This window comes from Odocoileus virginianus, chromosome 32 (genome assembly GCF_023699985.2).
Source record: "Odocoileus virginianus isolate 20LAN1187 ecotype Illinois chromosome 32, Ovbor_1.2, whole genome shotgun sequence".
Classification (NCBI taxonomy): domain Eukaryota; kingdom Metazoa; phylum Chordata; class Mammalia; order Artiodactyla; family Cervidae; genus Odocoileus; species Odocoileus virginianus.
In genome coordinates, this window is record NC_069705.1 from 12346061 (window position 1) to 12589853 (window position 243793).

The 243793-nt window shown below is 42.4% G+C and overlaps 1 protein-coding gene and 2 pseudogenes across 1 annotated transcript; all 3 read right to left on the reverse strand.

The window, feature by feature from the left end:
• Positions 1–90460: 90460 nt before the first annotated feature.
• LOC110138053 (exocyst complex component 3 pseudogene) lies at positions 90461–91112 on the reverse strand (annotated as a pseudogene).
• Positions 91113–91895: 783 nt separating this feature from the next.
• On the reverse strand, positions 91896–92512 carry LOC139029602 (exocyst complex component 3 pseudogene; annotated as a pseudogene).
• A 9394-nt stretch (positions 92513–101906) lies between these two features.
• KCNU1 (potassium calcium-activated channel subfamily U member 1) lies at positions 101907–241353 on the reverse strand. Its single transcript, XM_070459899.1, has 27 exons — positions 241132–241353; positions 237414–237530; positions 225281–225342; positions 224077–224167; positions 222687–222798; positions 221461–221536; positions 219536–219611; positions 215793–215963; positions 214599–214690; positions 211944–212054; positions 198150–198255; positions 196795–196877; positions 195627–195696; positions 194230–194382; positions 185245–185357; positions 184787–184855; positions 181173–181262; positions 180933–181027; positions 171774–171882; positions 128478–128574; positions 124816–125040; positions 123150–123336; positions 116723–116794; positions 113517–113656; positions 106882–107076; positions 104429–104542; positions 101907–102549 (listed from the first exon to the last, which is right to left on the reverse strand). The coding sequence occupies exons 1-27, from the start codon at positions 241318–241320 to the stop codon at positions 102139–102141; spliced, it is 3426 nt and encodes a 1141-aa protein (XP_070316000.1). The 5' UTR covers positions 241321–241353; the 3' UTR covers positions 101907–102138.
• Between the last annotated feature and the right edge of the window lie 2440 nt (positions 241354–243793).

The window sequence follows — 243793 nt, forward strand, 5'->3', positions numbered from 1 at the left end:
TCAGAAGGATGGCAATTTGTTGGTGAAGAATGCGTGGACAGATGCACATTCAAACACTGATTCTGAACATAATGGAGTTCAGGTGTCCTATGTGAATAAAATGAGGTAATACACGTAAACGTGTTGAACAGGGAGTTGAGCATAAGGAAGCGTGGAAGTGTTTCTCTCTGAACTCCCTGGCTATGAGAAGGTACCCTAGTTATTCTTCTGATCACAGAAAAGTCTGGACCCATGGCCTTCGAGACCAGGACGCATCTTGTGAACAACTGGAAAAGGTAAGGATGAGATCATGCAGGGATCTTCCTGCTTTGTCAGTGGTCAGGGCGTGTCAACGGGCAACCTTCCCACGCTAGATTTTTGAACGGTTCCCCTTGCATCACCTTTCCACCACGTGCTGCTCGTGAAAAGGAACAGGCACAAGAGCTGGAGGAGAGTGTGGTTAAGCACATGTTAGTCTCTGTAGTCACTCTCTACAGCCTCCATGGAAAGCTTGGCAGACAAGAAGATGCCCCACCCGGTTCCGGAAGTCTCCGGGGAGGCCCTGAGGCCCCAGCTCATGGCTCTGAATTTCTGCCCACCCTCATCTCCCAAGCATGGACCCAACCTGAATAAACAGAGGAGGAGGAAGACAGGAAATTGTAAAAGAGTCCGGTGGGAAGTAAACACACAGCAAAGGCACAGACCTTCTTTCTGCCTGTTAGGCGCTGTGGGAGGCTGAGAAAAGCAGATCTTATGAGCAAAGGCCCCTCCGGTGGTTTTGGTCTCTCTCCCATCCTGCCCACTCTTTCCCTAGCCTGTGCACATACACGTGTTCACACAACCCTGCTTCCCCATTCCCTGTCCTTCCCATGAAACAGGCCGATTCTGCAGAGGGTCAGCAAGACCACAATACATTTATTCTAAATTAAACTAAGGGTAGAATGTTATTCCTCAACATTTTTCTACACTGTTCATCTCCCTCTGCGTTAAGCTTTTTATCAACGCTGTTGAAAATGGAGCTGGCTAGGGCTTCCCTGGTAGCTCAGATGGTAGAGAATTTACCTGCAGTATAGGAGACACGGGTTCGACCCCTGGGTCGGGTAGATCCCCTGGAGAAGGGCTTGGCAACCCACTCCAGTAGTCTTGCCTGGAGAATTCCATGGACAGAGGAGCCTGGTGGACTATAGTCCACGGGGGTCACAAAGAGTCACGACTGAGTGACTAACACTTTCACTTTTCACACTCTCGTGGACCCATCCATGCTTCTAGGTGGATGACTGTCATAGAGGAAAAACTTTGGACCAGGGGTCTGGAGGCCTGGAGTGTCCTTCCATTCCAGCTGTTTCTGCAAGTGAAGTCAGCCCACTCCTCTTAGCTTCCATTTCCTTGTTTGTAAATGACAAAGCAGGAATAGATGATATCTAAGGAGAGAAAGCAAGACACGCTGTGTCCCAGAATAAGGTCACGAACAGGCAGAAGTTCCACCGCTCCTTTCCGATGTGTGGGCTTCTCTCTAATGACAGAGACATGATACCTACTTTTGGGAACATCCCTCCATCCAGGAGATGGTCTGTATCTGGGGAAGGGAATCAAATGTCTCAGGTCTCCTAAAAGGCATGCATATGAGATAAGCACAGTTCTGAAAGTATAGTTGTAAGGTCTTCTACCATTAATTTTAAAAGGGCGATGTATCACTGGTCTTACACATAACAAAATATACATATTGTGACGTTTTCAATTGGTTCCCCAAATCTTTACCACTTGAGGAAAGACTGATTTTAATGGGGGAGAAAACTAGACAACTTCATTCTCACCCCTACTTCTTACTCTTTTTCTTTTTTGTTCCAAGGCATTGCTTTTATTCAGCATATTTATTGAGGGGGAAAAATAAAACAGTTTTTAGTCTTCTAATCTTATGGTCTTTTGCTTCTTTTCTGTGCTTAAAGTGACTTTATTATGAACTAATTTTAGACTTAGAGGAAACTTGCAAAAACAGTACAGAGGGTTTCCGAATATACCTTATTCAGCCTGAAACAGAAAAATAAGGACATTAGCAGAGAAACTGGTGAAGTTCAAATAAGGTCTTTAGTTAAGAACACCAAACTAATGTTAAATCTTGGTTTGACACTCCTATACTTTCAATCTATTAATTAATGAAAACAGAGGCTACTGCAATGCTTTAGAGATAACTTTTGAAACTTGCTTCTTCCTTAACAGAAATAAGTAATTATTTCTATGCATTAGTTTTATATATTAAGTGTATATATTTTTTTCTTTATCTGAGGTGTTGATGAAAAATTATGAGAATTTTGACTCATTACATTTCTTAGATGTAAGATTATTAAAATTGCCGGGAGAAATATCAATAACCTCAGATATGCAGATGACACCACCCTTATGGCAGAAAGTGAAGAGGAACTAAAAAGCCTCTTGATGAAAGTGAAAGAGGAGAGTGAAAAAGTTGGCTTAAAGCTCAACATTCAGAAAACTAAGATCATGGCATCTGGTCCCATCACTTCATGGGAAATAGATGGGGAAACAGTGGAAACAGTGTCAGACTTTATATTTGGGGGCTCCAAAATCCCTGCAGATGGTGATTGCAGCCATAAAATTAAAAGAAAATCACTGCAGATGGATGGTGATTGCAGCCATGAAATTAAAAGACGCTTACTCCTTGGAAGGAAAGTTATGACCAACCTAGACAGCATATTAAAAAGCAGAGACATTACTTTGCCAACAAAGGTCCATCTAGTCAAGGCTTTGGTTTTTCCAGTGGTCATGTATAGATGTGAGAGTTGGACTGTGAAGAAAAGCTGAGCACTGAAAAACTGATGCTTTTGAACTGTGGTGTTGGAGAAGACTCTTGAGAGTCCCTTGGGCTGCAAGGAAATCCAACCAGTCCATCCTGAAGGAGATCAGTCCTGGGTATTCATTGGAAGGACTGATGTTGAAGCTGAAACTCCAGTACTTTGGCCACCTCATGCACAGAGTTGACTCATTGGAAAAGACCCTGATGCTGGGAGGGATTGGGGGCAGGAGGAGAAGGGGATGACAGAGGATGAGATGGCTGGATGGCATCACCGACTTGATGAACATGAGTTTGGGTGAACTCCGGGAGTTGGTGATGGACAGGGAGGCCTGGCATGCTGTGATTTATGGGATTGCAAGGAGTCAGGCACAACTGAGCAACTGAACTGAACTGAAGATTATTAAAATAATCCCTGTGATTATTGCCATTTTTAAATTGGGGAAATGGAGGCACAGAGAAGTTAAGTAACCTGCCTAAGATTGCACATTGTAGGTAGAGCAGAGATTCATCCAAATCTAGGCTTGATTGTGGCTCCAGAGCTCACAGTCTGCACTACAGCATCATCATATTATACTATCTCTCATATCCATAAAATCTTAAAACGCAGTAATGGAAACTCTTGAGAAAAAAAAGTGTTAGTCACTCAGTTGTGTCCAAACTCTTTGTGACCTCATGGACTGAAGTCCACCAGGCTCCTCCATCCTTGGAATTCTCCAAGCAAGAACACCGGAGTGGGTCACCTCTCCTCATTCCAGGGAATCCCCCTGACCGGAGATTGAACCCAAGGCTACTGCATTGCAGGCAGACTCTCCAACATATAAGCCCCCAGGGAAGCCCAGTGGAAATTCTTGAATTCTCCTAAATCCACAGTCTAATATCACAGGGGAAAAAAGGATATCTTGGTCTTTCGCTTGTATAATTTTAGTCTCACACTCTTCAATAGACTGAAAACAGTAATAATCATTCTCTAAGTGAAGGAAAATTATAATATTTATCCTGATATGTACAGAAAAATGATAGTGATGTCAGGTCAGCAAATTTCTCATGAAAGTTCTTTGTAAGACACTAGAAAGTCATAACTAATTACACTTATATTTTTAAACATAATTTAATAGAGATAAGCCCAAATAGGCTCTCTGATGCTGGCAAACATCAGTAGCTACAGTTAATGTTAGAATGTAGTTAATGTTAGAAGTGGGGAGTCAGTCAAGGTTCTCAGCTGCAGGTAAGGGAGCTAGCTGATGACTTAAGCAGAAATAGGATATACTGGAAGTGTTTTAGGGTTCACAGAATTGATGAGAGGCTGCTCAATCAGGCTGGCAAAGTAGAAGAGGGGCAGGGAGCAGAAAGGGCTTCCCAGGTGACAGTAGTTGTAAAGAACCCACCTGCCAGTGAGGGTAGACTTAAGAGACACCAGTTTAATTACTGGATAGGGAAGATCCCCTGGAGGAGGGCATGGCAGCCCACTCCAGCATTCTTGCCTGGAGGACCTCATGGACAGAGGAGCCCTGTGGGCTGCAGTCCATGTAGCAAAGAGTCAGACAGAGACTGAAGCTACTTAATATACACACCCACAAGGAGCAGAAAGGACATCAACTTTTAGCAGGACTGGTCTGCACAGGCTGCCTTCTCTAACTGCTGTCTCCAGGCATCACCATCACTGTGAATGGTTCTCATCTCCTCTTCCTTTTATCATTTTCCATGATTCAGAGTCCTGGGTGAGAGTATCTAATTGACCGAGTCTTCACCATTTGCCAGGTTCTGTTTGAGTGATGAAGCCTAGACTTATGCAAACGAGGTCTCCAGGATTAAGAAAGGAGTTTAGTTTCCCAGAAACCCAGATGATGACAACATCAGTTAGATGTTGTATTCAAATTTTATGCCAATCCTAATTCACAAATGGAATTTTACCTTGATTTCTTAGAAATTAAAAGAATGCAAGGTTACAACATTTGCCTTTTATGAAAAATCCTTTCATGGAAACAGAATTGGAGAATATAAAAGGTATTCTAGAGCCTTTGGATTCAATCACACACATCACATGAGAAATTCACTTATAACTGAGTAAAATGAAATGAATGAACGAAATGGAAACTCATTTATAAATTAGCAACAGAGCACAGTTAAGAGCATGAGTTCTAGGTGTGAGCAGACCTAGATTATTCCAACACAATCCTAGCTGTGTGACCTATAAAAGGACTCCCCTGGTGGCCTAACTGGTAAAGAATCCACCCACAATGTGGGAGACCTGAGCTCGATCCCCAGGTCAGGAAGATCCCCTGGAGAAGGGAACAGCCATCCACTCCAGCATTCCTACAGAGTATGCCATGGACTGTGTAGTCCAAACAGTCGGACATGACCAAGCGACTTTCACTATTTGACTGTACTGTTCCCTTTTCCTCTACTCTGTAAAATGGAAGAACTGGTGCTATCAATTCACATGTCTGTGGAGAAGATCCGTTGATACAATTCACGAAAATCAATAAGCATCCAACAGCAGTTTCCTTGGAGGTTGTGATACCAGTGCTCTCACTGCGATCGCATCATTATTACCACCATCAACATCCAACTATTGTTTCAGTCCAGTTCAGTTCAGTCACTCAGTCGTGTCCAACTCTTTGTGACCCCATGGACTGCAGCACACCAGGCTTCCCTGTCCATCACCAACTCCCGGAGCTTGCTCAAACTCATGTCCATCAAGTTGGTGATGCCATCCAATTATCTCATCCTCTGTTTTCCCCTTCTTCTCTGCCTTCAATCTTTCCCAGAATCAGGGTCTTTTCCAATGAGTCAGTTCTTTGCATCAGGTGGCCAAAGTATTGGGAGTTTCAGCCACAGCATCAGTCCTTCCAATGAATATTCAGAACTGATCTCCTTTAGGATGGACTGGTTGAATCTCCTTGCAGTCTGAGGGACTCTCAAGAGTCTTCTCCAACACCACAGTTCAAAAGCATCAACTCAACTACTGTTTGAGTACGTTTAATGAAGATCCATATCTTACAATGCAATGCAGTTCATTTTGTTGCTACTTAACTCTCATTATTAGCAAGTGTCTGCCTTGAACACCTGTTGGACTGGCATTTATTTATTTATTTGGACTGGCATTTAATGTCACCTCTCTGAGCATCCTGTGCCTTAGGTGTGAAGTAAAGCAAATATTCTTACCTGACACTGCCAACTCTCCCCTTGAGAGTGTACTGTCACTTAAATAAATCCTCTCTTGGCTTTTTTTACCTTCTGTCAGCTCTGCATTCTTTCTGCAATGAGACAGGAACATACCCTGCAATAACACATCTCTGGTGGAGCCAGCCAGGAGATTTTGGTAAGCCTCAGTTTCTTACCTCTTCTGCACTTGAGAGGCACTGCCTGAGTTCCTGCTTCTCTCTCTCTCTTATGCTTTCTTACTGTCTTTGGCATTTTTGGACTTACTGCCACAATTGTGTGGAACCTTAAAAGTCCCGAGGGTGTTCGCCCCAGAAATCTCCCTGGAGAGGACAAGTCCTGAAAAGTGCTAGTGAGAGGATAGGTCTCTCACCCCTACTTTTTACTCTTAACCTGACAGCTATCCCAACATTCCTTTGCACATGAGATTTGTTGAACAAGACCTATGGGCTAATGTGGTCTACAATCTCAAGAAACATCTCGAAACCTTAGACCCTGTCTGCTCCGGCACAGAGGTAAGGACCTAGGGCTATTTGGCTAAATGCCGCCAGGAAGTTGACCAGATGACCACAATCAAGATCCCTGTGTCCTCACAGTGCGTAAGTGATTCTTCAAGCCCATGGTGACTCTGGACCAGTGTATTGCCACGGCCCCACTCCTGACAGACGAAACTTGAATTTACATCCAAAAAGCTCTTTCCTGTAACCTCTCTGGGGCACTAATAGGTTTTGGGCCTAAGATTTGCTACCTTACAGCTTCATGATGAAGTTGGAGATGAAGAACTATGTTTTCAGAGGCTCTGTCAATACACAGCGGGTCCCCTCCAGACAGTGAGGCTACTGTGAGGAGATAACCTGCTGGGCGGATTCCGGGTGGCCTGATTTAGGAGGTGCACACACCTGCCAGGCACCGCAAAGCCACCGCAATGCCAGAGGAATCCAGGTTTCAGAGGGAGACTGAAGCCCTGGAGCTGTGGATCTGCTTCACAGGAGCCCGGCTGGGGTTCTCATTTCCCTCCTGGGTTTAGGATATGTGCCCTTCAGTAGCTGGATGCTGTTTTCAGTGTAGTCCTAACCTACCCAAGTGTTTCAGGAGTTGATTTTGACTTCCTGTCCTCTCATTCCATCTTTACCAACTTGCAGAGGTTCCAGTTCAGGGCCACAGGGACCGTGTTTTAAACTCTTTGCTCTGGGACTGAGGTCAAACCAACCCCTTCATAACCTTGAGAATGCGATTACTGCCAACTCCCTTGATCACTTTGAAGTGAGTCACGATGCCATCAATGTGCTATCAGGAGAGCCTTTGGAGTGTTTCAAATAATAAGTTTTGAAATGAAAGTAAATAGTTACAAATTATGAACCCCAGCACCCCAAAGAGGTTTGGAATGAGAATAAGCCACCATCACTACTGTTCGGGTTAGAAACACACCATTTTTATTGTGATTTACAGATCAAGAAGCCTAACCACTCTGACCCAAAATATTCTTCTCTCTGTCCCACTCCTCATGCAAGCCCTGGTCAATTAAATTACTGAAATTTATATGACTGAAGCCTATATTTCTGAAAACATAATTCTTTGCATATTGGTCTCCTCTCTAGAAAGCAACATGAGCCCAGGAATTATATATTTTCATTTTTCTTAAAAAATGTTTTGCAAAGGCCTAGGAATTTTTTAAACTAATATTTGTTAACGAATGGATGGAATTTGTGTGTTCTGATTTGCGACATGACACCGAAGAAATACATAATCTTGGTCAAATTTCTTCATAGCTCTAAGCATCTAATTCTGTGTCTCAAAGACAAAAGAACTTTTACTAAATGATTTTGGGAGTTTCTTTTCACACCAGCATGCTAAAATACTTTTTCTTATTTCAAGATGACTGTGGTTTGGTTTTACCCAAATTTGATTATAACACAAGGGAAACAATAAAGCTGAAGTTATAGGCTTGTCTCAAGAAATACTTAGAATAAGTTAAGTCAATGGCATTTCTAGGGCCCATTAAGAATTTTAACATCTTTCTCTGTGGTGGGTGGTACAAACTGCATTGTTAATTTGTGCTTTAATAATTCCTAGGGCTGAAATTAGAGAGAGGGAAATATAAACACTGACAGTGCTTCTCCCCTCTGTCAAATATTAAAAATGGGTGAGATGTGGTTAAGATAAGTTTAAATTGTCATTAAAAGGCTTAACCTATTATCTTTTTTCTTCACTTGCTTTTGTGAAGGATCAGAAAAGAAGAGATTATGAGAGAATTGAAAAGAGAGAAGAGATGACAACTGTAATGCCTCTGAAAGAGGTGAAACATAGGGAAGACAGATCTCAGGTGTATCTCTAACCCACTGCAGTCATCACTTGAGAAGAATTTTAAGTAGAAGAAGTAAAATGTTTTTCTTATGTAAACCCTTTGTCTGAAAGTAACAGAAGCCTACTTGTGGGAATTCTAATACACCCCTTACATATTTTTTAAAAGAATCCACAAGTTTCTAGGATTAAATAGAAGTGCAGGGTAAGGCTTGAGTTGTCAAGTCACCTTCTGCACCAAGTTTCTGTTCTAGGATAAATCATTGGCCTCTTTCTCTTTTTTCCTTTAATTGAATTATAGTTGATTTACAATACTGTGTCAGTTCCAGGTGGGTAGCAAAGGGATTCAGTTATTATATATATGTTATTTTTTAGTCACTAAGTTGTGTCTGACTCTTTATGACCCCATGGACTATAACCTTCCAGGCTCCTCTGTCCATGGGATTCTCCAGAGCTGCCATTTCCTTCTCCAGGGGATCTTCCTGCTCCAGGGATTGAACCTGAGTCTCCTGCATTGGCAGGCAGATTCTTTACCACTGAGCCATCAGGGAAGCCTCATGTATGTATATATACACAACTATATATATATATATATATATATATATATATATATATATATACACATAATCTGAATATACTATTTTCCGTATTCTCTCTTACCCCCAGCTCTGCTGTCCCTTCCCTGAAGGGCCCTACCCCACGCGTGGACACACCTTCCTTCTTGATCCATCAAGCGTCACCAGCCCTGATGCCATTGTGTGTGATAGACTTAGTAATATTTGGAGTGAAATGGAGGGCTCCACAGGATAGCACAAAACCACATATAACCCGAAGCCATGCTTTCAGCCTACTTGCTGAGTTTTCAGAAAATACTTTGGTCCTGCCAGTTGTTGGAGCAGCTTTCACCGTTGCTCTTGGATGGTCTCCAGTTTCTCTCTTGTTCTCCATCTCAGTATCCCCTTTCTCTTCTGAGGCAGCAAAGAGAACGTCCCAGCAATTTTCTGGGTTGAATTTGACTTGATCTTTAGGATTCTGTTACTTTTCCATCATCAGAAGCATCCAGAGAGACTCAATGACAAACACCCTGTCTAGTCAATAGAGAAAGGGCTCAAATTTCTAAAATGGCATTTTCATCTTGCCTGGGCATGTGCATATGCAACCCCTAATATTTGAAACCATTTTATTGTCTTCATAATAATGTCTGTTTTTCCCATCCACAGTGGCTTGCATCATATTTTGACTCCAGTTGGCCAGCATTTCCCACCCAAGCAGCTACGAGAATTTTTTTTCAGTCCTCTAAATATTTATCCCCTTTGCCTATCCAAACTTGACCATACACCAGTGTCATCTACAGAGCATTTTTAAAATGCATTCTCTTGAGTGCCATCTCAAGCCCAATAAGAAGGATTCGGGGAAGGGGGTGCCCTGAGTTCAGAGCCCATGATTCCCAAGTTTTTGAACTCGTCACCTGGCATGCTTGGGGAGCTGGCCTCAGGATAGGTCGTTTGGACCTGCAGCTGTGAAGCGCGATGGGCCGCTCTGGTCAGTCCAGTTTTCTCTGTTCTTTCATCCTTTCCCTTCCCCTGTATGTGTTCTGCCTCCTCTTTCCCTTCTCACACATCAGATACTAAGTTCCCAGCATGTGCCAGGTACTTGGCCTCATATTCTCATCACTTTGCCTTGTCATATTAGAGTCTTCCCACTTTTAAGTCTTCCTGCTACCCCTATCCCAAATTGTGAGAAAGCAAACTCGACTTCAGAAGCATCTGTCACATAAGTCACCATCCCCCTTCTCGTATCCTAATATTTCAGGAGCATTTGAGAAGTCTTTCCCAAGTTGCTATGACACTGCTTTGGAAATATTAAAATGTGAGTCCTGTGTCTCATTGGATGGTGACCATTATCATTTACACTGAATCAGCTCTTCACTTCCATCTTTTTAAATATCATTATAGCTGAAAATGTCTTAATGACCCAATGAGGCTGAATGCACCATTTATAATAATTTCTAACTAAAAGACAATGAGGAAGATCCATCTCTTAGGAAACCAGTTTGGCACCTCCCAGGACAGTCCCAGGCCCAGGCAGAGGATACCAGCTCAATTTCTTTCTCACTTTCTTTTTTATAAATTTTAATACAATGAAACCAGATCATTTAGGAATTATTCTAATCCCAGTTTCAAGTCCCATCCTTTTCTCCAGTCATGCACGTATTTAGACTTTTTATTCCTTCATTAACACAGGGAAAATGCAGACCATTATGACAGTTAGCAGACATAATTTTAGACAAATACAACTTCTTATCAAATAAGCCTGCGATAAGTATTTGATGAACAGGGCTCTTCAATATAACTTCCAACACTAATTTAATGAGAAGTATCAAATGAATTTTTTTTTATTCTGATATCTCCCATGAGACAAATGATACTTTGCAGGCCTATTTTTAACAAATGAATTATTGACTTAAACTGGCACAATTAATCACAATATAATGGGATCAGGGGATGTTAGGGGCTCATTCATCACAGTTGATGATGAGTACCGACTCTTCCGAGAAATGAAACTCTTTAATCACTCCTAGATTAACAGTTACATGCTTTCAAATTTCAATCATAAGGAACTGGCAGCCTAGAATGAAAAGGAGCCAGTGCTGGAGGAGAAAATGGAAAGAGAGAATACAGAGTTTGTTGTTTGTGGTCAGAAATCCTATTTTTGCCAGGACTCTTCGGTGAAGACAGAAAAATGATTCATTAGATAGGTGGTGCTGGGGATGGGCAGAGCATCAGAATGTCAGTGAACATTCTTGCCATCTGGGCTTAACTCTCTCATTAAAAAATCTGTGTGATGGGACTTCCCTGGTGGTCCAGTGGTTAAGAATCTACCTGCCCACGCAGAGTACACAGTTCAATCCCTGGTATGGGAAGATCTCACATGCTTCAGGGCAACTAAGCTCATCACTTACCACAGTCACTGAGCTCGCAGTCTAGAGTGCATCCTTTGCAACAAGGAAAGCCACCCAGTGGGCAGGCCAGGGTGCTGCAGTGAAGAGTAGCCCCCCTGCCCCCCACTGGAACTAGAGAAAGCCCAGAGAAGATCCAACGCAGCCAAAAATAAATGCTTAAACTTTTTAAAAAAAATAACTAAAAGAACACATTAAAAAAAAAATCTGTGTGACTCCTGGCAAATCTCTTAACATCTCTGAATTTCCTCTTCTTCGTCTGCAAGATAAATACTGTACTGTCTTTCCAAGAATCAAGCCACATAACCCACGTCCTCAAGTTTTGGACAATTAGAAAGCAGAGCTCCTTTCATGTGATGTTTATTGTTGTTTTAGGAATTGTTTGTTTTCCATCTCCAGGACCCATAGACATTTTTTGACTAACTGAAAAAAGATACACAGTAAAATGTGATAGCCAAATAAAGTACTCAGAACTAAGGGTAGGTCTGTTTACTCTCTCAACGAGCTTGACAACATCTCTCCCAAACCCTGCTGTTATCGAAAGATAAGTCACATGTGACTCTTGTTCTCCAGGAGTTCACAACCCCATTAGTCATACAGACAAGAGAGTCACATCATTTGGACATAAGAAAAAGTAAAAAGGCAAGCCAGTGAAGGATTTTTTTTTTTTTAATTCAAAGCTATGCGAATAGTTAGAAGAAAAACAAATAGCTCAGAAAGGATAGGCAACAGATCCCTTCACCATATGGTGACTGTACTTTCCCATTTGCCCAATTCATTCCAGGTTTATACTCATTTTCCAAGTACAGTTATTAATACCATCTACTTTCACTTTCAAAAGTGTCTTGGTTTGACAATTTGGGTTAACTAATTTTAGCCATTTCTTTCTTTTGTTATTACCAATATCTAAATAATGTGATTATATTTTTATTTTCTCTTTTTCTAAAAAAAAATATTTTACTTATTTAGCTGTGCCACAGGATCCTCTTTGCGGCATGTGGGATCTTTAGGTGTGGCATGCAAATTCTTAGTTGCAGCAAGTGGGATCTAGTTCTCTGACCAGAGATCGAACCCAAGCTCTGAGTTGGAAGCACACAATCTTAGCTTCTGGACCACCTGGGAAGTCCATTGATTTTCTTTAATTTATCATTGTTATACATAGTCCACAAACTTTTTACCTTTCTAGAGATTTGTGTAGCTCACACCTTCCCTGCTTTCTTGCCCTTTCTCCCAATATAGTTAATAAGAACACTAAGTTTCTTCCTTTGTTCTATCTGAGACTTCAAACTCTGTAATTAAGCCTCCATGTGCTACTCTGTGAAGGATAGTTCTCTGGACTCCCCATTTTTGTGATGGTATGAACACCCCATCATAATCCTCTTCTACCTCTTAACTGGCATCTGGTATACCTTTACTTTTCTATCATCATGTGTCATGACTGAGTGCTTCTTCCCAAGACTCAGAGTTTTTCTGCTTATTTGACTGGACACAGATAGATACGGTTATCATTGGAATAGACAAAGAAAAGAGTTTTAGAAAGGCAGGGAGAAATTAACAGAATTACAATAGTAGTAGAAGACTATAAAGCATATTTTTTTATCAATAGGAAAAAAAATATAACGTAAGTCCTGAATAATATAATTAATAAAGCAGTATGTGTAAATGTGTATATATTGATCTTTGTATCCTGCAGAGAATACCCTTTATTTTCATTATCAATAAAACATTTATGAAATATTGATCTGCATTATGTCCCAAAGACAAAACTTAAAAAAATAATTATAAAAAGCAGGCGCTTGGATCAATGGATAAGCCTGGGTATTTGTAACAGACGTCACCGACGATGGTGTGGTGCTGGATTAGAAAAGATGTGAAAGATTCAAAAAAGCATTTGTTTAATATTGTGACCTTGTGAAGGTAAGCAGCCTTGACCCTCACTTCCAGGTACTCACAGTCTCCCAGGGGATGGGGGGCATTTGAGGCAGGCGTGGGGCTGAAATTGAGCACTGTGTGTCTCCAGGGTCATGCTGAAGGTAACGATGCTCTGTGTCAGGGAGTGATTGAAATAAGGTTGTTTCTACATGAAGAAATCAGATAGTGAGAAACCTAAGAGCATTTTAATTTTATCCAGTTGAACGTGGGAGCTGCTGGTGGTTTGAAATGTTTTAGGAGGATTAACTTCAGGGGTGTGTAGGATAGATGGCCGTTGGGGAGCAGGGCTGGGGGCAAATCGGAAAGTGGGATCCCACTAGAGAGAGGAGACTGGCCACAGAGGAACTCGAGAAGAAAGACTGGAATTGCAGGCGGTGTTATAAAAGCGTAGGGGCTGCTTTGCTCTAGGGAGGAAGGAGATAGAGTCAAAAGTGACTCCACAGATGTATTCATAAAACCTAATGACCACTAGAATGGGGTCAAGACTGACAGAAATAGGTTGCTAGTGTTTTCCAGTTTCTAAAATGCATTTTCAAACTTATAAGAAAGATAACCACTTATACGCATCTAACTTCTCGCCTCTAAAATCCAGCAGATATCACTCAGAAATAATCATGCGGCTTATTCTGCATTGGAAACTAGGAAAGGATGCAAGACAAGCTCCAGAAAACTGGAGGTAATTTTACTGGATAAATGAGAGTAAAAATCTGCTATATTTGGCCAAGAAGATATGCACTTTTGGCATACAGAAAAGCAATTTTCCTGGCAAGTAAGCAGAAGAGACCCAGTCAAATCCTTCCATCTCACCCACAAAAGGGTCTGGACAGTGGATGTTTGAGAACAGACACTCTCTGAAATGGTCAGGAGGGATATCGACACCCATCACTCGTCCGTGGTACCAGTTAGACTTCAGAGGCTGCACCGAGCAGGTGGCTGATGGTGATTCCTAACCCTGGCACAGACAGCAGAGGATGGAGAAAGGTCTCCAGAAATTTCTGGCTGCCCCACCACTCCTGGGACAAAGTCACCTGCAGAAACGCCAAGTGACCACCTACCTGGCACTTCCATATTTGTCTAATGTCAGTGAATTCCAGTGCAAGTCTTTCTCTTATCTTTTGGGGGCTAAAAATATCTTTGGTACAACATCCATGACAGAAACCATGTCAGCTCATAATACCTTAAACTTCAACTCTCACCTAGCACACACAACTCTTTTTGCCATGATTTTTAAAGAATGACGTATAGTTAGTTTAAAATATTATGTTCTCCCATCCAAGTACTAACCAGGCTCGACCCTGCTTAGCTTCCGAGATCAGACGAGATCGGGCGCGTTCAGGGTGGTATGGCCGTAGACAATGGAAAAAAAAAAATATTATGTTCATTTTAGGTGTTCAGTATAGTGATTCAGTATTTTTACAGACTATACTCCACATGAAGTTATTACAACATATTGGCTGTACTTCTTGGATTGCTCATTACTTCCATGTATTTTATCTGTTGTTTTGTTTTTCAGTCACTAATTTGTGTCCAACTCTTTGCCACCCCATGAACTGCAACACACCAGGCTTCCCTGTTCTTCACTGTCTCCCTGACCTCACTCAAACTCAAGTCTATTGAGTCGGTGATGCCATCTCATCCTCTGCCGTCCCCTTCTCCTCTTGCCCTCAATCTTTCCCAGCATCAGGGTCTTTCCCAATGAGTAGGCTCTTCACATCAGGTATTCAAAGTATTGGCGTTTTAGTGCCATCATCAGTCCTGCCAGTGAATATTCAGGGTTGATTTCCTTTAAGATTGACTGGTTTGATCTCTTTGCTGTTCAAGAATAGCTTGTACCTCTTAATTCTCTTCCCATACCTGGCCCCTCCCCCCAGCCCTCTCCCCACTGGTAGTGACTGGTTTGTTCCCATATAGAACTCTTTTTGAAAAATGCACAAGTGGAGAAAAATCACTGGCACAAACATATTCCACAGTTTAAAAAGACACCATTCCACAGAATCAGAACAAGTTTCTCCCTATAAAACTCATACTGCTGCAATAAACGAAGAAATTGCTGAACTTTTCTAATGTTCACTCTCTGCAACACTTAAATAGATACTACATTTTGAAATCTGAGCAGTATCACAGAAGTAACAATGCAAAATCATGAAAGACTGAATGAAAATTTAAAAACTGCAACTATAGAATTTAGAATTTCCATGTGGCAGTGAACAGCTGAGTGGATACTGCCAACAAGCTGAATTTTGAAAATAAAGGCATATTCTAGACACTCTTCCAGAACTGAAAGGAGCAAACAATAAATGAAAGTGGTGAGGGAACTGTGAAATGATCTGGGAAATCCAACATGTGCATAAGGGAGTAAAGCAAGCAGAAAAGCAATAGAAGAAAAGTTTCTTGAGAGAGTTCACAGAGAGCTAGAGAATGAATGAAAATGATACCTTAAACACACTTGATGGGATCTGGAATTGAAGAACAATTTTCATTATCTAGGTCTAGATCTATTTTCTTATCAGATTCTAGACACTCATGTTTCTGTTCTAAAATGTCAATCACTGGGACTTCCTTGGCAGTCCAGTGGTTATGACTGTGCTTCCAATGCAGGGAACACAGATTTGATCCCTGTTCATGGATAAAACCCCACATGCTATGAGGAGCAACTATGAAAATAAAGAATGAAAAAAAACCAACATTCACTAGTTGTCTGTAATGAACATGCATTGCTTGTAATATTAGAAATAGAACAATTTATTAAAAATAAAGAAAGAATTTTAAACATTATCAAAACTTAAAATGTGTAAATGGAACTCTATTGCTTGACTTTTGAAATCAGTTGATAAGCTTCATGCAATTCCAATACAAATTTCTGAAAAGGATTATCTTTTAACTTGACAAAATAATCAGGAAGTTCGTCTGGAAAGTTTTTGAAATATTCCACAAAGAAAAATACATATGGAGAAGCATTTGTAGGTTTCAAAAGATTTTATAAAGTGGCTGTAATTAAGCAGGGATGACAATAGGATAACATGAAAAGTCTGGAGTAGACCATAGTGTATAACTAATCAAATCAAAGTTAATGCTTTAAATCAGTGGAGAGAGATGATTATTAAATAAGTGGTGTTGCCATGGAATATTACTCAGCCATTAAAAAGAATTCATTTGAATCAGTTCTAATGAGATGGATGAAACTGGAGCCCATTATACAGAGCGAAGTAAGCCAGAAAGATAAAGACCATTACAGTATACTAACACATATATATGGAATTTAGAAAGATGGTAACGATAACCCTATATGCAAAACAGAAAAAGAGACTCAGATGTATAGAACAGACTTGTGGACTCTGGGAGAAGGCGAGGGTGGGATGTTTCAAGAGAACAGCATCGAAACATGTATATTATCTAGGGTGAAACATCACCAGCCCAGGTTGGATGCATGAGACAAGTGCTCGGGCCTGGTGCACTGGGAAGACCCAGAGGGATCGGGTGGAGAGGGAGGTGGGAGAGGGGATCGGGATGGGGAATACATGTAAATCCATGGCTAATTCATTTCAATGTATGACAAAAACCACTGCAATGTTGTAAAGTAATTAGCCTCCAACTAATAAAAATAAATGGGGAAAAAAATAAATAAGTGGTGTTGGAACAATTGGCTAACAACTGGAGAAAATAGCTAAATTCCTGCTTCATATCACTTACCAAAGACATTTTTAGATGGATTAAAAAGATAAACATAAAAATGAGTCATGAATGGCTTGGAAGAAAATGTAGATTGGCATCTATCTGATATCACATTAAAGCAAAATGAGAAAATATGGAGGAACATACTGATAGATTTTGAAAACATGAAAGTGTGAAAACCCATATTCATCAAAAAACTATAAAGTTAAAAAGTTTATGATAGATTGGGGAGCTATATATACTTATATAGACAGAGGTTGTTGTTCAGTCACTAAGTTGTGTCTGATTCTTTGCAACCTCACCGACTGCAGCACACTAGGCTTCCCTGTCTTTTATTGTCTCCCAGAGTTTGTTCAGATTCATGTCCATTGAGTCATTCATGATATTGAACCATCTCATCCTCTGCCTCCCTCTTCTCCTTTGTCTTCAAATTTTTTGCAGCATCAGGTTCTTTTCCAGTGAGTCATCTCTTCACAAGAGGTGGCCAAAATATTGGAGTTTCAGCTTCAGCATCAGTCCTTCCAGTGAATATTCAGGGTTGACTTCCTTTGGGATTGGCTGGTTGGATCTCCTTACAGTCCAAGGGACTCTCAAGAGTCTTCTCCAACACCACAGTTCAAAAGCATCAATTCTTTGGCACTCAGCCTTCCTTATGTTCCAGTTCTCACAGCTGCACATGACTACTGAAAAACCATAGTTTTGACTATTCAGAACTTTGTCAGCAAAGTGATGTCTCTGCTTTTGAATATGCTGTCTAGGTTTGTCATAGTTTTCCTTCCAAGGAGCAGGCATCTTTTAATTTCATGACTGCCGCCACTGTATAACTATACATGTACAAATATGAAGCTATAAATGTGCTTGAAAAATCCAAAGGGAAAAAATTAAATTCCATAGTGGAAAATGAGAAAGAAGCATCACAGGCAGGCATTTTCAACACAGAAAGAGTATGGTGGTCAATACATTTATGAAGATTGGTTAAATCTAATGGTTTAGTTTGCTACAGATGCTTTAACAAATTACCACAAAATTTAGCTATGTTCAAATGTTAAGCATGTAAAGCAGGGAAACAAACTATGATTCAAATCTTGTTAAAATAGATTTGAAGACAACTAAATGCATACCCTCACCTGTGAAACTGGTAGATCATATTCCCTTAATGTTACCATAGGAGCGGATATCTCTGAGTTGGGAGATTATGGCACTAGCTATTTTTCTTTATATGTATATATACATATATATATATATGTATATATATATATATATATATATATTGCTGTGAACACATTTTACTTTCTTTTTAATTCTATGATCCCTGTTATGCTGAGGTCCTAATCACGGTACTACTTGACCATTTGACCAAAGTGAGATGATATGAGTTGGACAGACTTGAGAAAGGAGAGGCAGACAGTGATTTTAATTTTTTTTTATGGTAAAATGATGATGGGACATCTGGGTATCACCTGAACATGGACTCTGGGGTCTCAGTGATATGGGGGGGATGAAGGTACAGACACTATCATCTCTGGAGCTGTACATTTTAAAGCTCTAGAGGAGCATGCTAGCTTTCTGGCACCAAGGAATATGACTCTAGTAATCTGTAATTCTCAAAACCCTAGGATTATGAGCCCAGATTCTTTCTACTTTCCTCTCTTTGTGTATGTTTGTGGGCACTAGCTGTCTCACCTGCAGTAACTCATTTCTCCAATAAAACATTAATGAGTGAAGATCTATATTTCATACTGAATGAAATATTTAAAATGATCATTATAGTTATATTTCCCTTTAGTTATTTTTCTTGTTTTGTGGAGTGGCCATGGAGTGCAACCTTTTAGGGTTGCCTATCCCTAAAAAATGGAAACTGGAGCCCTGCAATCAGGCATATATCCTAGTTCTCCTTGCTCAAAGATGCATATAACCAAATCTGTTTCATACCTGGTGTTGCAAGAGAGAACATGACATGAGATATGATGGTTGCTGGGGAGCATGCATCACAGGAGCACAGACGACCAGCTCTGAGAGAGATCTACATTTGGCATCTAGGAGTGTAATATTTCCTTCTCTCCTGAGCAAAACTTGTACTGAACCACAGAGTGGCATTTCTCAATAACTGCAGAACTGAACGCGGGGCTCTGGGGGAAAGCAATGAGATTGTGGAGACCAGCAGATCATGGAGGGCCTGGCCCCTGCTTCTTGGGCAGAGGCCTGAGGAAGCAACACAGGTCTATAATGCACTCTTCACAGAAACTCTGAGGACCCAGCAGAAAGTGGCAATAGCGGATGAAATCACAGATGTCATAGGACAAATGAGGCTAAGACGATGGGGTTGATGCCGAAGGGGCCACGTGGCTATAGAGACATCTTAGCATCACCTTGCATAGACCAGCAGCCAAAGACCAGCCAGGGAGGTGTGTGTGTCAGTGGATGCCCTCTAGGCAGAAGACATCAAGGTCCAGATGTCTGGCCCAAACGCCCTGGCAGTGCTTAATAGCCTTGAACTTGGGTGCAGCCCCAGGAAGGTGGGGGAAGAAGGGCTGAAACAACTCATTTGATGATGAGTTTATTCCTCCCTACCTGACTGGGGGTTCAAATTGTTCTTAACCTCATTTCGTGGACTGGATTCCTGCCAGTTGAACCCATCAGCCCATCAACTGGGTCTCCTCCTATTAGAATGAGGGCAAAGCTGGGGGAGAGAAGACAGTGGGGTCTGGGCCTAAGAGGAAAGAAATTGCAGCTTTTTTGCAGCAATTTTTACTATGCATCATGGTCAGGTCGGAGGGAGCCCTGGGTTGGCTGTTTGTACTTTTGAGCAGAGGCTGAACTTTAACTCTGGAATCGACGCTGTTCCTAAATATCTCAAGGGGGGCTGGTAGCCAAAAAAGCTTTTATTTATGGCCATGTCAGGAAGTTAGAATTGAAGGGAGAGGCCTTGGTTTACAGAGGAGAGGAAATCCAGGGGCCCAAGCCTAGGGCTGGCCCTGTTTTCATTCACTGGTTCCATTTAACAGCTTCTCACAACATATGCCGTTTACATTATGGTATCCGGCACATGTAGACTTTGGCTGGGATTATCCTCCTGAGTTTAGAATTTATGATGGTGCAAATAGACACCAAATTGAAGACTAGGCAAGTGGGCATGCCAGAAGAATTGAGTGGGGAAGGGGATAGACTTCATTCTCTTTCTTCTGGGTCATGTTCACTCTGTCCTCACGAACCCAAGAACAAAGGGATCTCGTTTTTCCCAAAGGGAGGCTGGGCAGGGAATGAATACCCTGAGATTCTGCTCCAGAATTGGGGCCATGTACTGAATAGTTTCTGACTCTTTCTCTTTTGGTTCCCCAGAGCAGAGTGCTTAAAAAGGGAAGGGAGGCTACTAAGCTCCCCTTTTTTTGTTCTGAGAGAAATGAGGTCATTTGAGCAAGAAAATAAGCAGACTAGTCATTTAACAGCAAGACCCAGAAATCTTATAAATACTTCCTCGTTAGGGCAACACAGCAATTTACAGCCAAACTCAAAACAGGGGCCTTTGAAGGGAAAGGGAGTTAAATTTGAGTAAAGGCTGTGGGCATGCTGGTTGGTGCTGCTGATGAATGATGTTTAAAAAAAACCACATTTGGAGAGTTGATCCAGTTGGTGTGTAATTACATTTGGTTAAACTGCGAGTAGTTGGAGTTTTTTTTTATTTTACAAGTACTTATATGCATTTATATTATTCATACATATTATTTATACATTGTTAAATAGAGACCTTGACTTTCAAAAGGTGTGTGTGTGTGTGTGTGTGTGTGTGTGTGTGTGTGGGTTGTTAGGCTTCTAGTTTCAGTTGCAGCAATTTCTAGTTTGCTATACGCATGGCCATTAGAATGGCGATAGCAGAAATTTTATGTTAAAGTACTTGAATTTGTGAAACAGCAAGAAGAGACAAGAAAATTTTTTCTTTTATATTTTATAAGAAAATCAATCATTTTTATGTATCAATATAAAAAGTAAAATACTAGCAGAATTTCGGAGATATGAAAATACCTAGAATTAACATCTGCCTCTTACATGTGATATACGGTGTAACTAGTCAATCCCACAGTAAAACTAGATGGAGCACAATCCAATATTGTGTTATCTTGGACTTCTATTATATAAATTGTTTTGAAATGAGTAGGCAAAAAAAAATTCACTTAAAACTTCTATCTAAATATTTTATTAAAAGGAATTAAATATGTGAAGGGTGTCTATGTGCGTAATAAAAGGAAAGGAATGGAACCATTTAAAAAGTTTGTCTAGAGGCTTCCCATGTGGCGCTAGTGGTAAAGAAACCATCTGCCAATGCAGGAGATACAAGAGACACGGGTTTGATCCTTGGGTCAGGAAGATCCCCTGGAGGCGGGCATGGCAACCCACCCCAGCATTCTTGCCTGGAAAATCCCAAGGACAGAGGAGCCTGGGGGGCTACAGGGTTGGACACAACTGAAGGGAACTTAACACACACACAAATACTTATATCTGAGAGTAATTGTTGAGTAAGGAAATCTGATAAAAGGAACGGAAAAAAGACATGGAATATGATGATTTAAGTGATGATCTGAATACCATATGCAAATTAAAATTTACTTTATGCCCCCTTTGAGCATACTTACTTCTTATACCATGAAAGCATCTTTGTGCTGAAGAATTTGAGGCAGCATCAAACACGGCGTCTGGGTCCTTTTTGTATTTTCACCATGAGGAAAAGAGAAGAGGCAATGAAAGAGAGCTAGCATTTAGTTAGTCACCTGACCTTGGTCGGATACTGTCGGATACTGTCAGATACTGTCAGAAGAATTTTATTTTACTTTTTTTGTTTCCACTTGATCCATAAGGGCATTAAGGCACCGAGAGTTTAAATAACTTCACTAAGCTCACACAGCTAGAGAGAAAAGGATCCTGATGTAGAGTCGAGTCTGTCTTCCTTCCTTCTGACCTCATCCCACTCACTCTCTCTGGTTTTAATGCCCACCAATCTGTCTACACTGATTTTGGTGGAGTCACTACAGATCTTAGTTGCCACAGCTGACCAGCACTTTTTAATATTTCCCTTCTTTGGTCAGTGGTGCTTCACACTGCTGACCGCTCATTCCTTACCTGAAATGCTTTCCTTCCTGAAGTTTGGTGGCTTTATCCTTTCTATGAAGTGTCAACTTTCTTGGCTGCATTGTATCGGATATGGTTGTCACAGATGGTAAGGTTCTTAGCAATATTTATTAATATGTTCTAGATGCTATACATCATTTCTCTCTTAAATTTCACAGCTATGCTACAAGGTAGTTATTGCTATCAGCACTGTTAGCAGAGGGGAAAGCTGAGGCTCTTAAAGGTTTGTGTGTGTGTGTGTGTGTGTGTGTGTGTGTGTTAGTCATACAGTTGTGTCCGGCTCTTTGGGACCCCATAGACTGTGGCCCTCCAGGCTCCTCTGTCCATGAGATTTTTCAGGCAAGAATACTGGAGTTGGCTGCCATTTTCTACTGCAGGAGATCATCCCAACCCAGGAATTGAACCTAGACCTCCCACATTGCAGGCAGACTCTTTACCGTCTGAGGTACCAGGGAAGCTCCTGCAAGGTATAATAAGCAGAATAAAGTGATGCAGCCGCTAAACTGTGGAGCCAGCACAAAGGCTGAGGTGGTCAGGCTCTCATCCCAGGCTTGCTGGAATGCCTTTTCAAGTGCTGTATACTCCACACACTTGAGTAATCACACTCCAGGTCATGGCTTCCTCTAGCTCATAAATGTTGATGACTGTATCTCTCTTGAGCTCTAGGCCTTGAGTCCAACTGCTGAGATGGACCTGGTCACCTGGACCTCCCTCAGGCTGTTCACCCTGAACAGGCTCCAGATGGTTCCCTGCGTCTCCTCCCTGTCACCATCAAGGCTGCCAGCTTTCAGGCAGTTATTTAAGCCAGAAACAGGGCGGCGTCCTTAGAATCCTCTTTTCTCTGGACTTGGTCACACCCAAGCCAAGACCCTCCTAAACCCCTGTCACTCTTGTCCTCCTGTCCCTCTCCTCTCGTAGCTTGGGCTTGAATAGCACACTCTCAGCTTCTCCATTTGGCCCATTTGGGACCCTCCTTACCTGCTTTTCTAACTTTTAGCCTGAAAACCTCTATCTCATCAACAAGTTGTGATCATTGCAACATCAAGTGTTGTATCATACTGAATTCTTCAGGGCCAGCATAGTAGTTTCCTTCCCTCCGTCCTTTCTCCCCTCTTCTTTCTTTTCTCACTCTACACACTCCTTCTTTCATCCTTCCTTCTCTTCTTCTTCCCTGCCTTCCCTCCTTTTAAAGCAGGGGACTCCTATTTGCCTTGAGACTTATGAGAAGTCCTGATATATACAACAGATGGAAGCACGGAAGCAGGCACTGAAATTCACCAGCTTGGCCTGCCCCACCTTCCCTTACTGGGCTTCGTCCACTCATTTGTGGGTACCTGCTAGCTGAGCGCCAGCTCTGCATGAGCCACCCTGTCCTAGGCTGTGGGAATAAGGCAGAGAGCAAAGATAACCCTATGCCCTTGCTGTCCTAGGGCTCAGGATCTTGTGATGGTGGACACGTAGGAGACGGGTGAGAAAACAAAATATAAGGGAATGCATATAATGTCAGATGGCGAGAAGAAAAATTAGGCCCAGTAGGAGACTAGGAAAAGCTGGAGTGAGGGTGCATTTGTCACTTAGGATAATGTGGCCAAGGATAGCTTCTCTAGTAGCTGGATCTCTGGTTGGAGATCTGAAGGAGGTGACACAGAGGGTCACCTAGGCCCTCCAGGCATGGGGGATGGAGTGTCAACATACTGAGATCTCAAGGCCAGGAGGCCAGTCTGGCTGGCGCCGAGTGGGTGAGGACACGGGGCAAGGTCAGAGAGACGCAGGGACGCCGGGGAAGCCACCTGGACGTGGAGGGTCGTTGTGCCCACTCAGGTCCACCAGTCCTCTGAGCAAAGCATGGAGCCCCCACAGAATTTTGAGAAGATCAACAGAAGGTGATTCTGAAAATAAAGTGGGGACTTCCCTGGGGGTCTGATAGTTCAGACTTTGCCTTCCAATGCAGGGGGTGCAGTTTCAGTGGTCGGGGAGCTAAGATTCCCACATACCTCTTGGCCAAAAATTCAAAACATAAAACAGAAGCAATATTGTAGCAAATTCAATAAAGACTTTTAAAATGATCCACAGTTTTTTTTAAAAAAATTTGTTTTAAGAAAGAAAAGAAAACAGGTGCATTCCTGGTAGACAATGGGGAAGCCAAGGTGGAAGAAGAGAGACCATTTAGAAGACAGACTTGAGCAGCCAGTGAAAGATGGTGTGGTCTGAGCAGGAGGGGGAAGGGTGGGCGGTGGAGTGTCGGTGCAGACCCAGGACGCTGTCAGAAAACTGCACGTCTGGGAAAGAGACACTTGCGCACCTTGATGAGACCCAGAGAGTGCCCTGTGACCAGGCTGTCTCTCATGCCAGCCTCCTGGGCTCCCATCGCCCTGCCCTGCCTGGGCCACAGTGATGCTTGTCACATCCACAGCCTACCACACTGTGCCAGGCCTCCTCCTGCCTTTGCAGGCCCTGTTTCTTCTTGCTCCATCTTGACCACTTTGCAAACTCAACCTTTACTTTAGTCATTTATTTAGTTTTATTTTGGGCTGCATCAGGTCTTAGTTGCAGCTTCTCTCTAGTTGTGGCATGTGGGCTCAATAGTCTTGCCCCGTGGACGCAGCTGCTCTGCTCATAGCCTGAGGGATCCCAGTTCCCTTACCAGGGTTAGAGCTTATGTCCTCCGCATTGGAAGGCAGACTCTTTAACCGCTGGACTGCCAGGGACGTCCCCAAATTCGATCTTTAGATCCCAGTTCAAACACTCACCACTCCCTCTTTGCAACCTCCCCTTCATCCCCATGTCTACGTGGATGATTCCTCCTCTATGTGATTCAGTTTGTTCCTTATCCATTCAAGCCATCACTTGTATTGTAACAAATTGCCGCTTTTTCACCTACATTGTTAAACTTCCTAAATGTCTAGATTGAATCGCTTCATCTGGTCTTCTCGGGACCTCGGGACCTAGATGATGCTGGCACGTCATGGGCATTTTATAAGCACTTACTGAATAATAAATAAATGTTTTCACTTCAAACATCATTTCAGAGTATGAGTCTAACTTATTTAGTAATAAGACTTGACACTTGGGGTCAAATGTTTGTCTAGATTTTTTCCATCGTGTGAGAGGAATTTTTGGAATGCAAATCCAATGGAACAGTCACAGGTTTGTTTGTTTGTTTGTTTTTAATGTGCATCATTTTTAAAGTCATTATTGAATTTGTTACAATATTGCTTCTGTTTTATGTTTTGGATTTTGGGCCATAGGTCATGTGGGGTCCCCTGCATTAGAAGGAGAAATTTTAAACATTAGACCACCAAGGAAGTCTCACAAGTTTGCTTTTACAAGAGATTTGCACATAAAGGATCCACCAGTAAGATCCTTGAGTTGGGAAAATGAGAGCTGGAGGAAGCACAGCATTGACTTGGAACATGGGCCATCCACTGTTAGGGACTCCTTGGCCATTTGGAGAGCTTTTATGAAGTTAAATGAGTGAATATAAATTGAACTTTCATGATAAAACCTTTACTTTCTGCATCTACCATAACATGTATTTTAACTACTACTGCAATGTCAGCATCCTGTGTGAAGACAGGCATGATGAGACTCATGGATCATGAATTGCTCATCAGACACCTACTCTGAACTGAGAGGTTTCTTTAGGAGTGGACATCTTTGCTTCCAGTCTAAGCCTTGGCTTGACTCCATGGCTTGAGGTGTTACTTGTATCATCACACGTTTCTTCAAAAGCGAAAACAAAAACATTTGGATCAAAGACTTCTATTTCAAGACAAGTCTCACAAAAATACACGTGGAGCCACGTTGCAATCTGCCAGCTGTCAGTTACTAGGAAAAACTTTGCTGGAAATTCATTTTCAAGTGCATTTTTAGTAGCTGTTGATTTAAAACCAAGGAATAATGGAATGAAATAGATTCAAAGTAGGATCTGCATGTCCCTAACAATGAGAAATAAAAATTATTATGCACTATTATCCAGGCCATGTGTTAGACAGTTCACATATTTTATCTTATTGAATTCTGATGACAGCTTTTCAAGGTATTTTATTCTCACTTTCTAAATGAGAAATTAGAGGTTTTAAGGTCACATAGCTAGTTAGGGAAGAGACCCAGTTTCAAAACAAAGCACTGTCAAATTACTAAGTTCTGTCTGCTATACCCTGCTGCCTTTCTGCCTTGGTTACTTCTTATAATGAATGCTTTTATTCCTCAGACACATGCACTGTTTAAATAAACTTTATGTGGTGTTTATAAATCATCTTTGAATAAGGTGATCTTGTGTCTTGGTTGGCCCTGGATGGATACCCCTGATGTACCTTTGTTGCCTTGGTGACATGATTAATGACAGTGCCTTTCACTCTTAGAATTGTCCCAGTCTGGAAGGTAAATTATATGGTCACCTTCTCTTTGAACTTACAGTTCACACTGCTCATTCAGTTGCTTCCTGGTGAATCCTCTGCCCAAGTCTTAGGGGTAGTTTTTCTTTTTAATCTTAACGGCTTGGTTCCTTGGATCATCTAGATCTTCATAAATGCACGAGAAAAAATCCATACAGACTCATTACACCACACAGCCAAGAAGGCAGTGCAAGCTGATTTTAGTTCACTGAACAGATTGAGTGCACATTTTTCCAGTTGTTCATCTGGAAAACCAGATTTAAATCATGTTGTGTTAGAAACAGTGATATGTTAAAAAAGATTTTTATATATACATATAAAATCTAAATACATACATAGATACAGATTTATATAGATAAATTGTGTGTATATATACACATACCCACATGCACACACACACACATACCATGGTGGAGAGCACATCTCTGAAGATTTGGCAGTTGGCAGGCAGAGACTCTGTGACTTTCAAATAAGAAAGAAGTTGATCCTCTTAGCTCATTCAAAAATTACTTATCCTGTATTTCTTACGATCTAGAATCTTCCCTTGGAGGGTAAAGCATGACCCTGCTCTGGGTTATCCAGGAGTAAAGCTAGAAAACCCAACCTTCCTTTTGTCTTAGTAAGCCTGGTCATAAGGATAGAGATCTGGCGATAAGCCTTTAAAATGTGGGCTAAGCAATCCCTCGAGCCATTCCACTCTTCCCAGCCACTGGCTTGCCTTTTCACAGCAGCCATTCTTCATCTGTGTGAGCTAGTCTTGTGGGACCCCACTTCCTGTTTTGTTCTGGCTAATTGAATTCCCTTGTGGGATGAAAGCATTTTGCGCTGGCTTGAGAAAGGAAGAGTCCAAATGCATAAACTGTAAATACTGATGACAGCAGAATCTCATCCCTCCTGTTGTTATTTATTTTGAGATTTTTGCTGGAGCAATAGTTTTATGTTTGACATTTATATAGGTCATGGTGAGTTAATAGCCATCTGCCATCTGGGAACTCTTTTGTAATGAACATTATAGAAGACTATGGAAGAATGCTCTGGCATTTCTGATTTGCACACAAGCTGAGATGGGGCTGATCTCCACAATATGCTCTTCCTGCTCACATGATCACGTGATCCACCAAGGTGTTCACTCAACGCTCAGTCAAGCAGGCATGGTGCCCTGGGAGCCTGGACTGGGCTGAGCTTAAGCTAATTTCTCAGTCACTCTCAGATACATTCTTTTGCCAAGAAGATGAGCTCTGGATTTCAAGCTACCGAGTTCAAGAAATCTCACGTGGATCTAATGGTACCTGGGCTAGACAATGGGCTTCCACTGAACCCTGCTAAGTCTGTGATAGATCTACAAAAGAATAATGACTATAGGAGACAATCTCAAGTGTGCTGCCTGCCGACAGCCTGGTGCCATTAAAAGCGCACGTAGTGTCCAATTAGAAGAGCTGCCCTCATTCAAACCCCTCGTTTGAACCCTTGAAGCTTCCATCTATAAAATGTCAGCCTTACTTATTTTGAAAATGATATGAAACACCAAACAATCACTAGCTAAACAGGATTTCCCCTTTTAGTTGTTCTTTTCCCTCTTTATTTTTCTTTATCTCCCCTTCCTTCCTAGTTAGGATAGGAAGACTTGGAGTGGTAGATGTGGATGAGGAAGGAGAAAAGCTTCTTTTGAATCCATGCCACTTCTTTAGTTCTACCATCAACGCTCCAGTCAGTGAGGGCCCGAGAGATTCTGACTGATGTTGTCGGTGTTGGTCAGCTCGGTTTAGTTTACCAAAGGTGTGGTTTTAGCAACCAATGGAGCAGACAAATACTTCACTTTACTGTGCTTTACAGGTATTGCTTTTTTTTTTTTTAAACAAATTAAGGTTTTGTGGCAATCTTGTCTTGAACAAGTCTATTGACATCATTTTTCCACCAGCATTTTCTCACTTAGGATCTCTGTGTCACATTTTGGTAATTTTCATAATATTTCCAACTTTTTCATTATTATCACATGTGTCATGATGATCTGTGATCAGTGACCTTTGATGTTACTACTACAACTCACTGAAGACTCAGAGGTGAGCATTTTTTAGCAGTAAAGTATTTTCTAATTAAAGTATGTACTTTTTTAGACATAATTCTATTGCACAGTGAATAAGCTCCAGTATAGTGTGAACATAACATTTACATGCACTGGGAAACCAAAAAAATCCATGCAACTTACTTTATGGTATTATTCACTTTATTGCAGTGGTTTGGAACCAAACTTGCAACCTCTCTGAGGTATGCTCCAGGCTTTCTTTGTGGGCTGTTGCCTGAGAGACTCTGCAAATATTAGATAACTGTATCCCCTGTGTGAACTATTATTTAACATTATTTAATCAAGTATTTATTGTCCACTTTGTGCCAGGAACTGTGACAAGCTTCGGGCATTGATCTGCCCTGCTCCTCTGAGCTTTCTTTCATCCAATAATGATAAAATGACATAGAACATCTTACACTCCCTTTGGGATTCCAGGTCTTTCTGGAACCTGTGCTCCTTGTTTGTACCCTGTAGACAATGAGAGAGGCTTCCCAAGTGGCTCAGTCGTAAAGAATCCTCCTGCCAATGCAGGAGACAGACACAGGTTCAAGCCCCGGATTGGAAAGATCTCCAGGAGAAGGAAATGGCAACCCACTCTAGTATTCTTGCCTGGAAAATCCTAGGGAAGAGGAGCCTGGTGGGCTACAGTCCATGGGGGTTGCAAAGAGTTGGATGTGACTTAGGGACTTAAAAACAACAGACAATGAGGTTGATGTGCTGTAGTCCTAATACTAATTTTTGTAAGTCTCTCTGCTTAATTCCTCTCATTATTTCTTTCTTCTCTGGACAGTCCTCCCTTTTTTTCTGGGGTTTTCTATAGAATGCAGCATGTACCTGAATGGGCATATTTCCAGTGCTTCCATGATTAGATGAAGGGGCCCAACTTGGTCTTTCATAAACAGGAAAGGAGGCTGAGATCCATTCAAAGAGATATACATTGGCAGAATCCTTTTCTTGCCTCCCGAACCATTGTCTCTTGGGTCTGGAAATGCCTCAACACTCTTGCACATAGAAATCCACAGCAGTCTCCCAGCCATATGCCAGAGATGCTAGTTTTAAACATTGGCACCTTACATTTCTCTTCATCAATGTTTGCATATGGTTTAGTGAAGCTATAACTCACAGGTCATGTCGGGCATTACACCTCTCCCCCTTCACAACAGAGTGGGGAGTTGGGCGTCGGGGAGTTCCTCCATAAGCCCAAGGCTTGTAAAGAAAACAATAAAATGAAACCAAAGCCCAAATCAGCAAAAAGCAATTGGGACATTTAATTTTATTTCCTTTATTTGGAGTTTAACAGTAAGTCCCTGTTTCTGATTAAGAAACTTCTGAGTGGGAACAAGGGCCTTTAAAGAGAAACATGTTGTGTTTTGGCAGAAAAACTTAATGGCTTAGAACATAAAACCTTGGTCAAAGGAGCAGTGGGCCCTGATGTCAGAGAGCAGCAGGCTGAGTCTAGTAACTCATGGGAGAGGGGCGGGGGGGTCCTTCATTTGCTCTCTCTTTTCAGGCCAGGGGGCAGGGGGCCTGGAATCTCTCTCATATGAATGAACTGGCTTTGCCATGTCTGGGGGGAGGCCTATGCCTTTTCCTCCACTGAAGCCAACCCTGAAGCTGACGAGAGCCCGGTGCAGATACGCGGGAAGGAAGTCGTGTCCAAGGATGAACTGACGGTCTCCTCTGGACTTGGCACGTGGTACCGGGTGGAGGACATCTGGCCAGCAAGGGGGCTGTAGGGGTTCACCATAGAGCTGGGAGTACAGTGTTCTCATCCATGTGCTTTTATTTATTTTTTTATTTTCAACATTTATTGAAAACCTTCCACTTTTCAGACCCAACCCCAGGTCTTGGGCTAACGTTGCCCAGCAGGCACTCACAGAACAGTCCCTTGAGGGAAACTGTTCCATTGCCAGATAAGCACAGCAGAGTGTGGTAGGCTCTTCTGTAGGATTACAGGAGAGGGAAAAATTCCTTTTACTGTGACTGGGGTAGGGATGGGACCATGGAAGTCTTTCCAAAGGAGGGATGTTGGTGCTGAACCTACAGGAAAACACAGAAGTCCCTTGGGTAAAGTCGAGGAAGCTTCTTTCGAGCAGGAGGGGAGGTGGACTCATGAGAAATCACAGCCTGTGATTGAATGGGGCTGGAGTTCAGGATGAGTTCAGGATGCCATGAGGTGTAAAAGGTGTGCAGGGAGTGTGGCTGGAAGTGTGATCTGGAGGCCCTAGTGTCCTGGGGGAAGGAGTTCAGTCTTGATCCCAATTGAGAGGAAACCAGGGAAGAACCGTGGGTATGGAGTTAATCTGCCCATGCTGGTAACTGTGTGAAAGTGAAAGTGTTTGCCACTCAGTCGTGTCTGGCTCTTTGTGACCTCATGGACTTTAGCACCCCCAGGTTCCTCTGTCCATGGGATTCTCCAAGCAAGAACACTGGAGCGGGTTGCCGTGCCCTTCTCCAGGGCATCTTCCCTATGTAGACGTGGGTTAGGAGGCTGGGGAAATATTGTAACAATGATCAAGATGGAAATATTGTAACCATGATCAGAACCACGAGGTTCTGAAGTGCAGGGGTCAAGGCAAAGGAGAAAGCAGATGGTTCCTGATGGGAGACTTCATCCTTCCTCGTTGACAGTTTGCCTTGCACTTCTTTCTCCTTCCTCTCCTTTCCTCTCTTTTTGCCTCATTCTCTTCCTTCTCCACCTCCTCTTCCCCTCTTTCTCCCCACTTCCCGTCACTCTTCAGTAAGCCCCAGAGGTTCTCCAAGAAAACTGACAACTCTCTTCTTGAAGAGACATAGAGTTCCAATAACATCTAATCCACCTCTCATTTTCCTCAGAGATCTGAAAACCCTCAAGGTGACAGAAGGCTGCATTTCCCAGTTCCACAGGCATCCTGCTTCAAGGTCTTCCTGATGACTGCATAAACTGTCATAAGGGCCCCATGGGTTTCTGATTCGGGGATATCATGGTGACAGTGACTTCCAGGCTTGAGCTGATGACCATCTGCCTCCCGCCCCCCTCCCCGCGCTGAATACCAGCGCCATCTTGGGGACCGCAGCCTCGCTGGGGGCCGTGGAACCTGTCAGAGGTGACCTGTGCTTCCCTGACTGGAAAAAGGATAAGGTCAGCCCTTCCAGCTCCCCCCTGCAGAGTGTCATAGGAGAGCATACCCCCAGAGACAGTCCAGGAAGCCTTCTGACACAGTTCTGTGGGTCCTGTCTGGAACTGCTTCCAGAAAGGACTCGGGGCATCTTGTACCAAGAAAAGCAGACAAGGGTGAGTCTGAACTGGTCTTGAAGGTGACATGGGAGGAATGATTTACCAAGAAGGCAAGAGACATGGAGGACCCCCACCCAGGTCAGTGGGAAGTTCCAGCTTTTGGCACTGAGGCAGGAAATACCATGCATGTGCAGCTGTAGATGAACCATCCTTCACCCCCAGCTCTTTGCCTGCAGTTAGGGATGGGTAGGGACATCTCAGGGGCTGCCTGGAGGAAGACAGCTTCACCAGCGAAATGCCTTCATCACTGCAACCCTTAAGCCTTAGCACCAATGATCTCATCGTTCCCCAGGCTTGTCTTCACAGAGGACCGGGGGCTGACCTCTGGTCCCAGCACACTTTGGTAAAGCCCTAGACAGGGGCCTAAAATCAGCCAGGGACAGTATCCACACCACACTTCCCTGCACCTGGAACAGACAGGCCTTTGGAAACAGTTCAGTGACTGGCATTGGAAACGAATTTTCCATTCCGCTCTTCTGCTGGGTGTGTGCCCCAGTGTGCTCGCCCTGGCGTCTTTCTGGCGACCTTGTTTGGTGCCTCAGCTCAGGAATTTGTAATCTATGATGAATGATCGCCGCACAGATAAATCAAACTAGGTGTGTTCGAAGGTCAAACCAGTACACTTGCTATTCATTTTACACAATCGGTTGTTTGCCACAAGTTGCCTGGAAATGGCATCTCCGGGCTTACTTTTTGGAGGGGGCAGGCACTATCTGCCAACCCAGCCACCTGTTTGTTCATCATCTGTTGATACGGCCCCGAAGTCTTGCAAATGTTAATTGTCCCACCCTCCAGCCCCTGAGTGCCATATGCAAATGGCATATATTGCAGAATCTTGCTCTTGAAACAATCATTTGTAACATGCAAATCCTCCAATAATCATCAAGTGCCCTCACACCCCTCTGTTCTGTGATCTCTCCTTTGGTGGGGGGACAGTCCCTAGTGTGTAATCCTGTTCCACGTGGTGGCTGCCCTTGTGTGTGCGTTCTCAGTTGTGCCTGACTCTTTGTGACCCCACGGACCTGCCAGGCTCCTCTGTCTATGGGACTTCCCCGGCAAGGATACTGGACTGGGTTGCCATTTCCTTCTCCAGGGGATCTTCCTGACCCAGGGATTGAGCCCGTGTCTCTTACATTGGCAGGCAGATTCTTTACCACTGAACCATCTGGGAAACCCTTGTCCACCATCAACTTCATTTCCCACCATCCAACCCTCCCTCCTGGCCCCATCAAAGCCTGTTTCTTTGAGGCAGTTTCTTTTTTTGCTAGAGGCCTACCTGCTGTTTGGATTTTTATACACTGAATTTTCATAAAGTGGGACTCATTTATATCAGGATATTTGCTTTGGCCTTGTGATTCACTAGTAAATTCCAGACCATTAGAGAGAGGTCAGTGTTCTATGTTGGGGGGCTTTCAGTGAGTGGGTTTGCTTAATTTGGCCTTCCAACTTCTTTCTCTTTATTTTAAAATTAGGTTTTAGTATAAAAGTAACACAGACTCACGACAAAAAATTTGACCTCCCGTCTATTCCCTGAGGTAACTACCGTTCAATCTCTTATGTAATTTTCTGAAACATAAAATACATTTAAGTAAACACACACGTATCCAATAGAAATTAGATTTTAAATGGCATTTCTTTTTTAAAAGACTTTATTGAATTTGTTACAATATTGTTTCTGTTCTATGTGTTGGTTTTTTTGGCCACGAGTCACGTGGGATCCTAGCTACCAAGGATTGAACCCGCAGCCTCTGCGCTGGAAGGTGAAGTCTTAACCAATGGACCACCAGGGGAGTCCCAGAAATTGCGTTTTATTATGCACACCCTTCTGCAGCGTGCTTTCTTTCCCCATTTCACAGGACATATTTTCACCTTAGTGGAGGGGAACTAAATCCTTCAGAACTTTCTTCTTGCCTTCCTTTTCCATTGTGTCCCTTGTGAAAATCTCAAGTGGTGAAATGTGTATGGATGGAATTAGAAGAAACCCAACCAGGACCCAAGTTTAGGAAGCAACAGAGTTCAATGTGAAGCCAAGAGGTGGGTACTGAGAAGTACCTGTGGAACAAGGATGGGCTTTGGAGGGTGTGGGTAAAGAGAAGACTGGTTCTGATTCACTTAACATGGGTGGATCTGAACTCGGATGAAGGGTGTGATGGCCACAGGGGCTCATTTACATTTTTCCCCCTTCTAAGTAGTGCGAAATGTATCCACCTGCATATGCAGTAGCTTTAGCCTGGTACAAAGTTAGGCACTGGGACAAAATATATCACCATAATTGCTACCATTTCTTGACCACCTGGTTTTCGGAAAATACCTATGTAAGACATAACACATATTCTGCATGGTATATGTACAAACCCAGATGCCTGCATGTAAATGGAATTGGTTGCATTTTATAGTTAAAAGGAACGGTTAGGGAGCATAAGCAACTTGCCCACAGCCTTAAACCAAGCATGGAACTGGTACCTGGTCAGTCACCAGCCTGACCACCGCTGGGATCCACACTTCTCTTGCTATATCCATTTGGCTCCCATTATGGGGACATCCTTTTATAATCGAACAAGTCTTTGTGAATGAGACAGACTCATTAATAAAATAGAAAGGAAAAACAGCATTAGAAAGAATGAAACAGGGATTTCCCTGGTGGTCTAGTGGCTAAAACTCCCTGCTCCCAGTGCAGGGGGCTCAGATTTGATTCCTGATCAGGGAACTAGATCCCACATACTGCAGCTAAGACTCAGCTTAGCTAAATAAATAACTGATTTTTTTTTTTAAGAAAGAAAGAATGAAACAGCTGAGCTTCTAACATTTTGAATTAGCTTTCAAGCTCAAGCACATTCCCTGCTCCCTTTTAACCAGCAGGATCCACAACCTAGTACTGGATACCAGAGGTTTTATCAGTGGAGTCCACTCTCGGACTCAGGCCCACAGAAATGAAGTCTAGAAGCTAGACACTAATAGCACCTGCTTAATACATGGAGTTTCAGCATCTCTTTGAATTTTTTGTTAAAAGGAAGATTTTTGTGACCTGGTTTAACATTATATTCCCAGTCTTGGTGATATGTCAGCATCCCTGCCTGATTTTGAAGTTCAGTGCGTCCTTCACATCTAACTGCTTGGGTTGTTGGTGAAAGGAATGTGGTTATGTTTTAATTTCTAAAGGTAATGTACATTGATTTCATGTCACAGCTCAAGAAACACTCCAAGAGATTTTTCTCAACAAAGAAATGTGTGCATATGCGGACACTGTTGGGGCTTCCCTGTTGGCTCAGGGGTAAAGAATCTGCCTGCAATACTGGAGACCGGGGTTCCATCCCTGGATCAGAACGATCCCCCAGGTGGCGCTAGTGGTAAGAGCGTGCCTGCAGATACAGGAGATGTGAGACTTGTGGGTTGGATCCCTGAGTGGGGAAGATCCCCTGGAGGAGGGCGTGGTGACCCACTCCAGTATTCTTGCCTGGAGAATCCCATGGACAGAGGAGCCTGGCAGGCTCCACTCCAGAGGGTCACAAAGAATCGGACACACTTGAAGTGCGCGCGCGCGCGCGCACACACACACACACACACACACACACACAGGGTGATTAGATGCAAAGCATTTCCACCTCGGGGCTGAGACCCAGTGTCTACCTTCTAGCCAAGGAGCCCCACTACTTCCTGGAGACCCGGCAGAACGTCAGGAACTCTGAAGGCCTCTGGGTGCACACACTTCTGAGATCGAATGAGTCCTGTCAAAGCAAAGAGGGTGTGCAGCTGGAAGAGCTAGGCCAGCTCACACTTCTCAGCCCCCTCCAGCAGCCGCCTGTGAAACAACGCTCAAGTCCAACAGCGAGGAACCTAATCAAGCCATTCAAGGAAACAGAAGCCCTCTGCCCTGTTTGATGTCTTCCCATAATGATATAAAGTGCAGTTTAATGAAGTCAGAGGGGTCCCGGGCCGCTTGCTGTGTTCAGACATCGGGAGGCAGGGCTCTCGAGCCCACGGCTGACGTTCATTACCCGTCTGCCTCCAGCCCGCCCGGCCGACAGGCAGCCGGAGCTCTCAGCTGCGTTGAAGCTGGGGCTTTGGGGGGCAGTTTTCCGGTTGCTGCAGCCCCGCCTGCATTTTGTCTACATAAATTAGACCTTGTGCAGCATATTGGCCTGTCAGGGGACTAGGAAGAAACTGTATATTGTTTCTGGCATCCCTGAGCCCTTCTGCCCCTGACATCTGCTGCGCCTGTGACAGGGAATACATTCTTGACTCATTATCCGGGCAAGTGGAATCCCACCCTGACAGGACCATTAATCAGAATCAAGCAGTCCGGCAAATAAAAGAGAGAGCCAGCGTGTGAGTGAGACAGCGACTCCGGGAAAGAAAAGAGACACTTTCTAACTTTGGCTTTCGGTGTCATTCCGGGGTCCGGACAACCAGCAATCTATCTTTCTGAGTGACAGGCCTGATGGATGGCATTATTTATGCTTTTGTGTATTAAAAGACAGCTCTGCCACGGGCTTGTCATTTTCACAGAGGTTTACAAAAAGTTGAAATTTAATTTGGAGGCAACGGAGGGCAGGGATCAGAGGAGGCTGGCGATTTGACAGCCTGCAAGACAAGAGCGGGCGCTGAGGGCATTGGAGCCCAGGGATCGGCTGGATGGAGGTGGGCGGCGGATGCCGCCGTGTGGGTGGGTGCGCGTGGGTGTGGCTCTCCTGGGTCCCCATGGACTGGATCTCTCAGGCGGGGGCTTTGACATGGCATTCGGCAGGTGTTAATCATTTTATTCAGATGAATGGGCTTTTGATAAAAGAATAGGCAAATGGAAAATATCCCTGAGGTTTGGGAGTGTGTTTCCACACATACCTGTGGATTAACTTTTAGTGATGATTTCCATTGCTTGACAGGGGACCTTCATAAATGTTGCTAGTGATGCTGTCACTGAGTTCTGAATAACAAGTACTGGTAATTTACCTGATTCCATTGATTAAACCACCATGGTCAGTGGGAATGCAAACTAGTACAGCCACTATGGAGAACAGTGTGGAGATTCCTTAAAAAACTGGAAATAGAACTGCCATATGACCCAGCAATCCCACTGCTGGGCATACACACCGAGGAAACCAGATCTGAAAGAGACACGTGCACCCCAATGTTCATCGCAGCACTGTTTATAATAGCCAGGACATGGAAGCTACCTAGATGCCCATCAGCACATGAGTGGATAAGAAAGCTGTGGTACATATACACAATGGAATATTACTCAGCCATTAAAAAGAATTCATTTGAATCAGTTCTAATGAGATGGATGAAACTGGAGCCCATTATACAGAGTGAAGTAAGCCAGGAAGAAAAACACCAATACAGTATACTAACGCATATATATGGAATTTAGAAAGATGGTAATGATAACCCTATACGCAAGACAGAAAAAGAGACACAAATGTATAGAACAGACTTTTGGACTCTGTGGGAGAAGGCGAGGGTGGGATGTTCAGAGAGAACAGCATTGAAACAAGTATACTATCAAGGGTGAAACAGATCACCAGCCCAGGTTGGATGTATGAGACAAGTGCTCAGGGCTGGTGCACTGGGAAGACCCAGAGGGATGGGATGGGGAGGGAGGCGGGAGGGATGGGAAAACACGTAAATCCATGGCTGATTCATGTCAATGTATGACAAAAATCACTACAATATTGTAAAGTAATTAGCCTCCAACTAATAAAAATAATTGGGGGAAAAAAAACCACCATGGTGGACTTGTGAATGTGTCTGAGACTAGGAAAGACAGAGCTGGCTAAGGAGTAAATAGTTCTGTGGCACGAATTTCTCAGACTGTGTCATTCCTATGACCTAGAGTAGGACAGAAAAGAGAGAGGAATAAAGAGATTACAGGAAAACGTACTAATTAATTAATTATTTTCCCAGGTTTATTGAGCATTATTGGGTTGGCCAAAAATTTCGCTCAGATTTTTCCATTTCATCTTACGGGAAAGCCCAAATGAACTTTTTGGCCAGCCCAATAATTGGCATATAACATTGTGTTAAAGGTGTACAATGTGTTGATGCATTTATATTTTGCAAAATGATGACCACTATAGCATTAGCAACCATGTCCATCATATCACAAAATTACCACTGCTTTTTTGCAGTGAGGACCTTTAAGATCTACCGTTTTAGCAACTTGCCAGTGTATACAACAGTTTTGTTAACTCTGCTCACTGCAAGGCCTATAAATAACCTTCAGTTATAACTCTATGCTCTTGAATCCCTTCTACTTGGCTGCGTCCACAGACAACCATGCATCATTTGCTTTAAATTAAAACTTAAAGAACTTCCACTCTTTGGCTTGCTCTTTGTTTATCCTGACCACACTGGTGATGCAATGCTTCTCCCTGAGGGGTCCCCACCTTAGGCAGCTCCAGCACTGATGACATTCCCTGGCAAGACAAGGGGACCACAGAGAGAACAAAGCCTGCAGCTCTAGTGGGTCCAGTATCAGCCTCCAGCAGCTGTTTTTCCTCCCCGAGTCTCCCTCCTTTCCTGGAAGCTATTAAGCTATTAAGCTCTGCTTTTGCTGGAATCTTTCTAGGTGTTGTTCCCTCTAGATCACGACCCTGAAGGATCCTGGGGAGCTTAGAGGATCATTGATATACTGTGTGTGTGTGTGTGTGTGTGTGTGTGTGTGTGTGTTAGTTGCTCAGTCGTGCCTGACTCTGCAACTCCGTGGACTATAGCCCACCAGGCTCCTCTGTCCATGGGATGCTCCAGGCAAGAATACTGGAGTGGGTTGCTGTTTACTTCTCCAGATATATTGTATTGGGTTGGCCAAAAAGTTTGAGTTTTTCCATATCATCTTATAGAAAAACCTGAATGAATTTTGTGCCCAAACCAATATTTTGAGAATATATAGAGACAAATCCTGGAGAAGGGAATGGCAACCCACTCCAGTATTCTTGCCTGGAGAACTCCATGGACAGAGGAGCCTGGTGGGCTACAGTCCATGGGGTTGCAAATAGTCAGACACAACTGAGCGATTTTCAGTCACAGGCACAAATGGTGTGGAATCAGTGGGTGATGATGTTGCAAGGTAGACTATTTCATGCTGGGGTTAAATTTAGTCTCGAAAGGAGGGGTTAGTTCAGGATAAAGGTCTACTACAAATGACTGTATCGTAAAAGCAGCCTTCTGCATTTAGGATGGAGTAATTTACTCCTCGTTCCAATTAACAAGCTGGTCAGAGGCACCAACTTCTGGGTCTAAAGTAACAGGCATTAGGCCAACATCTGGTGAGTTACGAAGCTGATGTCAAGTGCCAAGCTAAGTAGGACAACTCTGACAGTCGAAGAACTCTTTTGGGAGGAGGAGTTATGGTTTTGTGACAAAGACTTATTTAGACTTCCCAAGCCAGCCCCCTTGCTGTTTTTATTGTTAGACAGTCTTGGGTTCTAATGCTAGCTCCGTTGCTTTTTAGCTTTTTAATTCTCAATGTTCTTATTGATAAACAGATAATTGTAATTACTTCTTTGAGAGGTAAAGATGAAATGTGACAACCTATGTATGTTACATCACAAAAATGCTGGCAAATAGCAGATGCTCAAGGAACATCTCAAACTAAAGGATCTATGGGTCTCAAAGGAATAGAGTTCCCTCCTAGAGATTTTACTCATATCTCTATTTCTTTATGCTCGGCCGGGAAACTATTTCTTTAAAAGACTACCCTGATCTTTCATTTATCATCATAAAATGTCATATGGGGCTATGAACTATGCCTCAGTTTAAAACTAGAAAATTAAAGCTTGAAAGGGCTGAGAAAATAGAATGACCTGGTGGTAAGTATAAAAGCCGTCTACAGAGCGGTGGGTGCATGCTAAGTCACTTCAGTCGTGTCCGACTCGCTGTGACTCTGAGGACTGTAGCCCACCAGGCTCCTCTGCCCATGGGAGCCTCCAGGCAAGAATACTGGAGTGGACTGCCTTCTCCAAGGGATCTTCCTGACCCAGGGATTGAACCTGAGTCTAGGTAAAAACTGTCCCCAACCACTAGGCTTCCCTGGTGGCTCAACGGTAAAGAATCTGCCGGCAAATGCAGGAATCGAAAGAGATGCAGTCTCCATTCCTGGGTTGAGAAGATCCTCTGGGGGAGGAAATGGCAACCCACTCCAATATTCTTGCCTGGAGAAGCCCATGGACAGAGGAGCCTGGCGGGCTACAGTCCATGGGGTTGCAAAGAGTCAGACATGAATAAGCACAGCCCAGCTGTGTGATTGAAACTAAGTCCCCAACCACCAGAGCCTTTAAGAAAGAAAAAAGCCTGCTATAAACAGATGTGCTTACATACCCATGTTCTCCAACTGAATATTTAAATTTGAGTGTTCTGAAACTTTTAGTCACTCTTGACAAGGATAATTAGGAGGAGAGGAACCTACAGGTTGGGCAGAAGGAAAGGGTACAAAGGAGAAGAGAGAACAGAAAACAGCTGTGCCATGCGGCTTTAAAAGAGGAAAAGGCAATGGAGACAAACTAAACCTGGGCTTTGGGAAACATTCTTGTCTTCCCAGCAAAGGGTGAGCAGAGACTTGTAAGAAGATGGGCTGAGCCAGTTAGGGTTAGGGTCAGGTCAGGGTTCTACTGTGTTATCAAGGGTGGAACAAGGCTTCAGTATACGGAGGCAAATGGATTGATTAAGCCCCCCGCTTTACTGGTTCAGGAGACCAAATTCCTCTTCATCTCTGGTCCATGGTGGGATCACAAAGGAGAGAGGTGATAGCTGAGTTGCTACATTGAGTTGGCCCAAAAGTTGGTGTAGGTTTTTCAATAAGAGGTTATGGAAAATATTCCATAGTATGTTACTTAAATATTCAGTTGGAGAGCATGGATATACAAGTACATCTATTTATAGTAGGCTTTTTTTTTAAGGACACGGGTGACTGGAGAGAGTTCTTGTCTATAGATTCTATCCTTAGGTCAGTGCTCAATCCACTTGTGCACACCTGTTTCCTGAGAGCCAGTCTGTGATGTTAGTAGCGGACCCATTTATTGAACACCCAACCCGGTGCTCCAAGCACTGTGCTGGGTCACTTTGCACGCAACTTCTGTAATGTAATGCGCCTCTAAAGAAGATATGGTCCTCTCCAAGTTACCAATGAACGTTTTGACTAAACCCAATAGATAAGACTGTAAACATTTGGATGGAGGAGGAGCCACAGGGGGGAAAATCCTCTTGGTAACCGTATCATCTACCACTAATGAAAAGATATTTATATATATATCCCACTGAAACTGAGAGCCTGAAAACCTTCTGGCATGGAGCAGTGATAGAGTACATGGAAACCGTAGCATGGCCAAGAGCATATAATTAAACATCTGCAAATAAATTTTTGATAGTCTTGCTAGTATATTGTCTTCATTTTTTTAGCAAACCCAAAAATGCTCTTAAAGTCTTCCATTCATCTCCCCACCCCTTCTATTTTTCCTGTACTATTTTAAGTCTCTCATTTACAAATTCTTCCACTACGGGGATTTTTATGGCATGGAGAGGAAATACTACAGACACCTATTCCATTTTTTTCCAGGTGAGGTAGGTCTACAACTTCCTGTTGAACAGATCACTCAAATATTAGGGGAATGAACAGCTAAGTCACGAATTACTCCGGATCTGCTCTGGGCTAGTCCTGTGAACTTAAGCAAAATCAGCACATCATTTAAGCAACCTCTCTGCCCATCCCACTTAGACCTGAAGACTTGGTCATATATTTTAAAATCTTGCTGTGGTGCTTTCACAGGTTGTTGAAAAATGCATGCAGATTTCTTAGCACAGTGCCTCGCCCTTTCAATAAAGGGTTTCTATTCTCATTACTGCATCACATAAAGCGTCTGCTCACAATGTGGGAGACCTGGGTTCAATCCCTGGGTTGGGAAGATTCCCTGGAGAAGGAAATGGCAACCCACTCCAGTACTCTTGCCTGGAAAATCCTATGGATGGAGGAACCTGGTAGGCTACAGTCCATGGGGACGCAAAGAGTTGGACACCACTGAGCAACTTCACTTTCTTTCTTCCTATGACAGCAGTGATCAAGCAGAAATGGAAAGTCTAGTACTGATGGATGTTATTGAGGAAGAGGAAGAGAAAAGATCACATGGAATTGGATCACGAGGCAGCTATCTCAGGAAGAGTTTCTGTCATCGTTTATTTTCCCACAGGAGTTAGCCAATCTCTCTCCTTGGTGCAGAGGTGCAGAGATGCAGAGGTGAAAAGAAACAGTGCTAGCCCTCAGATGGGAGAGAATAAATGGGCAAACACACAATCCCTGTGGAGACTGGCAGAGAAAAAGAGACAGATCTGCAAAGAAACAATCCCTAGGCAGCCTCTGGAGATGGTTAGTTGTCCTTGTAGTCTCTTGGCCTTTTGAACAGCTGAGTACCGTGGTCATTTGCTCTGCAGAAAAGGGAGCTCTTTCTTGCTTTCAGTTCAGACATTCTAAGCCCTCAGTATCCTTCGAGGACCAGTCTCTATTAGGCAGGCAGTTCCTCTGGGGCCCTGAAGTTCATTTGGTGAACTCAGCTGTTAGTGAAACCCAAGGGAGTTATTCATTAACATCAGTAAGGAATGCCTGACTAACATCTGGCTTGTGGGGGGCTGGGCCTGGTTAATTCTACTTGGAACAACACCAATATTAGTTCTGCTTGGATTAACACCAGCACTAATGATGACATAAGACTCTTACTTCATTAGCCTGATGAAGGGAAAATCTTGCATGTTCAGCCCCAGCCAAAGAATGGAGCACAGGTCCAAGACTCAGGGGCTGAGCCTAATGAGTAAATCAAGCTAAATGGGCAGAGAAAACAACCCTAGCAGAGTGGAGGACTGCAGTGATGTGCCGCAAGGGGTACCCGGGGCCCAGGCAGATGTGTTGGTGATACCCAAGTATTTTATAGGTTATGGAGACTGCAGGCATTACTGACCTGTCTCATTTTTTAAGGATGGTTAAAACAACCAGAGAGTTCTTTGGTTTTTATATCTCTAATAGTCAGGTGCCTATTGATAAGGGAAGAAGTGGCTTGTTCTCAGGAAATGAAACCATCAGCAGTTTGGTTTGGAGTCCTCCTCTCCCTTCCTATGCTCACCACTGGGTTCAAGCAAGTATATATTTATAGACACACAGCTTCTCTGTTACCCACTCAGACTCCAAATATTTCATGCATGTGCCATGAGCCTTGCCTGGTACCAGGACAACAGCAGTAGATGATGTCAACACCCCACTTCCCATGAAAATCAGGTTTGAGCTGGACACATAAGGACAAAGAAGCAGAAAACTGAAGATACTGAGGATATAGATGGACTAGAGCTTCAATCACCTGTGGGCAAAGCTGACAGAACCATTGAAGCTGGGTGAACAGAAGATATTCAGGAGAAGAAGGATGCTCTGGCAGAGGGAATGATGTTCAGGACCCTTCAGAAGAGGGAGGCTGGGGGCCAGAGGGGCTGAGAGACCACTAGTGGCTTTCTTTTAATTAATTTATTTATATTAAATTGGAGGCTAATTACTTTACAATATTGTAGTGGTTTTTGCCATACATTGACATAATCAGCCATGCGGACACATACATGTGTCCCCCATCCTGAACCACCCCCTCCCACCTCCCTCCCCATCCCATCCCTCAGGGTTGTCCCAGTGTACCAGCCCTGAGCACTGTCTCATGAATCGAACCTGGACTGGAGATCTATTTTGCATATGGTAATATACATGTTTCAATCCTATTCTCTCAAATCATCTCACCCTCGCCTTCTGCCACAGAGTCCAGAAGTCTGTTCTTTATCTCTGTGTCTCTTTTGCTGTCTCACGTATGGAGTCATTGTTACCATCTTTCTAAATTTCATACATGTGCGTTAATATACTGTATTGGTGTTTTTCTTTCTGACTTACTTCACTCCAGATAATAGGCTCCAGTTTCATCCTCGTGGATTTTGAAATAGAACTGGAAGCATAACAAGAGTGCAGACACAGGTAGGCGTCTAACCACAGCTTGCCCATTGCGTTAAGGAGTTGTCAGCATCTCTGTTCAGCTGACACCTTTGAAACTCTCTAACCTAGAAGAATGCCCTGAAATTCACTTTCAGGGAATGGTCAAGTCCTACCAGCCAATATGCTCCTACTCTTCATTCTCAGGTTTAAAATATTTAGCAAGCTCACAGCTTTGTTATTTGTCTTCAGATTCCTCGTAACTCCCTTGTATCTTCCAACCTGGAAATGGCAAGTCTTGGGAGCAGTGGCTGTGTTTCTGCTCTCATTCTGACCCAAACATGAACCAGGACTCCCACCCATGGTGGTCAGTCCAAGAAGAGTCTTGGATGGGGAGGTCCTGGGAAGGAACCAGAGGACCCCTTGGAGACAAACCCCTCCTTGGGGTTCAGTTTGGCTGCCTTCACCTGATACTTGGCAGGCGAGGGTCGCCCCATACTTAGCACCAACTTAATAAAGCTTTGTTTATCTCATTGTTGAACTAACACTTAAGCCTCAACTGCATGTTTTTGCAAAGATAATGGGGCCCCTGTGTAAGTGATGGCATCAGTGCTCTCAATGCCTCAGAAGGCGAGTCCCCTTGTATTAAGTCCATATTGTATTCAGTGGGTCACATGTGCATCACTTCCCATTCTTCAGCAGTCAGTAGGTCTCACCCGCATAGTGAAAGGCTGTAATTTTATTCCAAAACCACACATCTCCTTAAGGCAGGGTTTGAAGACTACAGCTTAATTCTCCAACAAACAAACAGAAAACGGTTTGCTAGTGAAACTTAATTGAGTTTATTACAATGGACAACATTAAAATTAGAAAAAATGGTTTTTTTGTTGGTTCTGCTTTCCACTGGCCTAACAAAATGGAAAGAGACAGGAGGCAAAAGCTGGTGGATTTTGTTGTTTCTCTCTGCGCCAGAAGAGCTGAGGTCCTGAGGCCTTTGCCTGTTCCCTGGGCAGCAAGGAAGCTTGGAGAGAGAGGCCAGGGGCAGCCGCAGCCTGAATTCTGGGCTCTGAGTTCCCTTACCTGGTCTGCCCTCGGTTTGCTGACAGTCCCTGATCACAGGAGGTTTTCAGTGCCCTGCGGCCACCCCTGGTAATGAAAGAAAACAGCTCTCAATGGTTAGCAGGGTCTTCCTAAATGCCAAAATTAATGAAGGCATCACATGAAAGGACAGAGAGTCCAGTTTTAAATCTTTGGGGCTTTTCTGGCGTTAAGAAAATACGTTACATGAGATCTGATTCAGGAGGGAAATAGATCAGATTTCGATGTAGATTTCTCTGGAGAGCAAGAGGTTGGAAAGTTAATCAGTCATTGCTGCTGATTAAAGAGCAGGGTAAGGGGACTTCCCTGGTGGTCCAGTGATTATTCATCTACCAATGCAGGAGACACAGGTTTGATCCCTGGTCCAGGAAGTAAGATCCCACGTGCCGCGGGGCAACCAAGCCTGCGTATCACAACTACTGAGCCTGTGCCCTAGAGCCCATGTGCCGCAGCCACTGAAGCCCGCATATGTGCTCTCTGCAACAGCAGAAGCCGCTGCAGTGAGAAGCCCGCACGCTGCAACTAAAGAGTAGCCCTCACTCGTTGCAATTAGAGAAAGCACTCACGCAGTAAGGAAGACCCAGCATGGCCAAAACTTAATTAAAATAGAGGAGCAGGGCAAGTTCTGCCTTCTTCATTTAAAGACGGCCATCTCAGATACCGGGTCCCATGAGATACTGAAGCCAATGTTGCTTTCAAAAGGGGATATCTAATGTGGATTGAATGTATATATTACATGAATTACATACATCGCTTATTTTGTTCTGAAACTACATAGGGTAGACACTGGCCCTACTTATAGAGAGAAAAGTGGGGCTCAAAGAGATAAAGTAACTTGCTTAAAGACATGCAGCTAAGTATTAGAACCAGGACTTAATCTGTCTAAATACAATACTGGTTCCCTTTCCGCTATCCATCCCAGAAAGTGTTGGGGGGAAAGTGGTGGGTTTTAATAAATACTTTGGTGTTTAGATAAGATGCATACCCACCTTTTCTATGGTGTTCTCTGGGGAGAGAAGTTAGAAGGATCAACCTTGTGGTCATTTCGATGTATCATGAAATGTGTATTCCTTCTTTTATTTTTTTAAAAGGATATTCTGTTTAATTTTTTCTATCTGTTTACAGGGAATTGAGGTCCAAGTGATTCTGATTGCATAGGTCTGAGTGAGAATCTGTATTTTTTATTCTTGGCCACATTGAGCGGAATGTGGAAAGCTTACTTCCCTGATCAGGGATTGATTGAACCCAGGCCCCCTGCAGTGGAAGGCAGAGTCTTAACCACTGGACTGCCAGGGAAGTCCCACATCTCTTCCTTCTTGAGCTGCATCACTAAAGTGATGTATGATCTTCTGTCCCAAGAATGATCTTCCACCTTGTCAGTTCCCAAGGACAACGGAGCGCACATGGGCCTGAGAGTGGTGGACACTCTCACGCTCTCAGTTTTTTTCCTTTCTTTCTTGTCAATCAGCTGTAGGATTCCAGGATGGAAAATAAGCCTGTGGTCTGGTCTCTTACTCAAGGGTCTGTGATATACTGTATTTCCCCTTCCTGACTGATCTTGTCCTTGCCTGTACCTAAACACGGGCAACTTCTCACAGCAACGCCATCCATGCAACATCAAACCACGTAGCACTAAATTGAGATGTTCTTTGGACAAGGATGATGAACATCAAGAAAGATTAATAAAAGAAGCAACTCATTTATCATGGATCATTTCTATTTACCTTAAAACCATTGATTTCCCCTGAACATGAAAGCACTAGAAGAAACATGAGGAAGGTGTCCAGTTCATGGAAAACTATTGAGTCCTAGGAAAATTAAACCCTGGCTGGGGATAGATTATCATCCTACGTAAGAAGTTCTCTAAGATCAGGAATTGAGAAGAAGCATAATCCAGCAACAATCATTGAGACCTGGAATAAGGAGGCCTGGATGCTAATCTTAACTCTCTCACTAGCAATATACCAGAGAAAGTTAGTTTACTTCTGGACTTCAGGTGACACATCTGTAAAATGGGGTTAACAGCGTCAGTTTTGTTTACCTCCCAGGGTCATTGCAAGGCTCAAATGAGATAACAATTGTGAGAATACTTGGGGAAGCTTGAAATATCTCAGATACTGTGTGCCTTTCTTCGAGGAAGCAGACAGGAGATTGGGCTTGTTTTATGTAGACTGATCTCAACCTTGGCTTTGGGAAGACTTTTGCCTCTCAGCCCACCTTTTCCTCAGTAAGTCACTGGATTTAGAGTCTGCAGACATCGCCTTGTTAACATGCGTGAGATCCTAGGTAAATATTACTTGGTTTGAACCTCAGCTTTAGCATCAGGAGTCTTCTTCCTATTTAATGTAATAGTGTGAAATTGTGTATTGAGAAGGCATTTTTTGAAGTTACATCCCTAGTAGCTCAGATGGTAAAGAATCTGCCTGCAATGCGGGAGGATCCCTGGGTCAAGATGATCCCCTGGAGAAGGGCATAAAAACCCATTCTATTATTCTTGGCTGGAGAATTCCATGGACAGAGGAGTCTGGCAGGCTACAGTCCATAGGGTCACAAAGAGTCAGACACAACTGAGCAACTAACACTTTCATACAGTTTAAAAACATTTATTTATTTATCTGGCTGCTTCAGGTGTTAGTCGTGGCCCATGGCTCTTTGTTGAGGTTCACGGTCTTCTCTACTTGCAGTGCACCGGTTTCTCTCTAGGTGTGGTGCATGGGCTTAGTTGCCTTGCAGTTTATGGGTTCTTAATTCCTCAACCAGGGATTGAACCCAAATCCCCTGCATTGCAGATTCTTAGCCATTGGAGCACCAGGGAAGTCCCAGAAGTATACAAATTGAAGATGATGTTGAATTGAGGTTGAATTGAAGACCCCTGAATACCCATCCTCCCTCTCTTAGTATGCCCCCCAAATCAGGCCAGGCTCTTGAACATAGACCTCTCACCCAACCTGACCCCTGGAGCTCATGGTCTGTCCTACTCTGCGTGAAATCATTGTGACAATGGACACGGGATGGGAGCAGAAGGACACGTCTCAGATTTGTTCTCGGTTGTACATCTCACCCACTAGAATGGTGTCAGGATGGGACAGCTGCTGAAACAAACAACACATCTTAGTTAGCCTCATATAACTCGAGACTATGTGTCACTCACACTTCAGCCTAAAGCCAGGTGAGGGAGCAGGCTGGGGGCTGAGCTCCGCAGAGTCATTCAAGGCCCAGGTTCTTCCTGTCTTCTGGCTGTGACATTGCCTTGAGCCTGAGAATCTTCCATTTCATTCCATGCATCCAGCCTGTTGATGAGCAAAAGCAGAGAGTCCAGAGAACTTTGTAGGAGATTTTAGAGGCCAGATCTGGAAATGGCGACTGTCAACTCTACCTACACCTGCACTGGCCAGAACTTGAGTTCCTTGTCTCACCTAACTTTAAGGCAAATGGGAAATGTAGCCCAGAGGTGTACGCAGCATACAAGGTAGAAATACATACATTGGTGAGTCCTCACAATCTCTGCTGAAGTGGAAACCTATGGGCTGACTTGGAGACATTTAGATTAGAATCAATTTCACTTGGTCCATAGCCACTGACAGTAGACTAAATCTAAAAGACATCAGGCAATACTCAAAGCAAGCGGAGGTGAGTATGTGTGTACAATTAGGTACATTTCATACTCAATGGATGGATGTGATTCTTAGGATTTATGTGTAAGTCGATTGTTCAGTATTTAAACACATTTCTTTAAAAAACAGAGGAGACTGTAGAGTGTACCAGTTAAAGTAAAAGGCTTGGAGTCAGATAGCCTGGGTGCAAATCCCAACTCACCGTAAGCTAGCTGAATAGTCTTGACAAAGTTACCTAGTCTAGTGGCTTTCAGACACTTTCAATTATACATATGTACCTACTCTCTCTCTATATATATATATATGTATGTATATATATACACCCACATACATACATATATTAATATATGTAATATATATACATATATGCATCTATACATACATGTATCAAATATAATTTTTGTTGTACAAATTTGGAATAAACTTAATTGATTTTATAGCAAGTAATGGGTCATGAGGGCTTTCTGGTGACTCAGTGGCAAAGAATCTGCCTGCAAAGTAGGAGACGTGATCCCTGGGTCAGAAATATCCCCTGGAGAAGGGAATGGCAACCCACTCCAGTTATCTTGCCTGGGAAATCCCACAGAGAGAGGAGCCTGGTGAGCTACAGTCCATGGGGTCACAAAAGTCGGACACAACTTAGCGACTAACCAACAAAAACAGTGGGTTTTGACTTTTAATCCCATATCCCTGATTTAAATTCTTATGACCTTCAATCCAAAATCCCTGATTTAACCTTTCATTATTCCCAGTTTCCTGAACTGAGAAAGGGGCTTGTTGAAAACACCAAGCAAATTTATGCTCATAACAGACTTCACACGCTAAGCATTGGGTACATTAGCAATTATATTATGTCATTTGTAAATAATAGCTCACCAAAATTTATACCACTGGTAAGAAGTAGAGACAAAATTCAAGCAAAAGATTGTTGTCTCCTTTCCATGTTAGCCCAGTAGGATCATTGAATTATTTCTTCTTTCCTCTCTTCATTCAGTCCAATAAGAAATATCTAGTGTGAAATATGTCACAAGCACTGTCGTAACCCTGGGAATTTAGAGGATGAATAAATCATGACCGCTGTTCTTACACAGCTGGAATATCTAGAACTGTAGTGTGCAATAGTGGCCACTCACCATATGTGTCTATTTGCATCTACATTTAAATTAATTAAAATGCAATAAAATTAAAAATTCATTTCCTTAGTCGCACTAGTCACATTTCAAGTATTCGACAGGTGATTAGTGGCTACTATATTAATGAGCACAAATATGGAAACTATCCGTCATCACAGAAAGTTCTAAAGCATCAACAAAGAGCCTTGGCAGGTATCTACACCTCAGATTTACAGGATGAAGAGGAAAAGAACTCATATGAAATGGTCTTTATCTTTCAAGGGAACTTGGCAATTTCTCAAACATTTCAGAATGCCACCCGCTGATACAGTTGAAACCTGCTTTCCATTTGCTCTGGTCTCACATACCTGGGCAGGTGCCCCTTGCTGCTGCATCTGCGCAGCTATACTTGGATTGGAAAATAGAATCCCATTCACGAGGAAGCAAGATGAACATGCTTGGTTCCAAGTACAGACATTAGTCTGAGTTGGATTCATTGCCTCTCCACCTCTGCCCAGCTGCTGGATATAATAAATCCCTCTCTCTAGACCCACTGAAAGGCAAACCTTTTGGGGAGCATCTTGTTTACTGGACTGAAGGTCTGGAGAGTGTCTAGCCCCAAGGGCCAGCTGGGCATGGGACTATGGTCCCCTATCCATCACTGTGTGTTGACGGTCTGACTGGGTCCTGTTTCTTGATGGTAATAGGGTCTGCGTGTTCATCTGGTGACCTTGACCTTCTGCCTGATCACTTCCAGCTCTACTTTTGAGGTTAGATTTGCTTTGGATATTTACTGGCCAGATCCCACCTTAACTTGAACAATCTTTCCCAGGACAGGTGGCCGTGATAGCCCTTTTGCAGCTTATGTCTACCGAAGCCTAGAAGCATTTCTCCTGACATCCTGCTCACATATTAAGAGAGATCCAGCACTCACAAGAATTGCCAGAGAGCAGAAACGAGTCTGATCTGGACTTGACAACTTGGTGTGGATGGGATGCGCTGTATTCAATGTCATGGAAAGAGCGAGACCTTTGGAAGCAGTCCTGGGTTCAAAATCACAGTCATTTACTAACTGAGATCCTGAAAAGTTACCCATTCATTCCCATCATCAGGACGTTTGCTCTGTAAAACAAGATATGGAAGTAGACACGCATGGAGTCTAGGATTTAATGACGTTAATGAAGGTGAAGCCTTGAGCTAGGTAAGGCTTGATGGCACTTAGGCTTAAGAGCTGCTCACCTCTGAAGACAAGTTTCCTGGCACCATGGAACTGATGACCTGGGGACTAGCCAATTGTGAGAAATATGTTTATACAGTCAGTTGGTTTATTTGCAACTCTGCAGTGAGCAGATCCTTCACGTGGGGATGAGGAACATATGTGAGAGACTGTCACATTGAGTGGTAAGTCAGAAAAAGAAAGACAAATATCCTATGATATCATTTATATGCATAATCTAAAAACATGACACAAGTGAACTTATTTGCAAAACAGAAACAGAGAACAAACTCATGGTTACCAGGAATAATGGGATAGTTAGGGAGTCTGATATCAACATGTACACACTGTTACATTTATTAATATGATGGATAACCAACAAGGACTTATTGTACAGCACAGGGAACTCTGGTCAATATCATGTAACAAGCGAAATGGGAAAAGAATTTGAGAAAGAATGTATGCATAAAACTCAATCACTTGGCTGTATACCTGAAACTAACACAATTTTGTTAACCAACTGTACTCCAACATAAAATAAAAGTTACAAATTAATTAATAAATAACTGAACATCCCCCAAGTGGAAACATGAGAGGGTTGACAGATGCATTTCTGAGGTCACACTGGTCTGTTCAGCTCTTTTCTGCTCTATGACCCTCACATACACACTCCTTTACCAGGAAGGCTTTTCTCCCTCCCAGTTAGTTTTTGGCTGAGTCTCCCCTGTGAACACTCATTTCTAAGGTATCTGTAAGTCATCCTTTATATCCTCCAAAGAAAAAATTCCTTGCCACCTGCCCATTCTCCTCCCTAGGAGTGCATAATGTATTCATAATGCTTGTGAAAATGTGGAATCTCTCTGTATGTGTTCATTTGCATGATTATTTGTTCAAGTTTATCTCTTGAGCTGGACTAGAATCTCCATGAGACCATGAACCCAAGATTCAAGCATAAGCCTGAGCCTGACTTTGTCTCTCCTGCATGTACGGTATCTAGCCTCATAGCAACATTCTTGTTCATGAGGTGTGCTAGTTGATGATAGCAAGAAGGTTGCAGTCCAGGCGTACACTGTCCCTGGTTCGTTTACATGATGAACTCTGAGAATAGACACAAAACACTGACAAGAGCTGAGCTGGGATTGTAGATTGAATGGAAGTAACCTTGGTTATTTAACTTTTATGCAGAGTACATCATGAGAAATGCTGGGCTGGATGAACACAAGCTGGAAACAAGATTGCTGGGAGAAATACCAATAACCTCAGATATGCAGGTGACACCACCCTTATGGCAGAAAGCAAAGAGGAACTAAAGAGCCTCTTGATGAAAGTGAAAGAGGAGAGGGAAAAAGCTGGCTTAAAATTCAACATTCAAAAAACTAAGATCATGGCATCTGGTCCCATCACTTCCTGGCAAATAGATGGGGAAACAATGGAAACAGGGACAGACTTTATATTTCTGGGCTCCAAAATCACTGCAGATGGTGAATGCAGCCATGAAATGAAAAGACCCTTGCTCCTTGGAAGAAAAGCTATGACAAACCTAGACAGCATATTAAAAACAGAGACACTACTTTGCCAACAAAGGTCCACCTAATCAAAGCTATGGTTTTTCCAGTAGTCACGTATGGATGTGAGAGTTGGACCATAAAGAAAACTGAGTGCCGAAAAACTGATGCTTTAGAATTGTGGTGTTGGAGAAGACTCTTGAGAGTCCCTTGGACAGCAAGGAGATCAAACCAGTCAATCCTGAAGGAAATCAGTCCTGAATACTCATTGGAAGGACTGATGCTAAAATGGAAGCTCCAATACTTTGGCCACCTGATGTGAAGCACTGACTCACTGAAAAAGACCCTGATGCTGGGAAAGATTGAGGGCAGGAGGAGAAGTGGACGACAGAGTATGAGATGGTTGGATGGTATCACCAACTTGATGGACATGAATTTGAGCAAGCTCCAGGAGTTGGTGATGGACAAGGAAGCCTGGCATGCTACAGTCCATGGGGTTGCAAAGAGTTGGGCATGAATGAGTGACTGAATTGAACTGAGGCTTTGGTAGGCAAATCTGGAGAAAGATTGTATGGAATATAAAATTAATGTGTAAAATTAATGAACTAAGAGGGCATTGACAATCTCCATTAGAAATTAGGAGGAGCAGTATAATTACGCATCAGTTAGATGGTGTTGGAACTGGCTTGCTAAGCGACCTGTTAAGTTTGCCTGCATTTATTAGTGAGGAAAAACATTTCCCTGGCCATGTCCTCTTGGACTTGTGAATAAGCCTGTGTCTGGCTCACTAAATATTTGCTGAATAAATGGTAGAGTTCAGATAGCTTTGAATTAAACTAAAAATAACTATTAAAAAATCACAGGACAATAAGTGTGTTCTATTTTACATGATTTGGTATAACCTTGAGCTCCCAGCTGGCTTTTTGAGGAAGGCTGGACTAGAGGCTCTCTGAAGTCATTTCCAATCAAGAATCTGTGGCTCTTCCAGAAACATCTTACCTTCATTATGAAAACTGCTTCGGTGAGAAAGGGACGCTGAGTTCCAACTGAGGAAGTCAGGACACATGCCCTTTCTGCTAAATAGGGGAACTGATGAGCCTTCTTCCGAGAGGAAGGTTATGCTCCATTTGGTCATAACCCTGAATCCATTACTCCCAGGGTGTTGTGAAGGATGAAGACTGATTCCTCTGGGAGTCAAGGAAGGGTGTAGGTGGAAGTGACAGGGGTGGCTCCTAAGATACACTGATTTCTTTCTCTCTCAAGAGCCATTCACTTGGTGTTTGTGGAGTGCCTCTACAAGCAGAGTGATGAATGTGTTGGCAATTTATATTCTTCACTGTCTGCTGTCCATCAAGGCTCCCTCTGGGACCCAAGGAAGCAAAGTGTCCTCTCATCCTTCATGATCCAGTTCAATTCTCTCACCTTCCTTCCATGATGGCTCACCTAACTCTCAAATCAGATGTCCTCTCTCTCCTCTGATGTCTTAGCATTTGTTATACCTCTTGTTCTTTCACAGGATCTTTTTAAAAAGTATTTATTTTGTGGTTGCGCTGGGTCTTCACTGATGAGTGTGGGCTTTCCCTAGTTGCATCAAGAGGGGGCTGCTCTGTGACTGTGGCACAGGGGCCTCTCCCTGAGCTGGCTGCTCTTGTTGCAGACCTCAGACTCCAGAGCACAGGCTCAGTAGTTGTGGCATACGGGCTTAGTCAATCTGAGGTTGGACCAGGGATGGAACCACAGGGAAGTCCCTTTCACTCAATCTTCATCACATACAACCATGCTGCAGCTCTTACCTGGCTGAAGTACACTATCCCTTGAGGATGTCGCAATAGACTGAGAAGGGTTCCCGGAAGACATCCCCATCCTATTCCCTGGAATGTGTGAATGTGTCAGCTTACATGGCTAAAAGGACTTTGCAGGTGTGTTCAGGGTTTTGAGATGGTGAGATTACCCTGGATCACCTGCATGGGCCCAATGTAATCACAAGAGTCTTTCTAAGAGGGGGGGTCAGAGTGTAAATTCAGGAGAGAAGATGTAACCAGAGAAGCAGAGCTTGGCATGATGAGCATTAAAGATGCCATGTGCCAAAGGACACAGGTAGCCTCTAGGTTCTGGAGAGGGTAAGAAAACAGATATTCCAGAAACTTCAGAAGGAACGCAGCTCTGCTGGTACCTTAATTTTAGCACATGAGACCTATTTTGGACTTGGAACCTCTTGAAGTCTGAGACAAAAAAAAACAAAACATGTGTTGGGTTAAGTCTTGACATTGGTGGCGATTTGCTCGGGCAGCAGAAGGAAGCAAACTCAGACTGGCCCAGCAAACACTTGTCTGTCCTGATTAAGGCCTTGTGGGACATTCTGCAGGCTGATAGAAGTTTGAACCTATTTGGAAAACAATGAAATGGCCATGAAATTTTTATGTAATCTGTTAGGAAAGTGAGGTTGTATTGTAGAGAGCCTGAGAGGCTGGCTAAGAATGCCACCCCAGCCTGCTCTGAAACTAACTGTTGTTGGGCCTTGACTGTGCTCTTAGCCTGAGAGGCACTTTGCTGGGTGGTTTGGAGCAGTTGACAAAGAGACTCTGTGTAGCCGCCAGTAGTCTGGGAAGAGGAGAGAGTTTGTAATTTAGCTGAGAGTGGGCAAAGCCGCTGCCACTGACATCGTGGAGCTTGTCCCAGGCAGAGCCTCTTCCTCTCCTGCTGGACCCTCTCCAGGCCTCCGGTGGAGGCATTGCAGTGATCCCTGTGGACCTCAAAAGGCAAACTACAGAAATGGTGAAGAAATCCAGCTCTGTCTGGCTCCTGGTTGAGATGGTGGTAGTTAAGCAGATTTCCTCCAAGCCAAGGGAGCACAAGTCTGCCAGGGAAATAAAATTAAAACAAGAAGGTGGAGAAATGATCTTCATTAAAAGCATACCTGCCACACTATTTCTCCAAGCCAATTTGGCACAGAACTTTGCCTCGACTGCTTTTAATAGGTGTGAACTGATGTTTTATTTAACTGTCCACCTTCTCCAGGCTCCTGATGCTGCCTAGAAAAATAAAGGTTTTAAAATTTACTTCTGATTTAGCTGGCCACGCATCCAGCCTTTTCCCAGGGCTACAGCCTCAGGAAAACATTAGAAAGAACACTCGTTTTTTCAGAATTAGGTATTTCATTCAAAAAACTACTGAGCTCCTATGAATCACATTGGGAAATGTCTGAAATCTGTCTTTTTTTTTTTGGAGGGAGTGCTATTTTTGTTTTTGTAATATTTTGATTTTTTCCCCCCAGTGGTTTTTCATCATTTAAATGTTCTTACTTTTTTGAATGTTCTTGCTTATAATTTGCATAATTTACATTTTTCTATAGAACTTTTAATTTTCATCCATTTTTATATTTCTTTTAAAAAATTTATTGAGATATAACTGACTTATAATGTTCATTTCAGGTGTATCACATAGTGACTCAATGTTTTTATACATTACAAAATGATTACTATGTCAAGTCTAATTAGCATCTGTTACCATACAAAGTTATTACAACATTGCTGACTATATTGTCTTTGCTGTATATTACATACCATTATTTATTTATTTTATAGCTGTAGTTTATCCATTTTTAAATTTTACTAGTGTAGTATCAAATGAAGGCTTTAAAAAAAAGTCTTCCCATGTCCATTAAATCTGTAAATATATACACTTTATCTTGTCCAGTAGTGTAATTGTAAACTTGTGTTTTACTTTTTGTTTCCTGCTAGATAAGTTAGTTCAACTGTTTTGCTGCTAGATTTTACAAAACCCTAATTTATTGACTTTTGGAGTTTTTCTTTATTTTTAAAAGTTACTACAGAATATTTAGCAGAGTTCTCTGTGCTATTCATCAGGTCCTTGTTGATTATCTGTTTTGACTTTAGGTTTAATTCATCAGAATTTATTTCCTACGTTTACTTAGATTTTCTTACTTATACTTCCAAATTTTGGAGCTAAATATTAATTGTTTATACCCACTTTGTTTAGAAATGATGCTGTTTAAGGCTATGAATGCTCCTCTGAGTACAATTTTGTTCACATTCACTAATTTCAAATGTGAAGTTTCCTTTATTGTTATTTAATGCTTAAGATTTTGATGTTCTCTTTGACCTGAGGTTTTTATTAGTGTTTAAAATATTCCTGTTTGTGAATTATTTGTACTTCTGTTATTCATTAATGTCTCTTGTTTTGTTGCATTGTGGTAAAAAAAAGTGTCTAGTTATCTTTGAAATTTATTTACATTTTTTCGCATTTTATATGGTCAACTTTTTAAAGTAGTGTAGCATTTACATGTAAAAGGTATTATTAAGTATATTTTTATTGATGAGATTTGAAGCTTGATATACAGAGTTTAAAATTATACAGTATACACCATTTACTTTTATTTTGAGATAATTTTCTTATTGCCTTGTGGTCTGTGCTTGCTTGTGTATCTTTTGCTATATGCTTATGTTCCCTGTGCGTCAGTTTTTTGTGAACTGCACCTTGTGTCTTCTGAGTGTGAATATTTGATATATTTATAATTATTGCTCAGTGAAATTGAGAAAGCAAATAGTATTGATAGATTATTTTCTACTAAAGATGCAAAAATTAGATCATTTACACTTTGCTGTCTGGATTTTGTTCTAATCTTGTATGGCTCTTTTAGTGAAATTATTATTACTACTCTAAATTACTAAATGTTGTCTCATTTATTATTTTCTATTTTTTTCTTTTTCTTTTTTTCATTTATTTTTATTAGTTGGAGGCTAATTACTTTACAATATTGTAGTGATTTTTGCCATACATTGACATGAATCAGCCATGGATTTACGTGTGTTCCCCATCCCGATCCCCCCTCCCACCTCCCTCCATACCTTGACCTTGAAGAATTAGGTATCTACAGTCTTTTCCTTCAACCTAATTAGCAAAATTACCTGAGCCCAACTTTGTGTTTATACACATTAAATTAGCTTATTCCAAATATTCTTCTTTGGAAGGTTTGTGTTTGCTTGCTTGTACTGTTTGTTTCCTGATTCATTATTTTTTAAAATTTATTTATTTATATTAATTGGAGGATAATTACAATATCGTGATGGCTGCCACACATCAGAGAAACCTATTCTGGGCTTGCAATTTTCCCAACTGAAGTGAGCTCTTCTTGTTTCTATTTTCAGTTTACTTGTATACCGTTTTAATCTCCCCCTTTAAATTTGATCTGGAGCCTGGATGATGGATTGAAATGATTAGTTCAGTTGTTCAATAGTCAGTGGTGGTGGAGCTATAGCCATCGGCAGCTAAAGAAGTTGGTGCAAATTCAGTCTCTCTGCAGTAATGGAAACAACCCTACCAGGGCTGTTTCTGCTTCAAACCATGTTCTTCACATTAGGAAGAGTTTGTCTTTGCTGCAGTCAGCCTCTGTCACCATTAGGAAGTCACGTTAGAGAGAAAAAATTGCGGCACGACTATACAAACTTCTGTCCCCACTGTTGGGCTTACAGGGTGTGTCTGACTTTAGTCAGGAAAGAAACAACCAAAGTAGGTTGTCCGCTTTTTGGCTTATGGCTAATTCACATACTCAATCTTCATTTTCATAAATTGAGGATCAGAGTCTTTAGAAAATTATTATACGTTTATTGACAAAAAAATCACAACTAGCTGTTGAACAACCATGGACAGGAAGACACTGGAACCCACCAAAGAAAGATACTCCCCATTCAAAGACAAAGGAGAAGCTACAGCGAAATGGTAGGAGGGGGAAAACTATGTTAAAATAAAATCCTGTGCCTGCCGGGTGGGCGACTCACAAACTGTAGAACAATAATAATACCAAAGAGGTTCTCACACTGTTGTGAAGGTTCTAGGCCCCACATCAGAATTTCTTAATCTTCCCATGACACTTCATAGATCTCTTAGGAAGTGAAGATGGGTCGTCAGCCTTTGATGACTGATTTCAATTTGGATTAGATTGTCTCTGACACATATTTCTCAGGGCTTAATGATATAAAGTAGATCATTCCTTCCATTTGGAATAATAAAGTAGTTTCCTCTTTTGCTTCTTTTGGGTTCTTTTCAGTAGTGTTTAGGATGGGAGTTTTGTAAAGTTTCATTTACGTTACCGTCCTTCCCCAAAATTCTCCATGGCATTCTGCTGTTACTTTGCTAAGCAGCTAGTAACACAGTAATCTCTAGTGCCTTCTCTTTCCTTAGCTAATCTTATGCCTTTTCCTTTTCCTAGAATAACAACCACCTCTGTTCTGTCTGAGTTTTATATATTAAGCAAAAACCTAAAAGAGTCTCTCTCACTATGTAAAATCTTTCTTGAACTCACACCCTGCGGTAATCTTTCCCAGTTTACATAATCCTCAACATTTTACATTATTACTGGGTATAACATTTGGTACTTGGAACATAAAAAGATATACTATTTTTCTGTGTGTGTTATACCGTTTTCTCTCCAGCTATATTTTAGTTGCCCAATGTGAGGCATTACACACAATAGGTTGCCATACATTTTAGATGCTTATAAAAAAAATAGCTTTTAAGAGGCAAAAAGAAAAACTAGATCTTTATAGATCCCTCCCCAATAATGACCCCTGCCCAACCCCTTCCTAGTCTGACCACCTGGATTAGTTTAGAGTCCACAAAATAGTTTTCATTACTTTAAAGTTTATTTGGTTTTAAATTTTTGTCTGAAATCTCAATTTGAAGGGTCATCAGTAGGTCAACTGTTTAAATATCTCTACCAGCAATGTAAACAGTGAATCAAATTACCTATTCACACAGGAGCACTTTAATTCCTCCTACCTACCCCCTCCCTTTTTATTGTTCTCACTATTTTATCCCTGTGGCAAGAAAAGTTAAATGAGACTGAAAAAAAAAATTGCAGCTGATTAGGGCAGATAAACAGAGCTCAGGGAACTATCTTCCTAAGTCCAATCAAGTCTTTAAAACAGATCAATTTTGTTTCCCACAGACGGCCCGGCACCTGAGATATGGGTGATTTTAAAACTAATTTGTTTGGGTTTTCTGGCTGAGCTTTAGCTTTCTAATGCCAAATACAGGAATAGAGAAGAAGGATTAATATTTTCTTAATTTCCCTTGCCTCCTTCAAAGATCTTTCAGTAAGTCATTTCCAAGAGGTCTTGGACATGGCAGCCTTGCAAAGGAAGGTGATGATTTAGAACAGAAATAGAGAGGGAATGAAGCTGGTAGATCTAATCCTATATTTTATGTGCAACACACACATGTGCAAACTGACACCACACTATGAAGCAACTTCTCATTGACCACACATTAACCGGATAGGTCAGGATCAGTCCAGGATACTGTGGTTGCCTTTGGGCTCCCCTTGGTGGCATTCAGGCACTTATCATTCCTCCTGCACAGAAAATTTTAGAAATTTGTATTCTGTCCCTTTTACCTCTGTTGCTGCCCAAGACTTGCATTAGGGCCCACCACTCTTCCAAAAGCAGTATGCCCACTGTTTTGCATGCTGTCTTTTTTCAGATGAGGGAGGGGTAAAGAGAATGAGAACAGGATCTGCCCATGGTCACAGGTGCTGGTAAGGCCTTGGAGCTATTGACAGGAAAACCAGCAGAGACTCTCAAAGCCTTATTGATAAACTGTGTACGAAAAAACTCCAGATCGGTATCAGCACTTCAACACTTTCATATTGCCTAGGTGTCAGGCACTATGCTGGATCCTTCTGGAGAAGGAAATGGCAACTCAGTCCTGTATTCTTGCCTGGAGGATCCCATGGACAAAGGAGCCTGGTGGCCTATAGTCCCTGGTGTCCAAACAGTTGGACACGACTGGGCAACTAAACAACAACAACATGCTGGATCCTTCAGGCACTCACATAGGATGGAGGAGAGAGGATGTAGATAGATAACTAAAGAATGCAGGTCAGTTCAGTTCATTCCAGTTGCTCAGTTGTGTCCAACTCTGCAACCCCATGGACCAGTCTTCTCTGTCCATCACCCACTCCTGGAGCTTGCTCAACCTCATGTCCATCAAGTCGGTGATGCCATCCAACCATCCTCTACTCTGTCTCCCCCTTCCCCCACCTTCAATCTTTCCCAGCATCAGGGTCTTTTCTAATGAGTCAGTTCTTCGCATCAGGTGGCCAAAATATTGGAGCTGCAGCTTCAGCACCAGTCTTTCCAATGAATATTCAGGACTGATTTCCTTCAGGATTGACTGGTTTGATCTCCTTTCAGTCCAGGGGACTCTCAAGAGTCTTCTCCAACACCACAGTTCAAAAGCATGCAGGTAGCATGGATCAGTACAAAGTAAGGGCTCATCGAAGCTATGTTTATCTGTATAAAATTATGTTTAGGGTGAGAAAATTCACAAAACAAATAGAAAAAGATAAAAAAAAAAAACAAAACCCCAGTGATAAAGTAAGATGCCCCATCTAGCTGGAGAAAGCTGCTGTCTTTCTTGATCAAGGGCTAAGTTTTTGACTTAGCATCCTTGGCAACCCCACACAGGGAGGAGATCATGATTAGGGGACTCTGGTGAGATGAGGAGGAAAGTAGGATCTTCCAGGTCACTGATTTTATGAGACTATAGGGGAGGGGGAGCTGATTATGGCTATTTTGTTGTCATCCTCCTACCTTCCTAGGAGAAACTTGGGTCAAATATCCCAGCAGGTCATAGGTCAGCAATTTCCAATGGGGCCATTGATAATATGTTAGAAGTAAGGAAGACGTCAGATTTCAGCAATTTAGAGCTGTAAAGTGTGGCCTCTACTAATTCCACAAAGGCAGGTTGAGCAGGCCAGGGCACAACCGGGACCTCTTGAACAACAGTGTCTAGGCTACATGATATGCCCAAATGTGCTGGAGCACTAGAACTCTTCCAAGGCTTGGGAGGTGAGTTAGGGGTGCTAACGTATAGCACTCCCATCTCAGTGGTCTGATGCTATTATTACTTATCAGCTCTACTCTCTGTTGCCCACCCCGTCATTGATACTCACAATCTATTGCTTTCCCTCTTTTTCCTTTTGCTCCGTTTTTTCCATTTGCTTGTTGCTGTTGTTCAGTCTCTAAGTTGTATCTGACTCCATGTGGCCTCATGGACTGCAGCATGCCAGGCTACCTTGTCCTTCACTATCTCCTGGAGCTTGCTCAAACTCATGTCCACTGAGTCAGTGATGTCTTCCAACCATCTCATCCTCTGTTATCCCCTTCCCCTCCATTTGCTTAGAGCAAGAATTCTCAGGTATGACTTCCAGGCCAGCAGCATCAGTATCACCCAGGATCTTCTTGAAATACAAATTATCTGGTCCCACTTTGAACCTCCTGAACAAGAAAGTCCAGGGCTGGGTCTCAGCAATCTGTGTTTCAACAAGTGACTCTGATGTCTGCTAAAGTTTGACAACCACTGGCTGGGCATTGGTGTTCTTCTAGTCAGTAGCAGATGGTAGCACTCAGGAAAGGAGATGACGATGAATATGCATCAGTAGTCTGTCTGATATTCCCTGTGGGAGATGCTGCTAGTTGCCTTATAAATACTTGTCCTAATTTTCCCTCTCAAAGGAAATCTGATTTTTAGCCAGACACTTTGTCCCTTGACTAACAAATGTTTCCTGGCCTCCCTTGCAGCTAAGGATGACCATATAAGTTTTGACCAAGCGACTTCAAGTGGAGAGGTCATGTGGAAGAGGGTTTGTTTTCCTGATTCTCTTGTCAATCTTGCTACTTTGAAATAAACATGATGCCTAGAATGATGACAACTCTCTTGAGCCAAGTGGACAAAGACTACATCCTGGGTTTTATAGAAAGAGCTTAGTTTCATCCAGACAATTTAGAGCTACTGTTTGAGTCTTGGACTTATTTTCTTTCAACTATTCTTATGTGAGAGGGAAATAAACCTTATTTAAATTACTCTTTTCTGGGTCCCTGTTACTTATAGACAAGCTTAATCCTAAATAATGTCATACTTACCGAGTCTGTGAAACAAAGCCCTTTCTTGTACTTCCACTTCCCTGATCCTTAAGAAGAGGAGGTGATTTCATATTATGCTGCTAGTTGCCTCACAGGAATTCAGAGCATTTGGCAGAAAATTGCTTAATTTATCCACAGAGTTTAGGTTTAGCTTATTGACTGTTAAATGAAGCAGTGTGTAAAAGGTAAAAATAATTTTCTCATGGGTTACTTTTCATTCTGCAATGCGGTACAGGCTGCTTTGACAACTAAGGGAATATTTAACCTCTCACAAAAGGATGAGGTTTGTTCTCTCTGCTTTGCAGATGAATCAAGTCTAAGGAAAGGAAGTCACAATTTAGATCATATAATTGTACTATGAGGTCCTTGAGGGTAAAGATTGTGTCTTTTGACCTGCATGCCTAGAAAAAATGCTTGGGAAACAGTAAGTCTTCAATAAATTTTGTTGAACGAGTTAATTAAATTAGAAAAAATGGGGGCCAAATTCAGACTCCTTGCCCATTGTCCTGTTTATGGAGATAAACCCAGTGGAGATGAATTCTGGGTTTTCACTGATCTGAAATGTGCTTTAGCCTGAATTTAATTTTAATTTGGAGTACTAGGGAAGGGGAAAAAGTGATAATAGGAAATGCTGAATTTCCAAGAGGGAAAGCATGGCAATTTTCTTATTATGACAGCTGAAGGTCTCTTTACAGCCTTTGTTTTTCCTGTAGTAAGCTCTAATAACTGAGGCGATTCAAGAAAACTTGGTCTAAATTTTATCTAGTCAGCCAGATTCTACTCTTTGATTATTATTGTGGACTATGTCAAGAAGAGGAAGCATTTTGATGTTACTAATCTCATCACTAACCCCAGTCTTCCCCACTGTGGACTCCACCACTAGCCTGTTCAACTCAGCACCCCGACATTTCTAGACTCTGTCATTGACATGACACCTCACCAAGCCTGTGAGTTCAAGTTTTTGGCTCCAATTAATGATCTAGTTGAGTGGTATCTGGTTGTAAATGCTAGCTTTGGTACTCTCTAGCTGTGTGTTGGGTGAGGTACTTAATCTCCCTGGATCTCATTCTCCTCCTATTTAATGTATGAATGATGATACCACATTCACAACGGTTGAAATAAATTTAAAACAAAGAGCATTTTGAATTACCCCTTGAGGAAGTTTTTACTTTCCTTTATGGCAGTAAACCAGAGACTCCAAGTTTGACAAAATTTCTGACCTTGAAGTTCCTGTCTCCTTGAGGATTTCACCCTGATTTCTACTCCCACCACTGCTGCTCACTGTTAATTAATGTTTAATGCTAAACTGATAGGTTGAGTTGCTTTTAACAAACCGAAGAGAGAGGGGGAGAGATAAGGTAAGGGGAAATTTTTTTTAAAAAAAGCGAGGAAAATAAGCATGACGAGTAAGATGCAATTAGCTTATATGGGTATAGCTCATTCATCTTCAACACATGCCCAAGCTGGTTCTGTGTCCACTACATGCCAGGCGCGATATAGCTCATGGCTGTTGACCCACGTGGATGTGTGTATCTTTGATCTTATAGAACTTGCAGTCCGAGCATCTCCTTACCTCATTTCCAGCCTATCCTTGTGGGAGGGATCATCTTTCTCTGATCTTCTAGAAACACCAGTAAAAGTGGAGACTTGAGAGAGTGAGTCAGGGTAAGGTAATTTTCCTTTCTGGGTAGTTCAAGGCTAGTTCCAGTTTCCTTTCTAAACCCACCTCTTTTACAGGTACTAGCCACTCAGGAAGTGGTCTATTCGCTTCAGGTAGAGACCTCGCTGGCCCTCAGTCAAAAGGTTATGGGTCCTTCCCATATTTTACAGTTGTCATTTCAGAACACAGCCAAAAAGAGAACCACAGGGTACTCTTATTAAATCATGTCCTGAGCTTACCATGTAACCTGTATCATGGACTTCAGTTCTGTTGCTCATAAGAACATGGAATGCAAAGAACTTTTCTTTGGAGCCCTGGTTTTCTACTCTCTAGCATTACATGTCATTATTTCTCTACTTGAATTCTCTATTTTAGCCTAACTGGTCTACTTATTATCCCTAAATCAAACTGTGATTTTATTCCCCTCTTGAAAATTTATTTCATTTTTTGTTCATTTATTTAAGTCTTTCCTTTTCCTTCAAGATTAGCTCAGTTTCTACTCCCTCCAGGAAGACTTCCTGAACTACCTCAGTCCATTAAGGCCTCCTCCTCCTCAGTATTTATTATCACATCACCTGGTCAGTATTTATTTGTGCCGTGGCATGCTACTGCTTATTTCTTATGGCCAAGTCTTATTTTTCTGATTTGATTGTATTCTCTCTGAAGGCAGATGGAGATTATAGGGTCATAAGTATAACATATTTCCAGTAAAATCCAAAAATGTTGAAAATAAATTCTTGATGAAATCTCACACTCTATTAAAAGTGTAGTGTATGGAATTTTGTTTTTTAAGTTTTTAAAATGATTTTCTAAACAACTCAAAATGTGGCAATATTAGGGTCCATGGACATTTTTTTCTACTATTGAAAAGTAGGAGTTGTAAATCTACTATATAAAGTTAAAAATAAAATTTTTAGCTGAAAAAAAAGGAGTAACAAGATTCTGTTTCCAGGAAGGATGAGTAGCTCCTATTGGGCCAACTATTTCATGGGTAAGAATTATTAATTCTGGACAGAATATAAAAAATGGCTACCCAAAGACATTTATGTTTTTCCTACCCAAGCCAGGAATTAGCATGGAGGTCCATACTTGACAGAAGGTGAATTGGATGAATTTTTGGGGTAGTTTTTTTTTTAAGGTTTGTTGGCTGAGAGTAGACCTTAGTTTGGCCTCATGTAAAGCAACTGAAATTCTGTTAGACTCGTGCAGTTTTGCAGACTGACCTGAACCATAGGAATGACCACAGAAGCCAGAAAGTGAGAGGGCGTGTCTTAGAAAATAGATATACAGAGAGCAAGAATCACAGATTCTGTACATTAACATCCCAAATATCTGGTTTGTGTCTGCACTACACACATACAGGACAGATTCCAAGTGTCAAGTAGGTCTAAAGAGCTAAATGGAGATATTAGCTGGTGTCCATTACAGAGAAACAGAGTTTGGTGATTGAGGCCTGAAAACTCAGACTGTTAGCATAGGTACAAAATATCAACATTCTTCGGAGGAATAGGAACACAAAAGTACCTTCAGTCCCTACAATTATCTTTTACAACGTCCAGGATGCAATCTAGAATTCCTAAACACGTTCAATAAGGAAACATGAGCTACGGTCAAAAGGAAAGGCAATCGACAGAGGCCATAAAATGGCTAGCCTTAAATGAGGAGGCTGAGAAGGCTCTAAGAGGCCGGAGGGGGTCCCGTGGTTGGGATGACCATGGGAAGTTGTATCAGAGCTGGAGGTACAAACCCAGCAAGAACAGGGACATGGGAAGAAGGAAGCAGAAACCAAGGACCTCACAGAGATGCTGGCCTCTAACACAGGGAGGGAAAACCAGCATTGCTTAAGCCTTCTCATCATCATGGGGTATTAGAATCCTCGAATTTATATATTATGAATTCTATCCTCCATTCCTATAATGACAGACCTGTCAGCTTCTGTGGGTGTTGGCAGGCACGTATAAGAAGGAGAGGAGATCTTTCATCAAGAGGGCACACCCCTAGGGGGGCCTACACTCACTTCCCCACACAGAACACACTTCTCCCATCCGCCCACTTTCTTCCCTTCTCCACCTTGTCTACCACGCCTTTCTCCTGCCCAGTGGTTCGCCTCTACCACCCTGAATGAATGCTTCTTTCAGCAATGGGATTTTTCCAGCTGGTTGACTTGATGAAAGCTTTATGAGTTGACACTATGGGAAAAAAGAACAAAGTGAAGTCAGTGTGTGTGTGTGTGTGTGTGTGTGTGTGTGTGTGTGTGTGTGAATGTTTGTAGGGGCAGAGGTCGCAGCAGCTACAAAGAGCTGCTGAAAACTTTATTACAAGCTAAGAGACGTTAGGAGCAATAAATCACTCATGTGTCTGCCACAAGGCAGCAGAAAACAGGGCTGGCTTTCAGGTAGAATTGGACACACACACAACTCCTCTGCTAACAGTCAGGGGCCCTGTTCCCCCTAGAGGAGATCTGCACATGGTCACAGACCTTTTCCTTTTTCTGTTTCTCTCTCTTTTCTTAACCCAAAGAATAAATAAAATCAGTTGAAAGTGTGGAATTAAAAGAAAAAGCCCTTAGCCACCCAGGAGGTGAGGTGTTTAGTTTCTCCCTGCCTGTTAGGGGCAAGTTAAGAAATTAGGCATTGGAAGCCAAGTTCTTGGATCAGATGTGTGTTTCTCAGTTTGTTTGCATGTTTCTTGTTCTGATGTCTTAATTTTTAGCTTAATGGGGAAGGTGAACATGCTTTGCTGTTACATCACTGCAGGTTCTTTCCAAAGAACATCAGGCTTCCTTACGACCTTCACCCAGATCTTGGAATTGTCTGTAGCAGTGAGAGGACCACATGCCTTTTTTTTTTTTTTAACCCTACTCACCCTCTCACTTGATGACAGTTGCATCTCTTTGCTCAGGTATTCTGGAGAGATCAACTCCAAGAAAGATTTTTGTAGCTCACCACAAATGACCATCGGTTATGTTCAATGCTCCTTGGCACCTCATTTTCCAAGACACTTCTAAAGCTCCTGGGCATTTCTTAACACTCACACTGTCATCCCACAAGGCTCTGGACATTAACTAATCCACCTGTTTAGTTAAACAAAGAGGCCATTAGACTGAGATGCCTTTCATGTCTTTAGAAACCCAGTAAGCTAATCAAAACTTAGCCTGAAGTGCCTCAAGTTTAAGAAATCAACGCCGAAGGACAGCCAATCACAAACAGCCAATGTGTTTCTTCCAAATAAGGCAAATGCTTAAGCTATAGCCAATCCAACAATTTCCTTGTTTTGCTTCTGTGACTTTCTTATAAAATCTTTCCCCTAGCCCTGTTCCTGGAGCACTCCTAATGACTTCTGGTTTGGTGCTGCCTGACTCAAATTGACTTTTGCTCAAATAAACTCTTAACATTTTTTTTAATATGCCTCAGTTATCTTTTAACACACTTCAGGCTGGCTTCTCCCAGGTGTATTTAAGGAAATGGACACCTCAGGGAAAGACCCGCCTTTGGATTAAAGGGCCTTTTAGTAAAAAGAACCATAATTGTAATTGAGAGAAAAGACTATGGTTGAACGAAAATGCTGCACTAACTCAATGATTGTTAGGGACAATTTTATTCTTTATTTTAGCATTTAGAAGAAAAACATAAACTTATTGAAGAAAACCTAGGGGAGAAACCATAAAGAAAAGATGCCAGAAATCATTCATAACTCCATCACCTGAAGCTATCCATTGTATCTCTGCAACATGTATTTATGTGACTGTGACACATAATATTTTCACCTGTGCTACACTTGGAATTGCTTTTGTGGCAACCTCATGAAAGACCGACCAGTTAGCTCCACCATCATTTTGATGTCCACTGGAAACATTAAAAGAAGACAAAATCACTCCTTGGTGGCCCAGGGTGAGTGATTCTTCAGTAAGTGATTTACAAAGCTGCTCTGAGGTCTGACTCAGAACATTATTAACATTTAAAATTATCATTAGCAACTATTGTGACCAGAACTTGTTTACCCAACAAACTACATGGAAGAGACTGTCAAGGAGAAAAGTCTTCAGAATCAAGAATAAACAGGTTTTTGGAGAATGTGGTTCCTTTTTCTTTTGAAAGAAAACTATTACCATTATTATTATTGCCATTCCAGCTCACCCTGTAATTGTTATTACACCTGCAATTCTACACTGCTTTAAAGTCAGGGAAGGCGTGAGTTAAAGAAATTTGGCAATCAGGTCTCATTGAATGCCAAGGGCAAAGCTAGATCATTTTTTGGAGAGGTTGCTTGGTTGGTTTGTCTTGTTTTCCTGAAGAGCACAACATCAGGATCTTGGTTCCCCCAACAAGGATCTAACCTGCTCTCCCAGAGAGGAAGCTCAGATTCTCAACCACTGGGCCCCCAGGGAAGTCCCTAGATCTTATTAATCAAACAGTTCTTTTGTCTATAGAACTAGGGCTTCTGCTGTGCCTTATTTCACTGGATTACCATATGACAACCTCCATTTTATGTCATGCAGTTCTTACAGAAGTTCTTTAAATTGTGCGTTACTTATCCTTCTGTCTGATAGAACTCTCTGAGAACACATGCTCCCTTAAGTGGAAAGGTAAGTCAGTGACTTTTCATCTCATGTCAAGGCCAGCTACTTGCCAGGGCTGTAAACACACACACACACACACACACACACACACACACACACACACACATAAAATCAAAACAAAAACAGCACTGTGCCCACGACACATGAATCATCTCCTAAAATGAGGTAGGTAAGGAAGCCGACTTGCTCCCTTGAAGGATTAGCCTTGGTTCTCTGCCAGCTCCCCCGATTGTCCAAGAGAATCAAGACAGGGAGAAACCCCTAGAACAGGGCTCTTAACCGCAACCTCCACACCATCTCCCTTTCAGCTCCCCTGCCCTGCAATTATCAGCATAACCGAATTGCCGAGCAAAGCTTTTTACAATCCACAGACACGGCCCGCGCCCGCCTCCTCCGCCCCATCCGGCTGCTGCGCTCGGCACTGGCTGTGCCCGCGTTCGCCCTGCTCTGGTCTCTGGGGCGCTCCTCTCTGGGATGCATTTTGCAGCATAAGCTATTCTGTTCTGTGAAGCGAAGCCAAGAATTCAAGACAAGCCTGAAATTAGAGCTACCGCAGCACTGGGATTCATAGAATCATAAAATCATAGAATTTTTTTTTTTTTTTTAGTCGGAAGGGACCACTGAGATCTTTTCAACCTGCTGATTTTACAGGATGGGCAAGTGGAGGTGGGGATCCGAGAAGGAGAATGCAGAGGCGAGCTGAGAACCGGAAGCCCTGGGGGTGATGCTAAGTGCTTAACCAAGAAATGGGCTAGCCAGGAAGACTAGGGTGAACGTGATAAATCTTAGAGTTTTCTAGTCCACCCCTGAGTTTTTAGAACTAGAACCTCGGTCACTCTCTCCCTCAGCCAATCACATACCATGTGCCTTCTCAAATAAATGACATGGCCAAATGCTTTCATCCTTTAGATATGGGCAGAAAAAGGACATTTCCCTGAAAATCACAGCATATTAAGCTTCAGCTCATTTATTCATATTTTCAAGCAAAGCCAGAAAAGTAGTGAAAATGCTCTAGTGTGGCGGGGGGGGGGGGGGGGGGGGGTGCAGTCTTCTGCTGTGCAAAGACACTTTGTAAAAATCCAAGGCTCATCTGTACCATTTTTCTAGATTCCACATATATGTGTTAATATACGACATTTGTTTTTCTCTTTCTGACTTACTTCACTCTCTAAAGCAATTATACACCAATAAAATTTTTAAAATCCAATTAGGAAATTAAAAAAGTCCAAGGATCAATTTGTTTTTCTTGCAACAAGGGACTGAAGTCAATTTCAGGGAATGTGAATTAAAGTGAGAATGGCATCCTTTTCAGATGTTAACTCTTGCTAAGGGCTGACTTCTACAGAAATGTCTCATTCCCACCCAAGGATTTCATTCTGCTTGTCTTCCTGCCTATTGAAAGATCAAGTCCAAGCTTCCAGGGGCCATAGGATGCTAAGAACCCATAGGTAGGTCCTTGAGGCCATGAATGGTTTGCAAACTTTTGTGTGTTTGCATATTTTTTTCAGAGTCCCTAGCTTTCAGCATTTTCTCAGAGGGGTGTGTGATGCTCAAAGTTATAAACCACCAACCTAGATTGTTAGGACTGAAAGAGCTTGGGCTCAATTTCCCTGTATTAGTTCTCTAGGGCTGCTATTTTGGGTTCTGGATCCAATTCCAATGTGTGGGAGCAAGTCCCCCCTCCACACACTACCAAGCAATTCTGGGGACACCAACTGGGTATCCTAAAATTCATCTCAGTTCTGATCCTGTCTACCTGGAGATTCTATGGGTAAAGAGCTCAGTCCCACAAGACCACCCTCCACTTCTGATGCCAATTGCAAACCCAGGTTGCACCTGGGCTTCTGACTGAAAAGTGAACGTGAAAGTCGCTCAGTCGTGTCTGACTCTTTGTGACCCCGTGGACTATACAGTCCATGAATTTCTCCAGGTCAGAATACTGGAGTGGGTAGCTCCTCCCTTCTCCAGAGGAGCTTCCCAACCCAGGGATCAAACTCAGGTCTTCCGCATTGCAGGCAGATTCTTTATCAGCTGAGCCACAAGGGAAACCGGGGCTTCTGACTGACCGGCTATAAATCAGAGGATGCTCACTCCTTGGGTTCAATAATTTAAAGCAGCTCACAGAACTTAGGAACCCATTCGCTCACTAGATTACCAGCTTGTTACAAAGGTGCATGGGGACAAGAATGACAGAGGGACCACTTCTGCCTGAGGCCGCATGTCCAAGGTGCTTCTAAAGGCACAGCCCCTGGGTTCCCTCACTCCACAGGGAGGCAGCATATAATGATGGAAAGAAAACTGGACCAGAAAATAAAGCATCTGTGTTCTGGATCCAAAACACACCTCTGTGATTGCACTTCCCAGGGATGGGATATTTGAAGTGAGAAGAAGCAGGCGCTCAGGGAAGGATAAGCCAGTCTCTATCACCAGCCGGAGGTGGCGCATTCAGACCTCAGGCTTGATGACAGGGCCCCTGATTTCAGGAACCCGTTCTTGCTTTTCTCGGGGTAAAGAGCTTCCGCCTCACGCTTGCGAACACTAACAAATGAGGCCAGTTGCAGCTGGCTGTGGATCACCTTTCGATAGCAGGTTGACAGGGAGAAGGATGCGCTTGCTGGCGGCTGGCGAGTCTTCGGGGGAGCGTCTGTCATCGTCTTTGCGGTGAGTGTCAGAGGGGTTTCAGGCTCCCTGTGACTGGCAGGAGAGAGCTGGGGAGAGGGGTGAGTTCAAACCCGCTAACACTCCTCACGTGAAACTCTCAGCTCCCTCTGCCTCCTGAGTCTCAACAGAAACACATTTGGTGCGAGTTCAAAAGACTTTTAACGGCAACAATTGCATATTGCCAATTAGTGTTTTCTCTTTTTCCTGGAGGGTGTCACCCTATGGGACACCTCTATATTTCAGGCCACATGATGGAGAAAGGGTAGCTGCCTTCTATATATAGAAGTAGACATTGATGCCTACACAGAGCAGTCATTCCTGCCTTCATTTCTCTGCTGATATTTTCTCTGCTCGAGATGGTCTCGAGCCTTTCGGAAGATTCATTTGGGCTATTTGAGAGGCAGTGAGCAGAAAAACATGCTCACTGCTGAGTCTCTGGTGAAGCTGCCCTTCTATTAGCAGATGACCAGGTGAGAGGGCTGGCAGGGGTCTCAATTACTGGGAGATTTACCCTGAAGCACAGGCCATAACCCACTGACATGCACAGTCCTTGCATTTTTCAGAGGACGGGAATTGACGGCACATGCAGGGTTGTGCAGAACGCCCAAGGCAGGGACCCATCCCTGTAAAATTTCCACCTCCGAAGGTTTACCTGCTGGCAACCCCCCAGAGGTGGGGTCCGGGGGCCCTTCTTGAAGTGGAGCCTCTTTCTTAGAGGGCCTGTTTCCCTGTGATGCTCAGAGGTGATAATGATACTATTTGCGAGTTGGGTACTAGGTCACGGCCCCCGCTTTTAGGCACCATTTCTGCCAGCTTCCTCTGCGACTTGCTCTTTGGCAAGACCATAATTCAAGCATTTCACAATGTGCATCCCGTTGGATGTGGCAGTACCTGCTTATAACTCAGGTACCATCTTATCCATACAATGCATTTTTAAAATAATAAAATTTAGAAAAAAGAAAAAAAGACCATTTGAAGTCATTTCAATGAACTCCACACTTTTCTTCCTGTCTCTGTTTATGGGGTCACCATCCAAAATAGATTTTTTTTCCAAGTGAGATGGAAAGAAACTTTAAAAGTCATCAGTAAGAGATTCTGCACCAAGGAAAGGAGAGAAAACACCGTGACAGCCTAGGAGAACAAGCTTCTGGAAATGAAAGGGGGAAAAAAGTCATTCCAGGATCCATCTCCTGCCTCTGGCTTGGGACTGTCTTGGGTGACTCTCAGCCCACAACCCACAGTGCAAACGAGAGATCCTTTATCCTGCAGAGCAGCAATGAACATTGAAGCTGTTGTGATTCCATTAGCCCAGGAGTGAGATTGTGCCTATTGTATCTCTTCTGATAGAAGAGCAGGATACAAAATCCTTCCCCTGGTCATGCTTCCACCTCACCAAAAACACGGCGATTCCTGGAGAAGCATTCTGTGTTCAAAAAACCTAATGGCCAGCTTCCCTGATGGCCCAGATTCTTTAATCTGCGCACCAGTGCAGGTGACTCAGGTTTGATCTCTGATCTGGGAAGATCCCACAAGCCACGGAGCAACTAATCCAGTGCACCACAGCTATTTACCAATGCTGTGAAAATAAGAGAAGTGAAAAGCAAAGGAGGAAAGGAAAGATATTCCCATTTGAATGCAGGGTTCCAAAGAAAAGCAAGGAGAGATAAGAAAGCCTTCCTCAGCAATCAATGCAAAGAAATAGAGGAAAACAACAGAATGGGAAAGACTAGAGATCTCTTCAAGAAAATTAGAGATACCAAGGGAACATTTCATGCAAAGATGGGCTCGATAAAGGACAGAAATGGTATGGACCTAATAAAAGCGAAAGATATTAAGAAGAGGTAACAAGAATACACAGAAGAACTGTACAAAAAAGACCTTCATGACCCAGATAATCATGATGGTGTGATCACTCACCTAGAGCCAGACTTCCTGGAATGTGAAGTCAAGTGGGCCTTAGGAAGCATCACTACAAACAAAGCTAGTGGAGATGATGGAATTCCAGTTGAGCTCTTTCAAATCCTGGAAGATGATGCTGTGAAAGTGCTGCACTCAATATGCCAGCAAATATGGAAAACTCAGCAGTAGCCACAGGACTGGAAAATGTCAGTTTTGATTCCAACCTCAAAGAAAGGCAATGCCAAAGAATGCTCAAACTACTGCACAATTGCATTCATCTCACACGTTAGTAAAGTAATGCTCAAAATTCTCCAAGCCAGGCTTCAGCAATACATGAACCATGAACTGCCAGATGTTCAAGCTGGTTTTAGAAAAGGCAGAGGAACAAGAGATAAAATTGCCAACATCCACTGGATCATCGAAAAAGCAAGAGAGTTCCAGAAAAACATCCATTTCTGTTTTATTGACTATGCCAAAGCCTTTGACTGTGTGGATCACAATAAACTGATGGAAAATTCTGAAAGAGATGGGTATACCAGACCACCTGACCTGCCTCTTGAGAAACCTGTATGCAGGTCAGGAAGCAACAGTTAGAACTGGACATGGAACAACAGACTGGTTCCAAATAGGAAAAGGAGTACATCAAGGCTGTATATTGTCACCCTGCTTATTTAACTTATATGCAGAGTACATCATGAGAAATGCTGGGCTGGAAGAAACACAAGCTGGAAACAAGATTGCCAGGAGAAATATCAATAACCTCAGATATGCAGATGAAAGCACCCTTATGGCAGAAAGTGAAGAGGAACAAAAGAGCCTCTTGATGAACATAAAAGAGGAGAGTGAAAAAGTTGCCTTAAAGCTCAACATTCAGAAAACTAAGATCTTGACATCTGGTCCCATCACCTCATGGGAAATAGATGAGGAAACAGTGGAAATAGTGCCAGACTTTATTTTTTGGGGCTCCAAAATCACTGCAGATGGTGATTGCAGCCATAAAATTAAAAGATGCTTACTCCTTGGAAGAAAAGTTATGACCAACCTAGATAGCATATTAAAAAGCAGACACATTATTTTGCCAACAAAGGTCCGTCTAGTCAAGGCTATGGTTTTTCCAGTGGTCATGTATGGATGTGAGAGTTGGACTGTGAAGAAAGCTGAGCACCGAAGAATTGATGCTTTTGAACTGTGGTGTTGGAGAAGACTCCTGAGAGTCGCTTGGAGTTCAAGGAGATCCAACCAGTTCATCCTAAAGGAGATCAGTCCTGGGTGTTCAGTGGAAGGACTGATGTTGAAGCTGAAACTCCAGTACTTTGGCCACCTCATGCAAAGAGTTGACTCATTGGAAAAGACCCTGATGCTGGGAGGGATTGGGGGCAGGAGGAGAAGGGGACGACAGAGGATGAGATGGCTGGATGGCATCACTGACTCAATGGCCATGAGTTTGGGTGGACTCCGGGAGTTGGTGATGGACAGGGAGGCCTGGCGTGCTGCGATTCATGGGGTCGCAAAGAGTCGGACATGACTGAGCAACTGAACTGAACTGAACTGAGAGCCTGGGAGCTGCCACTACTGGGCCCATGTGCCGCAACTACTGAGGCCCACGTGCCGCAACTACTGAGGCCCACGTGCCCTGGAGCCCATGCTCTGCAATGAGAGAAGCCACTAGAATGAGAGCTGCTGTACCACACCTAGAGAATAGCTCCTGCTCTTGACAACTAGAGAAAAGTCCAAATAGCAATGGAAACCCAGCACAGCTAAAAATAAATAACATAATGACAAAATCCCCTCCCTCAAGCTCTGGAGACACTGGCTAAAGGTCCTTTATCTACTCTTCACTTTAATGAAAGAGCATTCAATTATGAAGTCAGAAGGCTTGTTCTGCCACCAATTCATTTCAGGAAGGTATTAAATAACTCGGTTTTAAAGGATTTTTTCATTGTAAAAATTCCATGAATTCCCCTCGCTGACTAGCGTCCTCCAGCCCCACTTTTCCACTCAATTCCATTTGCCCCTTTTCCCTTAAGTTGCCCAGGGACTGTGCCCTCCTCAGAGGCCCTTGGTTTATCCTTTTTCCATGGGTCCTGCAGTGCATCTGTTCTACTGGATGATGAGCTTGCCAGTCATTGACACCTAACAGCTTTTTAAAACACATCTTTGAGTGAAGGATTTCATGATTGATCCTCGGAAGATATGGTGTCTCCTGGACCAGCATCCTCCGTCCTGGTCTCCAAACCACAGCCACACTATTTTCTATCTCAAGATCACTGCAACTTCCCTCACTTACAAAAACTGATCGGAAGGACTCCCTTGGTGGCCCAGTGGTTAAGACTTCACCTTCCAATGCCAGGAGTGTAGCTTTGATCCCTGGTCAGAGCTAAGATCCCACATGCCTTGATGCAAAAAGAAAAACAAAACATAAAATAGAAGCAATAATGTAAAAAATTAAATAAAATCTTAAAAAATGGTCCACACAAAAAATAAATGGTGCATAAAAAAATAATACTGGTTGGAAAAGGACTTTGGAAGCAATCTGAGACCATAAGATAACATATCTCTTGGACACAACTACCAGTGAAGGTTGAAAACCACAACCATTTTTGAGGAGGGAAGGAAATCATGGAGAGACCTTGGCAAAATGTCTAGATCTAGGAATGAGATAGGGATGCCAGATGGCACAGCACCGGATATGAAAATATTGAGGATTAAGTCTTTCCTGGGCTCTCACTTATCTCTTATGGATGAAGATAAAATATGAGGGCGCCTAAGTGCAGAGATATTTCTGGTCAATGCTCCGTGATGATTTCTGAAAGAACAGGATGCTGCCATTGCCTTTTAGAACTGCTGCTTCCCTGTGTGTCAGGATGGCCACAGGGGGCCTTCTGGACCTCACCTCCAGTGACCTTTCATGAAACCTGGAACTTGCTGCTCTTGGGGTTTAGTGGTTGTCCTTGGGAAACTCGGAATAAATGATTTTCACACTATGACTCTAAAACCAGGCTATATTCTTCTACAGAAAACCCTTACAGTATTCTGCTAAGTTGTGCCTACTTTTTACAAAGGAAGGCAGTTTGACTGGAGAAATCCTAGAGAACAGGTATTGGCAAACTTCTCCCGTAAAGGTCTAGATATTAAATAATTTAGGTGTTTGGGCCACCCCCTCTCTGTTGTAGCACAAAAGCAACCATAGATTACGTGGCAACAAATGAGCCTGACCATATTCCCATAAAGTTTTATTTATGGGCACTGGTAGTTGAAGGTCATAAACTTTCCATATGTCGTAATATGTTCTTTTGATTTTTTAAAAAACATTTTAAAATATAAGGGACTTCCTTGGTGGTCTAGTGGTTAAGAATCCACCTGCTAATGCAAGGAACACTGGTTGATCTCTGGTCCGGGAAGATCACATGTGCAGTGGGGCGCTAAGCCCGTGTGCATGGCAACTGCCGAGCCCGTGCTCCAGAGCCCGTGCTCCGCAACAAGAGGAGCCGCTGCAGTGAGAAGGCCGAGCACCACGACCAGGGAAAGCCAACATGCAGCAATCAAGATTAAAAATAAAAAACAAAGAGTCATTCTATGCCCACTGGCCATACAAAAATCAGGCAGCAGAGCGGGCTTAGCCAACAGGCCGACCAACGCTGGCTGTAGAAGAAAGCTATTTACTGCGGGCATCTGTTTCTTTCTAGCACTGAGAAGGTACTGACACCAGCTCTCACCCTGACAGCCAAGGTAGGGTGTCTCTTCAAATCCGTGAGGCTAAATAAATGAGGGCAGGCCCCTCTTAGCATCTAGAATGCAGAGCGTGTACATCGCTGTGATTTCACGTATCAGATGCCTGCACGAAAAACACTGTCATGCCATCAATAACCTTCGGAGGAACACCTTGAAACTTGACTTGCCGAGGGCACGCTGCAAATGGGCTCTAATGGTGTTTATTTCTCATTCTTGTCATCTCAGATCTAATCAGCTGTTTTGTCATTTTTAATTCCTATTTGGCAGGATTCTCCTACTCCCTCAGTACAGGCTCGGAGGAGAACTAGGCCCGCAGGCATCTGGGAGCGGGGAGTAGGTGGGGGTGATGGAAGGCTGAGGAAATGAGGACCTTCAACCCTGGCTGGTTCAGGAGGACCCAGGAAGGAACCAAAATTGCTGAATGACCCCCAGTCCACCCTCTACCTCTCTTCTGGGTTTCACGCATCATGACTTTGCTTTTTCTGGGGAAAAAGATGTTTCACTCCTCAACAAGGAATGAGATTCAAGTCTCGTATCATTCTGGGTTGGCTAGGAAGAAGATGAAGGTCTGACTTAGAGGCCTCTTAAATGGGTGCCATTTCATTACACAGAGCAGTTTAGCTGTGGTTCAGCTCCTCTACATAGAAATACTGACCCCCCCCCCACCAATCTGGCCCAAGCAACCTAAGGCCACCCTTGAGGTGAGCCTACCTCCCTTGGAAGGCAGTAAGGAATTGTGAATAATGGAAAAGAATTGACTCCATAAAAATAAAATTACAATGAACTGTGTGATAATTAAAAATCAATAAATAAAACTCATAAAAGCTATTTTCTAGTGTTTACATGGTGCTAATTATCTTACCTATATTAGCACATTTAACCTTTACTCTGACTCAAGAACATCATTGTGTTCATTTTATAAATCACGGAAAAACTGTCAGAAGGCAAGTTGTTTCTTAAGGTCCACAGCTGCTAAGTAGCAGAGCAGTTTACCAATGCAGTTGTATCTTGCTTCAGAGTCTATAATCTTAATTACCTTCTTGGTACCTGTGCATCTTTGCTAAATCATTTTACCTCTCTGAGCCTCACTCCCCTCAGCTCAGAAATGAACTCAAGAGGATGAAATCTCCAACCTCCTACATCAAAATTCTGATTAATATTTTCACCCCTACCTGCAGGAGGGAAAAAAGTAGACACATGAAGTCAGATGCTAACTTGGTGAAAAATAAAAAGTAAATTTCCAAGGTATATCTTTGAGTCAGTACTTATGTAGTACCATCTCCTGTGTGCTTTGCTTAATTGCTCAGTTGCTTCCTACTCTTATGACCCCACGGACTGCAGCCTGCGAGGCTCCTCTGTCCACGGGGATTCTCCAGGTAAGAAAGAATACTGGACTGGGTATCTTTCCAACCCAGGGATCAAACCCCAGTCTCACACACTGCAAGCGGATTCTTTACTGACTGAGCCGCCAGAGAAGCCCACAAACTACTACTGGTTTAGTCACTAAGTCATATCCATCTCTTATGACCCCATGGACTGTAGTCTGTCTGGCTGCTCTGGTCCAGGGGAATTCCCAGGCAGGAATCCTGCAGTGGGTAAGCATTATACACATCTTCTCCCCAAAATCCCACTGCTGGGCATACACACCGAGGAAACCAGATCTGAAAGAGACACGTGTACCCCAGTGTTCATCGCAGCACTGTGTATAATAGCCAGGACATGGAAGCAACCTAGATGCCCATCAGCAGATGAATGGATAAGGAAGCTCTGGTACATATATGCAATGGAATATGACTCAGCCATTAAAAAGAATACATTTGAATTAGTTCTAATGAGATGGATGAAAGTGGAGCCCATGTGTGTGAAGTAAGCCAGAAAGATAAAGACCAATACAGTATATTAACGCATATATATGGAATTTAAAAAGATGGTAACAATAACCCTATATGTAGGACAGAAAAAGAGACACAGATATATAGAGCAGACTTTTGGACTCTGTGGGAGAAGGCGAGGGTGGGATGATCTGAGTGAATAGCATTGAAACATGTATATTATCAAGTGTGAAACAGATCGCCAGCCCTGGTTGGATGCATGAGACAAGAGCTCAGGGCTGGTGCACTGGGATGGCCCAGAGGGATGGGATGGGGAGGGAGGCGGGAGTGGGGATCGGGATGGGGAACACATGTAAATCCATAGCTGATTCATGTCAATGTATGGCAAAAATCACTACAATATTGTAAAGTAATTAGCCTCCAATGAATAAAAGTATGTGAAAATAAAAAATAAATAAAAAAATAAAAAATAAAAATTTTTACTGAGTATAGTTGCTTTACACTGCTGTGTTAGTTTTTATTGTACGGCAAAGTGAGTCAGCCACACATATACATATGCAGCCTGTTTTGGATTTCCTCCCCATTTAAGTCACCACAGAGCACTGAATTTCCCATGCTATAATGTAAGTTCCCATTTATTATCTATTTTACACACAGTGTCAACAGTATATATATGTCAATCCCAGTCTCCCAATTTATTCCATCTCCTCCTTTCTCCCTTGCTATCCATACTTTCGTGCTGTATGTCTGTGTCTCTGTTTATGCTTTGTAAAGAAGATCATCTATACCAAGTTTTTCAGATTCCACACATGGTGGGTTAGTCGCTAAGTCACGTCCAAGTCTTTGTGACCCTATGGTCTGTAGCCCCCCAGGCAGCTCTGTCCATGTGATTATCCAGACAAGAACTAGAGTGGATTGTTATTTCCTTCTCCAGGGGATCTTCCTGACTCAGGGATCGAATCCACGTCTCCAGCATTGCAAGCAGATTCTTTACCAACTGAGCCACTGGGGAAGCCCACATATATGCGTTCACATATAGTATTTGTTTTTCTATTTCTGCATACCTTGTTCATATAACACTGTGATGCAAGTAAGTAACAGTCCGAAAATAGTGCCCACCCTCTGCTGGACTCAGTGAGGAGATGAAAAAGAGACCTGTTCTGATCTGACCTGCAAAAAAACCCATAAACTATCTTGAAGGTATAAGATATGAATCAGAGCAAAGAACTTTCCATTCACAAAGTCACAATTCTGAATTATTTTTTAAAAAGCATTAGGCTTATCACAGTATATTTCCTAAGATGAACAAGACTTGCTAACAAGATCTTCCAGGGAGGATTGAAGCTCTAGGCACTTTGGAGGCTAGCAGAAACTGATTCCTTTAAACAAGGGGTATTGCTGTTTAACTCTGAAACCCAAAGCAGCCAATTAACTAAAGCTCCCATTCCTGGAATGTTCCAGTATTGAGCGTCAGAGACAGAGGGAAGGATCAGGGCCGGGATGAGAAAATTCAAGGCCTTCCCCTGAACGCTTCCTGACCAGAGATGGGAGCAATTTCCTTCCAGCCAATTAAACTCAGAAAACTAGGATCTATCACAGCAGGGAGATGGGGGAATTGGCTAACCTCCAACTTGTGATGCTAGCCAATCAGCTCACAGGGAGAAACCAGCAACTGACCTCCCAACAGGACACAATTTGTGACTTAAAAAAAAAAGAGTCAAGAGCAAATATCTGGTAGAAGGCAGATTTCCTTCTTTGTCTTACAGACTCTACCAAGTGACCTGCTCCAACTTCATTTGCATGCTTCATTTTGGTCTTTCAAATACTGATTTTTAAAATATTCTTCAAGAGAAAGCCACTTGGGGACCTTTAAGTTGGGGTCTTCAAATGGTGCATGCCCAGATGTGTTTATTGCAGGATGGAAAATATGGACTTTTCCCTCTCCTCTTTCCCCTCTACCTAAGTATCTCTTTATTCATTACTTTAATTACCTAATCATAAATTTCTTCAGGGGGTTACTTAGAAAGAAAATTAGCATCAAAGCTTGGCAGTAAATTCAGGGTCTTTTGGAGACAGTCCAAGCTGTTTCACCTGTGATTAATTAGATGATTTTTTTTCCCCCTTTAAGTGCCAGAAGGCTGTTGAGGTCTTTAAGCAGTTACATGACTGCTGGCACTAGTACAATTATGATTGATGCATGCGTCTGGAGTCTTTTGCAGCCCGGCTTTTGTTGATGGGGTGTGTGTGTGTGTGAGAGAGAGAGGGAGACAGACAGACAGACAGAGACAGAGAGACAGAAGGACAGAGACTGACTTGGGAAGCACTAGCTTGGAAAACTCCAAAGGTTTCCAAAACCAGGGAGGTACTTGTTTTTAATATGCTTGCAAGCACAAGTTTAGAAGCTCCAGGCCAGGATCTTTTATGCAACTGTCTCAGCAATTTCAGAAATGTTGCTTGAGCAGGCCTCTTCCTTACCATGAGCCACTGCAGTCTTGGTGGAGACTTTGCATAAGCTCTTCATGCTGTGCACCAAGGAATGCATATTTTCAACAAGCCTTTTGCCATATATAAAGTAGAACAGTCACACCTGCCTTCGTATTTCACCCTGGTGAAATTCAACTGGAGAAGAATGTAGTCTCTTTGCAAAATTCATCCTGTATAAAATTACCTCCCCAAATTGACATAAAATCAACGTAACCTTTTAGTATATTTAGAAAAAAGTGAATCTTTCTCGGTCACCATGAACATGCTTCCAAGGATGCAACAGAGAAATAGAAGTTCAAAGATCACTTGATTGAGAGTGCAAGATTGTCGTTTTTTTCTTTATACTCTGTATATGAGGGGGAGAAAGGATCCTTCAAAACATCTGACGCAAAGTAGCAGAAAGTTCAGTGTTGGCCAACTTTTGCTGGTGTCTATGTAATCTTACAAATGCCTCAGCACCTGAATTGAAGATCATCTGACATTTCCTCCACTGTCCCTAATGCCCATGACAATGTTTATACAGTAAATTTAACATCTGCCACTCACCTGCCCTCTGAGGACTAACAGGAATGTTGGCCACATGAATTGGTGGCAGAGATTTTCTGCCCAGAACAGGGGTGGGCCAACTCTTCATAAAGAACCAACTCTTTATTTCAGGCATGCAGGACACAAGATCTTCAGCACAACTACTCGACCCCATGACTATAGCAAGAAGGCCACTGAATCAAGAGATCAGCAAATGGACATGCTGAGTTCCAATAAAATGTATTTACTGCCCCTTGGCCTGAAATGCTGCTTCTCAGACTTTCACAGGCACATGGGACGCCTAGGAATCTTGGTAAACTGCAGGTTCTGGGACTTCCCTGGTGACCCAGCGGTTTAAGAATCCACCTTACAATGCAGGGGATGTGAGTTTGATCCCCAGTTGGGGAACTAAGATCCCACATGCCATGGAGCAACTAATAAGCCCGCACACCATTAGAAAGTCCATGCACTGCAATGAAGATCCCATGTGATGCAACAAAGACCCGGAGTGCCGCAGCTAAGACCCAACGCAGCCAAATAAATAAATTTAAAAAAATTAAAATGCAGATTCTGATTCAGCCAGTCAGGAATGCGCCTGGGATCTGCCTTCCTGACCCTTCAACCAGGTGGTGGTCTGAGGATCTCACTTCGAGCAGAGATCTTACAGTGTCTCCTTGGAACACGTCCTTCCTTTCTATGTCCAGGGCATTTCCAAATACGCTGAGGCTCAGAGAACAGAGACGGGCTCTGGGCTCATTAGGAAGATGACTGTAGGACTACTATTAGGTTTATACCCTTCAAATCCAGACGCTTCGAAGATGCCTCCAGCCCGTGGGAGAGCCCAGACCTTGTTTTACACCTTCCGGGCTGGTTGTTTAAAGTCTCCCGCTCCTAAATGGACAGATGGTTTGGCCTCAGTGCAACTGCATACAGCGCACATCAGAGTCGTCTGAACCTGACTACCAGCACCTTTCCAGACCCGCGTGGAGGGATCTAATGGCCATGCACAGGGCCCTCTGGCCCCTGCCTAATTGGCTGAGATGCAAAAGCTAATGTAGGTTGAGAGACCAATTAACGGAGCTTGTTTCTCCCGCCGCCGCATCTGCACATCAATTATGCTAAACAACACGCTGTATTAAGATGTTTCCCTGTCACTAGCGTTTGCTGTGGGCCACTCGGAGCAGGGCAGAGAGAGACCGCCTCTCACAACCTGCCTGAGGGGTTTTTCTCTTTGTCAGCACAGACGGCTGGCAACAGGGAGCCCAGGCTTCAAACTGGGAAATGCATGACGCAGGGACACATCTGACACTAACTGGTTACCTTCTCTGGGCCTCAGTCTCTATAGGTTGTGGGGGCAACGGTTCAAGAAGCCAGGAAACAGGTTGGGCGAGGGATGCTGATAACCCTTGCATGTCACCTGCTGATTCCACTAAGAATCAGAAATCCCAAGGCTTCTGGATGCTCAAAGGATACTTTCCCTAAAACTTGAAAAAAAAGAAAAATCCATAACTGAACTGTTGGGAGGGGGAACATCGTTGTATTTTCTGCTACAGGTTGAGCCATTTGTTTGTTTTGCTTTCATATATTTTTATTTTGCGAGATGCAGTTGGTGGACTGGGTTCCTGCATCTTCACCCACAGCGGGGGCATCTCCACCCTCGGTGCTTCCGGGATAAATTACTTGAGCTCTGTGCTTCGAAAGCAGTGTACTAAGTCCTTTACTACGGAGTTCTTAAAGGGCTGACCTGGCCGGGGATCCAGGATTCCTCATTCTCTCAGAGACGACAGCTGGAGTTATACGCTTATAGTTGGGAACTTCTTTCCAGCGTTTCATATGTTGCTTTGTCAAAGAAGACTAGGTTGTTGAGCTCGTTCCCAGCTCTGCCTCTGGAACACTTCTTTTTAGGCTTGCCCCGGGATTTGTTCACTGGATCTTTGTCTTGCTTGGCTGACTTTCTGGCATCTTTCTTCTTCTTGTTCTCCTCAGGTGGCAGAACGAAGTTGGGAGAGTGGCTACTACTGCTGTCGCCTCACTAAGATGTCAGACAGAAAAAAAGATGTTTCTTTTAAAAGCATATTTTTAATTTAACTACACCAGGTCTTAGCTGCAGCATGTAAGATCTAGTTCCCTGACCAGGAATCGAACCCAGTTCCCTTGCATTGTGAGTGTGGAGCCTTAGCCACCGGACCCCCGGGGAAGTCCCTGGGTAGAGCTGCTTTTGTGTTCCATTGGTCCCTCCTTTGAAGTTTCTCTCTGAGAATGCATTTCTTGATCTTTTACAACAACACTTTGGTTTCTAAGATGCCCAGTTAATTTTGAGGAAGCTTACCAACTTTAAGACACGATGCAGTCTACAGTTGAGTTGGGAAGGTGGACTAATTCAACATCTACTCATTTACTCAATCATTCACCAAATATTTGTTAATTACCCAGTATACTTCAGACAGTCTGCTGGGATAGAAGCCCTTTTTTAAACTCTAAGTTTATTTCTAGATAGACAGGCAGGTAGACAAATGAGTAATAGTAATTCTGGGTAAGATGTGCTATTTTATCTATGACAGTACAGATGCTAAAGGGGGCCTGATATGTATAAAAAACACAGAACAATAAAATTATGTCTGTGCATTAGAGCATTAAACTATAATGTATCCTTAGAGTGTTATGCCCCCTTCCTCGTGATGCTTATTTCAAAAACCTGCCATTCTCCTTAAATTTTGGAACTTTAAGAGAAAATGAGGCATAAGCTCCTTCAGTTTCCAGCATCCGGAAGCTATTTATATTTGCATGTATTCTCATATCCATATTTCTGGTCTTGCAGAAAGAGATGTCATTTCTTGCATTAAGGCCATTCCCTCTTTAAGATCTAGGCTCTTGACTGACTCTGCCAGCAGTCCCCAGCTTTTTTTGCACCAGGGACCCGTTTTGTAGAAGACAATTTTCCATTGCCTGAGGGTGGGGGGTGGTTTGGGGGTGATTCACGTGCATTACATTTGTTTCTATTACTCTTATTATTGTATCAGATCATCAAGCATTGGATCCCAGGGGTTAGGGGACCCCGATCTAGACCTTACTGCATCTCTGTTCTCTTTCTCCCTCCCAAGTTGCCCATTTTGTCCCCACTGGTCCCTTCTGCACAGACCAAGTCCGTGGTCCATCTTAGAAATAAAGTCCTCCCTTGACCCTACATTGTACTAGCTACTTAGCACTTAGTTTTGGGAGAGCAAATAGTTTTTTTACCATGTGTGTCATCTACAGTCTAACTGGGAATGACTCTCCTTAACTTCCAAGCCTAGAATTCCTCCTTTGCTTGTTTTCTGTTATTTCTACTTTCTGCTCACTTGTCCTTCAAACATCTGAAGTCTATGTTTGACTTCATCTTTTCTGATCATGACCTGATATTTTCTTTTATTTTTTAATTAATTAATTAAGTTGGAGAATTATTACTTTACAATATTGTGATGGCCTGGTATGTTATTTTAATGACTGTTCAATTCTATGACTTGTCTCACTTTGCTTCTTCCTAGATCTCTACTGCTTCACTGACCAGCCTTCTCCTGTCATCTGTGGAGTCTTAATTCTTTCCAAGTGCCTTTTTATGTTGTTTTCTATGACTGCTTCTTCCTTGGGCTCTTCTCATTTCACACCATCTCTGGGTGATACCTTATCACCTGTTGTCACTTACCACCATGTTCTTGCTTTCAAAATGTATTCAAGTTAATTCTTCTCCTCTGAGAGCTAGTTCCATCTACCTGCTTCTTAGGCTTCTCAGCTTCTTCCAAAGTCATCAATTTCCCACAAAAATCTGCTATTCCTTCTGTGTTGAGGAATGGCAGAATTATAAAAAAAACTTGGATGTTATCATAGACTCTTATCTTTTTCTCACCCTGACACCCCATCAATCAATAAATCCTGCCAGTTCTATTTCTGGACCATCCATTAGGTCTGTCCTCTCTTCCCACTTATCTTGCCTTCATTCAGGTCTCATCTTTTATTTGGATAAAAGCAATTATATTACTATCTGATGTCTTTGCCTTTGATAGGATCTCTGATTTTATACCCTTTCAGTCTATCCAACACACTGTGGCCAGGGTCACCTTTCTAAAATACAGATCTGATTGAAGACAAAAGCACACATGAAATATTCTGCAGTGAGCTATGACCTGTGATGCTTGTCAAGGTATAGAGGAGAGATTCAATTGAGCCATCTGAGCAGCTGCTAGGAGAGGGGAAATAGAGGGTTAATTAAGGATGTTAAATTCTAGGCTCTTATTTCTGCCCTCTGCCCTCACCCAGTATTGTGCTGGTAGGGGCTTAACAACCAACTCTCACAAAATAAACAAACCCTTATTTGCAGAATGTACTGGGTTCTGTGGTACAAGTGCCACCACTAGGGCCAATTTCAAGCAACTGTCACCTGAATTTGGAAGACATTCACAATTGATTATCACAACTTTTGTTCTCTTTCCTCGTACTGAGTATTTCTACAGTGGAATCCAGGCTAAAAATAACTAAATAAATAAATTCCCTGACCACCTCTGGTCCATTGTGGGACAAGCCTCACCTGGAGTCACCTGAGCAGTGGATGAGCAGAGCCTTGCTGGGGACTGCACTGGACTTCACAGAGAGGCAATGATGGGCAGACACTGAAACGCACATTGACAAGAGGCGTGGGCTCTGTAAGCAGAAGATGTGGTGGAGCTGACGCTGACAGCCTCCTGTGTAGCTGTGGAGGCCCACTACTCTGCACAGAAGGCCTGGAGGCTCCAGAAAGGGCAGCCCTTGCTCTTGGGCTGACCCGCCAGCACTCTGATGCCGTGTGGCCAGCCTGCCTGGAGCCCGCCCTCCCGGGTGCCTCTGCCTCTGCTCCCCAGAGCAACACACAGATACCTTTTTTTTTCCAATAACTGTGACCGAATGGATTACTTCTTTCTGCACAAGATTGCATGTCATTGTCAACATCAAAAACTTCCCCCGCTTCGCTCTGGCAGCACCTGCCTTATTGATTGGGTGCCTTCTGAACAACTCACTCACACAAAGCAATTAAACCTGTCTGACTTCAAAAGTAAGGTAAGACAAGCCACGTCGAGCAGCGCAGCACTCACCTAATATGATTATTTCTCTTCTTCCTGGTGATAATAGAATTATGCAAAAGCAGCCTTGACCCAGTAAGGATTTTTCTCTTCAGAATAAAATCTCTGCTTCCCTCCCAACTCACAACCCTCCCAGCCCCCTGCTTTCTTGTTTTCTAGCCGCTTCCTGGACACTGCTGTCCTTTGTGTACCAGCCTGCGAATCTAAGAGTTTCTTACCTGTGAAGCAGCAGGAGCTGATGACAATGTGGCCGGATGCCTCTAGTAAGTAAATGATGAAGCAAAAACATCCATCTCTGGCTACTAATTCATTCTGAGAAGTTTATTGATTGTCTCTGGTGTGACTGCTCAGGTGACTAGATTTCATTTAAGGAGTGAGGCTTTTTCTAACTATTTCAGAATTCCCCTGTTTGTCATTATCCTCGAATTGTCTTGATTCTGGGCAGAGGGAGGCCCTGTCCCTGGGCTCTAGTAATAGGAAGGGTAACAGTCTTATGAGCACTTGTATGGCAATGCTGATTGATATATCATTAAAATAGTTCCCTTAAAGGACTTTCCTGATGGTCCAGTAGTTAAGATTTTGAGCTTCCTGTGTAAGGGACCACAAGTTTGATCTCTGGTCAAGGAACTAAGATCCTGCATGCACATAGCATGATCTAAAAAAAACCAACCCCTCCGCCCCCAAACTTCCATGATGGTTGGTAGTCGTTGCCTTAAGTCAGCGGTCCCCAACCCCTGGAGATGGGGTCCACACCCTGTTAGGAGCCCAGCCACACAGCAGGAGATGAAGAGCAGGCAAGCGAGCAAAGCCTCATCTGCCTCTCCCTGTTCCTCCCCATCTCTTGCTTCACCTCCTGAACCTTCCTCCCCTACACCCAACCCCCCCCCACCCTCTGTCCCCGTAAAAATTTTGGAAAAATCAACCGAGGCAGCTGATGTCCTTAGTGTGTAGCCTCTCTAGCGACAGCAGATCCAAGCACCAAACACAGGAAAAAATCACTGTGTAAAATCAACTGACCACTCAGAAGAATTGTTCAAATATTAAGGTGACCTTTTCTATTCAAAATAAGGGAATAGTCCCTGCTAGGATGAAAGACAGCCAGATACAGGGGGACTCGGAAGCTTGGCCCTCTCCTGGATGCAAAGGCACTAGACTGGTCTAATTTACCAACCCTTCTCAGTCACCATGGAGAGACCAACAACCTGGCATGTCCCAGAGGAGATGCAGGTAGGAGGAACAGGAAGTATAATTTCCTTGCTTCTTTAATAGATTACCTTAAGTCACATTTTAAGAAAGGTAAAAGAAGGGGTACAGAAAGAGGAATTATATAAGAACTCCAGAAGCAAATAAACAATGTTATGGTATAAACTGTATATGTTCCCTCCCTACAGACAGCATCCAATCTGATAACGAAAGCCACTGAGCCATGATCTCTGCCAGGGAAGCCCTTCATAAGGATGCCAATGTACACACCAAGAGGGCCTTTTCCCACCTAACTCTTTTAAACTGTAACTCCTCAAATGTCGATAGTTTATCAAGAATAGTAGAATTGATTGGCATCCATCGACCCTGCTCCCATGTCACACTTTCACTTGGGCCCTGCATAGCACTGCTTTTGGCCAGAGTTCATTTGCTTTCCAGCCAAAATCAGCTAGAACTTCTGCTTCTGTCATTAGGGTCGATGCGTGTTCTGGGGAGGCCCTTTCACTGCAGAACAAATACACCCTACAGAGGAAACGCGCTTTGAGGCATCGCTAGCTGCCTCTCTTTCGAAGTGACTGAGAAGGGGTTGTCTTAAGTACATTTTAAACGTTTGGTAGAATTCAATAGTGAAGCCATCTTATCCTGGACTTTTCTTTGGTGGACTATGTTTGTTCCCTGTTAGAATTCAAAGGGCGTTTCCCACAGAAATTGTGCAAACAATTCTGAAATCTGTTTGAAACCACAAAAGAATGTAAATTGGTGCAGCCATTATTTCATTAGTTGATTGTTATTGGCCTTAGAATTTTTTTTTTACATGCTTCTCCTCTTTTTGATTAATCAAACTTTTTTTTTCCATTTTGCTCTTTTCTCGTTCATTATGCATTCCTTGTATTATTCTCTTAATATTTATCCAAGAGATTATGATGTGCATCTCTCTTAATAAAGTTACTAAAAAGTAGTGTTTTCACCACTGTTTTCTATCAATTTCCAGCAAGACACAAACATTAGTTATCTGAAATTCCATTTATCTCTCTCCTATGTTTATTTTAAATCCCACAAAATGATATTACTATGCAAGGAGATCCAACCAGTCCATCCTAAAGGAGATCAGTCCTGGGTGTTCATTGGAAGGACTGATGTTGAAGCTGAAACTCCAATACTTTGGCCACCTGATGTGAAGAGCTGACTCATTTGAAAAGACCCTGATGCTGGGAAATAATGAAGGCAGGAGGAGAAGGGGACAACAGAGGATGAGATGGTTGGATGGCATGACCAACTCAATGGACATGGGTTTGGGTGAACTTCGGGAGTTGGTGATGGACAGGGAGGCCTGGCGTACTGCAATTCATGGGGTCACAAAGAGTTGGACACGACTGAGCGATTGAACTGAACTGAACTGATTGTTTAAAAAAAACAATGTTAACTTGCATTCATCTATATATTTACCTTTTTCTGCTCTTCCTTCTTTACTGCATTTCCATTTATGAATCTTTTCTTTTTGTCTAAATAATTCCTTTTAGCATTTCTTTTGAAATATTAATCTGAAGGTGATAAATTCTTTCACCTTCTGTTTGGTAATTTTTATATTTTGCATTTATCTATAAATCATCTTTTCACTGGATGTAGAAGGATAGGTCTTTAGCTTTTTTATTTTTAGAACTTTAAATGTGCTATTTCCCTGCTTTATTTTTTCTGTAGAGAAGTCAACCTTCAATCCTGTTGTAACTTGGATATAATGTGTAACTTGGATATAATGTGTAACTTGGATATAATGTGTAACTTGGATATAATATAACCTGGATATAATGTGTATTTTTAGAAAAAACAAAAAACTCCAGATGCCTTTAAAATCTTCTAGCTTAGTTTAATTTGAAGATTTTTTACTATGATATGTTTAGGAATTTTTTTCATTAGTCATGGTTGGGGTTCACAGAGACTTAAAATTATGTGTTGATGTCTTCAGTTTAGGATAATTCTTAGTATTTCCTCAAATATTTTTCTCTGTCCCACATGCTCACACTTTCTCTCACTCCTATTTTTCTTGGACTTTAAGTACATTTTTGCACCTTATTTCCATGTCTCATATGTCTCCTAAACACATTTATGCATATTTTTCTTTTCCAGGATTTACTCTGTACTTTTCTTTTCTACTAACCTGTTTTCCAATTCACTAATTTTACCTTTTTCTCCACTCAAACAGCTGTTAACCCAACTCTGACATTTATAATTTTATTTCTTGTACTTTTAAAATATTTTTTGATAGATTCTTATTCTCTGGTAAATTTCTCCAGTTTGTTTTCAGGTCTATGGAGAAATTTCAACTCTTTTATTAAGCAGCAGGGTGGAGACCCCCCAGGGAAGGAAGACAGGGCCTCTTCCCTCTCCACACGTCTTTTCCACCGTGGTAAACTTTCAGCCGTAAGGCATTTTCCAGCAGAGTCCTGCCTCTCCAAAGATGTTTACACAGAAATGAGAGAGCTGGAGGAACCGCAGGCAGTAGGACCCTTGTTCTTCAGAAAGCCGTGTGTTCGGACACGTTGTAGACATCAGCTAGACCCCACAGCGGACAGGTATGAGGACCTGAAACACCCATCAAGAACCACCAGAGTCTCTTTCTCTTTAGCTCATTTCTGAGGGTGGGGGTGGCGCATGCAGAATGAGGTACATAAGGCTGGAAACCACTGGGCTTTGGCGGAGTTACCCCACGTCCAGACTGAGAGCTGTGAGTCCCTTGAAGATGGGTGCATAGCTTGGCTCTCCTGCCTGCAGGCCCTGCTCCAGAGCCTCAGGGATGGTTGACTTCATGTCCAGGCAAGTGTCCCCTTGGGTGGCCAGCCGTGTGCCAATGCAGTCACCCTTGATGTCTGGGTATTCGCTGATTAAAGTGGAAACTTCCAGGCAGAGCACAGAGGGTTTGCTAGTTTAATGACTTCTGCAAGGCTGACAGTAGTGATACTGTGCCCACCTGCATCTTTACCAAATCTGGAGACTTCCAGAACAGGAAGTGGAGCTGCTCAGCCTCCCTCACCATCTTCTTGGCACCCTCCTTGTGCTCCTTGGTGCTCCAGGATGAGATGTGCTTCTGCGTGCTGGCCAACAGGGACCCCACCCCCACTTGCTGTCACCCTCTTTTTATATGATTTGAATTTTGGCAACATCATTGAAATATGCTTCCATGGTAACACAGATGATGGCTACAGTATTTGAGCCTAACAGCCACTTCTTTGCCATCAGCTCATCTAGATGTTGCTCCAGATCCCAGAAGATCTCCTCCGGGTACTTGCTGTAGCCTCCTTGCAACAATGGTGTCTAAAACCCCATCCATATTTGGTTCACTCTTCCATTTCATTTTTTTAAGTTAATTTATTTTAATTAGAGGCTATTACTTTACAATATTGTGGCTTTTGCCATACATCGACATCAATCAGCCACGGGTGCACATGTGTCCCCCCATCCCGAACCCCCCTCCCACCTCCCTCCCCACCCCATCCCTCTGGGTTGTCCCAGCGCACTGGCTTTGAGTGCCCTGCTTCATGCATCGAACTTGCACTGGTCATCTATTTTACACATGGTAATATGCATGTTTCAATGCTAGAAAGACAGGAATATATTCAGGGCAGCAAAAGAGACACAGAAGTAAAGAACAGACTTTTGGACTCTGGGAGAAGGTGAGGGTGGGATGATTTGAGGGAATAGCCTCCATTTCATTTTTAAAATACTTCCTCTTTAAACTGAGTGGGGATTCCGTAAAGGTCTGGCAGTTGTGGCGATTGCTGTCATATCCTGAACATAACATAACCCATAACAGTGTGGGTGTTGCCAGTATTTCAGATAGTCTGTCTACAACTGAGTTTCTTCTCTAGAAGAGTCAAATTCATAGAGTCAGAAAGTACATTGGTAGATGCCAGGGGCTGGGGTGGGGGTGGGTGGGTGAGGAGTTAGTGTTTAATGGGGACAGAGTCTCGGTTCAGGAAGGTGGAAGATTCAGGAAATGGATGACGGTGAGCGCTACACAACAATGTGAATGTTCTTTAGTGCTCCTAAACTGTACAGTCAAATATGGTTAAAATAGTACATTTTATATTGTGTGACTTTTACCACAATAAAACATTTTTTTAAAAAAAGAAAGAATTCATTTACTGAAAACACTAACTAGTACTTTTATTTTCAAATCTTCACTTATCCAAGTAACAACTTAAAGAATCTGTTGGAAAATCTAGAAGGTGATGGCAGGGAGTGTTCCCATGTGGGTCAGCTCTGGGCTCCGTGTCTTTCATGCCATCTTTAGTGTCTGCATCTAGTGATTTCTGCAGCCAGACAACGGTGTTTGAAGTGGGAGCTGACATGTACATATGGAGCAGTTCAAACACCACATCTGAAGGAAGTATAACCTCTAGGGCACTGACGTCCATTTCTGGGACCAGCTCCATGTTCCCCACCATCTCTGTGCTTGTGTGGGTGTTCAAGACCGAAGTCAAACAACAGGCTTATCATTTCTTTTGCTTCTAGATCTTCCCATGAGATTTGCATCCAGGTTCTCAGAGCTTGGTGGTTGAGGAAGTTTCTGAAAATCTCATAATGGGGAGGAAAGCACTCAATCATGGGGTTTTTGACAGCAGTGAGGTCATCCAGGACATGCTTCCATACAACTTCCAGGTGGGAGGTGGACCACTCCTTGTTGGATAACCTGTGATCTGCCTATGTGCCCTCAATTGTAGCAGTCATGATTCTGTCCAAGAGTGCAAACATTGTCGTTCAGTCTCTCAGTCATTTCTGACTCTTTGCAACCCTCTGGATTGCAGCACACCAGGCTTCCCTGTTCTTCACTATCTCCCAGAGCTTGCTGAAACTCATGTCCATTGAGTTGGTGATGCCATCCAACCATCTCATCCTCTGTCACCCCCTTCTCCTGCCTTCAATCTTTCCCAGCATCAGGGTCTTTTCCAATGAGTCGGCTCTTTACAAACATTTCCTCCTTTCAATTCTTGGACCTTCTAGGAAGAACAAAGCTAGTTTGCATTTTTTTTGTCAAATATGCATCAATTTTTCTTCCTGTCCAGATCCTAACAACAGAGACCAGCAAAATGGGGTCACAGGGATGGTGGCCAGGGACGTCTGTGGCATCATCCACAGCTGGCTGCTTGACCAGCTCAACTGAGACCCCCTGTTTTCTCCTGAAGGAGCTAAGGATGAGGGTCACGTCCACGTGGTAGCACTTGTGCATTAGCCCATCCCAGAGGCACAGGGGGTGCTTCAGGTTCTGGGGGGCCTGCAGGAGCACCCCTTGCTTAATGAAGTCCAGGGCCCCCCTCACAATCTGGGGCCCCAAGAAGATATTCTTGGGGTTCTCCACAGCTGCAGTGAGCTGTCTGCACTGCATGATTGCATCCTTCATCCTTACTTTTTTGTTTGGCTGTGCTGCGTCTCCCTGCAGAGCGCGGGGCTTCTCTAGTATGGCACAAGCGCTTCTGCATTGAGACAGCTTCTCTTGTGGTGGAGCACAGGCTCTAGACCTTGGGGGCTCAGTAGTTGTTGCCTCAGGGCTCTCTAGTTGCTTCAGAGCACATGGGATCTTAATTTCCCAATCAAGGCTCAAAGCCATGTCCCCTGCCCTGGAAGGAGGGTTCTTTAACTGCTGGACCACCAGGGAAGTCCCCATCCTTCACTTCGACACTTGATGCTGTCGACCGATGGTGCGGATGCTCGCCCACTCTCCAGTCCTTGCTGAGCTTGGCCAGGGCCCTCGGGATGTCTGAGACTTCATTCAGTACATTTTGGAGCTGGTTCCAGCCCATGTGGTACCCCGCATGGCTCACTGTCCACCCGCGACTGGATAGCGGCCTCAGTTCACGGAAGCTTTTCTCTGACCTCTCTTCTGCGGTACTGCTGCACTTCATCCTGCTGCTCCAGGCCCCAAAGCACCCCAGCAACCTTTTGAAAAATATTTTTTTTAATTGGAGAGTAATTGTTTTACAATGTTGTGGTGGTTTCCGTCATACAGAATCAGTCATGACTGTGTATATATCCCCTCCCTCTGAAGCCTCCCTCCTTTGGGATCACTGTTGCACCAGCCTCCCAGACTGTCTCCTTCATGGTTAACAAGCAGGCAGAAACCCCTCCTTCCCGGTGTCAGAATAATATTATCCCTCAGCTCTGCCACCGGTGTCCTATGGGAAGTGGCATCCAGTTTCTTGAACGTGTCCGTTATAGCTACTTTGAGGTCTATGTCTTGCATAGTATATCTAGATCACCTATGAGTCGTCTCCATTATCTATTTCTTTCCTCTTGATTTGAGGTCATTTGAGTCTCTCTACTATCATTCCTGGGCTCCCCCAGTGGCTCAGCAATAAAGAATCTGCCTGCAATATAGGAGCCACAGAAGACTCTGGTTTGATCCCCAGGTTGGGAAGATCCCCTGAAGGAGGGCATGGTGACCCACTCCAGTAATCTTGGCTGGAGGATCCCATGGACAGAGGAGCCTGGAAGGCTACAGTCTCTAGGGTTACAAAAGAGTCAGACATGACTGAAGCATCTCAGTTAGTTAGTTCAGTCGCTCAGTCGTGTCCAACTCTTTGCGACCCCATGAATCACAGCACGCCAGGCCTCCCTGTCCATCACCAACTCCCAGAGTTTACTCAAACTCATGCCCATCAAGTCGGTGATGCCATCCAGCCATCTCATCCTCTGTCGTCCCCTTCTCCTCCTGTCCTCAATTCCTCCCAGCATCAGGCTCTTTTCCAATGAGTCAACTCTTTGAATCTTAGCTTCAGTAAATGGTAATTATTTACTTATTTGTTGAAGGCAAAAAAGAAAGAAAAGATACTGTGGACAATGCTGCATCTCAGAAACCTGAAGGCAGCAAGGCTTGCTGGTCTGTCTGGAGGCTCATATATCTTGCTCAAGAAAAGCATCAAACAAGGCAGAGATGAGACTGACTCCAGTTATTTTTATTGAATGTTGGATTCTATACATAAAAAAAGTGTAAACACTCTGAATCGTGCTAACTTCCAGCAGAGAGAATCTATTGACTTTTTCACTCAGTAAGTTACTTAGAGTAGGGGGTTGGTCCCCTTGATACAGTCCAGGAATGGGAGGCATTAAAGCTGGTTTCAGGCTTTGTGAGGCCTGGTCTACTTCTAGCTTGAAGTTGAATCCCGAAGGAAGAGCTTTCAAGAATCTCAGCTGAGAACACTGGGCCCATCACCCTCACCCAGCCTTGGATGCCAACTGCACCCCACCGGCACTTTGAGACTGGCCAAAGCCCTGCTTGGCTTTTTAGATTCTTCATTGGTCTTTTCTTTTGTTTGCTGAGCCTCTTATGTTGGAAATACTAGTAATAAATAATATCCTCAAGGAAAAAAGAAGCACACTCACTGTTTCCATTCTCTTTCCTCTAAAACTTGGTCCTTTCAATTCCCACCTGCCTGGATAACCCTCACCTCCATTTTTTTCTCCATCCACCCCCATGAGACTGCTGAATGCCCTTAACCTTGACTTCCAACCTGATCTCTTGTTTAGTCCCACTTAGTAATTGGCAAATGCCCTGAGGGAAAAACATCAGAGAATGATGAACTCACCTCGATGCTTTTCTTTTCTCTTGGATCTTAGCCTTTGAAGTTCTTACTGACTGGGTGGCTCTATGATAACTTTAAACAGGTATTTTAAAATCTTTTTTAACCAATTTTAAACATTTTTCTTGGAGTAGGGGTTCATCTGCTATAGTTACTCTCTCATGACTATGAGAAACATATTTAAAAGCATCATATTTTATGTAAAAATCAGAATTCTCAATTTCTATTAAAATTTAAAAAATTCTGGCCATCTGGGCCCACATTCTTGCATAGAAAAAGTGGCTACAGGTAAGTAGTCCCTGTCCTCAAATTTCAGGTAAGATGCTCTCCAACTTAATTATGTGGATCACTCACTGAGTTCTGAGAGTGAAAAAAGAAGTTCACAGTCGAACTTCTAATACCTAATACACTATCGGGTTGTATAAAAGGCGAGTTGAAGGGGGTGTTGAAGATGCATAGGCAGGAAAGTGAACGGACGGTTAAAAAGATCAATGTATCATGCAACTCGAGAGAAGAGAATATTTTTGAATGGGGCAGGGGTTAGGAGGATCAGCTGTGCTGAATCCCACCCAGGCTGCAAGTTGGACAGTACTTAATACACTTCTCTACTGAGTGACTTCAAAGGAACTGATGAGCTTACAGTCTTTTTAGCAGAATCATGGGGGTTGCAGCCAGAGCCTGGGGTGGCTTAAGGAGTGAATCAGAGCAGTGGGAATCAAGCGGTGATGTGGATGACTAGTGAAAAAGCCTGGCCATGTCAGGAAGGCAAGAAAAAGACTGGTGTCAGGAAGGATGGCAGCCAAGGAATACATTTCAGAGACCAGTGGTCCTTCTTGACTGCCTTCTTGATGCATCTGCTGGCCTTTCCCAGGTTTCCTGCAAGATGAAATGTGACAAAGATATTTTCTTGAAGATGAGAAAGAGGGGAAAGCTGATCAGCACTTTCATATCTCAGGCAAGAAAGAAACAAGGCGTGCTGGGCTCTCCGGAGGCTCCCTGAGGCTGCCGGAGAACAGTGGAAATGGAGGCAGACAGAAAAGCCTGGCTGCAGTCACTCACCTGAGCTGAGCCCCCCTGCCCTGTATGCCTGAATGAAGTCATCCCCCGCCCCCGCCTTGACAGAGGTGATGATCAGAAGACAGCAGTGAAAAGGCTGCCTCGTTTTGCCTTTTCAAAAACCAGAGGAGGCCTGGGACATTTCCCTCCCCACCTCCACCCCTCGCCCCGCCACCGTGAGCTTCAGGGGTCTGTTAATTGGCGCCCCAGTAAAATTACAGGAGCAGTCTGTCTGAGAATGATTGTAAATGACAGAGATGATCAGGTTTACCTTGTGACGTCCCCAGGGGACTTGCGGTTAGTTTAGTCTGAACTTAGCATCAGCTGCTCGGGTTCCTTTCTTCTCAGCAGGCAGGGCTGGACTCATCCTGTATCCTTTCAAACCTCATTAGTGTGAGGGTTTTTCCTCCCTCTCTCGCCTCCTCTCCTCTCTTGCCCGTGATCCCTAAGCATGCCAATCTAGGAACCCACACAGACGGCTTTGAGAGGCTGGGCTCTTCGTTTCACTGACCTGGAAGGGACAACCATGCCTTGGCGCTGGAGGTTGTTTATCATTCCTCCAGGAAAATATTCACCAACTTGACTGAACTTTAACCTCCCTTAACTCCTTTATGGTTTGAAAGCTACTCAGCTTAAGGATTTTAGAACTAATTAGAGACGTTTGGAATGGATTGTAAGTCTTAAATAGGAGTGAACACGCCAAAGAGCTAAATGTTGCAGGGCATAGTTTTCATTAAAATCCAAACCTCCAGATCTTTTCATTTGTCAGAAGCCACCATGTGTGTATGTGCTTATGTGTGTATGCATACGTGTATATGTAGGTGTTTATGTGGGTGTGCAATTTATATTACAGATATATATTACATATATCTATGTTGCAGATATATACATGAACGCATATATACTCCTTGAAAGCCCTGCTTCTCAAAGTTAAATGTATGGATCACTGACACATCTTGTTAAAATCAGAAGCAGATTCAACAGGTCTGGGATGGAGCCCACCTTCAGGTACTGTAGATGTTGCTGGTTTGGGGACCACATTTTCAATACCAAATCCTAAAGAGATCCTCACACATTGCCTTCCAGCTCCTTCAGGGTAACCTGGTTGTCCTCCTTCTTAGTCCTTTAAATGTTGCTCCAGTGTTCCTCTAGGCTTATGTGAACCATCCATTGGATAGGCGGCACTTTTGCTATTTCTCAAAATATCTGAAGTAAGTACTCTGGTCTCCTGACTCCCATGTTCCTTCTAGTGATCACTCCACTGGTTATTTAATGTCTATATCATGGGTCTGGGAAGATGGAGAAACTGTAGGGTGACCCATGACCTCCCTCCCATTTATATGATGTCTTTTATGTAAGACATACGTCTTTTAATTTTCTCTGGGGAGGAAGACTAGCTCTCATACAATTTCAGAAAGGTCAATGTTTTTTATCATAAAAACCACTGAGCCATATATTGTTAAATTCACTGTACACTTTATCTTGTCTTCATGTCAGTTCTTCAATTGATAAGAACTGAATAATAATTATGAATTAAGTACCTGCCATGTTACCAAAGGATCTAGTGTTATGACTTGTATCAAAATGTAAGTGAAGCGAAGTCACTCAGTTGTGTCCGACTCTTTGTGACCCTATGGACTGTAGCCTACCAGGCTCCTCTGTCCATGGGGTTTTCCAGGCAAGAGTACTGGAGTGAGTTGCCATTTGGGTACATTATATCTCTAGGTAAAGGGTTTGGTTCTAGAGTTATGGTGTCACTTGGCACATAAGTCTAGGAGGCCCTCTGCCAACTTTATTTTTCAAGACTGGCAACAGAAATGCTCACATACTGGCAATGGTTGCATATACCTCAATATTTCTTTAGCCATATTTTTGGTACCCATTCCCCTAAAGTGCTGGCAAGTAAAGAACTTTTAATTCAAATTTCTCTGCTACATTGAAAGTGAGACCATTTGAGGGCTAAGCTTTTACTCTGAAGGTTCAGAGGCTAAGTTTAGATTATATATATAAGTTTAAGTTTAGAAAATATATATAAAAACTGTGAGTCTGTGGATTTGAATATGCATAGGGCTTGTCCATCCCTTTCTAGGAATATTTTGTTTACAAAAAAGATCTTCATGACTCAGATAATCACAATGGTGTGATCACTCACCTAGAGCCAGACATCCTGGAATGTGAAGTCAAGTGGGCCTTAGGAAGCATCACTAAGAACAAAGCTAGTGGAGGTGTTGGAATTCCAGTTGAGCTATTTCAAATCCTGGAAGATGATGCTGTGAAAGTGCTGCACTCAATATGCCAGCAAATTTGGAAAACTCAGCAGTGGCCACAGGACTGGAAAAGGTCAGTTTTGATTCCAACCTCAAAGAAAGGCAATGCCAAAGAATGCTCAAACTACCGCACAATTGCACTCATCTCACACACTAGTAAAGTAATGCTCAAATTTCTCCAAGCCAGGCTTTAGCAATACGTGAACCATGAGCTTCCAGATATTCAAGCTGCTTTTAGAAAAGGCAGAGGAACAAGAGGTCAAATGCCAACATCTGCTGGATCATCAAAAAAGCAAGAGAGTTCCAGAAAAACATCTATTTCTGCTTTATTGACTACGCCAAAGCCTTTGACTGTGTGGATCACAACAAACTGTGGAAAATTCTGAAGAGATGGGCATACCAGACCACCTGACCTGCCTCTTGAGAAACCTGTATGTAGGTCAGGAAGCAATAGTTAGAACTGGACATGGAACAACAGACTGGTTCCAAATAGGAAAAGGAGTACCTCAAGGCTGTATATTGTCACCCTGCTTATTTAACTTATATGCAGAGTACATCATGAGAAATGCTGGGCTGGAAGAAGCACAAGCTGGAATCAAGATTGCTGGGAGAAATATCAATAACCTCAGATATGCAGATGACAGCACCCTTATGGCAGAAAGTGAAGAAGAACTTAAAGAGCTTCTTGATGAACATGAAAGAGTAGAGTGAAAAAGTTGGCTTAAAGCTTAACATTCAGAAAACTAAGATCATGGCATCCAGTCCCATCACTTCATGGGAAATAGATGAGGAAACAGTGGGAACAGTGGCTGACTTTATTTTTCTGGGCCAAAATCACTGCAGATGATGATTGCAGCCATGAAATTAAAAGACAGTTACTCCTTGGAAGGAAAGTTATGACCAACCTAGATAGCATATTAAAAAGCAGAAACATTACTTTGTCAAAGTCCATCTAGTTAAGGCTATGGTTTTTCCAGTGGTCATGTATGGATGTGAGAGTTGAACTATAAAGAAAGCTGAGCGCAGAAGAATTGATGCTTTTGAACTGTGGTGTTGGAGAAGACTCTTGAGAGTCCCTTGGACTGCAAGGAGATCCAACCAGTTCATCTTAAAGGAGATCAGTCCTGGGTGTTCACTGGAAGGACTGATGTTGAAGCTGAAACTCCAATACTTTGGCCACCTGATGCAAAGTGCTGACTCATTTGAAAAGCTCCTGATTCTGGAAAAGATTGAAGGCAGGAGGAGAAGGGGAAGACAGAGGATAAGATGGTTGGATGGCATCACCGACTTAATGGACATGGGTTTGGGTGGACTCTGGGAGTTGGTGATGAACAGGGAGGCCTGGTGTACTGTGGTTCATGGGGTCTCGAAGAGTCGGACACGACTGAGCTACTGAACTGAACTGAACTGAAACTGCTATATTGATAAAATGGCTCAGGGAAATGTGACAAAGAAGTAGTACTGTCTTTTCAGTAGATATCTGGTGCACCTCTTCCCAGGTCACGAACTAGCCTCCCTTCCCTGAGGACAAGTCCTGCACTCAGAGATACCCTGTTCTTCATCCCTTGATAGCTGGGATGGAGAAGCCAACGCTGAGTCCTCTTCATACTTTCTTTTAGAATCAAGATCTGATGCACAGAAACAGGCCAGTTAAATCTCTGGTGTGCCTACAACTCTAGCTTCAACTTTGGAATTGCAAGGAAATACATTTTGCCATGTATACAGAAAAACAAAGTTCACTTGTAAAAAGAGAAAGATGAAGATGACTTAGCTAAGCTTAAAAAAATTTAAAAAAGGATTCTTGGTCTCTGACAACTTTTCTTTCGATCACTTTTTTTCCCCTACATATACTGAGTTAATTTCTTTACAACTGAAGCTTTCCCAATATGAAAATTTTTTTTCGTGGATGAATATTTTGTTTCATTTCCTCTACTAGAGGAAAATGTTTACAGGTGCTGGGATTGAATTTACTAGGCTTAAATATGGATTCAATCACTTACTAGCTAAATTCAGTAATTTGGATACACTCATGCTAAAGTTTGTTGTTTAGCTGAAATTAAAATTTAACTGGGTATCCTTTTCTGGGAACTCTATTTGTGACATAGTTTCTTCCTTTGTCAAATGGAGGTAGTGATACCAAATCAACAAGGGTGTTGTGAAAAATGTCAAGGATATCATAAACATTATGTAAAACCATTTATGAAAAATATGGTTTATCAATTTCTTTCCTTCCCCCTTCTCCCTGTGTTGTATCTATAACACAAGAAGGCGCTGCTTACAAGGCTCACCGTGCGTGTGGGCTAAGTCGCTTCAGTCGTGTCTGACTCTTTGCAACCCTACGGACCATAGCTGGGTGCCAGGCTCCTCTGTCCAGGGGATTCTCCAGGCAAGAATACTGGAGTGGGTTGCCATGCCCTCCTCCAGGTGGTCTTCCCAACCCGGGACTGAACACACATCTCTTATGTCTACCTGCATTGGCAGGTGGGTTCGGAGAAGGCAATGGCACCCCACTCCAGTACTCTTGCCTGGAAAATCCCATGGACGGAGGAGTCTGGTAGGCTGCAGTCCATGGGGTCGCGAAGAGTTAGACACAACTGAGAGACTTCACTTTCACTTTCTTTACCACTAGCGCCACCTGGGAAGCTCAGGAAGTTCACCAATTGGGAGTAAGCACTTCCTGGATGTGCTGAACATCTACTCTGTTAAGAGTGATACCCAGGCAAAATGACCTGAAGATGCAGTTTACAAGGAAGTGGACTGGCTCCTCTTGGAACACTGGGAAATATTCTATTACCTCTCGTGAGTTGTCTCTGTTCTTCAATAAGAGAATCTGGAGGGTTATATATTTCAACCTACCTGACTTCACCCAGGTACCCCATTTGAGGATACTCTAATATTCATTTTTGTGCCAGGCCATGCCTAGGCTTTCATTATACACAAATTTCTTTCCAGTTCAAACAAGTATTTCCCCAAGTGGCTGATCTCATCTCCTATAGAAACAGATGAGGAAAGAAAAAGAGAAGATGATAATATACTAGTTCACTAGTTGCTTGTTTGAAGATAAAGAATGTAAGATGCTTGGTTTGGGGCTCTTTATGTCTTGTCTCTTATGTCTAAGTCCTTCTCACTTTTATCTTGATGACTTATATTCCCTGTCTGGAGGAAACCCAGTCAAGTATGAAGAACGTCTTTGACATAGCTCCAAACATTATGTTTCCTGCCTAAGAGACACAGAGCAATGCACTTCCCTTACGGAGGTATTTATCATCTATTTCTTTATTTATTACACCAAGCCCAGTGGGATTATATCAAACTTTTGTGTCTTCCTAAACAGTGTGGGCTTGCTGGTTTACCCTCCACTGGGCAATTGGTGCACAATGGCAGACTTCGATGGTTATCTTCCATGTTCAAAGTCACCATCTCTGGAGATGCTGTGTAAAGAGAGAGCCAGGTGCCCCTGGGGAATAGCGACACGTCTAGTCTAATTGTGAAAGGCATAGGCATCTTCCACTGTGGTTTCCTCCATGCTTTCTTTTCCATTTTCTTCCACAGTTTCACCTGGGTATGTGCAATGGTGATGAGATGAGTGTTTACTGCCCAGAGTCAATATTGCTTGCTTAGAATCAGTAGCAGGGATTGGTTTTGGCTCCAACAAAGGGACTGGCCTATAGGGCAGTTGTGATTCACTCTCCCTGGCCTGGTCAACCAGAGGTGTTTGGTCAGGACTTACGTCTGTGACCATATTTTCTTTCAGTGGCATTATATTTATAATTTCATATGCAGCTGAAGATGAACTATCCTTTTTGTAACAAGAGGAGCTGAAAGGGATGGCACAGAACACAAGATCTGAGGGCAGCAGCGTAAACTCATTTTCTGGCCGGGTAATCACAAACCTGTAACAAAAGCCAAACATGAATTCTGTACCCCTGCAGCTGGGACAGTGTGGGTGCAGGTAGTGACCAAAATAAGAAAGTCACTTTGCTGGGGGACAGAAGAGGACAGATTTCTATTTTGCCTTGCTTTATTTGGTTTCTGATTAATAATTAAAAAAAAAAAAATCTTTGGTGTGGTGCAATAGGAGAGGCCCTGGACTAGTAACTGGGAGACTGGTGTTTTCATCCTTGCTTCTGAAACCAACCATCTTTGACCTTGGACATGCTGTCTCCCTTCTGGGTCCTGCTCTTCCCATGATTTTAATGGGAGTGGGGTAGGACCACGGTTTGGGCTAGTCATTTTATAATGGCTTTTCTAACTGTAGGCTATGGGCTTGCCTATTCTCCCAATCAACACAGTCCACAGCATTTCCAGAGGTGTTGGGGGGAAGCGGATGGAGCCCAGACATAGACAGACAGACAGAGATGGAGGGAGGAGGTATCAGTATCATTCATGCTTTCCAGAGCCATTTCCTGAGCATCATTCTCTGCCATCTTTGTGGTCAACGCTCTAGAGCCATACCAACCTCCCTCTGGACTCATCAGTGTCACCCACAGAGCTCCATGTTTATTGAAGCCTTTGGCACATGGGATGCGTTTTCTCTCCAACTCCAGGGCCACCGTCACCTGACGTGCCTACAGTGCCTGCATGATTTACGACTCCAACAGGCAGACCAATTGCTTTGACTTCCACTCCCCAGCGATCTTTATCTCCTAACCACTTTCCTGGCCACATACTGATGTTATGACTTTCTGACATATCCTGCCGACTACAATCTTACACTTCAATCAATCACTCTCTGCCCTCAACTTCCCATCACTCTTTCTCTCTCTCGTTTCCTTACTCTGAGGACCACTGATCTTGAATTTCATCAGGATTTCCCATCCCCCTGTCCTTTAGTAGTTTTGCCTCTACGAATCCACCATAAACTCCTTCCTTCCATCCTTTGCAGCAATTACTGTAACTTTTAACTCTTTTTCAACTCCCTGTGAACTTCCCCCTCTCTCTTCTCTCAGCAGGGGTTTAGCCATCTGTTGCTGAGAAATCCTAGTGTTATGTTATGTAAACATTCCCGGAAGCTCAGCCCTCATCTGGAGCCAGATTGACCTTGGCATCCTTTCTTTCTCTTCTCTTCTCCTCTGAGCAGAGAAATTGTCTTTCTGTGTACTCACCACAACTCCACTCGGAGTGATTTGACTTCCTTCCCCTTTCTCCTGAAACAGTCCATTTCCACTCTGGTATTTTTAATTTCTCCTTCTCTACCAAGTCCTGCCCACTCCCACCATGAGACTCTCAGCCTGGAAGTCCATCACTGTGCTGTCTACAAACTGCACCATCTTTTTTTTTCCTCCTCCCTCCACACACATTTTCTCTGTCTTCCCCTCTGCTGTCACAGTGATATTTCTTTAAACTGAAATCTCTACATATCATTGCCATGACTTAGATGGACCAAGCACAGTGGCTAGAAGATGCACTCAATAAATATTTACCCAGTGAGCCCAGCAGTGAACAAGTAGATCTCTCCAATGTGGACCATGGCTTTCAACTTTAAAAAGTTGCACAACCATGGGTCAAGGCATAACTTACAAAACAACTCAGTCTTAAAATCTGGGTGTAAATGGCATAAAGATGCCATTCTCCTCACGCGGCCAGTACTTACTGGATCCCAATCATCAGCATTCATTCCTATTATTTATACTGATCCTACATATCTACTTCCGTGCATCCTTCATTGCAACTAGGGGCCTTGAGCTCTGGCCACCCCTTTCATTCTGAATAAGTCACTCTGGCCATTATGCTTGGATGGGGGCCCAGCCCCTTTGGCACCAGCATACTTCCCTTTTGTGCTCTGGATTGTACTCTTCTTTGTCTATCATGCGGTACAAGCCGAGGCACAGGACTCCAAGATTATTTAATGAGCCGCAGAATATTTGTCCAAAAGTCTTTCTTGGCTGGGGAGAGAAAAGAGAAAAACACATGCCCAATGGCACTTAAAATTAAGCCACAGCAAACAGTGGCGTTGTCATCTGCCGTTCCCCCCAGTAGAAGCCTGGAAGACCCGAGAGCCATCTCCTAGGACCTTTGGTGGTAAGTGGCCAGAAAACCAGGTTTACCATTAGTCTTGGGCATCTCATACCAGCAGCTGTTTCACTCTGCTCTTTGAAGAGCCTCTGACACATGGGGTGCCGCGAGGTGTTACGCTTGCTTTTATCAACACTGATACCTTTTGGTAATGACTAACAAGGAACAGTGAGCGCCAGGTTGGAAATGCCGTTTTCAAGGCATGCCATGAGCTGGGATGTTAAATGACCTCTGGGGAGTGGTCTTCTTTCAACCCTGCTCTCAGGCCCCTACCAACATGGCACTACAAGTGGACCTCAGGTTCCAAAGCAGCAGCAAATGGATCCAGGGAATTCGAAAAAGAACAGTCTGTGTAGATCTGTGATTCCTCAGGGTAAAGAACAGAGTGAGGACCACACATCAGTGGAGAAGAAACGGTTTACCAGTCCACTGGTACCTCTGGTACCAACAGAACGTGGCCAGAGGCAGCCATCCTGGGCTTAGAATCACTCACAAGTCAACCTTAGATGAGGAATCCAGGACCACAGAGATTTGAAGGACAGGACCACGGAGGGAGCTTTGGAATGCTGTGTGCACTGGGCAATCAGAAGCACAGGGTGTGAGGTTCGCCTTTCTTGGTGGTACCTGCCGAGATACGGCAGGCATAGAGGCTGGAGGTTTGTGAAGAAGGGGTTCTGCTCATGTCTCTGTAAAGGCCGGGCTCTGACAGCGACACTGGGGAGCCGGAGGCCACGCCACTCAACACCAAACCCAGGGGTGCTACACTGACAAGTGGACTCCTCTTTGCAGGGCTGGACTTGACTCAGATCCCCAAATGCCAGATGCCTCATTGGAATTTTCCAGAATTACCTTTTTCTTGCTATAATCCACTGTTTGCTAGTTCTGAGGACTGAGGAAACTTGGGCATTTTTCACTGGCTGGCCCAATAAGATTCTTAGACCCAAACACGGAGTCCTTCTGCCTGATTTCAGATGACATGATCCAATTTTTTTTTAATAGCTAAAGTGTAGGGAGAGTGGGCAGGCCCTTGGTCAGAGTGCCTTAGAAGGACCCTGCTTGGCCAGTGGGAGACAATATGGTCTCAGGTAAGTACCTTAGCTTCTTGATCTGTTCAATGGAATTAAATAATGATACCTACCTTCTAAATCCTTGGATAGATTAAGTGAAAAAAATAAAAATAAAAAGCAGACAGGCCTAAGCAAATGCTCAGTGACTATTAATCATTATACTTATCATTAGTATCCTTGTCAAAGGACAAAGTTGTTGAACCCCTCTGATGCTTCCAGGGCACTTTATTTTTTACCTGGAAGATGAGGATCATATCAACTGCTTGATCTATCTCAAGATAAATACAACATGTGAAAATGCTTATACACTATAAGCTGTCTAGGAAGGCAGACAGGTTGGATTCTTTCCAAAACTTAGGGAGGTAAGGACATGGGAAACTATTATGAGAAAGAAGATCTGTACAGCCACTTTGGAGAACAGTGTGGAGAGGCCTTAAAAAACTGGGAATAGAGCGGCACATGACCCAGCACTCCCACTGCTGGGTATGCATTCTGAGGAGACCAGAAGTAAAAGAGACAGATGTATCCCAATGATCACTGCAGCACTATTTACAATAGCCAGGACATGGAAGCAACCTAGATGTCCATTGGCAGATGAATGCATAAGGAAGTTGTGATACACATACACAATGGAATATTACTCAGTTATAAAAAAAGGAGCACATTTGAGTCAGTTCTAATGAGGTGGATGAACACGGAACCTATTATACAGAGTGAAACAAGTCAGAAAGAGAAAGGCCAACACTATATATTAATGCATATGTATGGAATTTGGAAAGATGGTACCAATGATCCCACATTCAAGGCAGCAAAGGAGATACAGATGTAACTAATGGAATTTTGGACTCAACAGGAGAGGCAAGGGTGGGATGATTTGAAAGCACAGCATTGAAACACGTTCATTAACATATGTAAAATACATGACCAGTGTGAGTCTGTTGCACGAAGCAGGGCATGCAAAGCCAGGGGGACAGCCCAGAGGGATAGGATGGGGTGGGAGGTGGGAGGGGGTTCAGAATGGGGGGAACACATGTACACCTGTGGCCAATTCATGTCAAAGTAGGGCAAAAACCATCACAGTGTTGTAAAGTCATTATTCTCCAATTAAAATAATTTTTTTTCTAAAAAAAGAGCTGACTCACTTGAATGGCTGACAGGATAGTCTGGTTTAAGGAGAGCAGCCCCAGCTTACACCGCATCTTTCCATGTAACATTGTAGAACAGCCGATATTCAGCCCAAATAACTTTTCTTTATCCAGATGTTGCTCCAGCTGAAAATTCATTCCTCCTGTCACTAGCATCTGAAGTAATTCTACAACATGGTAATTGTAGAAAGCCTGGAAAGCAAGGAGGAGGCACGTGAAAAATCAGAAGAGCTGTTATGTAGTCCGTGGAGGTGAGAGAGGTGGGAATTAGTGGGCATGGCTGTCTGAAATGGATCTGATGGTCCAAACCTCCGTCTCTCATTATCATTAAATTTTTTTAAGTTTTTTTTTGTGGCGGGGGACGGGGTGGGGGGGCATGAATCACTTTTAAGATCTTTACTGAATTTGTTACAGTATTGCTTCTATTTTATGTGTTGTTTTTTTGGCCTTGAGGCATGTAGGATCTTATTCGCTCTCCAACCAGGGACCGAACCTGGACCACTTGCATTGGAAGGTGAAGTCTTAACCACTGGACCACTAGGGAAGTCCCATCATTATCCTTATTAAAATCAACCAAAAGCTGGTGGTTTGGGCATGGTGTTGGGTTAGGCAAAGTGCAGAGAAAATAACTGACCCCATTCCAGCTCCTCAGGGAGCACTATAGCGGAGGAAATTAATGGGTAAGTGATACTGACCCCATGGACGTCCCCACTCCCAAAAATGATCAGATGAGAACAGCAGGCCATAGACACCCAAGTAATATCAACATGTATTTAAAAATATGCATTTCATCAATACATTTTCCTTATGTTGTTGCTGTTTAGTTGCCAAGTCATGTCTGACTCTTTTTGACACCATGGGCTACAGCATGCCAAGCTCCTCTGTCCTTTACTATCTTCTGGAGTTTGCTAAAACTCATGTCCATTGAGTCGGTGATGCTATCTAAGCGCCTCATCTTCTAATGTCCCCTTCTCCTCTTGCCCTCAATCTTTCCCAGCATCAGGGTCTTTTCCAATGAGTCGGCTATTTTCATCAGGTGGCCAAAGTACTGGAGCTTCAGCTTCAGCATTTCCTTAGGGGACTATGGATATTATTATTGTCTATTCTTGAATCTTCTGGATGTGGATCTACTTATGTTCCTTTTGGTTCTGACCTATGTGAAGACAGGTATTATCTCTCACAGCTGTTATAGAACGCTTCAAAACTGTATGTGTTGAGTAAATGAATGGGATTTTAGAATATTTGACATCAAAATGAAGCCAGAGATTGATGTGTGGGTCAACTTAGTTTGCAACTAGCTTAAGTCAGAATAAGCATAGCCATTTTCTTAAGCTTCTTTTCCAAAGGATTCCTACATAGCATGTCGACTAGACAGTGACATACATGGAAACATCATTGTAATAACTGCCCATGAGATTTTCTCAAATCTATTGTTATCCATGTAAAGTTTTTAATTTCCTACCTTTGTCTTAGTTAAATTGGACTTTCACTCCAGTAGAAATAATTTACATGGCTACACAGCACTTACGTAAAAATCAGTACTTTTTTTTCATTATAAATAATAGGAATGACTTAATCCCTATTGAGTAATTTTTAACCATTGACTTTCTCTATGTCCAAATTCAGGGATTTGCCTCCTGAAGCCTGGGTTGTGAGAGGGGCCTCTTTACAAGTCTCATTTGCTATCCATCACTCAAAATGCTTGCAGAAAGATTGTCTAGAAACACAAATTTGGACTTTCACTGTCAGACCCCTGGTTTCCACCCCTGGTGGAAAACTGAGTTCAGACTCATTTCTGTGGCCTTCAAAGATTCACAAGATCTGACGTTCCCTCCAGGGCACACTGGTCTCTCTGCAGCCAGTCAAGCTACACACTTACTCCTTCATGCCCTTGCTTTGGAACATCGGCTTCATCTTTCCTTTATGAAACTGGCAGACTCTTCACTGGCCTCCTTATCAGAGTGAAATTTTCCTTGCTTTGCAATCCCATGGTCACTGGCTTTCATTCTTCTGCATTTGAGAGCTAATTGTTCGTAGGGAACACATCCAGGTTTGAATCTTGGGCTGGCGTGTTCTAGCAGAACACCTTTTGGATAAGTCATGCATTCTCTTAGCCACAGTTTTATGGTCTTAAAGCTGACATGATAATACCCATTTTTGAGCACTATTTGTGGGATTAAATGAGATACACAGCATGCACACCGAATTCTGTTATCTCTGACATTGGTTCTCATGTACCTAGATCACCTGGAGTGATATTTGTGAGAGCAGATTTCCAAGACCCCTGATCTACCGGATCAGAATTTCCAAAGAGGAGTTGCAATCAAAATTTAAAGGGCATCTTCAGTGGTTTGGACACCGGTGGTCCTCAAACCACACTGGGAGGGAGCAACACTGCCTTAAATAAAGTCCTCTTTCAGACAGACGTTGTCTACTCAATACGCATGTTTTCGGGAGTGCACTGGACCAGGCAGGTGTAAGAATATTGAGTGCAAAGATGATTGCAAATAATTAATTATTGCAAATAATTTAAAAAATTGAGTGCAAAAATAGCTGTAAGAATATTGAGTGCAATTGGCAGCTGATTTTTAACAAGTAAATGCATATTGCTAGGAAAATGTAGAGACCACTGGAGAAGGTAAGCTGGGAAAGAAATAATTTAAGTCAATTAAGAGAAAATAAAAAGAATTTCTATAATATTTTTCAGATTAAAGATGACTTCAAATGCTTTCTCCATCCTCACGTCCAGACTGCAAAGTTTCCCTAGGTGGCATTCCTTTCTGTTGTGTCCTGTGACCACCCAGAAGGATGCTTATGGATCCGGCTCCCTGAAATCCAGGAGGGTGCAGAGGTTGTAAATCCAGGCTGGGCCACAATCCGTTTAAGAACAAGTGGCCACAGTGCAGAATGATCAAACATAATGCTGTTAGGATAATTCTCCACTGATTAAAGAAAAAGGTATAACTTCTAGGGTTATCCTGGTGTCCATGGCTCTGGGGAAACGTACTTTACATATTTAATGGAGAGAGGCTTAGCTTTTGAATATATCATTTTTTCAGTGTTGACATCAAAAGGCTTGCAATTCTATATTGGGGGGAAATAATGGGATTTACATGTCACCCTTACTCTGCGAGCTTGTCTAATATCCTTATTATTCGGGGTTTCATAGCACTACCCTATGGGTCTCTTCTTTTTTTCTTTCCTCCCTCCCTCTCTTCCTTCACTGTATTTTTTTTTTTTTTTTTTACTTTCTCAAGAAAATATGCAAGTTGAAATGTGCTTGAAATAGTTTAGGGCTTCTAAACTTGGAGAGTGTTTCTTTTTTTATTTTTATTTTTTTAAATTTATTTTTATTTTTTATTTTTTTATTAGTTGGAGGCTAATTACTTCACAATATTGTAGTGGTTCTTGTCATACATTGATATGAATCAGCTATGGATATACATGTGTTCCCCATCCCGGTCCCCCCTCCCACCTCCCTCCCCACCCCATCCCTCTGGGTCGTCTCAGTGCACCAGCCCCGAGCACTTGTCTCATGCATCCAACCTGGGCTGGTGATGTGTTTCACCCTAGATAATATACATGTTTCAATGCTGTTCTCTTGAAACATCCCACCCTCGCCTTCTCCCACAGAGTCCACAAGTCTGTTCTATACATCTGAGTCTCTTTTTCTGTTTTGCATATAGGGTTATCATTACCATCTTTCTAAATTCCATATATATGTGTTAGTATACTGTAATGGTCTTTATCTTTCTGGCTTACTTCACTCTGTATAATGGGCTCCAGTTTCATCCATCTCATTAGAACTGATTCAAATGAATTCTTTTTAACGGCTGAGTAATATTTCATGGTGTATATGTACCACAGCTTCCTCATCCATTCGTCTGCTGATGGGCATCTAGGTTGCTTCCATGTCCTGGCTATGATAAACAGTGCTGTGATGATATAATCAGATTTACTAGAATCTGGACTTCCAAAGCTAGAAAATGTTGTAGAAAAAGGTTTTAACTTTGAACTACAATGAAGCTTGAGGTCTCTCTCATAACCCAGGAGATCACTCCTTAACAGCACAGATGCTAACAGCCTAGCTACTTGCTGCTTTGTATTCTGAGAGTTTCTCAAAAGGCCTGAAGACTAGCATTTTTTGAGTAATACTTCTAAGTTGAAAATGAGGCTATATGGTAAGAAAATTGAGTGAACTCGAGAAACCATGTAACTTTCGTTACTGTCCTTACCTTTTTATAAGTAAAGGAAAATGCTCCCTCCTTCATGTCCAGTTCTGAGATTCTATTATTAGAAAGTCCTGCTCCCATGTATGTATGTGCGTGTGGGGGGGGGCGGGGGTCTGAGTGCCCCACCCCTAGAGTTTTTTATACTTTGTTTTTTAAAATTTGTCCTTATTTTTGGCTGTTCTGGGTTAGTGGGTGACTCTGGTGGTGGTGCGTGGGCCTCTCACTGTGACGGCTTCTCTTTGGGGAGCACGGGCTCTTGGGCACAGGCTCAGTAGTTGTGGCACACAAACTTAGTTTTTCCATGACATCTGGGATCTTCCCGGATCAGGGATCAAATCCGTGTCCCCTGCATTAGCCACCAGGGCCCTCTCCAGATTAAAAGCAAACCTCAATTACACATTATAGGTGTGTTTCTCCAGCTGGGCCAGGTGTTTACAGTAATATTCCAGGGGATACTTGAAGATACTGTGTTGGCTGAATCAGAATATTTGGAGGGAAAATCCATTATTTTTTATTTTAAAAAATATATATAGGTGTATCAGGAGATAGAAGGGGAAAAGTGCATGGAAATCTCAAACAGAACTTCAGTGCTTCCAAGTAGGGCCAAGCTCACACCATTTTATTCAGGCTCTGTTCTCTTCCCAGGACCTGTGAGTTTCTTCTTGTGTTTCTCACTGGCGATTTAGAAGCGCAGAGCAGTTTTCAGAGGACTTGTGAGCAGGAGGAGGAAATAGAGGTGACCGAGACTGGAGTCGAGGAGGGACCTCATTCTGCTCCAGAAGCTGCAGAGGCGTCAGCTCCCTTCATCCGAGGCAGCCTGTCCTGAACACACCTGCCGGTAGCCCCACCCTCTGCAGAGGAGGGCACCAGGAAACACACATTTTGATTCTAATTATAACCTCTGACTCTGCAGTCACAGGAAGCCGAGCTCTTGGTGCATCAAGCTGGACAGCCGGCAGGAAGAGCCCAGTTTAGAAGATGCTTCTTGGGAAGGGACATGATGGGACGAAATGGACATGCGGCTGAGTGGCGGACAAGACTCCCAACTGGGACCTGGAGACATGACTCGGAACAGAGGGGAACAGGAATCTGGTTCTCTTATTTTCTGCCTCTCTGTTGGGCAGATTCTCTAACTTCTAAGTAGTAGTTTCTAAAGTCTTGTTAACAACAAATCCTTCTTATAATCAAGCCATATGCAGGAGCCTCATGTGGGATCCAGCTGAGAGTAGAACTGTTCTGATTGGGGGAAGGTGTGGGGAAACATTGGGAGGTGGAGCACCCCAGTGCCCTCCTCCCTGTCCATCCCATGGGGGCTCCAGAGCACCCCAGGAAGCAGGTTCCTTCAAGCACAACTTCACCTCAGTGTACGGAAAGCACACTCATCATCACACAAAGAGACTTCTACAGCGGCAGTGGATCTGGTTGCAAAATCAAACTCTGGAACCTTAGGGATTTGTCACGTGTGAGTGCAGTAACCCTTGGCACCTTACTTACCCCTTTAGGCTTCAGATTCCCGATCTAGGAAACAAGGCTAGTGGGACTTCCCTGGTGGTCCAGTGGTTAAGAACTTGCCTGCCAATGCAGGGGACACAGGTTTGATTCCTGGTCGGGGAACTGAGACCCCGCATGCCACGCAGCAACTGTGAGCCCGTGAGCCACAGCTGCTGAGCCTGCGCACCCCAGAGCCTGTGCACCACAATGAAGAGTGGCCCCCGCTCACCACAACTTGAGAAAGCCCATGCTCAGCAGTGAAGTCCCAGTGCGGCCAAAAATACATAAATAAATAAAAAGAAGGCTAGGAATTGCATCCTCCTACCTGGGTTGATGGGAGAATTAAACAGCTAATGTGGGTAAGGCATTTAGCAGAGATCTTGGGCCCAAGGAAGAGCCGGAGGGATGATGCTGTGACTGTTCCTAAGGTGGGTTCCCTGGTGGCTCAGATGGTAAAGAGTCTGCCTGCAAAGTGGGAGACCAGGGTTCGATCCCTGGGTTGGGAAGATCCCCTGGAGAAGGGCATGGCAACACACTCCAGGATTCTTGCCTGGAGAGTCCCATGGACAGAGGAGCTTGGGGGCTACAGCCCATGGGGTCGCAAAGAGTCGGACAGTCGGACACGACTGAGTGACTAACATACGTTGCAAAGTGGGTTCTGTGCTGTTGATGTTCGTATTCCCCCTGGTACAGAGTGTCGTGGCTCCAGGGGCTTTAAGTTTTTAATCTTAAAAATGTAAGCTTCCCTTGCCACGTAGTTATGGGAAAAGGCAAATAATGTCAAGTGTTTCTGGGAAAACAGAGAATGCAGAATTGCGAGGCATCAGTTAGCATCATCCCTGGACCCCCACGTGCTCTCCCCTAGGCGAGGGGCTGGTCGTGCAGGCTCCCGGGCTTCGTGGTACTCACCGTGGCCAGGAGGGAATCCAAGAAGCTGCCAGAAAAGACGGTGCCTGTGGCGAAGGAAGTGCTCAGATGCAGGTTCGTTTCGGGGAAGTTCCCTTCCATCCCACTGAGCTGCTCAATAAAGTGGATGTTGGAAGGATTTTCTGCAAGAAAAGAGGCAAAAGGGAAAGGCAGGCAGACAAGTTTAGAAACACAGGACTTCCAGAGCAGACTGACCAAGTGCGGGGGGTGGGGGTAGTGGTGGAACCATTGCTCAAAGGGACAGATGCCACTATGGGGTCAAGGTGGGACCTGCCGCGATTTTAGTACATTTTTCTTTCCAAGTATCTTCATCCCCTGAAGATGTGATGTCCTCTTGGGTACCTTCATCATCAAGGAGTTTTCTTGTATCTTAGGTTCAGTTTCTCCAAGCAAGTGTCCTGAAAGTCACCCTGTATAATTTGTCTTTCAAGCCAGGACACTTTGGGGGGAAGAGGGGAACATTTTCAATGATCACACAGGGATAAAAGACATAAATGGAACATCTGCTCACCCCTGTTATTGTCTTTTTCTCCAGATACTGTCTCACAGATGGTCTGGTATTTACTTAGGTTCTTAGAGTCATGTGGGCCCAGAATGAGTTAATCAGGGGCTTCCAAAACTTAATGTGCAAAGTGAACTAACTGGGGATCCTGTTATGACACACCTTCTGATCCACAGGGTCTAAGGTGGGCCTGAGCGTCCGTGTATCCAACAAGCTTCCAGATGCTGCTGCTGCAGCTGATTTGTGAACTACACTTTGAGTAGCAAGGGCTTCAAGAATCAACCTAACCAGATCAGGGTGGCAGCAGCCAGATTATCCATGAGCAAATCTGTGCTGGCCCCAGGCTACAGCTCAGACAACTGTAGGCAACCTCTGCACTCAATGCAATCAGTCATTTCTAGGACAGCGGAGGCACTGACTGTCTTCGTTCCAAGACTATTGCTTCAAAAATGTTTTTGTATAGAGGACAGCATTGGCCGACAGTGATAATGTCCCCTACCAGAGCAAAGGGAAGGCACGCTTACTGCCCATTATAAAAGATTCTGGTTCCTGAAGCTCAGGGTTCCTCCCCAACAAAGCAATTCACGGTGGGTCCAGGTGTCACTCGGTCTTCTTCCTGCCCCTCTGTGGGAACTAGGAAGGCTAGGGAAACCAACACAAAATTGAGGATGCTACTGATGTTGCTGTGGGTACTAAACTATTCACTGTCTCTGACCCAGTGGCCTTGTGTCTTCCATAAACTAGGCAGATTAACCTGTTATTACAGCTTGCACTTGCAAGTTGCAAGAAGTCTTAGATCCTTCAAAGTTCTTGATTGTCCTATTACTGATCCAAACAAATCTATTGGACATACAACTCAGAGCACACTCCTTACTGAGCTTGGATTGGTCCCTCATTCTTAAAATTATTCCTTAGTCAAGTTTGGGGGAAGCAATAGACTCCTGGTATTAGGGGATAATTTTCTTCCAAGAACTATGTATATTTATAAAAGATGAGGAGGTATGACTAATATCAACCCAAGTTTCCTATGCACACATACTTTCTTCCTTTTGTACTGCCAACCCTCAACACACACACACACATACACACACACACACACACACACACACACACACACCCCAGAAGCCCTTGTCCAATTCTTGCTGTGTCATCCTAAACCAGTGGCTTCAGTGCTCCCAGTCATTTTCCTGCATTGTACACTCTGTACTGAAATGCTGGCTCTCAAATCTGCAGCTCTCCTGTCACTGTGATCCTTCCTTGCAGCCAAAGAACAGAAACGGGGTGAACTGGCAGGAGAATTGTTAGGCTAATTTGACAGGTGGTGCCAGGTGCCAGAAAGTGTTTAGTTGAACAAAGCTGAACGTCCCTGGAGAGTGACCAGATGCATTTCTGGGGCCAGTGAGAAGCTGGCTCATCCTTTCCCAACTAGTCTAACTTACATGAAACTTAGCGTATATACATATCAGGGTGACAGATGGCTCAAAAGGGAATAAAAATAAAACAAAAATGAGAACTGTAGCCAACAGTTTTAGGGTGGTTACAGACAGACTGGCAGGTATGAGTCAGACTCAAGGGCTCTGAGATCTTCCAACCTGGATTTGAAGAGCTAGGGCTCCGGGGGACAGTGACTAGACTATTGCCCACTTTCCTAGGCACAGCCACTCCCAAACTGCACACTGGTTCCTCCCATTGGTTCCTCTGTATGTTCACCTGCTTCATTTCTGGAGCTATGAGGTCTGCTCATCTGCTTGGTTAAAGTTTCATTTGGCTTACATGCTCTGAATCATAAAATTCCCACTAAAATATTTGTTACACCCTTGAATTAAGTCAAATCTCATGCCCAGGGCCAACTTTAGAGATTGACTTTGAGCTGATCCAACCTGTGTTAAAGGCACCACCCCCTCTTCTGTAACTTCCCCTTTTCTCACCAACTATTACCGTTATTAAATCCAGGGTCTCCCCAAGTACCTCACAAACACCCACAAATGTCCTCGGGCACCCACCTTCTCTGCCTTTCCCGCTGCCCCTGGGGCTGCTCACATCTGGGGAAGTTCCACATACATTCGTTTTCCATAAGGTGTTGATGAGAGGTTAACAGCCTGGTCTGTTAGTTCTGCTATGGAGCATTTCATTTTATAAGAGCACTGCTCAGGGCTGGGATCAAGAAGACACTGGGGACTCAGGAGCAAGCCTCTTCCTAAAGTCTGCACCCGCGGTCCTCACTGGCCTCACCCCAGCGCCTGCCCTGGGGTCACCACAGGAGAGGAAGGAGCCTGATGGGCAGAGAAGCTGGTTCAGGGAAAGCCTTTCTTGCAGTTTTCAAATCAATGTCCCCTCCCCTGGGAGGGGGGTGGTTCCCCTCTGAGACAGGCAGCCTTCCCCCGGAAACTGCAGGAATGGGGAAGGCAGGAGCCATTTCTGCCCCAACCGCCCCCCCCCCCCACCGGCCCCAACACACACACACACACACACACACACACACACACACGCCAGGCTCTGCTGGATGACGTCAACATCACCGATCGAATAAAAGCCTAATACAACATCCTGCAAGCACAGCATGGTCTCTCGGCCTCCTTCTGGGTCCTCAGTCCCTTGACAGTGGATCCTAAAGGCAACCCTGGGTTACACTGAGCACACAGGCAAAGACTCCTCCCTTGAATTCTGCCCTTGAAACACAACTTACTCAGTTCAGTGAGAATGGGGATCCTTCGGTACTTTGATTTCCTGGGACTGCTACTGAAGCCCCCGGCAAACTCTGCAGAACAGACAACAGGAAGGAATAGGATCGATAAATGTAAATGCAGTTGCTGGTGACACAGACAAGGATGCGGAAGCGCACCGTGGCGCTTGGTGCTTTATCTTAGCAAACTGACCCTCACGCCCGAATCCCAAATCCTTTTCTATAATTAGAAAAAAAAGTCTCTGCTTTCCAGTTTAGTGGTGTGTGTGTGTGCATTTTCTAAATCAGCAGTCCTCAACTTTTTTTGGCACCAGGGACCAGTTTCACAGAAGACAATTTTTCCATGGGATGGTTTGGGGATGATTCAAGTGCATTACATTTATCGCACACTTCATGTCTAATCTAAAGCCACAGCTGATTTGACAGTGGGTACCGGTCTGTGGCCCAGAGGTTGGGGGCCCCTGTCCTAAATGACATTTCAGGTGAATTGCAAAAACAGGTGGCACTCTCCCCATAGCTGTTTATTGGCAAACAAAGTTTAAATACGATTGTTCTGCACTGTGTGGGGTCCCGGGTGATGGCTCAGGCAGGCAGTGCCTCAAACCACATCCGTTTGCTTGCAGAACTTTCAGGAAACTGTGAATAAGCAGGAGTGCCTCCCCAGGAGTGCTTGGGGACTCATGGCCACTGGGGGGCTTCTGACTCCTGGTGCTTCTGCCTCTTTGGGGTCCTGCTGGCCTGAGGCTCTGCCCACATCCTCTTTCTTCTTCAGCAAGACTGCCTGCCTTCCAGGTCTGGTTGGTTTTTCCAATGCTTAACGTCTCGGGAATGCCTTAAAGACTGGGACTGGAGGTCACAGGGACCTCCGTCCTTTGCTTTCAGTTCCTGCCTTAGGGGAAGAGGCCCTTTCTCTCTGTCCATGAGCCTCAAATGCCAAAGAGAGTCGGTGCCCAGACCTGGCCCGGAACAAAGCCTCAGCTCGTGTTGACAAATAGGGAGTTTCAAAAATAAGAATGACACCAGAGTCTTGGTCGCCAAGTTAAACCCTCAAAAAAGGTAACGAAAGAAAACGGAAGAGAGAAATAGGAATCTAGGATCCTGATTAAAAGCAAAGAAACACAACCAAGCAAAACAAATACCTGATGCTCTCATCAGGAGTTTTGCTTTAAAACTGCTGATTAGGGACTTCCCTGGCAGTCCAGTGGCTAAGACTCTGGGCTCCCAAATGCAGGGGCCCAGGTTCAATCCCTGGTCAGAGAACTAGATCTCACATTCTGAAACTAAAGATCCCGAGTGCCATATGCCCCAACTAAGACCTTATGCAGCCTAAACAACCAAGAAAACTGCTTGCTACCTTTTTTGAACTTTACTGAGAACATTATGCATGAAAGAGGGAAAAAATATCGTGAAACTTAACACTCTACTTGTCATCAAGATTCTCTGTTGCCGTGGAAGAAGGTGAAATACGTGGAGAATCTTTTGTTTCCCAAGCCAGGGAAGTGGTGAGGAGGGAGAGTGAGATGAACAAGGCTGGTTTGGTAAGAGAGTCTGAGAAACAGACTGAGGCATGGTCGTGGGGAAGCTGGCCACTGAGAAGGGGTCGGGAAAAGGGGAAATCCAGATGGAGGTTTGGTTCCCAGATGGAATGCTAAGCTCGGCACTGTTTACCACCTCTCCCATCTCCCCCAGAAATAGTCAGCAACAGGGCCACTCCTGGTTAATGCAGAGCAGAGCTGAATACATTTCTGATTGCCACCAAAATTCTGAGTAGATTTAGGGTAAACACAGAAGCGACACAGTGCGGGGGGGGGGGGGGGTTGGCCGGGGGCGGGGGCGGGGGGGGGCAACAGATGCAGTTAACAGTTAGAACCAGAAGCAAATGGCCTTAGGACTTTAGCAAAACCCTTTAGCTTTCTGCGAGGAAACAGACGCCCTGGGGCAAACCTCATCCACACAGCTATTGAAGAGGAGGGTTTACATGATGGCTAGAGATCAGATATCCAAACTCACTGGGAAATCTTATTGTTGATGGGATCTGAATATATTCAACTCTTTTTCTTAAATTTCTAGGAGTGTCATAATGCAGAGGCTTGGGGGAATTGAGATTCTATTTGACTTTCCTTCTTTCCACTCTCGTCTCCTTCCTACCTGTCCTCTGTCTATGATTTTTTAAGGAGTATTGGCTCCAGGTTAGAACCGTGAATAGTCCTTTCCCCAATTACTACGTGTTGCAAATAAACAAAATATTCTCAGAGAGTGAAGAGCACTGTGAAAAAAACCTAACTTTTCAGGACTGACACGGGAGGTGGCCGTACTTAGGATGTGAAGAGGTTTCTCTGACATTGAAATGCCATCCTGAGTGATGAGCAAAAGACATCCAACCAGAGAGGACTAGAGGCAGGAAAGAGCCAGTATAAACAGGCTGAACGAGGAGGAAATTCGAGCTCCTTACTGGCCTGCAAGACCCTACATGGTTTTCCTATAATTGTTATGGTCGCCATTATAGCACTGAAAGGAAGAAATTGGCATTATCCAATAAATACTTGCAAAAAATCCCTCTGGCTGCTGTGAACAGTAGAAACAGCAAGGGAGTAAGAATGATGACATCAAATGGTGACACTGAATCTATAAATTATTTTGCGTGAGATCACCTTTGAAGACAAGGAAACTGACTCAGGGTTTATATACTTTGCCCAAAATTATATGGCTTGCAAAGGATGGATGGGTTCTTACACACCAATTAGTACCTACTTCAAAGCCCATACTCTTTTCAGGGCTTCTTTGCAGCCCTATTAAAATATACAAGGTTGGGTTGGCATTTTCAATAAAACACTGAGATCAGTTTCCCTCAAAGGGGAAAATCCTGCTTCAAATTCCACTTTCTGATTCCAATTCCCTCTAAAAGGGCTTGGAAAAGCCCGACTTTCAGAGGCAAATGTTCTTCTTGGATAGAGACATGTCCACATTAGCTGGCGAAACTGTGTGAGCATCTGCTCTGACACCAGCTGGGGCACAGAGACAGTTTCTGCCTGAACTCCATCCTTCCTTGTAAAGTAACGGTTAATGTGAGTGGTAATTTGAATATGTATCTGATGACAGCCTGAGTACATTCTACTGATGTCAATATTTTTGCCACCTAGTAGTACACAGTATTATACCTGAAATCTTCCAGGCTGGCAGGGTGCTATTACAAAAGATTGCTTAATTGTAGATTACTGCTGTACGTTTAAATTTCAGTAGCATATTAAGTTGTCAGACTTAATTACCGTTATATGTTTAGATTATGCCACAGATTATTTAGTTCAGTACCTAGGTTTGCCAACCTGTTCTTGTGACATGACAGGGCAGTAATTAGAGCATCAGCTGAAAAATCCTAAGTTTTCCATGATGTCGTTCTTTAGCAAGTCTTCAGTCTCTCTGGCCTTCCATGTCCAACGTCCCTTGGGGGACCACTGGATGGAATAGCCTTGCTGGTCCTAGATAAGTTTTATGTGTAACTTTGGCATGATCACGAAGATATGGAAACGCCCACTGATGCCACAATAAAGGCTCAGCAGACATGTCAAGAGCAAGAGTTCTCAGTCTTGATCCTATCAACGTTTCACACTTGTACACAGCAGGATATTTAGCAGCATCTCTGACCTCTACCCTCTAGATGCCAACAGCACCCCCCCTCCAAGTCATGATAACCAAAACTGTCTCCAGACACTGTCAGCTGACCTCTGGGGGTAAAACTGCCACGGGTTGGGAACCACTGTCTTAGAGGAAGGAAAAGAAAATTGCCAGGATGCTACATGCATGTTGGTGCTCAGCGTGGAAGAGCTTTTCTCCCTCCCTTCCTTGGTCTCCCTCCCTCAGTTGGAGGTGATATCATCTTGGAGGTGATAATTCCATCACCACCTGCTCGGTCTGGTGCAAGGGGAGTCTTAGTGTGAAATGGGAAGAATGGTTGACAGAAGTGCTCAGGCTTCTCTGAGGGTTTGGAATTGCTCTATGCAAACTCCAGGGAGATTCCTGTGACGCTAGAACAACTGATGAGGTTTCTGAGTGACAGTCTTTGGCTATTCCCATGTGCTCACTGCGTGAGTTTACCGCTGCTACCCCTCTTACGTAGCACAGGAGAGCCTGTCTGGACCTCTATTTCCTTATCACACAATGGGTGCATTGACAACCACACAAGGAAACATGCAAGGTCTACACAATATACTTTTCTCTAAACCGTCCCTTTTGCTGTTGGGGAGAGCACCTACTAATACTTCACGACGATTCGAACACTCTGACATCCCTTCATCATCTATGTCTCCCTCCCAACCCTTTTCCCCTCTTTACTCTCTTTCTGCTAAATCCATCATTTGCTCCTTTAAGGATAACCTAGCCTGCAGCAGAGTATGTGACACATACAAAATGAATATATTCTTGTTGAATGAATAAATGCATAAATGAGAGGATAAGAATCACCAGATACATAATAAAAGAAACTAGAAGTGAAATCATAGGTTTCTATATGTTTTGGCTTGTACAAGATGTAAGATTAAAAGATAACAGAAGGACAAGTCACCGGATTGTTAGCTAGGTGGCTTATGACAGTCTACCCCCAGCTGTTACTGAGTGAGCGTTTTCATCTGTATATTGATGACACTGCCTTCAGAGTGAATACTTCTCTGTCCAATTTTAGAAAGTTGAAAGCATCACACACACACACACACACACACACACACACACACCATACAAATTTTGTGTAAATCTGAGTACCCTAATTGCTAAGTTAAGGACTGATGTACAGAACACAATGTCATTTTTATGCATCTCCAGATTAGCTCAGCAGAGGTATGGCTCACACTTTCTTAGTGAGGATTTGCAGTGTAGTCTGATATTCAGGAAGTGCTCTGCTATTAGTTTCACTTAACGAAAACCCCTGAAACTCCGGTTTAGGTTGAGTAGTATCTGGCTGTGTAGTGCAGGTCTATGCAGTAGCTGACTTAATTCACCCACCAAAGATTTGATGAGATTATTCAGTTATCCCTTTGTCCCAAGAGCCCTCCATTTTCCTTCCTAGCAACAGTACTGGGATCAGAGAGTAGTCTTTTGGTTTCCTGATTTCACTTGCAAACACGTCCATCCACTGTCACGACCATGAAAGCTTTGCGAAGGCTGGACTGTCTGCCCTCTTCAAGCTCCATGTGAAGTAGGACAGCTGTGGTCAGCAAGCCACGTGGGTGGGGGACGGAGTGCCCAGTCTTAATACGAAGCATCCACATCCACAAGGGCAGCAGTTGGATCTGGGGTGCAGAGGCATCCCTAACCAAGGGTTATGTTCACTTCATGAATTGAAAATCTATTCTAAATACTGAAAATTATTCACCAATAGTACTTTCATATTAGGTTCAGTGGCTAGTCATCAATTTTTAGAAATGGACTGATAGCTAAGCCTTTTCCCATTTCGGGGAGAAGGAAAGCCACAAGTCCGCCACAGGAATATACCTGAAACACATTTGGGGCAAGTGAGATGCAGGGAAACTCCTCAGAGTCCACCTACTGGCTCACTTACTTTGACTTACTAAGTGCATGTTACACACCCACAGATGCTTCACAAGAGCTTCCCTGGGGGCTCAGCTGGTAAAGAATCCGCCTGCAATGTGGGAGACCTGGGTTCGATCCCTGGGTTGGGCAGATCCCCTGGAGAAGGGAAAGGCTACCCACTTCAGTATTCTGGCCTGAAGAATTCCGTGAACTGTACAGTCCAAAGGGTCACAAAGAGTTTACGACTGAGTGATTGTCACTTCAAGCATCTACAGAGTGACCATAATTGTACTGAGAATAATACAATGGAGGAAGAGATGCAAACCCCATCCTGAAGAGATTTCCCCAGTTCTCACTATCTCTTCCCAACCTGAAGCTGAAATGTGACACTTTTATTAGTTTATAGAAATTGGAAAGGACTTAGTGCTAATCTTCTAAAAATTCATGCAGTGAAAGTATCTTGAAGACTGAAACAGAGTTAGGCTTCATTCTCTCCAAGCACAAAACTAAGAATATTAACTTGAACATCTACTAGCTCCAACAAGAATTAACTGGCAATGATAATACCTGTCATTAACAATAATGAAATACAAATGGCTATGTTCACTGATAATTGATTCATAACAATAAACAGTACTTACGACTCCATGATTTTCCTTAATATGAGAGAACAGTGTTAGGCGTGTTCCAGTTAGGAGATAGATGTCATTTTTCACTGGACCAGGGTTCCCCAGGGCTGAACTGCCCAGTAACCACTAATCCTAGTACAGAATTCTCAGAGCTGGATGGGATTTTACAAGCCATCCCCCTCCATTTCTCCTCCTCCCCATCATGAGCGTTTTTTAGAGAGTTGACTCTCTTTCCTCATCCTATCCTCTCCAGCCTCTTTCTATCGGGGTGTGGTCCTTACGTGGCTCTGAGGGTGTCTGGGCCAAGCAGCTAATTCGCAGGGATCCGATGTTGAGTGTGGCCATGATGGGCTCCGTGTCCACCAGAGTCGGGCTGCTGGGTGACTTACAGGAGGAGGATAAGACAGCACACATGGAACACTCCTCGATGTTGACGGCGTGGAGATCTACGGAATAGAGCGCAGATCCCTAGGGAGAGAAAACCGGGTGGAGGGGACACTTCTAAGATGGTGGTGGTACCCTGGGGATGATGCAAGCTTCTGAATCGAAGTTTCTCCAGCTTCTCCTGGCTTGGTTTTAAGACGGAGTTACCTGATATTTGCTCCTTTTAGCCTTATCTTCATGAATATCTGAGTATGACTAAATTTTGCAGACCTCTTCTGAGATCACATCTGGATGAGATAAAAGGGAGGGTGAGAGAGAGAAGCCTAAACCCACCTAGATGACTCCAGTGGGAGGAGAAGGGGGCAACAGAGGATGAGATGGTTGGCTGGCATTGTCAGTTCAGTGGACATGAATTTGAGCAATGCCTGGAGATAATGAAGGACAGGGAAGCCTGGCGTGCTGCAGTCCATGGCATCGCAGAGAGTCGGTCACGACTGAGCAACTAAACAACTAAGGATAACAGTGGTGAAGAAAAACACCACATCTAAAGATCTAAAGGTCACCTCTGCATCCTCACAATTTTGCTTGTAGGTGGCCCCACCTGGAACCTGGATTAATTGGTAAAGTGGCAGTTGCTCCTTTGGTGGAGAAATAGGGAGAGATCTGGTCCCCCCATTAGGTTGCTGAGATGCAGTTACTAGTGATTCCTGACACCAGCTGAATCTTAAGACTTCTGGTCATTTTCTTTCCTCCCTTTCTATGGACTGAGGTGGTGCAGGGAATTTTATGGTGACTTTTTAAAAAGCAACTTGCTTCCTGAGACAACTGCTTCTGAAGAATATTTCTGACATATTGATAGCATTTCTTGAAAAATCAAATGCTTTGGTGCATCTCACACTGCCTATGTATATTTTAATCCAATAAAATGGTGGCCTATAATGAGATATAGATCTATGTTGGTTCACAGCAAAGACAATTACAACCCACAGTGCCACGGGTGCACAATGGACCCATTTCTCAGAATTCCTCCTTTTCATACATCTATCAAGGACCACATGGCATTATGTGTTCCGTAAAAGACGAGTTTGCAGAAACAATGAGAAAGTTAGAGCACAGTCTAGAAAGGCTGGTGAGGATCAGCTCCAGTGTAGACACTACTAGGTTAGAATCAGATTCAGAAATGCAGAGAAACTCTTTACATAAAGGCCACACACATGGTCATTAATATAGACATGAAAATATGTCGATTTAAATCCTGGTCCAGCTACTTACCCATCGTGTAAACTTGAACAGGGTCCTTTCTCTGTGCCTACAGTTCAACATCTTTAAAATTTATACTATGGGGTTATTTGGAGGGTTAAGTGAATTACTATATGCAACCTGCTTCAAACCGTTTCTGGTACCAGTAAGCGCTGTATAATTGTATAAAATACTGCATAATACATTATTGATGTATTATTATTATCATGATTAATCCTAACTAGTATTATAATAATATATATATATAATATAAGATTATTATTATCTTTATAAACATTCACTATTCCTTACTGTGACACTTACAGGCAGAATGTATATCTGGGGAAAATTCCGGATAAATCGCCATTCTCTCTGCAGGTAATCCAGAGACCCAACGAACACAATGTCCTTCAGTTCCTGACGGGTATAACTGCTAGCTCTCAATGGCATTACAAAATTCCGAAGTCCCATCAGTGTTGAGTGGGCATCTCCAAAGATACATGCTACAATGTGGTTCCGAAACTCGTATTTTGCCTTGTCAGTTCGTTTCTAAGCAGAAGCAGACCAGACTCTGGTCATTTTTAGAAATAAGATGACAGTCCCGTAAAGAAGGCTCCTTCCCCAATTCCAACTCGTCCAGGTTTATTAACATTAGCACTTTCATAATGGTAATCAGATTCTGCGAATTCTCCTAATGACATGGAACATGGACAATTATACTTTATATCTTTGCATGGTGTTCCTGCTTATTTCACTTTTTTCCAGTTTTATATTAGCTTGGAGTGCCTCAGTGAAAACTCAGATTGGTATCATTCCTCAAGTGGTGAAACCACTGAACCAAATGGGGAAAATAGCTCTCATTTGCATTACATGTTTTTAGCCTCATATATGCTATGGTGGGCTTCCCTGGTAGCTCAGAGGGTAAAGAATCTGCCTGCAATACAGGAGATCTGAGTTTGATCCCTGGGTCAGGAAGATCCCCTAGAGAAGGGAATGGCAACCCATTCCAGTATTCTTATCTGGAGAATTCCATGGACATGGGAGCCTGGCTGGCTACAGTCCACGGGGTTGCAAAGAGTCGGACGTGACTGAGTAACTCTCACACACACACACACACACACACACACACTATCGTACAACTCCCTGAAAATGTAAAACATCCCAAATCCTGTTGCTAAACTTAAGCTTTCTAGAGAATCTTGAAAATTACATCAAGTTGTACAGTATGATTCAGTTTTCAGTGGGTTTTCATACATATGAAAACACATATATTAGTTTGAACCATATGAAATTGCCTTCTTCTGGGTCAAAAATGGTTGATTATTGGCAACTTCATGTGTTTCCACCTGCTACACTGAATGGATTCAAGAGAACTCCAGAGTTGAGGAAATTTATCATGAAAAATGCACAAAATAAAAGGTTACAAGCATTCTATTTCATCTCAATCATCTGAGTATATCCTCAGAATCTTATCAGCATGGCTGATTTTTAGCATCTCCCCTATACTTTTAAGCTGAAGACAAAATAATATATGTGACGGATATTTAGATCAGGTTTCTCCCACATTCACAGAAACTTTTAAAAACAGTGTCACTTTTACTAAAAGGAATATTTTTTAAAGGAATATTTCTGTAAGAAACATTTAAAGTCTCTGTGATTGATTTCAGACAATGAGTCAATGTCATCTCTCATGGTGCTGGGATGGGTAGAAAAAGCACTGATTTTGTATTCTGGTTGTAATTCATGTATGACCATAAACTAGCTGGCCTCTCTAACCCCCAATTTCTTTACATTTAAATGATTTAAAAATAAAAGTTAATTCTGTTGTGGAAATGGGATAATAGGTTGAAATTTCAGTACTTCTATCTTTAACTGTTTTCAATAACTATTTAATCCAATCTGAATCACACTGAATTCCTAGATTTTCAGAGAAGGACTCTTGGAAATTGGTAGAGAACTTGCTAAATATACTGACAAGCCCTTCCTGCTTGAGAGTGTTCTACATTCCTGAGTAGATGAAGACTCAACACATTTCAAAGGGAAGTATCATTCATCCTTATGCCAGTCCATCGCTGGTTAAAGGACAAGCTTCTGTGAAACAGGGGCTGTTGAAATTTAGCAGGATAGGTAAGTCACATCTGACTTAGAGTTTGTTCTATTAGCATAGACTGGGAAATACTCTTTCTGAAGGGAATGGCCCCATGAGGGGACATGAAGCTACTCATCTGGAGATCCTTTCTAGAGAGTGATATGAATCTTAACCAAATCCATTAAATAATTGTCCCTGGCTAATCTGATTAGTTTTAACTTGAATAATGACGCCTCTAACAGTATTTAATGGAACAAGTCTGAAGTCCAGAAATTGCCCTTCTGAGTAGAACTAAACAATTAGGAACAAGATACATGGCACAGTACATTAATGGGTACAGTTAGCTAGGCAATTTCTCCAGGGAACTGTGGCACAAAGCTGTCTTCCCACTGAGAAAGATGCCGGCTTCGGTGGGAAAGTGGGGAGTGCACTATTTGCTCCAAGTAACAAACTGACAATTTCCACTTGACTTTTCTGCAAATCGAACAAAGTTCAAACTTGGCCAGAAATTTGCAACCTGTACATTTCTCCTCTATGGTCAGTTTCAAAACTTTTAAAACCTCTTACACTAGAAGCCCTTCTAAATTCATCAGAAGACTCGGTTATATTTCATATCAAGTGCCATAAGGGGACATCTCTCAGAGCAACCTATCTGGGGACTTACTAAACCGGGGATAAAGAAACATCTGCTATTTCCATCTCTTGGTCTCTTGAATGCTTCCATCTGCAGTCACCTCCCAACCTTTCTAAAGATGTCCCTCCCACTGAAAACATGTTTGCCTTCCTGCTCAACGGATGTTTGTTTCATTTAAAATAAGACATACTTGCTAAAATGGTGAGCTTCAGCAGTCCTAATAGTTTTCCAGTTGATATGACAGCTCTGACAATTTTGCACTTCTGATCAAATGATTGATTATGCTTTTTACAAGAACTGGAACATATTTTGTCAGGACGTTGGCACTGAGCACAAGGATGTGTGTGTGCGTGTGTGTGTGTGTGTGTGTAACAGAAAAAAGTGAACTAAACTATTTTTGGAAAGCGAGAAAAATACATAGTTATCAATTGGTCATAGCTGAACAAATTATACAGGTTTCTTAAAACATGTAAGTAATCTTTTATTAGCTCATTTTAAATTAAAAAAATAACTTTTGGTTAGTTAAATTTACCAGCTACTGCTTGAAAGTAAACCACTGAGATTGCACTTGAGTTTCCAACTCTGAGAATAGATGGAGATTGAGAAAGTTGGTGTCAGAGCCCAGGATTAGGATTTGAGGTGTTTACAACTTGGTTTCTGGCATTGCGAACTGAGTTAGTCTCTCTCCTTGGGAGGACAGAGTCAAGGACAGACTTCTACATCTATATGGATTCAGTCATGCTGTGTGGTGAGGGAGGACCAAGCATTATAGAGCTACATCCTTAGCTAATACATTCAGTACAACCAGCTTTAAGAAAAAATACTATTAAAAAATCCCAACTTTGAAAACCATAAATTAAGGAAACATTTATCTACTTTAAAAAAAAAAGGAAAGACTGCAGAGCTCTCGTAAATAGTATGTTCCCCTGGTGCATGTAAATTAACCAGATTTACTAGCAAAACAGCAAAGTTTCAGGAGAACATTATTCTGAATAACTGACTCAGCTGAACTATTAAAGGAAGGAGAAAGTGGTTGAAGAATCTGAGCAAAAGTGTTTTAAACCCTGGCATATTACCCACAAGGTTGTTGTCAAATGCCCCATCTGTTACCCTGCAGACATTTAGATGGCTCGTGAGGTTGTATTTTTCCTTCAAATTGCACAGTTTACAAAGAGAGAGGGCAGGTGCTATGACTAGCAGGAGGACATAGTCTACCCTAACAGGAGCTCCATTTCATCTGAGATTTGGTGCCAGGTCACCTACCAGAATCATCTTGTTCAAAGGAGTGGCTCTGCACCAGTGAAACATGCCACTGCTATCAAGGCGCTCAGACTCGTCTTCCATTTCGTAGAAAAACGCCCTAAATGTGGAGAATGGACAATTAGCCTGGGAACACTTGGGGCTTTGGTTAACAACGCCTCATACCAAACTCATTAGAGCCTGGAGCCCAAAGTGAATAACACAGGGAAAGCAACCTGAGGTCTGTGAGACTCCAGAATAAAGATTCTTGTCTGAAGGACAGGAAGGGTTCACCATCTTCAGAGCTGAAGCCACATTAAGCACTTTGGGCAAAAGCCAACAAAAACTGTGTGTACATGTGTATGTGTGAGACACACCAATCTCTTTTTACCTTAGAGTAGATGTGTTCTAAGGTAGCTACTTAGGTTTTGCCCTTTGTTTTGTTACCTTAGCATCAGAAAGGTTCTGAAAAGTCTTGCAAAAGAGACATCATTTGACATTTGTATAATTCAGTGTTTCACACACTTCTTTGACCACAGAAACGTTACTATTTACCTAACTACTTATACTTATTTAAACACATCTGTTACTATGCCTTTTCCAACATACTGTACCATGGCATACTACGGGTTCAGCCCTGGTAACCAGTAGCTTAAGACAGCATTCTCCTGTGAGATGTTACTATTCATCCTTGGAGTAATATGACCTATTTCTCTTTGTGCTGAAGGGTTATGGGGTATTCTCTGTGAATTAATACAGTTTGTTATTCGATACCTGGTCAAAGACTCAGACTCCAACATAATAACAAGCAATTTTTGCTCTCTTTGACCAGGTTAATTTCTAAACTGCTATGTAAAACCATAATTTTATTGACAAAGGAACTTAGATTGACATGTCAGATCTAAAGTAATGGGACAGAGAGAGGACACAGATAGACCGGCTGAGGTAGGAGGCTTAAGGCAGTGGAGAAGGGTTTGGAAAAGGAGAGAGGCTAATTGCTGATGAGATCAGCCAAGGACTAGGTGCAATTCTTAATTTTCCTCTCCATTTAAGCTCCCTACAAGCTTGATGGCTCCAGTCATGTACTTAGCCAGAAGACGTTGTAATATAAGCCTCAAAGTCAGCTTGACCAAAATGAGCTACCTTGTCCATTCAAATTAATGTGGCTTTTTGTGGTTTCAATATCCATAAGTCATGAGCCCCAACCCAGAACCCTAAGAGCCAAACAGGCACGCTCTTAACGGTGATGGCTAAACAGGACCATGGTGATTGTTAAGGGAGCACACCAAAGGCTCATATCTGGTTCTGATTTTTATCAGGAGTTGGAGAACGGGCTGTATGACCATTCATAGCCTCTTTTTTTTCCAGCCATGTGTAGCTTCCTCGACACTATGCCTCAGGTGCTATTATAATACAGCTAAGTTACCTTCGGGAGGTGGCCCTCAGCGCCCGAGTCTACAACAACTGCCCCTACTCTTCTGTTCACTTTCTTCAGCTCTTTTTTTTTTCCGCTTCCTCTAGTTCTTCCTCTCCCAAGCACACCCCCCATAATGAATAAAGCGTCCTTAGTCTAGAAATGAAATGCCTTTTTGGCAAATGGAAGATGATCTCCTTCCAAGCACATTTTAACTTGACTCAGAGTAGCAAATAAGTCACTGTACACATTTCTATCATAATAAAAAGCATGATCTATGTGTGCAAGCTGTCACAGACAACGTCTTTCTTCATTCCGACGTTATGGAAAACAGATAGGCCTTAGAGGAAACACCTGTTGGAGACCGGCATTAAAGAGAAGGCTGGAGGAGACCCGCTTCATCATAAAGGCATCCATCTGGTGTCTTCGCCAAAGCAAAACCTGATGCGATTCAGTTCACCACCCCTTAACTAAAGCTCCCTCCTGCCATATGCCTCACAAATGACATGATCCTTGCAGAAGTATACTTCCCCAGAGAGATGAATAAATCATCCATGAGAATGTGCAGCGCCAGCAGCCTGAGGACTTGGAAACAGGACTGGAACGTAAAGACCGGGTCTATTGGACAGAGAGGTACCTTCAGGGCACCATTCAGGTTATCAGAGCAACCTGAGGAGCCTTTTGGGTGAGGGCACTTTCTGTGTAAGAGAGCCTGGCAGGAAACCAGGTGGGAGTCCCCTGAGAGGGCCCTGTTTGGGATGAGGGTGGGGGCTTGGTCCCCAGACTAGCTTCTTCTTGTCCAAGCCACGTGGGAGAACCCACTTCCAACGGGGAGACCCCAGGAGGCACTGAACCTTGACATGGCCTTGGAGTCAGGTCTCGCCTTCAGCCTTGGGGAGCTGATGGGCTTAGCATGCTGGGTGGGAAGAGCAAGGACGCCGCCCACACAGGACATGCAGAGAGGTCCCGGGAGGAAGCCGCCAGCGTTCTTTGCTGACAACTGCCTTGCTTCAGGCTGCTTTGATATTCATGAAGCAAACGTCGTGTGAACCCAAGCTTGGACCCGTCCCAGCTAAGGAAGGCAGGCTCTTTCCTCTCTGCTCTCTGGAACCACTCTGAAGAAAACTTCTATTCTGCCCAGGGCCACAGCAACCCACCCTGTAAGAATCCTGTCCCTTAGTAGCCATCCCCAATCTTTTTGGCGCCCTGGACTGGTTTTGTGGAAGACGAATTTTTCCATAGACTGATTGGGGGGATGGTTTGGGAATGATTCAAGGGCCTTACATTTATCATGCATTTTATTTTGAACATTATTACATCAACTCCACCTCAGATCATCAGGCTTTAGATCCTGGGAGTGGGGACCCCTGACTTAAAAGGAAAATAGAAACAAGGGTCCACACGCCTTTGGTTTCCAGTGGTGGCACTTGAGGTGACAGAGATCCAGCCGTGCAGGGAAACCTCTGTGTACTAGGTGGGCAAGGTTTCAGGGCCAGGTCAGGAGGCGTGGTTTCCCAGAGTGTAAGTTGGCTTCCACATTTCCTCCGACAAACATTCTTGACTCTGATTATTCTTGAAAATGATCCGCCAATAGAGAAGATCCTCCACTGATCACAACATCTATTAGAAAGTCCAAAAGGCACCCACAGTTCCTTTTTTGGTTTGTTTTTGCAGGGTTCATTTTTGCATGTGTTAGGAAACCCTGGCTTGTGACCCTTCCATCTGAAACCTCTCTAAAACTCCACAGGTGGCTTATAAATTCTGAGGAGAGAGGTTGCTTGCCTGGATGCAGAACCATATATTTTTTTTGCTCAAGACTTGAGTTGAATAAAAATAGCATGTTTCGTCAAGTCTTATCCCAGGAGAAGGACAAGTCTCTTGGCTGAGTGTTGGGGAGGAGAGACAGGATGGGTCTCTGTCTCCGGGAGGTCCAGTGCCCTTCTAGTTTCAATCTTTGGGAAAATCCACTGCTACTGCTTCTTGAAAGCAGTGTTCAAGTTCTCACGGAAAAGGGAGGGAAAATCTTCAGTCCCAGATGCCTCTGGAGCTGTGGAGGATTTTGAATCTTGGGGGCTATAGCTGCTTTCTCCCCAAGGACTCAGCACAGACATAGCGACAGGGCTTTGCAGTTCATATTTAACCTGGAAATAGTCACTTACCGTCAATTCGGACTACCATCTTTTGTGTTCTGGGAGAGAGGAAATCACTTAAAATTGGGGAATGTGAAGGCATTTTGCCTACTCTCTGCTTCCCCCTACCTCTCTCTCAAACTTACACACATATACACCACCATATACACATGCTAGAGTCAAACTTCAGAATATGAACCTTTATGGCCATATTATGATTTCATTTTTCTGGGTTTCACCTGGTCGTCATTTACTCATTTCAAAGCATTATTTTCACCTTGGAGAGAAACTTAAGGTGTAAAAACATGGATAAAATTTGTAGTCCGTTTGCCTAGGAATCTGAATATGGGCAAGCAGAAAAGGGCTCCCAGGAGCACTGAGAAGTCTTCAGGACCAAGTAACTGTGGAGAGAGCTGAGGAAGGCGAAGGGTCTATCCCACCTTCCCTCGTAGAAAGGCCTCAGGGATCGCATCCTTTTCAGCAAGAAGGGGAAAGCATGCACCAGACTCTGTGCCCCCACCACCCTCCAGTTTGACCGGATCTCCTCGCTGAGAAACCTTTACCGGCTAAAAGTGAGAAAACCCGCCACAAAAACCTCATGGGGTGTGACATACTTTGACAGCAGGTTGGTTATCTAGAAAGCACCAAGCCCTCTTGGTTCTCACGTGGGAACCGTAGGGAAGGAGAGGAATAAGAAACACGGAGGCAGGAGGGATGAATTGGGAGATTGGGACTGACATACACATGCTACTATACAGAGGTCAAGAATCTGCCTGCAATGCAGGAGACCTGGGTTCGATTCCTGGGTTGGGAAGATCCCCTGGAGAAGAGAATGGCTGCCCATTCCAGTATTTGTGCCTGCAGAATTCTGTGGACAGAGGGGTCTGGCGGGCTATAGCTCATGGGGTTGCAAAGAGTCAGACATGACTGAGTGACTAACACTTTCACTCATAAAACCAGTAACTAATAAGGACCGACTGTATAGCACAGGGAACTCTACTCAATATTCTGTGATATTCTGTATGAGAGGGCGTGCATGTGTGCGTACTCAGCTGTGTCAGAGTCTCTGCACCGTTTCCTGCTCCAGGGGATCTTCCCAACCCAGGGATCAAACCCACATCTCTGTGTCTCCTGCCTTGACAGGTGGATTCTTTACCACTAGCGCCAAGTGGGAAGCCCCACTACATGAGAACAGAATCTTAAAAAGAGTGAATATATGTGTCTGTATAACTGACTCACTTTGTTGTACAACAGAAACTAAACATTATAAATCCACCATACTCCAATCAAAATTAACAATAAGAAGGAAAGAAACCCACTGTGGGGCAGGTAGGTTGACTGACTCTGGTTGGCTTAAGACTCTGGTGTCCCAGACAGGAGGCTTCAGTGTTAATACTGGTTACTTGACAGCTAGAATGGGGATATTTTCCTTGCTAATCTGAAAAGCTCATAGACAGAGAGGAAGAAGGAGGAAGGAAGAATACAGCCTTGAAAAACTTGAAAGCCCAGAAAAGCTTCCACGTTGCCACTGTTGTTGTTTAGTCGCCAAGTCATGTCCAACTCTTTCTCGGCCTCGTGGGCTGTAGCCCACCAGGGTCTTCTGTCTGTAGGTCTTTCCAGGAAGGAACACTGGAGTGGGTTGCCATGCCCTCCTCCAGAGGATCTTCCCTACCCAGGGATCAAACCCGAGTCTCCTGCATCTCCTTTACTGCCAGGCGGATTCTTTACCACTGAGCCACCAGGGAAACCCTGAAAACTTTGCACACTTCTACCTATATATAGATAAGTCGGTTGATGTTCAACTGAAGAAAGGACAGTGGGGTGACTGGAGTCCTGAATGCTTTAAGACAAGTAGGTTCCGGTGAATTACACCTTCCAACTTTCCTCTGATTCCTGTCTCCTAATTCCTGGCATATAGTCTTCATAAAGTCACTGAAGAATGATGAACTTTAGTGGTAAAACGTGTTGGTATGACTTTTAAAAAAAAATCTGAAAATGATATTTTTAAAAAAGAGAGGTGTTAAACATCAGGATATCAGGATAGTCTTATTTCAGTCTACTCAGGAGAATGTAAACTATGCTCCGATGTGAACCAAGCCAGCCGTGAGGAGGGCGTTTTGTTTGCTTTTAAATGCTGCTTTCCAGCTGGAGTCGACCAAATCCACGGCCTCTGTTTTCCATGTTTACCGTGGGAATTCTCCACGAGGACATTTCTTTCCATCCTCTTGCCTTAGAAGTTAGTCCTGAGGTCAGAAGGGCCCCGGCCCAGGTGAAGGCAAGAAGGAGAGGGTGTTTCCACAAGATAAACCCACATCTAAGCTCGCACGCGAGCATCTCTCTGCTAAGTTTTACTTTATTTCTGACGACTGTAAACTGACAGAGTCTCTGCAGAGCATATTCTGTGAAAGCATTCATGCAGGCATCTCAGAACTGAAAATTGTTACCAGACAGGAGATGGAGGAGAAAGATAAAAAAGGAAAATTCCCTTCTTCCTCGCCCATTCCCCAGATGGACCCTCATTTAAATCTCTTTTTATTTTATGGATATTGCATTTGGGATTTCCTACAATGTGAGGACAAATGAGGCATGACCCGGAGCAGCGGATACCTTTAATAAAGGCTGGAGTCTGTGCCCTGGGTGAGAAGCCTGGGGTGGGGTGGGGGGTGTGGATGGGATAAGCCTCACCTCTCCTGGGAACCATCTCTTAGCTAATCTTAGAGGCATGAGGTTGTGTTTTCAGGTGCTCTTTCCAGCATGTTCTAAATATCAAATGACCCCGTAAACACAGAAGTAGATCGGAATGAAAAATACGTTCCTCCCTCAGACAGTTTGGGATGCAATTTTCCCTGTTCAGTGGGCTAGGAACTGAATGATGGAGTCAGTTACTCACATACTTTTGATCTTAAAAGGAAAACACGTTACAGAAAAAAAAAAAAAACACGTTAAAGGAAACAAATGCATACTTCAGGCAAAAGATTTAGTGTTGGCGGGGAGGATATACAAGTGGGAAATAGGAAATTGAAATATCTGAAAACTAGTTTGTTTTTCATTATTTTGATATACTTTCTGTGGTTTTAAAAGGTCGAGTCTGGGTCAGATTAGGGTGACGAAAATGTTTTCCTTATGCAGTGGGGCAAAAGGCTTGGCCTTGACAATTACTAATAATAATTCCCTCCTCAAGAAATTAGGACTGGGAAAAAACAGCATCCATCAAAATGTTACAGTTGTGAGTGTGCACATATTCTTGAGTGTGTGTGTGTGTGTGTGTGTGTGTGTAAGAAAGAGACAGAAAGAGAGGGAGGGGTATTAAATTGAAAGGGACGCAAATTGTGTAGAGGAGATAAAATAATTCCAGGGTATATGGATATTACTGGATTCATTTTCTGGAAATAGGGTGTTATTTGTGAAGACTTCTTATCTACATTCCTTAGTTTCTCTGAAATCCCTGAGGCTGAAGTTCAAGATATAGACAAATTATTAGTGTGCTGGTGATTACAGACTTTGGAAACCCTGGAAAGACTTAACGATGTGTCGAGGGCCACAGACTCTAGACTTTTCCCCACATCTGGAAGCCATCTCTGGAGGGAAGCCTGTGGAGTAATGGCATTCTGGGTGCGATAGCATTTTTGTTTAGCACCTGTGACCTGTTAGGAAGCAAGGGATGCAAGGGAGACGGAGGCCACTCGGCATCTGTCATGATGCGGAGCCCCCCTCCCACGTTGTATTTTATAGGATGGCTATTTTTTAAACATGGTCTGCCTTGATTAAAGATGAAAAGTTAGGATTAGTGGTCTCTGGTGGGAGAGAAATGGCTGTGATTAAAGTGATTAAAGTTGGGCTGATTTTGGTGATGAAAGCTAAGAGTCCAGTTTCTTCGGTGGGAGACAGGAGTCCCAGGATGAGAGGGGGGAAGACAGGTCTCGAGCATTGTTACTGAGACGTCCCCTGGGTGTTAGGTCTTTCCATTAAAGATAAGTGAGAGCTAGGGGAAAGGGGGGGGATGTTGACTGTGTTCTGTTCACCTCTAACTTGAAATTGGGCTTCTCGGGTGGTGCAGTGGTAAAGAATCTGCCTACCAACGCAGGAGACGCAGGTTTGATCCCTGGGTTGGGGAGATCCATCTGGAGGAGGAGGAAATAGCAACCCACTCCAGTAGTCTTGTTTGGGCAATCCCATGGACAGCAGAACCTGGTGGGCTACAGTCCACAGGGTCGCAAAGAGTTGGACACAACTTAACATCCGAGCATGCACACACAGTTTGAAATTAAGTTTCTGCAGCACGTCAAGCACTTCACTTTCCTTATGTGTGACTATGGAGATGACACTCATCACTGGATTTCTGGAGGCTGAGGCCTGCTGCACCAGGAAACCATCCAGATACCCCATTACTTACCCCTACTGCCTAAGGTCCAGATGGAAAATTTGGGGAGTCACGTTTGCCTTCCCAATATTGTCTACTTGGGTGCAGTATTTATAGGAAGGAGAGAGGGAGGGAAAGAGAGAGAGGGAAAGATTATACAAACTTTCTGGAAACAGAACAGATGTGTGGGCGTGGAGTGGAGAGAGAGGGGCGGGAAAAATTGGGAGATTAGATCGACATATATACACTACCATTTGTAAAATAGAAAGCTGGCAGGGACCTGCTGAAAAGCATAAGGGGCTCAGCTCGGGGCTCTGTGATGATCTAGGGGGGTGGGCGGAGAAGGCAATGGCAGCCCACTCCAGTGTTCTTGCCTGGAGAATCCCAAGGACGGCGGAGCCTGGCGGGCTGTCGTCTATGGGGTCGCACAGAGTCGGACACGACTGACGCGACTTAGCAGCAGCAGCGGGGTGGAATGTGGGGAAGGGAAGCTCACGAGGGAGGGATATATGTACACATAAGGCTGAGTCACTTCGTTGTCCAGCAGAAACTAACGCAGTGCTGTGAATCAACTATGTGTGTGTGCGTGCTAAGTCGCGTCAGTCGTGTTTGACTCTGTGTCGCTGTATAGGCTGTAGCCCGCCAGGCTCCTCTGTCCCTGGGATTCTCCAGGCAAGAATGCTGGAGTGGGTTGCCATGCCGCCTCAGGGGATCTTCCCCACCCTGGGATGGAACCCAGGTCTCTTATGTCTCCTGCATTGGCAGGCGGGTTCTTTACCACTAGTGCCACCTGGGAAGCTCATAAATCAACTATAGTTCATTCCAAAAAACGAAAAATGAAATCACCCCCAAATATACACACATTGAAATGCCTCTTGTCCCATGGAACCATGGTGAATGCTAGTAAGTGAGCTGTAACTTGCATCTTTCTTGCTACGTCTCACAGCAGGGACAAGAGCACCATCACGAATCCTCCAGCATGGAGAAGTACATGCAGGCCCCTCTTCACTGCCCCTGGAGACCAAATGGAAGACCCCCAAGTAACGCACTGTCAAGGGTTTCATCTAAGAAGATTTGGCTTTCATAAATTAGAGTAAACTGGCATCTGTTTAGAATTATATGGCTACTTAACACAAACACAAGTAATATTTAACTATCCAGTGAGTCATTTCCGGACTATTTTGCAAGAATGCAAATTCTTTCTTATCATCTCTTTCTCTTCCATATCAAAATGTCCATGGAAAAAGATTCTAAGTTATGCATGAGCTCTCATCATCCTGTGAAAGAAGAGAAAATAAACTACATGTTGTGTGAATTCTTCTCACAGCCTCTTCTATTTGGTCATCTGCCAGGGGCCCGTTCTCCTTTACTCAGGATTCCAGAGCAAAAGTGGAACAAAACCACACCAAATTTTAGGCGTCTTGATGATTACTTTAGTGGACTCTTTGATTCTTGTATCTTGTGTGTGTGTGTGTGTGTGTACACACACACACACACACACACACACACACACACATATTTAGTTTTAGTGGGAAATTGAGGCTCTAAAATTGAGGAGTCTGACTCTTTGTGACACCGTGGACTGTACTCTCCAAGCCAGAATAATGGAGTGGGTAGCCTTTTCCCTTCTCCAGGGGTCTTGCCAACCCAGGAACTGAACCCAGCTCTCCCGCATTGATGTTGAAGCTGAAACTCCAATACTTTGGCCACCTAATGCGAAGAGCTGACTCATTTGAAAAGACCTTGATGCTGGAAAAGATTGAGGGCAGGAGGAGAAGGGGATGACAGAGGATGAGATAGTTGGATGGCGTTGTCGACTCAATGGACATGAGTTTGGGTAAACTCCAGGAGTTGGTGACGGACAGGGAGGTCTGGCGTGCTGCAGTTCATGGGGTCGCAGAGAGTTGGACATGACTGAGCGACTGAACTGAACTGAATTGAGGAGTCAATTGCATGTTATGACACTCTTTATTCACTTCTACTTTTCCAAGCTATTTAACACCCCATTAATCTAAACACAAAACTTTTAGTAAGAGTTTGGAAAGAGAATTAATGTCTTTGCAAAATTATCCTGAAATTAATTTGTGCTATTATTTCCAGACATCTCATGCAACAGTGGTCAACCTATCTAGAACAGGATCAAAACAATTTTTTTATTTTTTTCTGTGGAGGACCAGCTTTGCAGGCCAAGAGACAAAACTGATATTATGTAGGTATACAGCAAGAAAGAAAATAATTTTTCACAATTTCTCATTGATGATATTCAAAATATGATAATAATCATAAAGTGAAAGTCACTCAGTCATGTCCAACTCTTTGTGACCCAATGGACTGTCGCCCACCGGCTCTTCTGTTCATGGGGACTCTCCAGGCCAGGATACTGGAGTGGGGAGCTGTTCCCTTCTCCAGGGGATCTTCCCAACCCAGGGACTGAACTCAGGTCTCCCATATTGCAGGAGGATTCTTTACCATCTGAGACACCAGGGAAGCTCCAATAATAATCATAATAAATATAATTTTCTATTATAGATCTAATAATGAAAAGAAATAGATTTTCAAAAGTATTTTGACTAACTGGCAAACAAAATTAGTGTTCTTATCATCAAAATCAATTGCAAATGCTTACATGCTAATGCAAACAAGATTTAATTCAAAGATTTATTATCTTGAAAAAAAATTTTTTCACACAGATGGGTACTGCCAAATACTGATACTGCCCCATGAGTATATGATTCTAATTGAGAATAGTCATCACTTAGAAGACATTATTAGACCCTTCTCTCTATATCTGCCTTTAGCATGTCATCATATGACAGATTAATCACTTGCAACTGAAAGATAGGTGGAAACACCTTACTTGCACTGTTAAATGGACTTAAAATACAGAAGTTCCTTTGCCCTCACATCAAGGTCCAAACAAACACATGAACTTAATCCTGGAACTGGTTGTAAGTTCTACGAGATCAGAAAATATATTCACTGCAAATATGTGTAGAAATAGTGATTGCACCATTAGTTTTAACTTCTGACATCATGGGTAATGTATAAAGGAGCATGACATTAGTTGTGATTCAAAGAACAATAATTGTCATTTTAGTGACTTTATCATAAAATAAGTTTCATATATAAGCTGTTTTGTCTTTTAGTTTTATGTTTGATAGTTTAAGAAAAACAGTGAATGCTAGATTCTGAAGAGATCAATAAAAGTGATCAAGGACAACTCTTTTTCAGAAAAATTTCAGTCTTGACCCAGAGTTCAAAAACTGACAATAAATCCTTACCACTACTAAGCTCTTACATGGTTTTGCAATAGGGTAAGTCAGGATATTCAGCTTCTGTTTCTGACAAAAATTCACAGAACTGACAATGGTGAAGTCTGGAAGAGCCAAAGAAGTTCACTACTGTTGCTATTGACCTAATAACTCAGGATAAATTGAAACATTTTCCACAAGCTACTGGCTGATTAAAAAATACATACATTATATTCATGAATATAATAAATATACACAGTACACACCTTGCATTTTACAAGTTTTAAAAATTTGTCAAACTATGAATTTCTGCTCCACGTGTATTTTTATCAATATCACTATCAGTCGTAATACATCTTAGTAGATTCCACATCAGATTGTACTGAATTAGTATTTTGTCACCTGTTCTGAGTATATTTTCACATGAAAGTTGTGCCATGCAGACTAGTCACAGAGGATAATTTTTCAGTTACTTCAAATTTGGCATTCGTTTCTTTCATAAACAACAATTAAACAGTAACATTTATTGACTCATAATGAGCTAAGGGAAACCCCTCAAAATCATTTGTCTTATTTTTTAAATGGCTACTGATATAGTATCCAAGGTCAACTATTTAAGCAACCATTATTGCTGAAAAATTAATGGTATTAAATTCCATTTTCTGTGACATACTTATTGGTTGTTGCAATCAAACAGTATAATTGGTTCACAGTCAGTGACCTCCCTTGCTTGGTTACCAAATGAGCCACTTATAAATAAACTTTGCTTGCAAATTCTGTTGTGATGAGACAGTCTTTTAAATTTTTCTAATTGTAACAAGTGCTTTTGAATAGGAATATTGTGATAAGTGCCTAATCTGATATCATCAATATATATTTCATTCAGTCAGCACCATTAAATACTGTCACTGCAGATTAAACAAACTGCTTTGCCATTGCAAGCCATTATACAAAACAAGTGGTAGGCTGGGGATTTGGCCTGCAGGTCATAATTTTCCAGTCCCTGACTAGAACACACCCTGACATCATTTTAAAACAAACATTTGCACAGACTAAAAATATCACCAAGTCCATGTGGCATTTAATGGTAAATTTTTGCATGTGTTATCTTTAATTCTAATATGCTTGGGTTTTTTTGATTTGCAAATTAAAAGTGTCAAATTATAGTTGAAGAGAGAAGTTGCTGCAAAGAGACAGTTTTACATCAACTTAAGTGATCACTGAAATTTTAATAGAAAGATTAAAAAAAAAACAAAAAGCTAGAAAAAGTAGCCATGGAGAAAAGTACTTCCAGATGGCAGTAAGGACCTCCAAAACTCTACTCTCCCATAAAAGCAATGAGAATACTGATAAAAATTCTCAAAAGCAACTTTTTCAGAACTCTGGAAATTAGCCAGATGCCTGAAGCAATCTGAGAAGTGTACAACTCAAGAAAACTGACAGGATCTTGGTAAGAATGGTAAGTTTTGTTGCACTGTAACTTGCCTTTATCCCATCCCCTCTCCCCAGCTCTATGGTAGCCTTGAAGTCCAAAAGCCTCACAATCACAGTGGGCAGGAAAGCCAGCATTTCAGCATCCACTGGAGGGAGAAGAATGGATTTGAACTTTCCCCCAAAGCCCTATTTACAGAAAATGTCACCATTTAGCTTATTGCGGCTCCCTGGAGACACCCCATCACAGGACTTGCCTTTATTTGACCTGATTCTGAGTTTCTTCAGTGGGAATAACTGGTTCTCCTGGGAAATTTTCCAAAAATGATGAGCAGCAGTGGTTTAAAACTGTAGATACTTGAGGCAAAGATAACAGTGTGGCAAACAAGAGGCTAATCAAAATCCTTAAACAGAAAAGCTGGAGAATAAGTCCATGGGGGCGGGTGCTTTGAACTTATTCATTCTAGGAATCTAAAAGCAACCACACGCACGTGCAAGGCTCTGCACGTGATATCCAGGAAACACCTGAGACATCTTGCAACCCTCATATCTGGGTGACTTGGAGACTGCACAGGCAGGAAGTACAGGCTAAGGAAGAGGTGGAAACTGCCAGGGTGTTGAAGGCATCCCCCAACATGCATACAGAGTACACATGATAAAATATTTGCAAATAATATATATCTGATAAAGAACTTGGTCAGGAAAAATAAATAACTCTTAGAATTCAACAACAAAGACAACCCAATTAAAAATGGGTAAAAGGCTTGATAGTCATATAAATGACCAATAAGCACATGAAAAGATTCTCATCATTAGGCCCCAGGGAAATTCAAATAAAAACTATAATGAGGTACCACTTCACCCCAACTAGGATGGCTATAACAGAAAAGACAGACAATATACTATATTGTCTAATATACTATATTATATAAAGTATATATACTTTGCCACTATACTATACTATAAAAAAACCACTGTACTGAGCTGCAAAGGGTGAACAGTATAGTAAGTGAATTACATCTCAATAAATATTCATAAAAAAACAAAGTAGTCACAGAAGGGATGAAGTAAGTTATTCTATTTGTCTTCCCGCAGGGTCAAATTCTCCTCTGATTCAATTAACTATAACTGTACAGTGTACTTGGAGAAGGTAATGGCAACCCACTCCAGGACTCTTGCCTGGAAAATCTCATGGACGGAAGAGCCTGGTAGGTTACTGTCCACGGGTCGTGAAGAGTTGGACACGACTAAGAGACTTCACTTTCACTTTTCACTTTCATGCACTGGAGAAGGAAATGGCAACCCACTCCAGTGTTCTTGCCTGGAGAATCCCAGGGACGGGGGAGCCCGGTGGGCTGCCGTCTATGGGGTTGCACAGAGTTGGACACGACTGAAGTGACTTAGCAGTAGCAGGAGCAGTATAGTGTACTATGATACATCCAATCACTGACATTAATAATAATAACTGAATAATCCAGAAGTTAAATTATAGTCAATACATTTTTCCATAAAGAATCAGGAAAAGTGCCTACTATGCTCCTAGGAATATTTTTACCTAAAATTATGTAAACAGTAATGATGCTTAGATAAGATCTGGGAAAAGTTATCCAGAATGATTCATTCCAAGACTTTCGATTCACTGCAGTTGAAGATATCTTGCAATTATTAGGAGTATCTCATATGAAAGAGATCGATAGAATATAAGACTATTGACATTTCCTCTCTAAGGCTTACAAAGAACTTCTGTATGCTTGAGTTGCATGAGAACACAGATCATGTGTGTGATCTAGCATATAATACAGTGTTTGGCACGTTATGATTAAGAGGACATCCACTGAATGCCCAGCAAATATTTGTTGACTAACTGAGTAGAGAGTGAGGAGCTGATGAAAGCCATTGTCTCTTAAACTTGGCCAGTTGTGTTGCCATGTTACTGGTTTAAGAAAGTTACAGTAAGTCCAGGGCATCTCTTCTACTATCAAGAAATTAAAAAACAAAATTCAACTGCTTTATAGTTTACACCTCCCGTGATTTTAGGGAAATTCACCATCTACTTGTAGATATATGGTAATTACAGCAAGATGTGTTCCTGTTACCCACAAACTGGGAAAAAAGAGGTGAATCTTAAAGTAATAAAATCCACATGATGAATACCATGCAACACACATGAGAACAAGCCAAGGGATTACCTAGAGCTCCCACATGCCTTGGGAAATAAAGGCTCAGGATAGAAAGTTAAATATGATTGTGCTTTAGTGATGGACTTAATAAATACTACTTTCTACAAAATCGTCTCTAAACAAATCTTCCTTTGATCTAGGAAATGAGTAACTGTAACCAACATCACCTATCTGACATCTTCTGTCTTACCATAAGAAAAGTTTCTCGCCTTCTTGGGATCAAACTCTTGTGGCAACAGGTTGGGAAGATGGTTCTGAGTGTAATGTGTAAATGCAACAGGCTGTTAGCAGCCTAAGGCTCCTTCAACCGACTCATTCTGCTCTCACTTCATGTTGGTCAGGCACGTCCAGATGAGGGTCTCTTTCATCATAGGGGCCACGTATTGAATGAGCGCTCCTGGAAAGCCCTGCACGAGGTGCTTCATGTTTATTACGCTAATCCTCACCTCGACTCTGCCGTTGCCTGATTTTCAGATGAGGAGAAGCTAGGTAACTTGGTGAAGATCCTGTCGTTGCCCTGTGAATAAGGAGGGATGCGCTGGCTATGCAAACCCGAGCATTTAAGTTCATAGGTGGTTTTATTGTAAAGTCATATACGACTGCTTTGTTGGTACACGTCTTTTCCCAGGGGGCAAATCAAAGCCTATCAAGCTGAAAACCAGACTCTGATGTGTGGCAAGTAACCAATATGAATACGGTCCTGTGAAAGGGCCTGAAAGCAAGCAAATATTGTTAACTTTTCCAATTTAAACATTCATATCAACATTGAGAAAGGCAAAAGTACTGGAAATTCCTTAGAAAAAACAATGCATTTCTGCAATATGATGAATTCATTAGCGAACAAGCGGGACATAACTCTATGTCCCGTTTTCGAAAGAGACATAGTTTGATCTTGTTTATAAGCAACTATTTAGTCTGAGTTTTTATGGGTAGGTAATGGCTTTTGTTTTTACTATCATTATAGTCTGGCCTTTTCCAGAATGTCATATAATTTGAATCATACAATGTCATATAATTTGAATATAGCTTTTTCAGGCTGACTTCTTAGAAACAGACAAAATTTTAGATTTAATCATGTCTTCTTGTGTATTGATAGATCAGTTTTTAAAATTGCTAAATAAAATTCAATTCTGTGTATATAGCAGTTTGTTATCAATTCATCTATTAAAGGCCATCTTGGTTGCTTATAGGTCTTGTTTTTTTTTCTTTTGGTGATTCTGAATAAGCTGCTATAACATTCACATGCACATTTTTGTGGGGAGGTAAGTTTTCAAAGGTTTTGTAGGTCATCATAGAACCATTCAGCTTCTTTGGCATTAGAGGTTGGGGCATAGACTTGGATTACTGACTACTGTGAAATTGAATGGTTTGCCTTGGAAACAGAGATCATTCTGTCATTTTTGAGACTGCACCCAAGTACTGCATTTCAGATTCTTTTGCTGACTATGATGGCTACTCCATTTCTTCTAAGGGATTCTTGCCCACAGTAGTAGATGTAATGGTCACCTGAATTAAATTCACCCATTCTGGTCCATTTTAGTTCACTGATTCATAAAATGTCTTGCCATCTCCTTTTTGACCACTTTCAATTTACCTTGATTCATGGACCTAACATTCCAGGTTCCTATGCAATATTGTTCTTAAGAGCATCGGACTTTACTTCCATCACCAGTCACATCCACAACTGAGCGTTGTTTCTGCTTTGCCTCTGTCTCTTCATTCTTTATGGAGCTATGTCTCCAATCTTCTCCAGTAGCATATTGGGCACCTAGCAAAAGTAGTCATGTATGGATGTGAGAGTTGTACCATAAAGAAAGCTGGGTGCCAAAGAACTGATGCTTTTGAACTGTGGTGCTAGAGAATACTCTTGAGAGTCCCTTGGATTGCAAAGAGATCAAACCAGTCAAACCTGAAGGAAATCAGGCCTGAATATTCATTGGAAGGACTGATGCTGAAGCTGAAACTCCAATACTTTGGCCACCTGTTGCAAAGAACTGACTCATTAGAAAAGAGCCTGATGCTGAGGAAGATTGAAATCAGGAGAAGGGGACAACAAAGATGAGATGGTTGGATGGCATCACTGACTCGATAGACATGAGTTTGACCAAGTTCGGGGAGTTGGTGATAGACAGGGAAGCCTGGTGTCCTGCAGTCCATGGGGTAGCAAAAAGTTGGACACGATTGAGCAACTGAACTGAAATGACTGAAGTTGGGCAAACATTTCAAAGAAGTTGGGAAACATTTCAGAAGCCAATTACTAGATTTTATGGTAGGACTATGCTTAATCCGCCAGGGAGGTCTGGCATGCTGCAGTCCATGGGGTCGCAAAGAGCTGGGCACGACTGAGTGACTGAACTGAACTGATGTTTAATTTTACAAGAAATCTCCAAACCATCTTCCAAAATACTTTGCCCTTTTTCATTCCCACCATCAATGAATGAGAGTTCCTGTTGCTATGCACCCTTGATATTGTCAGTTTTGTTGAATTTTTGCTAAATGAATAGGTAGGTGGTGGTACTTCATTATTATTTTAATTTGCAATTCTGTCAGGACAAATGACTTGAGCGTCTATTCTATATGCTTATTTTTAACCTGTATATTTTCTTTGGTGAGCTGTCTTTTCAGTTATTCTACCCATGTTTTAACTGAACTGTTTTCTTATTGAGTTTTACAAGTTCTTTGTTTTGTTGGGATACAAGTTCTTGTTCAGTTACGTATTTTGGCAAAAATTTGCTCCCAACCTGTGACTTATATTTTCATTTTCTTAACGGTGTCTTTTGAAGAGCAGATTCTCTTTTGTTTTCCTATTTTCATTTTTATTGATTTATCCTGTAATTTTATTATTACTTTTCTTCTGCTTGCTTTAGGATTAAATTTTTTCTTTCTCTATTCTCTTATGGTAGAATCTTAGGTTGTTAATTTTAGTTTCTTCCTCTTCTCTAATATATACATTTAATGTCATAAGTTTCCCTTTAGGTGATATCCCACCTATTTTGATAATCTGTAGTTTCTTTTTAAAGCTTTCTTTATACCTTCTTCTTGTACTTATGTGTTATTTAGAAGTTATTTCTGCCTATTTGGGAAATTTTTTCATCTTTCTGTTATTAATTTCTTTTTGTTAGTTTAATTTCACTGTGTTCTGAGAAATATTTTTAATGATCTCAATGCTTTTAATTTTAAATCTTTATTGAAGTATATTTGGTTTATAATTCTATGTTAGCTACTGCTATATGGCAAAGTTAATCTGTTATAATATACATATACATCTACTCTTTTAGATTCTTTCGCCATATAGATCATTACAGACCACTGAATAGAGTCTCCTTGGGCTACACAGTAGGTCCTTACCAGTTATCTGTTTTATATATTGCTTGTTGTCTAGTTGCTAAGTCATGTCCGACTCTTTTGAGACCCCATGGGCTGTCCATAGGATTTTTCAGGCAACAATGTTGGAGTGCATTGCCGTTACCTTCTCCAGGGGATCTTCCTGACCCAGGAATCACACTCACAGCTCCTGCCACGTCTCCTGCATCTTAGGTGGGTTCTTTACCACTGAGCCACCAGGGAAACCCATTTTATACATCGTAGCATATACATGTCAATCCCAATCTCCCAATTACCCCCTCCCAACCTCCCTGCTAACCATAAATTTGTTTTCTATATCTGTGACTCTATTTCTGTTTCATAAATAAGTTCATTTGTGCCACTTTTTTTGTTAGTGTATTTTCTGTAGCTCAGGGTGTAGCCTATTTTGCACATTTAAGAATGTGCTGGAGCATTCTAAAAATGTCAGTTAGAACAAGTTGATTGATAATGCTGTTCAGATCAACTATATCCTTTATGATTCCCTGCTAATTTGGCCAATTACTGAAAAGGGGGTCATGAACTCTCCAATTTTGAGTGGATTTATCTATTTCCTCTTTTATTAGCTTTAACAATTTTTTGCTCTGTGTATTTCGAAGCTCTTTATGTATTTTTAGGTGAACATTTAGGATTGTTATCTTAAAGGATTGACTTCTTCATCATTATGTAAGTCCCTCTTTATCTGTGACAATTTTCCTTGTTTTGAACCATCTTTGATTAAAATGAATATAGCTACTCAAGCTTTCTTTATGATTAGTGTTAGCATGGTTTATCTTTCTCCATCTTTTCATTTTTAACCTATGCAAATATTTATGTTTAAAGTGGGTTTCTCATGGATGGTATGTAATTGGGTTCTATTTCTTTATCCACTCTGACAGTACTGGTCTTTCAGTTATTTTATTTGTGTGCTGTGTTCAGTTGCTACGTCATGTTTGTCTCTTGCAACCCCATGGACTATAGCCTGCCAGGCTCTTTTGTCTATGGGATCTTTCAGGCAGGAATACTGGAGTGGGTTGCCATTTCCTCCTCCAGGGAATCTTCAGGACCCAGGGATTGATCCCACGTCTCCAGCATCTCCTACATTGGCGAGTGGATTCTTTACCACTGTGCCAGTTATTAAAAGTGATTATTGACCTATTAGATTGTCTACTATGTTTTATAATTGTTTGCTATCTTCTGCATTTATTCTTTCCCTACCTTTTCTGCCTTCTCTAGTTTGAGCATTTGGATAAGATTTCATTTTATCTCTTCTCCCACTCTTACTCTACCAAAAAAAAAAAAAAAAACCACAATTTTTTTTTAGTTCTTCTGCACCTTAAAAGTGCATCCAGTATACATGAGGTGCAAATACTGTTTGATTCCACTTATACGAGGTACCTGGAATAGTCAACTTCATAGACTCAGAAAGTACATTGGTAGATGCCAGGGACGGGGGAGGAGAGATACAGGGGAAACAGGAAGTCAGTGTTTAATGGGGTGGAGTTTCAGTTTAAGAAGGTGAAAAACTCAGGAGACGGATGACGGTGAGGGCTGCACCACAGCGTGATCATGTTTAGCGCCCCGAACTACACGGTTACATGTGGTTAACAGAGTGCGCTTTTTATTATGCAACTTTTACCACAATAAAAAAATTAGAAAAAGAGAACACAAAAAAGAATAGGAGCTGTCTTCAAATGTGCAACATTTATCTTTAACTAAACTAAGTCCATCTTCCAATAATACTGTGCTGCTTTCTGTTTAGCGCTGGTGCTCATAACAGAGTATCCCCACTTCCTCGTTCCCATCTCTTATGACACTACAGTTCGTCATTTCAAGTATTTATGTGCTATAATCATCCAATACAACTTTACTATTACTAATTTAAACACGTATATTTTAGTTTAATTAAGAATAAGAAAAATTAAAATATTGTATTTTACTTGCATTAATCCCTTCTCTATTGCTTTTCTTTTATGTAGATCTGGGATTGTGATCTGGATCAATTTTCTTCTTCTTGGAAAGACCTTCTTACTTTCTAACATTTCTTGATTTTTCTTGAGGGAGAGGCCTTCTGGTGACGTAAACTCCCTAAGTTTTTGTCTGTCTGAGAAAGTGTTTAGTTTTCCTTCACTTTTGAAGGACAGCTTCACTGCGTATAAAATTTTAGGTTGAGGTGATATTTTTTTTCTTTCAATACTTTAAATATTTCACTCCACTCTCTTCTTCCTTACAGCTTCTGACAAAAAGGCCACTGTAATTCTTAACCTTGTTTCTCTTGCGGTAGAGTATTTGTTTTTTTTTTCCTCCTCCTCTGGCTTCTTTCACAATTTTCTTTTGGGGTTTGTCTTTTTTATTTTTTAGCAGTTTGAATATGATATGCATAGCTATAGACATTTTTGTATTTATTGTTCTTGGTGTGTTCTGACCTTTCTGGATCTGTGATTTGTTGTCATTAATTTTGGAAAGTTCTCAGCCAATATTCACTTCAAATATTTCTTCTACTCCATTCTTTTCCTCTTCTCTTCACATTCCAACTATGCAAATATTTACACATTGTGAGAAATTGCCCCGTGTTTCTTCAATACAGTTCTGAGTTTTTTTAAATCCTTTTTCTCTTTGATATTGGTCTGGGGAGTTTCTGATGACATATCTTCAAGCACATTTATTCTTCCTTGTGCTTTGTCCAATCCACGAGTAAGTCTATAAAGACCTTTTTTGTTTCTGTTACAGTGTTTTTAATTTCTAGTATTTCCTTCTGATTCTTAGAGATGGCCAGCCCTCTGCTAACATTACTCATTTGTTTTTCTGCACTGCCTACCTTTTTCTTTAGAGCCCTTAACATATTAACCATACTCGTTTTACATCTCTTACTAATTCCAAATTGATGACACCTGTGAGTCTTCGTCTAACACTTGCTCTGTCTCTTTATATAGCACTTTTCCCTTGCCTTTTAGCATGCTTTGTAATTTTTTTTCTTTTTTGCAATGGGATATGATGTATTAGATAATAGGAACTAAGGCAAACAGGTCTGTAGCATGAGATTTTATGATATTCTGGCTAGCAGTTACACTATGCTTAATGTCTGCTATAACTGTAGTTTCCCAAGGATTCAAATTCCTTTAACATCTGTGCTTTTGTCTCATCTTAGGATTTCTCAGAGTACTCTTTCTTAAATAGTCTCTACCTTGAAGCTCTTTCATCTATAATTTACTGTTGTTATACTGAAGCCTCACAGTAGTAATGTATGGGAGAAAGGAAGATTATGTAATTTTGTGATTAAATCTCAGTTTTTCAGTGGCCGTGTATCTTGGGGCTGTAATTGTTAAGAGTGTATTTTATCTCTACCTGTTCCCCTCAAGTGAGACAGGAAGGCTAGAGGAGGCTGAGCAGGAGAAATGCCATTCCTTCACCATTCCCTTAGGTTTTAGACTAAGCATTAGAAAACTCTTTTCCCAGGGAGAGTAGGTCTTTGTTCCAGAGAACCCTCTGGGTATATTTCGCTATGGTCACCCTCCCCCTCCTTCTTCCAGAGTTAATGGGGGAATTTTTGTTTGTTTGTTTGGTGTGAGAATTTGATAGAGCTCCTGTACATGAAAGTCCCCCAAAGTGTGGAGGTCCCTCTAAGTCTCCAGCTCCCCAAACTTTCTCCCTCTTCACCTAGGCCACACTTAGTTCAGTTCAGTTACTCAGTCGTGTCCGACTCTTTGCAACCCCATGGACTGCAGCATGCCAGGCCTCCCTGTCCATCACCAACTCCTGGAGTTTACTCAAACTCATGTCTACTGAGTCAGTGATGCCATCCAACCATCTCATCCTCTGTCGTCCCCTTCTCCTCCTGCCTTCAATCTTTCCCAGCATCAGAGTCTTTTCTAAGGAGTCAGTTCTTAGCATCAGGTGGCCAAAGTATTGGAGCTTCACCATCAGTCCTTCCAATGAGTATTCAGGACTGATTTCCTTTTGGACAGACTGGTTTGATTTCCTTGTAGTCTAAGGGACTCTCAAGAGTCTTCTTGACCACTCAACCTCCAGTAATTAATAAAAATCACTATTTACATGTTCTTGCCAATTAATGGCTCCAGCAGCCCTTCCCCCAGGAAAGCAGACCTCACCTGTAACTCTCTGCGTTCCAGGGCGACCATCTGCTCTGTAACCTCGGTGTTCTGATGGTGAAGAAAAGTCTCTAATTTTTAGTTTGTTCAATTTTTTCCTGTCATAAGGACAGGAGTGATGACTTCAAAGCTCTTTATATGTTGGAGCTAAAACTGGAAATTTGGTGACGCTTTTCCTTATTCTCCATAATGCCAGTTTCAGAGGCTGGTTCCTCCGTGTCATAGAATCAGGCAGCTCAGTTTTCAAACACAGCTCACATTTCAGCACATCCTCTCTCTACCTGTCTAATCGGAGAACTCCCCCTTCAATAATTAAATATACTTTCTTTATGGGTCATTATGATGTGATTTATGACACGTATGTAATTGTCAGGATTACTGTGGGTAATTAAAACATGAAGCAAAGGCTGCCAGAGGCTTCAGTCACTTTCAGTGCCCTCATTAAAAATCAGGAGCTGACCAAATTATACATAGACTGGTTTGCACAAGTTTCCAGCAAAACCTAATTATGAAACTTATCCTTATTCTATCAGAACTGACTCCATTAGTCATGCAAATTCTGAAAATGATTAAGCTATTTCATGTGCTGGGACTGCGGAATTAATAATAAAGAGATGACTTGCGGTAATCAGACCTTACTATGAAACTTTATTACATCAGGTCGCTCTGGGTCATACCACACCTTTTCCTGATCCCACACCCAACACAACATGCACACATATGTACGCGTGCACGCACGCACACCCACACATACCTGCAAGATGGTTTAATGAATGGTGTAATGGTTTTAGCTGATTTATGATAACTTAAGCGAGAGCTAAAGCCAAAAGGAGAAAGATTTGCAAATGCTGCATGTGCATTGTCTTGGAATCGATCAGAGAAAGATATCTGGTATTTATCATCAGAGGAATCCTTTCTCTGACCAGAAAAAGCAAAGCAGCACAAGAAGAAATCATTTACTGTGGGGATGTTTCAAGCTACGGCAGCTGGAGCAGGAGCAAGTGATAACTTAAATCTTGAAAGAGCTTTAGATGATCATGTTTCATCTCATCTAGTTTTACTGATAGAGACTTAGCCTAGAGAACATATGTGGCTGCCAGTGAATAAGAGAGCCAGGTTCCAAGCGTGTCTGTTTAATGTACGGAAGGCCCTGGACTGATGAGGAAATTGGAGCGCATCAGGGTTTTCTCAGCATGGGACTGGGTCAAAGCACATGGACGGCAGGTCCACATTTAGTTTGCAGAGTACACTGTCTGGCTGGGAGAATCGTGGCTTCAGCTGAGATAAGAGAGCTGCTCTATGGAAACAGAGATACCACGATGCCTATCCAAAAGAGGCTGAGAACTTTGAGTATATCTCTGGGGAAGCAAAAGTAAATAACAATTAGAAGATAAGGAAGGAAGAAGAGAGGGATATAAAAAGAGAGGGAGAAGGAGGGAGAAAGGAAGAAAGAGAAAAAAGACAAGCCTACTCTATAGACGGATGTAGAATTCAAGAGCCGATACATGGTTACGTATCAGTTAGACGATGGAGGTTCGGTATTGCCAGTGTGGTTGGGTTGAGGATGTGGCTAATGCAGATGTCCGTTTGTGGGGAGCCATGAAGGAAACAGGGTGGGGGAGAGATGTGTCCAGGAATACGGAAATTCAACTCTGCATAACTAACTGACTGCCCTTATCAACTCCTGAACTATCTGAAAGTTACCCTTTTGTACTCTCTCCCGGAATTAAGGGCAGAAAAGTTTCTAGGCTGCCAGACAGAGAGAGCTGAACCGAAAGACAGCAAAGCTGTGAACTCTGCCTAGAATGAAGCAGTCCTCCGGCCATCCAGCCTGCCTCAGATGTGCCTGGGTGTCCCCAGATGGCATCCTCGTGCAAACGTGACACATCAACAGACAGAAGCTCATATGGAAGGGCCTGGGAAAATGACACAGAAGAAGGGAAGGAGGACAAGGGAGTCGGAGGCCCAGCACAAGAGGACCGGTCTGGTCTCTGCAAGCAGCGGCTGAAGCTCTGACGGCTTGTCTACAAATCCCTCCCAGGAAGGTGACGATGTTAAGAGGTGGTGGAGGGAGGATTTGACACGATGGGGATCAGGAGATGAGCCAGGGGGTGACAAACTCGAGAAAACGCAGAGCTTTATAGGAGGGAAGGCAAGAGTCTGATTGCAACGTGGTGGTTAAAACTTTTGACCCACGAAAACCCACTTCTGACAGGTGTAGGAGTGAGTAAACTTTAAAGTGTGCGTGTGTGTGTGTGTTGTATGATTTGACTTTTTGCAGCCACATCGTGAGGTCAGCAGGAGAAACATCCTATCCACAATTTGGGATGATGCAAAATTAAGTGTCTCGAAGCCCCCAGATCAGAAGCAGTAAATCTGGGTTCCAGGCATTTAGACTGTGTCTACTGCTTCTCTGTAACATGGTAGCGCTTTACAGAACTTCTCAGAATGGACGGAGTGGAGCATAGGAAGGCAAGTGAAGAAAATTCACATATGCTTCCTCTTAAAAAGCTGGTGGGCTTTTTAGCGGGTTAGTTTTCTCGCCTCTTCCAGCGGTGGCGGAGGCTCAGGACTCTGAAGGGGGTCTTGTACGACCATTAAGCAGCTGCCTGACCCCTCAGAGGAGGGGGAGAAGACCTACGGGCTCCCCAGGGCACACCTACTACGAAGTGTGCTAGGTCTCAGAGACTGTTCTGTTTCATCCATGAAAGTGAAAGAAAATGTTAGTCGCTCAGTCATGTCCGATTCTTTGTGACCCCATGGACTATAGCCCGCCAGGCTTCCCTGTCCATGGAATTCTCCAGGCAAGAATACTGGAGTGGGTAGCTGTTCCCTTCTCCAGGGGATCTTCCCAGCCCAGGGATTGAACCCAGGTCTCCTGCATTGAAGACTGATTCTTTACCAACTGAGCCACCAAGCCTTGTCCATGAGAGGCCTTGAAATCCCCATGGGGCTCCTTTGACTTCCTCTCCATTGATTCCAAGGACCCCCCACCCCCGTCCAACAATTCAGATGGCACAGAATCCTTTGTGAACCCCCATGCCCACCCCCCAGGAGGCCTGCCTGTCCATCACTCACTCAGAAACGTATCAAATCCTTTCAATGCATCTTTCTTTCGATTCTCCTGGCTTTTTCTGAGGTTCTTTCTTTCCCCCAAATTTCTCAGCTTTTTAGGAAAAGAGTATGATACATTCAACCCCAAATGGGGAGCCGTCTCAGCAAGAGGCACTCTGAGAAAATAAAATGCCTCTGAAGACGGCATTTGTTGTTTCACTGGAGCCAGAGACTGCCACCTCATCTCTTGCTTGAAACCCAAACAGGGTGACTGGCAGTCAGGGATTCCAACCAGCTGGTGGGACTGGCCTGGACCATCTGACAAAGGGATCCCTCTGCCTCAACAGCAGCGTCTCTTCTCTCTCTTTCCATTTTTTTTTTTTTCTGGAGAATGCACAGTTTTGCATTTGCCCTTCATACAAATAACTGGAGGGTGGGAATTATTCAGAGAGCTCGTGTTCGACACCCCATCTGTTCATTCCTGACAGCAATATATAATGTAAGGCTATAAAAACTTGAAAAATAATGCAACATAAAAAGGGATTGACTCAGCTCCAAGAGGCCATAAATGGTAACAAATACCACTGGATGATTTATTTCATGCTGTAATCTTTACAGTAAGTCATCTTTCAGACATTTCCTTGTGACAGGTTTTAATAATATTAATGCCCAGAGCAATCCAAATCATCGCCAATAGACGTATTTATCAAGCTGCCAATCCGAGTAAATGAAATTCTATAAGCAATAATGTAACATGTTTAAAGGAAGCTAATAAAACAAGTCAGCGGAGAAATATTACTTCAAAGTATTCTCTCTCTCTAATCCAGTCCTGTATGTTATACAGCCAAAATGCAAATCTTTCCATGTTTGATTTATTGCTCCAAAAATACCAATGACCTTTTCCCAAGCTTCTGTATATTCGCTCTCACACATTCATAAAGCCTGCAGTGCATCCTGCCAGGCTGCTGAGCACCGGAGTGCTTGCATTTATTGTTATGTTTGTCTTGCTTCGACACAGGTACTTGATTGGCAGCTGCAGTGAATAACATCTAAGTTTCCGAGCCTTATTAAAATGTAACAGCTATCTGAGCTATAAACCAATCTTTATGATGCCCACTCTAGGAGGCCCGTCAAGCACACCTAAGAAAGCGACTTAATGGTTTACCAGTGGCCACGTAAATTTCACAGGAGGGAAAGCCAAGCTGCATTTTCCTTTCATCGAGCGTGCTTTGTATTAATTATTTCTCACTTACGCGGGTCGCAGGGGTACCAGTTGTTAAAGCATTTGGTGTTTCAAACCCAGCTCCAGATCCACCTCCTGCAGGAAGCCTTCCTTATTAATCTCACTGATTCTCTGATCTCCAGCATGGTGCTTGACCCACCCCGCAACACAACTTTCTAAGTAATGAATCCTTGACGGCACAATGGACATTAAAGGCACTCACCAGATATTAGATGGAAATATGCATTGCATTGATTTATTTGGTTCATTCTACAATTAATTGATGCCTTTTTTTTCTTCTTGCTTCTCATGCACATGCTCCTTGAAGACAGATTTAGTGTGTTTAATAGGCACCACAAGTGTTTGTTATACCACTGGGTACCCCATAGGACCATAACAATATTAGATATATATATATATATAATATTATTGTATGGGTATTTAATGTATCTCCATCCATATGTATCTATGGGCTTCCCTGGTGGCTCAGATGGTAAAGATTCTGCCTGCAGTGCAGGAGACCCAGGTTCGATCCCTGGGTCGAGAAGATCCCCTGTAATTTTGTAATTTTATTCCCTAATTTGGCATAGGGACTTGATTCTAGAAGCTACCTACTTTTCCCACTTCTCTATGTCTCCCCTTCCCTCCTCTTCCCTTCAACGTCAGCACTCCCATCACCTAACCTCACACACTATGAGGCTCAGAGTGAAGACAAGCCAGCCAAGGAAGCTATGAAATTGTGGGTCTGGGTCAGGAGACATTTCAAAGCTGTCTCTTGCCCCCAAAAGTGATGTGTCCATGCATCATCCCCCTGGAAATTAGTTTCCTTCCTTCTTTACTTTTCTGTTATTTCTTGGCTTGGGAAACAATACACCTGGAAAAATACTACGACAAGATTCAATAGCTAAAATAAAAAACTGGAGAAGAGTAAAGAAGGAGTAAGGGAAGGAGGCAGCCCCACGGACCTGGAGGTGGAGATGAGAACATCTGGTGAGACAGTGGCTGATAACAATCTTCCTTTACACTCCTTCCCCTCAGGAAAGTAAAAGGTACTAGGAAAGTGGACCTCGAAAAACCATCTAGTTGGTAGAGATATTCTACTTGTGTGGGTTATATATAAATAAATTCCTTAAATAGCTCTTAAGAGTTGGACTATAAAGAAAGCTGAGCACCGAAGAATTGATGCTTTTGAACTGTGGTGTTGGAGAAGACTCTTAAGAGTCCCTTGGACTGCAAGGAGATCCAACCAGTCCATCCTAAAGGAGATCAGTCCTGAGTGTTCATTGGAAGGACTGATGCTGAAGCTGAAACTCCAATACTTTGGCCACATGATGTGAAGAACTGACTCATTGGAAAAGATCCTGACGCTGGGAAAGACTGAAGGCAGGAGGAGAAGGGATGACAGAGGATGAGATGGTTGGATGGCATCACCAACTCAGTGGACATGAGTTTGGGTAAACTCCGGGAGTTGGTGATGGACAGGGAGGCCTGGCGTGCTGCAGTTCATGGGGTCACAAAGAGTCAGAGACAACTGAGCGACTGAGCTGAACTGAAGATTTAGTCATCTGACCTAGAATTTTAACTTTGAAAGCAGATGAATGCAAACTCACCCGGGATGGTTTCTGCCTGTTTTACTCTGTTATATGTTCAGCATTTCCCCTTACAAATTAACCGTTAAAAACAAAAACAAAACAACCCACAGAATCCATATGGAGAGGTCAGAACCTTCTGCCAGTAGTTTCATGGATTTTGTTTTGCTTTGTTTGTTTCGTTTTTTTTGGCTTCCCTCAGAATGTCTTCCTGGATGAGCTTAAGGGATGCTGATAGAAATCAACTACTTTGAGTGGAGAGTGCCGAGAGCTGTACCTGGAAGAGTGAGCCCCCAGGACAGGCAGATACTGACCTGGCCCTACACATCCTTTCTGGGCTTCCCTGGTGTTTCAGATGGCAGAGAATCTGCCTGCAATGCAGGAGACCTGGGTTTGATCCCTCGCTTGGGAAGATCCCTTGGAGAAGAGAATGGCTATCCACTCCAGCAATCTTGCCTGGAGAAAATCATGGATCAGAGGAGCCTGGCGGGCTACAGGGCTACAGTCCATGGGGTTGTAAAAAGTTGGACATGACGGAGCAACTAGTGTGTGCACGCGCGCGCACACACACAAATACTTTCCAGCTATCTTTACCTCTGAGCCGTCTCTAAGTCTCCTAAAACTGGTTACTAACTCTGATCCACAAGGAGGATTTCTCAAAGGAGTAAAACAGAAGTGAGAGAAAAGGAAACGCCAGCCATGGTCCTAGAAGTTGAATACCTATGCTGTGGGATAAAGCTGAAACCAGGGATATTTAGAAAGGTCTGAGAATATTCAGATTTACCCCCAGTGTAAAAGGCAGGCACAGGCTTGGCTAATTGCAATATCTAACAGAATATTTAGGTTCAGAAGCAAATCTAGCTAATCATTTTGGAGATGCTTTTTTATGAAATATTTTAAGGACCGGAAATATTAATATGCTCTTGACACATAAAAATGCAAACATAAAGGTATTAATCATGATGATCACATTAATACATAAATAGGAACTGAGAGTATTTTAATGTTGGAAGACTGTTTGCACTGCTTTCAATGACGGAGCCTCACCAATGGATAACTTTGAATGAAAGTCTGTGGTTTGTCCCATTTAACTTCAATCTTTCCTAGATTTCCTGTAAATGTGGATATCTGCAACATATGTGTGTACAGGTGAGTATAAAGTATGAGTGTGAAAAGTGAACCATACTCATATATATGTATAGATATATGGGATTTACTTCACCCACTGATAGTATGAGTGTGTAAAGTGAACCATATACATATATATGTATAAATATACGGGATTTACTTCACCCACTGATTCTTGTGCAGTAACACCAGAATCTTCCCCCAAAGATTAATTTATTTGCAATATATGCATTAGTGATTCTAAAAGATATGCATTAAAAATTTCTTCCATTATCTAAACTGAACATTTTAGGAGAAGTTTGAGTCGAGAAATGGCACCTCCTCTCACGCTTACAAATTACTTTATGATCTTTTTTTAAACTAGCTTTTCCCCACTTGCACCTTCACCATGCATGAGCTGTAAGAATACCTCTGTTTCATGATGAGGAAACTAGAAAGCAGAGAGGGAGCATGGTGCTAGAATCAGAGTCTTGGGTAGAGGGGCAGAGCCTCCCTGACCCACGGAGGCTCCTCCGGCAGAGAAAGTCCAGCTCAAGGCAGAGATGCCAGAGTCCTCTGACCCAGCCAATGCCAGTGGTGAACCCCATGGCATCTTATCTGAAGAAAGAACTGCATTCTCAATACAACCCTAGGAGCAGAGGAAGCTTCAGGTTTTAAAGTGAATAAAAGGGAGGGGGTATTACTTATCTTGACATAAGGATTTTCCATCAAATGATAAATAATCTACTCATTTAGAGCAATAAACAGAATAATAGTTAGAAAAAATATGTGATGTTTACATGCTTTAAGGAACATGACTATTGCTTAAAGAGAGATGGGCTTGTAAATAAAAAAGAATCGTGACTGCTCAGTTTTTCCTGGGGCTCTGAGGCGAATAGAGTAGCTTTCCAGGGAGCCAGGTTATTTAGTTCACTTTTTAGCACTATCTGCAGCAATATTTCAGAGCAAAATAAGTAAAATATCTGTTCCTTTTCATCTGGCAGCAGCAAAGATCTCAGGGAAAAATAAATAAATAAATAAGAAATATGTAATCCCCATGGTGTAATCCTAGGGTATGGAAACTTACTTCTCTTAAATACCTCCCTCTGGCGTAATTGACTTTTCATGTGCATTTTAATAATGATACTTCAGCAGGTTGCAAGCGAGTTTTTTTTCCCCTTCTTCTGTTGTTGTTGTTGTAAATTATGGTTTTGGGGGAAAAAAAAGTGTTATAAATCTAATTACATTTCACTTATATTAACAAGTCAGCACAATCTTCTAGCACATTTACCAAGCAATTCCAATATTTACAGCTGACCTAATTGGTTGTGGGGTAGAAGCAATGTAAAATGTTTTATCGTCCCAGTAGCTGCGCATGTGCTGAAGACAGCTGCTAAGGTATAAAGCTACCTGGTAACTCTGAAGTTTTGCCTGCCTTGAGTCTGCCTTCATCAGCCAGTTACAGAACAGGAAAGAAAGTGGGAGGGAAAGAGAAAGGGGTTCCGGGGTGGGGAGAAGAGGAGCTTATTAAAGATGTCTTCTCTGAATCCTTTTTTGGCAAGAAAGTATTTTTCCAGTTACTTGGGGCTGCTACAGACTCTAAAGTTAACTTGCTATTGGCAAGTTTGCATTTTGAAAAGGTATAAATACATGAAAGTCAACAATATCTTGAAGCTAAGTTGAGGCCAATCTTGGCCCTGCTCTTGAATTTCACAGTCAAAGCCCGTGTGGTCTTTAGCAGGGCTCCCCAACCTCCGGGCCATGGACTGGTTCTGTACCGTGGCCTGTTGGAAACCAGGCCACACAGCAGGACATGAGCATGTTGGGCAAGCAAAGTTTCATCTGCATTTACAGTGGCTCCCCATCACTTGCGTTACCGCCGGAGAGCCTCCTGTCAGTTCAGCGGCAGCATTCGATTCCCATACGAGCAGGAACCCTACTATGACTGGGTAAGGAAGGGATCTAGGTCTTGTGCTCCTTATGAGAATCCAACGCCTGATGATCTGAGGGGCAGCTGAGGTGGTGATGCTAACCCTGGGGAGTGGCTGCAAATACAGATTATCATGAGCACTCTAAATGCAGTACACTTGAATCACCCTGAAACCATCTCTACCCCCATTGTGGAAAAATTGTCTTCTATGAAACTGGTCCCTGATGCCAAAAAGGTTGGGGACCACTGGTCTTTAGGACCTAGGCATGGGTGTTACAATAGGTTGGAAATTCTTATATTCTTATGTCATTAGAGAACAGCCTGAAAAAAAAAAAAGGAAAGAAAGAAATCGCTCCTACCAGGCAAAGACCATACTGCTTCATGGGGAGACAGAAACTGGGTCTACCTCTCACAACAGCTGAGGTGAGTTCTGCTACAGCTTTGTCACCCCTCAGATTTAAATGAAAATCTCATTTATCTTTACATCCTCTATCTTTCCTTTTAATGCCATTGATGTGAACAGATGTACAATGCCAGTACCATGTCAGCAGAGAGCTGCTTCCAGGCAAGTCTCCAGTCCATGGGTTCAATTATTTTGTGGGCAAGCTCTGTTTTCTGGGCTGTGATAATGGCTAACACTTACTGAGTGCTTACTCTCTGCTAGGAACTTTGCCAAGAGTCTAACACCCAGTTTTCTCATCAATCCTAGGACATTAGCTGTTTAGTTGCTCAGTTTTGTCGACTCTTTTGTGACCCCATGGACTGTAGCCTGCCAGGCTCCTCTCTCCACGGGATTTCCCAGGCAAGAATACTGGAGTGGGCTGCTGTATCTAAAATGGATAACCAACAAAGACCTATTGTATAGCACATGTAACTCTGCTCAACATTATATGCCAGCCTAGATGGGAGGGGGGGTTTGGGGGAGAATGGATGCACGTATACATGTGGCTAAGTCCCTTCCCTGTTCACTGGAAACTACCACAACATTGTTAACTGACTATACCCCAATACAAACTAAAAAGTTTAAAGTTAAAGAATACTGGAGGGGGTTGGTGCTTCCTTCTCCAGGGGATCTTCTCGACCCAGGGACCAAACCTGCATCTCTTGCATTGCAGGTGGATTCTTTATTTCTGAGCCACCAGGGAAGCCCCAGGACATTGGTACCACTTGTTTTACAGATGAAGAGTCTGGGTAACCATCACATGGAAGTCACAGAGTCACTGAGATCTGATCCTGACCCATTCACTTTTGGAGTCCCCACCACAGCCTTGGCAGAGGCGAGCCTCCTTATCACTCTTGCCTCAACCTGCAAACTAAGATGCCATCACACACAACAGGCTTCAAGGTGTGGTTTTAGATGCACCCAGGAGGTCCTTACCCAACATGACCTCGAATAACACCTCCCCAACTGAAATCCCCCAGGTAGGTCTCTGCCCTTTAGTTGAAATCCCTGATCTTTGATGAAAGAAGAGTTACACCTTGGAGGAGTAATAATCGTAAACTTCTGTTTTCATGAAGGATGCAAAAACCACACCTTGAAGCATGTTGTGTATGATGGCATCTTAGTTTTCAGGTTGAGGCAAGAATGACAAAGAAGGAGGCTGCCCATGGTCAAGGTTACAGTAGAGACTCTGAAGGATGGTTCAAATAGTAGATACTGATGAAAACAGGGGGTAGCTGGAGATTTTGAGTCCCTGAGCAGAGGTGATGGTGGACATCAAACAGAGAGCCCAAAACACAGAGTGAAAAGTCTGTGGCAATTGCCTAAGTTGCATTTCTTTTTCCCTAGAAATGATGCCATCTCCTTAGACCCTGCATAGTTTTTCTAATCTCAAATAATTTCTTTTTAAATTGGAGTATAATTGCTTTCCAATGGTGTGTTAGTTTGCTGTACTAAACACTGACTAAGGCTCTCACAATCTTCACCCTGTCTGGTTGAGTTAGCTGGTCTTTTATATATGACCCTACACACTGAGGTCTCATCCTCACCTTTTAGGAGATTATAAATAAGAAGAATGAAAACATGCAAAAACCAATTACTTAATTCAAATAAATAAATACATTCAGTAATTAATCAGTTGTCCTAGTATTTTTATTACTGGGTCCTGGACTGCTTTCTCATCTTATCATCTAGCTAAATCAATGGAAATTTCCATACCCATAAGTCCTAAGAGAATTTGACTTCATTTTTCTTAAAACCTGTCCACATATTCACAAAGAGGTTTTTAAAAAGGCCTTTATCCCTCTTTGATTACAGCCTTCTAAGCTAGTCTAACAGACAGGGAGAGAAAGACAAGAATAATGAAAGGAATATGTTGAATTGTCCATGGCATTACTCTGACACTTTTATGAAGCCTAAAGCTATTTTGTCTTCTAGTTTTAAGTAATAAGAATAAAATATTGTTTGTTAACGTAAAGAACTCATTTATTCAATACATATCTGATGAATTACTCCTATACAGGCAGACCTCAGGGATATTTTCCAGTTCAGTTTCAGACTACCACAATAAAGCAAGTATCACAAGAAGGCAAGTCACACTAATTTTTTGGTTTCCCAGGGATACAAAAGTTATGTTACTGTCATCTGTTAAGAGTACAAGAGCATCATGTCTAAAAGGTGTGCATCCCTTAATTAAAAAATATTTTATTGATAAAAAATTCTAACCATCATCTGAAACTCCAATGAGTTGTAATCTTTTGCTGCTAGAGGGTCCTGCCTTGATGCTGAGGGCAGCAGATTGATCAGGATGACGGCAATTTCTTAAAATCAAGCGACAATGAAGCATTTCTCTGGAGAAGGCAATGCCATTTGATGACATTTTACTCCCGGTAGAACTTCTTTCAAAACTGGAGTCAGTCCCCCCAAACCCTGCTGCTACTTTATCAACTAAGTTTACTTACTATTCTAAATCCTTTGTGGTCCTTTTGGCCATCTTCACCAGGCATAGATTCCATCTCAAGAAACCACTTTCTTAGCTCATCCACAAGAAGCAACTCCTCATTCATAGTAGTCTATCATGGGACTGCAGCAATTCAGTTACATCTTCAGGATCCCTTCTAATTCTAGTTCTCTTGCTCCTTCTACCACATCTGCAGTTAGTTCCTCCACTAGAGTCTTGAACCCCTCAAAGTCCTTCATGAGTGCTGGAATCAACTTCTTCCAACTTCTTCCAAACTTAAGTTCACGTTGATATTTTGACCTCTTCCCATGAACTGTGAATGTCCCATGAATTGTGAATGGCTTTAAGAATGGTGAATTCTTTCCAGAAGACTTTCTGTTCACTTCCCCCAGATCCATCAGAGGAATCATTATGTATGGCAGTGGCAGCCATACAAAATGTATTTCCTAAATAACAAAACTTCAAAGTCAGAACTACTGCTTGATCCATGGGCTGCAGAGTGGATGTTGTGTGAGCAGGCATGAAAACAACATGAATCTTATTGTACATCCCCATCAGAGCTCTTGGGTGACCCAGGTGCATTGTCAATCAGCAGAAATATTTTGAAATAAATATTTTACTAAGAAGTAGGTCTCCACAATGGAGGAAATACTCAGTAAACCATGTGTAAAGAGATGTGCTGTCATCCAGGTTTTGTTGTTCCATTTAAAAAGCACTGGTAGGGTAGATGTAGCATCATTTTCATCTAAAAGATCCTAGGATTTTCAGAACAGTCAGTGAGATTTGGCTTCAACTTAGAGTCACCAGCTGCCTTAGCCCCTTACAAGTGTCAGCCTGTCCTTTGAAGCTTTGAAACCAGTTTGACTTCTCACCTCTAGCTATCAAAGTACTACGGCATCTTCTTCCAATATCTGTATCTATCTATCTATCTATCTATATATATATATATATATGTACACACTATATAACTATTTACATATTTACATATATATAACTATTTCATCCACACTGAAAACCTGTCATTTAGTGCATTCACTGTCATGAATCATCTTGGCTAGATTTTCTGGATCTCTTCCTGCAACCTCTGATCATCACTTGCTGCTTCACCTTGCACTTTATGTGATAGAGACGCTGTCTTTCCTTAAACCTCATGAAATAACCTCTGCTGACGTCAAACTTCTTCTGCAGGTTCCTCACCTCTCTCAGCCTTCAGAGAATGGAGGAGAATTCTGGATTCGGCTTTAGCTTAAAGGAATGCTGTGGCCGGTTTGATTTTCTATCCAGATCGCTAAAACTTTCTCCATATCGGCAATAAGGCTGTTTCACTTTCTTATCAACTGTGTGTTCACAGGGATAGAACTTTTAATTTTTTTCAAGAACTTTCCCTTTGCATTCACAACTTGGCATTTGGCACAAGAGGCTTGGCTTTTGCCCTGTCTCTGTCTTCCTCACTAAGATTAATAATTTCTCAGTTTTGATTTCAGGCGAGAGATGCATGGTTCTTCCTTTCACTTGAACACTTAGAGGCCATTGTAGGGTTATTAATGGACCTAATTTCAATATTGCTGTGTCTCAGGGAAAGGGAGGCCCGAGGAGAGGGTGAGAGATGGGGGGACAGCTGGTCAGTGGGGCAGTCAGAACACACACGTTTATCAATTAAGTTCACAGTCTTATATGGTTGAGGTTCATGGTGCCCCATCTACAATAGCAGAATCAAAGACTACAGATCACAGATCCCCACAACAAAATAATAATAGAAAACTTAGAAAGATTACAAAAATGATCAAAATGACATACAAAGTAAGCAAATGCTATTGGAAGAATAGCACCAATTCACTTTGGTGCAAAGTGGCCACAGGCCTTCAATTTATAAAAAAATAAATAAATAAAAATAGAGAGAGAAACAAAAGCAGTATATACCGAGCGCAGTTGAAGTATGCTTATCTGTATGGTACTTTGCTGGAGCTGGCACACTGCTTCTCAAGAAGTCAGATTTTCGCCAATAGATGTGAGACAAGAACTAGAAAGGCACTGTTTAGAAATTCCAAAAGAACAAATATACTCATTCTTCTCAAATTTTTATTCTTTTATTCCCTGAAATGCTCTTTCATCTACCTTTGATACTCAGGCTCATGATGCTTCAGTTCAGTTCAGTTCAGTTCAGTCACTCAGTCATGTCCAACTCTTTGTGATCCCATGGACTGCAGCACGCCAGGCTTTCCTGTCCATCACCAACTCCCAGAGTTTACTCAAACTCATGTCCATTGAGTCGGTGAAGCCATCTAACCATCTCATTCCCTTCTCCTCCTGCCTTCAATCTTTCCCAGCATCAGGGTCTTTTCCAATGAGTTAGTTCTTCACATCAGGTGGCCAAAGTACTGGAGTTTCAGCTTCAACATCAGACCTTCCAATGAACACCCAGGACTGATCTCCTTTAGGATGGACTGGTTGGATTTCCTTGCAGTCCAAGGGACTCTTCAAGAGTCTTCTCCAACACCACAGTTCAAAAGCATCAATTCTTCAATGCTCATCTTTATAGTCCAACTCTCACAACATGACTACTGGAAAAACCATAGCTTTGACTAGATGGACCTTTGTTGGCAAAGTAACATCTCTGCTTTTTAATATGCTATCTAGGTTGGTCATAACTTTTCTTCCAAGGAGCAAGTGTCTTTTAATTTGCTTAAATATATCATTTCTAGATGTGCCTGTGTCTATCTTTACCCCTACCCCAATATCTATACCTATCATTGAACACAGATATATTTGTACCACTGTTTTAACTTTTTATTGAGACTTGATGAAGCTGCTCATTAAACTTCATGGCCAAAATACACCCCTGCTAGTGATTCCTGTGTATCAGTCGAATATCAGTTGAAATGAGGAAGGCATCTTCAGAGGTTCTAAAACATAAGGCAGGAAACCAGAGGACTGGGAACATAAGAGCTACCTGGCCTCTGAAGAAAGGTAATTCTGGGAGATGAAATGCTGGCTACACAGTACTAAGCAGGTGTGGATTTCTAGAAGGCGATGTGAAATCCTACAGTAACGGAATATCCAATAAGCATGTATGAAGGAATGAAGCAAAGAATGCTTCTGATTTACCAGTGAAACAGAGAAGTCTGTGCCTGGCTAGAGGGAAAGTTATTTTAAAAGCTTAATATGGACAAAAGGGAAAAAAAATACCTACTCAGATAATCTCACTTGGTTAGCTTTGCAGAAAGATCAGACAAGGTGTGGAAAGAGAAGAACCACATATGGTGATTCATATCCAAGCTCCTTCCCCTGGAAAGACCCTGGAAGCTGGTTCTCAGTAGGAATTCAGACACCACTGAGGTTAAAAGATGGCATTTCTCCTGTCTGGATCATCGGAAGCACAGAATTCAATAAATGTGAACAGCTGAGACTAGAAAGAGAGGAAGGGCCCAGCTTTCTTTCCTAATATCAGTGTGTGTGTGTGTGTGTGTGTGTGTGTGTGTGTGTGTAGGGGGCATGGTACCTGAAAATGAAAAGTTGTAGGGACAGACATCCCAGGATCCATGGTGGGCAGAGTATGCACTGGCCATCCCGATGGACTATAATTTGCTCAGAACCTGAAGGCTGCTGTGGGATTAGCTGGAAGACCCTGGGAAAGCGCCAAGGAAGAAGCTGGAACCTCCACGGAAAGAGTGTTCTGGAGGGGACATGAGCAACCAACAGACTTGGGCAAAGCAAAGTGAGTGTGCCCGTGGGAAGTACCACATCACAGACCTTCACTGGAAACCCTGAAGACAAGCTCCGCTGAGCTGACGGTCTATGGCTGGTGGGCCATAGACAGTGCATGAAATCTGGGAAGATCTTAAACTTCAAGCCCTCTCCCCTTGAAGGAGAAAGAAACTAGTTGCAAAAGCATGGAAATCTACCAGCCAGAGAAATGAAGGCAGAGGGAAGTGGGAGGGGGAAGGGGCAGAATCACAGCAAAGGGACACTTTTTCACTTGCTCAGTTCTTGCTACAGTCCTCACAACATTTCAATTCGGTTCTAGTGTTATCTCTGCTTTGCAGATGAGGAACTGACGTAGGGCTCAAGCCTGCCCTGGGGCAATGCTCACTTGCCTTAAAGAGCTAAGCCTGGGCTGGACATTTGGATAAAGAGACAAAAAATAATATGCATGGCCTCTGATATTTCTAAAAAGACTTGGGGAGCATGAAGACAAAGCTGACACCATTAACAGGACCTTAGCCACAGGTTTCATAGAGACAAAATGGAAAGGGAAGTTGTGTGGAAACTTATTTGGGTTTCAATAGCATCTGTAAGATTTGAATGAGGCAGGCCCAGAGGAGGGCTTCTGCGGAAGGGCCGATAGTCCCAAAGAAGACAAATCTTTCCATTAGAATTGGCCTCCTCTCCCAACCCAGATCCATCACACACTGCTTGAAAATTTCTACCTCTCCTTGTTTCAGTGATTAGCTATCTATCTGTGTCCACTTGAGTTTACAAAACCCAACTTTTAAAAATACTGACTTAGTGTGGTTATTCTGCTACTAGTCAGTCACAACATAAGTGGATTGCCATTTCCTTCTCCAATAATACAAAATAGTTGTATCCAAATGTTTTCTTTCTAATATCCAGTCAAAGCCAGTTTTCCTGAAAAAGTGGATTTTAATAGAGACAGAGAATAGTCAATATGGGGTTTGATCTCTGGGTTGGCAAGATCCCCTGGAGGAGGAAATGGCAACCAATCCACTTCAGTATTCTTGCCTGGGAAATTCCATGGACGGAGGAGCCTGGCGGGCTACAGTCCATGGGGTCGCGAAGAGTAGGGTATGACTGAGCAAGAACAGACATTATAGTTGTCAGGTTCAACGGTAGAATTGACAGAACTCTCCTAAGCTCACCCAAGGGGGGTGGCCACAGGAAAGAAATCAGAGGTGAAGGCAAGGGGGGTCCAAGAGGGATTGGTCTGCATTTCTATTTATCACCACATTGTGCAGAGGTCTCATCTTTTCACCTGAAAGAAACAAGAGGAACTATTCACCTTCCCTCTTCTCAAATCACATGACCCCTTGTTTTAAGGCCAGTTTCCCTGGTACCTTAGCTGATAAAGAATCCGCCTGTGAGGACACAGAAGAACACAACTAGTATTTGTCTATTTGCTCAACAAACCATATTTAACTACCATCTATTAAACAGACCTTTGTGTGCTAGTCTGAGATCTGAACTGCTGTTTATGACATTGCTTACTGTTGCTTTTTCTGTGGGGAAAGAACGACACCAGGGATGTAATGAAATATTGAACTATAACTTTTGAGTATGTTAAGGCTGTTTGAACTGCCTCAAGGACTAAGAATAGAAGATAGTATTTTCTGAACTTACCAGAAAACCCACTGGTGGTCTGAAGATTCCATCTTTAAAAACACCAAGCCTACTGTCAGCAAACCTATAAATAACTGTATGCTGTTTTGGAAATGTGCATGTAATACTACTAACACATCAAAAATGGATCACAAGTTGCACCTATCACACATTTTATATTATTTCCCCAATAATGCCTACTCATCTCTACTAAGCCATCAAATCTATTTTACCACTCATGGACACAGGTTTGCTACTTTGCTGGTTGGAATTATCTTTGCCCTACAAAAAGAAGAACCACAACAAAACCCCCCAAACCAGAAAACAAAACCCACTCTACTTTGTAGTCCTAAGTGGGAGCGAGATGTGTTGTGGATCCCATTAACGCTGGATTTCAATCAATTGAGTTGACCACTTCCTTGATGAAATATCACAGAAAATTCACCTACAGACGTCATTTACCTATCGACGTGCATACAGCCACCTGTTCAGCAGTGTGGCTTTGATCAGTTTCTTAAGCTCTGTAATTCATGAGAATTTGTCTTGTTTTTTAATTAAGAGGTGGAAGATGATTAAGCATCCTCTTTAGAGATAATCTGGAAGGGACACTATCACTATCCTTGACCTTTTTTTAGATGTAATCAGGAACCCCCAGTCATATAGAGGGCTGATGGGTCCAGTCTGCAGATGGACCAGGCCATGTGGACCAATTCTCCTTTTTGAAAAATTGGGGACACATGTATACCTATGACTGATTCATGTTGATGTGTGGCAGAAACCAACACTACATGGTAAAGAAATTATCCTCCAATTAAAAATAAAAAAAATTATTGGAGTATAGTTGATTTATAATGTGTTAGTTTCAGGCATACAGCAAAGCAAAGCAGTTTTATATATGTGTGTGTGTGTGTATATGAGTGTGTGTGGATATATATATCCACTCCTTATTAAAAAACTTTCCCTACAGTTCACCTATTTTGCATTTATTTTACATATAGTGTGTATATGTCAGTCCCAATATATACCCCTCCCTATGCCCTGGTCACCATAAGTCTGTTTTCTATATCCATGACTCGACTTCTGTTTTGTAAATAAGTTCATTTGCAACCTTTTTTTTAGAGTCCACATATAAGTGACATCATATGACACTTGTCTTTCTGTGCCTGACTGACTTCATTCAGTATGGGAATCTCTAGGTCCATCCATTTGCTGCAAATGGCATTATTTTATTCTTTTTATGGGTGAGTAATATTCCATTGTATATATGTATTGCATCTTTTTTATCCATTCCTTTGTTGATGCACATTTAGGTTGCTTCCATGTCCTGATTACTGTGAATAGTGCTGCAATGAACACCGGGGTGCATGTATAATTTTGAATTATGGTTTCCTCCTAGTTGCCCAAGAGTGGGATTGCTAGGCCTTATGGTTGTCCCCTTTTTAGTTTTTAAAGGACTCACCATACTGTTTTCCATAGTGGTTGTACCAATTTAAATTCCCACCAACAGTGGAGGAGGGTTCAATTTTCTCCACACACTCTCTAGCATTAATTGTTTGTATATTTTTTGATATGGCCATTCTGATTGGTTTGAGCCGATATCTCATTGTAGTTCTGATTTGCATTTCTCTAATGACTAGTTAAAATTTTCCTTTTAGATGCCTGCTTTACACCTTTTCCTTATTTATCACAGATAATAAAGAAATTAAAGACAACGGGGAAAACATCTGTGATTCTGTCCTTACAGCTGTGTTAAAGAATGGTGAGAAAAGTCAGTGAAACTCAGTGGCTGAAATTGGATTTTCTGTGGGTTCTCCTTATCCATGACTTGCCAAGCCTCTCGTATCACAGAGAAGACACAGGAAGAATAAATGAAAGCATAAACACAGTTGGAGCATTTTATGTGTTGTCACATATGTTGTCTTTAGTCACAAAACACTTTTCAGATTGGAATAGTGTTTTTGCAACAACTTTGCATTAACACAAATGTAACATACACACATATATTCACACGTGTGAATACCAACAACCAAGAGTGTATTCTTGAGAAATCTGAGACACTGTTCCTCACTCCTTCATACATTCCCACTTCTGGTCAGGCTACTCGGACACGGAGGGCTCCATGTGTTCCCCACGACTTGCCCGTGTCACGTCTGTCACAGGAATCGAGATTCCACGCTCTTATCTTTCTCCCAATCCCACCCCACTTCCTGCAGGAAACACTCTGGAACAATCCACCCAGCCCCCACTGACCTCTTACTCCTTGATCTCTTGCCAGAATCATCAGTGTAGCCCTGGAAGGGATGCTGCCTTACTTGGCCTCAAATTAATTTATCTGAATTCATCTGGTATACCCAACCAGGTTGCCCGGGGGTTGAAACATGATTTGTGCATCTAACAACACACCCAGCAGAGGGCCTACTTAGCACACAGAGCTACTCAATGCATAGTACATTACCACCCATTTTTAAAGGAAAAGGGGAAGTTCCTCGCAGTCCAGTGGTTAGGACTTTGCACTTTCATTGCTATGGCCCTGAGTTCCATCCCTGGTCAGGGAACTAAGATCCTGCAAGCCAAGTGGTGAGACCAAAAAAGACAAGAACAAATGCCACTGCTAGCTTGTGAATATGAGTGAGGCAAAATTCCTGAAATTCCATAGAATCTTGCCTCCAAAAAGTTTGTAATCCTTTCATGTAGATTATCTCACTTAGGTGTCATAAGATCCTGGAATAAAAGGCAATAGAATAGAATAGAAGAACAGAGAATATAATTTCTAGGCTTTTATATTCCTCTCAGAAAGCACACCACCAAGAGGCAGCCCCTTTGGGGCTCAGATGTCTGACTCACCTGCCTCACCTGCTGGACAGGTAGAGCGAAACCTCTGTTAACCAGACCCATCTATCCAGAACCCTCCATTAAACAGAAATCAGACCCCTCATGCGTTAAAAGAAAGACATGGATTGCAGCAAAATAAGGTCAAGATTTACTTCAAAATCCACATCTTTGGAGAGCTCTGCACCTACCACCTATGCAGCCCAATTTCATACCCCTTCCCAGATATAAGAACTGATCATTGCAATAATATGGACCATGTAACGAATGCTTACTCTCAGCCAGGAATCAAGTGAAGTGTTTTAAATACCTCATCTCATTCAGTCATTACAAAGAAGCTCAGGGTCTTCATCACTGTTACACTCATTTAAATCAGAACTGAGACACCAAGAAGTAAAGAAACTTGCTCAAGATCACACAGCTTAAGACCAGTGTTTGCCCTTCACCCTGTGTAATGCCACAGCACAATTTCTCTGCTCTGAAGAAAATGTAATATTTACTCACAGCCGATGACAATTCTCAATCGTGAAAGATTTTCCTGGTATACTACAGCTACTAAGTTGAAACGTTGCCAATACACTATAGAGTTATTCACAATAAAATCAGGGGTGATAGAACTTTTATATCAACCCTCTATTTAAAAATTAACTAAACAGATTACGCACTCTTCACCTACAACCCTAAATTCGGTTTAATCAGTGTTTTCATGGACTAAAGAGATGTAGAAATTTGAGTAGGGGAGGGAAAATTTATTGGCCCTATTTTGCAGACCTAAAACCAAAGGCAATCTCATCATCAATTTGCTGAAAATAAGGGTTGGATTGATAATAGAAAAAAAACTGGGAAAGAGCTGGAATCTTGCTCTGACACCCATTTCCAGAGTACTCAGGGGTGATCTGAATGAAAACTGGGTGCATAACCTTTGGTTGTCATTGGTAAAAATGATTGGAACAATGCTGGGGACAGGTATATTTGTTTAGCTAAGTGATATTGGGAGAAGCTGGGATGAATTCATGTTGGTGAGGAACAATTGCATTAGTCACGATAGGAGCAGATAAAGCTAATAATTCAAGTCAAATTTTTGTTGCTCAGCGATTCTTAAAAACTGATAAGGAACCAGGGTTCTCTGAGGCGCTTACTTGGTGGTAACGCTCAAGTTGCTACTGAAGCTCATACGTGTTTCTGAGTAGGAGTCCCGGGGTCCACGGTATTCCTCCTGGCTGTCTCTCATCACCATGACCGTTGGCCCTGCAACGGCAGAGCCATCTTGGTGAGTTGGCATAATACCACTTCATTCTGGACTATTCCTATTGACTGAGACAGCTCTACATCCTCGACTAGGGAGAGGCTGAGAATTTCAAGCTATAGTCTAGTTCTAAGAGGATGGTTTGTAGAGAGCTCTTTAATTTTCTTCTGCAGAGTTAGAGAGTGGGTGAAAATGATTGTGAAGGCGTTCCTACCATATGGTCTGTTTAAAATAAACGCACATTGCGTACTTTCTTACCCATTCTGCACCTTTGTAATCTGTTGCTCCTCCCATCTCACCCAAGAGTGTAGTATTGGGAAGCCTTTTGCTGCTAGCACGGTCTGCAGTCATGAGGTGCGTGCTAAGTTGCTTCAGTCATGTCCAACTTTTTGCAACCCTAAGCACTGTATCCAGCCAGGCTCCTCTGTCCATGGGTTTCTCCAGGCAAGAATACTGGAGTGGGCTGCCATGCCCTCCTACAGGGAATCTTCCCGACCCAGGGATTGAACCTGTGTCTCTTACATCTCCTGCATTGGCAGGCGGGTTCTTTGCCACTACTGTCACTACAGGCTCTATGAAAAGATCCCAGCCAAGTCCCCTCCTCCCTCCCCAGATCCTGGTCAGGCTGCAATTCACTGTCCTCCAATTCTGCCTCCTTTTATTTCATTTTTCCTTCAAGCCTTCCTTTCTTATTTTAACTTTGAAGGACCTTGATCTTATACGGGATATGTCCCAAAAACGTGTAAATTTCCACATCTGGAAACAACACAAAAGCAGATTACCTTCTCATCTGCAAAATGGGGATGAGAATGGGGCTTCAAAGGGTGATTGAGGAGGATGAACGCAAGGACGGGTGAAACATAGTCTTTAGATGAGCCACAGGAAGCTGCTTTGAGATGGAAAAAGCAAAAACCTGACATGTGAGCCATGACTCCTTCCTGCACCTACATGTGTGATATTCCATCATGCCCCTCTTATTCCAGAGCAGAGATTTAACCTAGGAATCCTTTCAAAGCGCTGGGCTAGGAAGACATGCTTGCTCAGTAAGAATAGGCACTTGGTACTGTGATGAAAAGTAGCATTCTAAAGGTTGCTTTGGAAGTTAAATGTTCTTCTTTCACGATTCAAAAACCCTGCATGATCTGCTTCCCTGAACCTGAACGCCAGACGATCGGAGAGGGGGACATTGCCCAGGAAGAAATCATCAAGGAGATGGACAAAGTCAAAGACCGATCAAGGCTACTCCTCCACGGCCGCCCACCTAAGTGGAGAAAAGATACATTTCCTCCTGGAAATCTAAGACTTTCCCTGTACTGAGACTACTCAGAATGCAGAGCTCCTCGGGGACAATCCTTTAAGCCCGTAGCTCATCAGGTTTGGGACAATGGCAGACAGAACGAGCCACAGAAATATTCTACTATCCCTTTTCTTTTGATGTAATTCCTTCTGAGCCATTTTAATCTACAGAAAATATCAACTGAGTCAAAACACACTTTTGGAAGAAGAAGGACATCCTTTGCAGATGTGATCTGTCGGCTTAAATCAGCAGTAATTGCGTCATACAGGTGTGCTAACGGCCAGGTCTGGAATAAGATCGCTCCCTGCCTGTAATCCTCAGAAAGCCTTCACTTTACATATGGAATTTTGATGGGGTTTTGAGGTTGACTCATGTTTCCTTATTCCATGGTTACTTTTTTTGCCCTGGGCGGGAAAATGGCTTAGGAAGAGAAGTTCTGAAGAAATATCTAAGCAAGGACTAGCGTTTTACCAACTGTCAGCCTTTAAAGGCTGGCCGGCTTAGTGCTTCTGATAGAAAGTGAGCTGTGGAATGTAAAAGGCAACATGCCGAAACTGGCTGGAGAACAATGGAACTTTCGGGAAGTCTCAGGTTTCTCAGAGCCTCACTCTCCAGCTGAGGACGTGTGCCAGGTATTAAAAAAAGGTGGTGGTGGGGGGGGGGGGCGGGTAGGGGGGTTTCAGTGAGGACTAGGTATGCTGCTGCTGCTGCTAAGTCGCTTCAGTCGTGTCCAACTCTGTGCAACCCCATAGACGGCAGCCCACCAGGCTCCCCCGTCCCTGGGATTCTCCAGGCAAGAACACTGGAGTGGGTTGCCATTTCCTTCTCCAATGCATGAGAGTGAAAAGTGAAAGTAAAGTCACTCAGTCGTGTCCGACTCTTAGTGACCCCATAGACGGCAGCCCACCAGGCTCCCCCGTCCCTGGGATTCTCCAGGCAAGAACACTGGAGTGGGTTGCCATTCCCTTCTCCAATGCATGAGAGTGAAAAGTGAAAGTAAAGTCACTCAGTCGTGTCCGACTCTTAGTGACCCCATGGACTGCAGCCCACCAGGCTTCTCCGTCCATGGAATTCGCCAGGCAAGAGTACTGGAGTGGGGTGCCGTGGCCTTCTCCGGAGTATTAGGTATGGACCTCTCAAAATTTCTGTTAAATAAAGCTTTGAATCTTCCCTTGTGTCCTTCTTGATAAAATCTCTCCTTAGAATATGTAAATGATTTGCATAATGTTGGCAGCTTCCTGCATGGATGTCGGGGCTGGAAGGCACGGTCTGCATGAAAATGGGTGGAGTCTCTGGTTGTGCGCTGCGGGCTCCGAAGGGGAAACAACTGGTCCACATGATCTCTTTGGTCCCTTCAACTCTAAATTCTGTAATCCTAATGAATTTCAAAAAGAGTCTGAAAGTATCCTCTCTACCAGAGGAGGCTGTTAAGAATGTGCAATGATCTATTATTGCCTTTCTCCTCAGTTTCTTCTCCGCTTCAGACATTCAGTGGGGGGAGGGCTCAGAATAAAATAAAACTAGGAAGCAAACTCCCCTTCTCTCAAGGCAGTAGACAAACAACTGAATTTTCTCTGATTTCATTTTCTAAGAAAGTTTGACCACTTGATTTGTTTATATTTTAATCTATCTACAGCTGACAGTGTGAAAAAATTATGTTTTCATATTTTAGGCAAGGGAAAATGAAACAAAATTTTGCCTAATGCTCTAACCTAAAGGCTTATTATGACTTCTTCTCTATGGATATTCTAAAGAGAATTTCCTTATAAGCATTAGACATCAAAAAACACACGGCATCTAAGATATCTAAGACCTGTGGGTGACTGAACAAAAAAATGAAAGCCCTATGTAAGGCCAACATCTTGATTATCTTTCTCTCTTCTTCAAGAAATGATTCCTTGAGAATGACAGTCAACCATTCTCCATGATAGAACTGCCTTTAAAACATGCCCCATGCATGATTTCCATGTTGACAGCAACCATTTTACGCCTTTCTATCTCCCTCAAATCTCACCAGAGTCGCAATGAGTGAAAATAACTTCTGCCTTATTTGGCTGAATCGGAATCTTCTCCAGTCTACTCAGTAGGTGCATTGTTAGAAAATTCCGTAATCTGCTAGTCGTTGGGACACACCTAAGAAGTGATACCAGGTCTTCCAGACAAGAAACACTGCTCTTAGGAGCTGCAGCAGCAGCAGGATGACAAGTGATCAAGCCCATGCCTTCCTCTTGCAAAAGGAGGGATAACATTCATCCATCTGTTGATTTTTTATTTATATATCTGTTCATGATCAAAACTTTAAGAAGATTATGATAGCCATGAAAGGTGGCATGGAATGGCTTGAAGAGAGGCTAGATACAGGGAAATCAGCAAGGATGCTATTGTAATCATTGGGGTAAGAAATATGCAGAGGGCCACGGAGCAGGTGGAGATGGACACGGAAGACCACAGGGAAGGGAGCCCTACAGCCAGCTGCAGGATTGGCCCCAAGAACAATGGCAGCTGTCATGAGCACAGAAACACAAGATACTGGCCTGTGGTCTTGGGGGACCATTACCAGCTTGTTCTCCATTTTTCTGGAACTGGGGGGACATATGATCCCTGACCCTGCTTTAGAGACGAAGAGTCACTTAAGCACACCTGTGCTCTCTCCTACCCACAGCCACTGGTGCTGCCGGAGGGCTTGACTTTTAGCCAAGCTAGAGAGATGAGCTGCTTGACGCATTACAGGGGTGAGAACTCAGGCTGCTGGGTTTGGAATGCTCATCCCCGGGGAACACTGCCTGGGCAGACTCCCTTCTTAAAAGGGATCAACTAGTACGGGATGCAGATGAAAAAAGCGACCCAAGGCCAAATCTAAAGAAAACTATGAAGTAGGGCAAATTCAAGTTAGCACCTCCTGTTCAAAACATTTCTCATCATTTCTGCCTGCCCCTGGGGGCGTCCCTGGTGGCTCTGAGTGCAAAGATTTGCCTGCAATGCAGGAGACCCGGGTTTGATCCCTGGGTCGGGAAGAACCCCTGGAGAAGGGCATGGCAACCCAGGGCCATATTCTTTTCTGGAGAATTCCATGGACAGTGGAGTCTGGCTGGCTGTAGTCTATGGGGTCGCACAGAGTCGGATACAACTGAGCAACACTCACACTTCACACTGCTTGTCCCTGGCTCCGCTAACACCTTCTTTCCAATTTCCTCTTCATCACTCCCCTCTCCTTTTTGGGGACTCCATCACAAACATTAGCATCTTAAGGAGGAATATAAATTAGCTCCAGGGGGTGGCGATTAGGGGAGTTTGGACACGACTTTCCTAAGGCCCCCTCTCTCCACCCTATCTTGTCCAGAGAACCCCGGGTGCCCTTCCCTGCCCTGGTTGAGGACCACTGTTCAAAAAATTAGGTATTAAGAGAATTCAGTGCTGAAATGGCAGGCAGTGAACTGCACAGCTGGGGTTGGGAAAGTTTCTGCCCAGTAACTTGTCTAATTACGTAGGATTCTTCCTGCTCTGAGGGCTGGTCCTACCACAATCTTCATGCTCTGAATCCAAAAGACTCCGAGGAATGGGTTTGAATAAGTATAACCTACCAGGACATCTCTGTCAATTCTTATTTCATCTGAATTTCACTGATGAGCAAAATAATGAGATTCTTTTTGAGTTTGTGTTCCCCTGGGTTCTGTGATTGTTACTATGTGTACTGGGTCGGGAAGATGCCCTGCACAAGGGCATAGCAACCCACTCCAGTATCCTTGCCTGGAGAATCCCCTGGATAGAGAAGCCTGGTGGGCTACAGTCCAAGGGGTCAGGGCCACAAAGAGGTGGACACGACTGAAGTGACTTAGCATGAACACACACATAGGTTGAAGAAGTTGCTGGGGCTAAATGAGCTTGATTAACTCAATGAAGAGATAATTCTGCAATGGGAGTGGGCTGGTCATACACCTCATTTGACTCCGAAATGTAAAATATTCAAACTGAAATCTGTACTAACTTCAAGTCAGTAAATTTTCTCTGTTGTCATCTATTGGTACTTTTCTAAGTCCTTTTAGAAAGTTTAGTATCTGGGAGAATTTCCAAGACATTATCATGAGTTTTAAATATATAAGGCCTAGTAGTCGCCTTCTACAGTGATGTCCTCTTCTGGTTGGAACTAACTCTACAGATTCATATTCAAATTCAAGTCCACTCCCCTGAACGGCCAGCCAGAGTGTTTAATGGTATTCTGCTGCCACCATCTGGCAGAAGGAAGTAAGAACAGCTAGCTCACTCACTGCCTGTTATTTAAGAATCTTGGTACCAGATTTATGAGAATTGTCCTGGATGCAGTAGAAATGGTGATGGAGGAATAGTAGGGAGCAAGAAGAAAAAAATAAAATGATCCTATTATGAGAAGAATGAAATGTTCTGGGGAAGATCAAACATCAGATTATAAAGTTGTACTGATTCCCTAGACACTGTAAATTACATGTTACAGAAGTGGATGAAATTTGGCATATCTACAAATATGAAGGCATAACCCTTTTCTTTACACAAAAATCTCTCCAATTCATACTAGAGCACTTAACTTCCTGCTTTAGAATATAACAAAACACACTTAAAAGACAGCTAAATAAAGGGGAAGTTATTTAATTTATAAAACACTTTTTTTGTTTTGTAAAATGATTTGCAGCACTGCATGCATATGAGTGTGTATAACTGATTTGCAAAAGTTTGATTCGTACACTGTGTTTACAGGGATATGTCTACTTCATGAAATCATGCTGAATTTTCATACGGGATAAAGAAACTATAATGAGATGATAGGCAATGTATTTTTTTTCCTTACTCACACCTCTTTAATCAGATGTTTCTGTACTAAGTCAGCCTCAACCATTGCCTCAAGAATGATTCATATTGTTACAGAAGGCAAAAGAGTCAACGTTTAACTTTTGAATCCCAAACAGGCTCTTGAAGTCCTTTTAATAACAGTGTTCTTTAGACTCAAGTGTTCAGTTGCAAATTCCACAGGTAATAGAGATTTCAGGAAATGATACAGGAATAGTTTCTTTCTGTGCCCAATACTGTCTAAGACTTTCAAGAAAAAATCCAAAAAGTCAGACAAAATAGACAGGATTAAGATAGAGCCTTTAGGCTGGAATGGAAGCAGAAAAGATCCATGAACCTGCTGCTCCATGAAACAACAGTAACTAGTGAAAATTGAAACAAACACACTCACATACAAGCCTGTTTAAAGTCTCTGGAAATTGTCTAGGAGGCAATCAGCAAAGAAGGCAATTTATTTAAAAAATTAAAACAAATCCCACAGTGTAAAGAGAACAAAAGAACATAAGGAATAAAAAGACTAGGAGTATAGGAGGTTGTGTCATGTACAGATGTGAGAGTTGGACCATAAAGAAGGCTGAGCGCCGAAGAATTGATGCTTTCGAATTGTGGTGCTGAGGAAGACTCTTGAGAGTCCCTTGGACTGCAAGGAGATCAAACCAGTCCATCCTAAAGGAAATCAACCCTGAAAACTCACTGGAAGGACTGACGCTGAAGCCAAAGTTCCAATACTTTGGCCACCTGATGCGAAGAGCCAGCTCATTGGAAAAAAGCCTGATGCTGGGAAAGATTAACAGCAGAAAGAGAAGTGGGTGGAAGAGGATGAGATGACAGGATGGCATCACTGACTCAATGAACATGAGTTTGAGCAAACTCTGGGAGATAGTAAAGGACAGGGAAGCCTGGCATCCATGGGGTCACAAAGAGCCAGACACAACTTAGAGACTGAACAACAACAATAGGAAAAGGTGGCTTTGTAGACCTCAAGACCAAAGGCTAAAACTACAGTAAGGTACCACCTCACGCTGGTCAGAAGGCCATCATCAAAAAGTCTACAAATAATAAATGCTGGAACGGATGTGGAGAAAATCAAACCCTCCTACACCGTTGGTGGGGATGTAGATCGGTGCAGCCACTATGGAGAACAGTATGGATGTTCCTTAAAAAACTAAACATAGAGCTAACACAGGATCCTTCAATCTCACTCCTGGGCATATATCGAAAGAAAGCCATAATTTGAAGAGATATCCACACTCCAATCTTAACAGCAGCACTATTTATAAGAGACTCGTCATGGAAGCAAGCTAAATATCTATTGATAGAAGGATGTATAAAGAAGATGTGGTAAATATATACAATGGAATATTACTCAGTCATAAAAAAGAATGGAATAATGTCATGTGTGGCAACCTGGGTAGGCCTAGAGATTACCACTGACAGTCAGACGGAGAAAGACAAATATCATATGATATCACTTATAGGCAGAATCTGGGGGAAAAAAGTGATAAAAATGAACTTACCTGCAAAACCAAAATAGAGTCACAGACATACCAAAGGGGGAAGGTGGGGAAGAGAGATAAATTAGGAATTTGAAAGTAACATACACAAACTACCATATGTAAAATAGATAAAATGATGACCTACTGTACAGCACAAGAAACTATACTCAGTATTCTGTAACAGCCTATATGAGAAAAGAATCTGAAAATATGTGTGTGTGTGTGTGTGTGTATGTGTGTTTAAATCACTTCGCTATACACCTGAAACTGACACAACACTGTAAATCAACTATACGTCAATAAAAGATATTTTTAAAAGAAAATTCTATCTGGAAAAGAAAAGTCTAGAAGCTATGGCAGGGATGATGGGTCTCAGCAACAAACAACAGAAGGTAACCTAAATCCAGGAGGAACAGTCACTCATTGCTGACGCAGAGGCCACAGAAGCAGACATACACAGAACTCAGAAGCCAGTAAGGACTCTCACGGAAGGATGCCCCGTCCACGGGGCTAAGCAAGTTCATGCCTGCGTTCAGACAGACTACCGCTCAGGAGAAGAAGCTTAGTGAGAAGAAGCATCCTGACAGGAAATTCAAATTCTGAATTAAACTTCAATGCCGAAACACTGGGAATGAACCTAAACCATCTTTAATGTACCTGAAAGAGACTAAAATTTCAACCAGAAGGGGTTAAATTATTGTGAGTTCTCGAGGTTAACCTTTCCTACCATCAAGTGGTAAGGGTTTGCTGGTGAGCTATCCAGTTCAATTTGAGTAAAGGCAGAAAGTTTCATTTCCTCATTAAGATGTCAGAATGAGAAAATTTTACATTCCTGACAATCCGGAAGGAACAGAGTCCTCGGGGAACGAACGGTTTTGTCCCCAACACTAGAAGAAATGATAACTATGCCCCGTGAGGGTGTTAGCTAATGCTACGATGGCAATCGTATACTGTGATATAAACGTGTCAGCCAGATCATGTCATACACCTTAAACATATGCAATGTTGCACGTCAAAGACATCTTAATAAAATTAAAAAAAAAAAAACAGAAAAGATCATGAGGGGTCGTCCTTACAGTGCTGAACTTTGAGATTGAAGGTGGGAAAATACATGGAGAAAAGGCAACAGGCTCATCGACCGTATGCCTGGGACTGAGCTGGGAGGTGCCTCCAGCTGGCTGTGTGACCTTGGATAAAATTACTGCATCTCTTCCAGAGCTCATTTGTCTAGCCTGTGAAGGGGTTGTACCAGAGAACTAGAACTAGTGAGGTTTCTTCCAGCTCTAAAGGACAGATCCTCAGGTCTGCGACGCCCAGTGGGGAAATATCTGTCTCTTCTCCGCCAAGTTCAAGTGATCCCCTCTTTTGAGAGATGAAGCCCCGCCCCTTTCTTTGGCCACACCCCCCGAAGCTGGGCGGAGGACCCCGAAAGCGCACTTGCCTGTCTCATGTAGAATCTTGCTTTTGCAGTCACATTTTTCAATTAGTTCGGGTGTCTGCACATCGCTGTGACAGATGGCACAGTAAAAGAAGGCTCTGGACAACGAAAGCAAATCAAGAATGACTTACGTGAGGTTTCACGCAGAAGCAGCACGGAGCTGACTCAGCCCGTCTGCCATTAAGTTGTACTTGCTTTAGGGCTTTCTCCCCGTAAAGTGATAAAATTTTTTTTTTTTTTTACCTTTTGACATCCTTTGCAGATTCAGCGATAAAGAACCCTAGTGTGTTCTTACGGAGCTTAACTTGAGCAGGTGGATTCAGTATCAGCCCGCTGGAAACAGAAAATAAAAATACAGTAATTTCCCCCTCCAAATTCTGGGGCAATATCTGTTTTCACCAATGGATTCTCTAAGTTGCAGAGTTAATAGGACTCGATCCCCTTTTACTGCCGGAAATTTACAGTAGAAAATGTGGATTTGACTGCATTTAATTGATCGATTGCTGACAAATATTCCTGAGAGGGAGCCAGGTCAAAACTCAGCACCTGAGCTGCATACATTCCCTGGACTATGCCCTGAATCAGAAATAGTCAAAGCAATGCAGATGCAGGAAGCTTTGCTAATTTGAGATATCCAAAGCCAAAGAAGCCAAGGCCACACAATTGCTAGTCTTACGGTCATTCTAGTGGTGTACATCCTTAGGCTTTTTGCCCTCTAGATTAACTATTAATAGCTGGATTCAAGAGTTCCTTTTATTGGCCAGTATAATTTTTAAACTCATGTCTTTGACTTCATTTTCATCTATCTTGATTGTAAGATTTTTGAAAGCAGGAACCACATGAACTGTTTCTATTTCTACACCGCTTGAGTATTTTGATTTTCTATTTTATTGTGGTTTGGGTGCTTGAAAACACTGTCTTATAAACTTCAACAACAATATTTTTTGATGGGCTACTCCACTGTGACTATCCGAATTCCTCAAATTCTCCCTGTTTGTCAGGCTCTCCCGCTGTTACTTCCTTTAATTCAGACCTCCAATATGGTGAGGTCTTATAACCCTATGCCTTCCCTCACTTTGTACGTGATCAAAGTTCTCCTTTCCTCCTTCCTATCATGTTCACGTTGGAAAGAAGCCAAGTCTTCGTTTGGGCAAATTTTAGTCTGTTGTTAGGATATTCCAAAGTAATGTGCAAGAGTGTTAGAGTCTTACAAAAATATAAGAGCTTGCACAACAAAAGCACTTCAGTTCTCTGCTGAGAGTAAAAGATGCTGAATAGCTGTGTTCCAGTAGATTATTATATGAGACAGTATGTGGCGCTTTCTCTGAGTACTGACTGACTAACACATACATGGAATGATTGCTTTTAAGTCTGAAAAGGAAAGCGCATGGATTTGTGCCTCCCCTACTCCAATATCATGGGCTGATGTTCACTACCCAAGAAGCAAATGCTCAAGTTGTATCTTAATATCTCCTTTTTTAAAGGCAGGGTCCTCTGAACTCAAATTGAATACTTAGTTATGAAGATGCTGTCGTGATAACTTCTCTGGCTGCATTTGCAAGAAAAGGTGAACTTTTCCCGAAGACTTGCCCCCGTCTTCATGAATCACGATCAGCTGCTCTGTTAGAAAGTGCTGGCCCCTGGAACAGACTCAGGAAATTCTCTGACTGGGGTTTCATCCAGCTTTACTGCTTACCAGGTGATAAATTATTCCCCAAGACAGACTCTGAGGATTACCCAGGGCTTTTGCACATCCTAGAGTCTACTGAAGTGTATCAATTAGAAAAGAAAATAAAAAGTGAAGAGAGATAGGTTTCCCCCTAGTTTTTCAATATACCTGCCCAAAGCCCAGCGTTGAGTTTCCCTCTTTTCATTCTGGATAATGACTGTGGTGGATTTAGCACAGCTAGATGATCAGAAGAGTTCCAATCACATAAGTGCCCAGAACTGAGTTCAGATTCTCGTTTGCCCCTTGGGTGTGGTGTGAGCTTGGGAAAACTATTGACCATTTCTTAGCTCCTCCTCCATAAAATGGAGCAAATCATTGTACCCTTCTTACAGTGTTGTTGTGAGGATTTGGGAGTTCATGTAAGTGAAGTGCTTATAGCAGTGTTGGTCAGGAATCAGCAATCATGTAAGACTGCTATTACCAATATCTTTGCCAAATCAGGATTTTATCCTTTTGATGCAACTCTAACTCTTTGGTGAGAAGCCAGAGTTAAATCTATGTCGGAGCAGGTGTCTCTCTCACTGGGGGTAGATGTCTGCTAGGAAGTAAATAGCACCAGAACTTCTTGAATATACATGGAACTTAGCCACTTACTCCTGTTTCCAGTCCACAGTGTCCTAACAGTCACACCAATAAAGCTGATAGGAATCTAGGATGTTAAATGTGGAAATGGTATCAAGAGCATTTGGTATCAAGAGCAGTCATTTCTGACTGCCAGTGAACAAAAACGACTATATCATGGAGATTCAAAACCAATTCACAGATTTGGGTTTTATAAGTGGTATTTTTGAATTCTACGTCTGTCTTTCACAAGTGGGGTTTTGAAATCTCTGTCTTTAAAACTTTGCAAATAATTCTGATGTATAATCCCAGTCGTTGAAGGACAAAGATGTTCAAACCCGATCAGAGTTAAAACCCTGATCAAGCTTCGGGCTGCTCTGAAACTCAAACTGCCCAGCCTGTGAAGTAAGACACCAACCTCTTCACTTGCATCTATTTCCAGCAGAAAGGGAACTTGGACATGGGTTTAGATTTTGAAATTTTCGTGAGCACGGTGGAATTGTTAAATAAAATGGAGTGGCCAGAGGATCCCAGTCTCCACCGTCCTTAAGGACTTGCTTTGTGACATACCCCACTGAGTCCTTTTGCTCAGATACCTTCTACACTCTCTCTACCTGACACATTATTCCTTCTTTCTAACTTTCCAGATACTTATACTGATGTCATTCAACATTGCCGAATTTTTAGAGTTTCCTATGATTCTAGGTTCCTGGTAATGTCTTAGAGCTGGAAGTGATCCTAGGAATTCATTCATGTGACTTCCTCATTTTACAGGTGATGGACACTTCTCCAAGGCCACTGACCTGGCAAATCAGAATCAGGTTCTGAACCTAGTCTATTGATTCCAATTTAATTCAGAATTAAGGGAAGTTTTCTGCTAAAAAAAAACCGCACACAAGCCACCGTGTTTCTTGTTTCCCATTCCATTTAAACCCTGCTTTTTTCTTGTTTTCCAGCATCTTTTATCTCTATATCATTGTGGCTGATTCTGGATTTTCCTTTTTTATTGTATGATCACTTCTCATACTTCTTATATTATCCTATACTCATTTTCAGGAAATGCTTATGGTCTAATAAGGGTACCTCTTTCTTTCATCTACCTGATCAACAGAATACTTTGCCCTGTAGGTCAGTCAAATCCCCATTTTTTTTTTTTTTTCATATTTTTCAGATTAGTTTCGAAGGCTTTCTAAGGCTTGTGGGAACACCTTGATCACAAAGAATTCTATTTCATGGTATGATCTACGGTCAAGCCTTACAAGATCTGGGAATATATTAAGAGGAACAGATCTGAGAAAGTGATCCTGTCCTCTCTCTCTCCTGATCCTGAAAGACACTGGGGCAAGACCACCGGAACAGAGGCAAAGCCTTTGCCCAGCCACTAGGGTAACCTTTGGAACCCCAGTGTTCACAGACAGTATCAAATGCACCACAGCTGCCTGGGTGCCTGAGAGGCCAGCTCTCACCACAGGGCCACAAGTTTAGTTACGGTTGTGTCTCTGCCGAAATCATAGTCTTTAAAGAGTGTCCTCAAAGAATCTGAAGAGATCCGAAGCCTCACTGATACCAGTAATCGTGACAGGCTGACTTGTACTCGATGGCGATCAGCATGAGGCGCATCTTCGTGAAGCAGAGCCTGGAGAGAAGAGGAGGAGGGGGGAGGTGAGGCAGGACAGCAGGGCACCGGCTCCCAGCAACACGAAGGACGGATGCTGGGCTGGGCGCCAGCCTGGGAGGACCCCGCCCCCTCGGCGGGGGGAGGGCGTCTCAACCGGAAGCGTTCTCCGAACATTTGGACACTGGTGGAGAGTGAGTCCGCCCTGGAGTAACTCACAGCCAGGGGGTCAACGGGGACAGCCATGAGCCTGTCCCGCACGGACTGTAACCCCCGCCCAGGCGGCAGGCGCTCCGACTTCCCCGTCCTTAGGCCTTCGGGGCCTGCCACCGAACCTACAGCGAGCCCTCCGCGCGCTCTGGGGAAAGAGTGCATGCAGGAAACCGAGGAGAGGTTCTCCCTGCACTTACTGGCAAGCGTCAGGAAAGCTCATCCCAGCAAAGTCATTGGACAGGCGTTGCGTCAGGATTTTGTTCTTCAGGCCTTTGCAGAAAAGCTTCTGCCAGGGCTCGTGAGGACATATCTGGAACACACAGCCAGGCCACGGGAGGCAGGGTGATGTGGAGTTCAGGGCCTGCTAGTTCAAGCTGCGTGTTCTGCCCAGTACCAAGCCAGTACCCGCTGGCATTCAGGTCCCGGGAAGGAGATTTGTCAGGACTTCCCAGGCGGTCCAGGAGTTCAGACTTCTCCTTCCAATGCAGGAGGTGCGGGTTTGATCCCTGGTCAGGGAGCTAGGATCCCACCTGACTTGTGGCCAAAAAAACCAACACATAAACAACAGGAGCAACAGTGTAACAAACTCAGTAAAGATTTTCAAATGGTCCATATAAAAAAAATTTTTTTTTTAATGAAAAGAAAGGAGTTTTGTCCTCATGATTAACTGGACAAATTTCAGGGAAGAACTAAAACTCCGTCATACATCTCAATGATTCCCAGAACGAACAGAAAGCATGATTTAATCATGCCTCCTGCTAGAAATGAATTCTTCTTCCAGTTATTTCAGCAGGTAGACTGGTCTTTGAGTCAGGAACAATAAGATGGGAAGTGGAATGTGGAATCTAACTTATCTCCTCCTAGATACGACTGTTTAAGATATATTTAGATATATATATATGTATTAGTTTCCTACCTACTGACTAATCATATGCCACAAGGATGAAAATATTGATGACATTTGTTCAGGATCAGAACCCTTCTTGGTTCAAATAAACTCAAAAAGCTGTCCCAATGCTTGGACATGACAATGTAAAAATCAAGGACAGCAGCAGGTTTCTAGACAAAGGGGGATGTGATGGAAGGATTTCTCTGTCTCTCAGAAAAAGCTAAATGCTGTCTCATCTGTGGAAGACCCCTGGGATTCTGTTTTTCTCTATTTGCATCGTCTTCTTCTTCCTTCCCCTGCAGCCACGAGAATCACCACCACACTGCTCTGAGCAGGACAGCCCCTTAAAGCCCAGAATCTCCGATGAAGCCTGGAATTTCTAGGAACTGTGAAACACCTTGGCACTGGAGAGTTAAGGCCAGCCCAGAAACATGCCTCAGATGGCCATCTTGTGGTTTAGGAAGAAAAAAACAAAAAGAAGTGGATGAACAGAAAAATCCTGCCCTGCTAAAAAGGACCACTTCTTTCCAGCCTACCTCATCCGAGTCCCAAGCTGCAGGCTCTCCTGCATTTTCCCATTTTCTTTTATTTTTTTAATTACTGTTATGCTTGGCTTCACTGGGTCTTCACTGTGGTGGACGAGCTCTCTCTAGTGGGGGCATGAGGGTCTCTAGTTTTGGTGCACAGGCACGGCCTGGGGGGTCTTAGTTCCCTGACCAGGGACTGAACCTGCGTCGCCTGCATTGGAAGATGGATTCTTAACCACTGGACCACCAGGAAGTCCCCTCCCACTTTCTTAAAATCCTTTAGTGAGGAAGGCTCACCTCCTTGGGCAGGTCAGGCCACGATTTAAGTCCTCATTGACTACAGAACCTGGCTTAGTGCTGCCAACCCAAAACTTCCAGTTTTTGCAAGAAAGTAAAACTCTGACGGCTTGGCAGGTACAGAACCTGCCTGCAATGCAGGAGACATGAGATGCGGGTTTGATCCCTGGGTCAGGAATATTTCCTGGAGGAAGAAAGGGCAACCCACTCCAGTATTCTTGCCTGGAAAATCCCATGGACAGAGGACGCTGGTGGGCTACAGTCCACGAGGTCACAAAGAGTTGGACACCACTGAGCACATGGCCCAAAAAATAACCATAGACATGAAGGTTTCTTGAGTCATTTTTTTTTTTAATCAGAAAAAGAAACAGGAAGACAAGATAGATTTGGGATTTGGGTAGTAGACTCAGGGAGTTCAAGTAAATCAGTTGGATTAAATCTAATCCAAATTTAAGGCAATGCTGTGTGCCTAGAACCAACCAGAAATGCTACTCAGACTACAATTTCTCACCATATAATCAAAATAGGTCAGTAGAGTCAGAATATGTGGCACTGACCCAAGGCTTTCTAATCTGACTGCTCAGAAGTTTTACAAATATTAACTGAATACCTGGGAAAAATCAGGTCACAAGTAGATCGCAGGCTAAGTGGCTTCAGTCATGCCCAAGTCTTTGCAACCCCATGGACTGCAGCCTGCCAGGCTCCTCTGTCCATGGGATTCTCCAGGCAAAAATACTGGAGTGGGTTGCGATTCCCTTCTCCACGTGATCTTCCCAACCCAGGGATGGAACACGTGTCTCTTATGTCTCCTGCACTGCAGATGGATTCTTCACCACTAGCACCACCTGGGAAGCCTATGAGCAGATTAGCAAGTCTTATTTTACAGGTGCAGAAACTGTCAGAGAAAGTTTAAATGCCTCATCCGAGCAAAGTGGGCCATAAGACAGTGGCATCCTGACCATTAAATCTAAGTTAATAGTTTTAATTAATTGAGTTAATTTTAGTTAATTAATCTAATTAATTTCAGAATTTAAAGTACCAGAGCAGAGTACAACATGAGAAAATTTTGCCCTGACTCTGACCAGTTTAGAATTCCTGAAAGGGGGTTTCAGACTTCAACCCCCTGATCAACCAATGATCATGACCCCAAGTCTCCCTTAATTCCTATCTTCGAGAAGCCACTGTATGAATATTGACAGGTGACCATCATCACTGAAGAGGTTCCAACTTAGATAAACAGACAGTAAGAAAAACCAACAACAAACAATGACAGAAAACAAAGCCACACAGAGCAGGTTGTACATCTGTACCTTCTGTGTTTCCATGAAGGAGACGAAGTCTTCATGTAGAGTTCTCACTCTATTCTCTCCAGACACGGAGAGTAAAATCACAGTCACCGCAACAGATATTGCAGTTAACTCTCGCTTTTCTAAGCTTATAACTCAGCTCACAGGCAAAGACAGTGTCCTCTCCAGCTACTTCCCGGGCCACACACAGTGACCACTAAGTGGAGGGTAAAGTTTGCTCACTGTAGCATCACCAAGGCTCATTCTGACTGCCTGAGGGCCAGTTCTACTTCTCCATGTATGTGTGTGTTATGTGTTAAGTCGCTTCAATCATGTTGGACCCTTTGCGACCTTATGGACTGTAGCCCGCCAGGCTCCTCTGTCAATGGGATTCTCTAGGCAAGAGCACTGGGGTGGGGCGCCATGCCCTCCTCCAGGGGATCTTCTCATGCAGGGATCAAAGCCACATCTCATGTCTCCTGCATTGGCAGGCAGGTTCTTTACCACTAGTGCCATCTGGGAAGCCTCATCTCCTTATATTCACAGAAGGAATTCTGTGGTTTCCAGTGAGCATTTTGCTGGTCAGAGCATCTTTTGCTTTTTCTTTACAGTACTGGAGAAGGGACCAGAAAAGGAATGCCAATTTTTTTTTAATATTTATTTGAAAAAAGGAAATAAAGTGCAAAGAGAAGTCATAAAGAAAATTGAGTATAAGGAGTCAAATGTGGATGCATAATTATCTGGAGAGAAAAGTCACTCTCTGGAGAAACTTTGAGTTTTCCAGACCCAGCTGAACGTTAAGAGTATCTTTCCTGGAGCGCTTCATGGGGATGGCATTTGGAAGGCCATGCTATGTACTATCATATTTCATCCTGGTAGTCCATTGAGCCATTTAATTTGTCTAAAGCAAAGGTATCAAAAGACCTGATGTGGGAGACTGGGAGTAGGTATTCAACAGCCAGAGGCAGAGGGCACAGTAGTAAGACTGCAAGTCAGACAATTCTCTGTCTGTCACTAATCAACTTCTTATACAGTCAACTAGTTAGCTTCCACAACTGGGATACTCCCTTGAAATACTGAGAGAAACATCAGTTCAGTTCAGTCACTTAGTCCAACTCTTTGAAACTCACTCGACTGCAGCACGCCAGGGCTCACTGTCCATCACCAACTCCCAGAGTTCAAACTCATGTCCATTGAGTTGGTGGTGCCATCCAACCATCTCATCCTCTGTCTCATCCCTTCTCCTCCTGCCTTCAATCTTTCCCAGAATCATGTCTTTTCCAGTGAGTCAGTTCTTTGCATCAGGTGGCCAAGGTATTGAGGCTTCAGCTTCATCATCAGTCCTTCCAATGAACATTCAGGATTGTTTTCCTTTAGGATTGACTGATTGGATCTCCTTGCAGTTCAAGGGGCTCTCAAGAGTCTTCTCCAACACAGTTCAAAAGCATCAATTCTTCTGTGCTCAGCTTTCTTTATAATACAAATCTCACATTCATACATGGCTACTGGAAAAACCATAGCCTTGACTAGATGGACCTTTGATGGGCAAAGTAATGTCTCTGCTTTTTAATATGCTGTCTAGGTTGGTCATATCTTTCTTCCAAGGAGCAAGCATCTTTTAATTTCATGGCTGCAGTCATAATCTGCAGTCATTTTGGAGCCCAAGAAGAGAAAGTCTGTCACTGTTTCCACTGTTTCCCCATCTATTTGCCATGAAGTGATGGGACCAGATGTCATGATCTTCATTTTCTGAATGTAGAGTTCTAAGGCAGTTTTTAAGTCTTCTCTTTCACCTCCTCAAGAGGCTCTTTAGTTCCTCTTCACTTTCTGCCATAAGGGTGGTGTCATATACATATCTTAGGTTACTGATATTTCTCCTTGCAATCTTGATTGCAGCTTGTGCTTCATCCAATCTGGCATTTTGCATGGTGTACTCTGCATAGAAGTTAAATAAGCAGGGGGACAATACAGAGCGTTGATGTACTCTTTCCCAATTTGAAACAAGTCTGTTGTTCCATGTCTGGTTCTAATTGTTGCTTCTTGACCTGCATACAGATTTCTCAGGAAGCAGATCAGGTGGTCTGGTATTCCCATCTCTTTCAGAATTTTCCACAATTTGTTGTGATCCACACAGTCAAAGGCTTTCGCGTAGTCAATAAAGTAGAAGTAGATGTTTTTCTGGAACTCTCTTGCTTTTCTGATGATCCAGTGGATGTTGGCAATTTGATTTCTGGTTCCTCTGTCTTTTATAAATCCAGCTTGAACACCTGGAAGTTCTTGGTTCACATACTATTGAAGCCTAGCTTGGAGAATTTTGAGCATTACTTTGCTAGCATGTGAGATGAGTGCAATTGTGTGGTAGTTTGAACATTCTTTGGCAATGGAATGAAAATTGACCTTTTCCAGTCCTGTGGCCACTGCTCAGCTTTTCCAAATTTGCTGGCATATTGAGTGCAGCACTTTCACAGCATCATCTATTAGGATTTGAAATAGCTCAGCAGGAATTCTATCACCTTCACTAGCTTTGTTCATTGTGATGTTTCCTAAGGTCTGCTTGACTTCACATTGCAGGATGTCTGGCTCTAGGTGAGTGGCCACACCATCGTGTTTATCTGGGTCATAAAGATCTTTTTTGTATAGTTCTTCATGTATTCTTGCCACCTCTTTTTAATATCTTATCCTTCTGTGAGGCCTATGCTTTTTCTGTCCTTTATTGTGTCCATATTTACATGAAATGTTCCCTTGATGTCTCTAATTTTCTTGAAGAGATCTCTAGTCTTTTCCATTCTACTGTTTTCCTCTATTTCTTTTCATTGATTGCTGAGGAAGGCTTTCTTTCTTTCTTTTTTTTTTTTCCATTTATTTTTATTAGTTGGAGGCTAATTACTTTACAACATTGCAGTGGTTTTTGTCATACATTGAAATGAATTAGCCATGGATTTACATGTATTCCCCATCCCGGTCCCCCCTCCCACCTCCCTCTCCACCCCATCCCTCTGGGTCTTCCCAGTGCATCAGGCCCAAGCACTTGTCTCATGCATCCAACCTGGGCTGGTGATCTGTTTCACCCTAGATATACATGTTTCGATGCTATTCTCTTGAAACTTCCCACCCCCGGGTTCTCCCATAGAGTCCACAAGTCTGTTCTATACATCTGAGTCTCTTTTTCTTTTTTTGCATATAGGGTTATTGTTACCATCTTTCTAAATTCCATATATATCTGTTAGTATACTGTAATGGTCTTTATCTTTCTGGCTTACTTCGCTCTGTATAATGGGCTCCAGTTTCACCCATCTCATTAGAACTGATTCAAATGAATTCTTTTTAATGGCTGAGTAATATTCCATGGTGTATATGTACCACGGCTTCCTCATCCATTTGTCTGCTGATGGGCATCTAGGTTGCTTCCATGTCCTGGCTATTATAAACAGTGCTGCGATGAACATTGGGGTGCACGTGTCTCTTTCGGATCTGGTTTCCTCAGTGTGTATGCCCAGAAGTGGTATTGCTGGGTCATATGGCAGATCTATTTCCAGCTTTTTAAGGAATCTCCACACTGTTTTCCATAGTGGCTGTACTAATTTGCATTCCCACCAACAGTGTAAGAGGGTTCCCTTTTCTCCACACCCTCTCCAGCATTTATTGCTTGTAGACTTTTGGATAGCAGCCATCCTGACTGGCATGTAATGGTACCTCATTGAGGTTTTGATTTGCATTTCTCTGATAATGAGTGATGTTGAGCATCTTTTCATGTGTTTTTTTGCCATCCGTATGTCTTCCTTGGAGAAATGTCTGTTTAGTTCTTTGGCCCATTTTTTGATTGGGTCATTTATTTTTCTGGAATTGAGCTGCAGGAGTTGCTTGTATATTTTTGAGATTAATCCTTTGTCTGTTGCTTCATTTGCTATTATTTTCTCCCAATCTGAGGGCTGTCTTTTCACCTTGCTTATAGTGTTGAGGAAGGCTTTCTTATCTCTCCTTGCTATTCTTTGGAACTCTGCATTCAGATGGGTATATCTTTCCTTTTCTCCTTTGCCTTTCCCTTCTCTTCTGTTCTCAGGTGTTTGTAAGGTCTCCTCAGACAAGCATTTTGCCATTTTGCATTTCTTTTTCTTGGAGATGGCTTTGATCACTGCCTTCTGCACAATGTCACAAACCTCCGTCCATTGTTTTTCAGGCACTCTGTCAATCAGATCTAATCCCCTGAGTCTATTTGTCACTTCCACTGTATAATCATAAAGGATTTGATTTAGGTCATACCTGAATGGTCTAGTGATTTCCCCTAGTTCCTTCAATTTCAGTCTGAATTTTGCAATAAGGAGTTCATGGTCTAAGCCACAGTCAGCTCCTGGTCTTGTTTTTGCTGACTGTATAGGGCTTCTCCATCTTTGGCTGCAAAGGATATAATCAATCTGATTTTGTTATTGACTACCTGGAGATGTCCATGATTAGAGTCTCTTGTGTTGTTGGAAGAGGGTGTTTGCTATGACCCAGGCATTCTCTTGACAAAACTCTGTTAGCCTTTGCCCTGCTTCATTTTGGACTCCAAGGCCAAACTTGCCTATTACTTCAGGTGTCTCTTGGCTTCCTACTTTTGCATTCCAGTCCCCTATGATGAAAAGGGCATCTTTTTAGGGTTTTAGTTCTAGAAGGTCTTTTAGGTCTTCATAGAACTGTTCAACTTCAGATTCTTCGACATTAGTGGTTGGGGCATAGAGCTGGATTACTGTGATACTGAATGGTTTGCTTTGGAAATGAACAGAGATCATTCTGTCACTTTTGAGACTGCACCTAAGTACTGCATTTTGGACTCTTTTGTTGACTATAAGGGCTACTCCATTTCTTCTAAGGGATTCCTGCCCACAGTAGTACACGCTATGGTAATCTGAATTAAATTTGCGCATTCCAGTCCATTTTAGTTCACTGATTCCTAAAATGTTGATATTCACACTTGCCATCTCCTGTTTGACCACTTCCAATTTACCTTGATTCATGGACCCAACATTCAGGTTCCTATGCAGTACTGCTCTTTACAACATCGGACTTTACTTCTATCACCAGTCACATCCACAACTGGGCACTGTTTTCACTTTGCCTCCATTTCTTCTTTCTTTCTGGAGTTATTTCTCCAGTCTCCTCCAGTAGCATATTGGGCACCAACCAGCCTGGGAAGTTTATCTTTCAGTGTCAATCTTTTTGCCTTTTCATACTGTTCATGGGGTTCTCAAGGCAAGAATACTGAAGTGGTTTGCCATTCCCTTCTCCAGTGGACCACATTTTGTCAGACTCTCCACCATGACCCGTCCATCATGGGTGGCCCTACACAGTATGGCTCATAGTTTCATTGAGTTAGACAAGGCTGTGGTCCATGTGATCAGTTTGTTTAGTTTTCTGTGACTGAAACATCATGTATTTAAAATGTATGACACACAGTAGGCATTCAACATGTGGCTAGTATTATTATTGCTACATAGAACACCCCAAAATAATCTGTAAAATTAAATTTTAATGATTATTTGTATAATTGTTTCTCTGATGAAAATAATTATTTCTTATTGTCCATTAGTTTGTATTTAACTTATATGTTAATATGTGAAATCTCCACTAATAAGTTTTTATTTTATATTTTCATCTTTAGTAACTCAAAGTGCTTCTACATTTATGAATACATTTAGATTTATAACATCATGGAGTGCAAGGAGGAAGCAGAGTTATGATTCTATTTTGCAAGTAAATATTTTTAGGCAAGGGTTTCCCCAGTGGCTCAGCAGCAAAGAATCCATCTGTCAATGCAGGAGATGCAGGTTCGATACCTGGGTCAGGAAGATCCCCTGGGGAAGGAAATGGCAACCCACTCCAGGATTCTTGTCTGGAGAATCCCATGGCCAGAGGAGCCTGGTGGACTACAGTCCACGGGTGGGAAAAAAAGAGTCAGACATGACATAGTGACTAAACGACAATAATAATTCTTGGGAAAGAATCAGATAAACAACTTCTTTAAGGTCAGTGTGGTGCCTGGGACTCCAATCCACATCTCTCAATCCCTTCTCAGCTTAAGCAGAAAGCCAAATCTCATTTCTCAGGGCCTTCTTGCTTTCCTCAATTTTAATTTTCTACATCTGATCTTAAATTTAGGAGGACATGGGGACAGAGCCAAGATTCAACATCAGTTTACAAGGTTACCTTCTTGTTTTGCTCAACAAACAGAGACGTCAGGAAGGTGCACAAGCCTGGTACCAAGCAGCCTTGGGCGATGAATCCAAGCTTTAGTTCAGCAAAGCAGATGATGTTGTCGCCAGTGTTCCAGTTCCAGCTGGGGATCTTTGGCAGAAAGGCCTATTTCAGGGTAGAAAGTAAGAGAGACAGTATTGTGGACACAGAAAATAAGCTAGTAACAAGCTAGTGGGCTATCAATGGGTAAAGAGAGGGAATGACAAGACAGGGGCAGGGAATTCTCTTAACACCAACTGCTACGTATAAAGTAGGTAAGCAACAAGGATATGCAGTACAGCAGAGTGAAATATAGCCATTATTCTGAAATAACTTTAAATGGAGCATAATCTATTAAAAAAACTGAATCACTACATCATTTCACAACATATACAAATATTGAATATAGTACACCTGAAACCAATATGACATTTTACATCAACTGTACTTCAACAAAACAAAGTACTGCTGTCTATTTCTCCCTTTAGATTTTTTCACATTCGCTTCATAAATTTAGGTCCTCCTATGATTCATGGGGTTGCAAAGAGTCGGACACGACTGAGCGACTGAACTGAACTGAACTGATGTTGGTGTCATAAATATTTACAAATGTTATATCTTCTTGCTGGATTGACCCCTTTATCATATGCAATGCTCTTCTTTTAATCTGATTAAAGTCTTTGTTTTAAAGTCTATCTTGTCTGATACAGGTATAGCGTCTTCAGGTTTACTTTGTTTTCCATTGGTACATGATATATTTTTCTATCCCCTCATTTTCAGTCTTGTGTGTGTCCTTATTTCTCCTTTTCATTAGCTTTTTTTCCCCCTGAGGTTTAATCTTGTTCTTTTCTTTGAAACATATTCCTCTGTTTCTTCCTTTTATGTGATTCTCTGTGTTGCCTTCTATGCATTAGATAAAATAGCCATCTCTCCCAGTTTTGAATGAGTGGACTTGTGCAGTAGATGAATCTCATTGTCCAACCTTGCCCTAGCCCTTGGTTGTCTCTCAAACCTTTGTCATTGTCCAACCTGCCTACTTATTTTAGTGGCACTCAGTATTTAAGGCTGTGTCAAGACCTGTCAGAGACTCGAACGGAAGGATCTGAGTCAGCATCTAAATTCAGGATGACCAGATTCCAGACCATGAGGCCGCTTTTAAAGTATATAAACATAACTCTTGCCACATTGACATTTTTATGTGATTAATAATCTTAATGAGACTCCCAGTTTCACCTACTACTGGCAAAAACCTTTTGTGTGTAGACCCACTAGAAAGTAGTAAGTTCATACATTACTTGGGGGAGCTAAGGTTCATCTAGGTCCGTAGACCCAAACAGAAGGAGACTGAACAGGCTATAATGTTGCAGTACCTTGTTATGGGACTGAAGTATCTGTATGATGACCCTGGTGTTAGGGTAATAGTTCTTGATAGAGAGCACCCTACATAAATAACAAATATTCTCATTAGTGATGTGCCATGTCTAACATCTTTGTAATATAATTCAATACAAAGTTAAACTGATGTGTGCCTAAGTACAGGAAAAGTATGTATTACAAAGTTCTTTGTTATGGTCTTTAATAGCACACACGTGGAAGAATACTATGATTTTAGTGACTTAGCAAATTATATCTATGGTAAGGTCAGCTCTTGGTATTAAAAGACTGTGGTCATCTGGGACCAATTCTTAAGGAGGAATTTTCATACATTGTAGCTTTCAAACTCAAACCCATTAATTTCAAAAAAAAATAAAATAAAATAGGGACCAAATTGCTGTCTATTGTTGAAGTAGCTCATAGACTGTCTAACACAACTTTCTCAAAACAACTTTTACAAAATAAAAAAACTAAGATCCTTCTCATATTTACTGCATAGTGCAAGTTTCTCAGCCTCTCCTTGCTTTTTGTAGAGTCACCTTCAGCTATATACATTTATTTTGCTCTGAGGGCCAACAGGTTATGTGGGTTAGGTACAATGGCATTGTCGTCGCAATGATCATTTAAATATCTTACCACAAATTAAGCTCCTGCTCATGGATAGTTCAGTTCAGGATGGTAACACTATCCATAGCCATCTTGAAAATATGGCCAAGAGTCAAAAGTGCACCATACTGAACCACACACAACCTTTCACTTAGACTCCTAGCAAATACCCCAGTAAATAAAGTCTCTGAATAAGGTTCACAAATCATACATGCTATCTTTATTTTTGAGGAGACGTTAGTGAGAAAGGCGCTATCTGAACAGTTTATAAGTTATCTGTATGTTTGCTTTTTAAATTTACACAGCTGTTATTCATATAGAACTCCAAGAAAGTAAGTGGAAAAGCACATCAACATACAGGAAATTCTATTTTGACTTCCTTTTTTCATATATCTGCTGTCTCTGGGGGTAAAAAATAAGGCAGAAACCTGGAATATGATGAATCCTCTGTGCTGTGATAGATGACACCTGTTTAGTCCTATGTACTGGGCTTTATTTTAAAGGAGACAAAATGAAGACCAGGATCTGAGCATATAAGACACAGCGCCGGCTTCTTACCTCATAATGTTTGAAGAGTCTTCAGCATGTGAATCACTGCACAGAGGGTTGGCTATGATCAGGCATGCTTCTGCAGAGTCCACCTATTCTTCAAGATGAAATAGCAGTCACCTTGTTAATTGTATGGGCAATGCTCGCCTGTTCCCATTTGGGGTTTTCTTAGGGTTCTGTCACTTGGAACATGCTCAGTCACCCAGTCGTGTCTTGACTCATTGTAACCCCATGGATGGTAGCCCGCAAGGCTCCTCTGTCCTTGGAGCTTACCAGGCCAGAATAGTGGAGTAGGTGGCCCCAGAGTAGAAGATCCCCACTCCAGGGATCTTCCCGAACCAGGAACTGAACCTGCGTACCGCGCATCTCCTGAATAACAGGTAGATTCTTTCTCACTGAGCCACCTAGGCAGCCCATGGTTTTGTCATAGAATTCCAATAAGAAAGAGAGCACACTCGAGGTGGACTGGTGATAAGGATATCTGAGAGAGGCACCTTAGATGGATCAGGGTCCCCGACACAGATGCAGATTGCTTTAAAAAGGGAATAGTGCATAGTTATATTTTTCCTAGCATCCAAAAACATCAATTTGTGAGCAGTGATGAGCGATAAGACCTTTTAAGCAATCGCATGAGCAATAAGACCTTTTAATCAATTGCCTTTCAGGTTAGCAAAAACAAAACAAAACAAAAAACTACTGAAAAGGTTCTTATCCCAAGTTGCAGGGATGAGAAAGATTATTTTGCCTGTGTCAGTTTTTGCTTCACTTCTTTGTGTTGACTCTATAGATCTCTGCTTTAAAAACTGAAGCTTTTGGTATATGTGATTCTTTGAAACCTAAAACATGAAAGGATGCTGGCCTTGATCTAAAATGAAAGATGTCTAGAGGGTGTGTATCTGTCTTAGTCTCAGCTTAAATGTGATCTCTGCTATCTTCATTCATGCCCTTTCAATCAGAGGGCTTATCAGTGTGTTTAGGAGAGGTTGGTGAAAGCTGACAGACTCCTAGAAATCTGTCATCTGGTAGGAGTCCTACTTGGACAGAAAGATCTAACACACTTCTGCTATCCACAATTTTTCCCAGATCTATTAGGATGATAAAATAAAACTGTTTAGATAGAGATTTCAGTGAAATAAAAAGTTAAAATATAAGTGTATATAAACAGTGAGGTCAGCTTGGTATTTGTCAAAAAGGATTTGAAGGTCAATTGCTAATACTTCCTCTATGATCAGTTTTTTAAGTTGAAGAAGTCATATTTCCCCCAGTTAAGAGTTTGGAGTAATACCTTTGGGAAGAGCAACACTCTATCATCTTAATTGCTGCAGCTTAGGGAAATGACAAGGAGGAAAAGAACTAGATCTTACCGCAACTCGCCTCAGATCCTCCCACTTCAGTGCAGACCCAGAAACAAAGGTTGTATAGGCCATGTGGTGCTTAAATATGGTTTCCAATTCCAATGAAGGAAGGACCCTGGACAAAGGAGGCCATGTCAAAGATGGAAAAAGAAGAGTGGCTTTGGTTTAGAGACTATTATTTAGTGCATTTAATAAAAACCCTAATACTCTTGGAAAATATCCATCCACCATTATTAATCCCTATGTTCAAGTGATGTTGATCCCATTAGCCTAAATCTAGGAATGAGTCTGAAGCTCAGGTACATCAATCATAGTGATGTAAAAAAATGCAAATTGAATGAATGCCAAAAAAAGAAGGAATTACTAAGAACAAGGAAGTTCAGGATCAGATGAGAATATTTCAATTATTCAAAAAGACATAGCATTTTAAAACAACTAAATGAAATAGTTTCTAAATATGAAAACATTTTAACAAAACTGGAGAGACAAATAGATGAATCTGCCACTGTAATAAAATATCTCAATGCATCTCTCTCAATTATTGACAGATCAAAGGGGAAAATGATAATCAAGTTTGATATTTATAAATTCTGCAAACAACTTTAGAAGATTTTTCATTTTGACTGAGGCAAGATTGACAATTAAAATTGTAAAACATTTAGTGAATCTGCCTGTAATGTGGGAGACCTGAGTTCGATCCCTGGGTTGGGAAGATCCCCTGAAGATGGGAAAGGCTACCCAATCCAGTATTCTGGCCCAGAAAATTCCATGGACTGTATAGTTCATGTGGTTGCAAACAGTCAGATACAACTGAGTGACTTTCACTTTTTCACTTTAGCGTATGACATGATTTGATAGATGTATATACTGTGAAAGACTCCTCCCATTGAGTCAATTAACACATGCCTCACACCTCACACATTTACCTTCTGTGGGGGTGATGACATTTAGCAACATCTTAGAAAATTTCAATTATACAATAGTGTTATCAACTATGGTCACTATGTTTTATGTTAGATCCTCAGACTTTATTCATCTTAAAACTGAAAGTCTGTACCCTTTTACCAAATCTCTCCCTATTTCTCCCAATTCCCAACCCTTGGCAAACCATCTCTCCACTTTGTTTATGCAAGGATGACTTTTTTTAGATTTCAGACATAAGTGACAACATGTTTTAATTTAACAACATGGATGAATGGAAGATTAATATATACAAGCCAATTTGCTTTATAATACCAAAAGCAAACAACTAGAAAATACAATTAATAAGACACTGCGGAACTGGAGGAATCAATCTGCCTGACTTCAGACTCTACTACAAAGCCACAGTCATCAAGACAGTATGGTACTGGCACAAAGACAGAAATATAGATCAATGGAACAGAATAGAAAGCCCAGAGATAAGTCCACGAACCTATGGTCACCTTATCTTCGAGAAAGGAGCCAAGGATATACAATGGAAAAAAGATAACCTCTTTAACAAGTGGTGCTGGGAAAACTGGTCAACCACCTGTAAAAGAATGAAACTAGAACACTTTCTAACACCATACACAAAAATAAACTCAAAATGGATTAAAGATCTAAATGTAAGACCAGAAACTATCAAACTCCTAGAGGAGAACATAGGCAAAACACTCTCCGACATAAATCACAGCAGGATCCTCTATGACCCACATCCCAGAATTTCAGAAATAAAAGCAAAAATAAACAAATGGGACCTAATGAAACTTAAAAGCTTTTGCACAACAAAGGAAACTATAAGCAAGGTGAAAAGACAGCCCTCAGATTGGGAGAAAATAATAGCAAATGAAGCAACAGACAAAGGATTAATCTCAAAAATATACAAGCAACTCCTCCAGCTCAACTCCAGAAAAATAAATGACCCAATCCAAAAATGGGCCAAAGAACTCAACAGACATTTCTCCAAGGAAGACATACAGATGGCTAACAAACACATGAAAAGATGCTCAACATCACTCATTATCAGAGAAATGCAAATCAAAACCACAATGAGGTACCATTATACGCCAGTCAGGATGGCTGCTATCCAAAAGTCTACAAGCAATAAATGCTGGAGAGGGTGTGGAGAAAAGGGAACCCTCTTACACTGTTGGTGGGAATGCAAATTAGTACAGCCACTATGGAAAACAGTGTGGAGATTTCTTAAAAAGCTGGAAATAGAACTGCCATATGACCCAGCAATACCACTTCTGGGCATACACACCAAGGAAACCAGATATGAAAGAGCCACATGCACCCCAATGTTCATCGCAGCACTGTTTATAATAGCCAGGACATGGAAGCAACCCAGATGCCCATCAGCAGACGAATGGATGAGGAAGCTGTGGTACATATACACCATGGAATATTACTCAGCCATTAAAAAGAATTCATTTGAATCAGTTCTAATGAGATGGATGAAACTGGAGCCCATTATACAGAGCGAAGTAAGCCAGAAAGATAAAGACCATTACAGTATACTAACACATATATATGGACTTTAGAAAGATGGTAACGATAACCCTATAAGCAAAACAGAAAAAGAGACTCAGATGTATGGAACAGACTTGTGGACTCTGGGAGAAGGCGAGGGTGGGATGTTTCAGGAGAACAGCATTGAAACATGTGTATTATCTAGGGTGAAACGGATAACCAGCTCAGGTTGGGTACATGAGACAAGTGCTCGGGCCTGGTGCACTGGGAAGACCCAGAGGGATCGGGTGGAGAGGGAGGTGGGAGGGGGGACTGGGATGGGGAATACATGTAAATCCATGGCTAATTCATATCAATGTATAACAAAAACTACTGTAATGATGTAAAGTAATTAGCCTCCAACTAATAAAAATTAAAAAAAAAAAAAAGACACTGCTTCCAATAGTATCAGAAAATATCAATTACCTATAAAATGTATGTCATATACATTTATTACAATATAAATATAATTATAATATACAATAAACATCAGCAAGCTAGGAAATTTTGCAATATTATTAAGAAACACTAATTGAGAACTACATAAATAGATAACCATAATACAGTCAGAGTTAGACATTGTAACACAAAGAAGTAAATTTTGAATTAAAGGTTCAATGATATTCTCATCAATTTCCACAGTTTTTCAAAGTTCATGATAAAATGATTATAAAAATTATATGGAAGATAAAGGGCCAAAAAGAGCTTGTCAATTATTGAATAAAGATAAGCAAGGAGGAAAATCTTGCCCTAAGATACATAAGGATTAATTATGAACCTTAGTAATTAAAAAAGTATAGTATTAATGCAGTGACAGATAAACTGATTAAAAAAAAACAAAAACAGAAGAGACCTATTCATACTGGCAGCATGTCAGATCAGTGAGGGGAAAAGGATTTATTCAAAAACTAGCATTGATAAAATCAGTGTCTACAGAAAAAGATGAAATTTTATTCACGTGTCATGTCACACAAAAACCAAATCCCAGTAGAATCAGGAATTTAAAACAAAAAATCAAAAATTCTTTATAGGAAAAGCAGTTTAATACCTTATTTAAAGGGACTTCCCTGGTGCTCCAATGGCTAAAACTCTGAGCTCCTGATGCAGGAGGCCTGAGTTTGATCTCTGGTCAGGGAATTAGATCCTATATGCAGTAACTAAGAGCTCACATGCTGCAACTAAAAAGACCCCTAATGCTGCAATTAAGATCTGGTACAGCCAAATAAATAAATAAAAATAAATATTTTGAAAACCTTTTATATACCAGGATAGGGAAAAATTCTAAGCAAAAACAAAGTTCTTAATTAAATATAGTTGAAAATATTGAAAATATGAATGATAATATTAAAACCTTTTGAATATCAAAAGACATCTAATACTCTGAAAAAAGTTACAAACTGGAAGAATATAGCTACAGTTCACATCATTGATGAAGAATTAGTGTCAGAATATTTTAAGCTCTCCTAGAAATTAAGTAAGAAAAACCCCACCAACAATCCAGTAGGGAAATGGGCAAAATGTATGAATAGGCATTTCATAGAAAGATGAAACACGTATGGGTAATGAACATGAAGAGAAACTACACCCTTTGTGATAAGGGGCATGTAAATCAAAACCACAGTAAGATTCCATTTTACACTGACTGCATTGTAAAGATGAAAAAGTACGACCATGTCAACTGTTAGAAAAAAGGACAGGTGTTTAGATACACAAAGTCCCTTACACATCGCTAATAAGCTTCAAAAACGGTGTAAACACTTGGCAAAACATGCTGTTATCTCCTAAAATGAACGTTCACATTTTTTTATACCATTAAACCACGACCGCTCCTTCCCACACACACATAGACACTTGCACAGGCCCACCAAGAGCCATATACAGGCCATGTTAATAACAAAACTACTTGCAACAGAAAAATCTAGAAACAATTCAAGTCACACCAAGAGTGGATAAACAAAGTTTACTCTGTCAATGAAATCATATAACAAAGAAAAAAAAGTAAAAGTGTTAGTTGCTCAGTCGTGTCTGACTTTTTGCAACCCTCTGGACTATAGCCCTCCAGGCTTCTCTGTCCACGGAATTCTCTAGGCAAGAATACCGGAGTGAGAAGCCATTCCCTTCTCCAAACACCAATTAACTAAGGCAACACTCAGAAATACGAGTGTATCTTAGAAATATAAAATAAGGAGAGTCTAAGTACTATAATATTCCATTGGTAAGATCCTCCTTCTGCATAGGTAAATATATTTAAACATTTTAAAGAGTATATATAAATGTAATAAAACTACAGGAGAGATAAAGAATGATAATAATGATGGACAAAAAACTGAGAGCAGGATGAAATGTGGGAAAGATCATATAGTTAGATATAGATTATGTCTTAAATTTTGTCTTAATGGTGATTTCATACATGCTGTGCTTGGCTAAGTCATTGCAGTTGTGTCAACTCTTTGCGACCCTATGGACTGTAGCCTGCCAGGCTCCTCTATTCATGGGAATTCTCCAGGCAAGAATACTGGAGTGGGTTGCCACACCTCCTCCATGGGATCTCCCCAACCCAGGATCAAACCCACATCTCTTGTGTCTCCTGCATTGGCAGGGGGTTCTTTACCTCTAGCGGCACCTAGGAAGCCTGGTGAGTTCATGTACTGGGGCTTAGAACATTATTAAAACAAACTAATCAGAAAAATAAACAACCAAAATGTGCTTACGTATAAGTCAGTTACTAAGGTTGTTGTAAGAATTATGATAAATTCAATTCCAATTTCTCAACACTGAGAAAGAAAACTACAACTGATCATGTCATCCCTCTGCTCAAAATCACCAAGAATTCAGAGCTGACTTGGAGAAAAGGCAACTTCCTTAAAGCCAAATCCTTACGATAGAATATATAACACTTTTATTATCTGGCCCACTACCAATTGCAATATTTTGAAATTCTCTGAGTAAAAGAGAATTATCAATCCTCTTGACTAAAACTTCCTTTGTTCCCTTAAAACATATGTGGACAAGTGAGAGCTTTGCATATTTCCATATATGAAATATCACTAGAGCTGGGACTTCTGTTTCCAGGAACAGTAAATTAGGTAACTTCAGCCAGTCTTCTACTAAGGATATATAAAAATACTAGATGAAATATGAAAACATCTAATAAATCATAAGAGAGAAAACCAGACTATGAATAATTACCAGGCCAAAACTGAGAACAAATCAAGGTCTTGGAGGTTAAGTCTGGTTTTGTTTTTTTTTTTTTCCCCCTGAAAGCATTGAGTAATTCAGAAGAAGCACTGACCAAAATGAGCTAACATATATAGCTGACTCATTTTGCTGTAAAGTAGAAACTAACACAATATTCTAAAGCAACTATATGCCAATAAAATTAATTTTAAAACTTCTATAAGACTGAAAAATAATAAATAAATAAAATAAACATGTGAAACATAACTATCACTATGCTAAAGGTCAGCTGGTGTATCACAGGGCAAAGTGTCCAAAAACAACCCAGCTCTGCTGATACACAAAATAAAGAGTTTGATAACTCCTCCAAATTTTAACCTGGCATAACTGAAGTATGGAGACACAGAGTATAAAACTGAATAAACTAGTTTTCAGATTGACTTCCATTCTTAGTTTCTCACCTACATAATACAAAGAACCTCAAGCCTTGAATTTGGATTTATGTGGTCTTGAGGCAGAAGTGCCCCACTGTATTTGGAAGAAGTAAAGAAATATCCTCTCTGTAAGAATGTAGCATTTTTCTAGGCCACAAGTTACCTACATATAGTTTTTTAATATAAGAGTCAGCACATAATCTATGATAAGAAAGCACCCAGAGGAAACAAGATACTATGTGTAACATCCAGTACAAATAACAGACAACAAAAACCAAAGACTTATTGACAAATACACACTATTGATACTATGTATAAAACAGGTAACTAATGAGAACATAATATGCAGCACAGGGAACACTGCTAAACGCACTGTGGTGATCTGAACCAGAAGGAAGTCCAAAACAAAGGGGATATGTAAACATATACAGCTGATTCATTTTCTGTAAAGTGGAAACTAACACAACATTGTAAAGAAATTATACTCCAATAAAATTAATTTTTAAAATTCCTATAAGATTGAAAAAGAATACATAAATAGAATAAACATGTGAAACATGCTATCACCATGCTAAAGGTCAGCTGGAAAAAAAAAAAAGACTCCAGGCACCGAATTACTAGTCACCAATTACAACATAATTATATTTATTTTATTGAAACAAATGATAAGCCTGGGAACACAATCTAAAAACAGAATATCTGAAACAGAACCAAATATAAGCTCTAGAAAACTAAAAAATACAATAACTGAAACGAAAAGCTCAATGAGTGAGTTTGTAAACAGATTAAACACAGACAAAGAGAGAAGTAGTAAACTGGAAGGTAGGTCAGAATAAATTATCCAGAATGTAATACTGAGATACAAAAAAGAAGGGAAATATAAAAAAGAAGATATGAAATATATTTGGTACAGTAAAGAAAAAGGACTAATACACTTATAATTGAATCCCCAGGAAAGGAGGATGAAGAACATAGTGATAAGGACAATATTTGAAAAAGCAATTGAGAATCTGCCAAAAATGGTGGAAAACATTGATCCAGAGACTCAGAAAGATTCATGAATACCAAGCACAATCAGTTCAGCTCAGTGGCTCAGTCGTGTCTGACTCTTTGCAACCCCATGGACTGCAGCAGGCCAGGACTCCCAGTCCATCACCAACTCCTGGAGTTTACTCAAACTCATATCCAAGCACAATAAATTATCATAAATTCAAATCTATACATACATCATAGTCAAAGTATAAGATGTTTTCATATTAAGTACTACATATAATCTTTTATGAATCTGCCTGCAATGCAGGAGACCCTGGTTTGATCCCTGGGTCAGGAAGATCCCCTGGAGAAGGGATAGGCTACCTACTCCAATATTCTTGGGCTTCCCTGGTAGCTCAGATCATAAAGAATGCGCCTGTGATGTGGGAGACCTGCGTTTGATCCCTGGGTTGGGAAGATCCCCTGGAGAAGGAAAGGCTACCCACTCCAGTATTCTTCCCTGGAGAATTCCACAGACAGAGGAGCCTGACAGGCTACAGTCCATGGGGTTGCAAAGAGTCAGTCACGACTAAACGGCTTTCACTTTCACTATGATATTTTAAGAAGATAATTCATTAAAGAAGACCACTGAACAGACTTCTTAATAGCAATAACAAAACCAGGAAATCAACAGAATAATACTTCGTGGTTCTTCAGGACGAAAGGTAGCAGCTTAGAACCCTATATTCATAAAATCATCTTTCAAGAATGAGAACTAAATCAAGATGTCTTTACATTTAAATGAAAGAATTTGTTACTGGCAGATCTGTATTTAATTCAAGATAAAAATGGGGAAAAAAGCATAATGGAAACCAATATGAAGGAGAATATGTATATATATGTAGAATATGTGTGAATATATAAAAACATGTATATATGAATCACCTTGCTGTATACCAGAAACTAATACAATGCTATAAGTCAACTACACTCCAACTTTTCTTTTTTAAGGGCAGGATAACAGTCATTTCATAAGACGGAATCCAAATGGCTTATGCATTTGAATATATTTTTGACCTAATTACCAACAGAAAAATGAGATGAAAAACCACAATATGAGACACTGTCTTACAAAATGCTATGCTGAAGAATGAATGGCTCAAATGAAAAAGACTGATGTATCCAAGTGTCAGGTAGGGTGGGAAGTTACATTTTAACTGGTAGTAAGGGTACAGGGCAACAGACACTCTCAGGGCTGCTGGTGGAAGCCCAGACCAGAAAAAACATTTTGGACGACAGAAAAAACATTCTGGACGACTGACAGTTCTATTACAGGAAGATTTAGTACCCTGCAATTTTACTCCTGGGGACCAGGACACATATACAAGAACTTTCAAAGCAACATTCTTCATAATAGCCGAAATTGAGGAGAAATGTCAACCAACAGGAGAACAGATTAAGAAAAATTGTGGTGTATTCATATAATGGAATGCTTTACCACACAGCAATGAAAATGAATAGTTACCGCTATCGCCAGCTGCAACAAGGATGGATCTCACAGATGCAATATTGAAGTAAATCAATCTGTATCCCATTTATGTGAGTTTAAAAACAGGAAAGATGTCAGGAGATAGGGATTAATAAATGTAAGGTATCAAGTCAAAATCATAATTACCTCTAGGAGCTAAAGATGGGGCCACAGTTGGGGAAGGTTTTGCTGGAAGGCTGGCAATAGAATATATCTTGATTTTGGTGATAGTTACATGGATGTTTGCTTTACAAAAATTCATTTTAATGTACACTGTAATTCTGTGTAATTTTCTGAGTTATAATTTAGGATAAAGAGTTTTAAACATGGTACTTAATTATTATTTATGCTCCAATGACTCATGCGCAACTCTTGGAAATTTTTCACTTAACTTTTACTCTTATGAGATTATTTAATATTGAAGAAATTAAAAAATATTTATTGCCACACACGTGATATAGATATTGGAAAATATTTAATGATACACATATGAAAATGAGGTGATCATTATGTACTGAAAAAAAATTTGAGGAAATGTACTGTTATCATAAAACCAACATTTATTAGCCATAATGATATAAATACTCATTGCTGCTGTAATTACAAATTAGAAGATAACTCTATTGGAACAACTGAAGGAGGCAAAGTGGAGCAGAGGGCTGAATAATGTTCATCTGAAAAATATCAGGTGACAAGTAAATACTGTGTACAACTAAGGAGTCCAAAGAGTGATAAAACATAAATTTAAACTTAAAAGAAATACTAAATCTGAAAGAGCTTAGTTATCTCTGAGCAGTAAGACTGGAAAAAATTGTAAGGGGTTAAATATTTGGTAGTAAGCATTGAAGTTCCAATACACTGGCCATCTGGTGCGAAGAGCTGACTCATTGGAAAAGGCCTTGATGCTGGGGAAGATTGAAGGGAAAAGGAAAATGGCGCAGCAGAGAATGAGATGGTTAGATAGCATCACCAACGCAATGGACATGAGTTTGAGCAAACTCAGCGAGATAGTAAAGAACAGGAAGCCTGGTGTGCTGCAGTTCATGGGGATGCAAAGAGTCAAACACAACTTAACAACTGAACAACAGCATTTTGCTACTGATGTGTATGTTCATATGTTGCTTTCTGGAGCAGTACTATCTTCTCGATTACTACATGGATCTGCTCCACCCCCCAGTGAGTGTTGAATGAGGTGTCTCTTCCATGTAACAACAATGCGCCTATGTGTACATGATTTTCATTTATCCTGATCAGCATTATTGTACCTTTCCAATCTGACAACTGTTATCTTTTTTTGGTTCTAGGAAGTTTTTACTTCTTCATTTAATTCTGAAAAATTGCACATATACAAAGCACATAGGATGTATACATTCAATACAAAGAATAACAAATCAATATTTATGTTCAACTGAGCTCAACTGGGTAAGTCTTCTGCTCCATGTGGTTTCATTGGAGTCACGTACGTGACTGCGTTTAGCTGAGAACCCTAGTGGGAAGAATCTCTGAAAAAGTATCACTTCCATGTCCATTAGAGCTGAAATTTGCGGCTCAGATGATACAGAATCTGCCTGTAATGCAGAAGACCTGGGTTTGATCCTGGGTCAGGAAGATCCCCTGGAGAAGGGAATGGCAACCCACTCCAGGATTCTTGCCCAGAGAATTCCCATGGGGTCACAAAGAGTTGGACATGACTGAGCAACTAATACACACACACACACACACACACACACACCTATTCCTTCAGCTGGACTTTTCGAGGAGCTGGCAGCTGGATGGGCCTCATTCCCCTCAGAGGAGCTGAACTTCTTACTTAGTGTTCCAGAGCTCCAAAATACTGAGGTGCAGAAGCTCCCAGGCTTCTTATGGGTTGGTTCTTTAACTGGCTTGGTCATTTACATATATGTCACAGGTTAAAAAGAGTTTAAAGGCCAGCTCAGATCAAGAGAAAGGAGAATAGAAGACTCCATTCTTGATGGGAGAAAGAGAATGTGTGTAAACAGCTGGGAGATATTTCTGGTAGTTACCTTAAAAAAAAAAAAAATCTACCACCATTCTCCCTCTGCTACCTTCTCTTTATCAAGTAAAGCCAGAGGCCAGCCCAGATTCACTAAGAGAAGCAGCATGAATGGGCAGTAAAAGAAGGAAAGGTAATGTGAACTTCAGCATCAAAGGAAAGTCCACCAGAATCACAGACTGTGATCATCACTTTAAAGCAAACAAATGGAGTGATGAGATAGGAGGGTTCCAACAGGCTAACTCAGACAGGTTGGCCGGAGAAGGGCTCTGAGTGCTGGGGGATGAAAATAAATCACTCACTTCCAGTAGGAGAGATTCTGAGCAAAAAGAACAGATCAATAAAGTAGCCTTTAGAGAAGTTCAGGGGAGACAAGAGAGGAACTTTGAATGGGGTTGTGATAGAGGAACCTGGTGGGCTACATACAGTCCATGGGGTCGAAGAGTCGGACATGACTGAGCAGCTAGCACTTTCACCTTCAGGGCAGACGAAATGATAGAAACAGAATGAGGACACATACACAGGGTCTGAGGAAGAAAGGAATGCCCAAGAACTACGCTTAGTTTTCTGTTTTAAGGATTGGCATAGATGAGATGCCACTTGCTGAGATAAGAAATGCTGTTTGCTGGTGGAGAGGGAGGTGGGAGGGGGGACCGGGATGGGGAATACATGTAAATCCATGGCTAATTCATTTCAATGTATGACAAAAACCACTGCAATGATGTAAAGTAATTAGCCTCCAACTAATAAAAATAAATGGAAAAAAAACTAGAAAAAAAAAAGAAATGCTGTTTGCTTTCTTTCTTGTTTTATTTTTAATTTGCCTTGTGAGATGGAAAAGCTGGACTTGAGATCATAAATTTACTTTTGAAAATGCTGAGTCTGAGGGGTCTTTGAAACACTGGGGTGGAAATGTCCAGTAAGCTACTAGTTGCATGACTATGAAGCCACAAAGAATGTCCAGTGGGGATATTAATTTTAGAGTAGTCTTCAGAAAGTGAAGTGAAAGTCACTCAGTCATGTCCAACTCTTTGCGACCTTGTAAACTATACAGTCCATGGAATTCTCCAGGCGAGAATACTGGAGTGGCTAGCCTTCCCCTCTTCCAGGGGATCTTCCCAACCCAGGGATTGAACCCAGGTCTCCCGCATTGCAGGCAGATTCTTTACCAGTTGAACCACAGGGAAGCCCAAGAATACTGGGGTGGGTAGCCTATCCCTTCTCCAGTGGATCTTCCCAACCCAGGAATTGAACCAGGGTCTCCTGAATTGCAGGTGGATTCTTTACCAACTGAGCTATGAAGGGGAGTCTTCAGAATATAGATGTAATTGACAAAAGTCTGGACAAGTCACTCCCAACATTTAAGACACTTCAATCATTATCTTGACAAGTACCTACAATAACCTGCATTGTTCTGTGAAAATACAGCAACGGGTAAAAGATGTAACTTTCCACACACTCAATGATTTTCTCTCTGTCTCAACTGGATTACAATTATTAGCCTTCTATCACTGGTTTTAACACTCTGGGTCTCTTGTTTGTTTACTATGTTTTAAACAAGGTCCTAGTATTGCAAAATTACTGAAAAGACAGGCATGACAATAATCCTGAATCAGGCTGTCTATCCACAGCACCATAAAGGAACTCAGAAGGCTTACTGGTCATCTCATACCCAAGAGCCCAAGGTAACGGTTGGTTGAAGGTGTCATAATGTAAAGAGTATGGTGTTCAACTACGAAAGGCATGAAGAAGGCTGAGATGACCCCACATGCAATCATAGATAAGACCAAAATGTCATCTCATATCTGGCTGACTTTAGTGGATAATGGATTGACAATTTAGAAAAATAAAGAAGTTAGTTCCCTACATATTTTCGGGTTGTGCATGCTCAGTTGTGTCCAACTCTTTGCAACCCCTTGGACCGTAGCAGACCAGATTCTTCTGTCTCTGCGATTTACCATGCAAGAATACTGGAGCAGGTTGCCATTTCCTTCTCCATGGGGGTCTTTCCGACCCAGGGATTGAATCATGTCTCTTGCATCTCCTGCAGTGGCAGGTGGATTTTTTTTTTTTTAATCACTGAGCCACCTGTGAAGCCCTCCCCACACATTACACAAAGTCAATTCCAGAGAGCTTAAATACAAAATATTTCAATATAAAAACCTAAAAATGTTAAGAAATGGTTACTTAATTTTAGAACAGATAGATTTAAGAACATCAGAAAGGCAAGAAGTCAAAAGGGAAATAGTTGATAGATTGGAGCCTCTGTAAATTGAATGCTTCTTCATTAAGATACAAGCACACACAAAAATTACAAGACAAAAGGGGAGGGAAATTTACAACATGACACAAAGAAGCTAATATAAAAGTATATTAAGTGCTTAAAAGTCAGTAAAGTAACAGACAGCCCTCCTTGTATAAGAAAATAAAATAAGTGAAGAGAATTCCAAAAAATCAGCAAACCATCAAAACACAAAACTTGCTCAACCTCATTAGGAACCAAAACTGTAAACACAGAACAATTAGAAACCATTTTGCCTGCTTAAAACTCTTTTTGTGTTAAAGAGGCACTTCCCACTGTTTCACAAAATATCTGACTTGGACTCTGGTCCTGAAAAGATAAACCACATAGAACAAACTCATCATCATCAAACAATGCTTTCTGCATCTAGCTGGACTCTGCCTTTGCAATTCTGAGAATTGACAGAATAATAATCATGAATTGCACCAGACTAGCACACAAAATTAAGTTTATACATAATAATACGTGCTATTGTTGTTGTTATTATTCACTAAGTTGCTTCTGACTCTGTGTGACCCCACCGACTGCAGCACTCCAGACTCCTCTGTCCCTCACTCTCTCCCAGAGTTCGCTCAAATCCATGTCCATTGTGTTGGTGATGCTATCTAACCACCTCATCCTCTGGTGCTCCTTTCTCTTTTTGCCTTCCCCTTTTCACAGCATCAGTCTTTTTCAATCACTTAAATAAGATTAGCACCTGTACAGAAAAAAATCTGGCAAGATATAGCCCAGAATAATATTTTCATAGGTTCACTCTGGTCATGAACTGCTTTTTCCTTACTTTTTGCTGATTAATGACTTCCTACTTTTAAAGATCAATGCTGTAAGGGCAATTTTCTTCCATTACAAATATTCACACATATTTTAAGTATCCCCTGATCATAGGCCATACAGACATACTTACTCTCCCAGGAAAACAATCTCAATGTTGATCTCCCCTGATTTGTGGCGGAGAAAGTTCCTCAGGAAAGCTGTCACACTGTCCACGGTGATGTTCCCACACACCACAATGAACCTAGAAAGTAAGAACAGGTGGGGTGGGTCATCCCAGGAACAGGAGTATCTTCCAGTCTAGATTTAGAGATGAACTCTTAGCTTAGACAGCATATTAAAGAGCAGAGGCATTCCTTTGTTGACAAAGGTTCATCTAGTCAAGGTTATGGTTTTTCCAGTGGTCACTTAAGGATGTGAGAGTTGGTCTATAGAGAAAGCTGAGTGCTGAAGAAATGATGCTTTTGAACTGTGGTGTTGGAGAAGACTCTTGAGAGTCCCTTGGACTGCAAGGAGATCTAACCAGTCCATCCTAAAGGAAATCAGTCCTGAATATTCATTGGAAGGACTGATACTGAAGCTGAAACTCCAGTACTGTGGCCACCTGATGCGAAGAACTGACTCATTGGAAAAGACCCTGATGCTGGAAAAGATTGAAGGCAGGAGGAAAAGGGGATGACAGAGGATGACATGGTTGGATGGCATCACCAACTCAATTGACATGAGTTTGAGTAAACTCTGGGAGTTGGTGATAGACAGGGAGGCCTGGTGTGCTGCGGTCCATGGGGTCGCAGAGAGTCGGACATGACTGAGCGACTGAACAGAACTGAACTTAGCTTAAATTTAGTTTCAAATAAAGCTGGTATTTGTTCCACCCAGATTTTAAATTTAAAGACACCAAGGACTGCATCTCTAATATACAAAAACAGCCTCAGATTCTGTAGGGAATGATTCTACACTTTGAATAGCACCTAACGTTTTAGGCATATGAGGACAACTACTGCAACTGCTAGATTTTTCTTGCTTATTTATAGCCTATGATGGACTGGCACGTGTGTTCATTATACTTGATTTTCCACTTGACTCCTGATTAGCTGGTGTAGTCTTTTTTCACTGACAAACAACTGATCATTGGAAAGACTGACTAATTTTCCCAGTCACATACTATGGTTGAGCAGCACCAGAATCCAGGTTATTTTGGTTTATCTTTTGTATCTAAAATTACCCAGTAGTCGCAAAAAAAGTGAGTCCAGTGGAGAGACATCTCAGAGAGGCCCACAAATCTATGCATGTAACCTTTATGGTGAAAAAGAGCTGTCAGTTTCCTTAGGCTTAGTATACTTAAGGAAGCTATTCCACTCCACCCACATATTCTGTAAGAAAGTTGAAAGTCTAATTTTAGCCTCAAACTTAAATTTTTCAGACCTCACTGACTGACTTGGCATGTTTTATCCCTTTCTTCAGATAGGCCAGGTCAGATTTTTAGCTTATCTAGGTCATTTCATTGTTGTCAATTCATCTTGGTTTTTTATTTTCTGTTCCTACTCCTGAGTCAATCTTGGTTTTTATCCAACTGTGTTAAGACATCATTCCATAGGAGCTCATCCCCACTGTGCCTCTTTCCTCAACAGCAGGTAAGAATTGTTCCAAATTTAAGATCTCCAATTCATTATCTTCTTCTTGTTCAGTCACTAAGTCATGTCCGACTCTCCATAACCTCATGAGAATTGTTCCAAATTTAAGATCTCCAATTCATTATCTTCTTCTTGTTCAGTCACTAAGTCATGTCCGACTCTTCATAACCTCATGAGAATTGTTCCAAATTTAAGATCTCCAATTCATTATCTTCTTCTTGTTCAGTCACTAAGTCATGTCCGACTCTCCATAACCTCATGGACTGCAGCATGTCAGGCTTCCCTGTCCTTCACTGTCTCCCAGAGTTTGCTCAAACTCATGTCCGTACAGTAAGTGATGCTATCCAATAATCTCATCCTCTGTCGTCCCCTTCTCCTGCCTTCAATCTTTCCCAGCATCAGGGTCTTTTCCAATGAGTCAGCACTTCGCATCAGAGGGCCAAAGTATTGGAGTTTCAGCTTCAGCATCAGTCCCTTCAATATTCAGGATTGATTTCCTTTAGGACTGACTGGTTTGACCTTCCTCTTAGCTATGAAAAACCATGATGGCAATGGAGGTAACATGCATCCACAGAGAAATTGTGTAAAAGTAACTCTGACTCCACTTTGCTCCTGGGAATAAACGGCTGTGGTATGGACAGAACAGGTGATCTGTGAAGGACTGGAGGAAAGAAATTCCTTCTCACTCGAGCAAACCTCTTTCTGTCATGAGCCCCACAAGCTTTAGGGGAGTTTGGGCTGAGAAAACTGAATTGAATTAATTGTTTTCAATTCAAACCATGACTTTAACTTGATCCACTATGTAAAGTTAGTCATGAGTCAACCACACGATTAGAATGAATAAAACCATTAGTAATGGATCTAAGAGAACAGTCATGATAAGGAATGTGCAAACACTGGCACAATCAACATTTGACACTGAATGACAATATATCTGTAATAATTTTAACTTATTTAATTTTCTTATGTGTCTCTAGATATGTGAATCAAGTAGCAAATATCATCTTCTCATGGTATCTACTCTAGCACAGCCCTCTTTGAGTGAGTGAAGACCTTGCCCATACATCCACCTAGGCCAGGCAATAGTGTTCAGAAAGAGACAGCGACCAGCAGAGTATCCCAAACTTCAGAAATTATACCCTAAAGCTACTTACTTCTTCCCTTTGACCACTCGATAGGGACTGGTATATTTCTTCTGGTTGGCAAAAAGTTCCACCATTTCGGGGATGTAGTTGGCAAACAGTACCTAGAAATGATCAGCAAATAAAACCTTAGGTCTCATTATGTCCAAGGATACTCCAAAATTCCAAGATGGCAAAGGAGAAAGAAGGTTCATAAAATGTTCTTTCTTATAACAAAGACATGACTATGAAACGTGCTTTTAAAAGCACAGTTTAAAATTTAAAAGCAATTTCTTCCTTTACTTCAGGCTTTGGATTTGGCTAAAATTTAACAGAATGCACTTCAACCTTCAAAAAGATGAATGCAAAGACAAGCAGTTAGACAACCTCCCCATCCGTCTGGTCCTGCTATCACTTCTAACGGCCTTCTGACTCTTCCATTTGATCCTATTTGGGGCTTTGGGGGGAAAAAAACACATGGGACAGAGTGGAACCCTACTAAGGGGAAATGATAGAAATGAGGGGCTGTAACAGTTATGTGGACAGCAGGATGTCAGAAAAGTAGACTGGATTGGATGGGAGGGGAGTTTGGGGGAGAAAGTACATGTATATATATGGCTGAGTCCCTTTGTGGTCCACCTAAAACCATCACAACATTGTTGATCGGTTATACTCCAATACAAAATAAAAAGTTAAAAAAAGAAAGGTAGAATGGAGAACTCTAGGATGGTCTTTAAAGAATTGAAATTAAAATCACTGAAAAAGGAGGCTTCCTTTGTCCTGGACACACTCCTGAACCAAGCACAGATGTTCCCTTATCTGTAGTAAAATGTTGGCGTGGGGAGAGCTTACTCATCTGAGCTGGAAAGAACATTACATCCAGCAGATCAAACCTCAAGTCCCCTTCCTCCTTGGAAAAAAGACTTTAATCTGATGGGCAAAAGATGAAGGAAGATGAGGTTGCTCAGATCAGTGTAGAGGCTAATTAGGAAGGTCTGCTCTCCTTTGTCTACTTCCTTCACCCCGGGCAATGAAGCAATTGTGTCATGGGCTCCAGAGGATGCAGTCTGAAACACATGGGATTCACTTATCTCTTCATTTTCATTTGACACCTGCTCTGAACAATGCAACACTTGCTCTTAAACCTACATCACTTTATTTCTCCCCATTAACCAAATGTTTTGGGTTGACGTAGTGATATTCAAAAGATATAGGAATATTCTTCACCAAACTCCCGAGGGTGAACACTATGATGAAAATCCGTCCTAGAGATGTCCTGGGTACCACATCTCCAAAACCGACAGTCGACATTGTTGCCATGACCAGGTAAATGGACTCAAAGTAGGAAATGTTCTGTGAATTTCTCCCTTTGAGCCAAGGATCACCGGAGTTTTCCACCTGTCCAAAGAAAGAAGACTCAGGCAAGGTCTGTAAATGGACTCCAAGGGAAAGTTTATAAAGAAAAAGCAAAACACTGGATTTGTTTCACTTAATTCAATCCAAATGAAATAGTACACGATTCCCAGGTTGCTGTGAAGGGTGTGGAGATCGTGGGTAGTGATTGTGAAGTCATGGGTCCCATCCAAAGTTTTGCAGATTGTGGGTAATGATTGGGAAGTCATGTTTCCCTTCCTTGTGATTATTGCTCAGATCTGAGGGGGCATGTAACTTAAGCCTACAATGGGATGCTCTCTGGAGAAAACGGCTGGCAACCTCTCTTTTCCTTTCCTGTGGGTACATCATCCAGCCATGGAGCCATGGGACTCAGAGGCTGTCAGGCTGAGCACTTACTATTCCTTCTCATTTTACAACAGATCAGGATCATCGTGAGGAAATACACAGTTACATGCGCACTTCATTTCAGGGAGCTTACACACATGGATGCTGGTGCATAAGGAAGAGCAAACAAACTTTCCAGATTATTTTTCCTCTTTCTCTGGAAAAATATTTTCAGTGAGTAAAAAGTAACTCTGAAATAAGCTGCAAGGATACACTGTATAAAATGGGGGATGTAGCCAATGTTTTACAGTAACTCTGGATGGAGCATAATTTTTAAAAATTGTGAATTGCTATATTGAAGGCTTCCCAGGCAGCACTAGCAGTAAGAACTCACTTGCCAATGCAGGCGACATAAGAGACACGGGTTCGATCCCCAGGAAGATCTTCAGGAGAAGGAAATGGCAACCCACTCCAGTATTCTTGCCTGGAGAATCCTATGGACAGAGGAGCCTGGGGTCGCAAAGAGTTGGATACGACTGCAAATGGTGCATAATCTTTAAAAATTGTGAATCACTATATTGTACACCTGTAAATTATATAATATTGTATGGAAACTATACTTCAATTAAAAAAAGAAACTCTGATAAATGTTTCCTCTGATTTTCCTGATTAGTCTTCACTTTTTTTTTTTTTTTGGTCACACACACGCAGGATCTTAGTTCCTCATGTCTTCACGTTTTAAGGAAACTAAGTTTATCAGATTTTTTTTTTTACATTAAACAAAAAGAGTAACTGAGGCAGTGGCATTTGTGCTAAGTCTTTTCAGTCATGTCCAACTCTTTGAGACCCCAGGCTCCTCTGTCCATGGGATTCTCCTAGCAAGAATACTGGAATGGGTTGCCATTTCCTTCTCCAGGAGACTTCCCAGGGATCAAACCCTCATCTCTTAGGTCTCCTATATTGGCAGGTGGGTTCTTTACCACTAGTGTCACCTGGGAAGCTTTGTGGTATGTTCAGGGTGCAGCTAATCAACTAGGACTGCCAGTGGCCTTCAGAGAGCAGGTTGCCAGAACCTCGTGTTTTTGCAAAGAACCCAGAAATCCGGGTTTTTAATGTGACTTCCTTGTAAAAAGGTTAGCAACATGTATATTATCATATGTGAAACGAATCGCCAGTCAAGGTTTGATGCATGAGACGGGGTGCTCAGGGCTGGTGCACTGGGATGACCCAGAGGGATGGGATGGGGAGGGAGGTGGGAAGGGGGTTCAGGATGGGGAACACATGTACACCCATGGCTGATTCATGTCAGTGTGTGGCAAAAACCACTACAATAGTGTAAAGCAATAAGCCTCCAATTAAAATGAATAAATTAAAAAAAAATAAAAAGGTTAACAACCAATACAAAAACAGCAAACACAAAATGCAAACATGTTAGGGCCAATAAATAGACCTGCAGGCCCCATTCAGCCTGGTGATGGCTACCGAAAGCAAAAACAAACAAAACCAAACACCTGTTGCCATGGTTTCTCCTGCAGCATTCTCTTGCCCTCTGTTCTGTGAGGGCCAACAGGTCTCTACAGGGACACTGGTGACTGCTTCTCCTAGGGTGGACCCACGCGCTGGGGCTGACCTTCCAGATGTAGGAATCTACCTTTACTACTGTGACATTTCTCAGGGAAAATCGTCTCCTGCCTGCAAGAGGAGGAAGGATGTGGCACCCTTCATATTTCCTTTCTTCTTTAATTGATGTACAGTTGATTTATAAGATTGTGTTCATTTCAGGTGTACATCGCAGTGATTCAGTGATCTTCTTCTGATAATTTTTCATTATAGGTTATTACAAGATATTGAATATAACTCCCCATGCTATAAAGTAAATATATATATAAATCTGCTCAGTTGTGCCCAACTCTTTGTGGCCCCATGGACGGTAGCCCGCCAGGCTCCTCCATCCATGGGATTTCTCAGGCAAGCATACTGGAATGGGTTGCCATTTCCTTCTCCAGGGGACCTTCCCGAACCAGGGATCGAACCCACATCTCCTTCATCCCCTTTATTGGCAGGTGGGTTCTTTACCACTAGTGCCTCCTGGGGAGCCCTATAAAGTAAATAATTCTTGCTTACCTATTTTGTGCATAGCAGTTTGTTTCTTGAAACACCAAACATATTTGGTGTTTGACATTTTCCTTGATGAACTGAACATGGCTAAGTTTTTTTTTTTCTTGTTGTTGTTATTTTGAAATGGGTTTTTGAGAGAACAGCTCAAATGGAAAAGACTTCTGTTCTGTCTTCTGTTTTGCTTTTCTCAAAGGCCTTTGCAAGCTTTTAGCAGCCCACTTTAACTTCTGTATTTTCTAATGACCTCTCCTCAACTTTCCTGGAGCAGTAAAGTCCAGGAGTTTCTTTCCTATTGCTGAAATCCCTTTATTATGTTGCTGATTACGTGAGATGAGAACTAATCTTTCTTGCAGACAAAGGAGGCAGTTGTGTACACAGCTTGATTCCAGGAGAACCAAGAAGGTCCCCAAACTCCCCTTTGCAACTCAGCAACTGCTCCCCCACAACTCTCCAGCTTTTCTAAGAATGAAATTCTCTCTGACCCTGTATTTCTTTATTTATCTATTTATTTTTATAGTGATACTGATATCATTCATTACTATTTATTGGAGAAGTAAATGTCAACTCACTCCAGTATTCTTGCCTGGAGAATCCCATGGAGAGAGGAGCCTGGCAGGCTCCATAGGGGAAAGTTAAGTCCATGGGGTCAACAAAGAGTTGGACATGACTGAGCGACTAACCACACATTGCTATTTATATTATTATATTATATATAAGTATATAATATGTGCTTTATAATTTATAATATACATTATAATATATAATATTATTTATTATGTCTTTATTCTTTATTTCTTTATCTCTTTATTTCTCTGATCCTTTATTCTTTTTCAAATTGCTGGAAACCCGATGATACAGTGATACATTTTACATATTGCTTATACCTTAGATGAATGAGCTTATTAAATCCTTCTCTAAGAGCAGGTTTCGAGAGCTGGGAGAAGACACAGGGATACTGTGAGTGTAGGAGATATATGCTTGTGAGAAATATGGAGTGGAGAAAACCCACCCAAAGGAGGTGAATTACAATGATTACAATGATGGAGACAGGAGCTCAGGAGGTTTGCTCCAGTCTTCACAGAAAAGACATTCGTGCTCACCAGCAACATCAGGGAATTGGATGAGATGCTCACCAGGTGAATGAATCCTGAAGCCGTGAGCCAGGTACTCAGAACAATGGATAACAGCTTGCAAAACTTCACTGAATCGCTAGGGGAAGAAAGACAGAGTGTTGCTGGGCTCTGACAGGTCAGAACAATATAAATACCTCATCCTCTAAACTCCTGCTCCTCAGAGCTTGGTTCTGGACCAGGAGCAATGATACACCTTCCCTGGGAGCATCCTGGAAATGCAGAGTCCCAGGCCCTGCCTTGATCTCTGATCTGCAACATTCCCGGATCCCCTCTCCTTATGCATATACACCTTACAGCTAGAGAAGCACAGCCCCGTGACACACTCCTGCTCAAAACCCTTGGTAGATTCTGGGGGATGATCCCTAGCCTGATATTATATTGACCAAAGGCAGAGTCCCAAGGAGCCAGAGAGTGGACCTGCAAAACAAAATTTTGAGTGGATCACAGAAATGAAGAAATGGATTAACTGAAGAAATGGAAGTGGATTATGGAAATGAAGCTCCATATCACTAAACTCATACCAGGATCCTGGGAGGAAGAAGATCAAACAAGTTCCTGTCTCCTAAGGAAAGCCTCCGAGTTTAGCTGAAATCTCTGGGGTTCTTGGCAAGGCTGCCTGTCCCACAAAAACAGCCCTTTCTCCATAAAGCATCAACTCTTAGCAGTGAGACCCAGGTGGCCAGAACTATCTGATGATGCTTCTAGTGAGAACACAGAGTCATGGAGATGATGCGTATATAATGTTAGACCAAAACGTTTCCAGCTTTAACAGGACTGGCGCTTGGTGCTGGGTTGGCCAAAAGGTTTGTTCGGAATTTTCCATAAGATGTTACAGAAAGACCCAAACGAACTTTTTGGCCAGCCCAATGTTTGGATTTTTTTTATTTTGGTAACTGTAATTTTAATTTTGCGGAGACATTTAAATGGTTCTATTTCTATAGGCATGAGTTCAGTGCTGCTACTGGGCAGCTCTCAGGCTTGGAGAAACTGTCTTACATTCCTAGACAGCTGTGGTGTATTTCATGACAATGAATGTGTAGAATTAAAGAGTCTGATTTATTTGGTGATCCACTGATTATTTAGTAAACTATTGTTTAGCCTCCATGTGTTTGTGTTTTTTACAATTTTTCCCCCTGTAACTGACTTCTAATATCATAGCATTGTGGTCAGAAAAGAAGCTCGATATGATTTCAGTTTTCTTAAATTTACTGAGGCTTGATTTGTAATCCAAGATGTGATCTACCCTGGATAATGTTCTGTTTGCACTTGAGAAGAAAGTGTATTCTGCTGCTTTGGGATGGAATGCCCTATAAATATTAAGTCTATCTGGTCTAATGCATCATTCAAGGCTTGTGTTTTCTTATTAACTTTCCGTCTAGATGATCTGTCCATTGGCATAAATGGGGTGTTAAAATTCCCCACTATTATTGTGTTACTGTTGATTTCCCCTTTTATGGCTGCTAGCATTTGCCTAAAGTATTGATGTGATCCTATGTTGAGTACATACCTGTGTACAACTCATATCTTCTTTGATTGAACCTTTGATCATTATCTAGTCTGTGTCTCTTTGATCATTATGTGATCTTTGTCTCTTGTAACAGTCACTATTTTAAAGTCTATTTTGTCTGAATTGCTTTAAGAAAAAAAACTGGGGGAAGGAGGAAGAGTTAAAGCCTAAATGAAGAGACATGTGGCAGGTCCAAGAAACAAAGAAACAAACTCTTTAAGATGATTGCAAGCTTCCAGCCAGTGTGAGGGTTAATGCAATGGGAGAAAAGTAAGCGAATGCTACCTTGGGAAGTGAGGGATTCCATGAAGTTGCCCTGAAGTTTCTGATGGGAAATGAGCTGACTGAAGGTTCAGTTAACACTTGAATTTCCTAATCCAAATGAGTAAGGCATGCTTGGGGCAGGGCTGGCGTTTACCTGGTGCTGATGGCTCGCAGAATTTGTAAGATTTGAGGGAGTTCCAGCAGCCGCAATGCTCGTAAGAACCTTAAACCTATAAAGCAATCAAAAAAGAAAGCTGCAGTCTGAGTTACCCCACACCTAGGACTGTTCATGTTCTCTCTCTCCCTGAAATGCTCAAATATATCACCATGTCATCAGTTTAAGACCATGAGGACTAGTTCAAATCCTGATTCACTTAATGGCTATTGTCATCTAAAGCAACACGCTTAGCTCCTCTGGTTCCTCATCTATAAAGTGGGAATTATAATGATACCCACCTCAAAGTGCTGCTGAGAATTATCATTACTACAAAGCATGTAATAAGCACAACTCACATTTTACTCTGTTTAACTCTTTTTTAGAATGGAGAGCAAATGATCTGTAAACCACTTAAACTCCTGGCTGCAGAATCTCTGTGATATGCTCCCCAGGGCTTGCATGCTGTTTGCATTTATGTGGTTTGATAATAGCATCAGTAAGGAATATTTTTGTAGATAATAAATGACATGATTACATAAAAACTGACAAAGACCACAGCAGGCTCATGTACTGTCAATACATCTACCTTAAAGACAAAGTAACTAATTTAAAAAATCTCTAACAGGTCACTGCATGTCTGGATATGAGGATTTATAGGTTTTAGATCTGGGAGGCTGTTCACCTCTCCCAGTCATGTAGGATCCCAGCACAAAGATGGCAAGGTGGGCGGGGATGCTGGGGTCCTTTCCCCCTAGGAGCAGATATTCCCTAAACAATAAAAACTTAGATATCAGATGACATCAGGCCCATCACTAGGGGCTGGGATTAAAAAAAATGAGTTCTTAAAATACTTTACAAAACCATACTAACATGGTGAGGAATTTTCTTTAATGGCAATTAGGCTTTAAATGGGGGCTTCCCAGGTGGCACAGTAGTAAAGAATCCACCTGCCAATGTAGGAGATGCAAGAGATGCGGGTTTGATCCCTGGGGCAGGGAGATCCCCTGGAGGAGGGCATGGCAACCCACTCCACTGTTCTTGCCTGGAGAATCCCATGGACAGAGGAGCCTGGAGGGCTATAGTTCATATGGTCCAAAGAGTCAGATATGACTGAGCAACTGAGTACACACAAGCTTTGAAAGAAAATAAAGAATACTTAGGAATGAATGTTGAGGGTTTTTTTTTTTTTTTTAGATTGCTTCTGATGCCCACAATTCACTTACCTAGCCAGTTACTCTTCAAATAATAAGAAATAAAGGTGGGTGGGATGGTAAAGATGTCTACAATTGAATTCATCTCCAACCAGAACTTGACCTTGTCATCTGCTGCCAGAAACTATGAAATAAAAGCACAAGACCCTAAATTCTGTTACCCTCAAAAATTTTACAGTGAACACAAAAGTGGCTTTCTTCAGGTACTTTTTCATTCATTAACTGAGGTTTTCACCTCATTCTATCACATACATACATTTTATATATATATATATATATAGACACATACACACTTATATATTTATATATATGTATTTATATAACTGTATAGGTGATACAGTGGTAAAGAATCTGCCTGACAATGCAGAAGAGGCAAGAGATGCAAGTTCGATCCTGAGGTTGGGAAGATCCCCTGGAGGAGGAAATGGCAACCCACTCCAGTATTCTTGCCTGGAAAATTCCGACAGCGGGGCCTGGTGGGCTACAATTCATGAGGTCGCAAAGAGTCAGACATGACTGACTGAGCACACATACACAATAGGTAATGTATATTTATGTATGGTCTTCAACAGAAAAGGTCTACAAGTTTGGCTGGTCAAGGCTTGTGTTTATGAATTTCCCTATTTAGATTAAGAAAGGAAGCACTTCCAGAAGGGAAGATCTGCTATAAAAATAAGATTGTGATGGCTATTGCAGTTGAATGAGTTTTGAAGCAAGGTCATAGAAATACATATACATCCTTATATATACATGCATATTTATACACATATACAAATCTATGTGTACACATGTTAGCATGTATATATGTATATATACACATATGTGAGAGAGTGTATGTGTGTGTGTGTGTATATATATATATATATATATATATACACACATCTCTCTAAAACATGGAATGGATAAATCTAAAATCCAGATCTAGGGTGGGCCCTGAAAAATTGCTTATGGAATGAGAGAACTACTGAATATTTGAATGCAACAAAATTAAAGGCACAGACTATTTTATAGAGTTATATGGCACATGAGCCATCAGTGGAGCTGATGACATTTTCAGAGGCTTGCTACCCAGGTTCTGCTATTTCGTGATTACTAGTTGCTCTCACTTGATGGCAGGTGGGAAGCCAATAAGAAAAATTCAGGGTGACAGGGTAATGATATTTTCAAAAGGAATCCTTTCCACTCATGCTGAAATTGTTGGCCTGGTTTACAGGCTCAAGTGCAGGAGCGAGTTTGGGGGTCTCTATAACTGTTGACAGTTTAGGGCCCAGACCCTCTGGCTGTAAAGCCTGAGAGCCTAGGCAGACTGTGAGGAAGGTGTCTCCTTGCAGCGCAGATCTCTGCTTGACGTGCCAGTCAAGCTCCTCTGTTCACCCCACATTCAGTAGGCGTAGGTACTCACTCTCAACCCGAAATAGAAACTAAGGAAGGCATTGAAGGTCAAATCAATCGGGATGGTTTTGTCTCGGTACGAAGAACAGCTTCTTACTGGGCTAGAAAAGAAACAAGGACAGCTTATACAGATGGACATCTTAAAAGCCGTGACTACAGAGGACACAATAAAGAGGATAGGTGGGCAATTGTCTATGTATTTTCCACGAATGGTCAGCCCAGACTCTTACGTGCACATCTCAAGGAAATTACTTTTCTCTTGGGAGGGGAGGTATGCATGAACAAAACCACTGCACTGTGAATGGAGCTGAGAAAAACAGAATTACCTGCTCTTCTTTTCATGGGGTGTGTTGGTTGCATCTCCATTTTATCAATGGGATTGAGAGGCACACAGGTTATGTGGCTTTTTATGGTTTGCAAGACCATCTATCCAGCCAGGACATTTTGGCTTCAGGATACTTCTGAGAGAGAGCTACTCCAGATCAAATGAACCGATCTAAACCAAATTCCAAGAAAATGTTCCTAATAGATCAGTAAGGAATTCACAAAACAAAGATGACTAGTTTCTGTAAGATCTCTGAAGTCGCCTGACTTGTGTGGTCCTGTAATCTCACTTTTACTTTAGCTGGAACCCATTATAGTTCCCAGAGGATCAGCATGGAGTTCAGATTATGTTGGGTTGTGTCCCAGAAGCTCTCCTGACTGTGGCAGAGGTGAGGGGGATCCCTGCAGGGAAGAACACAGGATAATGTGCTCCTATGTTCCTGATGAGGTCTAGGTCTAGCATTTTCCTTTCTCAAGACCATCCAAACTTGTCTGGAATCTATGAGAAACCTGAAATGCCTACCGAACATCTGCTTCAACACCTAAGGAACCCAAAGGCATGTACGGCCCACTTAGAGGGTGCAAAGAAGGGGTAACAGCTAGAGGCTTGTAGTCCCAGAAACTAAAACAGTCTTAGGATTAGCACCCCAGCTCCTAGCAGTGCAGAACAACAGGATACAGAGGAAACACATGCATGTGTGTGTGCGTGTCTGTGTGTGGAGTTGGGTTTAGTACTTTCTGGGGGAAACAAAACACTTATCCTTTTTTATGAGCTTCTGTGTGTGAGTATCTGTGAAAGTATATTAAACACTATTCCTAAGAGAAAATTCCAAATTAGCTGGCAGCCTACTGATAAAAGAAGACAAGACTGACTGGGGAAATTTACTCACTCAGCAGAGTTGATGAAATAGATTATAAGAGACCCAATGCTTAGGACAAAGAAAAGGATCACCTGGAAAAAAAAGAGAGAGAGAGAGAGAGAGAAATGTACAGATCCATTTTGTTAACATGAACATAGAATAATAAACATACCAACAAAATTGTGTTTTCCCTTCCCTATATATCCATGGCCATTTTTTCAAACATTCATTCATTCATTCAAGAAAGATGGATTGGTTCAGACAAATGCTGTTTGAGTCCACCTGTATGAGATGCCTGGAGAAGCTGAATTCATAGAGTCAGAAAGTACCTTGGCAGGTGCTGGGAGAGAGGTGGGCACGGGGGATGGGGAGTTAGTGTTGGATGGGGGCAGAGTTTCAGTTTAGGAAGGTGAAATTTGGGGAGATAGATGATGGTGAGAGTTGCACAACAATGTGACTATACTTAGGGCCGCTGAGCTTTACAGCCGAGTATGGCCAGGATTATATGTTTTAAGTTATGTGCATTTTACCACAATAAAAAATTAAGTAAATGAATAAAATTTTTAAAAATTAAAAAAAGTTTAAACAAAAACTGATTTGGACCTTTACTATAGTCAATAAATAAACCTATACCTTCCCACAACATCCCTAATTTTAACTTACACACACTTCAGAATAAACAGTTGGTCCTTTCGGCTGCTCCTAAGGTTCTCTGAGCTCTGGAAGTCCTATTGTTTACTCGCTCACTCACCAAACATTTATTAAGTGTTTAATATGTGTTATGCACTTTATTACACGCTAGAAAATGAGGGCCATGGGATATGGACTCTGAATTTGAATTGCCGGTGATGGTGGAGAAGAAACAGTCCCAAACCTGCCCCTTTAAATGATGATCATACTCTTGACAGGAGAGAATGTGCTATGGTGAGAAGAGAAAATGAGTGCTTGAACTTGCCAATGTATCTGGTCTGTAAAATAAGAATTTGTGGAATCCAATGAGAAATCTACCCATTTAGAGCCCTCAGTGCATTTGGACGAAATCTTTTGCAGCATCTGTGATTTTTAAGGTCTCCTGTACATAACCAGTTATTTCTTGTTTCCAAACATTAAAAAAAATAAGTTCAGTCCAGTGTAAAACTCAGAATTGTATTTACAATTAAAGCTTCACTCCCTTCCGACTCAGGTGTCCCTTGGACAGGCTACCTGTATTTGAAAAGTGGTCAGTGTTCTGTTAACCTTTTTTATTTTTTAGTCCTTCTTGCCTCATGACTAGGCTGCCTCTGGCCTCTAGAGACTTGAGATTCGTAGGTCAGTGTCAGGGAGTGAATCAAAAGGGGAGGGAGGAGAGGTAATAGCCAGAAATGTTGGACTTGGCTGTGTTAGATCACTAGGCTCTCCTCTTTGTGCTCTCCAGGCAAGGGAGGTGTTTACTTTCCTGGGTTGATCCATTGCTCTGTAGAGATCCCAATTTAATTCCTATTCCTATTCAACAGCTATTTGTTTCATACCTCTCATGCCCCAAGAATCATTCTGGGGATGGGGATATATCCATCAAAAACATACACAAAGATCCCTGCCCTTATGGAGCTTAGGGTCTGGACAGTGAAGCAATTAACCCGTACCTTAGGTGGTATGTGAGAAGATGTGTGCTGGGAAAAGAAAGGAGAGCAACTGAAAAGATCAGAAGTGAGGGTAGGGGGCAGACTGGCTGCCGTCTAGATAATATTTAATAGCTATGCGTCCCCACTGCAGTTCTCCGGAGCTGTGGAAGTATTTTCTCTCTCTGGCTGCTCACAACTCCTTTCTCAGTACACCTCCCACTCCTGTATTCTGCTGGGACTCCTCCCTCCAGATGCCTACTTGGGCAGGTTCAAGAAGACTCTCCCCCGTGACCCATGTCTGGCCCACGGACCAGCTCGACCACCCTTTACCCCAAGAAACACTAGGACGACAGATTATCTTCAGGGTTGCCATCTCCCTTCACCGACGAACCAGATATCAGCTTCTGCGTCCCTAAAGTTCTAGGAGATGAAATCTGATCTTTCCAAGTGGTCTCTCACTTGCCAGGAGAGGAAAGCCTCATGCCCCCTCCTCCCTACCACCCTGCCACAACAAGAGCGTCCTCCAATTTCCAATTTACCCTAATTTACATGGGATTGGTCAAGATGCTAAGACTTTCAAATGGTTTTCTTTCAACTGCTTTGTAAGTGGCAGAAGCAGTAGCTTACTGGGAGTTACCATCATCTATTTTTCCTGGGGTCTGAACTATTACTATCAGTTCTATTTTAACATCTGAATCATGAATCGATGGAGACATCACTCAGTTAGTAGGTCTCATGCAGATATTCGGTTACAAATGTAGTCTGAAGCTCAGGAAAAAATGTTTGGGGTGAATATATATAGACTATATATATCAGTAGATTAATCATTATTAATAGTTTTCATGAAATATTTTTTCTTCTCCTTACATATGATTACATACTTTTCTCCAAGGCTTAATTCCATAAGTGATTATTTATGTGTAAATCATGTACTGACAAACCTCCAGAAACACGGTGGCAAGGCCACATATTTATAGCAATCCACAACAATAGAAATTAACAAAAAATAAATAAAAGAAGGAAATTTTAGCTTTATTCAAGAAGAACATCAACTTCATGCCACAAATGTAAAAAGGATGATCCAGAAATTATGTGCAACAAACAACAAAATTTGTACCAAACCAGAATAAGGCTCTGGGAGTTAACAGCTTGCGAAGGCTGTTCAGGTAAAAATGGGAGGTATTCTGAGAAGACTTAGGAATTTCCCTTGGGGGGACCAGGGAGGAGCTAAGATGGTGGAGGAATAGGACGGGGAGACCACTTTCTCCCCTACAAATTCATCAAAAGAACATTTGAACGCTGAGCAAACTGCACAAAAAAACTTCTGGTCACTAGCAGAGGACATCAGGAGCCCAGAAAAGGAATTTCCCTTGGGTTGAAGGAGCAAAGTCTGGAAGTGCTGGCTGGCTGGGAGAGGTAGGAAGCCCTCCATCTGGGCTTTGATTTCTACCTGTGTGTGTGCATGCTCAGTCTGTGAGACCCCAAGGACTGTAGCCCACCAGGCTCCTCTGTCCATGGGATTCTCCAGGCAAGAATACTGGAGTGGGTTGCCATTTCCTTCTCCAGGGGATCTTCCCGACCCAGGGACTGAACCCGTGTCTCCTGTATCTCCTGCATTGCAGGCAGATTCTTTACCACTGAACCACCTGGGAAGCCCCAGTGGGGCTTAAAACCCCTGTTCAGCTGGTGGATGATTATGGGTGTCTTCAGAACGCAAACAGCTGCCAATGCAGTTGACAAGGGGCGCTATGAAAACTCTAGATCTTACTTTGCGAATGTGAGCAGACAATAGAAAATTGACAATTACACAGAAGGGATAAAAAAAACAGGAGGATCAGGCAGACAAAACAGATGAGATAACTTCCAGTGAAAGAGTGAACACAGAATATATAATCAAACATTTCATAATTATCATTAGTGTTCCTGGTGAGATTCTAAAAATCTGTGAAATGGTACTGGAGGATTGGGAAGGCAGAGGAACATGGGGTAACACAGGCAGTAAGTGCAAAACGCTGTACCCCCAGGTGCTGGGAGATCAACAAAGAAAGGTCAGGATTCTCCATATTTAGCATCTTAAAAGAGCTGCCCTTTGGAGGTGGGCTTCAGACTTGGGAAGAAGCGTCCTGGATTGGCTAGTGAGCTTTGGTTCCAGCCCTGTTGGCAAAATCTGGAAATGGAAACCAAACACGGCTGCTGGAGTGAAAAAACACTGATGAAGTGAGGCTGAAAAAAAACAGATGCAAAACACAGAAGGAGCGGTGCCCTCCCGACTCTAGAGCACAAGGGAGCTGACCAGAGACCTGTGGCTGCTGAGCGCTGGCCTTCCGTGGCAAAGCAGAGGAGAGAGAGGGGATTCAGAGACGAGACAAGGACATGGCATCCAGCAAGTATTCTTAAGGAGCTAGAACACTTTGGATCAGCACTTACGGAGATTTTGGGGAAAAGGACTACAAGCCAAGAATTCTAAACCCAACCACATTGTAGTTTACTTCTGAGAGCAACAGAAAAGAATTTTTGGACATCCATGAATTCAGAAAGCACACACCTATAATTCCCCTTGCAAATGAATATGGCAAGTACTCAAGAAAAAAAAATAGAAAGTTAAAATAAGTTACGTGAGAAAAGTGATGCCTAATAAAGCAGGTAAAATTAATGGAATTTTTAACTCTAAAGAAAATATTAAGCAGGAAATCTGACCAGTTGTACAATGCTAAAAGGCAAAAAAAAGAAAAAAGAAAGAAAACACACTAAAAAACAGTGGCAATCTGGAACTGAATGTTCAGATTAATTCAACAATTTCAGGAAGGAAAGAGGGGTGGTGTGGAAGAAAAGTCTGCCAATGGTCTCATGGGAGAGCAGTATACAGATATAAAACATGCAGAGGTATGACTGCAGAGAAATATAGGTGGGGAGTTTGTTCTGAGCTTCATTTACTGAAATGTTTATGATATTCTATTAAAAATGGAAAATCTCAAGTCAAAAGATGCAAAAGATGAAGAAGGACATGGCAACCCACTCCAGTATTCTTGCCTGGGAAATCCCATGGACAGAGGAGCCTGGTGGGCTACACTCCATGGGGTTGCAAAAGAGTTGGACATGACTTAGTCGGAGAAGGGGACGACAGAGGATGAGATGGCTGGATGGCATCACCGACTCGATGGACATGAGTTTGAGTAAACTCCGGGAGTTTGTGATGGACAGGGAGGCCTGGCGTGCTGCGATTCATGGGGTTGCAAAGAGTCGGACACGACTGAGCGACTGAACTGAACTGAACCTAGTGACAAAGCGACAACAACAATTCCAACACTCACAAGGCCACTTGTGCACTGACTTCACCACAGTTAATTCAGCCCAACTGCTAGAGGCTTGTCACTAACATTGAGAGGGGTTTAAACCAACAACCACATCCAAAACAGATAAGCAGGAAAGGTAGCCGAAATCCCGAAATCTGTCAGGGGAATACTGAGAGTGGGTCTGTTTGCTGTTCCACGGCCGCTCACAACATGGTCAAGGCAGTTGCAACACCGCAGTCTAAGCCACTTCCCCTGGGAGGGTGGAGAGGCAGCAGTGGCTCCCCTTGAGGCTGTGGGCTGAGGCAGGGGCTGAGCCCAGAGCTAGGGAAAGCCCTCTGCCCTTTCTGGTCCAAAACAGCACTGCACATCCCTTCTACATACTATCAGGTTCTCAAAGTGTGATCTGAGGACTCATCCCCAGGAATCCCAAAGCCTTCTCAAGGGAAATCTGTGAGGTCCTTTATTTTCTAACTACAGACCTATGTGAAGTTGGGTTTTCTCAGAATGTTTCAAAACAACATACTGCCTGTAGAAGCAAATGAAAGACTCTAGCTGTCTTGAATTAGACCAGACAGTAAAGACATTTGCAAAATTATAAAAATAGTGCTACTCTTCTAATTAAGTTTTGGAAATTTTTGACTTTTAAAATAAATGCCATTTATATTACCCAAAAAATGCAAAAGAAATAAAATTAATAAAAGCTAACAAATAAGGACCAGTTGGTAAAGAATCCACCTGCAATGCAGGAGACCCTGGTTTGATTCCTGGGTCACCAACATCTGCTGGAGAAGGAATAGACTACCTACTCCAGCATTCTGGCCTACAGAATTCCATGGACTTTATAGTCCATGGGGTCACAGAATTGGATACGACTGAGCAACTTTCACTCACTTGAACAAATAAGGAATGTAGATATCAGCCAACTGTCAGTATTTAGTACACCCATGACTTTGATGCTGGGAAAGATGGAAGGCAGGAGGAGAAGGGGACGACAGAGGATGAAATGGCTGGATGGCATCACCGACTCAATGGACATGAGTTTGGGTAAACTCCGGGAGTTTGTGATGGACAGGGAAGCCTGGTGTGCTGCAGTCCATGGGGTTGCAAAGAGTCAGACACAACTGAGGGACTGAACTGAACTGAAGGGTTTACAATACTCCCTGCAGCATTTTCAGGAAGGTTATTCACATTATATGAAAGAAGTGCAGTTTTGGAAAAAATAACTCACTCAAGACGAAGTGAAGAAGCCGATGTTTTAAGTTCACGTCTTTCAAAATTCTCAGTCACCATGTCATATTGCCTCCCCAATAAGACAGGGAACAAATATGTTACAAAGGTCCTAGTTGTTTATCCGATACCCACTCTCCCTTCCTTACTAACAGACCTTCCATTTGTTTGTTTAAGCCACAGATATTTAGATAGCCTATTATGCACTAAATTCAATCTCTAAATATTATAAAGACCAATGAAACGGATCACCATAGAGGAAAATAATTAAATTCTCCTGGTAAGTTAACAAATAAATGTATTCTTAAATCAATAAACACAAAAATCCAGTTACATACTATTTAAAGAGACACACATAAGAGGAAATAAGACATAAAGACTGAAGGAAGCTGGGCAAAGACATCCCAATCAAGTATGAATAAAAAGAAAGCCATGTAACATGCTAATATTATATTCTAAAATATCCCAGGGGTAAAAAAAAAAAACAAAAAAACCTGCAAAAAGCCCCCACTCGATGTGACAAAAAACACCCAGTCAATGTGACAAAAATGGATATTTCATATTGGTAAAAGGCACTATCGACCAGGGAGATACAGTAGGTAACTCTATGCATCAATTGATGTTATATAAAATAGCTAACTCTAAATCTGATAGAAATGCAAGATATTTTATAAAACTATAAAATCATAAATGAAAAATGTTGACATGCCCTTTTTAAGCAGTCAGCAATTAATTAAGTGTAGGGAAAATACATATAACATAATTATAGTGCCTATATGTCAAACTATACACATTCTCTCAAAAGTCCATTACACAGTAATAAAAATTGACCGTGTACTAGGCAACAAAGAATTTCCCCATAAATTTCATCAACTAGAGATCATAAAGGCAGTGATATTCTAGGTCCATCAACTTCACCAAAATAGAAAAGAGAGGCTTCCATTCCTAAGGAAACAAAAGCACGCACCCCTCTTCTCGACAGATTACGAATCGAACAGGAAATCAAAATTAAAACTTAAAACAACTTAAAGACAAATCAGGCATTTCTAAAAACCAGAACATCACTTGCCAAGGCCTATGAGATGTGACCAAAGACGTGTTCCGAGGAAGAAATTTTTGTAAATGAAATTCAACTGAATAACCTGTTGAAAAGCACTCAGACCAGACGACTGGCCAGGTGCAGGCCGCGCAGGTGCAGTGGGACCGCGCTGGGCATGTGCAGTGCCATGCTGTGGCTTCCAGGCTGCGCCGGCCAGGTGAGGCCGCCAAGGTCCCTGGTTCAGGGATCCCCAAGTTGACAAGAAAGACGACCGGTGGCAGTCGGCAAAGCTGGCTGGGGAGGAAGTATGAGCGGGAGCTCGGGAAGACCAAGCTCATTCAAGCTGCCCTAGCGAGGAAAATAAGCCCAGTGATCAGGAAATTGGCCAACATGATAATTTAGGAGGAAACGAAGGGCGGAATACGTGAACTGTGAACTTCCAGATGTTCAAGCTGGTTTTAGAAAAGGCAGAAGAACCAGAGATCAAATTGCCAACATCTGCTGGATCATCAAAAAAGCAAGAAAGTTCCAGAAAAACATCTATTTCTGCTTTATTGACTATGCCAAAGCCTTTGACTGTGTGGATCACAATAAACTGTGGAAAATTCTGAAAGAGATGGGAATACTAGACCACCTGACCTCCCTCTGTATGCAGGTCAGGAAGCAACAGTTAGAACTGGACATGGAACAACAGACTGGTCCCAAATAGGAAAAGGAGTACGTCAAGGCTGTATATTGTCACCCTGCTTATTTAACTCAGATGCAGAATACGTCATGAGAAATGCTGGGCTAGAAGAAACACAAGCTGGAATCAAGATTGCCAGGAGAAATACCAATAACCTCAGATATGCAGATGACACCACCCTTATGGCAGAAAGTGTATAAGAACTAAAGAGCCTCTTGATGAAAGTGAAAGAGGAGAGTGAAAAAGTTGGCTTAAAACTCAGCATTCAGAATACTAAGATCACGGCATCTGGTCCCATCATTTCATGGCAAATAGTTCGGAAAACAATGGAAACAGTGAGAGACTATTTTTTTGGCTCCAAAATTCACTGCAGATGGTGATTGCAGCCGTGAAATTAAAAGACCCTTGCTCCTTGGAAGAAAATCTATGACCAACCTAGACAGCATATTAAAAAGCAGAGACATTACTTTGCCAACAAAGGTCCATCTAGTTAAAGCTATGGTTTTTCCAGCAGCCATGTATGGATGTGAGAGTTGGACTATAAAGAAAGCTGAGTGCTGAAGAGTTAATGCTTTTGAACTGTGGTGTTGGAGAAGACTCTTGAGAGTCCCTTGGACTGCAAGGAGATCCAACCAGTCAATCCTAAAGGAAATCAGTCCAGAATATTCATTGGAAGGACTGATACTGAAGCTGAAACTCCAATACTTTGGCCACCTGATGTGAAGAACTGACTCATTGGAAAAGACCCTGACCTGATCCTGGGAAAGATTAAAAGTGGGAGAAGGGGATGACAGAGGATGAAATGGTTGGATGGCATCACTGACTTGATGGCTACGAGTTTGAGTAGGCTCTGGGAGCTGGTGATGGACAGGGAAGCCTGGCCTGCTGCAGTCTGTGGGGTTACAAAGAGTTGGACACGACTGAGTGACTGAACTGAACTGAAGTTCTTGACCAGGACCCTGGGACAGAATGAGGAAGGTGTGGAAAGGAAGCCGTCTGAGAAGCTCCACTGCTTCTGCAGAGGAGCAGAGAGACATTAACCTCCATTCCTGCACTCCCTTGCACGGGGCACTGAAAAACTGAGCCTGGGATCGGCTGGGACCCTTCAGAGGTGTCCGTTCCTAGGGTCCCTGTGATGCGAGCTGACCAGCGTGGTGGCTTCCTGGCCTCGAGAGGGAGAAGTACCTGCGGATGGTGTTGTCTGAGGAGTGTCACAGTTGCTGCTGCAGCCTTCTGGGAACCACGGTGATGATCTAAAGGAAGCGGGATGAACACAAGATGGCCAAGGCCACCTGTACCCGGGCTGGGTACCACAGGTAGTGGGGGGAGAGCAGAGCCTCTTCTGCCCCTGGACACAATGCAGCTTCTACCACCTTAATCTATAGGTAAGGACTGGCCACCTGATGTGATGAGCTGACTCATTTGAAAAGACCCTGATGCTGGGAAAGATTGAGGGCAGGAGGAGAAGGGGACGACAGAGGATGAGATGGTTAGATGGCATCACCAAATCAATGGACATGAGTTTGTATAGACTCCAGGAATTGGTAATGCACAGGGAGGCCTGGCGTGCTGTGGTTCATGGGGTCGCATAGAGTTGGACACGACTGAGCGACTGAACTGAACTCACACACACACACACACACACACACACACACACACACACACACACACTCTCACATATGACAGAGAAGCCTAGCCGGCTACAGTCCATGGGGTTGCAAAGAGTTGGACACAACTGAGTGATTCACACACACACACACACACACACACACACGTATATCACAAAACAAACTAGTTTTCCTTTGACAATTCTTTTATTTTCAAATTTTAGTGCCTCTTGAATTTCTAAAACTAATTAGACTGTGTCAACCCATGCTTCTTAAAAACTCCTCAATGAGTTCCTGTTGCATTAGAATAAATCCTTCCATTTGAGCAACCTAAGCATTGCAGGGTCCTCCCATCTCTACTCATACCTCACTGTTCTACCTCCTGGCCTCTAACACAGGACCCTCATTTGGCGTTTGCAGTAATTTAAGCCCTTACTTCCACAAGTCTCTTTTCTCAAACAGGAAACTCGTTCCTTCCCCTCTTTAATCTCTTTATTCTTCTGATTCTTCAGGTCTCAGCTCAAATCTTACCTTTTCAGAGATTTCCTCTCAGATCACTGCATCTAATGTGGTCTAACTCCAAAACCACCAAAATTCTCAAACACAACCTTCATCATTCGCTCACTGATAGCCATCTGAATTTATCTTTTCTGTTTATGTACATATTTATCATTTCTACCTCCAGGAGAATTTCAGTCCCATAAGTGTAAGACTCTTGCCTGCATTTTTCACCATGTCTAGAAGATATGCTCTGCATGTCATTGCAAACAATAAATATTTGTGGAAAGAAGGAGATTACAAGGGAAGGATGGGTGGAAGGAAGGAGCCACTTTCCCCCCACTTTTCATCCTTTCATACACGCTTGCTTGGAACCCTCACACAGAGTCTCAATTCTGTGCTTCAGTGCTGGACTATTCTGCTTCCTACTGTTCCAACTATTTAATCATAAACTGTGTCAGAGCAAAAGAACTATTTTCCCGTCATTAAAGAAGTAATATATATTGACATGTACTCAACGCTTATTCCTTCCCACCCACTCTCTATATGCAGTGCTTATATGGTAGACGGTGTAAGTTCTCTTCTGCCTCACCCCAGTCACCTTGACTACTTTAGTCCCAACATTGTCCACATATAATCTAACATGATTTGAACACTTGAAGAGATCCTAACCAACAAATCCCTGATAAAATTTTTAAAAAAGAACCAGAAAACCCTTCTCTAACAGGTCTTGGGCACAAGGATTTCAAACAAGAGACCAAAATTTTAGGAGAAAAAAAAAAATGAGAGGCACATTCTCAGATGATTCAGTATTCACTGCAGAGTTCATCAATGCAATTTTACTTATGTATTTTTAAGTTTTAAAAGTTAGTTAGATCTGAATTAAGTAACATTGACTTTTCTAGAAAAGAACGATGTATGAATCACAAAAAACGGTCATCGTTGGTTCACATACATCTCCTTCCACTGTGCCACCACGTGATGGCAGCACATCCTCACATTACAGATTCTGTTTTTGAATGTTTAAGATCAAACAATACTATTGAAATGATGATCAGGGTGCTATTCACTTACAGGGCGTCTGCTATTTCCAGACAATGGGGTATAAGTTTTCCCCGACAGGGTCTTTTTCTCTCAAGGAGCCCGTGGAGCAGTAGGAGAGACAGGCTTATGCACAGATAATTTTAAGAACCGTGGAAATGATAGAAACTTAAGAGATGGGGACTCTTAGCTTAATACGATGGTTGTGGTTTAGTCGCTAAGTCATGTCTGACTCTTTGCAACCCCTTGGACTGTAGCCACAGGGCTCCTCTGTCCATAGGATTTTCCAGGCAAGAATACCGGAGTGGGTTGCCATTTCCTTCTCCAGGGGATCTTCCTGACCCAGGGATTGAACCCAGGTCTCCTGCACTGCAGGCAGATTCTTTACCAAGAGAGCTAGGGAGATAAGGTAAAATTTCCCTGATGAGATGATGCCTGGATTGAATTTTGATGCATCAAAGTTTACCTGTATGAAAACAGGAAGTAAATGACAAATATTTAGAGGCAAAAAAGATCAGCTTTTTAAATTTTAATTGGAGGATAATAGCTATATAGTGTTGTGTTGGCTTCTGCTGTACAACATTAATCAGCTATAAGCATATATGCATCCCCTCCCTCTTCAGCCTCCCTCCCAGCCACCCCTCCATCCCACCCCTCCTGATCATCACAGAGTACCGAGCTGAACCCCTTGTGCTATACAGCAGCTTCCCACTAGCTATCTGTGTTACATATGGTAGTGTGTATATGTCAACACTGAAGAAAGGAAGCTATTAGCATCAAAGGAGGGGAAATAACCTGTCCCTTACAGAGCAGAGAATTCACGACAAACCAACATTATTTGAGCATCAGCTGTATGCCCAGCACCCATCTACATTACAAAGAGAACAAATCATCTACTTACAAGGAGACCAGAGTGCCCACAACCTTTGCCCCAATAAAGTTCTTCTGGTGGATAGACTGACAACAAATAGAAAATACAGTGCCAAGTGATTCACTCCAAAGGAAAAAGCAAGCCGAATCATAAGTTGGAGAGTGTAGATGCAGGGAGACAGCCTGGGAGGTAGTGATGTTTTGGGAAAGGCCACCAGGGAACAGCAGACGCCTTCACATGGACCATGCATCACAGTCGTGGCCAAAGTCTTTTAGCAAGTGGTCACTGGGAAAGTACTCACCAATACCCGTCCAACCAAGGTCTGTGCTGAGAGAAGCATTTCTATACGATTATGAAACTGGCCCCGGAAGGTGAGACTTCTTGAATGTTTATGTCTCATGTTACCTGAATTAAATTCCTAGAAGCAAGAGAAAGAAATGGAGAGTGAGCTGGGTCTCAGAGGAAGTCATGGGTTTCATGCGCGGTTGATGGCATCTCCTGCTGTGACATCAGCCAGAATGCTCTCCACCTTGTCCCACCCCGGGAACCTTGAAGTCCTTTCTTCCATATTTCACAGGATGAATTTGACTCAATTTGAATTTTACTGCTCTTCTGCAGTATTTTCATTCTGAATCCTGCAGTCTTTGCCATGTCCATCTCACAGTCTCAGACCCTTCTCACCGACTCTGTCCTAATGATCAGGGTTGGGAGAAGCGAGCTTCTTTCTGCTCTGGGAGTAAGTGTTTTATCCTTTTCCATCAAGATACATGGACAAAGAACAAAGATTACAAGTGGATTTCTAGGTGGTTACTTAAGTATCCACTTTTTTTTTTGAGTGAGAAAGAAGAGGGAAATGTTTAGTCATTTTATGTTGATTTTAATTCCTTATCTGGTATCCTATTCTGTTGAAACTATGATCATTCCTCATGTTTGTAAAATGCCTTTACTTATTATACAGTCTTTGGGTTCTGCATCTAAAGTAGTTGGAAAAACAATTCCAGAAAGTTCCAGAAGACAAAGCTTGAATTTGCGGGGTGTTGGCCACTAGTTACACAGTATTTACACTGTATTTGGTATTATAACTCATCTAGAAATGATTTGAAGTGTACTGAAAAGTATGCTCAAGGAATGTGCGAGTACTATGCCTTTTTATATAAGGGACTTGAGCACCCTCAGATTTTGTTGTGGGGGGATGTCCTGCAACCAACCCATTGCTGATATCAAGGGATGACTGTATCTGAAATTTATAATAATCATATGAGATAGACAAAGTAAGTCTGATTAAACCCATTTTATACTGAAGGAAACTGAGGTATAGCAAAATTAAATGACATGCTCGTGGGCAAGCAATGAAAACAGGCTCGAGGCTGAATTAGCCTCTGGGTCTGTTAGTCTTGAACTAGTCCCCAAAAAGACACAAGTGAATGGGCATTGACCTCACCATGCAGACTAAGACCTCTGACTTTTAGAAAAGCTCATTTCATGTGGAGCTAGGCTTTTGAAATGATATAATTTCTCTATCTGTATTTTCTGAATGATAAGAAGTCTCATTAAATGACTATTTGATAGAGTTTGTATCTCCATCAATGATTGCCTCTAATACCTATGACTCATCCTGTGCATTCCTGGGAAGTTGTCTGGGCATCAATTTTTTTTTTTGAAGATATTCAATGGCATGAATATGGAACACTCATTTGAATTCCATTATAAAATCGAGGTGCCTTCTGTGGGAAAACAAATTGGCCCTAAGATATAATAAAATCGTACTTATGAATGTAGTAAATCTTTTAAAATGCACATTTAAGGAGAAAATTATGACTCTCCAAATAATTTTTTTAAAAGAACTTTCCACAGTACCTAGCTTTGTGGCATTTTTGCATTAGGCCAACATTCCCAAAGGCTTAGAGGAAAAATACAACACTCTCAATTCAATTAGATCTAACAAATTATTAAGAAGTCATTCAATTGTTATCAAACTCTCTCCTCAGGATTTAAAAGCAGAATGGCACAGTCTGTTGGTTGCCAAGACCCCACTGATTAACATTTTGCAACATCTGCTTTCTATCTGAAATGAAAGGTACCTCTGGACTGGAAGGCAGACATAAATTATATCAAAAGAAAGACATGAAAAATACAGCAAATGTTTGTGGACAAATAAATGGGTTCTCACATTTTTGTAAACCACAGAAAAATGAATATAATGGGGGAGAAGATACACTTTTGGAAGCAGAAGTCTAAGGAGACTAAATAATTCTACCAATTCAGTTGTGCACTAAAAATAAAATAAAGATAGAAGGCAGGTTCACTATATGCACTACCCATTTGCGCATCCCAACAGTGTCGTTAAGCAGTCAGAACCCCAGGATTCTTTTCCTAGTTGTAATGCCACTGCTTGTTGTCTTTAATCTAGAAATAATTAGTAATAGCATTGGGGCTTCCCTGGGAACTCAGTGGTAAAGAATCTGCCTGCATTGTAGGAGACGGGCAAGACTCGGGTTCGATCTCTGGATGGGGAAGGTCCCCTTGAGGAGGAAATGGCAACCCACTCCAGTATTCTTGCCAGGAAAACCCCGTGGACAGAGGAGTCTGGGTACACTGCAAGTCCATAAGGTCACCGAGTCGAACACGATTGAGCACACGGCAAACTCATTTAGCAAAAAAAAAAAAAAAAAAATCTATAAACTTCCATATTGGACACTTCTCAAATGCAGACATGTGAATTTCATGTGATGACACTGCCAATGCCCTGAAAAAGTTTCCAAGTTATAAATTCTTTTATGTCAGTGGTTAGCATCAAGAGTCAGTGCTTCAAGGAACTGTTCGAGATTAATTGCAAAACACAGCTGAAATGGGTTCTGTTCTGGAAATCAGAGAAATGAAGTTGGGGAAAAATAACTGAGAGTGTTCAACCACTGGTACTAGAATAGCCATTATGTAGCATTTGTGTTTCTATTCCTTTAAGCCAGCTTCCCTGATGGCTCCCTGGTAAAGAATCCACCTGCCAATGCAGGAGACAAGGGTTTGATCCCTGGGTTGGGAAGATCTACTGGAGAAGGAAATGGCAACCTAACCCCATATACTTGCTTAAAAAATCCCTATGGACAGAGGAGCCTGGTGGGCTATTGTCATGGTGTTGCAAGGAGTTGGACACGGCTTAGTGACTGAAGAACAACAAGGGTCTCTTAAGCAGAGTTTTCCCTGGATAAGATACCACGGCTCTTACCATCATCATTTTCCAGCTGTTACTCAACAGCGCCCACCCTTGCAAAGCTTGTTTGGGCATAAAAAAGTGTCTCTGCATTTGTGGCTGAATGAGACGTGCAACGTGTGCGTGGGTTTCTGGGGGGGTGCATATGTACAGCTCCATGTGTTGTTTTAACGTGTATAAAAGGCAGTGTATACTTCTGAGTACCTGAGCCTCTTACATGGACCATCCGGGAAAGGGAGCTTGACCCTGGTGTCTCTTCTGCCTCCCTCGTGGTATCTAACACGACTGTCACTTAAAAATTTGAAATAGAGGCATAGACATAGTGCTGTGTGTGCTTAGTCGCTCGGTCGTGTCCGACTCTTTGTGACCCCATGACCTGTAGCCTCCTAGGCTCCTCTCTCCATGAAATTCTCCAGGCCAGAATACTGGAGTGGGTGGACATTCCCTCCTCCAGGGGAATCTTCCCAACTCAGGGAGAACCCAGTTCTCCCGCATTGCAGTCGAATTCTTTACCTTCTGAGCCACCAGCGACTCAGCGTTAGGAGAGGTTTTTTCAAATCAGTGGCCTCTATTTCCAGAGCTAGCATTCAGCATCATCCACATGAGGCACTGCTTCTCCCAGAGGAGGCCTGGCCTCATAGCTGTGCCCTTTGGAATGACGGCCTGGGGTCCTGCCCTGAGCGGGGTGGGCACCTTTCTAAGTCATGCCACCACAGCTCTTAGCCTGGGAAAATGGGGTGATGCCTTTGTGGTCTTCTAAACACAAACGCAAGCCAAACCTGTCTCTGATCTTTGTAACAGGGGAACTGACCAGGAAAATTCCCTTGTTCTTTTTCCATTTTTTAAAATTCCTCGCGATGAACCTGGATATGAATAAGATGAGGAATCCACAGAAGAAGATTACACTGGAGGAAAGAATAAACACTGCCTGGGTCTCAGTTGTACAAGATATTTTCACCGTGCCTTCCCCACGTCCATCCTTTGGCTTGGTTACAAACATCTTGAGACAGAACTGTCCGGCGGCCTCCTCTGTGATGTCATGATCACACGGTAACGATTCCAGGAATTAGAGTTCAGTGCATCAGGGTCCTAACCCCTTGGTCTAGCAAGAGCAGAGGGGTCTGGTAACCAATGAGGTGCTGACTCACAGGATGCAACTGAATGAATAGCAGAAGGTCCAGGAAGTAGGTCTTTGGAAGACCAGAATTCTAGATGGGATGCTGTTACTGACTTTTTTTGAGTGAGATGACCTTGAACCACTCATGAGTCTACAGGCTGACTCTTCTGAATGATGCCACAGTCTCAGTAACCTCAGAGGGACGGATGAGAGGAGGACTTCAGGATTTTTGTGTATTCTCTCAATCAGAAAGACACAGAGTACAGGTGTTGCAGGAGGCAACTTTGTGAGGGGGAATACTGGCTGATTGCTTTTGAGCTCAGGAACCCGTTCCCGTCATCTCTTCTTTTATGGGACCGTATCCTTTCTTGCTTTTATCCCTGCCCTGTCAGCAAACCCTTTGGCCCAGTAGAGGTAAAGTTCAAAATGAGAGCAATAGCTTTTATTTCCTCTGGTGTTTTCAAAGGTGTAAGAAATGTCATGCCTTGCAGTGTGCATGAGTAGTGGGCAAAATGTCAGTGCCCGACGGAGGGGCTAGCTCCCCCCAGTTATTGTGAAGATGGTCATCTTCACGAGACCCAGGGAAAATGCTGTTGTCCTTTGGGCCCTGCCTTGACTCTGCTACCTGTGGCAAATGATAGTGATAGCTTTTCTTAGAAAGGCTGCCACGGGTAGATTTCCTTCCTTTCAGTTTACCTATAATTTTCACAAAAGGCTCTCATTAAGCTCGCTGGCTAGCAGAGGGCCGCATGATAAAGAACTCTGTTCTAGGAGTCTGAAGCTCTGAGCTCCAACCACAGTCCTTCTGTTAAGTTACTATGTGGGGTCTTCCAAGTCACTTACTTTTTAATAGTCTAACTTTAAGTTAATACAGACTTGATGGCATCTTTAAAAACTCAATAAGGTAGTGGATCATATTGTGAAAAGCACAAACAATACAAGAAAAGGTACGCTTATCTAGTAGGTTCCTTTTATGAATGGCATTGATTCTAAAGAAAAGGAGGAAATAGTCAGATAAAGGAAGGGAAGGGGGAGGGGGAAGTAAATGAGGGACGGAGGAGAGAAGGAAGGAAGGAACAGAGGAAGGAAGGATTTTGTTCATATCACACACTCACACTGTATGCATATAGATCCATGGAAGATAAGATCACAGTTTCCAAGTCGAAGTTCATTCACATCGTTGACTCAGTCTGATTAAGCTGTCATCACCAATGATATTTTTCCACTCTCTGACGCTTGCTGTTTAATATTGTCCAAGTATTAACTGTCCTCTGAAAGAAGTGCTATCAGCTGAGTGTGTACATACACAGGACGTGGTAGTGGGGTGTGTGTGTGTACACAGTGATATGGTGTGTGTGCCTCCTAGCACGCACGTTGAGCAGATACTATATTCCAAGAATTGGAAGCACAATGGAGAACAAAAAAGGACTAGTTCATCCCCTCCCAGGGGACCCAGTTGTCAAAGGAGGACAGTTACAATTAGAAACTGGCCACGTGTCCGGGGAAGAGGTTAGGTAAGTAGAAGGAGGACCCTCACCCAGCTTAGGCTCCCCAGATGTGCTCAGGAGGCTGTCTTGAGTATGGCAATTGTGTTGGAAGCTGGGGTCTGAAACGGGGGAAGCTACCTAGGCCCAGAGTCCCTGTGGGCTTGGGGAAGCTGGACAAACGCTATGAGGCTGGGGGACTCTCGTAGGTGATGGTGGGAAGGGAAATGGCACTTCTGCACAGGCTGGTTGGCTGGAAAGCAGCAGCCCAAAAGAAGGTTGGGATGTCAGAAGGGAAACTTTGTGTTCCAGTTTCTGATTCCAAAGAAAAAATCATAAAAACTTCATCTTGGGACTTCCATAGAGGTCCAGTGGTTAAGAATCCACCCCAGGGCACACCAGTTGAGTGCCTGGCCTGGGAAGGCCCCGCAACTACTAGCCCACGAGCTGTAACTGCTGAAGCCCGTGTTGAGTCCGCACTCCCCGACAAGAGAAGCCACCGCAAGGAGAAGCCCACACATCGCAGCTCGAGAAAGCCTGCATGCAGCAACGAAGATTCAAATCAGCCAAAAATAAAACAGATAAATCAAACGAAAACTTTATCTGAGGAGGAAACGGCTGAAGGATTTTAAAGAAGAGAGTTTAGTGAGCGAATGCCGGTCATAAAAGGACGGCCCTGGCTTCCACGCAGAGAAAACCCGGGTCCAGAGAGGAGGTCAGTCCAGGCAAGACGCTGGGTGGAGACAAGTGGGCAGGGATGAGTCAACGCAGTCCAGGCAGTCAGGTCTGCAGGCGGGGATGAGGGCGTGGCCACGTCCAGGCTGACCCCGCCCTCTAGCTGGTACTTCCGGGTGGTTCTTGGGGGACCTTTC

Excerpts from the sequence above, each read along its gene's own strand:
- KCNU1 (XM_070459899.1), bottom strand. The coding sequence starts at position 241,320 with ATGTTTGTAACCAAGCCAAAGGATGGACGTGGGGAAGGCACGGTGAAA. Across the intron at positions 212,055-214,598 it reads CGAGTGGTCAAAGGGAAGAA|GTTCATTGTGGTGTGTGGGA; the intron begins GTAAGTAGCTTT and ends CTTACTTTCTAG. Across the intron at positions 181,263-184,786 it reads TCAGCCTGTCACGATTACTG|CGGGCTGATACTGAATCCAC; the intron begins GTATCAGTGAGG and ends TTCTGTTTCCAG.